Below are 247,611 nucleotides of genomic sequence, written 5' to 3'. Positions count from 1 at the left end.
CTCAGTGGGTTAAGCCTCTGCCTTCAGCTCAGGTCATTTATGATCTCAGGGTCCTGGGATCGAGCCCCACATCGGGCTCTCTGCTCAGCAGGGAGCCTGCTTCCTCCTCTCTCTCTGTCTGTCTCTCTGCCTACTTGTGATCTCTGTCTGTCAAATAAATAAATAAAATCTTAAAAAAAAAAAAAAGCCCCAACCTCAACTTTTATAAATGGAAGAACTAAGCCTTAGTGATTAGAAGATGACATGGTTGGTTGATGGCAGAAACTGATGAAGAGGTCAGTTCACCAAGTTCCCCCATCCAGGACTCCTCTCACTCTAGCAGATGCCTCAGCCATAGTGAATACTCTAAGAGATCTCATCAGAGTCTGAGATGGCAAGAATAAATATACTCATGTGGATAATAAGACCATATGTTGGGCACCTAGGAATATGTAAATCTCTGAGTTCTTTTTCTGCTTATCACATAGTCTTTCCAGGACCATAATAATGGACCCCCTAAACCTCTGCCCCCCCCACACTCAACCCCTAGATTATCTGTTCATTATGATAGCGCATTCCTACCTCAGCTCTCACAGTATCCTCACAGCCAGTGTCATCTTACCCCAAAGAGAATGCAAGAACCTTGGGGTTCATACCTTCCATTTACCATCAAGGGAAGCTTGGGAACTGTAACTCAAGATATCTCTAACTATACCACAGCCCCATAGTATGAACAGCACCTACGTGAACTAAAATATTATTTGGTGGCCCGTGGCCTATAAACTCTGGGGAATTAGTCCATAGTCCTTTATTTTGTGAGATCTTTCCACCTATACATACGTTTTTATCTTTTCACCAAACTCTCATCCTCAACTCTGATGTCCAGTCAGAGTCTGAATCCTTGGGATCTTCTTTCATTTCTCTCTTTGATTCTCGAATGCTCCCTAGAAGATCTGTTAGTTGTTATTCCTGATGTGTAGAATTTTGATCCTTCCTTTTCTTTTCTTTGATGTTATGATTTAGCCTTAATAAAGAAAACCTAAGGAAAGAGAAAGATGGAAAAGTGAGGATTTATAGGATAAAATATCTAATTGAGAGCCCTTGAATATGAATGTAATTCTAAAGTAGCATAACATTATTCTGCATGTTCAAGAAAGACTCTCCTGATGGAGTAGCTAAAAATTTTAATAAGTGACACACAGTCCATAGCTTCTCTCTATCCTACTCTCTAACCTCACCCCATACCCCCCATATATCTCCAATAAATATTTTTGACTATGAATAATTTATAGGTTTTTTATTTACTGTATAGTAAGTACCCTCAATTTTGTTCACTTTTAATGGCAGACTAAAAAAAAAAAAAAATGCCAATAATTAAAGTCAGTTTAAAAATTTACCCCTGCCTGTTGTAAACCTTTGGGGAATGACAATGGAATGCTTTAATTCCTTGGGCTTTTCTCAGCCATGACCCTAATTCCATCTCCTTCCTGTCTTTAGACCCATCTTCAATCTCAAAAGTTTGTTTGTTTGTTTGTTTAGCAATTTATTTACGTTACATGGTGGGATAGTTTTCTTTGTGTTTATTTTGTAAGGGACAGTGAGCTTCGGGGATCTGAAAATTTGTAGTTCTCACAAGTATGGGAACTCTGTTTGTTGTTTTTGTCCTCTGCTGCCCGTCATTTCATTCTGGGTCTCCAACTACCTATAAACTAGACTGCTTGATACTGTCCTTCACAGCACTGAAGATTTATGTTGTTTAGTCTTTGTTTTTTTCTGATTTCATTTTGGGTAACTTCTTTTGCTATGCCTTTACATTTACTGATATTTTCTTCTGAAATGAATATACTACTGTTATTTCATCCAGTGACTTTCTCATTTCAGATATTTAATTTTCATCTCTGGAAGTTCCATTGGTTTCTCTTTTATGTCCTCTATTTTTGTCCTTGTTATGTTCGTATTTTCCTTTATGTCATTGAGGATATGGAACATATTTATAATCTTAAAGTTTTTGTCAACAATTTTGTCATCCCTTTCATTTCTGGGGTTACATCTACTGACTGATTTTTTTTTCTTTTGGTCAAGTTTTTATCCTTCACATATCTAGTAATTTTTTTTATCAGGTGCCAAACACTGAATTTTAGGTTGCTGAGTGCTGGATTTTGTTGTATTCCTTTAAAGATTATCAGATGTGGTCCACATTTTGGAAATTTGTTCTTTTGAGTTTTCTTTAAGTCATTTTAGGGAAAATCTAGAACATTTATTCTGGACAACTTTAGTCCCACTTCTCAGAAGCCCAGGTCCTTCTGTAGATTCTACTGAATGTTCTGTGTACTCAAGAAGGCATCTTTGCTCTTGCTGATGGGAACTCAAATAACTCCCCAGCTCTGTGTGAAATTTGGGAATTGTTCATCTTAAAGCTCCCATGTCATTTTTCCTTTCTTGGATGACACTCCTAGTCTGTACTTAGGAGGTTTCATCTTACTCATATGTATTTGATATTCAGCCAAAGACTCATAGACTGGGGCTCCTTCCCTACATGGTTTCTTTATTTCAGATACATTGTCCTGCAAATTAACTTCTGCAATCTCCTCAAATTGGAATATTTCCCCAACTCAATGAGATTGCCAGGATCATTTTGGTTTCTCCATTTCTATACTACAGCCCAGAAATGACCTTCTTGCAAGAAGAGCAACTCATTAGTTTCTTTTCTCAGAAACATTAGTTGCACTGCTTGTGTTCCAGTTTCTGAAAATAGATGTTTTCTATATTTTGCCCAGTGTCCTAGTTGTTTATGGATTAAGGTTAATTCTAGACTCTGTTACTCCCTCATAGCCAAAAGCAGAAATATCCTTCTTTTCAAGCATGACTTCCTTTTATGCTTAGGATTTCACTTCAGTTGCTTTTAACACATAAGATCCTCTCTGACCACTGTGTTTATGTATATACAAAATAAAAAAGTCCTGAATAATTGATTGTTTTCTCTTAAGTTGTTGCTCTTCTCTCTTCTCAAGAGATTCTAAGATACTTTTCATCTAAATTTTTGACTGAATGTATGAAACCACTTTTGGGATAAGAGTCATGTGTATTCTAGATGAAGAATCAGGCGGTGGAATGCCTGGGTGGCTCAATCAGTTAAGCGTGTGCCTTCAGCTCAGGTCATGATCCCAGAGTCCTGGGATCAAGTCCTGTACTAGGCTCCTCCCTCAGCAAGGAGTCTGCTTCTCCCTCTACCTGCCACTCCCCCTGCTTGTTCTCTCTTGCTCGCTCTCTACCTGTCTCTCTCTCTCTGACAAATACATAAATAAATAATATAAATGTTTTTTAAAAAAGGATCAGGTGGAGATGCATGGGAGGACAGAATTGGGTTCTATTCAATCCTAGTATCTGGAGTTGCAGGCTCCCATCAGAATGAATTTTAAACATCAGTAGAAATAAAAGTATGATATTACAATAGCCAAAATATGGTAAAGCCCAAATGTAGCATCAACTGATGGATGGATAAAGAAAATGTGATATAGCTACACAATGGAATATTACTCAGCCATAAAAAAGAATGACATCTTGCCACTTGCAGCAACATGGAGGGAGCCAGAGAGTATTAAGCAAAATATTAAGCAAAGAAAGTCATCAGAGAAAGACAAATATCATATGATTTCACTCATATGTGGAATTGAAGAAAGAAAACAGGTAACAGAGGGAGAAAAAAAGAGAGAGGCAAACCAAGAAACAGACTCTTAACTATAAGAACACATGGAGGATTCTTGGAGGGAAGGTGGGCAAGGGGACGGGTTAAATGGATTATGGGTATTAAGGAGGGCACATATTGTGATGAGTGCTGGTTGTTATATGTAAGTGATAAATCACTGAACTCATTCCTGAAGTCAGTATTATACTATATGTTAACTAGCTAGAATTTAAATTGGAACTTGAAAAAAATTGCTCAAATAAAAAAGTATATTACATAGACTTTTAGCATAATTAATTTATTATAACAGAAAGGGAATGTCCCCTTAGTAGTTGATTTTTATTTCCTAGTCTAGATGTTTTCAATGAAATTCAAGATGATTTGACAGAAAGTTTTGTTATGAAAAATTTTTGAAACCTGGTTTTAAATATAACTGTGGAGTTAGGTAATTATTGTTCACTCCAAGTCAGGAAGAGGAAGTAGCTGCGGATCTAGCTAGACAGAAATCATCGTAGGTTTTTTTTTTGTTTGTGTTTTTGTTCGTTTGTTTGTTTTTAAATATTTATTTATTTATTTATTTGACAGAGAGAGAGATCACAAGTAGGCAGAGAGGCAGGCAGAGAGAGAGGGGGAAGCAGGCTCCCTGTTGAGCAGAGAGCCCGTTGCGGGCTCAATCCCAGAACCCTGGGATCATAACCTGAGTTGAAAGCAGAGGCTTTAACCTACTGAGCCACCCAGGTGCCCTGAAATCATCATAGTTTTTAACCTAGGAGATGGATGAGAAATATAGCACTATTACCAAGATTGATCTTAATATAATCTTCGTCATGAAGTATTAGTAAACACACAGCTTAATAATTTTGTTCCATTTGAATCAGAAAATTCACAGGTTTTACGGGATGCAAGTTGTTCAAATATTGTATCAATGTTTTTATATTGTTACTTATATCTCCATAATACAATTTAACTGAAAAAAATGACTTTTAGATGCAGAATTATAGGGCCCAGATACTATGGGCCCTAGAGGGATAATAATACTCAAATGATGTGGGATGTTGACCTAAATTTTTATTCAAGGACACCCAGAGTTTAATAATAATGGTGGGTTGTATAAACCTTGTAAGTACATAGAATCATATTTTTAAATATACTAATTTATGAGTAAAAGTCATCCTAAATAAAATTACTACTTTATTCAGGTAAACAGCAAAGAACTTTTTGCAACATATTTCATCATAGTGCAATAATCCTGTGATCTTTTTTTTTAACTTCAAACATTCAGCAGCATGAACAGTAGTGAGTTCGCCTTAGACAATTTGGAAAACTGCCTCAAAAGAGTCAGGGTTCTGCAAATTATTTTATCCAACATGGAATCTATGAATTGGAGAGCTATAATTACTGTGCATGAAGATACTACAACATTCCCATCTCCATTTTAGTTATAGGACTTCCTTGTAATAATATCCCTTTCAAGTATAACTATTTTCATGGATGGTAGTTCATTGATTCAGTCACATTTCTGGTCTTTTGTAGTGCAGTTCAAGATTTTATTGTTTTCTTGACCAAGCTAAAATAAAACAGATGCAAACAAATCAGACAAAGATGTGAATTTGGCATGTGACTAATCAGAGTAAAATTAATGTTTCCTCCTTGTTTAGTTAAGCAATATTAAACAGATTCTGTTATGGTGAACAAGGGATCCTTTCATAGTAAAAATTGCTAGGTTTTGGTAATTCTGACATTTGAAACCAATTAAGTGTTAGAAAAAGTAAGAGAGAAATATGATACTAAAATCTGGGAAATCTAATAGACAACAGGTCTATTAGAAGACCTACTGGTCTCAACTTAAATTCTTAAGTGTTAATCCTCACGTTAAGTTTTTAAAAAAGCATTTATTACATGAGCACTTTTATCCCTTAACATTGAGCACCTACTAAGTTACCAGGATATTTCATTTATTGAATCACCCAATTAACAAATATATATTGAATATATGTGTGTATTTATATCCATATATATCTGGATATACATATATATAAAAATCAAAATTCTCATAACTAATGTGTCATGTGACGTGAGGCTGAAAATTCCATTTGGTAAAAATTCAGCCATTTTAATATTCATTGTGAGATAAAGTGGGACACTATCAGTAGATGAAAGCAGAATTTATTTTCAACTCTCAATAAATTTACATTTGCATTTTACAAGAATAAATAATTTCAAAATGTAGGTCTATTACATGAGCAATGTTTAAAAAAATTAATGTATCCATAAGTTTGGATGTTTCCAAGTGAGACAAGACTATTTTAGTCACAAAATAACTAATTGATGCTTAAGTCCATGGACTGTGATGTTCCTGCTTAGCAAGAAAATCTAGATATAGTGTCAAGACATACTGGCAAGATCTTGGGATTAGTTGTCAAGAATCTCTGAGAGTTTCAATGAGAAATACATGTCATTTTCATTCTAAGAATGGCATTTATTTTTTTCAAAAAATATGCCTGAGACTAATATTCAATATTGATTCTCTGTCCAAAACTTTACCAGGTCTATCATGTCCTATTATATCAATTTTTCTTTTATACTTAGCTAAACTTTACTTTATACATAGTAAATTAGTGAGTAAAAAATCTGAACTTCAGGTAATTTTCATTTTCTTCTCTTTCAGCATCATTTTAAATAAAAAATTATGATAGATTTAGATCATGATGATTTTTAATAAATTATCCAATATAAATAAATAAAGGAAAGAGGATGTAAAAATCATTGATAAAGAAATTGATTAATATTTATAATATAGGCAAGGAATAATTTAAGGAATATTTTACTTGCTGAAAGTTTTCCTTCTAGCTGGAGAAGAAACTTCTTCACTGTTATCTTTCTGAATAATATTCTATGTCACCATGGAGAAAGATGATTCATCAACAATTTAGTACATTTTATTCCAACCCTATGTGTTTTTCAGAATCTTCAAATAAAACAGCTGAAATTCTTGCTTTTAGAGTATACTTTAAAATATTTCTATCCTATAATCTTGCCGTTTAATAATAAATAACTTAACAAGATCTAACTTTTAATCAGTGCTCATAAATTGAGGATTGTCAATTATTTCTAATTTACTACATGGTGGGGGAACCAAAGGATTTAGTCTGTTAAATAAAAAATTCTTCCTTGAGAAATAGTAGTAGATAATAATCAGTTTAATATTTGAATAATACATAATTTATAAATCTATAAATTTATATTAAAAATATATAAAATTGGGGCACCTGGGTGGCTCAGTGGGGTAAAGCCTCTGCCTTCGGCTCAGGTCATGATCTCAGGGTCCTGGGTTCAAGCCCCACATTGGGCTCTCTGCTCAACAGGGATCCTGCTTCCTCCTCTCTCTCTGCCTGCCTGTCTCTCTGCCTACTTGTGATTTCTCTCTGTCAAATAAATAAATAAGTAAAATATTTAAATAAATAAATATATAAATATATATAAAAATATATATATATAAACTATACATACATTTTATATAGCTTTTGAAAATTGTCTACAATATTTGATAGGGAATCACTGATGAATTTCTATTTTTCTCAAAAAAATATGCTATTGATATGAAATAAATAAATCTCTTTACATTTATCAACCATGTAACTATTATTCTCAAAGTAGAAATAATTTGGGCTCTTTGATATATTTAAAGTTTTGAAAGAATTAAAGTGCTTTAGTATAATTCCATCATCAAACCAAAAAACCAAAACTAATTATGTGCAAGGCAGTAGACTATCTGTTATTTGCAAAATCATTTAAAATTAACTGCCCATGTTATCACAGCACTTTCTTATCCTTCTAATCTATTTTGTTAAATTCTTGAATAATTTAACTGTTGCCTTCTTTGTTCCAGTTTACATAGAATCAAAGAACAGTCAAGAATTTAGAAATGATTTATTCTAAACCCCTTCATTTTACAGATACAGACACTGAAGTCAGGAAAGGTAGTGCCACTTTTTTCTTTAAATTTGAAAGTTTAATCCTATAGAAAAGCTGAAAGAATAGCACAATAAACACCAATATAATCTTCATCAATTGTGAACATTTGTCACATTAGTTCTCTTCACACACATATATGTGCTTGTATGTACATATATGTATGTATGTTGAACACCATGCCACTTCATCTCTAATTATTTTAGAACACATCCTGACTAGGACATTCTCCTACAAAAGCAGAACACAGTTATTTACCTCAAGATTATTTATAGTACTTCGATTATAACATCTACTGTTCAATTTTCTTTCTCCAACATGTCTTTTATAACTGTTTTTCTCTGCAAACCAGGATCCAGTCAAATTTCATCTATTTAGTTAATCTCATTGAAATATTTTTATCCAAACAATCCCTATGCTTCTTGGGTGTGTTTTTTGTTTGTTTGTTTTGGGGGGGTTTTTTAAAGGTTTTATTTATTTATTTATTTTCCGCATAACAGTATTCATTATTTTTTCACCACACCCAGTGCTCCATGCAATCCATGCCCTCTATAATAACCACCACCTGGTACCCCAACCTCCCACCCCCTCCGCCACTTCAAACCCCTCAGATTGTTTTTCAGAGTCCATAGTCTCTCATGGTTTTATTTATTTATCTGACAGAGAGAGACAGTGAGAGAAGGGACAAAAATTTGGAGAATGGGAGGGGGGAAGGAGGCTTCCGAGGAGCAGGGAACCTGATGCAGGGCTCCATCCCAGGACCCTGGGGTCATGACCTGAGCCAAAGGCAGACGTTTAATACCTGAGCCACCCAGGTGCCCCTTGTTTTTAATAACACTGAATTTTGAGCAAATTCAGGATAGGTGTCCTGTAAAAACCTCCACATTTTGGATTGGGTGATTATTTCCTTATGATCAGATTCAAATTAAAGTTTTTGGGCTAAAATATTATATACATAATAGCGTATAACTCTCATTGCATTAATCAGGAGTCACGTAAATTACAGTGTGTCACTAATGATGATTTTAAATTAGATCAATTAAGGTAATAATTACAAGATCTTTCCCTTGTAAAGATCTGTTATCCTTTTATTATTAAAAAAAGACTGTATGATGATATTTTAAAACTATGAGAAAATTCTGTTTTTTAATAAATTTTCACCAAGTAATATACATATATCTTCTATCCTTGTCTAAATTTCATGTTATATTGAGGATTGCATAATGGTGATTTGCTAATTCTATCGTTCTTTCTACACTTATTGCTAACACTCCTCTATATGGAATACAGCTCCTCTTTTTCAGGCGTCCTTATTTCCTTACCCCTTCCAATCACTGGAAGGGCTCACTTGATCACAATCGTCGCTTTGGCCAGAGATCACCATCTCACACCTACTCCTCATCTTCACCTTGGCAAATGCTCTAGTCCTTGTCCATGCACTAACGTCCACCATTCTGACCACCCCAGATATGTCTTGGGCTCTACTCAGTCCCAGTTTACTTCAAGGCTCTAAAGGGCTGAGGAAAGCCTGGATGAGGGACCCAGAAGAAAGAAAGGACCCAAACTATTAACTTATAGTCAGAAATTGAAGTTTAATGGAATCAAAGTGTGGGTCTCAGGATTAAGGCTGAGAGATGGCTATTTATTTATTTATTTTATTTATTTAAATTTTAATGCACATTCTCAAATGTAGCAGAAACAGAAAGAATAGTAGAATAACACCCTAAATGCCCACCACTCAGTTTCAAAACTCAAATTTTGCCAATCTTTTTGCATCTATTCCTCACTCTCTTTCTTTGTTGGTTTTACATTATTTGAATGCAAATCCCACACATCATGTCATTCTATCCTCACATGTCAGTATGTACCTTTAACTGATAAGGTTTATGGTAGGTAGAATTTCAAGGTAGTTCCTCTAGATTGTTGGGCCCTTATGTATGCACATCTTCTCTCAGTTATTCAAACACTAACATAAGCATTGCTGTGAAGAATTGTGCAAAAGTAACTAAGATCCTAAATCAGGTGACTTTAAAATAGGAAGATTTTTTTTTTTTGGGTGGGTCTGGCCTAATCACATGAGTCTAGGTCTAGAGATCAGAGACAGAGGAAGTCAAAAATTCATCCCATGAGAGGATCTAAACATGCAAGATAGTATCCATTAATGTTAATGATAGAGGGGCCCAGGCAGCAAAAATGTATGGTCTTTAAGAGCAGAGAGCAGCCTCTGATTAATAGCAAGTAAAAAAATGGGGACTTTAGTCCTAAAACTCCAGGGAATTGAATTTTGTCTGCAACCTCTATGAGCTTGGTTCTATGCTTCAGATGGGAAGAGCAACCCAGAATGTCACTTAGTGTCAGCAGTTTGAGACCTGATCAGAGAGAATCCTGCCATGCTGTGCGAGACTCCTGATCCTCAAAAGCTGTGAGATTATTATTTTACGCTGCTAGGCTTGTGGTAATTTGTTATATAGCCATGGAAAACTAATCTTCTTTTTTCCTAAATATAATCACCATACTATTACCACACCTAACAATCACTGTTTACTATGCATGATGCGTGAAAGAACTTAAAAGAGCAGGTAATATTGGCTGCCATGTTATGTACGTAGTCTTTTATGAATCCTTTGGAAAGTTAACAATAAAGTATAATCTTATTACTATGGGGGAATTCAGACAAACTAAGATACAAATAAACTTTTGGGTCATATTCCAATAAAACTCAGTGTCTGTATTTCTGAAATTAATCAGTTAAGGAGTTGTAATGAAATGACTGTGGAAACCAAGTTACTTAAAACCTGTTAAATCATGTCATACTTAACCTTCCCTCTTTGATGAGTCTCTGCAATTTTAAATAATTCCAATGACTCACATCTCTGAAAGTTTTTTTGAGTGTGTGCCATTTACATTAACCAGGAGTTACTTCTCCTGAAGGTTTTTCCCCTTTCCAGTCTCTTTTGCAATATCCCCAATTCTTTACTCAACCTTGCGTCAAGGTTTGGTTTTTAAAGATATAGAAGCTGTATAAAGAAGAAAATACCTGACAAAAAGATACCCAGAGATTAATAGTTTTTTATTCTAGTAGTGGGTACACAGGTGTTCATTATATTATTTTCTGAACTTGCCTTTATTTAGAATTTTGTCTCCAATAAAAAGAAATATTTCACTTTCAAAATGGCACTTCTTCTGCTTCTGATATAAATTCTGTGAATTTTGACCTCTTGCTCTTTCTCAGTGCAATATTCACTGGATATTTCTCTGAGATTTTGACAACACATTTCCCTGAAAACTTCATTTGCCCAACTAACTTCCTTAAGTATTATAGCTCCTTCTTTAAAGACTTCCTCCAGATCTTATCTCATTTTAGAAGTCTTCCCAGGTTTGAGGAAGAAAATTTATTGACGTATCTCATTCACCTTCAGTGTAAGAACCACAAATACTTAATTCCTGAAGTCACATAATTACATAATCAGACAAACTGATTCCCAAGATCTTCTCTTGCAAGTTGAGGCCTATCCTGATTTGTAAGAAATATTCCATGTGTGTGTTGATGACAACGGAAGCTCTGGCAGTTGAAATTGCTTTGAATGTAATCAAAAACAGCCACAGAATCATGGCTAGTTATTAAATGATTTCAATCAGTGGTTCTAAATGTGTGGGATATACTTCTTATGAAAGGTTTCTGAATCATACATACACAGGTATTTCAGTAGCCTGGATATATATGTTCTGTCGGAATACATGCTGCTACTTTTCAAATATATGTAGGTGATAATGTGAATAAGAAGTACTATTGAATTGATAGTAACTTTGTCATTATGTATTTTCCTAGTCTGTGAATAATAAAAGTAGAAATGTGGTTATATAGGATTCTGCTATATTTCTATGTTATCCATTTTTGAAAATATATATATATATGTATATGAATCTGGAAGAATGTACATTAAATATTGAATTGTAATCATCCCCAATTGATTGAAACAAAGAGTGATCTATATTGTCCTCCTTGTACATATATGATAATCACATATTGCTTCTATAAATCCCATCCACCAAAAACGCCATTTATGTATGTATTATGTAAATATGCACATATATTATCTGTATGTGTGTGTATATATATATATGTGTATATCTAAAAAAAAAAAAATTCAGGAAACAAAAGCGTAGCACACCCTGACACTTAGAAAACTTTGCAAACCACTGATTTAGTCCAGAAGACAGAATAAGAGATTTGAGCTTTGATATTTTTGTGAATTTACAGTCACTGTGAAACATAAGTGACTTCATTTGAAACCTTCTAAAAGCTGTGTAACTGCTGGTAAAATTGGCTTTTAGGAAGAACGGAATGTATTAAGGCTCATGCAAATGTTTTACAACAAAATAGCACATTGTAAAGCTTCTCAGTAATGATTACCAAGGGCTCAGTTGTTAGTGGCCACATGCATATCCATACTGACCATCAACAGTTAGAACTGGTCTTCAAAATTCAAAAAGAGTTAAATCTATTGACAAAGACAGCTGCCTTCCAAGAATAGATAAATTAAACTCCCCCCTAAGAAATACTTTTTCTCTTTTTGATGCTTCCAGTCCCCAAAACTGTGAATCCCCATAACCTTCTTAAATATGCATCTCCTCCATCGCTCCAAACAAACAAAGAGCAAATAAATGAAGTGCATGTATAATTTGATGAGAGCTTCTAACACTACACAACACCATTGTTCCCTAGAAGTCTTGTTCTAAAAGCAGTCACATCTAACTCACAGGGATAACGGTTTGCTGTTGCTATCACCTATAGCTGTTACAGTACATTTTCTAGGTTTGGGTGTGGCTCGTCTGTAGCAACTTTCCCCTGGGGAGTTTTTTCCTGACCTGACCCCCATTTGAAAATGTGCTCCTCTGTTGTAGCGGTTGTGTACCATGGAAGGAGAACATATCCTTTCTTTGTTTCACTGCAGAAACAATAAACATAGCCCTCACCCAGTTGGCTGAAACAAAATGTTTCACTAACCATATAAAACGACTGTGTTCAGGAATTTAAAGCATTCTTACAGAAAAAGGGTGTTACAAAATTTTTTCTGTTAACATGATTCATTTGTTAGGACCTGAAGACTCTTAGAATTGATATAATCATTTGATTAAAATTGCAGTGAATGTTTGAGGAATGAAAAGTGTATCTTTAAATCACTTTACATTTATAAAAAATAGAAAATGGAATGTTGATCAGAAAAAAAATAATCAAGAAGTTATTCAAATATGTTAAGTCGATTAAAAATTAAACTTTTTGAAGTGTCCCGTTTAATTTTATATTAGTTATCCAAGAAGGATTGAAAGACTATGATTTGTATTTTAAAATTTGTTCGTTCCATTAAAAAAACATAGTTTTAAAAAACCTACTATGGAGGGTTCCCCTTTCTCCGCATCCTCACCAGCATCTGTCATTTCCTGACTTGTTGATTTTAGCCATTCTGACTGGTGTGAGGTGATATCTCATTGTGGTTTTGATTTGTATTTCCCTGATGCCGAGTGATATGTACCCCTGGGGATAAAAATATATGTTTATAAAAAATAAAAAATTAAAAAAAAACACAAAAAACCTACTATGGGCAAGAAACTGGGAGGGAACAAGAACAAAGTGAAGCATAATTTCCCCCTTTGGAGCTGACGGTATATGCTATATTTTCTTGACTCTAAGATTTCTTGTTGTTTCTCTGAATAGGTCTTGAATTGGGATTGGTCTTTTAGTTAATGCATACATTAGAAAAAAGTTTTTAATTGTTTCTGTATCTGACATCTGATTTTATCATTCCACTATACCTGAAATCATCTAGAAGCAGGACTCAGAAATTGGCACACTACTTAATACCATGGGAATGTTCCAAATCTCATTAGGGACAAAAGAATGCATAGGCAAGGTCTTGAGAGACTCCTGCTCAACAACAGATTATTTTTCTGGCTGCCTTTTAAAAATGGATAAGTGTTTCTGTCCCTAGAGAGTCTGACATGTGTCCTTACAACTCTGTGTAAGAGGATTATAGAGAAAGGCATCATTAATTTGACTGGGAAATCAGGAAATCTTTAAGGACGCTGAAACTGCCAGATTATTTTTATTGAACGACTGTTTAGCTCACATCATTTCCCTGTTCAAAAATATTAAATAGTTCCCCATTCTAAGGTCCTAGAATTTGACTATAGGCTCACTTTCAACTAGACTTCTGTCAACTCTTGTACTTTAGGATCGAGTCTAGTGTTATTTGATGCTGTTGAGCACTTGAGATGTGGCTAGTGTGACAGAGAACTGATTTTTTATTTTATTATTTATTTATTTATTTATTTTAGAATTTCTTTAAAAAATTTTTTTATTTTTTAAAAAATTTTATTTATTTATTTGACAGATTGAGATCACAAGTAGACTGAGAAGCAGACAGAGAGAGAGAGGGAAGCAGGATCCTTGCTGAGCAGAAAGCCCAATGTGATGCAGGGCTCAATCCCAGGACCCTGGGACCAAGACCTGAGCCAAACGCAGAAACTTTAACCCACTGAGACACCCAGGTGCCCCAGGACTGATTTTCTAATTGTATTTGATTTTAATTACGTTTAAATTTAAAAATTAAACAGGGTGCAATTTTCTGAATTGATTACATATTGAAATAGTAATATTTCTACATATTGAGTTAAATAAAACACTATTAAAACTCATTTCAGCTGTTTCTCTTTAATGTATTAACTAAAAAATTTTTAATGATAGATGTGGCTTGCATTGTATTTCCATTGGACAGTGCTGTTCCAGGGACAATGAAAAGCTTGCTTTTCTTGATATTGATATTTATACTTCAAATAAAACTTGTCTTTTCCTCCATAGTTTTCTTCCTGATGTAAAAGACTTTGGAGGTTGCGACAGAAATCTAAGAATTTTTGATTCAGTAAATGAAAAGAACAAAGATAAGTGTTCAGGCGTAGTTGCTGATTATATCCTCAGAACTTGGTCTTCCATGCAGCCAACCCAAGAAAAGCAGAGCTTAAAATTTCGAGAAATAAGTCTCAGTGGCTGGCTTGAATCACCTACTCGTCTTTAAACCAATCCCTGTGGCAAAGGAAAAGGATTAAACTCATTTGCCAGACATTGGTCATGTGCTTATACCAAGTTAGAATATGAGGGTAATCAGTGCCTCTCCTTACATGGGCTGAAAAAAATCATGAAACTTATTACCAAAAGAAAGAGAATCAGTAAAGAATAAAAAAAAGTGCAGATACCCCAAAGCCCTGATTGCTCATGTTAAAAGTTTTTTGTTGTTTTTGTTTTTTGTTTTTTGCTTCTTCAGTGGTCATATTTCATGGTCTGTGCCTTACCACGCCCTTCATCTTCTTCTGATGCCTCCTCTCTGGCTTATTTTAATGTGCTCCTTCATGATCCCCTCTTCTAACCCTACCCTCACCCCCACCCCCGACTTATCCCTCCCAAATATTTCAGTCAGTTCCCTAAATAGGACGCTTTCTCTCTCTGACTTCTGTTTCTTTTCCAATTCCTTTCCTCCCCCTCCCCCACAAACCCAGCCCTGCTAAATACCCCTGAAGTCCTCCTTATCCTTATCCTTCAAGTCTCAGTTCGTCTCCTGCTCTGAACTGTGATCCTGGATTCCCCCAGCCGAGTACATCTTCCGTAATTTTCCATCTTTGCATTTCCTCTGAAACTGTGTCCCTTCTAGTATGTCACTTTCAAAGTAACGTGTAATTTGATTGCATGCTGGGACTAAGGTAGGTTAAGTTTTGCCTGAAATAGTGCATTAAGTGAGAGGATTATTGACAGGTGCTGAAATGATTAGGAGTCAACCAGGTATGGTAAAGCACCTGGAGGTTTGTAGTGGTAGAAAGCTGCTGTCACCCCTAGACCCGAAAGGCAAGGAAGAACTGTGTTACTGGAACTTGATCAGAGGTCTAGTTGAGGAAGAGAAGCACCCAGAGAGGAGCCATGGCTGTAGAGGGAGCAAGGTAGCTACTTCTCAAACTGTGGCCTTACAGGATGATCGGGATATAAAAACATACTCCAAATTCTCTCTTTCCTTCTCATGCTTACGCATCCATTGGCTAATGGTAACCAGGAAGAAGAGAGCAAAGGACCTCCCTGTGTAGAGATCAGCCTCCAGGCAAAAAAAAAAAAAAAAAAAAAAAAAAAAGGATAGAAAAGGGCAAGAACAACAGAATAACCTACAAAGTTCAATTATTCTTTTTTGTATTCCCAGTCCCTAGTACACCTCCTTACACAGAGCAGATGATAAATATTCAAAGGATGAACGAGTAAGTGACTCTCCACAAATCTCCCATAGTCCTGGTTCCTTTAATTCATTTTTTCTTAACAAACACAATAAATATAATATAAATGTAAAACTAGTGATTTAATTTGTAAACCTTTGTAATGTTTTTAAATAAGTAAATTCACAACTTAGAAGAAATGTTTTTGTCCAATTGTGGTTTTCAAATAAGATCCGGAATTATCAGCATCATATTTATCAGGAAACTTAATGTGCTTGGCCCTTTACCTATAAGAGCCAATTAATCCTCACGGCACCCCGGTGAAGTTGGTATTCTCAGTCTCTTTTACAGATAAAGAACCTGAAGGTCAAATGTATTTAAGAATGAGCAGACAGGGCTTTCCTCTTCAATTCTCTAGCTGTGCAAAACAAAACAAGACTATTACATGAATGCTTAAATATTAAAGCCATTTCTTTAATAAATTAAAAATAAAATCAGTGAATCAGAAGTACTTCTCTCACCACTGAGCTCTGCAGATAGCAATTGAAATGTTGCTACTTCAGTAGTTTTAAAGTGGCCATGAAATATGTCTTGGGAAAGAATGGTGGCTAAAACCATGAATATATTTATTTTATTCTAATTGAAATCTTTTTTTCAAGGACAAATACAAAGATTTTTACTTACTTTTAAGTGGTAAGTGCATAAGAGCAAAAAAGGAAAAGAAAGTAGATTGAGAATCATAATGATAAACGTGAAAGAAAAAAATGAAAAATATAGAAACTATGTAATGTTTTTCCAGTCTACATGATTTTTGAAATTTCTTTGGAAGGGTATTTTGAAAGGTCCAATGCAAGACATGACAGTGACTATGTTACTGCCTTTCTTTCTCAAAATATCCTTTCTAGTGCCCAGTGTTTACTTAACAGAAAATATTTTCTTGTACCAGATATGTTATTCTTTATTTTTTTAAGATTTTATTTATTTATTTGACAGAAAGTGATCACAAGTAGGCAGAGAGGCAGGCAGAGAGAGAGGAGGAAGCAGGCTCACTGCTGAGCAAAGAGCCTGATGCGGGACTTGATTCCAGGACCCTGAGATCATGACCTGAGCTGGAGGCAGAGGCTTAACCCACTGAGCTACCCAGGTGCCCCCAGATATGTTATTCTTAAATTACTTTAATGCAAAATATGAAGTAATATTAATGCATGCTATAAAACCCTAGTACATATTTAAATACATCTTCCAAATATATACTGTTTCGCATATAGAAATAACTAACATTATATTAGCTAACTGCTAATGCTTGCAATAATCCAGTTTATTCCTAATGCTGATGATACCCAGTAGCACCACTAATGTCTAAATCGCAGTCTCAAAAACCCCAGTCCCACTAAGAGGAACCAAGGCCCTTTAGAGAAAAGGCTAAGTTTAGAAACTTGACAATATGAGCCTGAGACATCTTATTGTGCCAAAATGCAAGGATATTATCAAAGAATATTGGGATCATCTCAAAAAGCAACAGTATTTAATAACTGGAGCATTAAAAAAGAACAAGGATTACAATACACAAAAACAGAAGGTAACTTTAACTCTGCCAATCAATAAAAAGTTGACAATTATCCAAACAACAAACGTCTGGAATGAATGAACAGGCAATTTACAAAACAGGAAATACAAAAGGGGATACAAACATTAAAATATGTTCCATCTCCATAGTAATCAGGGAAATACAAATTAAAAATATTAAGACACCAATTTTTTGCCCATTAGATTGGCAAATCTTTAAAAGTTTGATTATATCAAGTAGTGGCAATAGAGTGGAAAAACAGGAAATGTTGGAAGTTCAAACTGGTCAAGTTTTTGTTTTTTGTTGTTTTTTTTTTTTTTTTTGACTGGGCAATTTAGCAGTAACAATTTTCATTTTAACATATATACCCTGTGGTCCAACAATTCTCCTTTCCTATACTTAACCTTAAAAAAGTCTTGTACATACTTTTAAGGAGGCATCTATAATGCTGTTGACCAGCTACACTATTTTTAATTGTGAAGAAATTACATAAACTTTATCAATGGGGGATTAGATGTGTATGAGTCAGTTCAAAAGAATATCTTGGCTCTATCTTCAAGCTATACTGATAAGTTAAAAAAGAGTCATAGTGAAAAATATACGGTGATGTTATATATATTTAAAGACCCACAAAATTATTTCATTCTATGTGGCATATATATGTATATACATATATGTGTGTGTATACATATATACATATACATATGTGTGAGTATATGTGTGTGTGTGTGTATATATATATATATATATATATATATATATATATATATGAAGAATCATGCTAGAGGGAAACAGGATGAACTTTTGCCTTATCTGTATTTTTATACTATAAACACAACAAAATATTCTTTATTTTATAATTTTTGGATATTAGGAAAATAATCTTCCCATAATTCTCCAAAGTGGTTTTTAACAGGCCCCCTTTTACAGATGAGAAAACAGGGCTCAGAAGTACTAGCTGACTTATCCAAGGTTAAATAAGAGAAGTAAAATTTGTGGTTGATCTCAGGCCCTTGATGCAGATGCTTTTCTCTAGATCACAAGTCAAAACAATCTTGAATTTTGTACTGGTCAAAATTTTCTAGGGAGATATCTAGGTTGGAAATGGAGGTGTGGGAGCAGTAAGTATTTGCCGACTGATACCATGGAAGTATACTGAGGGGCTTGTGGATAAGAAGAGGAGCAGGCCCAGATCAAAATCCTGAGAATCGGCAATGTTTAATGGATGAACACAGCTCAGGAACCCTATAAGAAAGTCAAAGAAGAGATTGCCACGCAGTCAGAAGGAGAGGGTGAAGAACTCAAGCACAGAGAGCACGTCTATAAGAAGAAAGTGGTCCCCAGTGGCATATGCTGCGAAGAAGTCAAGAGGACTTTGAAGTGTCATTTGGATTTGCTAACATAGACCTTTGGTGACTTTGGCAAAAGAGTCTCAGTTAATAGGAGAAGCAGAAACCAGAAGGCAGAAAGATGAAGCATGAATACAGGAGAATTTAGCAGCGTGGCAGGTCCTCAAAAATTTAAACATAGAATCATGATATGATCCAGCAGTAAGGAATACTTAAGTCTAGCCATTTCTATTTATTGGGTATATACCCCAAAAGAATATATCCCACAGAATTGAAATCATAGACTCAAATATCTGTGCACCCATGTTCTCAGCAGGATTATTCATAATAGCCAAAAAGTGGAAGCAAACACAAATGTCCATTGACGAATGAACAGATAAATAAGATGTGGCATATACCTATAATGAAAAATTATTCAGCCTTAAAAAGGAAAAAAGATTCTCACATATGCTGTGACCTGGGATGCACCTGAATGAAATAAGCCAGCTACGAGGATGAATCATCTATGATTCTACTTGCATGAGGTACCTAGAGAAGTCAAACTCATAGAGACAGAAGGAGGAATGGTGGCTGCCAGGGACTGGGTGGGGGCCAGAGAAGAGGAATGGGAAGTTATTATTATTAATGAGTATAGAGTTTCAGTTTGGGAGGATGAAAAGATCTAAAGATGGGTGGTGGTGATGATTGTATAATAACATGCATATAATTAATGTCTCTGGACTATAAGCATAAAATGAAAAAATTGTCAGTTTTATGTATGTTCTACCAAACACCCACAAACACATGTGCACGCGCACGCACACACACACACACACACAACTATGAAGACATTAAAGAAGTCAATGACGAAAACTTTTTCAAATGGGAAAGTCATAGGACAGGTCAGTCAGAGGAGAACTGTCTAAGACGGAGGGACCCTTGATCATATTCACCAGCCTGGAAAGAATCACTGGAGAAACAGAGACACGCATCCACCATCCAGGTGAAAGGGACACACATACTGAGCTAGCACATTAAAACCATCGATTGATATTCAGCACTATGCTTCCGGTACTGAGCCTGGGTCTTTGGTGGGCAGGAGGACCTAGTGTTTTATAACAGATGTCAAATAGAGTCATATTTAGGGACACCTGGGTGGCTAGGTCGGTTAGTCATCTGCCTTTGGCTCAGGTCAGGATCCCAAGATGCTGGGATCAAGTCTCGCATAGAGCTCCTTGCTTAGCTGGGAACCTGCTTCTCCTGCCTGCTGCTCCCCCTGCTTGTACACTCTCTCTTTCTCCCTCTCTCCGTGATGAATAAATAAATGAAATTTTTTTAAAAAACTCACAAATACAATCACATTTAAATTTTTTCAAAACACATTAATAACGTTTTCTTCAAGAATTTTTTTATAAGTATCTCAGTAAAGAATTCCAGTCCAATTTTATATTGATGATGCTCTGGTGTTCTGCTGTTGTTGTGGCAGCTTTCTTAGTACTGTTTATTCATTTATCTTTACTTCCTGCAAATTCACATCACATAGGAGTTTAGGTGAAAGGGGAAAATGTTTCCGTTTTTCATTATCCCCTAATTGCTCTTTATTGCCCCTTTGAAAATATGGTTAAGTGAAAAGCAGAGTGTGATACCCTGGGAGCATGGTAGTTTCCAAAGTCCAGAAAGTGGTTCTTGCAGTGTGTGGAGGTTTGCATAATTACTGTTATTCTTGCAATCCACCCCGCCCCTCTTCCCTTCCCCAACAGCAAGGGACGGAGGGGGGGTGGGGAACTGCCACAAACAAATTGCAGCTGTTCATCTGGTGTTCGTCTGCTTCTTCTATTCAGTAACCTGGGAGAAGTATGTATATGAGTATTTCCTTCTATTTGAGGTTGGCGATAGTGTTGGCTTTGATCAACGGGTTTTTTTTTCTTTTTTCTTTTTTTCTTTTTTTTTTGGTCCTTTTTCCACCACTGTCCTTACCATCCCATAAATATTTTCAGTTAGTGCTCCAACCTGGTAGAAACTTGACCGGTTAAGTTCAACAGTGCAGGACCTGCACCTGTTTTTTATTCTTGTGGCTGAAGTTGAGAGAGACCGTAGCTTATGGATAAGCAAGAGTTTCAGTTTTGCAATGCTTTATCTATATGTAACAGGCAGCCACTCATGAGAAAGGAAGTTTAAGGCTTGTAGGTACAAAACCACTACCCAGATTCCAGGAAAATGCCCGTTTACTGAAGTTTTTGTTTGTTTGTTTGTTTTGTTTTGTTTTGTTTTTACATTATGTCTCCAGTCAGATTAGCATTTAGGTCATACTCCAAAGAGTTTAAATTAATTAGCCTTATAAAAGCAAGTTTATTCCTCATGTATCAGCTTGACAGTTTTCGTCTGCATAGAGCGGTATTTTGTTTTTCTATGATTATCTTTCGGCCACAGAGGAGATGTTTCCTTATGTAAATGAGCATTGCATAATCAAGGATATATTTCAATAACCTAACTTTTTGAAAACTTGCTTACACCTATAAATTCGTGTATGTGTTAATTGTGTATGTATAAATGAACAAATTACAGCCTGTCCCCATGACTCTAAATGTAAGGTTTGTGAAGACTTTTCCATTCTCCATAGAATTTATAAAGCAAAATGACTCTGGTGTTTCACAACTTCCTCTTTTGGTAGTGTCCTTTTGCAGAGAAAAAAAAAATTGACTGAAGAGAGCTGAGTGGAGTCAGAGCCCTTGGAGATGCTGGTTACCTCAACTATTTAAGCAGCTTAACAACCAACGGAAAAGAAGACATTGCGGTAAGAAGAAAGGGTTCGCTTGCTATTTTTCATTTTATTGCTTGGATTTCTGTTTGTGGAACAACAATTTAAATATTGGTTGGATTATGAAATAGATGAGATAAATCTGATAAATTTCAAGTAAGTACTCAATATTTTAGATGAAGTTTAGTAAGTTTGCTGTTTCAACTTTACATACAACCTTTTGAAAAGCTGGGCCAGTTTAAAGTGCTTATTGATCTCCAAATTATTTTAACTGAAAAGTAAACAAGTTCTCTTTTTTTCATAATTTTGTACACAGTTTAACGCTGAAAGAACTTTTGTATTGATATAAATTTGAAAACTTTTTCTTCCCCTAGCTCCAGTAAATTCCTAACATTTGTAAGTTATCCTACCTATATTTGTTTGTTCATTTTGCCTATGACTAGTTGGACATTTTATGTAAAAAAAGATATTCTTGCATTTGATTCTATTTACTGTGAAAATACATAGTATTATTTAAGGTGTTACATTTCAGTATTATTTTTCATATCATCACATTGTGATGATATTGAAATACCTTTGAAAAAGCAATTTGTAGTGTAGATAGTAGTATTTAAAAATGTAAATAAAGTAAGTAAATCAAATTTTAGAAATTTATGTTTGTTTTAAGATTTATTTGTAGTTTTAACGCTCAAAACTGGACAAGAACTGTAAGATCATTTGGATTCATAACTGGGGATCAAACTAAGCAGAAACTAATTTTATTAGGCAATTCTAAAGTAATCTAAATCCAGCAGAATTATTTTTATTTGTGCCACGCTAGAGTAATGTATATACATATTAACTATGTAATAGAATTATATTTATCATACAGCAATTTTTAAATCCTTTTTTAAGCAAATGAATGCTTATTTAATTTTTTTTAAATTAGAATAATCACATGGCTTCTGAAAAAGAAAGTCTGCATTATTCCATAAATTAACGGACTTCATTTTAATCAGTTTGGCTAAACAAGCCATCACATGGGTTCTATTACATTACCTAGAAAATAGGGTGTTTTAAAAAATTTATTTTCATGCAATGTGCTGTGACAGGACTTGTTGTCTTTTGGTTACAGAGAGAAGGAAAACAGATTGTTAGTGTTATAAATTCAGTCAGTGAACTGTGGACTCAAATTTGACATTCTTAACTAGATCAAAATCTTAAAATTAAGTTGGTAGTTGTGAGGAATCCATTAAAATTGTGTATGTTCATCTTTATGTATCACACACTAATTAAACACACCAGAACTTCATCATTGTTCTTTGCAACAAAACCACTTATAATGCCCTTCTCTTGGGGGGGGGGGGAGATGGAAGTATTTTTAAATGTCCAAAATTTTAAGGATGAGATATTTCGATACCATAAACTATTAAGTGTTGTGTGTTTGTCATACATAGTGTGGTATTACACTGAATAACTGATAACAACCAAGAAAAACACAGCCCAAGGAGGTTACAATCTAAATTGATCAACATACAGTCATTCAGAATGGCAAAGGAAGGCCCAAGAAGTAGAGAAAATCCTATCTTGCTGGCAAGTTGGAAGTATTGTGGTGGTGGTGGTGGTGGTGGTTGTGAACTATTGAAATCTCTGAATGAACAGCCTAGTTCCAGATTAAGGAAAATAAATCTAAAATTTTCTCTGTGACAAAATCATATTTACAGAAGAAAATTAGTGCTACCTGGTTGAGTTTCCTTAGTCGCGCAGATTGTTAATGGAGCCGATCTTACCATTACTGGGAGGGTAACAAGATGTATTGCTTCTGCTTTTCTTGCACACAGTGTAGTAAGAAAAAAGCATTTAGACTCCACCCCCAAATCCAAATTTTGAAGTGAAATTAGATATAATATTGCAAATAATTAATTACTGGAATACACAAATTTTAACTTTTGAACTAAAGATAAATATTTTACTGTTTCATGAAGATTACATTCAGGCGACACCCTAAGGCATACATTTTCATTGAATCTACTCTAAGTTGAAACTGGGTGACTACAGCATAGCACTGTGAAATTTTCTGAATTAGTAAGACATGGTTGACTATGTGGTGTGTGCGTGATCTTGCTCAGCATCCGTCCAATTGTTGAAATCCAGGGTTGATCCAACAAATCTCACCGTTTAGTGGGTGTCTGTGCCCTCCTTCACAGTGTGAACTTTCTAGAGCCCCCCATCTGTGCAGGAGAATGACCTGCTTCTGGAGGGCTCTATCCCACCTTGGCAAATATATTACAGCTCAGATAATAATTTCACTTTGAAACAATGATGCTATTTGTTCTCAACATAAATAACTTGACTTCCAAAAGAACTTCTGAAGCATTGAAACACTTGTTTGGTTTCCCCCTTCTTTCGGCCATTTTCTCATTTGCAAAAGTAGATGAGAGTTTGTTGCCCTAAAGAAAGATCGTGGTTTGGGTGCAAACTAAGAGGGATGGCATGTTTTGAACTCAGAAACAAAAATCCTCTAAATCTGGATAAGTGCCACATGTAACATATTCATACTTATTCTAGTAATAAAAATATGTGTTCAATGGGAAAATTATTGTGTTCACAAAAGTATGTGCTTTGGAAGTACATGTGCTCTGTAAGAGAGAATATCTATCTCATTTTCATACGGGAAATAATTTCTGCAAATATAAAGAATAAAGGCAGGTTCTTTTACATTTCTGAATATTTCCACTTAAAAGGGTGTATTTTATGAAGTATAATGTACACATCTGTGTTCTAGAAAATATAACTTTTATATCTTTATAATTTTAAAATTTTTAAAATGTAAATTATTTGCTGTTTGAGAATTATGATTTCCAATACTTCCCTAACATCATTGATATTTTTATTATTTTATATGAACTAAAATTAGGGACTTAGATTTGATGTCCTCTAGATACTTTCCAGCTTTGTCTTTTCATTATTTTCTATGGGTCTTAATTTTTCAGTATTAGTAAGGAGAACAGTGGATTTGTAGTTTTAGATCCAAATTGAAAGAAAAATGGCATTAAAATCATTAATTCATATTGGAACCATGGGAAGTAAATCAGAAATGAAGTTGGCCTACTGGTTTTACTCCACAAGTTAGTATAAAATGTCACAGCTCTTTGTTATTCTACTTTACAGATAACTTCATTGTAAGTTCTCGGTTTTTTCAATATTGGGTGGTTATCACAGCCTCAAAAATTCTTTTCACTTTGGAAACAAACACAAATAGTAATATGATCATGAAAAAAGTCACCACAATTCTGATTCTGAAAAAAATAAATTTAGCAGCATTTTTCTTTAATCATACCTCAGTTCGATTTATTTTCATTTTGCATAAGAAAAAAATTGAAGCAGAATGCTTTTATGCTTTTCCTGTGTTGGTGAACAGGTCTGAATTGGAGAAGAGAACATTCTCTAGGCAATTAGGCTGCCTTCTGAGTAAAAGTCGTATCTGATGCCATTGGAGTCTCTTAAATGTTCACTAGAAATGCTTATTATACTTCACCTACTTTAACTTTTTTTAAGAAATAATTTCAAGCTCAAAAGAGTTGTAAAAATAAAAATAGCATAAAGAATACCTATATATCCTTACCCAGATTTGTCTGATCTTAATATTTTACTCTATTTGCTTTATATTATAATTTGCTCTTATTCTATCTTTCTGTCTCCACTTTTTCTTTCCAAACCACTTGAGGGTAAGTTATAAAAAACATGACCCTTGACTTCAGCTTGTAAGTGCTAAAAATAGAGGTAGTCTCTTATGCAACAGTTACAATATCTACTTCATAAATTCACATTGATACAATACTTTTATCTAACATTTGCCCATATTCCAATTTTACTATTTATCTGATAATACCCTTTATAGTATGTTCCCCTCCAGTAAAGAATCCAGTTTAGAGTCATGTGTTAATGTAGTTGCAAAGTCTCTTTAGCCTCCCTTAATCTGGAACATTTCCACATCATGTCTTTGTCTTTTATGAAATTGAAAACTTTAAAGTATATTCTTAGACTTTTTTTTAGACTACTCTTTAAGACTTCTTTTTTAACAGAGTGTTCCTCATTGGTATGTGCCTGACATTTCCTTATGATGAGATTGTGGCTATGCATTTTTTGCTAGAATATGGCATAGGTGATGTCTCCTCTCATGCGATCATAGTATCTAGAGCCACAAGATGCTCATCTGTGCCCCACTGGTAATGCTAACCTAGGCTGCCATGTCAAAGTGTTGCCTCATTTCTCTACTTTATAATGACAACTCCTCATGAAACATTTCCCTTTGGGTTTAATATTAATTGATGTTCTCATCTGATGCAGTCTTTACTGTAATGCATGATAGTTAGAAAATCATGATTCTCCAACTCCAGCACTCCTTGCATATTTCAGTCAGTCTTTTGCATTCTAATGTAAGCAAAAGAACTCCCTTCTCTCCTGTATTTAATTACTCATTTGTGTATCTGTTACTGATAATAAGTCATGAATTTCTATCTTTCCAATGGTTTATAATTCCTTACTGCCTTAATTATAATGGTGCTCAAATTGTCTACATTTAAATAACGAAGCCCTCTTATTCTGGCTCCTATGTCCCTGTGGCATGCCTCCATCATGTTAGTGAACACTTTCTGGTGTAAAAAGATCTTCTAACCTCATCTTGTACTTATCCCATCCCAAACACAGAATCATTCATTTCTTCTTCTTTGTTTCTTTCTTTTATTTTTTAAGATTTCTTTCTTTCTTTCTACTTTTCTTTCTTTCTTTCAAAGAGAGAGAGAGAGAGAGAGAGAGAGAGCAAGGGGAGGGGCGAAAGAAGAGGGAGAGGGATAGAATCTCAAGCAGACTCCCTGACATGGGGTTTGATCCCACAACCCTGAGCCAGAGCCTGACACAGGATTTGATTCCACAACCCTGAGATCATGACCTGAGCTGAAATCAAGAGTCAGCACTTAAATGACTGAGCCACCCAGGTACCCCACATCTCATTTCTTTTGATGGGGAATGGTATGAGAGGCCAAGATCTGGGTTAGGTATACTCACTGCCACTGGAGTGTTTTTGTTTGTTGACCCTTTCAGCAAAAACATATTAATGCAAATGCACATAGTATGCATACCCAAAAGCATATGCATGCATTCATAAAAACTCTTGTATCTATACACACATTTTTTGGGCATCATGAGTTTATCTGATATCTCCAGTTCTAATCCATCCCCAGAAGGTTATTTCTTGCCTTCGCCTATGCCATGTTTGTGTGCTCCTTCCTCCATAGCGTGAGCCTTGGATCTTAACATCAGCATGTTTACTTATTTACTCATTTCTATAAAACATCTAAAATAATTTCTGAATTACTTTATCCAAACCACTACAATAAACAAACCTACTGAAAAAGAATTCTGGGTCTGTATGCACTTCTTACCCCACATACCCATAACCCACCAAATACGTGTTTGTGGTTGCTTGGATGGATCCTTTCGTGCTGCTTTCTCCCTTCCTTCCATCCCTGCCTTTTTCTTTCTCTCCATGTAGGGTTATCATAGTATTCATTTGAAATATAATAAGGTTCATTTCTTTCTTTCTTTTTTTTTTAAACTATCTCTATGCACCTTTATTTCTGTATCTGATTTTTAAAAAATTTTTTTTTATTTAATTTCTTTTCAGCGTAACAGAATTCATTGTTTATGCACCACACCCAGTGCTCCATGTATTATGTGCCCTCCATAATACCCACAACCAGGTTCATTTGTTTCTGTTTGTTTCCAGTTTTAGAATTTTTTTCCCCTCTGCATTGTTACTGGTTTAATTTTATTTTTTAATTTATTGGCTTTTAATTTTTTTCCAAGCCATGGAGAGTAAGTGTTACTTGTCCCAGCCATGTCTGTTAAAGAAATCTGATCATCCTAATTCAGATGTTATGATACAATTCGGAAATACCTGTTTGAGTTATTGGCTAAACGTTTATCTTTATATTTCAATTCTGTTCAATCTACAATTAGTCTGAATTTAATATCCTCTTGGATATTCCAAAAAGGGACAATTTTAGAAAAGAAAGTAGGTTATCAGAGGTATTTGGTCAATCTTATGAATTTATCATTCCAGAGTGGCTTTTAAAAGTTAAATGTGAAATAAAAAGTTAAAAAAAAGAAAATATAGAAAAAGAGATTAGAAAAATACTATTTTATATTTATTCACATAGTAAACATTTCCAATGCTCAAAAAAAAAAAGTTAAATGTGCATGTATCATCACATTTACAGAAAAATAGGTAAAGAAAGAAGCAACCATGAATTTGTGTAGTCCATAGCATTGGACAAATTCTCAACCTTTTCTAGAATATTCCTGCCCCTAGCACTCCCCCATACTCTAGTACTCATAATGATGAATGCATCCTGATATTTGTGGCAGGAAGAGAAAGTGGGTCAGTGTCAAGATTCATTTTCAGTTTCCATTCTGTCACTTATGGACTGTGAATCTTGGATGGTTACTTCTCTTCTCTATTCAGATATCTAGCACCATAACTGTAAGTTAAAAAAAAAAAATCATACCTTCTTAACTTTTTGCCAACTTCTGGACTCATACCTCAAAGTGATTATTAAACTTCAGATGTTACCAGGCATCTTAAAGTTAACATGTCCAAAAGAAAGCCTCTCATTGATCACCCTTCTCTCTGCTCCCTGCCCAGTCTTCTTTGGTGGATAAATGACACCATCTTACACCCTGTTATCCAGGTCAAAAGCATCACTAATTTCTTTCTTTCCTTCACCTATATTCTATCTATCGGCAAGCCCATCAGTTCTATTTCCAAAATATATCTCAGCATCGACCGGGGTCATCCGTTCCACCATCTTGAGCTCAGTGTACAACACTATCATTTCTTCTGGACATCTCCATTCTACTTGTAGCCTATTAAGAAATCCCTCTTTCAATTCTTGCATTCCTGCCAGCATGATGGGTTTTTTTTTTTTTTAAGATTTTATGTATTTATTTGACAGAAATCACAAGTAGGCAGAGAGTCAGGCAGAGAGAGAGGGGGAAGCAGGCTCCCCGCTGAGCAGAGAGCCTGATGCGGGGCTCGATCCCAGGACCCTGGGATCATGACCTGAGCTGAAGGCAGAGGCTTTAACCTACTGAGCCACCCAGGCACCCCCAGCATGATGTTTTAAAATAGAAGTCAAATCACGTGACTCCCTGCTCAAAATTCTTTAATGGTTTCCTATTTTAATTATGAAAGAATCCAAATTCCTCTCTGTTGTTTATGTGTCTTGTCCTCTACCTACATCTCCACCCTCATATCCTACTTCTCAATCCTTCATTCATTATGCTCTGGCTCCACTCCTTATTTTGCCCCTAGGGCATCCTAAGTTCATTCCTGACTCAGAGAATTTGCACGTGCTTTCCCCATCTTTTCACGGCATATTCTTCTCACACATTATTGTGACACAGCTCTTCTTTATTCAGATGTTCAAATGTTCCTCCTAAAGGGTGTCTTCCATGACCGAGTACGTATTTTATTATTGTGTCCCTAACCCACTCTCTATCCTTTCGTCTCATTTTCATTTTCTTGGTAACACTCAATGTTACATAAAATTTTTATCTTTATTTCTTTGTTTAATTACTTGTTGTCTGTTTCTACTACTAAAATGTAAGGTCCATGGGGGCAGGGTTTGGTCTGAAATGTTTAGTTCATGTTACATCCTCAGTGTCTAGAAAAATGCATGGAACATACTAGGTATTCAAGTGATGAGTAAGCACAAGGCCTCAACAGTTCTGAGCGTTATTTATAAATAAAACAAATGTGACAAAAATAACAACTATCTCCCAAGGTCATGTAGAGGCGGCCATGGGTATTTGTTGTGCAATGCAGTTGTCAGGTGGGATAGTTCTGTTAACACAGAATGAAAGGAACTGCAACAAAAGAAGTGGTCCCAGGAGACAACAAATAGACCGAGAATTCTCTTCTTTGTGTATTGGCTGTCTTCCATGCAGCTAAAAGGGACTGGTTCACAGTGGGTACCACTAATCTCTTAGGATCCTGGGGGCAATTGCTCTGCTTTGCTGCCCCACTGCCTTTGCACTTGTTCTGCCTCTGCTCTCACCCCCAAGAAAAACATGTGCCCACCCTCCCTTGCCAGTTAGGGTTCATTGCTTCCCTCAAGCCAGATGGAAGAGCAATCTCCTTCCAGAATTCTTTCTTGATTAACCATCTGCCTGCGCTGGCCTCATGGCTATGCATATAGTTCACATATTGTTTTGTAATTATTTCCTGGTTTTATATTTCATCTTGAAGTGGATTTTAAAGCTATTCTAGGAAAACTGTTTGGAGTTGTTTTGTGTGAATATCCAACAGATCAAGTTCAAGGTTATAAACATAGGACTTGGTTCTTGAGATTATTAGGTCCTAGATGATGATGATGATGATAATATTAATAATAATAGCTTTGCTGTTATATTTTTTTAGTACTAGTTTTTAGTACCATTGCATATAATTTTTAGTACCAGTTTTAAGATAACATTATATATTAGATGCTTCAGATGATTAACAAATTTAACACCTTCACTAACTTTGTGAGTTAAGTACCATTATTACTATTTTACAGATTTAAGGAAAAAAAGGTTCTGAGAGAGTTCACTTGATAGTGGTCACCAAACTGATCCTGGTGTGTCTGTCTCTACAATGGATCTTTATAATTAATACACTGCCTTTAGAACTTACATTGAGAAACAGAATAGGCAAAGCTTTGGTTTAAATAAAGTTAAAAATGTATATATTATATGGCACAGCCCCTCTGAAATCTTAGGCACTAGTAGGAAAAATCTCAAAAGACGTGAATTTTCAGCCACACTATGAAAAATGTAAGGAGTCACCTGAGACATTAAAATACTTGGGGGTTATACTTCTTGGTGCAGCCATGGCACAAGGCTCCCTGGGGGAGGCAGCATTAAGGTCGAATGATCCAAGTTTTCATCAAGAGGAAAAGAATTGGGATAATACATTTTCAAAAAAACTCAGAAAATTGTCAAAGAACTGGAAAAACATTTCAACAGTACATGAATTTAACATTGAGCCATGGTTTTGTATTGGTTTTTGTTTGTTTGTTTTCTCTTCTGTGGTCCTGCCAGAAGAGGTATTTGGTGACCCCGCCTTTGTGGTTCTCCTCAGGAAGTGGGCTATGCGAAGAGAGGGTTTTAATTCTTGTGAGAAGGTTCTGTTTCCATTTTGAAGTGCATATACACATGTATTCATATATCAAGCATTATGCATTAAGCACCCATCTAGAGGCTGTGGGATACCGGTGACCAAGACCAAGTTTCTACCCTGGAGGAGCTGAACTTCAGTCTAGTGGGGAAGTCGATGAGTAAGCCAGTTAACAAGTGAATTTCTGAAAAGGGAATTTTAGATGATGACAGCAGCATGAAGACAATTCAGCAAAGTAAAAGGATAGAGAAACAGAGAAGGGAAGCTTCCTTCCCTGCCTAGCCTCTCAGGAAGGGAAATATTTAAGCTAAGTCCTGAATGATGAGAAGCCTGGTGCCATGCAGAAGCCCCTGGGAAGAATGATGTGCAAGTGCAGAGGCAGGAAGGACATCTGCCTTTCTGAGAAGGAGAAAGAAGACTCCGGGTCTCAGAGAGTAGTGGGAGATGAAGCGAGGGACCTGGGGTTGACAAAGGTCCAGGTTACTGAGATTGTAGACAAGGCAAGGAGTTACACAGCGTGAGCAAATATTTGCAAGGACAGGCACATGTATGTACTGGGGAACCGTGTGCAATGAATGATCCATTCATTATCTGTGTTTAATACAGAGTAGGAAAAACTGTTGTTTGAAGAGAAGCAGGAATTACTACATAGGTCAAAAGCTTTCTCAGGTGATAAATTTTTATATTTAGATAAATTTCAAGTAAGTGGAATTTATATTCACAAGTTAACTACATTTTCTTACCTTTTCCTCATTTTTATAATAGGTGTGGGTTTGATAAAAGTGAAAAAGGCTTAAATATTATTTCAATTGGTCAATCTAAGATTTTTCAGCACAATTGCTGTGGGATAGCTGACCTTTATCATGGCCACTGAAAATAGGTAGCCTGATGTCTGGTAATGGGGTCTTTGGGCGCCTTAGTTTCTGCGTGGATATGAAGTAGGTAAGTCTAGAGAAAAGCTGTTTTCCAGTCTCTGGGGACAACAGATGTCCTCTTATTGATTCTTCTCAAATCCCAGCGCCAATGACGGTAGGGACCCTTGCAGCATCAACCTGTTCCTATTATAAGAAGCAGGTATTGACACTGCATTTTCAGAACAATTATAAATTTCCTCTGATTTATTTATATTATCCCAAGAGATTAAAATCATCCACTATTACATTTTAAATCCCAGAATTAGTTGGATACAACTTTTGAGTGGGATTTGGGAGGCTGAGTGTGATTTAGGAAGGGAATATAGAATATCTTCCTGAAAAGGACTTCCTCTTCCTCTTCCTCCTCCCCCTTCTCCCCCTCCTCCTTCTTCCTCTTCTTCTTCTTTCTCTTCTCCTTCTTCTTCATATTATTGTTATCAGTATTATTATTGTTATTTTTGTTATTATTATCATTGTTATTATTGTTATCATTATTATTATTATTATTTTAACAAACCTAATAGCTATTAGGGACAAGAACAAGTGGCATCCCCATATACTTGAGAAGCTAATGACAACTAGTGCGGCTGCTTCTATTTCTGGGTTAAGAGCTGACAATGAAAAAAAAATAAAACCCTACCAGTGGCATTGGACTGAGTGTGAATAGAAGGATGACAAGGGTGGGGTATAGAGGTACACAACGGTAACTTCCCCAAGGCAGGCAGACATGATATTGTAGGAGCCACAAGCTGACTTTTGAGTGTTTCTGACAAAACCCAAATAGAAAATCATTATGTTACTGGTATTGGGAAGTGTGGAAGACTATAGATGACTTACGTGCTATTTAAGGGGTGCAGTCCATCGTATCGTGCAAACACGTGGGTCTGATGACTCACCGTGTCACTGGATTATTGCCAAGTGTGAGATGGTGTGTGGTTTCTGAGTGTATGCGTGTGTAAATGCATGGCTATCTGCAGGATGTGATTATTTGGGGAACACTCTTGAAACAGAAAGCCGCTTCCTGACCTGCTGCTTACTACAGATGGACAGATTCACCAAGAAGCAAATATACTAAAGTATGAGAATAGTAGGTTTTCTACAGTAAGAATAGTACACATTTGTTGACACGAACTAGATTTGGGAGGGGAGTGTAGAAAGAGCACGTGGGCTTAAGGCATGACTCCAGAATCAGATGCTAAAGATGCCTTTTCCAGGGCCAGGAGTCCTCTCCTGCTGCCTTATTCGGCTTTGTTCCTCTGATTGGTGACCCATCATGTTGGAAAAGAATCTCTTTCAAAAGTATAAATGTTCCTCTTTCTGTGGGTGATGTCACCATTCCTGTGGCCCAAGCCTTTGTTACTAAATAGTACTTAGCAACACATAATCATTATTTTCTTCACTTAGAGCTCTGAGGGTGTTTGTTCTGATGAAATCGAGAGATACATTTTTTAGGGAGGTAGGAGTAAAAGCTGGGGGAAAAATAAAAGAGAAACTATGCCTGGAACATCTCTTGACTTGTATTACTTAAAAGAGGCAAGTAGACAACTAAATTTTTATCCTGTGTTAACAGCTCCGACTGCATTAACACACACACACACACACACACATACACACAGCTCTGAAGGATGTGGTTTCAATGCAACTGTGCATCATACACTCTTTTTTAAAGTGATAGATGCCTTTTTCTTGGCTTGGCTTGTCCTTCCCATGTTTCTTCTCATAAAGTGGAGGGGGAAAGTTGGACAAAAGAAAGCTGTGCTCTGGTCAATGAGGAGTGATGTTTCTAAAGTGCCTGTTAATCATTCCAGGGAACATCTTAGATTCCCTTTTGATTATATCCTACCTGTCCATTCAAGAAACTGTAAAAGGATCTTTTATCTTATAAACAATAGCTGTAAATTTCTTAAAGTTGTAATTTGATTTTAATGCTCACGTTTTGAAGAGATCTGAAGTTTCACATACGCTTGTTCTTTAAATATTCTATATTTTTAAGTTCATAATTTGAAATTATTACAATAGCTGTAATTTGTCAAAGGCCTGACATACGTTAGATCGATTCCTGTGAAATCGTTCATTATCACAGTTCTATGAGGTAGACAGTTTATGTTAGCAGGAAACTGAGAGTACATTGCCTAGAAATCTGTGCCTCAGAACAGACTCCAAAGACTGTCTTTATTTCATAGGAGCTGAGGCAGAGTCAGAGCAGAAGCCTTGGAAATAACACTCCCTTATATTTTAACCTGATTCTGCTAAAAAGCGTGGTGCCTACACAAGTCATTGCACCAGTTTGGTGAGAGAGAGCTATGCTATTTCCAAGAGGAGCCAACAACACAGGCAGAAGGACAAGGCTGTAGCAGCCATGACCCTTGCCAGTGGAAGCTGGCCCATGTGTCGTATTTGGCACATGTATACCGATTGCCAGTAATCCCAAGAGGCTGTGTTTTCTCTTGAGTCACCTGGGAATTTAGTCATAAATGAAATAGATTCACTTCAGCTGCCTTCTTCCATCACAGTGAGGAAAATATCCAGTGTTGGACCTAGCATCACCCATATACTCCTTTTTCTTAATATAATTTTGGCCATCTCATATAAGTTGGATATTCATGCCACATATGCCCTTTTCCACAAGTTCAAGTCTAATCTAACAAAGTGAACACCTCTCAGGGCCCACATAGGGTTCTTGGTATTTAGGAACCCTGACAAACTATTTACAGTTTCTTCCTAGACAGACCTACCAGAATGCTGTAAGAATAAACAGACTTCAAAGTCTTCACAAGAGGAAAAACTGTTCTGGCAAAGTCTATAATTTAGACCATCTTCAGGAAGAATGACTTCACGAAAAGAGAGGCCCAGAGTGGCCAGCCTCTTTTAAACAGTTTTTTAAAACTTTTTTTTATTTAATTGTGAAGACTAAATGACAGGAAAGTGCTTTTGTAGGAACGTGGGAGTCTTGACGCTGTAGAAGGAAGTTACACTGTGCATGGGAGTAGCTTGTGGGTGGGAGTTACAGACTACCGCTCTATTGCTAGTCCAGAATATTCATGCATAAACATCTTTACAATGGCACCCGAACAGAATTAATAAACTCCTATTAAAGGCACTTGATACATTATTTTTTTAAGAACACATATTAGCTATTATATTCAGGAACAGGAAAAAAAAAATTTACATCCAGGAACAAAGTTTAAAAAAGAGCCTTTAACTTTGGTGAAACAAAAGATGATACAATTGGATTTTCATAGGTTAATTCAAAAGTTGACATGCCACACTGTCTGAAAGTATGAGAGAGAAGCTGGCTTTGTGTTGTAGATGTCATAACCTTAAAAGACTAACCCCGAGAAATGAATGAATGTAAACAGCAAAGAACACAGCAAGGGAGGCATAGTAGAGATCCGTCACAGATTTCCCCAAACCTTGCCCTCGGGGCCTGTATGGCAGACAACGTGCATCTCGACAGAAATAAAGTCACTATTTCATGCAGCCAGGAATAGAATTCTGTCTTACAAATTAAAAGGAATTCCAACACTGAAGACATGTAGTGTAAGTACTGGGACAGCTCTCACGTGGCTGTAATTCTAGACATTTGAATCGTGTGGGGAAAAAAAAAAAAGAGAGAGATCATAAAGATAATGATCCTTGTCTATCTTTTGAGTTTAGATTCACCTGTTTAACACTCTTGCTCTCTGTCACTACACTGTGCAGACTCATATTGTTTACTTAATTGATTATAATTATTTACTATTTCATAGCTTTTGCGGGCTGGACTGTATGTTTTGAGAGCCTTGAGGTCTAGTTTTGCTCATTCTATAGTCTCAGATTCTAGGAAAGGCTGGAATTATGCCAGGTGCTTAGTGATTCTTTGTGAGCTGGAGAGGAAAGTCGACAGCAAAAAGACAGTGAAAATGCTGCCTTTACTGGTGAGCTGGTGACCTACAGCCAGAAAAAGTTTGAAAAGGGAAAAGAATGTTCAACATCGTCTAAAAATACATTCAGTACTGGGAAGACTCAGTGGGATCAGGTCCTGTCGGCAGTTACTCATTGCTAAGCCTGTGGCAGAAAATATGGGCATTCGGAGCCACCCGCGTGCGGCCTTTGGGACTGAAGGCACATTCATAACAACCGTAAATTAAGACTTCTAATGTTACCTGCAAATGAGATTCGAATGAGAAATGTCCTATTAATGTATTTGTATTTATGATTTAACCATGTTACTTTGTTGAATGAATTCATAAAGTATATAAGAATTTGTAAGACTTTATTTTTTAAAAAGTTATATATGTATATATCTATATACATGTACACATATACACACACGTGTGTATATATGCACACTTTTATGTAATAGACATACACACACATTCTATAGTTCAATACAAATAAATCCAAAAAGAAGTGGCCTAAGATGCTTTAGATCTCTCAGAGACCCTAATGTTATTCTCAAGGAGTGCTCATGATTACAATTTCTTAGAAAGAGGCAGGATATGGAATTTTAAATAAATAGCAACCTAAGCCTTATAGAATGTGTAGGATTTTTTTTTTCTTAAGATTTTTTTTTTTTTTTTTTATCAGAGAGAGAGAGGGAGAGAGAGCGAGCACAGGCAGACAGAATGGCAGGCAGAGGCAGAGGGAGAAGCAGGCTCCCTGCCGAGCAAGGAGCCCCATGTGGGACTCGATCCCAGGACACTGGGATCATGACCTGAGACGAAGGCAGCTGCTTAACCAACTGAGCCACTCAGGCGTCCCTAGAATGTGTAGGATTATCCTCTATGTGGACTCGACTGTATCTAGTTTGTTTTTAAGCCCACAGACAGACCACGGACGCTCACCTGGTACGAAGTGAAACGTGTTTAGGTTGCTTAGAGCCGCCATGTCCTACCAGGTGCGTGATAAACACGCTCTGCCACCTTAGCTCCAGACAGCTAGTCCGGATTCCCACATGTCTAGGTGCATCTGTGCACCGGTTTACCCAAACCTAACTCTATTTGAGACAAACATTCCTGCAGAGAACACTGTTTCTTTCAAGCCAAGTAGGGCTTATTTGCCAAAGGGAGAACGTGGACCAGGTCAATGGATCGCTGCTGATTCTGGGTAATTACATTTCCTGAAATCTAGCTCAGTAGGAGGACATCTTGGTTGCACACTGGAGCCATCTGAGGAACTTAAAAGTGCTCATATGGCACTCCCAGAAATTCTGATGTGTCTGGTCTGGATTTCACTCCATGGATCCAAAATGAAGCCAAAGTCAGGAACTACTGCCTTACTTTCATTCTCCCCATTTCTAGGATGGGCTCATAAATACCACCTCGTTTGCCTCTTGGGAGACTGCAAAGAGAGGTTATGTGCCATTAGAGTCCTGTCACATTCCTGAATTCACCAGTTTCCCTTCTTCTTTATCTCTGGAGAGGAAATAGGGAAAGACATAACTGTGGGTGGTGGTGGGCGTCTGGGAGGGTAAGATGGAGAGGCCCTTCACCAGAGCCCTCCAAGCTCTGTTAGATAGCGGTTTGGTTCCTTAGGGTTATCCAACTATCTTTTGTCAAACTAATTACTTTTGAAAGGTTAAGCCTCAATCTCACCTTTCTGTGAATGACTTTAATCAGATAATCTCCTCTCACCTAGTTGAGGATTAGTTGTTGAAGGCCTGGGGGAAGCAAGGAGAGAGTTGCAAGGCAAGCCTGGGATTCAAGAAAGGTGAGGTGGGGAAGCCTGCTGTCTGGGAGCTAGTCTTGGCCCTCAGTTGGCTAATAGCAGCCTAAAAAATAAGAACAAACTTTCTCACATTGCTAGGGCAGTGATTGTCAAAAGTGTTCCTATGATCAAGTTGCTTGTCTGTCTCATGACCCTTTATGACTTTTCTGTTTTTCTGCCATGAAGCACTTAACACGTGCCAGGTAATTTTACCATTTGCCAGCTGCTTGGGAGTCCGTGAGGAGCAAGGCCTGGCATAGCCCTAGACTCCTTACCATCTGCCTGGCACATGGTGAGCACTCAGGGTTTATTGAATTTAATTGAATTGTTTCATTTGCTATACTTTTTTTTCTGAAAGTGTGAGGTGTTTTGTTTTTTTTTCCCTCCACATCTGCCCCTTCACTTCGACCCCCCAGCTGAACTAGACCATGAGTACCTTGCAGAAATCTTAATAATTTCTCTATCTCCGGTGCCAAGTGCAACACTTGGCATATAATCAGTGCCCAATAAATATTTGTTCAATGAATTAAGAAGCAATAGCCAGCATACCGATGCCTACGTTAAGACAATAGAATTAATTCATGACTGTACTACTGACTGTCCACACTACTGGAAAGGCAAAGAGGAGAAAAAGAAAAACATGTGTATATGAATCTCCCACCATTTATTAATGCAACAAAAGTTGTCGTTTCTCAAAAGGCCTTTAGGACACCTGTTGAGAAGCTATCTGAAGGTAATTTCAGGAAACAGAGAGGTAACAAGGAATAAGAGGAGCCGACAAGATCCAGAGAGAACCCAACAATGAAATGAGGAAAGGGAGGGACATCAATGATCATAGAAACCCAAAGAAAGAACTTCAAATATGAGATGAGTAGATAGAGAAAACAGACATTCAGGAAAGGAAAAACCAGCGTTGCTATTGGCATTTTCATACATTTGTTTGCCTTTAGGAACCAATAAGGCGATGGCCATATTTTCAGATGCTTTTATTCTTCATGGACAGAGATAATAGATAGAAATATTTGCATTATGGCATATAAAATAGTTATACTATAACATTCATGCTATAAGACCTACTAGATACTATTTCTAAAAAATTACAGGGGATTCTGGGCTAAGCCACACACACAACTTTATGAGATGGTAGAAAGCATTTCTTAATATTACATGTAATTATACACTATAAACATGCGTACATAATATGCCCACTTTGGCATTCTGGCTACCTGTTTCATATTTATTTTTGTTTGTTTTTTAAATTTTTAAAGATTTTTTTGAAATTTATTAGAGAGAAAGAAAGCACAAGTAGGGGGAGCGGTAGGCAGAGGGAGAAGCAGGCTCCCCAGTGAGCAATGAGCCAACACAGGACTCGATCTCAGGACCCTGGGATCATGACCTGAGCCAAAGGCAGACACTTAACCGACTGAATCACCTAGGCATCCCCATATTTATTTTGTAACTGCTTTTTAAAAGACCATTTCCTTTTCCTTAGTGACAGTTCTTATTAAAAAACATGTGTATATCCCAAGTAGAATGTCAATATATTAAATATTACACACATTAATTCAGGATCTGGGATACAGATTGTGAAATCCTACACTGTGGGGCAGCAGTCTTGACCTCTCATTAGCTGTGAGGTTTTGGTCAAGGGTCAATTGTCCAGGCCCCAAAACCTCATGTGATAAATGAAGGTTTAGATGAATGACATGAGAGATATCATTTGTCTTATAAAGTTATACTATGAGATTAAGTGGGAAAGAAAACAGAACACAAAATTGCATATATACAATGTCAGCTATGTAAAAAATGTGTTGAGAAAAGCCTGGAAGGATATAAACTGTAGTACGACCAGTGACTATCTCCGGGAATTAGAATCGTTGCTGATTTTTATAAAAATATTCTATTTTCAGTAATTTTGAATTTTCTATACTGTGTTGACTTCAAGAAAGAAATAAAGTGCACATATGCGTGCACACGCGCACACACACATAAATCTCACTTCCTTTAAGGCTTGGAGGTGGTCATCTTACAGATTCTCTTCAGTTCTCAGATATAAGATTCTAATTTTTACTGTATCTTACTGCTAAGGGTTTTCCACTGCCCTTCAGCTATTTGCTGCCCCTAGCCCTCCTAGTAGAGCCCACTCTTTTTGGTGCACCTCCTGCATTCCGCTCTGGGACTAGACCATTAGCCCCCACACTAGTGGTCAAGAGAGTACTCTAGTTATTTCTGTGAAAACCAAATCTGGATCACATGCCATCCCCCACCTCTAACCCCCACCCCCCAAACTCTAATACAACCAAACACTCGGATAGTTCCCACAGACCACAAGTCTCATGACTACAATTGTCGATTTTGAGTGTGATTAATTTGATTAGGCTTCATTGTTTTTCTCACTTAAATATAAGCTCTTTGAAGGTAGCGTCCTGTTTGTTTTTATTCACTGTTGGGACTTGAAGCCTTAGTGCGAAATTGGGATTCAAGGCTCTGGACATGCAGTTCCCACTGCTTTGAATGGTCTTTCTGCAGATGTTCTGCCTCTCCTTGAGGACTTCGCTGATCTCAGGCCACCTCAATTCTTGACCATGCCCTTGAATAGGTCAAGTCCTGTTTCCTCCCTCCCTAGTCCTGCTAACCTGCTTTCTCTTATTTGACAGCACTTAGCTCCATCTGAACTTGCTTCCCATGTTTACCTGTTTCTTTATATTTATTCCTTCCTTGTTTAGTGCCTGGTTCCCTCTGCAGCCTGTAAATTCCTTGAGGGTAGTGATGGGTCTGTTGTCATATCTCAAACGGTAGTACTCAGAACAGGACTTAGCATGATAGATGATCAATAAACATTTGTGAAATCTGGAACAGAGGGATTATGTGAAAAATATTTTCTGACAGAAAGAAGGATGGAAGAGTGGAGAAAGAAAAAAGAAGTGGAAGAAAGAGTGTGAAAGAAGAAAAAAGAAAAAAGGAAAGAAAAAGTAGAGGAGTAAAGAACTATACTGAAAATCTTGCATGGCCCTTCTTTACATTAAACTTGGGGAACTTTATGCCTATATTAGAGTTTCTTGTTGCCCCCAGTGTTTTTAAGAAAACCAATGACAGTAAATGGCCTGAGAAGTCAGAAGACATTGATGCCAGTCTTGCTCTGTCACGGTGCCAATTTACTTATACAATGTTGTCTGGTCTAACAAAGGAAGAGGGCCAGATGGTCTCTAACGCTCCATTCCCAACTTAAATTCTGTGTTTCTCAATTTTTAATTCTGAAGTGTATTTTTTATATTGTCCTATTGCCGGATGCCAAAATAATTATATTGAAGATTTAGATTCAAGTTTTAGGTAGAATAGCTTAATTGAGATATGTCCAAATACTTGTAACTCAGTTTTAGTCTTTATAAACATTTTAAGACAAATATGTTGATTCTAATCTAATATTTTCACACTTATGTGATTTATACTTTAAGCGGCACAAAAATTATACATACAGTATGTTGTATTACACAGCACACTATATATATACATAATATGCAATAGAATATGTTATTTATACTGGGCATGATTTTAAAAACTTAGTTTGGGAAATATATAAGGTCCTTGAAGATAAACTAAATCATCTGACTCTATCAGTGTATTTATTCACATACCTAAACAAGTTTGAATCCAAGCTATAAAAGAGTGCCTCCCTCCTCCACTGTGAAATGTAATAGAGGTACATTTAATGTATCTGCTTAAAATGGATTCTCCATACAAAAATGTTTCCAACTCTTCCCTGCCTTCCAGAAGCTTCTTCTCTCAACCATATGTATCTAAACGTGGACCAGAATGCAAAAGATCTACATTTGGGTCTGTTTTGGCACTGTCTTGCAATGGATTATTTTTGTCCTGGTATAATAAAAGCAGCATTCCTAGATCAGTGATTGAAAACAATTTCATATTTTGACTTTTAAAAAACATACCTTCTTAGGATATTTTCACTGAGTTTTTTGTTTCTTTCTTTGTTTGTTTTGCCAGGAAAGCCAAATTACATTTGGGAGGCACTTAAAACTCACTGAACTATAAATGTGGTTTGTAGGACAAGGAAGATACAATTCATACACATACTCACACACAGTTATACAGGTGCCTTAAAGACTCCCATTTGAGTGAAAAAGATAAATGCTACCACTTCCTTTATCTATATTATTGGTAAACCAGCCAACTGATATTATCTCTAAAAGCCATACTCCTTAACTGCATTTCTATTGGGATTCATTGGTATAATTAAGACTTGAATGGTCTGAAATATTTCAAGAACCTACAGTGAACATTCTTTCCTTTATCTGAAAATGCAGTTTTATTTCATCTGAAATTGTTTTCTGTAATTTCCCTCTCCACCCACAAATGACCTTCTTTTTGTACTTATGGATCTACTCACTCATGAGCCCATGAACTCTAAGTACATTTCACAGAAGCAAAAGAAACCATACTGCTCATGCTTTCCTGGCACTGAGGGAATATCAGTGGTATTCTAAATGGGAAACTATTTACTTTTTATTACTAATGATTTTTTAATAATTTCCACAATTTAAAATGTGGTTAGAATGCTACTGGTAGCTGAAAGCTGACAACATGATTTAATATTTTTAACATACGATCTGGTGTTTGTTACAGTGCTTCAAAACTTTCAATGTCATTACTCATGTTCTAGCATTATCAATAATACTAAATTAAGCTAAATCTGTGGCAAACTAGCTTTATATCACAATTTATTTTGAGTCCCTTTTGAATTTTAGATTGACAATTAGTTTATAGTTTTTCTTAACCACCCCTTTTTCTTTTATCTAATGTAAAACAACATTTTTTTCTCTTCTTTGTCATTTACGAGGATGTTTATTTTGCTGTTTCTAGCATTCAAGGGTCTTTCTTGTATTTCTTTGTATTCTGTTCGGTGGAGCAGAAAATCTGTCTCAGTTTCAATTTCTCTTTTGTTCCCAGAACTTTCCCCCCTCCTTCAGTGCTGAAGTGGAAAAATAATTTCCCCTCTTGCCCCATACACAGGTTCAAAGTCCTGCTTTTGACCATGTTGCTCCAAACAGCAAACTTTCTAACTCACAAGGAAAAAGAACACCAAAGTTCTAACTTGGAAGTCTACAAGGGTCTGAGAACAATCGAAAATGAATTCCTACAACGGGGATTAGGCCTTAGCGGTTCATTGGACATTCTGAGAGGTGCGTGGAAGCCTGCTAGGGCGCCAACCTGCCCGCAGACGCATAGGTGGCCCAGCTCAGAAGTCAGGGGCCGTTGTCATGGAGAATGAAAGGCAAATGGAAGACATTAAAAGGCAAGTAGCAAACAATCCAGTAGGCTAAGCCAGGGATTTGGGAGCCTCCCAAAGTTCCTCCCTTCCTCATTCCCTGCATGAGTCATTTTTCCAGTCTGTCCACACCCATTCACCCTTCTTCTATGGGCCGCCACCCCACACTTCCATTCACCCTCAAGCTGCTGCTACAGGATCTTCTGAACTACAAGTCCAAACTCTACCTATCCCGTTGCTGTATAAACTCTTCAGTTCACCACAGTTTTCAGACTAAAGCTCAGGCTCCTTGGATTACAACAGACCTACTTATAGCTCATCTCCTGCCACTCCCCAACATTTACCCTTCCCTCACTTCTGACAGGAAAGCTGGCAGGTCCATTGTATCTGCCATGCTCTCTTCTCCATTTGACCAGTCGCAAGTCCCTTTCCATCTTGTTAATTGCTATATACCTTTCAAGGCACCTATTGAAAGTAACTCCTCCAGGAAGCCTTCCTTAACCCTCCCCAGCCAGGCCCCCTTTGGCTTGCCAACACCGTTTTAGCATTTATCCCTCAGGCAGAGATAATTGGTTTATTTGTCTCTTCCCTAGTAGATGTATTATCCTGGAGGGTAGGGACTGTGTTATCCATTCTTGTATCTCTGGCATAGTAGGCATTTGATGTAGTTGTTGAAATGAATGCTGAATTAGAAAAAAAGGAATTCCTCATTGCTACTAATTGGCAGATAGAGAGTGCCCCTTCCTATTCTCTGAGAAAGTGTCAGTATCCTTTTTAATTTGCCTCAATTGTGTGTGCACTTGGGTACTTTGCAATAATTAACACTGAGAAGTAGAGCCATTTAATTAATTAATTTATTTGTTATGGAAGGGAACTATGCACAATATTTACTGTTTTGGGGATCTAGCCAACGGCTGGAACTCAAGTCTGTTATTAATGCCTCTTATTCCTGAACTTTAGCACCTTTCACAATGTTTTTCCTTTTCCTCCTTAAGCCGGCCCCACCCTCTTTAATAGGACTTAACGAAGTTGTAGGATGAACACGGCACCATATCCACCATTTCATTCCACACTGTGTCCAAAACATGGAACCGATGTTTTAAATTAGAATCGTTATTGAACAAGTTATCGAACTTCCTTAAATTCAAAGAAAATTCTGCCCCCAACCCTCCAAAACATTATCATGTTAATCCAGAATTCTTTCCATTCAAAGTGGAGCCGCGTTGCATCTTATAACACCCAATGAATTATGATTTGGGGCCGTCGTTTGTTTTGCTCCAACAATAATATGACTTACTTGCCTTGGAATATTCCAGTATTTCAGAAAATGATATTTTATTTCCAGAGAAGGGTCTCTGCTTCCTATAAATCGTGTAATGCAGAGTTGGGAAGAAAGGGGATTTTACGTTCCAAACATTATTTACCAGCTCGAGTGGAAGCTGCAGTGGGAGTTTTTGTGCTTGCGTGACAGTTTTACTGAGGAACTGCAAAACTGTGGACACCCTGCTCCTTGAGGAAGAGACAGCCTGGCAGTCTTGCAGATCTTTTTCCCGCCTGTGAGCCCTCCAGGTTCAAAAACCGTGTGGTGCATTTTAAGGCGGCAGCCCCATGAGGTCCTTACCGTTTTCTGCCGAGCTGATTTCTCACCTTCAACCTAACCTTGCCGGCTTTCTTACAAAAAGCCCCATCCGCCGGCCTCTTTAAAAAAAAACAACGAACCTCTGTGTCGGCCCGGCTGGTTGCAAGGAGCGGAAAGTAGTAGGGGTGCGTCCCATTTGCACTATGTAGCTCGGCTGTTATAATGTTGAACGTGTAAGATGGAAGATACCACCGGTCGGCTGCGGGGATGCACCTCGCCCGCGCCGGCTCCGGTCTCCTTGTGCCCTCGGCGCCGACCCGCGAGCGGCGACGACCACCCCCTGCGGACTGGGTTCGCCTGAGGGGCGCCAGGGCGGCCCGGGCGAGGGCGGGAGGGCGGCGGAAAGTTGCCGAGCGTTTTTTCGCCGCCGCGTGCGTCCGGGAGCTCGACGAGTCCGCCCCGGGCTTCCTGGTGGGGCTGGGCGGGCGGGGGAGGGGCCGCGCAGCAGCAGCGGAAACCAGACCTCGGCGATAAGAGGCTGCACAGCGACATGCAACAGTCTTTTCACTGCAGCTGAATGAGTTGTGGCGCTCACCATGCTCCCGTGACCGGGAACTGACAAGTTCAATTTTAAATCGCGGGCCTCTTGGAATCATGACTCCCACAATGCCTTGGGCACTCGGTCGGCAGTCGGGCTGCCTCTGAAAAAAATGTGAGAGGTAAGTTTCCATTTTCACAGTTTCCTCGCGCGGCTCCGCGGCTCTGCATTGTTCGTACTCTTTCGGGGCCGTCCATGGCTGCGGGAGGAAGTGCGCGGGGGCTCCGGCCGGCTGCGTCTCGGGGCCGCCGGGGCTGGCTCGCCGCGGCGGGCGGCTTCCGATCGCGCGCCGTCTCGGGCTCGGGGGAGCGCGGGAGGCTGCCGCTGCAGCCCGGCCCCGGGCAGCCCTTCCCCGGGCGCTGCGGACCCTGTCAGAGCGCAGCCGGCGTCCAGTCTGGCAGTCTAGACAGAAAGAGAGAGAAGGACAGAGGGCGAGGAGGAAAGAGGGGGGAAAGGAAGGAAACAGGTGCGTGGAAGTGTACTTACAACTTAATGACCTTCGTCGGGGTGGGGGGAGACGCGAGTCCGTCAGACGCGAGCCACGGTTCCTCCCGAGAGAGCCCGCATCCCTGTCCCCGGGGCTGCCATCCAGCCCGGTTTTCATCTGGGCCAAATATGTGCACGCAAAGGTTAATTCTCTGCCTGCTACCCATAAATTACGCATGACATGTTTAGCTGGGCTTCCTTATATGGAGAGTGCTGTATTTCAGTCCAGTTTGCCTTTTGCCAAGTTTACAGGGCGGAAGACGCCCTGCATGAGAGGGCTCCTCTTTTTTTTTTTTTTTTTTTTTCATCGTTTTGTAGTGCGTCACTCAAAAACTGTAAGAAAAGTAAGTATAGACGCTCTCTGGGTGGAGCCGCAGTCGGTTGATTGAATTGCTTTCGTGAAAGACTGAAAAGAATGAAAAGTAGTTAGTACTTGGGTTCTGGTTTTTAGACAAAAGCAGGACAAATATGTGCCCCCCCCGCCCCCCGCACTTTTTTTTTTTTTTTTTGAAACGGAGCCGGAATCTGTTATTGGTAGTAATGTGTCATGTGAGAATACTTTGATTCCAGAGCCTGTAACACGAGCAGGTATATGGTGGAGCTTATGCCTGCTCCTCTCACAGCACTTTACAACGACAGGGGTGTTGCTAGAAGAGTCATTGTGTTTGTTCTTAAGTCTCTCCCCGGCCCGGGGGCGGGGGGCGGGGGTGCGGAATATATGGCTGCTGGGGTTTGGTGGTGTATTCCCGTGGAGGGGGCTTCCTTAGGATTAAGACGGAGTAAGAAGCTGCTAGAAAGGTTACTGCCACTGTCTTTACTTTGTGTGCCCACCAGCACAGGGACAGGCGATAGCAAAGGGATGGTAAACTCTGCCGTACTCTGAGGAATTTCTTAAACAAATTAATACACCGAGAGAGAAGTCATAATTAATGCCTTCGGATTTGCAGGCCCTCTGCAAGGCGCTTTGAAATACTACACCGGTGGACACGGTGTTCCTCCCTCCTGGGTCTGAACACAGTGTCTGTTTATACACAGAGGGTATTTCGGACCTAACTATTCTATACCCGCATAAGTGATCCACTCCACGTTATCTGTGTGGGCTCCTGAGAGTGTTGGTGTTTCTCCTTGTCCTGCTGTTGAGATAAAATATTATCACTAAGGCAGGTTAAAATGAAAGTTCAGCGACTCTGAAATTCATCGGAAGAGTATTTAGTTCAATACTTAGAATGTCTTAGATGTCAACTTATAGCCAGAGACACTGAATAATGTTATTTTGTAGCCTGAGAAAGCACATTGTTGTCACTTGTATCTTTGCTTTCTTAAAGTTGGTGACAACTATAGTTCAAAAATTTTTTTTTTTTTTGGGGGTTGCATAGGGGTGACTTTTTTTTTTTTTGGATTACTGTGTTGGTAGGCCTTCTTTCAAAGTGTAGACATAGTTTTTAGTTTTATTTGTTTAATGGGGGTTTCCTCAGGGAGAACTACAAAAGTTGCCTTTTGTGTTTTAGGGAACAGGTTGGGTCAGCACCAGAAAACCTGTTCATCCATCCGTCTATAATTACAGTGTCACTTAAGACATAATAATCAGGTTATATTATTACTAAGAGACTCAGAAAGGCTCACATGTGCCTAGTTTAATTTTTTTTTCTCATGTAACTAAGAACAAAAGTGTGATATTCTATGCAGCCATGCCAGTGGAGAATCCAGAGTGTTTTATGGTTTAAAATATTATTGCTTGTGTTTACATTTCCACATTTGAAGCAAACTTAGACTCCAAGTTGAATTCATTAAATTTTGCTTCCAACATTCTGTTCTTCCTCTGGGCACAGAATTCCTATGAAATGAAGCACTGGGTTTTGTTCCAGATCAAGAAAAGAGTATCCCAAGGTTTCTCCTGGGGTTGAGGGTGGTGGTGGTGGGGGGGAGTAAAATCATTTTTCTCATTGAATAAGAGTGTGTTACTTTATTATTAAAAAATTTCCTATTTTCATCATAAGCAAAAAAACTGCCCTTGCATTTATCACTGTCGTGGTTCATTAGACCTGTATTTGATATATCTATTTATGGAAACCAAGAGAGAATAGCCTTGCCGCACCTTCTGGTTTTCTGCTTGGTGATGGAAGATGCACAGGTTAGAGAACATCCTAGATCTTGCTCGGAAGGAGCTAAAGAGAATAGGTCACTGGGGTTTCCTAGACCCTTAAGAAAAAGTTATCAGGATGAGCAGTAGATATGAGGGTCAGAGGAGTGGAGCAAGGAAGTGAAATATATTCACTTAAATGTTTGTCTTAATGTAAAATCCCAACAGCAATACTGATTATAGAGGATATTACATAGGAAGATTTTGAAGTGGTGGCGTTTTAGGCCAGAAAGCTTCATATTTTTGGAAATCTAGAATGTGCCGTTCAGCGCAGCAGCCACTAGCCACATGTGGCTGTTGAGCATTTGAAATGTGGCTAGTTAAGTTTTACATTCTGGATTTGGAAAACTTTGTATGAAGGGAAGAATGTAAAACATCTGGTTAATATTTGTATATGGGTTATATGTTGCAATGATAATATTTTGGATATATCAGTTTCAGTAGAATATACTGTTAGGTTAATTTCACCTGCTTCTTTTTCCTTGTTTAAAATATGACTACTAGAACACCTAGAATAACAAATGTGGCTTGTATTGCATTTCCCTTGGGTAGTGTTGTTCTAGAATAAAGCAGGGAAGCAGCATTCTGAGAGGAAGCTGAAAGAGTTTGCTGGTTAAAATATAATAAAATTGAATTTTATTTTTACAAGCTCAAGAAGTTTACTATACATAGAAATACCTTGTCTTTCTTATCCATTGTAACCAAAATTTGAGAAAACACACTACCTAACATCTATTTTTATTTCCTCAAAACTACTGTTTAGTTTAGAGATTTAATGGTGAGGTAGTAATAACAGAGAAAAGGCTTATAATTAGGGGATGAGTCTTAACACCTCTCAAAGGCCAGAATAGAGTATGATTGCTACTTAGGAACATTTTAGAGACACTATAGTTATCATTGTCCTGAAGTTACCAAACATAAACGAGTCACTAAAATTTATTTTAAAATAGAGTTTTCGGTAAATAGCAATTATCCTCAAATGCTTAATATGTATTTTCCTATCCTATGACTTTCCTTCCTTAGAAAATAAAAACATCATGTAAATCCAGACAAACTCCTGACCACATGTTAATCAAAGATTAATAAATTCAGAAGATTGAAATTTTCACTTGTAAGCTATAAGACCTTGTTTTGAATGTTAAGAAAGGTAAAAATAGGTTTCTGTGGTAATACGGGCTTTGAAAGATTTCTATACACAGAGATAATTGTCTTTATAATTTGAACACATTCTTGAGAAAGCATCTGACTAGCAAACAAAGCACAATGGCATAGGTCCTGGAAACATTCCCCTCAGATATTTTCATAACTGAAGTACATTTTGCCATACACAGTGTTACGCTAGAAAAAATGCAGTTCTTTTCTACCCATATAAAGTATGCTTACTTTTACTTCCTTCAAGGCTGCCAAAGATATAGGACAGGGTGGATATAGTGGGTTCTTTTTTGCGGGGAGGACAGATTTTATAGAGAAACTTGGAAGAGTTGCCTCCTGGCTAGGTGCCATCTTGAATCTGTCTCCCCTTGTATGAGGTATAACTACCATTAGTGTTGATGCATGTGTGTGGTGTGGAGGGGAACACTGATCCCCATTAACTTTGCATATCATTTTTGATGAGTCATGGAACATGTTCTCTAATGGTTGGAGAATTATTGATTGCTAAGCAGAGAATTCAAGAAGAGCTATTGACATAGGGCATTAAGTGTCTCTAGACATATTTTATATTTTTAGATGAGATAGGGAAATTGATTTTTATGTAGTGTTTTTATATTATAAAGATATATGTTTATGTAAACATTACAGCTATATCCTTAAAAAAGCACTTAGCAAATACACAGTTACAGTTTTTTACATATTATTATTAGGTTTTAATGACCCTAGTACATTTCTTACAGATAATTATTTACATTTTCCAAGAGACATCTTAATACCTGTGTCTGTGACATCCATAAAAGTGAAGAATCTTTAAAGCATTTATGTTACAGTATTAAATATTATGTATTTGGCACTTTCCCCACTGTTTTTGAGATCTTACTCAGGTTTCTGTGATTTTCCTTTGTTAAAATAGTTCAGGATATATTAATCTTTTTGATGGAATATAACCATATTTTATAGAGTGAAGAATTCCTTTTCCACTGAGATCAGTGCTTTTAAAAAGGTGAAGAGGTTTCTGAAATAACTGTTATGCTTCCAATAGTGTATATGCTCCAAAGGAAAAACTGTCATCTCTTCGGAAATTGTTCTAAGAAGTTGAGAGTTCTATCTTTTTTATACCCAAAGAGGTGAATAAGAATTGGTAAGGTAATAGTCCTCTGAAATGTGGACACAATATTTATGTGAGTGTTTGTGTGAAGGCTGAGTATTCCCAAGACAAGGCTAATTTATTCAAATAATCTGGCTGTTAAATAATGCCATATTATTAAAAGGAACTGTGCTAAATATCATATAATCTAAAAGCTGTTGCCTATGCAAATATCAACCATGGTCCCTCTCCAGCTGGTATTTCTTCCTCCAAAGGATTTTTAAGAGAAACTTATATTTAAAACTGAGTTTTCTGTATATTTTGAATTTTAAAACAGTTTTGGAGCTATTAACTAAGCATGAACTTGTTTTAAAGAGCTAACAAGATCTGAGGATCATGGGAACAAGTTTAATCATATGAAGTAAACATGACATTGCTAAGATATTCTATTTTGTAATGTTGATTTAAGTGAATACATATTGGGGCAAAATAGTAAGCTAGGCTCAGTGAGATCTACCAAACTTAATCAAAATATACTTGATCTTCAAAGAAGTGGCAGTCTGGTAGCAGAAGTAAGAGTTTTGAAAATAACTGTTAAGTAGAAAGTGGTATTTCGTAAACAGTGGCTTGGCAACATGGTTTGGAAGTACAGATAAGGAAAGATAAGTCTTAATGTAGCTCTGACCAATACATGTAATAAAGAGAACAGTCTTAATGTATAAATAATGGAAAACCAAAGCTATTCTTTATTTTTCAACCATGCAAAAATAGTGTTCTGTTAAGCCAGCATTAATTATATCTATTTAGTTACTATTTACATATTTTTCATACATTTATATTTAACATTCAGACACAGGATTTTTGTATGTGTTCTTTTTCATTTCTTTAGTTCATTTCTCTAGTAGAAATATAGAGATTTCCAGATGTCCTGTACTAGAATATAGATAGCTTTTGCCATCAGTTTTACTGTTGAATACCATAAAATATCATCTTTTGAAGTCAACAGATTGTTACTGTTGTGTCAGAAGACCAGAATGGGTAATGAAGTTGAACAGTGGATGCAGAGAATTTGCCAAAGACTAGATTGAAAGCAAACTGACAATTATAAAGAGGTTGTTTGCTAAAAATCTATATATTAAAGTTAAGAAGTAGAAATAATACTAAAATATATTTAAAAAGCAGTGATTTCATTTTGGGAAAAGAAATGGATCATACATAATGAACAACAATGAGGGAACTACATATTGGCAGGAGATTTTAATCAGAAACAGCCAGAGTATCAAATTTAACATGACATTGAGTAAAAGAAAAGTGGAGTAATAAAAACAGAAGGTATAGACACAGGGAATAGTGTCCCACTTATGAATACAATTTTGTGGGTTTTCAAAAATAATATTTTAAGTACATAGTTGGTGGAAGATGTCACATTGTCTGTACTTTTCTGTATGTACATTCCTATCCTACTAACATCTGTCTACAGTGATTGTGACTGAATAGACTCTTCCAGAAAATGCCAGAAAGTATGGTAACAATAATATATGCAGTGGGAAATATAAACAGCGAGACTTTACAATTTAATATAAACAGCGAGACTTTACAATTTAATAGTCAAAACACATCATAAGCATGTTAAATAGCAGCAATGCCAAAATAAGGCATTACGCAGTTCATATTTAGAGCATCGTTAAAGATATTTTCTGAACTTGATGTAGTATTAGAACTTACAGACCATTCAGAGCCTATTGCATGCAGAATTTGTAGTCACATATCTAGCAATCCGTTTACCAGCATTGTTGATGATAGTGGTAGTGACACTTTCACATTTTACTTATTTCTGTGTTCTCTGATTGTAAGAAAGAACTACCTTTACCATGACCTTTTAGCACTCCATGTGGATGAATAGCTCTTATCCCAATGGAAACATAGTTTGGGTGGTGGTAGTCAAGTTAGGTGACAGAAAGAAAGAAGGGAAGGCATAGGGCTTGCTGTGTGGGGAAAGGTTGGTAGGAAAACCTCTGAGTCATTAGCTGAACTTGCAACTCTATTCCCAAGCCAAAGGCCCCCTCACTGATATTTCTATTTACTAAGTTTTAGTTTCAAAAAAGCTGTATTATGAAAAGACACATCACATCCTTTAAAGAGTTTCTAAATTTGTTTTGGAAATCCAATGTTTGTTGCAGTGTAAGTAGAACAACAAAAACCAGACCTCAGTGGGGGCTAATTTTTGAAAAGTAGAACATTCAGCAAATGTAAGAGGTGATATCAGTTTTATTATTATCATTTTAAAATGATAATAATAATCTGTATATGTTCTGTATATACAGATTATAATCTGTATATGTTCATTACATTTTTGTTTGTATTTTGAATGGAGAGACTGTTGGGAGGTTGGCACAGACAAGCTTCACAATGTGTAGACTTTATTTTATAGACCAGATCTGACCAGGTATATGGCCTGGGGGAAACCATTTACTCTTTCCAATCCCTGTGTTCTATATCTGTGAAATGATAAACATGTAAATAATTATTAATAATAGAAATTCCAAGGGCACCTGGGTGGCACAGTTGGTTAAACATCTGACTCTTAGTTTTCGGCTTAGGTCACAATCTCAGGGTTCTGGGATCAAGCTCCAGAGTTGGGGCTCCCTCTCCCTCTGCTCCTCTTGCTCATGTTCTCTCTCTCTCTCTCTCTGAACTACATAAATAAATCTTTAAAAAAAAAAAGAAGTTCTTTTTTATTTTTTTATTTTTTAATAAAATAAGTAAAAATAAAAAGTTTATTTTTTAATAAAATATCTCATTTAATCTTTTTTTTTTAAACAGCTATAAAGTAGGCCTTATGACCTTTATATCTTCAAGACTAAGTAGCATGACTAGAAATCTCTCTATCATTTGTAGAATTATGAGGCTTGTTGTTTGCCTTGGTTCCAAATCCACGTTTTTAACCCATTTTTTTCTTGCCTCCAATGATAAAGAGTAGTAATGAGGATAAGAACTATAATGAAGATTATTAGCATTTTTGGACTGCTTTCAATATGCTAGGGTAGGGTTTATGAATTAATTCATGGATTCCTGAGAACAACCCTGTGAGATGGGTGCTATATTAGCTTCATAGATGGGAAAATAAGGCACCAGCAAGTTAATTGTCTAAAATTACTTAAGTAACATGAAACACAAGAAGGAGTTGAATCAGGGTAGTCCAGTTCTAGAACCTGTGCTTGTACATGAAAGAATAAAAACAAATTAAAAAAATATTTGTGTTAGATGCATAGAGGAGATTGAGACCATAAACATTTGTAATTCTCTAGCAGAGTCACACTTTTACAGCATTTAGAAATAAGAGGATAGAGAGAAAAGACATGAGGGGAGATAGGCAGCATGTGGGGTAGGAAGAAGGGAGGAATCAGGTGGGAGAGGAGATTGGTACAGAGGGGGCCATTGAAGAGCAGGTGGTATAGGTTTGATACACAATGGGGAGCACGGGACATGTGGTTAGGCCTGTAATCTTACAGGCATGCATTTCAGTGACAATTTATAGAAGAAGGATAGGACACATATAGGATGAAGTAGAGATTGTAGGAAAAAGATGAGGGGAATGCCAGGAAATGAAAAGAAAGACTTATATGCTGGGGGAAAAGTGACTGGGATCCCCCTCTACGGTCTATAGGATGTATGTAGCAACTGTTTAGATGTGGATCTGAAAGGCAATGGGAGGTAGTAAAAATGATATTTAAATACGGTATTTTTTTAAACTTTTCATCAAAAATTTCTTATGTAAAAGTTTTAATCTTTAATGTTAATTCTGTTCATTACATTGCTACTTGTGCACTCTTTTAGGATAAAGAACTGTGGAGTGCCTAGGTGGCCCAGTCAGCTAAGTGTCTGTCTTTGGCTCAGGTCATGATCCCAAGGTCCTGGGGATCAAGTCCTGCATCGGGCTCCTGCTCAGTGGGGAGTCTGCTTCTCCCTCTACCCCTCCCCCTGATCATTTTTTTCTCTCTCTCTCTTTCTCTCTATCACCTTCTCTCTCTCTCTCTCTCAAACAAATAAACAAACAAATAAATAAATAAATAAAATCTTTAAAAAGGTTAAAGAACTATATTTTAAAATGTCACTAAGAGAAAAATACTTAAACTTGTGTTTTATCAGGAACTACAACTCGATTGAATAGAGGATGCATGTTAAATTCTTAAAATATTTCGTTTGTGTCTAGCTCTTTTAAATAAAGCGCAAGATGGGATGAACTGTAGAACGTCACCAGATTCTTCATCCCAAATTGGTAATTCTGAAGTAAGCATAATTTTGTCTTCAGGGGCATATTGTTATTTGCTGGGAAATGCTTTCATGTTGGCCAGGCGGTTCTGGTCTCTTATTAAAGGAACAGCAGTGTCACCTGTCCTCTGTGATAAACCAGGTGGCACACAGATACATGATAAAGCAAGTTTGCAATGTGCTCAATGTGACTGACATTTATACTTGGACCTTGCTATTTTCGGGAAGGTATCAGTATAACTGTGATATTCTTTTTCCTGGAAATAAAAACTCCTTGACAATAAGACATTCTTATAAACAGAGTGATGTACGTATGGAAATAAATAAGCAGTTACCTGAGCTCACAGTTTCCTGGTGTTGTGAGGATAGTTCTAGTTCAGACAGAATAGAAAGCTTAGTAGCAGTACTCATATGCCTTTTTGCTTAAGGTCCTTCGATGCTTTTTACAAGTAAACGGCTTAAGGTAGTTTAAACAGAAAATGTCAGAGCAGTGATAGATGATGTTGTATTTAACATGCATAGAAAAATTCCCATGAAATGAAGATGGTTTTCAAGAAAATGATTCTATTTATAAATATTTACCAGTTATTATTTATTTAGATGGTCTGTATCTATGAAAAATAATAAAAATTGCACTTTTTATGTCTTTATAGCGTGTTTATATAGAGCCAGAGAAAATCGTGTTAACAGTGGTTTATTTCGCCTTTTGTTTATATGCCTCGTGGTATTATGTCAAAGCCACACTTAGTACATATTTTTTTCTATTATTAGATTTTTATTTTCCTTATCAGATTTTTGCCTTATGCTATCAAGATACGGTAAAATCTGTTTTGTTGTGCTGTTTGAGGTAATGTTCAGAAAGTGTTCATTTTTTAACTAAGATTAAACAGTGTTAAAATGAGAAATTCTGCTTTGCTTTCTCTATTCATTGGGCTAATTTTAACTAGACAAGTTTACTCTGAATTATTTTGAGCCATTATTTGAATTTCATTGCTCAGACATTTTAGGGAAAGCTGCATTGTCAACTTAGTGGATTCAGGTAAGTATTTGTTTTTAAATACCCCGTCCAGAAGACTTGAAGAGATTTGATGAACATAGCAAAAGTGAACAACAGGGAATACAAGCGAATCTTTGACCCAGGTGTAGGGTCTCTCTGAGGCATTGCATGACCTTTCCAAAAAGTAATTTGAAATGTCCAGAACAATTGAGATTATTGAAAAAAATATATCCTTCAAACATAATTCTTCCTAATGCTTTCTGGGGGACCACATTTACTGAAAATTGCGTGTAGGAAATAACTCAGAGAAATCTATTTTTGAGGGCTGAATTTTAAAAGTAAATATTGTTTTGGAAGCAGTTAATACAGGAAGAAATTATTGTGTCTGTTTCTCAGTAATGCATTAAAGTTTGCTAAGTGCTGAGATCTTTTCACTTAAAAAGTTATTTTACTATGTTAACAATAAAGCAATACAGGGAAATCAATTCATCCTTTGTGTTCTGCTAAATAACTAATTAACAAACGTATTTTGAGCACTTATTAGAGTTAAGGGATTACAGTAGGTCAGGACAGGGGATTCTAAGGAGAATTATGTATTTTCTCTTCGTTGGCTTGTAATTGAGCTGGAGGGAAAGACATGAAAGGCGGACAGTACAACTGAGTATTTTTATTTTGTTTTTTTAGAGAAAGAACGAGAGAGTGCATGTGCAGGCATGTGTGGGAGGTGGGGGGAGGGGCAGAGCAAGACAGAGAGACTCCTTTTTAAAAGATTTTTATTTATTTATTTATTTGACAGACAGAGATCACAAGTAGGCAGAGAGGCAGGCAGAGAGAGAGATTGGAGGAACGAGGCTCCCCGCTGAGCAGAGAGCCCAATGCGGGGCTCGATCCCAGGACCGTGGGGTCATGAGCCGAAGGCCGAGGCTTAACCCACTGAGCCACCCAGGTGCTCCCCCCGCCTTTTTTTTTGTAAGATTTTTTTAAAATTTATTTATTTGAGAGAGAGACTCTTAAGCAACCTCTGGGTTCAGTCTCATGACACTGAGATCATGACCTGAGCTGAAGTCAAGAATCAGAGGCTTAACCGACCAAACCATCCAGGAGCCCCTACAATTGAGTGTTGGCCCTCTATAATCGCCAAAGGAGGAGATTCAAAGAAGAAAGAAAATCCAAAGAAGGAAGCTTTATGGAACCAAATAGTCAAGGCATGCTGTGTGGAGGAGAAATTTGCCACTCTGTTCAGAAAGTGGAAGGAAACAGTGAACGGGGGGCAGGTAATAAGGCTGGCTACCATGTTTGAGTGTCTTCTTTGTGAGACGTTGCCAGTTTACATTCTCTTATGAAAGAACCATCTCGTAGTGGTGTTCAGCAGTTAGGGAACTCAGGACTTTGTGGCAGGAGCCACCATTCTCTTGACAGAAGTGAGGAAACAAAGACTCAGAGAAGTTAACCTACTTGCCTAAAGTTACACAGCTGGTGAGCTGCAAAACTGAATTGAAGCCCAGTCTTCTCTTACTTCAGAACCACGTTCTTTGTTACCCTATTAGGATTCCGCTGGGAATGGGTGGCTATAGTTATGATACAGTGACTTTAAAACTTCACCCATGCCACAACTGACCTAGGTTGAGAAGGTGTAAATTTAACTTCAAAGGCTGGCAAATAAAATTTCATCTTTTTGCTTTGACGCTGTCATATAGTCTGACAAATGCTTATAATCTTTGTTTCTTAGATTTAGAACAAAAACAAAACAAAACACACTAGACCTCCCGTCTTCAGCAGAGGGAGTAAGGACTTGCATTCGTGTGACCTGTTACAACACTGTATTTGGGAGGCTCTCAGAGAAAGCTTAGTGAGGTTCCAGAAGATAATGTACTTTCATACCAATAATGTGATGCTCTAAAATCTTCACCAAGAAACAAATGATCAGGGTAACTCCAGAGTGCATGCTGAATTCACTTATCATCCTCATGTGGTTATTTTATGCTTTCGTGTTCTGTCGCGTTCACACACCAGTCTGTGTTCTCAGCCACTGTGTGGCATAGCTTACGATTTTAAGAGATAAACTGTTAATTGAAGACTTGTTCTGCTGGAAACATGTCACTTTGCTAACAAATTCCTCTCTTCATAGAGCTATTTAGAACACATACCAAATGAAATTATATAATGTCTGGGGAAGGAAAATGGAAGAATCTTATGCCATTGCTTTTGGCATCAAAGGAAAACCCTCTCTGTTAATTTAGCAAATATCGATTGAGTATGGGGTATCCATGGGCTTCCTATCACGCTCTGTCCTTCAGAGGATAAAAAGGTGAGTAAAATATGCCCTGTTCTTAAAGTAGTTTCCAGTGTAGTGATAGAAATATTCACAAGTAATGTACGGGCAAAACAAAGTGGGCACAAGAGCCAAGAATAGGCTGCCTGTGGGCAGAGTGTGGAATTTGCCTAAAACCATCCAGTAGACACATTAACTCTTTACACGCTCTGTATGTGAGAGAAAAGACAAAGCCATCCCATGATTTATTTTAATTATGTGATTTCATATTTAAACTGCTTGTATTTCTGCCTCAGTGTTTGATAAAGAAGCATGACCCAAATGTAGTGTCATTCTAGACTAGACAGAAAAGATTACTTTATTTATGGGGTTGGCACTCTGGGAGAAAGGTGGGGAACGCCCAATTTATCGGAAGCTTCTTCATGCTCACACCTTGATGAGGAGAGTAAATCACTCCATATTGACAGTCAAGTTTCAGAGCCTGCAACTTTCGTGTTAACGGAGAAGCAAAGACTATAAGAGAGATGTGTGTTATACCTAACTTTAATGACAAAAGGTTTTGGATATGTACATGGTGCTCTGTTTCCTCCAACTTTTTCTTTGTGAGCAGGAAATAAAGCTGTATTTTGTAGGCCAGCTTCCAAAAAGTGCAACTATGCGTATTCTGTTAAGACCCCATTCAGCTGTGAAGTGTTCATCCCTCGTTTCCAGCATTTAAGCTGCAGTCTCAGTTAGAAAACTCAGAATTTTTCTTTTATTGCTTACCATTATACATTTTTAATCAAAAACATTTTTCTTTAAAGCCCACAGCATAAAAAGCTTCGCGATAAGGTTTTGACTGAAATTTTCAAGAGAAATTAAGGATAGACCTTCTGCTTTTCTGACATTTACAGCCCAAAGAAAAAGGTCCATTTTTAGGGAAATAATGAAAACAACCAAACCACAAAAGGATCAGCCTGTTAGCAATCGTAATAATTATAAAAACAGCAACTTATTCGGTAGGAATTTATTCTATTCCATATGTGACCATATATGGTTCTTGTATGGTGCTTTGAGATTTGGGCGGTGCCGTCCCTCTCTCTAGTTTACAGGTGAGAAAATGGACAGTAGGCAAGGTTAAGGTCAGGTAATTTGCCCAGGGATCATGTAGTGCAGTACTGAGAGTGCCACGATCCTAACCCAGAGGTTCTGCTGTTTGTTTGTCTGCTTGTTTCCATTCGTCTGGTATGAATTAAGTACACAAATATTGACAGCACTGTCAGTTTGAGACCTAATCCAAGTTGGTTCTGAAAAGACTACATGAAGGGAAGATGTGAGAGATGGCTTTGGAAGCATTGTGGTCATAAAACAGCAGAAGAGTTGATGAAGTGGACTTTGAAGTTTCGCTGGCTTGGAAAGAAGAGCTTGATCAAATGGTCTAATGTGCCTGTGTGGTTTGCGTAGTATTAGTTCTCCTCACACCTAATACCCTCTACCCCGGCGCTCACCGAGATCAGCAGAATCTACTTTTAGACTCAAAATCTTTGCCACCTGTGAAGTTTCTGATGTCACTTCTGAATGACAGAGCACTCTGCCAATTGCTCAGTTGGATGACTTTAAGTAGCACATTTTAAGAAGTGTCTCGAGCCCAAAAAGAGTATTGCAAATGTGCTTCTCATTTATTCAGCTGCATTATTGAAGGCATTAGAGGATTCAGTTCATTTCTCTCATCACTAAAATATAGAAATCTTACTGCCAATATTAAAATAATAAAACATTTTATTGAGAATTGACATTCACTTGAAGATGTCTGATTGAACGTTCTCAGTTTCCCTCATATCCCTAACACGGTAGTTAGAGCACGTGCCCGTGTATGTCTTGTGTGCCTGTAGGTGTGTTGGTCTACCGTCCTTCCAGGTACGTGTCCTTTATAAAGGATTATGGAGTAGTACATAAGTTACAGTTAAAAATAGAATAACTATGTGAGGCAAACAGGTACATTCACCAACTAATGTTTAGGAATTTGCTCTGAAATATTTATTTAATACCATTTTCTGGTTCTCTGCACTGATAGCAAGCAGGACTTGTGAAAATGTAGACCCTACGTGGAAATAAAATGAAAGATACTCTGATAGGCAGGTGTCAGTTTGAATACACCATTACTCCAATAGTTTTTAAGGCTTGAGATCAAACAGTTGGTAGAGATGTTATTAAGAATCTTCTGTGTCTTAATAAATTGATCTCCATTGCTCTTTTCTTCCATTGGTGTTCAACTCTAACCAATTCATACAGCAACAGTTTTGTTTATAAATGACCTGACACTCATGGATTCGGAAAATGCTTTCCCTTTACATACCAAGAATTCTCAGGCATGTTTTTTAGGAGGAATATGCCATGCTAATACAATAATTTTTTGGCAAGAAAATGAAGCACCTATATTTCACTTCAATAGTTCTGTGATAAATGAAGTATAACTAAATGTGCAGATTCTGCAACATTCACTTAAATATTAATTTGGGTTCTTTTATATTCTAGGCACTGTGCTAGGCATTGAATACATAATGGTTAACATAAGCAGATACAATTATACAAGTGCAATTATAAAATTTAGACAACTCTCAAATTTTATATTGGCCATTGTAGAAATAATGACATATTATTATAGTTCTTAACGCCACAAAATTTAAATAATTTTTTCAGGTGATTAAAACCTATTATTTATAGATGTCAATAAATATTTATTTTACATGAAATAAACAAATGAAAACTCTATCCATGTTAGTTTCCTATGTATGAGGGATGTATTTTATTTTCATGTAAAGAAAAGTACCACTGTATGCTTAGAATATGCTTTTACTATTATGCAAGAGAAATGGCATCACAAAGTATTGCAGAAAGAGAAAACTCAATTTTGAGTGGCAGCACAATATTCTGAGTTTGAAAGGTCAGGCTGGTACAGGAGGCTCGGGTTTGCCACTCAATCTCATGCAGAATGCTGTGACAGCCAGGGCTGATACAGCTGAAAATATCTGTAGCCTTGGAAGCCTTGTAAGTTTCAGAAGGTCATTTTGGCATCTAGTAGGAACACTGATTCGTATGGAAGGTCAAACTGGATAGCCTGGCCAAAAAAAACAAACAAACAAACAAAAAAAAAACAGGTTGCTGAACCTAGCCGTTGTAGATTTTTACTAATTGTCCCTTGCAGTAACTGGGTATCCTCATCCAGCGTGACCATCTTTCACTGAAATATTTTTAGAGGAGTACGCTTTACTTGATGGTGAATTCTAGATTTTATTTATTTATCTGACACACACATACATAGAGAGAGAGAGAGGGAGGCTGACACTGAGCTCCATCCCAGGACCCTGGGATCATGACCTGAGCTGAAGGCATATGCTTAACAACTGAGCTACCTGGGCACCCCTTGATGGTGAATGCTAATAAGTTCTCTTTTCTCTTCTGAAACTTCTAAGTATCCCATCTACAACCTTACCTCGTACCAGGACAAACATTACTTCCATTTTATGTGTGATGTATGCTCCATCCAAAAAGATGTGAGTCGGCTTATAACAGTAAAGTGCACATAAAATAGGACTGTAAAAAAGAGACCTAACAAATCAATTAGAAGGAAAAGGGATAAAACAAGTACTTGAGATGAAATCAGAGCCCTAAATTTATCTCTCAGCTTTCTGGCAACCAAAGCAAAAGCTTTAGGAAGTAGAAAAATCCTGAGTTTACTTAATAGGACCTCTTCAGATCTCATGTACGGTCTTATTCTTAGCCCTTAGGGTGTTAAGTTAAATAGTCTGACTCCGTCCTTGGGTGAAATCTTGGAATGGATGAACTCCAATTAATTAAGAAGTGAGGCCCAGATTCTAAAGCCTGGCCTTCAAGGCCCTTACTGATTTGGTTCCAGTCCCCAAACACAGCTTTATTTCCCACCAGCCCCATGGCACGTGGGTGCTCCATTCGGACTAGTTCCCCCAGTGCTCGTGTTCTGTGCTTTCCCATACCCCTGTCTTTTCTGGCTCTATTCCTGCCTTCTGGATTGCCATGCCTTTTTGTCTCTAACCAAATGAGATTCATCCTTCTGTCTTTCCATCTTAAATGTCTTATGCATCATGAAACCACCCCTGACCTTTCTCCTTTAACTCCCCAAACTTTATTGTTCTCTCTGTTGTGTACTTCTCACTTTTTTTTTTTAACTGTGTACAGAAAAGGTGTGTTTGTTTTATGTTCCCCTGTAAGTGGTAAATTATTCACAGCTGGATCCATGTATTAATACCCTCTGTAGGGGCTCCTGGGTGGCTCAGTGGGGTAAAGCCTCTGCCTTTGGCTCAGGTCATGATCCCAGGGTCCTGGGATTGAGCCCCGATTAGGGTTCTCTGCTCAGCAGGGAACCTGCTTCCTCCTCTCTCTCTGCCTGCTTCTCTGCTTACTTGTGATTTTTGTCAAATAAATAAATAAAATCTCAAAAAAAATACCCTCTATGTCTAGGTTATGTATAAAGGGCCATCAATAAACTGTTTATATAATCAAGACATAGATATAATTTTATCTGTGTATTGTTTATTTTTGATGAATGTGTTTATTCATTTAACAAGGTTATTGTATGTGTTGGACATATTTGGATTTCTTTTAGGAAAATATTTATTTTTCTAGGAGAGTGGAGAAGAAAAAAGAGAACTGAAAATAAATAAATGAATAAAAAATAAATAAGCTATTTTTAATTGTTTTGACTTTGCACCTTCCTATTTGAAAGCAATGCATTATTTACCATTTCTTTGTGGCATAAGGCAACTAATATAATACAGAACAGGTTTGTTACATGTAAAAGAAAAGTATCATTTATGCTGTTTCAAACCCTTAGTGCTTTCTCTCTAGTGTACTTTTCCATGGTTTTAACAGCTGTCAAGAGATCTGTCCAACTCTACATGGCTTAGAAGTGTTTTAGACAGTTATTCTATCCCCTTCACTGCTTTTCAAACACTGTTTTAGTAGTTGATATAGATCAGCCTTACTATATGCAGACTTGCTTAGCACATATTCAATTTTATACTTTTAGAGCAGCATTTCGTTTTACTTATAGGGAAGGTTTCTAGCTGATACATTTTAAGCTCCTGTAATGAAAGCTCTGAAGAAAATGTGGGTTCTTCTTGCTCAGAGGGCAGACAAAAATAAAATCATGCTCACAGACCTCTTCCTCAACAATTAATATTGAAATCAGTTACTGAGTATTTACAACCCTGTAATGCATTAATTACTAGATTAAAATTGATTAACAGTCTCAAGAAGCTGATAGACATGGTGTGTAATTTTCACATCCCTAAATGTACATTATTAGTGTCGAGTGAATACCCATGGACATACAAGGACAGTAGCAACCATCTCTCAGCTTTGTAAGGGACCATCTTATCTCCTTTAGAATCTATATGCAAGCCTTTTTCTTTCACTTAAATCTCAGCACAAACCCTGGGTGATACAGTTGTTGCTGCTCTACCATATCCCATTCCAGCCTCATTCTCTCTGTTTTTATCCTAGTTACGGTCATTGTCATTTCTGTAAAGCTTGGCGTTAAATTGCCAGCATGTGTTGTGAAAAAAATTTTAAAGATGGAATTAGAAGACCTGATTTGGGATCCCGATTCTGCCATTTAATTGGCTTAGGGGACTTAAGTGAGTCAGTCAAACCGTACAAGCTTCAGTTTGTTTGTTCACAAAGGGCAATGTAATAGAACCAACTCTTTAAGAGCTGTGAGGATCAGGGCGCCTGGGTGGCTCAGTGGGTTAAGCCACTGCCTTCGGCTCAGGTCATGATCCCAGTGTTCTGGGATCGAGCCCTGCATGGGGCTCTCTCCTCAGCGGAGAGCCTGCTTCCTCCTCTCTCTCTGCCTGCCTCTCTGCCTACTTGTGATCTCTCTGTCAAATAAATTAAAAAAAAAAATCTTAAAAAAAAAAAAAGAGCTGTGAGGATCAAATGGCAACAATCAGGTAAAAATAATTGTATACCTATATATAAAATACTATTTGCTGTGTTGTACAATCATAGAATGTATGGGTTCTGGGGGAAAAAACAAATTTTTCTACTTGGCTCCTCCAGTAGAAACTTGCTATTAAAGAATCAGATGAACACCTGCAGATTTTGTATAAAAACTCAAAAAAGAAATGTAACATAAACCAACTTCTCAAAAGTTCATCACTTCAAGGGTTTATTACTTAATAAAAGAGAGAGCATAGTTTGTAGTTTTATCCAGAGTAAAGTGGTTCTTATTGTAAGAAGATTAAGTAATTTCTTCCCCCCCCATTAATTTTAACAGAGTTTTTACTTTAATTTAAATGAAGAACTAGGAAATAAGTCAATCAGAAATACAATTATATGATTTCACTCAGATGTGGAATGTAAGAAACAAAATGGAGACACATAGGGGAAGGGAGGGAAAAATAAAAGAAGACAAAATCAGAGAGGGAGACAAACCATAAGGGACTCTTAATCATAGGTAACAAACTGAGGGTTGCTGGAGGGGAGAGGGTGGGGGTTGGGGTAACTGGGTGGTGGGCATTAAGGAGGACATGTGATGTAATGAACACTGAGTGTTATGTAAGATTGATGAATCCCTGAACTCTACCTCTGAAACTAATAACACACTATATGTTAATTAATTGAATTTAACTAAATAAAAGAAATGAAGAGCTAGTTTTTTGTTATATATGAAGACCATGATTTGACTAATTCCCTCATAAAAGTTTTTCCTTATTCTTTGGATACGCATACACAGACGCACACACAAACATACGTAGATACCTACCCATCCATTCATAAATTAATTCCTATTTCATACATACCTGTGTTATTAACAGTTGATCTTATATTGTGGTGATTGAGTAGGTGCTTAATTGTTTCTTCATCTTTTTACAAAATGACTTCACTATTATAAATTATTCTCATTGTTAGTGAGAAATAAGAAATCTAAGTATCACTGCCTTTAAAGAATTGAGTGTGTGTGTTTATACATAATGGTTTATTTGACATTTAAATGATAGAACAAAATGAAGTTTGAAGATCTCATTATGATTGCCTTTTAAATATGACCAGTGCATTCCTTCAGATATACTGGGAAGTTTTTGGGTTTTTTTTTAAATAAGCTAAGTAACTTTTGCATGCTAACTTGGAGTGACTGTTGAACAGGGTGAGAATATAAGTGGTTTGAGACATGATGAGTAGTATCTTAGAGTGATGTGGAGGAACATGCATGGTGCCTGATTAAAAATGATACTTTAAAAAGTGAATATAACAGAATTTTGCATAACATTTTGCAGGTGGGTCAAGTTTTTAAAGTAATTCATAGATTGTAGTAAAAAACCTTGTTACCAAATCTCAAATAGTCCGACTTTTCAGGACAGATATTCTGAGTTCTTTGGAAGTTTTTGGGTAGATATGTAGGAAACAGTCTGGTGGAAGTAATATTTTAGGTTCAGTTGATTATAATTGCCAAAATTTAATGAGATTAAGAATAACCCAGAGGAGTTCAATTAAAATGTAGATTCCTGGTCTTTATCCTCAGTTGGTTTAAGGTAGGCCTTAGGAATATATATATTTTAATAGTCATCCCCCAGGTGACTGATGCAGATAGTCCAAGACTCTAGAGCATCAGTATCCAAGAACAAAAAGTGTCCCTGTTAATAAACTGTTGGCAGTTGTTTGAGTTTATTAGCGACCATCAATGCACTGTAATTGGCCATGGAAAGCTGGTCATTGCTTTTTAAGTGTATCTGATGCCGATGGAGACACACAGAACCTTAATCACTGTCTCATTAGAAGGGTGTGGTCGGCTCTTTGGATTTCCACGTGTGACAGCATTTTTGAAATCGCAGAACCTTATAGGTAATTAAAATAACTAAGAAGGGGGTGTTCTTTTTCTATTTAGCAAAGGACCCAAAGGTCAGATCCCATATTAGTTTGTTCATAGCGTGTTCAGTCCGTGTACTCTTTTGGAAAGTACAGAATGCTAAGAATGAAATCTTTGATCTCCTAGGAGAAGCAAGACCTTACTTACACTTGACAACATGGTAAAGTCACGTTGTGAAAAAGAATAAAAGCATTCAAAATGCCTATATTTTGCCAGCGAACCATCGTATGTTGGTACTTGTTTATTCTGTGAGCTGTTACTTAGTAACTAAGGAAGAGTTTGAGGAAGGCAGGGTGAGGGGAGAATGTTTTATTCTCTAACAGGACATATGTCTATTGGCAAAATCCTACAAGAATACATACTTACCTTTGTCGTTTTAATTGGATGGACTTGGTGCCTTAGGAAAGCACTCTACTCCAGGGTCAGAAATGACTACATGAGGAGTCCCAGCCTCGGGGGAAATTACCACATGAGAAAATGTGTGTAGGCCTACATGAGTTCACCACACTTCTATTGTGCCTTAGCTAGTTTGATAATGCCTTGCATTATTTATAGTAGTTGTCAGAAACCATTTCCTTTAGTCAATTTGTGTCTAAAAAAGGAGATGGGGGGAGCAGGATATTTTCTGACATTTGTAGAAATAATGTGTTAAAAAAAAGCATTCCCTTAATCATATGACATTGTGCTGTCAGTGATTTCCAAATATAACATGCTCTGCAGACTCTGTTAACTACACAGTCAGTTTTTATTAATAAGAAAAGAATAGTAAGCTGTATATTGTCCTTTTTGATACTCTGTCAACCCAGACATTCATTCAGAATCCCAGTTCTTGTTCTTCAGCAAATTATTACAAAATGTAAACATTAGGATTGTTTTACGGTAAAATGGTTTATTTTGAGATAATGGGAGTTGAAAAACTGATTTTACAAATGTTTTCATTGATTAGCTGCCATCTGAGGGCTAACGGTTGAAAATATTTTGTGAAATACAAAGACAAGTTTTTAAGTTCTGCTTCTAGGAGAAAAGACGCATCATACCTTTGGCCTATTCCCACAACAGAAGTTTACAATCTTTTTGTTGTTGTTGTTTTTGAAATTTACAGTCTAGATATAGGGATTGTATCTTTTAAAGGCCTGGAGTAGATTTAGCAATATAGAAAAGCAGTGTTCACTGTTGGTGGAGGCACAGATTGGTGAAAATTTTCTTATAAGAAACTCATTGTTCGTAGTTACTACATACATATACATTATGTTGTAAGTATGTTATTGAATCCACTCAGTGTAAGAATAGTTTTATACATACATTACAGTGTTCCTTATGAGAAGTTAGCATTAACCTAGGTGGCTGCTATTAAAAAAAAAATGGACAAAGAATGGAAAAATACATAGTTATTGAAAAGTATTTATATTGACCTATGTGTATTGACAAAGAAAGGTCATCATATGTCCTGGAAAGCAAGCCTCAGAAAAATATGCTTGTTAGTATGCTTCCATAATTTCCATAAGATAAACTTATGAGTGTGTATATGTAGGTATGTTTATGTGTATGTGAATGCGCATAGATATACTGTATATATTGTACTAATAAGAGGTTACTTTTGGCATGGTAGGGGGTCTGATTTGGCAGTGGAGTGGGGTTGGAGTGTTCAGCTGGACTTTATTAAAACCCTTCTGTATAATTCAAATTTATTATAATTGAAAAGCATTCATTTAGCGATGTCTAAAACCAATGAAAGGGAGAAAGAAAAGATGTAGACTTGATGTATGTAATTCATGTAAATTACTTGCTAGAGATTTTTGTTCATCATTTTAATTTGTACTTTACTATCTCTTCCACTATTTAGTAGTTTCTATCTCTATACAGAGAATAGCTGTATAATTTATACCCTGCTTCACAGTACACCCAAAAAGCAGAACCATAGTTAAGAGTGCAGATTGTCAATTGACTTTGGAATTATTTAGATTATTGTAGTCACTGGCAGTATGGAAGTCTAGGTCTGGAGGGAGAAAAGAGGCTTAAAACTTAAATAAACTGTATTTGGTCTAAATTTTAATTTGCTCCTGAGCCGTATAATTCTCATATGAGAATCCTTTATTCTCATAGTCCTAATTGTACTACTTCATAGGTTTTTATTTTATTTGACATCTCTTTCTGAATGTGAGTTCTGTGAAGACATGACATTTTCATGTATGTCTGCCAAGAAGGTCCTGTGTATCAGTGAGTTAGAGATTCTAGGTCTGCATCATTTGATGCATTTATAATGAGATTTCAGTTCTTAGATATGTTAGAAATTCAAGGACTTAGAGGGACACAAAGGTGTGGTAAACAGTGTACATGTAGCTAAAAAAGCAGGTATATAGACAAATCCTCTTTCCAGTTAATATTATGTTATCAGACTTGCAGATTTCAGTGTGTTTCTCTTTTTATAAAAACTCGGTATATTTATACACACACACACACACACACCCTACAGGAATGTTATGCAGCCATAAAAAGAATTAGACTTTGCTGTTTGCAACAACATGGGCATACCTAAGGGGAGGTTATTATGCTAAGTGAAGTAATCAGACAGATACCATATGATTTCACTAATATGTGGAATCTAAAAAAAAAAAAAAATGAATAAGCCAACAAAAAGCAGAATCATACCTATAAATAAAGAGAACAAATTAATGGTTGTCAGAGCGGAGGGGGTAAGAGGATAGGCAAAATGGGAAATAAGAGTAAGAAATACAAGTTTCCAGTTAAGGAATGAATAATTCTTGGGAATAAAGGGCGCAGTATCTTCAATGATATTATAGAAGCATTGTATGGTAGCAGATGGTAACTCCACTTTGGTGAGTGTAGCATAATATATAAACTTGTCCAGTCACTGTGTTGTATATTTGAAACTAATATAACATTGTGTGTCAACTATATTCAAATAAAAAAAATTATGGTAAGCCCTGTAAGAAATACTAAGACCTATAGTCATGAACTAAATATGCCTCCCTATGTGGACTGGCTTTTAAAATTCTAGGCTTCTGCAAAATTCAGCTTGAAGATCTGGTTTATTATATAGCAATTGCAACAATATGGGCATAATTTGTTGTTGCGTGCATCTCAGACTTAGTTAAGTGTGTGAGTTATAGGGAATCTTCTTCAAAGGATAGTTAAGCTATACTGAAGTGAAAATAAGAGTTACCAGTGCATGTCCTTGTTTCATTACATATCTTCCTTCATCTTTTAAATTAGGGAAAAGCAATGGGGTCTTGACTCACTATTAATTAGGGAAAATAGAATTCTTCTTTATATGTGAGTGTGTGTGAATTTGTGATTTTTTAAAAGCTGAAGTTAAACAGATTCTAATATTTTATTGTTATCAGAAATAAGTTTATTTAGAAAGATAAATTTTAAGGTTAAATATGTCAATAGAAATATTTATAGAATGATTTATATTTATAGGATGATTTATAGCTTGAGTATTTGTAAAGTTTGCAGTAAGTATTTTGACTGAGTATTTGTAAAGTTTGCAGTTAGAGATACATTTGTAAAATGATAGAGATTTTTACTAATTAAATGGAAAGAAATTGTTTATGTACTATGTTGTGTCATGAGAAGTCCACTAATTCCTTAAATTGGATCCATTAATATAATACCATACTATATTTATAATTGGTTTCATTCATTATATTCTGAAGAATAATTATCTCTTTATAATAATAGAGATCTCTTTATTTAACTATTAACATACATTTTACTTAGATTTCTCATAATGATTAATAATTGCCCACATATTTTGGGCTGTCTTCAATAGAAATAAATCAGTGAAATTTCCCAGATTGAGGTTGCTGTGTTAGGCTTTAAATCAGACCTATCTGGAAATTCAAGATTCATCTGTTAAAATGGAGGTTTTGTACTTAGATATACTTGACAGTATTGAGGGTTATTGCCACATTAGGATTTTAAAAATTCTGAGAAGTGTGACAACTATGATTAAATCTGGCTCTAATAGATATACTTTATTTTTGGTGTACTCTGACTCACATGCACTGTCTCTCTATGTACATACGTATACACACATATATTTATACATATATATATACACACAAATATATGTACACATACATATGTATATATATATATATATATATATATGGTCATTTCTTCTCATGTAGACTTTATAATTTAGCTCAGTTGGTTGAGTCTGCTCAAGTGAAAAACAGGCACAGGTTAATTGTGGAGAGGACCTTAATGACCACCAGTTGTGAGAGTGATTTCTGCCCTGGAAGGAAAGTTGGGACAGTGGGACAGAGAGGTATGCATGTAGCAGATCTCACTGATGCACGGGGCGCCATGTTTTCTCACTGACCCAACTTCATAGTTCTTTTTGAGTTGGGCAATAACACTATTAGGGAAGCATAGATGAATTTGCTACCATTTCTCATGCAATGGAGATCATATTTAAACATGTTTTAAGCTGAAGTGCCACCAACCTTGTAGGAAGTTAGGTGATACTATTCAAAAGATAGAAATGTAAAAAATTTAAAACTAAGATTTTGGCGTCCCCAGTTACTATGCCAAATAAAATTAACTCATTTGGGTAAACTTTAGAATCAAAGTCTATATTTATGGCATTGCACTGAGAATAACAATATCACGTTTTGGCATTCTCAGTTTTGTCATGCTAATTTCACACTGGTAGATTCCATTTGGGTCAGTGTATTGCTGTTCCTGAAAATGGCCAGAATGGTGAGATTTGTTAGCTCTTGAGCACCTAGCAGCATTATTAATTTTGTTGTAGTTTGTGTACTGATTTCCTGTTTGTTATTTTGAAATATTAAATGATACGGACAGCTCAGAAATGACTGTGTTAAGGTTAACAAGATGACTTCTTTGTATAATATGTAAAGTAGACAAAACACTAAATAGGCTTAATGTTTTTTCCTGAAGAACGATAAAGTGACATTATAGTATTATGTCATTATACTTTCTTGTAGAATAGCCGGAAATGTTAAAAAGCTGCCTGTTTGAATATCCTCAGAAAAAATTGCAAATTTTCCCTTCTTTTGCCAGAACTGAAGACTGATTCTGTCAGGAAGTCACAGATGATTATTTAGGTGTTTTAAATTTGCAAAGCCACATGTAACTATTTCACATTATTCTGTGGATAAGAAGATCTTCCATCAAATTCATAATTGAGGAGGTACATAAATACAGTCTTTGTTGACTTCATTGCCTCATGCTCTCTTTCCGGTGAGTGGAGTTTGATGCTGGTTTCAGTCAGTTATAAAGGTGACAGAGCCAGTGTATCAAACAGGCCTTGTACCTTATGTAAAGTACTTACAAACTAGTATGCAGATATACTAAGAAATATTTACTCATCCCACAAACAGACTGCTGGCTTTCTCTGGATGAGGCACTTTCGGTTCTGTCTGTTGAGTGGAGAACTGGCTTGGAGAGCTGCCTGCTGTCATGGAACTTACATATTAATGGCAAAAGTAGATGATAAGCAGATAGTAAAATAGTTACATAATAATAGTTACCAAATACTAACAAGTGCCTCAAAGAAAAAAAAAAAAGAAAAAAGAAAGGTAAAGGTCTGGCAAGCCTGTGCTGGTGTTGAGAGGAACAGAAAGTTGGATACTCTTTGATAGTGGCTGGAAAAGCTTCCAGGAAGATAACTTTGCAGTAGGGACCAGATGAAGACCAAATTAGGTGCAAAGCTAGTGAGCCAGTGTACAGAAGTACAGCCTGCCATCATGATGTTTATCTTCTAACGGTCTTAAGGCTTTTAATTTTTTTTTTTTTATTTTGCCTGATACAGGAGACAATTCAAAATTCACTTTTTAATCATTTCATCGAAGCTTCCTGTTTTCTTTGGTCTTAAATATCAACACTGGAGGGACAATAATCATTTTTCTGTTGAGTGCCATTCAATTAGTTGCTTTTGGAATTCTAATCTCTGGCAATAGTGTATCTTCTAATCATGGCCCCTTCATTATCCTTCTGGTAAGGGATCACTTGGTGATTTAGGATATAGAGCCCTCCAGAATTGTAAAGGAGTACTTTGACAGACCATAGATGACTTATTTCAGTTTAGTAAACTTTCCTTTTCTTGGCAGCAGCTTGTCACTCTAACACAGTGCAATGTGTCTGAGTGGCCGGGCACATTAATAGTCAGCATGTGTGGTTAAAAGTTATCTTTTTTTCTCAGCAGTATTTCTAAAACTTCAGTTATTTTCATATCTCCTTCATGATTTTTGCCAATATATTTACTTAGGGTTTTTGTTTTTGTTTGTTTGTTTGTTTGTTTTTGGTATATTAGTTTTACTCTCTAAATTACTTTTATTAAATGTTAGCTTCTTTCTAAGCAATGCTATCCATGTAATCACAGGCTTGATGAGCTAGTTTTTGCATTCTGAAGCATCTATTAAAATATGTTGTTTCTGCCTCACTTAAAATGGCCATGGGTGCTACCAGTAGTGTGCTTACCCCTTGCTGAGAAACACTGATCTCAGCTTTTTGTTATATGGAGTTGAATACTGCTGAAGACTGCATTAACCCATTCAGACTGCAGTTTTCCCCCTGTAATAACTAACGGTCTTGTTACTCTATTTAGTACCTTAATGAGTAGAGAAATTGCTGTACAGCTTCCAGAAATGCCTAGTTGGTTTGCGTACTGAAATCTGTTAATATTTGGGGCAAGACCTGGACAAAATTGTACTGTGAGTTAATTCACTAATGTCATGCATTGCTAATTATGGACTTGTTGACATTAGTGAGTCTGGGGGAAAAGTTACGGTTTGGGGCAAGGGGCTTCTTTTTGTCAAATTCAAATGTTGTGTGGTGAAATTGACTTTCTTTTCCAATTTTGTTGAAGCTGTCTTAGTAAATAAAAAATAAAACAAAGTGAAACAAAACAAAAAAAAATAAAACCAAACCTCAAATAATTACTCTGTTAACTTCCTTAATATGTAAGCTATTTCAAAATCAAAAGCTTATGAAAAAAGTCCCCCAAATTCCCAGCTAACTGCTCTGGGAGGCAGTAGGACCAAACTCCCTATATATGGTTCAAAAGAACTGAAATGATGATCACACGTATATGACTAAGACATTTAACCTTGCTCATAGAAGCCATCCAGTTCTCCAAAACAGAATTTCAGTCTTCTACCTTGCAAGCACCCATTTAGCCTCTATTGCAGTATGTAGGCAGCCCTTAAGTAGCCATACAAAGCTATCCACTGTCCGTTTTGATGCTAATATATACTGTGCGACTCATTATTAGCAATATACCACACTGTTTTACTTTATCCTTGATCCTTTTCTTAGCTTCCTACCCTCCAGCTTTACATTCACGTCTTTTCCTATTTCCCTCTTCATATCTTAAAGTAGAAAATGTATGTGATTTCTGATATTACTCAAGGAGAAACTGGATCTTGCTTCTTACAGCAGAACATGCTTATTTGTAGAATGTGTCACGTAATGGGAGAAGCTCTTCAGTTAGTGTTTGGAGTTTGATCAATAGGTACAAGAGGGCTTGTGGTTATATCCATTTTAAGAAGTTTGATTCTTACTGCAAAACTATTAAATGGTCCAATTTTTTTTTCTTTTTTTTTGGTGCAGGGAAGTTTATTATAATATGTTGAAGTATAGAAACAATTTACCTCTTAGTAAGTATCTTTACAGTAGAAATATTTTCCTCAGTAATATTTACAAACAACACATAATTTTAGAACAAATAGGTTTGTAAGAATTCTTACAATGCAGACATTACCCACTTTTAAGCACCTTCTCTATCTCTAGAATAAATAACCATTACTAGTTGAAATAATGTTTTGAGAATTCAGTATTGATCCAAATCCTACACAATCTTAATTTACTTTGATCCTTTTCCAACTATGAAGATTTCCAGTCTTCCTTGAAGTTCTTCTGTTTGAATAAAGAGGAGGATTATAAAATAGTACTATAATCTGATACCAGAAGTTTAGATATAATCTCAGTTCTTTACCCCAGTGCCCCATATCAAGGACTGCAACACTCATTGCCTGGTGCAGCTACACTAACAGAGCATAAAGGTTGGTGTCCATTTTGACTGCTCAGTCTCTATGCCTAGATAATAGGAAACATTTTGACTATCATCTTTGCCTATACATTTGGCAATTAAATAGTACTGAACTTACAAATACTTGTCTATCTATAATTTTTTTCAGGAACTCTTTTTGAAGTGAGTAGAATATCTCTGCTACAGAAAAATAAAAATGTCCAAAATACCCATTTGCAAGCATTTTACTAATTAAAGTGTGTTTTGTGCCTGAGTGAGATTAAGCCTGGAGCATGGTTAAAAAAAAAAAAGGAAAAACAATCAACTCTGGAAATGGATTTTGTGGTTGTATTTAGACATAACCACTGACCAATGAAGATATTTCTAGTGATACCATTATCCTTTCTCATGCTGTGGGACCTGGGCCCTGCAGGTCATGATGAACTATTTCCTTGCTATTGGGGATGCGTCCTTATATACATGTTTATTCCTGTGAGTTTGAATAAAATTTATTCATTTATCAAACATTTTAAAGGCATCTGTTATGTTCCAGGAACTGGGATAAAATAAAAAGTGGTGGTAGGCCCTGTTGTCGGGGAATTTATAACCTTGGGGGCCAAAGTTCCAAGAGCTATAATGTACCGAGGCTGTTCTGAGATGGATAGTGTTTAGTATAGTTGGTGCAGCCATCCAGAGAAGGTGATATTTGAATAGCAACTTAAATAAGAAGGGATTTACCAAGCCGAAGGGATGAGGAAGTGTGTCACACCAAACAAAGGGTTAGCACGTAACCATTCCTGGAGCTACACCAGCATAGTACACGCCAAGAGGCTTCCCAGCTCTCGGCAGCTCCTCTCTCTGAGGGAGGGTACTACAGGGGCAGCAATGGGAGAAATCAAAAGGTTAGAATGTGTCGGTTCAAGACAGGAAAGGTTCAAGAAAGAGAGAACTATAGCTGCTGTTAGAGGTCAAGTAAACATAAGGACTTGGGTAGTCTTTGGATTTGGCTCAAACTGGAGCCTTGACGGCCATTGCTGAACAGTGTGGAGGTCACACTGATACAGATTCAAAACTGAAGAAGCAGAAAAACGGCACATGGAGATGACTCTTTAGACATGGGTCTGGGAACAACCGATGAAGAGCATTAGGGAGAGGAAGGACGCGTAGCCAGGCAGGGTCCCCTTTCTCCTGCCACACCACCTCCTCGAGTTCAGAGCTACCTCGGTATGTTGAGGACTAAGAGAAAGCATGTGGGCAAGGCCGGTTATTCACGGGTAGAGGGAATGTAAAGGGAATGGATGTTTTGAGAAGGAGTGAGTCAAGGCAGATGCTTACGGTGTGCAAGGGAAGGCAAAACTGGAAGAGAAAAATGAAACATACAGAAAGATTGTTTAAAGATGGGTGGTGGGTGCTCGCTTCGGCAGCACATATACTAAAGATGGGTGGTGGGAAGATGAGACCTCTCTCTCCTGCCTGAGAGCTGCTCTTTTCACTATGAAATATCTGTGACATGTAAGACCATCATCTGCTGCTAGGGAGAGGAATATGGAGGAGGAAGGGCTTGAAAGTGTTGAAGCTTTAGAAAAGCTGCTGTGTGGAATGTCTGAGGGAGCTGTCCAGGGCTGGGGGAGGATTCCTGGGCAGTGGGAGGGCCCCTGTGACCTGAGAATAGAGTAATTGATAGAGGCAGTGATGGTGTGTGTGTTTGTGTTCATGTGTTGTGTTATACATGTGTTTATAGGATGTGTTCATATGTGTGTTTATGTATTTCTGTGCCCTAAAAGTAATTCCAGTCTGGTTGTAGTAATCAATCATTTAATTTACCAAAGTTACAGAGCTCCATATATTTTCCATCACTGTGCGGGGCACTGGGGTTCTGAGACCAGTGACATTGTTTCTGACATATAATTTAGTGGGTCATACATAGAAGGGTGTAACACACCATATGGGGATGCAAAGATAATTCAGAAAAGACTGTGCCAATAAATGGGTGGGTGGAGATGGAGAAAGTGACATCTTGGGAGTTTCTTGGAGAAGTGACATCTTAGCTGGCTTCCAAAGTAGGTGAATGGTTACAGGTGAAACACTTGAAGATTCCAGAGAGAAGGACAGAAGAGGTTGTTGGCCATAGCTGGATACATGCTAAAGGTCTGGAGTAGTTGAGAAATCCTGAGTGTAGAGCAGAGTCAGGAGGGTGGATGAATCTTAGAGTTTATGACCAACTTGACTTTGTTTTTATATATTCAGGAGGTAGGACCAGAAAGTTTTTTGAAAACAAAAATATTTCTTGAGTTGGTTCTTTTTAGCCCTTTTTTTTTTAAGTTGTAGTCTTACTATAGTGTTCCCTAAACCTGGTTTCCGCTAGTTTTTTTTTTGTTGTTGTTGTTGTTTGTTTTGTTTTGTTTTTAAATTAGTATTAAGAATGACAGTATTGGGGCACCTAGGTGGCTCAGTCGGTTAAAGCATCTGCCCTTCTGCTCAGGTCATGATCCCAGGGTTCTGGGATTGAGCCCTGCTTTGGGCTCCCGGCTCAGTGGAGACTCTGCTTTTCCCTCTCCCTTTGCCTCCCACTCATGCTTGCTCTCCCTCACAAACAAATAAATAAAATCTTAAAAAAAAAAAAAAAGAAGAAGAATGACACTATTAATCCTAAAAGAAATTTTTTCAGAATTCTGCTAGATATCCATAGGTAGATCTATTCAGGTTCTATATTTACACATTTATATCCTGTATTCCAGGTTCCAAATCATGGTTCCACATGTACCATATGCTAATTGACCATATTTGGCCTTAGAAGAAGTGTGATCAAACATTATTATATTGTGCCAGTGCCTCTGTGGAGTGGGAAATTTTTGGAGTTATTAAAGCCTTGTTTCCTTTGTTGGTAACATTCAAAAGGAAAAAATAAAAAACCTATGCACTTTTGTTTCTGTAAGTACTAAGCATTTTCAGAAAGTTTTTTCATCCCGGTTGAAAGAGAAAGTAAGTCGTGAGAGGCAAAAACGCCCTGCTCTTAGGAGCAGCCTCGTGGTAGATCACTGGGCTACAGGGGAGCCCCCAGCCCCCAACCTCCGGCTTCGTTCGTACCTCCGAAGTGCATCATGCTGCCCAAATCAAATTGCTCACTTAATATTTAATGTTTCTGCGATGGAATCACTTTCCCCCTTGAGGTTGACTTCAGATTTGCCAGACACACTGACAACACTGCACTCCTTATTTTCCCCACATGACCTCAGCTTCTGCTTCAAAAATGTTCAAATAAAGGATGCTTTTGTTCGCATCTCGCCTGCCTGTGATATATTGACAAAGTGTCTGCCGGCTGAATGGAATAGTTTTACAGTATGAGAGCTGCTTTCAGTGGAGGGGCAGGACTTGGGCTTTAGAAGGAAGTGAATTGGATAGGTCAGGAGAATGTACCATTTGTAAACACCCCTTTCCTTTTTTATTCACGTGTCAGGACAGCGGGAGCAGGCTGTTCAGTGCCTGTCCCTGCGCAGAGCCGGAGGGAAAAGCAGCTTGGAAGTCAGCTGCAATTTTTAAACCTTGCCTTTATTCACTGGTAATGATCTTCAAGTGCTTGGACTTGTCTTAGAAGCTGTTTTGAAACTAACATGGTTTAGTCCACTAACTGCATGTTGGGTAAATTCAAAACCCACATGCTCGTCCTCTTGCAGTGGAATAAGTCACATCTGATGGACATTTTCTGTGCTTATAGCATAGTAATGAACGTCTGACAGGCGCGACCTTTCATAAGACAACCCACACTATTGGCTTTCTGCCCAGAATATTGCTGCAACACTATCTGTGATTGGTTATCTCTCTATCATGCATTGCTTCACAAGGGGAAACGGCCCCTTTTTTTAATAAATCTACGATGGCTGGCTGCAATATGCTTCACTGTAAGTATTGTGTGTGTGTGTGTGTGTGTGTGTGTGTGTGTGTGTGTATGTATGTGAGAGAGAGAGACAGAATGAGCAAGAGACAGAGAGACAGAAAAGCTGACTTGAATATTACTTAGTCTGGTAGCACATGGCAAGGTTGTGATACTGTAGGACATCAGTGAAGTGCTACTTAGTAAATCTTAACCTATCTCTTTTTTCTACAGGTTGGTACTAAGAAGTGCCTTTCCTGACGTCTCTGCTGCTTGGACCCGCTTCTAGAGCAGTCTCTGCTTTTGCCTTGCTTGCTGCCAGCTAGACTGTGACGACAGCACATCCACCCTCCACCTCTAGCCCAGACACCCCCATTTCTACTTATAATCAAGACAAAAGCTCTAAGTATCTGGCATTGCCCTAGGCTGCTTTAGTTTTAAAAGAAAAGTTTGCTGAAAAAGTAAGATCTCTTCTGCCAGGAAATCAAGGAGGAAAAAAAAAATCATTTTCTCGATTTGCTCTAAACTGCTTCATCTGTCTATGCCAAACTAATCAATACCGATTGCACCACCAAACTCCATTGCAAATTCAGCTGTGAGGAGATTCCCTTTCAGACAACTTTGCTGAAAGCAGCTTGGAAATTCGGTGTCAGAGGGTCTGCCACGTTTTCATGCTTGCATTTTGGGCTCCAAATTGGCACTGGGAAGGGGTTACTGAGAGCACAAGGCTGATTCGAGGCCCTACTTTTAAACATTCATCTACTTACGAGTCTAGTATTTCTCTAAAAACCAAAACCTCTTTGAATTAACAGTTTCATGCTGTGAATTTCTAGTGGGAGATCTTTTCCTTGATATTGACAACAAAATTTTCCATGTACTTTTAAAGCAGGGAGTGGGGAAAAAAGTATTTTGGAGGGGACATTTTCATCATCATTTTACAGTTTTATCAGTTCAGCTTTTTTGGGGGGGTTGTTGTTGCTGTTTTTTTTTTGTGGGGGGGTTGGGTTTGTTGGTTTCACTGAAAAATTTAACTACCTGTAAAATCTAAACATGGCTGTTAGTGTCACACCAATTCGGGACACAAAATGGCTAACACTGGAAGTATGTAGAGAGTTCCAAAGGGGGACTTGCTCACGGCCAGACACGGAATGTAAATTTGCACATCCTTCGAAAAGCTGCCAAGTTGAAAATGGACGAGTAATCGCCTGCTTTGATTCATTGAAAGTGAGTAACTATTATATTATTTTAAGGATACGCAATAATTGAATAAAGGGGATATGGACGTATCGTCCCTTGAGTTTGGAATTATGGATTGCTTTGTTAATAGTTTAGTTATACATACGGTGTGTTCTTACTAATGTTTTTGGGGGAGGGGGACTTTTGTTGAGAAGCAATAGAGCCATGTCTGGCCAAACTTTGTTTGTTATGAGTAACTTCATCAGTCCTTTAATGCAGTATTTTTTTTTTTCCTAAAAGAGAGTATCAGCATACTTTTTACTTAGTTATAGCAACGTCAATGTCTATAGAAATAGTAAACATAGATAGATAGGTGTGTTAGCATATGCTTAGATTGATTTTACAAGGCCATGGCAATAGCTGAATGAAGATGATATGTTTTCCCTTGTTTGTTAAGGTGCTGCACCATTGCTTGTAAAAGAACAGATTTCTAGGCAGCTAAACTTGGCTAGAGTTTTTATATTAACACTATGAAATCGTGGGTTTCCTTTGTATTGTATAAGCATATTCTTTTAAGGCCAGAAGCAGTGAGTTTTGTGGAAAATAGAGAATTAAGGTTCTCCTGCTCCAGCACTCTATCTGAGGCATAAACTTTGTTGAATGTTGAGTTTCATAAATAAGCAGAAACTTTTAAATATGAGTACTTGGATTTTTTTTTTTTTTAGCTCCTAAACTTCTAATGTAAAATAACTTAGTTTATTTTGTTGGATCCTGATCATTTTGAAATTTGTAACAGTCTCAGCTAGAAGTGTTAAAAGTTAGCTTTTGTTGGGCAACATAATACTGAATACAAGATCTGCTTTAATATATCTTGACATTCAGAAATGTCATTGGTTCGTATTTCAGGTATCAAGTTTGAAAATGTGCCTTTTAATAAGATAGCATATGTGTCTTTATTCTGACATGCAAGGTCAAGACTAGAAATGTGAAGATTTCTGGGTACTTTCACTTATTTGGTTTAATTGAATTGCCTTTAAAAACTAATGTGCCAGTAGAATTCACTCTTTGAATCTGTGGATGGCGGGGGTGGGGGGAGTCACTATTGTTTCTACATCTATAGAGAAGTAAAAGTTTTATAGATCCATGTTGTCTTTTGCAAAAAAAAAAAAAAGTGCTATTATAATAAAAATGCTTTCTTTAATAACATGGGATGAATTAAATGAAGTAGTCTACTCATACATTAACTCATAACTAACTCTGATGTGTTATGAGTTAACGTGTGAGTTGACTATTTCAGTTAATTGCTTCTTGGCTTAGCTTGGGCTCCTACTTTGCCAAAGTTTTCACCAAAGACTCAAGGATATTATCTTCAGAGTAGTAGATCAAGGGAAGTGTTCACAACAACAAAGGTATCTAATAGTATTAGATTATTTCGTCATGTCATAGTCATAAAGATCAATAAGCCAAAAGTTAGGAATTATCATCGGGCCTTTCTCTTACTTTCCTTGGAAAGGCATCTATGAAGGGCACAGTGGTTGTACCTTTGTGAATATATATTCCCGAGTTCCTGCTGACTGAATTTAGGTGTAATTAGAGATGAGGGCCCATAAAATGAGGGGCAAATGGCTAATTACACTTGTCGGTAACCAGCTGTGTCCATAAGTAACCCTGTTTTGACCCAATTACTAGTAAATCCAATTTTTAATCCTATAGACAGTTGATGGTGCACTCGTAGCTACCAAATGAAGGACATTAAACTTGGCTGTGACATTGAGTGGTTTCACAGAAGACCTGCCTCCACAGCATTTGGAAACATTGTGAAACGTTAAAATTCAGTTGCTATTTTCTCATCTCAAAATATTTTTTTAGTGGCTGCTCACTTGTGGACACAGAACAGTCTCCCTTTGAGTAAAACAGCAGCATTGCTTAATGACATGCTGTGTGGTTAACAAGATTGAACTGCCACATCAAGGACTTTTTTTTAATAACGAGTAATTTCAAGATTTAAATTTACTTATGAAACGAACTCATTATAGCAGCTAATCAATGCAAACTTTGTCCTCATTCTTTGTCTTTCTAAGAGAAACTGGAATTTAATTCATCTTCTCTAAAACTTGGTAAAATATTTTGATTTGAATAAGGAGAAAAACAAACATAAAATTTATTTGTGGTGGAGGTTCATACCCAGAACAATAGCTCCTAAAATGTTAGTGAAATAATCAAATTAAGAATTCATTTAACCGATTTGGAATATGTAATTAAGTATTCATGTTCAAAAGCCACCTTTCTTAGATATGTATTTATAACTAACACTTTGTGGCTAAAATAGATCAAAAACATACTTTAACAGTTAAAGGTAACTCTGTGACTCATGCTTGAAGTTCTGAAATTTGGGAGCATTATGAGGTTTCCATGCCAATAACCGCTAGATCATTTGTATTGTTTCAGAGAGTAAACGGAAGGAATCTAGAAAGCTAGTAATATCCTGACTTCTTTAATTGTGTTGTATGTTTTCCTACAATCCATAGTCCAGCCTTTTGTGAGTTCTTGAGCCATGAGATGGAGGTAGCCTGTGTAATCTACTATTTTTAGCAAGTTAGGAAAGCAAACCAAATACTCTGTGAGAGGACCCTGTGAAATGGCTGTAGCCTTCAGCTGTGCTGTTGCAGACTTTGGCCAGGCTCCCAGGTGACTTACGTTCGTAGCAGACTTCTACTTAGAAGAAGAGGATTTGTTTCATTAAAAACAGAAGTCGAACAGTTCAAGACAGTATTTACGTAGAAGAAATCAATTGGCATATTGCTGAAGGTAATAGGAAGGAAATTTAGCTGATAGTATTTTAGTTGCATATCCGTGATTTCCAAGTTTAAATAACTTAGATTAAATGTACTGTGTGAAAACACAGAATTCTGTATCGTAGTAGATGTGTTGCTAAGTGAAATGAGAGTACACGATAATTAGGAATATGTGTTTATAATAAGCATGTTGGCAGTAGAATAATAACAGGAAGAGAGAGCAAAAGCTGTAATATTGTGTGTTAGTTTATAAATTAAACACTATTTTATACACTTTATTGTTCTCACTTAATTTTGCTTTTGTACTTGTAGTCTCCATTGACAGCAGTCTAAGAATATATTCAAATTGAGAATGAGATTGCTTACACACTATAGATTCGAGTGTTTTCGTTACTTCAGAAATGGTGAACATTTGAAAAGGTAGATTATTTTAGGCTGGAAAGGATTTTTCTTATAGCTTGTGAAAGGGATACCAAAGAGGGGAAAAAAAAAAAAAACCTGAAGAAGAATGTCAACACTGAAAGCTGCCATTAAAATACTATATTTAGAAATGATTTAAATAACAGTTAATTGGCAAGTTACCTATTTTCTTCAGTAATAATCACTCAACTAAAATTTAGGTAGTTGTTTAAAGAAAGCCTGGAATGTTTTTTATTGTGATGTCAAGTTACTTATGCTATCAAAAAAGTATGCTTTCACCCTGTGATCAATACAAAAAGACTACTGCTTACTGAATTTTTCTTTTTCAGATATCCATTCATTTTTCAGGTGCAGCAGGAAGGGCGATATTTATAACCTTCATATTTACTATCTATTTTCTAAAAATCTAGCAAAATTCTTTTACCTTTGAGAACTTTACTCACTTGTTTTCTTATCAAGTTAGGCAGTTTTGTTTTAGATAATTAAGGTTCATTTCACTATTCTACACATTTGTGTACATTTCTAGCCCAGCCAATCAGATTTGTCATAGAGATATCAGAGATCAGATTCCACTGCAAAGTGGCAGGGGCTCACGGGCCCTGAGTGAACACATTTAAGGTCCTTCTGAAGACCTAACAGAATACATGGATTCAGCTATTAGAAGACATACAAATATGTAAACATCCAGATAAATGAGCAACTAGAAAACTTAAAGCCAGTAAGGGAAAATCAAGCTTCTAGTTCATCACACAGGAACAAGGTAACATAACTGGACATTATAAAGTGGTCCCAAAGGTATTTATTTATTTATGTATTTATTTATTTGAGAGAGAGATTGACCCAGAGAGTGAGCTAGCATCAGTAGAGGTGGAAGGGGGCAGAGGGAAAGGAAGAAGCAGACTCCCCACTGGTCAGGGAGCCCTAGATGCGGCCCAGTTCCAGACTGTGGGATTATGACCTGAGCCCAAGATAGATGCCTAACCTACCTGAGCCACCCAGGTGCCCCAGTACTTACAGTTTTATTCAGTTACCTATTTATATTCTTAGAATGAGAATTTTTTTTAGAAAAATAGGTTTTAAATGAGTTAAAGTTTTAAAACTTGGACAAATTTCAAGTCATGTTTTGAATCATGCTACCTAAGGCTCTAATTCTAGAACTAGTTATTTTGTTTCCTTTCATAAGATTTTGGTATCCTGCATCTATTTTTTTTTCCCTCCTTAAACCTCCCTTCAGTTTCTGTGTGTGACAAACAATTTACACCTAAAGCAATATGGCACTTAGAATTGAGTTCAACCTTGAATTGTATTTCAGACTTCTGAACTAATGCAGAATTCTGAGTCCATAAATAGCCTCAAAACAATTCCATGTACAAGGCTGTTACTTAAAAGATTTGCCCCATCCATTTAGGGTGGGGCAGATCTTTTATCCAGGATGTGTGTGACATATTCCCAGTTCACTTGAGAGGTGAGAAATTGAATGTTTCTCAGTTCCAGCACAGATACCTAGGGACCTCGTTTGGGAAGTTTATTCTGTCATTCTCCTTGCCAAGGATAAGTAGAGGATTTCAGCTATCAACATCACTAATCTGTTACCTTTCATGCTGAGCAATATCTCTGCCTTCCTGCAGTCTTAGACAAAGCTTCTTATTTTTTTACAAAGAGATGCTATTGAGGAAATTCTCTTTTTTTTTTTTTTTAACTTTAGCAAAAACACATTCCATGCTTTTAGATCAGGGAGCAATTTTCTGTTAACAGGCCCAAAATTATGACAGTCAGTGGGAAGTGGATTAACTAAATAGATAGTGTTTGATTTAGCACTAATGATAGTTATTAATAAGCAGAAACTTCAGTAAAAGCAAGTGGAAAGCCTCATTAGAATTACTTAGCTGTTTGAAGTATAATCGATTATTAGAATAGTGATTTCTTTTCTTTTTTTTAAAGAATGTGATCTCTTTGTGACTTTCATTATACACGAGTCATTGTGGTGAGGAGATCTTATCCTAATAGTCATATATAATAACTGCACAGGTTTTATCAAATACATATTTTTCATGCAAATAACATCAAATACACATCACCTAAAGCCTTATCTATCGTATTTTGGCACATTTTTGAAAGACTTTGAGGTAAAGTTTGATTTATTGTTAGAGATAAAACTTTCTATACTGTAAGGACTTGTGCTTTGAAAATACTGATAGTTATGATCCCTCATATATTATAATTTGACTGAATGGGTGTCACCTGGACACCTTTGGGCCTTGGCAGTCTCTTTCATTCTTGTGTTATCTCTGTGTTCTTCCCAGCTTGCTAACAGTCCCCAGCTTCAGAACCAATGGTTCTGATCCTTCTTTATATTTCTTTCTGAATATGCAGAAATTACTTAGACATTTTGTCTTTAAGGACTTGTGTCCAGCATTAAGTAATAGAGAGAGCCTTTCCCTCCCCAGCATATGGCATAAACAGATTAAGGGTTGATATGTTAGTTGTCCAGGCCTATATGATGACATCACTGTCCCTAGAACTTGGTTGTCTTCATCCTTAGTCCTGAGGAGCACACAGCTTCCAACCTGAGGTTTAGTTCAAAATTGCAAGATGTCCAGTGCAGCCCCAGCCATCGTAGGTTCATTCTGGGAAGTGGGAAGTGGCAAGGGCAAAAGAGACCAACCACATCCTAGCCTACTTAGGCGTCTTTGCCCTCTCGTCCTCTGAGCTTCACCTAGTGATTTATCCTGGCCGCTCATTGGCTGGTTTTGGCAGCAAGGATGGCTGGGAACTATAGTCTTTTTAAAAATACTGTTTTTTTTACTTCTAATTCCAATGTAGTTAACATACAGTGTTATATTAGTGTCAGGTTTATCATTTAGCGATTTAGCAATTCTATGCATTACTCAGTGTTCATCACCATAAGTGTATTCTTACTTTCCTTCATGATTTCCCCCATCTCCGCACCCACCTCCTCTCTGGTAACCATCAGTTTGTTCTCTGCAGTTAAGAGTCTGTTTCCTGATTTGCTTCACCCCCTTTTCCTTCTTTGCTCATTTGTGGGAACTATATTCTTTTAACTGTTGTCCTGATTAAAATTAGGCCCCTGGATGGATAAGGTAGAAGGGAAGAATGAATGTTCAGGAGGGTAGTCATGAGGATGAAAGAGAGGTTTTTTTTTTTTTGAAGAAAAGTCCGGAATCAAGTAACTCTTCCTGAAAAATACTTAGGTATGGGGGTTGCTGAGGGGAGACCACCTCTGAAGAGAAACTTACATTTTCTTATCTTGGTAAACATATCATCAGTCTTCAGTCCTGGATAACCAGAGACATTTAGACAACTAAATCATGTTATATTTAGTCACTAAAACCTGGAATATCACAAATGAATTGCTTTTTTACTTATATAAAAAAAAGAAAATTGCTTCATTTTTTAAAATTTTTCCTTTGTCAGTGTGTGTGTGTGTGTGTATATATATATATACATATATATCTGGTTATATAATTATAACTGAAGTGTAACAGGAATGCATGTCATAAGAACAGGTCTCAAGTGACTTTATTCAACAAAAGAATCTGTAGTTATTCTGGCATCTGTTTCTGCTTCTTCCACAAATATATTTTATTTTTATTTCCTCTCTATGAAATGAGTTGATATTTATTGAAAATTGTAATATACTGGTCAGTATTTTCAGTGCTTTTAATTTTTTCACAGTATTTAGTGCTCACAAAACCTCTTTGAGAGGGTTCCTGATATTCCTCCCACTTCACAGATCGCCACATGCACAGGGTCACTCAGCTGGTAGCATGTGAACTACAAGCAGCCTGCCCTTTTAACCACTTTCCTCTAAAACTTCGCTTCTTAATTTACATATCCACATCCTAAGGATTCAACAAAGGAGTGCTTAAGAATAAAAATTAATGTTTAAGGCAGATTTACAACAGGTAGCCTAAAACAGTGAATAATCAGAGGTAATTCTATTTAAAGTCCACAAATGAATCAGTAAGTGAATACAAGATAGCCGCAAAATAGCAGGTGCCACCAACTTTTTAAGATTATATATTCTAAGTGTATGGTCGTATTGGAAAATGGTTTTAAATTAGTCATCTTCAGTAGGTAATCACTGTAGAGACGAGATAGCCACCCCCCCAATGAATTAAAAAAAAAAAAAGCCATATTCTGAGTTTTAATGGTTTAGAAAGCATTTTCCACAGAAGCGGTGTGGTTAAGTCATCGGGCCAACCCCGGGAAGTCAAGTAACTCCTAGGATGCTCGACTTAAAGTTCAGTACAAATACTACCTGGGAAACCTGGGAAAATAGGGTTATTAGTGAAACCCATGAGGTTCCGCAGAGCAGGGTGAGAGCCATCTCCTCATACATCTTAAGTATTGCTAGTGTCATAGACCATAATGGCTTTTGTCAAACTGTTTCTATGGGAACGGTACATTTCCGGTTTCAGTTTAGTTCTCCAGAAATTCGTCTGGGCCTGGTGCAGGAGAGGGGTTTCTCCTAAACTTCTGCAAGGAAGTGCAGGAGGTTCCCCAGCTTCATGTTTGGGCTGCTCCTGTTCCCCAGGGCTGGCTGGCCACAGAGCAGTGGTTCAGAATCAGTAGGGACTAAAGATGGTATGGGATGATGGACTGTAGTTCAAAGCTTACTCAGGGTGGGAAAACTTTGTCAGTGCCTTCCAAGTGACCTACCCTCCCCCTCAAAACAAACAAACAAACAAACAAACAAACAAATAACCTCAACCTGCTTTCTTTTCAAATGTACAGCTTGTTAATCCTGAGTCTGGTCCACTGTGGAACTTAATATTATTGATGAGCTTTTTTTCTGTTCCCTTTCATTCCTAAAATTTTCAAAAGTTTAGCTGTTGTTTGGATACTGTTGCTTTATAAGTAGCACAGTTGGATAGTGAAAATATCAAAACTAAAAAAAAAATTATCTTTTTGTGTTCTGGCTATTGTAAGACATAGTGAGAAGATCAGCAATAAAGCCCCAGATATGAAATGAAAGGTGTCCAGCAGGTCTAGGGGATGGGTATGCCACAATTCAAGGAGTATAACTTAAACACTTACTGTCTCAAACTTTGGGTAGGCAGATATGAAAAAACGAAGTCCTTAAGGGGCTAAATTGCTAACAGGGAGACCAATATATTATGGGTGGTGGTGATGGAGTTTAGAGGGGGAAGTTCTCCACAGTGATTAGAGGGTCTGTGGAAAGGGCACTTAGGGAAGGGAGACAGAAATGCCTCTAGTGGTTTATCTTTTCTTTTTCCCTCCATTCCCTCTCACAACTACTAACTCTCAAACCATAAGTGGGAAGAGAACTAGAGGGAATCCCTACTAAGAGAGTTCCCATAGCCATGGGCCACCAAAGTAGGGTAGTTATCCCTGGGTCATCATTGGTCATTTGGGAATCACCTATATTTTAACTCCAGGTCATATTTTTTAGGCCCAGAAGGAATCTTCTGAAGCTGTCTCCATTTATTCAACCACATTTATATTTGAATTTCTGTTAATGTTAGGTTGAGACTTAGTATTTAATGAGAATCCAGCACTCTGTTTCCTTAAGACCCCATATAACTCCAGGCCCCTTGAGTCAGAATCGATCTCTCCGCGTAAAATTCAGATTCGTTGTGTCAGGCTTCTGGATTTCAGAGTCACTTACACTTATGTCCAGGCTGTTCTCAAATAAGGCAAGAAGCATCTGCTGTTAATAGTTGACAGTAAATTACACAAAGTATAACATGGAAAATTAAAGTTAGAAAAGCTGGGGAGCTTTTCTATCATTTTCAATTTTCTGCACAAGCATGGACATAATCAGTGTTTAGGATCTGCTCGTGACGGATAAATTACATCCGTAATTCATTCTTTTCCATGTTACCGCATTCAGACGTTAATTTGCTTTCAGATATCTTTGCTCATCTAATATCCTAAAATCGTTCATAGACTGAAAATAAGTCTAGTGACATCTCCCAGTCCCAGGAAGCTTTTAAAACTAAAGAGTGTTAGCTTACCAAATGGGTCAAATTAAAAAAAGGAAGGGGGTTGTTTGGAGAGAAACACAGCCAAATTTATCATGCCCCAAATAAGGTTCCTCTTTGGTAGATGACATTGTTTTTCATAAAACAATTCTCCTTTAAGGGAGGCAACCAAGAAATGAACCATGAAGAAAGAAATAACTAAAGAATTCATTATTTATAAAAAGAATCCTGTTGAGAAAGATCTGTGTTCTGAATGAACTATCTCTCTTCACATTATCTCATATCTCTTCATGGTTAAGTGGAAACTAATGAAATCTCAATCTAGCCACGAGAAAAGATTATCATCCTGATTTTATTTATTGAACTTTTTTTTCTCTTATAAACTTTTACTGCCAGACATTGCCTTCCATGAATCGTAGCACAGTAATACATTGAAAACAAATGTCCACATAAGAAAATCCAATTTTCTTAAAAAAAAAAAAAAAACCCCACAGGTTGACTTACACTCACATGAACTAATGAGTCATGACCTACGCTGAAGAAGAGTCATCTACATTGTACGTTTTTGCATAGGTGGGCTCTAGGGAACTCCTGCAGAGCCTTTGAACTATAATTAACCTATAGTAGCTTAACATGTAACATACATATATAGTGGGCTAGGTGTGCGTAGTGAGAAATGAAAATTTATTATTTAAAAAACTCTTTCTTAGGAACTCTTGGCTTCTGTATTTTGCACTGAGGATGAATAATGCTGGAGGAGAGATTTTCACCGGAAACATGTTTTTATACTAAAAGTTTAGGAGTTTAAAGAAATTGCAGACCCAAGTTTTTGCCACTTCTGCATATCAACCAAAGCATATCAACCAAAGGAAAGCAATCCATCCCCACCCCCTGCCCCGCCCCCGCTTTCGTCATTCATAACCTGCTGTGTACCAGACATCATGATGGGCAGTCCAGCTGCAAGGGTGAATGACTCACAGGGCCCCTGCCTTTTTGGGTGTTACTAGACCAGTGGTTACCAAAAACTTTTGAGCTTCTGAGGAGTACAATGAAAATTAGAATGATCATAGAATACTGAGACATTCTTTTAACTCTTCTGTTCTTTAATTTTAAGATTTCCCAGTAGAACATAAATTTGCCCATGTAAAATATAAGCAGGCATTAAATGTTGTCATGTATCTGAGGAGGTTTGTTATGAAAAACACAGTAAACTGTTGGCGTAGTTAGTGTAGGAATAACAGATGAATTTCAGCTACGGTTATGTGTGTTGCAAGAGAAGCTGTGTGTTTGTATTAGTCAGAACAGGTTTACTGATTTTTACACGGTCAGAGATTTATACCAGACCCATCCTCACGTTCCATCATTTAGCAAGAGCAACCTGAGTCAGATTGGTTTTTAGGTAGCGCACATAGAAGTGTTTAATTTTGCATTCCTGATCTGATCATTAACTATTGATGATATAACATGATGAGACCTCAGACTGATTGAGTAATCTGGACAAGGTGGCACAGTCTGGAGGCAGCTGACCTGGGATTCCGCCCAGGCAGCCTGTCTTCAGAGCCTGTGCCTTCAGCCTACACTCCGAGTTTCCCTAGTGTAAACTGGGCAGTATTAGGAAGCCCAACACCGTGGTCTTGTGCAGACCAAATACATTGTTCATTATCAGTGAGTCCGCTTGTTTGAACAGTGGACATAGTTGGGCAAGTATTTGTTGAGTCACTGTAATTGCCTGCGTTTAAGACAACTCTAGTTTTTAAAATCACGATCACTCCCACTTTTCATAATTCGAAAAACCATCCCTGAATAATCACTAGTGAGGTTTTTTTTCTCATCTAATGTGGGAAATTTATATTAACATTTTAGCTAGAAGTCTGATAATGTCGAGAACTCTTAAGCGTTAGATCAAGAAGAATTTTGGAAGTCATGCCAGACTGGAATCAATTTAGCAAATCAGAATAATAGGCTGCTGTGGGAAAAAAACAAATGAGAATTTCAGGATTCCAAGACAAAGCTTAGAAGGGAAGTAAAGGGCAGTAGATAAGGAGGTGTTCATTTCATAACTACCTTTTTTTTTTTTTTTTTTGCAGAAGATAGAATGTGCTTTCTAGTCAAAGAAATAGTATAATAAAAATTTTTCTAATGCATGAGCTGTTATTTTGTGAGAGACTGAGATTTCATTCTTATTTTATGAGTTTTACTGGGCTTTTATGATAATATTGGAAACAAGCCAAAACATATGCTTAAAAGCCTTTGTAAGTCTTGGTTAAGTTATACTGTATAAAATTAAAAGCCAACCCATTTTGCAACAGTTTATGCTATAGGTCTCTATAGTGTATGTCTCATTTATGTGTTTATAATAACTTTTAATATCATAGCTTAAAAATGAGCTCAGAATAAAATTTTAGTAGTTCATTTTAGTTCTTTGTATATTTGTATAGTAACTATTATTATTACTGCAATATCTAGATTCAGTGAGAGGAAATTTTTGCACATGAATACTTCAATTTTAAAATAGCTCACACTATTCTTAAGACTTTTGCATTCTGTGTTAATATAAGCATCACTGATTGCATTTTGTTTGCGATATGGCAGAAAAAGCATGTTTGCTCTCAGAAAAACATGGACTTAAGAATATAAAATACCTTAGCTTCCTGGGTATTAGTAAATAATAGTTTAAATTGTAATTCTGGACTGTCAAGAGATGTATCTCAAATATTAGTGTTCATTATATGATTTAAAATGCCCTGTGGGAAATATATATTCTCACAGAGCAGTTCATTTAGATGAATGATAGCGTGGAGAAAAGCGAACAGACAACCTTTAACATCAGTCACAAGTATTACGAGGATCCTTTCTTTGAATGATTAGAAACTCCCAACCTTGGGGCCATTTTCTTGAATGTATCAGTTTAGTCAAACAGCTAGTTAGAAAGATTTTTGACACAGTTGTCTTCGAAATATAAATTCAAATGGTGTAAAAGTCAAACTTACTTCGTGTCTAACGACGTAAAAGTCAAACTTATTTCATGTCTAGGACTAAATTGTTCACAGGAAAAGTGAGCAGTATGTTTTGTTCTTTGACTTCTTTTCTCTGGGCATTTTCTTCCCTAGTTTGTTTTAATGTTAGGTTGATTGATTGATTGATTGATTGGTGTTTTCTGAATATCTGGCTTAGCCTCTGTGTTCTTTTTCTTGGGATGAAATTTATAATGAATATTACTTTATAGCAAATAAATATTGGTGCCAGGGATAATGAGAAAAAGGCCACTGGTGGTTTTCTCTTAGTCCCAGTGCTACCTTGGAACTTTTCATCAAAGTAGGATCTTCAGAATACTTGCCAAAGCTATATGCAAAAATATTTAAGGCAAAGAGTAAGAGCTGGTTAAGAGCCCAGAGCAAGAATTCAGCTGGATCTGGGTTTGGGTCTGTTGGTTACATCTTACTGACTGTGTGTCAGTCACTTTGCGCCTGTTCTATAAAAGGAGGCTCAGGATGTTGGCTTTGAAGGTTCATGTGGAGTCCGTGAGATCAGTTCTATAATCCAGGTCACTTCACACAGTGTCTGCATCCTTATAAATAGTCCGTGTACATGGGAGCTGCTAGTGTGCTTGCTTGTGTCCTGGTGCTGGAATTCAGTCCAAGTTATCTTTCCCATTGTAAGAGGAACTTGCCTTATATCAGAATAAATACCACATCAGTTTGCTTACTGTCCCAAAGGGATCTATCCATTACTTGATTAAAAAAATCAAAACCAACTTTTATCTGGATGATGTATATAAATATGCCGTATCACATCCTAGCTTTTTTATTTACCTGTTATCAAGAGAAGATACCCCGCAGCCTCTCAAGGTGTGTAACCCTTGACGGTAAACTCATTGAGAGTAGTATTAATGAAATAATTCAGTGTTCATATCATTGTCTGTGCATGGTAACCCATTTCTAACTGCAGTTACCCATGAATGAAAAAGTAGTTGTAGCCATCTGTTCTGAATTTCGTTTCATTTAAAACTAATGCCCCTTTAGCTCTATGCTGGTCTAAAGTAAATAATTCACATTTGATATTTTGAACACTATATTATTTATGTAAATTACTTCCTAAAAGACTCACTTAGGACTTTTTTCAAAAATAAAATTGATGTTTATTCAATAAAATACTTGCACAGAGTAGAAGGTTGAATATTAAAGTCCCACTTTTTCATGATTTGCCCTCTCCCTACTTCGTTCTTTCTAGGCCTGTATAAACTCACTTACTTGGTGAACTATCTAGCACTTCTTTCTTTAAAGGTGTAAAGAAGTATCCAAGGCCATGCTCATCCCCACTTACCACATCCTCATTTCTCCCCTCTCACTATTACTCCGAATTGACAGGGATCCAACTCTAGCTCTGTGAAATGGTTTCCTTTGCTCCCAGGTCTTTCAAGGTGCTGCCTAATTCACGAGCTTGAGACTTTTGACTCTGGTTAGACCTAGGAGAGTATATGCTTTCTGCAGCAAGCAGGGCGAAATCCTAGCTTCTTGATTTTACTTGTTCTTCAGGAATAATACAGCCTAGTAGTTTCCCATGGCTAGCTTCAGGTTTTCCTTTGCAGTTGTGTATACATTCTGTTACATTCTAATCCAGGATATGAGTTGTGCATTTACTGTTTGATTTGCTCAGCTGTGCTACTGCCTTCTTGTTAAGGATATCGATTATTACCCATTCTCTTCTGCTGCGCATTGATTTGGTATGTGGCCATGAGTTAGTTGTATTACTTGATGTTGAAAAAGGATCAAATATGTGTTCAAAGGAGAAGCTTACAGTCTGTTTGATTGAGTTGGCTGTTTAGGCTTTTAACATGCGAACCAATTAGGAGAAAGTGCAGGAGGACCTCTGGGAGGAGGGAAAGTAAAATTTGTCTTCAACTTTTTAGAAGTTGCAAAAATTATGCAGTAAAGCCTTCTTGGGATTAAATTGTCAGTTGATATTTTGTGAGCAGATGGGTAAAACCTTGGATTTTTTTTTAAAAATCAAGGGAGGTAGCACCCTCAGATGTTCATGTTTTATTGATAACAATTCACTTCTCCTTAAAAATGGTTTCTTGTTGAAACTACATATTACTGGATATAGGTAGAAGTAATAAGCCAGATGTATATGTGTCTGGGGCACTCAGATTTTGTGGGGGGTGGGGGGCTTGCGGAGATAGAAAGTTAAGTGAAATAAGCTCAGAATCAAACGAGTTCTTTTTATCTTCTGTTTTCTTTCATGTTTCATAGTTTAAAAATTTTTTCCATGTAAATAACAACATGTAAGATAAGGCTGATATTCAGTTAGTTTCTCTAACATTAATTGTTTGATTTTTTTCGAAACTTTAGACAGTCCACACTCAAGGTAAAAACAAAATTAACCCTCAGAATGAGATCATGGTACCATGGTTCACTGATGAATGTTACCTTTTGTTTTAGCAGCTCAGTTGGCTCTAATCCATGGAAAAGTTTTTATTTCCCATCAGCTCCAAGGTAGGAGCCAAACCAAAGTTAAAGAAACATTTTCCAGCAGACAAGTCTCTACAGATAATATCAACAGTCGAGGAGCGTGCACTTGTGCGTTCTCTCTCTCTCTTTCTGTCTCTTTCTCTTTTTCTCTCGTTTACAGAAATATTGAGTTAGGAAGCAATATTGAGATACTGATGATGAAAGTGACTTTCATGTTAATAAAGGTGCTTCTTATTAATCCTTCTTGGATTAGGAACTCCACGTTTAAGTTTGCTTACTTTTTCAGAATACATTTGCTTCAGAATACTAGAGGACCACCCTCTCCCTATATTTACCTTCTAGGTCTTTTTGATCTATAACCGTTTGTCACCTCTGGTTTATTTGGCTAGCCTGATTTTTGAAGAATGAGGGAACATAACATGACTGTTTTACTTATTTATTTTTTGAAATGCCCATTAAAACCCTGGCCTCGGGGGCTCCTGGGTGGCTCAGTCCTTAAGTATCTGCCTCCAGCTCAGGTCATGATCCTGGGATCGAGCCCTGCAGAGGGCTCCCTGCTTCTTCCTCTCCCACTCCTTCTGTGTCTTTCTCTGTCAAATAAATAAATAAAATCTTAAAAAAAAAAATCCTGGACTCAAAAGACCTACCAGCTTAGAACTTTTAACAGCAGAAATGGGAAAAGCTCAGGACTGAACAGACTATATAAGAGATGTTGCCAATTGGACCATTTATGCTCCAAATACCTACTAGACCCAAACCTTTCCCTTGCCTAGTGATCAACCTTACTAACAGTAGGATCCACTTAATTCCAAGTGAGTCAACAGCTTACGTGGCATGCCCACTGTGTGCCAAACAGCATCTCGGGTACTTTTCCAGGCTTCCGGCACAAAGCAAAAAAGTCTTGGGAAAGCATATTCCCCCATTCTGCTCCCCACCACCGCTTGCCCTACCAGCTAGACTTACTCACTTGGAATCTCTAAGCCAAGAAATATGGCCGGATGTATTTTTAAACAGCTATATGCTCCTGGTTAACAATCGCTCTTTTAACATTGCTGAGAGGTTCAGGGAACATAGTATTTTTGCCACGACTTCGCAATCTATGTAGAAGATGTATTTTTCTCCTAAGGATAAAACCATCTGGAAGTCTTTGCATGCTCCAGACTCTGACACAGAGCTCGCTTTGCTTTCTGATTAGCGCTGTAGATAAATTTTAAAACAGGATTTAGAAAACAAATATCTTCTCACCTACTTAGTAATTTCTTATTCATAGTTAGAAAGAAGGTGGAGTCACTTCATTTCATTAATGTCTTTATTAGATTTCTGATTCAAAAATAATTTTTCTCTCTAAATGACATTCCCTATGATCTCTGTTCCCTAAAAAAATGCTATTTAATGTATGTTGATTATAATTAACAGGTTTCCATTTATTGTATACCTTTCATTTTGTGATCTGTTTTCTATTAATTATAATAGCCAGTTGATAAAAGAAAAAGTGTTACTTTTAAGTCTTATAATGTGTGTCAACATATGTGGAGTTCCAGAGATGACCTATTTGACTCATAACTTATTTTTTTGGGCAGAATTTCATTTTTTTAACATATTTTATTTCTTAGTATCTCCAAGTAACTCCACATAGAGTAATCTCCTAATAACTATTATATGTTCTCTTTGAATTTCTGAGTCTCATTTGTAGCACTGAAATTAAAAGTGATGATAGCCTATTAAAACAAAACAAAACATAGTCTATTAAAACAAAAGAGACCTTCTTTTGTTCTTGTGACCTCTTACCTTTTACCTTTTAAGTATAATGGATTTAAATGTGTGAAACTTTTCTTCCGTAAGCAGCAGTCCTCAGACATATCCTGTGTGGGTGTGGATATAGTCTTATAAACTATCAACACATGAAAGTGGTACTAAAACTCTAAATGCTGCTCCTTTAGAACTTTAGAACTTCATACATAAATTACATGTGTTGTTCTAGGAAATGGAAAATGGATGGTCAGCTTAAGCCTGTAGTGTATTTTGACAGCATGAATGAGTCAAGCAAGCAATTTTCCAGACTGTTTAATAGTACAAAGGAAAGGGCTTCTAAGGAAGTCATTCTTATGACTAGCTGAAAATATTTTTCTGAGTAACTGTTCTAGAGAAAAACAGGTCACTGTTGGAAGAAAAATGAAATCTCAAGTTACAAGCATTCTGAAAGTGATTTGATCACTAAAACGTGTTTATCTTATGACAAAACTCCTGAAAAGGATACTTCTTCATACATTTCCAGTTATTTAATGAATATTGTCTTGAAACGCAACAAGAAATTAGATAATAGCATTGTAAGTTTTAACTCAACCATCATGGCAGAACATTGGCCGTTCTATTTCTTGAACTGTTTTTTGTTCGTTTGTTTGTTTGTTTTTATTCCAGTAGCACAAATAAAGCTGTATCATCATAATCTTAAAGGTAAAATGTTTTAGGTTGATAAAATTTATTCCACATGTGGTTTTAAACTGTATTTGAGTGAAAATAGGGCTTGATCGATGGAAAATCATTCGTTTGTGGGTTTACGGATTCTATTCTAGGTGGTTTGAAAAGACACATTTCCCCCCCCCACCTCCTCACCCAGGGACAGTGCTCAGTGTGAGCCTGATGGATTCCAACCATGGGGTTTATCATTACTGCATAGATCTTTGAAAGGACAGGCTGCAAATCTTGTTTCTAAGCCATGACTAGCTCTTATGTCAATTTGAAGTATAGAAATAAAATCAATACAGATTAAAAAATAAAAGACACTCTGCAGTCATTCACAGACTGCAGCCAGCTTTTGAATTTTAATATCCTGGCTAGTTAAGTACTCTTAATTATTTTGATTTTTCAATATGAGGTTAATATTGAAAATTTGGAATATAACATACTAAGCTCAGTTTTATTTGTACCATTGGAAGGGTTTCTAGTATTTTTGAAATAACTTGAAAGAAAATGAGATTTAGCAGTGATTCCACTTAAAGTTTTTACCAGAGTAACTATGTCAAGGCAAATCACTCTATAGTCAACGACTCCTCGGCAAGTGAAGCTTTATAAGAATTTTAAGAATAAAAACCTCAGGTACTAGGTTTTTCTATGAAGAAAGAAGATGTTTTTCTTTTTACTGCTTTTAATATCGAACTCCTGTGATCCATAGGTTTTTGGGATTGCAGTTAGAAGGGTCTTTAGAAACAATGTCTCACAATCCATCTGTTTTACTGCTTAGGGGAACCAAGGAGGCACCAGTGAGATTAGGGCCCAAGTATAGTCCTAAATATCCTAAGATCATCGGGGCCCTTTAAATATGACTAGTCAGTAGGTCCTAGCAAAAACTGGATTATCTTGTCTCATTTCTTGAAAATGGCATTACCAAAAAAAAAAAAAAAAAAAAAAAAAAAAGGCATTACTGACACACCTGGTGGATAAATACTGCTATTAAGGTCAAGGTACTGACCTGCTGGTGTTCGCTGCTATTAATGGTAAAGAACTTCCTTGGCTCTTCTGATGCCTTGATTACCAGTGGCATTAAAGGTTTACAGTGTTTTGCTATATAATAGCAGGTTTTCCAAAAAAAATTAAAAGGTATGTAGGTCTATACCTGAGTTTGATAAAACTAGCTAATAAAAGGAGGAATAGAACACAGTTTAAGATTATAATAAAATATACAGTACCCTGTATTTATACCCTATATTTGAAATTCTGTATAGCCAGTTGATTCTTATAGATGCTTTTTGTTTGTTGCTAAACTCTTGGATTTGTAACCAGCCTGTGGTTGCAGGTGATGGATGAATTTAATTCTGTCTCTGTGCCCTTACTCATAAGTGGCCCTTATTATACAATGATTATCAGATGAGACATACTCCATGGAATGAATAACTTTTCTTTTCTACTTTTCCCTAGCATTCTGTGTGTCACAGACAAATCACATTATACCTGATCTTATAATTCATTTGTTCATGTTTCATTTTCCCCACACTAGCTTTTAAGCTCCTTAAGAATGGGAAGCTTACATTAATCACCACTGTATGTATGGTGTTTTGAATATCCTTGGCATGTATTAAGTGTTTGATGAATTGAAAGCAATGTTTCTTTTTGACCATGACCAATAATTGTGAGCAGATTTTATGTGCTTTAAAAAAAAAAAAAAAGATTTTTACATTTATTTTGGGGGAAGGACAGAGTGAGAGAAAGAGAGTCAGAAAATCTCATTTTTACTCCCTGCTAAGCAGGGAGCCCGATATGGGTCTTGAACTCAGGACCCTGAGATCATGATCTGAGCCAAAATCAAGAGTCCTGATGCTTAACTGACTGAGCCACCCAGGCACCCTGATTTAATGTGCTTTTAAGTTCAATGTTAGTGAATTTTTTTGTGGAGGGGTACATGTGTTGAATAGTAACATATAACTATAAGTATTTCTCTGAGGAATCCTTCATTTATGGTAGAACTCAAGCAGTTAAATTGCTCTGGCACTCTAATGGATTTGTTTCTGTTATCTTGATGTAAATTTCTGGAACAGGCCCTTATTTGCACTTACGCTGTGTTTTGTTATTTTGTACAGGTAGAGCATAGGGACCTGGTCAGGCTTCCTGATGCATGGCTGTATGTATAGCCCATGTCTCTAATGGGAAATGATAATTGGTGGGTACAGTGGGGCAAAATACAGTTGTTTTTGTAACAGTATTAACTCTCTGTTAATAAAACTGCTTCGTTAGAAAAGTATCAAGCTCATGTAGAAAAATATTTATCCTTCAAAAGTTGCATAGGGAGAAGTGATATTACCAGGATAGAAGCAATGATCAGTTTCATTTTTCTTTCCTTTCTTCCTTCCTTCCTCCTTCCTTTAAAAAAAAAAAAGAAACAAACAAACAAACAAACAAAAAACTCTACTGAAAATTTGAGATGAGCCTAGATCACTGTTGCTGTTTATTATGAGAGGAACATTCTGGGTACCAGACTGCAACCATAGCAACTATAATTATTGTTGTTTTATTGTAGAAGTAATAGTAGCAAAGATAACATGTTATTTATAGGGAGGTCCATGTATCTCTGTTGCACTTAAATTTCTCCATACTTTATTTTTAGAAAGGAAAAAAAAAAAAAGTTTTGCCTTCCAAGTGTAAAAACTTCACAGTATTGTAAATCTTCAGCCCGAAGCAGAAAAAAGAGTCGAGGCTTCTGAAATGTATAAATGCCTAGACCCTGCCCTGTTTTAACCTGCTCATGACTATTTCCCTCCAGTAATTATTTTAGAGGCTCTATGATATAAGCTGTTTTAAAAGAAAATAAAAAGTTCTAGAGGGTCAAAAATGATCCAGATTATGTGTTGATACCAGTAGTCCTAGCAATTAAGTATTTCAGAAGAAACCTGTATTTATCCACTTTGAAGAGGGTCATCAGGGGAGATTAAAAATTTAGTACTTCAGGCTCATTAAGGTTAGAGTGGAGTAATTATGTAGCTGGTAACAACTGCCACAGTCGCCACTTGAACATTAAGATATATTACTTCTCAAGACTTACTGGCCCTCTTCAAGGAGCGTCACAATTTGTAAATGTCATCTGCTTAGAGAATAAGTTCTGCTGATCCATTATTTTAGATTTGGTGTGCTTTTCTGCAAACTGTGTGTTTTCAGAAAAGGTAAGACCTTGATAATAATCTTAAAGAGATACAGACTCTATAGGGCATCTCCCCTTGGAATGAAGCAATACTTCCTGACCTGAGCAGGGAGCCATTTCATACAATGCCCAAAAACGATGAATTTGAAGATCTCTGTATTATGTTTGTTTTGTTTGCTGGTAATTATGAGGCTAGTCTAATTTTCTAATCTTGCAGGTTGGGGAAATAATGAAAATGTTTGGGAGATAACAAATTGAGCCTGGTGTGTGCCATTCTTCATCATGAATATTGTAAGGAGTTTAGTATCAGTGACTCCATATCTCTGTTCCAGGTCATGCTTCCTGCTTATATAGCAATATAGTGACACGTTAATTTCAAAAGACTATGTAGTCAGATCCACTTTGAAACTAATTGGAAGAGATAGTATTTGTTTTCTCTTGAGTTTTTTATTTTGTTTGCTTTTTTTTTTTTTTTTTAATCTGAACAGAACAGTTATTGCCTAAGGCAATCTCTTGATCTCTGACCCAAAGCCTATTCACTTTTGTTTTAGATAGGGTTCTAGTAACTTAGGTAATATTACCATTATATAGAAACATGAGAACACATAAATTACTTATTAAGATTATTTTACTGCATGGAAATGCAGTGTCAGTAGATACATTAGAACTCTACCGTACTCTAGTGGAGACCATTTTGGTTAGTTTGAACCCTCATGTCCCCTCTCTTGGGAGCTTTTTAAAAGCAGAGACTATGTCTTTTGTCATCTATGAATCTCTAATGTCTGCCCATAGGCTGGACACATGGTAAACTTCCAATAAATAACGCTTTACTACTATTAAAGTGGGGCGAAATGTGGAATATCAGTTGAAATCTTAGCTCCTGATCCATGCTCTAACCTTCCTTATCCCACCTCCAAGCTTTACAAAAAAACGAATTATAGATATTATAGTTACAAAGTAGACCATACATTTCATTTTTTAAAAGTTGACACAGTCGTCTCTTTGCAGGGCTCTTTTATTCAAGGAAATGAAATCAACATTGTGTAGAGAACACTAGAATTATTTGGCTTGAACTTTTACGGCACAACTACTTGTGATACCGCAAAGATAAAACTATACACCTATACTCTCATCTCAGTCTGATAACTGGGCTGAAAAAATTGTCAGTTCAGTTAAGTAACAAAATCGGTTGTTTGAGATATTTTATATACTTGGCAAGTGTTGTTGATTGATTTTTTGTTGTTGTTTTTAGTCATTTATTCTGTGAATTTTTCTCCCGTAAGGCAGGAGACTATAAAAGTGATATCCTTCTGCCTTTGATAAGCATTGTGAATAAAAATCAATAGTCAAATAGACCCAGCAAAAGCTGTCTGGGACTTACTATTCAGAAAAAACAACATATAGATAGAGACTCTAACAAGGCTCAGAAACATCCTTTGCATTTATTTTGCATGTGTATTAAATAGCATAATGAGGTGCTAATGGGTTGCATTTTTTTTTTTTTTTTTCCTGGAGTCTCTCTAAGCTAGGATTCTGTTAATAGGCAGGCTGTGGGTTAATGAGAGCCAGATATTCAGTCACAGGTCATCACTGGACTGCCCACATGCCCCAAATGGAGACATCTGCTTTAAGGTTGCTAGACCTCTCAAGAAATTTGTATTTAATTTAAACGTTTTTTTTTGCTTTGCTAATCACCAATTGCTTCTCTTCAACATTATATTTGCATTCTATTGAAAAATCTGTTTTATATTTTATATATAAAATATTTTATATTTTATGAAATATTTTTATATTTCATGAAATATTTATTAGATGTATTTATTTGTTGGACACTTTTGTTCAATGATAAAGGGATTTTGTAAGGAGATAGGATCAATATATTAATATTAATAATTCTTACTCCCTTTTGTACACATATAAAATTCCTCTAACTATGCTTATTCATTCAGTGCTATTATTAAATGAGTAACCTAAAGGAATGTTTTTAAAGCAATGGTGTAAATATACTAATACTGATCATTTGAACTCCCCTTTATATACATGTATTTGCATATTCTTTAACTATAAATAAGCTGCAAGTATATAAATCTAGTTCTATGGTGGCTTTTTTTTTTTTCTTCTTTCTGATCAGTATCATTCAACACCTTGTATATGGCAGGAAGCTTGTAAAACACAGAGTATGCAAAAGTAATCTCCCCTTTTTTGGTTGCCATGTCTGTTGATAACCCAAACCAAATAATTGCCTTCAACTGTGTTTTCATTTTTAACTTTTCTAATTAGAAATAAATCCCCTTATGTGTTACCTGAGGGAGGAATAGTTTAATAGGAAATCATTTAGTAATCACAGTTCATTAATCATATAGAAAATACTATTTTAATTGTCAACTCTTCATTCATAGAAAATGTATGTTTCTTTGAGGACTCTCATTGCCTTTTATACATTGTATTCTATTCCTTAGGAGTTCATTAATTTCAAACTTGTATTGGCTTTTGCTTTTATACAGATTCCTGTAGACAGAGCTAGCAGTTGAACCTTTTCTTTGATTTGCTTGTTATCCTCTTGAACATATAATTAGCCTCTTAATATAACTCTCTACCTGAATGGGTTGTTGAAGGCTATGGCCAGTGGTGTGCTGGAGCTGGCCCACATAAAGATCTCTTCCCAACTCCAGGTTAAGTGGTGTCATGTTGGCAGCTTGAAATTGGCGGTGGTGGGAGTATTTACATCATGGAAATTGACAGATGCCACAACTCAAGTCCTTCCCCTCCAGAGAGCTACTTAGATACTAAGCAGTGCTCACTGTTCATAGTGGCTTCTCTTCTTTTTTTAATCGATTGACCATGTAGAATAGCCACATAGAATTTTATTTTCAGGTATTTTCTTTCCACATTGTTTGAAACCATCAGAACATCGCTTAATATACCACTTGCTGATGGAGTAACTGAACAAGTTTTTTAGCCCTTAGGACCCACCTTAAGGTTGATGTGAGGCTGAATAAAAAATACATTTATCTCAGGGCACCTGGGTGGCTCAGTCGGTTAAGCATCTGCCTTCGACTCAGGTCAGGATCTCAGGGTCCTGGGATTGAGCCCCACATCAGACTCCCTACTCAGCGGGGAGTCCCTCTCCCTCTGCACCTCCCCCTGCTTCTTTTCTCTCTCATTCACTGTCTCAAACTAAGTAAAATCTTAAAAAAAAGAAACATTTATTTCAATATATTAGCAAAATGGCTTGTGGACAGTGAGCAGTCAGATAGTACTAGCATTTATCTCTCCATGCTTTCCTTAATTAATAGGTATTAATTAGATATTAATTAATAGATATTTATTGATCCCTTACTAAGTACTTAGCATTTTGTTGAGTCCAGTGGGTCACTGACTGAGGCCTAGTGCCTGTAACGTTGAGTGTTAGTGATAGTGCCCTGTTGCGAGGAAGCTCTATTGCTTTCTAGCATAAAGTCTTTCGCCCTTTCTTTCTTCCTACAACTTTTTTTCCTTCCCTAAAATAGTTCTGTAAACTTTTTTCATATTTAGATTTAGTTTAGATATTAGCTCTACTAGGAAGCTTCTCCATACCCCAGCCCTAACCATGTTATTGTCTTGTCTCTTTGTGTCTGTATTGTGCCCCATTCATATCTCTTTAACTGTCTTTGGGACATAAATCATAATTATGTACCTCCCTCCATCCCTCTCGCCACCTTTGTGTTCTCACTGTTTAGTGGAATTCTTGATAAGTAGTAGGCCTATTAGAAACACATGTTGAACAGTTGTTGATTGAAAGACTAGGACACAGATTTTGCTCATGAAGACCTTATCATTTGATTGAATTAATGATACATACACAAGTGACATGAAGGTGAACAAGAAAGCATTTTAATAATGATAGCTATATTTTCAGATTTTTTAAGTTTGTAATTTATTTCCATATATATAATATATATGTGTATATATATGTTTGACGTAGGTTAAGTTAGTCTTTTTTCTGTTACATGTAGAGATATTTATGTTCACAGATATGAATGAATTGAATTAGGTCAGCCAGATCAAATTGTAAAAAGCAAAGTCTAGTTTGTCAACTAGGCTTTGTGACTCTGGGTCGGATATATAGCAAAGTTTGGTTATTCTTCCAGGCAGTAACTCATTCTCTTTTGCTTTCTGTTTATGGTTTTTTTTTTTTTTTTGAAGCTTTAAAAAATTATGACAGTTTTTAAACATGTACAAAATTATAGAAAATACAGTGCTATTTTTGATGTATGAATCAACATTTTGTATGCTTGTATCCTGTGTGCATCAGTTTTTATTTTTCCCATCTTATTTTATTACCTCAACATACCTTTAATCCCTGATGTGTTTTAAAACTGATCTCAAACATCCTATTAGTATACCTACAAGTTCTTTAGTGTGTATCTATAACAGATTATAACTTGCTTTAAATATAATTCTACTTCCAAATCTATCAAAATTGACAATAATTATATTACTTGGTACCCACTTTTTGTTCAGTTTTTTCCCTATTGTTAGTGCAAGAGCCTTTTTATAGGCGGAGTGATCCCATGAACATCCAAATAGGATTTGCACACTCCATTTGGATATTGTATCTTTTAAGATTCTTCTACATTATGATAATTTCTGCTTTTTTCTCCCTATGCCTTTATTTGTTGAAAAATTCAGTCATTGTCATGAAGAAGATTTGAAGTTCTAAATTTAGCAATTTAGAAGGAAACAATTTCTAATTGTCTCCTTATACAGTGATGTTTACTTTGTTCTTCCGTCACCCTGGTTTTCTGTAGACTAAAAATTAAACCTAGACTTGAGTTCACTTGTAATGCAATTTAATATTATTATTTATTATCTGGTGAGGATACTTCCTAGATGGTGCTCTGTATTGTTTCTTGCATCACACTAAGGGGGCACAATTTCTCGTGTTCCCACTTTTAATGATGCTGAAATCTGGTACAATATATAGTTTGGATTTGTTTTCTACTTATAATGTGATGTAATTAAAAAAAATAAACACATGCATGTATCTGGTTTTGGTTACTGTAACATTTGATGTCCTATATGATGAATATTAACCAAGAATGTTTTTGCTGACTTTAGAGTCCCTGGCCCTAGAGTTTGAAACAGGGACAATAAGTTAGAGGCTGGAAAGTTATTTGTGCTGCCCAAGGAAAAATGAGATGTCTCCATATAGGGCATTATATGTGACAAACAAGAAGTTTTAGTTTTTGTTATTTGAAAAAGTTAGAAGAGGGAATAATGGGGATTACCCCCAAGACTAAAAGTAAATAGGAAGATCTTATGCTATTTTAACTTAACCAAATATTTAAACGTTATTTGACCTTTATTTTCAGAAAGTGAGGGTGACATTTTAGGGATGTCTTTATCTCCTGTAATTAAAGTGTGTTTTGTTAGGATTTTTAAAGGTGTTTTTGGCTTTTAGAAAATGTACGATTTCTAAAGCATTGTGGCCATCTTCTTGTATGAATAGCCAGTGTAAATAGGACTAGTAAGTTACTGCTTTTCCTGTGGGATTCTATGACTAGGAGATAATGAATATAATATTGAATTTGCCAAAAAAAGGACTACGTAAATCTGAGATTATGCTTAACATTTTATTAGGCATGCAATATTATGTCGTATATTTTAGATATATTTACGTAATTATTGTAATTCTAAAACTCAGATGTTTTCTCCAGGATAGAAACTCTACTCTTTACTCATGTTCATATAGTATGTAGCTACATAGCTGTTACAATTACTTAAAATTAGAGTAGAAGTCAGATTCTTGACATATAATTAAAATAATTTTTTTCAGTTGAAAATCATAAAGATGAAAAACTTTACATTCTTCTTGTCAGTCTATGCTAATACGTTTTATGATGTTGTGGAAAAGTCCTAGAAAGTGAGAGAATTTTATTTTATTTTTTTAAGAGAATTTTAAAAGAAGTGGCATTATGTTGCTTTGCTAATAGTTATCAGGAAATCTGAAAGGAGACAAAAAGCTAAGCCCTTTAATGGTGGTGTCTGATAACGAAGGATTAGACTGAATTTAGCTTTGAAGATCAACAGATGGACATTTACATTATGTCATTTGAAGGAATAGTTGCATTTTGACTTGAGGAGGTAGCTTAATCTGAATGGCATAGAAGTTGACAAAAAAGTTTGCTAATATGTAAACATTGACTGTGTTAATCTGTTGAAAACGGAAGGCTAGCATCAAGGATACAGTAGTAAAATTCTAAAAGGAGTTGTTGAAAAGTAAATGTTATGCAACATGAAAAGAATATCAGGGGAAAAACTGACAGAGTAGAATAACAGGAAGATTAGTCATTTCTGCAAGGGGAAAAAAAAGGTGGAGAGAGAGGGAAGAAATATTTTAAACAGGAATGTAGAACTGGAAGTGCCTGTGCTAAGAGACAGATACGAGCTAATTTAGGAGTGAAACTGGGCCTAAAAAAGGAATAATACTGGTTGCATTTAATTATACAACATAAAGTTTATAATAACAACAAACAAAAATAAAAACAGGCAAATTTTCTATTCAGCATTAAGAGAACCCGGTACAAATAAAAGAGTAATGTTTATTCCTTAGCCGAGTTGACTTGGCTTAGGTCAGCTAGCAGTGTCAGATGTGTATAAAGAAAATGCGTGTCTTTCAAAACAGACGGATTTTAATGATAAAATTAAAGCCTTCTGGATATTTTAAAATCTGTCTGCTATTTGGTTTGAAATAATTTTCCCTTTACATTTTCTTATTTGACAACTGAAGGAGTAGCAGTCTCCAAATAGTTGAAGATTTCTATAAATCCTCAAAGATAGGGGCACCTGGGTGGTTCAGTCATTAAGCCTCTGCCTTGGGCTCTGGTCATGATTCCAGGGTCCTGAGATCAAGTCCTACATCATGCTCCCTGCTCCGTGGTAAAGCCTGCTTCTCCCTCTCCCACTCCCCCTGCTTATGTTGCCTCTTGCTGTCTCTCTCTCTGTCAAATAAATAAAATCGTTTAAAAAAAATCCTCAAAGATATAAATTATGATTCTCTGTGCATCTTAAAAGATATGTATAACAATCCCTATAACAAAAACCAAGAAAGTAAACATTGTAAATATCACCTGTGTGTGTATGTGTGTGTGTGTAATCCCACTAGTCCCTAGTTTCTACCCAAGGTGTCAGGGACATTCTGATTTTGCTGGACAGATTTTCCAACCTCTCTGAATGTTCTTATCTGTCAAATGGGAACAGTAATATACCTGCCTCAAAGCTGAGCAATGAGGATTAACTGAACTAGTAGATGTAGCCATATACCTGACATGGAGGTGTTATTTGCCCTTTTAATTTATAATCTTGTACCCAGACATGAATCAGAGGCTTGTATGATGCATTTCCACCTAATACATGGGAAGATGGATGGTTGCAGTGCAAGCTCTTACTCATACCTTTGACAACTTAAACCATGGTTTGATAGGTTACGTATGTATCCATATTTGACAAATACAAAAGGATTACTTCTCTTTGCCATTGCTCAGTAACCCCAGTAAACAATAAATTACATAAAATGTATTAAAATAAAGTAGATATGTCTAGTGTTATATAAACATGATATCAGGACAAAATCCGCTTATTCTCCTATCAGGAAAAAAATGTTAATATTATTTAAATGCAGAAAATGGTTTATCTGTATTGAAATAAAGATAACAAATCAATCCAATTTAGAAACCCAAGACTTCTATTATTTTATGTAACTATGTAATATATCATTCTGTGTCTTTGAATTAATAGAAATATATATATATATATATATATATATATATATGAATGATCAGGTAAGCATTTCCTGTTGATTTTATTGACAAATTGCTATTTTTTCATGGCTCATATGCACATAACTTGCTGAGATATATTCTAACTTCAACACAAAATTTGGTGTTACGTGAACACTAAATACTTCTAAAAAAATCTTTCTCTTTCCCATCTCATTTCTCTCTCTCTCTCCTTCTTTCTACCTTTACCCTCACAAACACAAGCACTTTACATACACACACACACACACACACACACACACACACAGTCCCTGTGCTTAATTGCTTAACTGGATAGGAAATGTTTATTTTCCAGACTACAGAAAACAAACGTTATCTCGAACACTGAAAGTCCTTCCTTTTCCTGGTTTGGAAACACTAAGTCATACTGAGTTGCTTGTAGATTTTCTTTAGCTAGCGTTTAGGTTTATTTAAAGCATAAAGTTGTGAGGACAAAATGACTCAGGAATTTGTAATGCACAATTAGAGCTTTTTACTTTTAGGTCATCAGTTTATTCTTGACTGACTTGATATTAGTTAAGAATTGGTAATAACGCGTTGTTTAGTTTTAGAAGAATGTGGGTAGCTCTCGGCAACCATACCTGTTTTAATCTAAGTATGGCCTAGAGTTGGTGCTTATTAATATGTTTCTTTCCAGATAAAGCCAAGTTCAAGGAATTAAATAAGAGAGTATACCCAGTAAGAGTTGATGAGTAAGAAGCAGCTTATGTATTTATCTACAAATATGACTTCTGTTGTTTTCTATCTTTCTGAATGTTAAGTCTCAAAAGGACCCAAGCTTGGATTTCTATGTTTTTAATTACATTGTCATTAACATCAGCAAGAAATAATAATTGTAGTTATGGTAGATAACTTGAACAGTCAGAAAAAAATATATGTTCATATATGTATATATTTATATTCAGATGACTGCATAAAGGCGTCCTGATCTTTCTAGCCTATTACTTAATAATGCCAAGGTCATAGAGAGAATTTGTTATGCTCTATCTTATATAAAAGCCTATGAGGTTACTTTGTTTTTCTAACTTGAAAGATGTCAGAATGTGTGTGTGTTTTTTAAAAGAACTTTTGAATAACTTTTGTGTTAATTTGGTGTTAACATCAAAGACAGATAAATTTAAATCTTGTTGTCAGCCAAAGAGTGAATCAAGCTTATGTGGGTACAGTGTTTAATGCCACCGCTCAAGGAATTCTGCAGAGAAGATAATTGTCTAGAAATCACGTAAAGAATTGTCATCTTCCTTCTTTGGAAACTCTTGATTTTAAAAATAATGGAGAGTAAATAGGTTAGTTTGTATCACTTTGAGCTGTGCCACATGGGCACCTAAATTTCTTCTTGCTAAAGGCCACCAAACAGTTGCCTTTCTTATAGCTTGTGGCTAAATTCTGAAAGAATTTAGTGAATGGTGAATTTAGAATTTAGTTATAGTGAAGATACCTTCACCATAACTGTATTTGCTCTCTGAAGTTTTCATGGTTTTTTGTTTTAATTTCTATTAGGTTAAAGCCAAAAAAGCTGAAGCTAGCCAAACTTAGTCCAGAGAGTTAGGCTTGCTGCCAGATTAAAGAAATAGGTTGGTTTCAGTATTCTTCCCTGGTTTTCCAGTCTTATGTTTGTGACCGTAGGCGCTTGATTTGAGCTAAGATGACCCAGGTGACTTTGTGTCCTCAAGCGCTAATTTAAAGAAGGTCATTTCAGCTGCTGAATATTCAAGGAGGTGTCCGAGTCCAAGGTTGCTTCAGCCTGTATCTCAAGGGATGAGCCTCAGATTTCTGAGGCTTCCTTTAATCTCACAATTATTGTCTTGGTCCTGCACATAATTAAATGTATAATTAAATGATGGGAATGAAATAGAAGTATGGCTGCCAGCAGTGGTAATCCCCTAAACAGAATGACCAGTACTGTGGTGATAATAATGTTACTGTCCTGTTAGTGCGTCTGAAGACTTGATACACTCGGGACAAACGTGAAAACTGAAAGTGTCCTTGACTTTTTTAAAATCTGAGAATCACGTGAAACATTTAATTCCTTACATTAATGTTACTAAATATCATTAAGAGAAATGGATGTAGACTTCTGTATTATATAAATGGACATACTTTATGCATATTAACTTTTTGGGAAGAGACAGGAATAACATACCCTCTTCCCACCAGGGTTCCAGCCAGACCTGACATTTCTCACTCCCATTCTTTCAGTGTAACACACCATCAGCTTTCAAGAGGCAGTGGAGGACAGGGGTAGGCATAAAACCACAACTTCAGGAGCTGTCTTTCCTGGATCCAGAGCTAACACTCGCTCCTTAGTAGCTGTGTGACTGTTGACAACTCCCTTGATGCTCTGTGCCTCTGATTACTCCAATATACCCCGCTAAATGGGAGCCTATCTGCCCTGTTGGGGTGTTGTGAACCTTATAACACATGCATGTCAAGAACTTACGGAATTTCTGTGGCACACAATATGTACAATACACATGTTAGCTATTATTAAATCTTAATTTTATGTGAACACTTTCTAATGTCTATCTTGTTAAAGGCAATATACAAAGCAATGAAAACCAAAACTCATGTGAGAGTTGTAGCAAAATGTTGAAGAGCTCCAGTTCTGACCAGGACAACCTGGGTCCATGTTGGTTGCGAACTCTGTGACTTAGAACTTGTGATGGAACCTGGCTGCACCTCAGTATCCTCATTCGCAAAATGAGGTAGTGATAATGTCTGATCTGCCGTGAAGATTAAATGGGATGACGCATTTAAAGCACTAAGAACAGTGCCTGGCACTTTGTGAGCATTCAGTCAGTGTCAGTGATTGTTTCTGTTATTACTTTGATGATGAAGTGAACATGAAAAGTATTAATATACAAGAAACATTATATACTAAGATTCTGTGTATGTAGGGTTTCCATTTTGCTAATGAGAATTGGTATTCTCTGCTAGGCAGGGAACAATGTTCCTGTGCTCCGGTATTTATGACTCTTCACAGTTATTCTCTAATAAGTAAATAGTATTTACATATTAGGAAAATAGTAATCTGCATTATACTCATCCTTGATTGAGCTATTTAAATTTGTTTTGAGCTATTTAAATTTATTTTTATTTATTTATTTATTTTTAAGATTTTATTTATTTATTTGACACAGAGAAAGAGATCACAAGCAGGCAGACAGACAGGTGGGGGGTGGGTGGGGGGCAGGCTCCCTGCTGAGCAGAGAGCCCTATGCGGGGCTCGATCTCAGTACCCTGAGACCATGACCAGAGCCAAAGGCAGAGACTTAACCCACTGAGCCACCCAGGTGTCCCTTGAACTACTTAAATTTTTAAAAAATCTCTAGATACTCTTCCTATCTATAGGATTTTAGGTCTGGATAAATCAGTTCAGTAAAGGAAATGCTTTGTTAATGACGTTACCTGTCCACTCTGTTGTGCAGCCGTATTCTAGCCACTATTAAGTTGAACAGTACTAGAAGGAAAAGCAACTCATCAGTAACATCAAAATGGGAATAGAATATAATAGCAAAGAAGTCATTGTTCCTTCTGTAAAATAAAGATCGTAAGACCTGATATTTCTCCATCTGTTGGGAGTGTTGTAAAGATTATGAAAACAGTGTTTGCAAAAAGTGACTCTGTGCCAAGAAGGCAGATAGAACATTAGGAAAGAAGTGACCAATATTGCATGATGGCATTTATTTTATATGGTAACATCCTTTCTTTCACTAACAGGACATTTAAGAGCAATCCACCTGCTTATTAGGAGTAAGGAGTGCAAATGAATTCTTAAGAGGGTTCATCACGGCTACCTTTTAATAAAGTAAACCTTTAAGAACATGTTTTCCATAGAATTAGAAGCTTAGAATTTCATAGTGACAGTATACTTATCACCTTGTTTTGGGAGCAGATTTTAAGCATGATCACAGGAAAACACCTGTTTTGACACTCTGGGAAAGGTGCAAACATACGGGTAAACTCTGTCTAGGTGTAGAATAAACAAGAGTGCTTTGGCTAGCATCCTGCAAGGAGTTGGGTCTAAATGGTCTGCTCCAGCTTCTGCTGCTGCTGCTGCTGCTAATACTGCTGGGAAGGAAAAGTGGCTGACCTGGCATATCCTTTACTCTTGGTGCTGCAGCAGTCACTCAGGAAGTGTTGTTTAAGGGGAACCTTCTGGATCCTTTTCATGGCACCATGGCAAGAAGAAGCCGTATCTTATCTATTGAAGATAAAGCATGGAGTTGGCTAATGGATGCTGGTGAGTGAATAAGGCAAATGGGGAGCCAGTTCACAAAGGTATCTTCTGGGAAGGGCTGATCTCTCCAGGACTGACATGGCGCCCGCTGGAAAATGGCCTCTGATAATCTGAACGTCAGAATATCGTTTTGGAGGGGAGTCACAGTTTCCACACTTGTGACCTGATCTGTGATCTTACATATATTCCATAAATGAAGTTCATATGCATTCCCAGCTTACGACTTGAAGATACTAATCCTGAAGGTTGTTAGATACCTCAATCCATGGAACACAGCTTCCATTGTAATTTCCACTATTTTTTACTCTTGTTTTTCATTTGATCCACAATGATCTAAAAAAAAATAAAAAAGACTTTTTAGTATATGAAAGCAATTTTTCCTCCTTTCCATTCTAAATGATCATCTCCTTTTTTAAACAGCAATAGAGTATAGAATTTTAACTTAAGAAACTATTTAGTATGCATAATTCTTGCCAGGAATATTCTTTTCAATTTAAGATAATTATGTAAGCAGTTTAGTAAGATATTGGATATGTTAGTCAGATAGTTGCATAGGATGGGTCTTTGACATTGCTAATATATTTATGTACCAATTCAAGGTAGTTCCTTGAGCAAGTTTCTCTGTAGGTAAAATGAGTAATTTCAATGAGCTATCTCATCTTTTCTCGCTCTAAAACTTTATTTTCCCATTTTGACAAAGCCTACCATATGACTTAAAAAATAGATATCTTCCCTTTTATAATTTAGAACACACGTGAATATTGCCAATTAATAGTTCAGCTGTGTCTTTCATTAAAAGATTAGAAGATCTATACATATAGATGTAAGATATAGACATAATAAGTTTTCTACAAAGTTGTAGACCAAATTTTCCTAGATAATCTCTGTTTAATAGGTATTGCATAAAAAAGGTAGACAATCAAGTTTAGGAATTTATGGCAGCATGACAAACCATGCAGGAAGATAACTGTTGAACTTTTAAGAAATTTATTTGACCACACCCCCCATCCTTGTACACATACACTTTTTTGAGGCGTGCCTTCTCACCTGTGGTAGCACCATTCAGCCAATGAGTTGTTATTGAGCACCTGCTATGTTTTCAGGCTAAGTACAGGGATATGATTGTTTGCACATTTGTCAAAAATTTCTCCCCTTGTGTTGCTTAACAACAGGGAAACACTAATTTAGATTATATGGTCTTATTACCTTAGTAGGCTCATTAAGTAGCAATTGAATGTATATTTTTAAATAGCCAGTAAGGATTTTTTGTTTCCACTGAAAATAATCCTGAGACAGCATATATTCTAAAGAGCTCTCTAAATGCATACATGCTGCTGTGTCACATTTGGTGACATTTACTCACTTTTTGGTACTCTTACACATTGTTTTAGTTTTTGTTGGTTTGATGGTTGAAACTGATGTTTGTGAGTGGGACTGACAGCGTAGGTCAAAAACCGACTGTAATTGGTTTTCTATATTTTATTTGAAATCAGACTATTAGTTTTTTTTTTTTTTTTTTTTTTAAGTCCAAACTTCCGTTTGGTTTCTACCATAGGGGCTCACTCAGTCTTTTCTTATCCAAACCTATCCTATTGAAATGACTGTGTTTGAAAATACTAAGTTTTAGTTCAACATCTAGACTTAGGTACTGTTTATACAATAAAATTATTTCTAAAGGGAAATTCAGATTCAACACCCCCTTCCCTTATCAATTCTTAGTTCTCTCAAATTTAAAGTACTAGCTGCCTGGGAAGTGCTTACTATTACGCAGTGTAAGGGCTATTCCATTTTATAAGAGTGGTGGACCCTTCATGCCTTATGGGGTATAAGTAAATTTGCCCAACAAGAGCTGCTTTGATTGTCATTTATTAACTGTATATCTGTATCACTTTTTATCTATATGGCGAGGGATGGGAATCCACCTTTCCTAATACAAGCTGATTGCAGCCTTTTGATTCCAGGTAAAGATTATTATTCATATTTTACGTAACTTGGATTTTAAAACATTTGTAACCAAATACCTTGAAGGCAAGAATCGCACACACAGAGCTGCCATCAGCCGGCAGATTTTCTTCTCATTTAACTATGAAGCAAGCAGAAGACAGCACCCATGGTTAATTTGTTTCTAGTCTTGAAAAAAAAAGAAAAAGAAAATGATCATTCCCAAGTAAAGCTGATTTTTTTTTTTTGGGGGGGGCACATATTAGGAATTATTAAAGTTCTGTCAGAATTTATATTTCCTTTTTGGCTTGATTTTATCCAGCTCCTTAAAGCAAAATTGCCTTAGGGTCTGTCTCTTGTACCTGTTGGATAGTTAATACTCAGTGGGCTCCTCCAGGTGAGCTCCTGAGGGCTTGTGAGTCGTTGAGCTGTGAACGGTGGTTAACATGCTAGAAGGAGCTCTCTGGAAAACATGGTATTATGAAGTCCAGTTTCAGGAGAGTCTTAATGAGCTGTTTAGCTGACTGTACATTAACACCTAGTACGTTAGTTCCATTTTCCTGACTTCCTCCTGTTTTCTTCTTGCCTTTTCTTCTGTGTCTTCCTCTTCTAATTTCAGAATGCTCTTTGTCCACTTGCTTCTTTTTCTTCATATTCTTGTTTTCTTATCTGATTGAATTCCTCAGTCTTCCCAATCTGGTCAGAGTAGAAAGAGGTATATTTGATAAAGTATTCATTGTTCTTATTGAAAAAGCAATTTTCATGATTTCTCAAGTTAGAAATCAGCTCAGTTTAACACTTCTATTACATTTTCTCCTCTAATAATGGACAGCTTTACCTTTTAATTTCTCTTGCCTTGTGGATTAGCACCCTGTGGTTTTCTATATTTGTAAATTTTCTTAATATGAATGTGATGGTGACAGGATTTAGGCATTTTTATGTCACATGTTAGATTTTTAAGCTTAAATACAGTAGGCGTACTATAATATGTCTTCCTTACTTTTCTTTCTAGAACTAGAGCTCCGTATCCCTCCCCCAACTGTGTTTTTGGCTCTCTTATGGGATGCTAGAATGGCCTGTCTCCATGTATTTCGTTGCATTTCGCCATTGCTTCTTGTGTTCTGTCGGGGAATTTTGGTGATTCTTTTCAAGCGCTACCTGAGCTCTGTGCTAGTTGTTCCGTTACCCCAGGGTCTTGTGCTGTGCGGTCATGTCTCCACTTCCTCCGCCCTGTCCATTGACAGAGCCTGGGTTCCCTGATGGCTGCCTCTGTACCCTTGTGAGGGCAGGAATATTCCTCCCCCTGCTGCTACAATTGAGCACGTGCTGGGTACCATGTTGCCCTCTACACTTGCTTCCAGTTGTTAAGGCTTCCCAAGCTTTGGCTGTGGCTCAGTGATCCTGCTGTCAAAACCCTGAAGCTCTTCTAGCCTCGACACTCAGTGGTAGCAGCAGGTGTTGGGATTTCTCCAAGCCCCTAAGACCCTGGGAGCAAGAGAATGGCCGTTTGACATAGACCTCAGGACTTTTCAAAGCACCAAGAAACATCTACGGAAGATATGTAAAGGTAAGACTCTGATTTCTCCAGGAAGCTGTTCTAGAAGCTAGAAACCTATAGCCGTGGATTTAATGTGAACTAAAGAGCTAAAGAATGTCCTTAGGGAACTCTGCTTGATGATGAAGCCAGTATATGAGTTTTAGTTTGGGTAACTACTTATTAAAACACCTCTTTTAGGAATTAGGTCTGATGTTAACATTTCTAACCTATTTTATTTATATTAAATTTAGATCGAATAGATTTTTAAAAGTATTTTTTCCATTCTTTGGATCGGAATCTATGAAGCACTTCTTTCCTTCTTCACAATCTGCATTGTATATCCAGCAAGAGAAATCTCGAGAATGAAAACAATTAAAACAGTCAAAAATAAAATAGAAGTTATTCATGTTTCCAAAAGCCTGTATTTTATTTACCTATTAATGTTAAAAACCAGAAACATTCAATTATTATACCCTTAAATTCTTTAAACTTGAATTTCTAAAGCCGTAATTAATTCAAAAGGAAGGGGAAGAGCTGCTTAGATCTTGGTAGTGCAAGGGTATGTTATTGTCCTTTGTCAAATATCACTGCTTAGCATTCTAAATGTAGCAGTCTCTTTTCTTTAGGCCTTTATTTTCATTTTTTAAAAGGGACTGATTCCCTGCCCCTAATTTTTTGGAAAAAAAAAAATCACTCCATGTGGGTGTAAATAACTTGGATGAAGGGTGTTGGGGGGTGGGTGTGGAGGAGAGAGCTCACCAGCATCTTGGAGTAAACAACACAGATCATCTCTTCAGCATTATTTATAACCCTTTATTCTTTACCCTGCCTCATTCATAAGCATTTATCTGTGAAGTGAGGTTAAGGCAGCTCTTCTAGTGTGAGATCTTCAGTGGCCTTACTCTCCATTTATGTCTCTTTTTTTCTCTTTTGTTTTCTTTTCCATATGGACTCAATCTGTTAATGGATTCCCTGTAGTTGGAATTCAGGCTATTAGCTGTCACACTGAAACTCCTTCATTTCAATAACTAAATCGGTAACTGAGGTTTTAAAAATGAAAAAGAAGAATGTTTATGAAATAGCTGTACAAAATGAAGAATCAAGCTCCTCTTTGATAGTGCTTATTTAGGATGCTTATTTTTAAAACTAAAAGAGGTGCAACAAAGTATTTACACTTGAAAATATCCCAGTTTTATTTCCTCTAGACCTCAAGAGTATAAGTGAATGGAATGTTTTGAAGTCTTTCTAGTGCGTTAAATTGGGTAATTGATTTCATATGTAAAAACAGAAAAGGAAAACTGTAATGTTTTAATTCTTATATTATTTATAATGAGTTTACTGTTTTTGAAAATGTAAGGCACAGTCTCAAGCCAAGAGTTTGCATTATTCTCAGGTTGGCTTACAAACCGTGTTTCCGTTTTTTTGTTTATTTAGAATTCTTCTATTCCTCTAGGACAAGAATTGAAACTGTGTTATAGATTATTTATTATGTTAATCATATATTTAATATAATTAAATATGGAGATAGAGAAATTGACATTAGACATTTACAAAATTATTTTATTTTTTACATTTTTAAAATATTCTATTTATTTCTTTGACAGAAAGAGACACAGCAAGAGAGGGAACACAAGCGAGGGGAGTGGGAGAGGGAGAGGCAGGCTTCCTGCTGAGTGAGGAGCCCGATGCAATGCGGGGCTCCATCCCAGGACCCTTGGATCATGACCTGAGCCAAAGGCAGACACTTAACGACTGAGCCACCCAGGCTCCCCTTACAAAATTATCTTAAAACTTTAAATGTACTTAAAGTATTTTTAACAGAACATAATGAATTAGTGGTATCCACTGTGTTTAATGTTTAAGGGACAAGATAGCTTCACAAGGTAACTTCACATAAGCTGAACTCAGTACAGTAATATTTAGACTTTAGTGATTTCTTTTTTAGGATGTACAAAAAAGGTACATGATACAAAATATTGGTGCCATGAAGCTCTTAGCCACTACCTGAATAGAAAAATCTATTGAATAAATAATGGAATGACCCTTTTGCAGATAAGGAAACAGAGGACTGCTAATTCACAGTTTTTAAGCCCAGAGCCAAGACCAAAATGCAAATCACTGAATTCCAATCCAGTTCACTTGCCTCTCCGTGATTCTGTTTGGACGGTGTGGTCCATTCGAGTGGCCATCTTGTTTGTGTCTTCAGGGCAATGAATAGACTCTAGGAATTAAAGTGATTTCATGCAGCATCAGCTGTGTCTGATCATGACCGATAAACAAGGGCTCACTCCCACAGTGTAGCCCGATTGAGGCCTTTAGAATTGCCCTTTTATGTCTGCCTTGTTTAGTGTGGCTTTCCTTATATGAGGATTTTGGGAAAAGTACGCAAAAGAATCATTAAAATGTTTTTGTTTGAAGGGAGTATTGAACTTCTGGCATGCCATTTATTTTAGTTTACGATCCTAGTTTATGACAGGTTTCTGAAAATTTAAGTTCTTAAAATTGAAAAGATTAGGCCCACATGTATATATAGGCAGTTCATTTTCTGTTTCTAAGCAAAAAATTTTAATTGATTTCCATTGTTTCCAAAGTTGAAAAAATCCCTCAGCTTGCATCTCTAAAGATGTCAGTTTACTTGTGATATGAAAGTGGAAAGAGTGCACATTCTCAGTGCTACAATAATTATATGTATGTGAAATTATATGGTGTATTTATTAACTAAGTGCTGCCTTGTTGCCTGACTTAGAATTATTACTTCAAAATCCAAATTCTCCCTGACTTGAGTGGATACCTGTCATCATTTAATAGGGCCTTGCCCAGCCTCCTTTAATGTGATTTTTTTAGGAGGTATAATTGTAATCCAGTCCCCTTGAGTGATGCCCAAGATAGACTCAAGACCCAGTACAGACCTAAGAGGAAAACCAAGAATGTAAACTCTGAATGCTCTTTTTTAGGAAGTTCAATTTATAAAATAGCTGGAATACTTTTGGGATAGATTTTTTTTTTTTCTAAGATTTTATTTATTTGCCAGAGAGAGAGAGAGAGTACACACAAGCAGGCGGAGAGGTAGGCAGAGGCAGCGAGAGAAGCAGATCCCCTCGGAGCAAGGAGTCCGATGAGGGACTTGATCCCAGGACCCCGGGATCACGACCTGAGCCGAAGACAGCAGCTTAACCAACTGAGTCACCCAGGCGTCCCTTGGGATAGAAATTTATAACACTTATTTCAGAAACAACAACAACAACAACAACAAAGTACTTGTTCACTGTAAGTCTTCAAAGTCATAGGCTAGTTCTCCAAATAAGGTTCTTAATGTCCATCGTAACGATCCCTGAGTATTTATTTCTGCCATCCCTCAACTCAGAAGATTGGTACCTCTCAATGTACACTGTTTACTCTTTCCTGTGTATTCCTGTCCTTTCTTGGGGAGAATGAGAACTCTCCGGACTGATGGACAATGAGCAGAGGTCCTAATTTGTTGTAACCCTTGGCTCTGAATGCTAATACCCCAGTGTGGTCCTCCCATTGTCATGGCATAGTGCCATCAAGATGCTTCGACCCGAGCCTCCTTCCAGCTCAGTCTGGACTACTTTTCACCCACTGGCTCTTTGACCTTAGAGAAAAAGGCTGCTTACTCTCTCAGTCGTAGTCTCACATGCTCTAAAATATGAAGAATATCATCTCCTTGTCAGGGTTTTTGTGAAGATTTAATTTAATTTAATGAGGCAGTGTATGCCAAGCACTTAGCACAGTGGCTAGCATATAGAAAATAGCCAACAAATTGGACATGCTATTATGTGATTTTCCCAAGGTCACACAACTATACAGTGATGGAGTCAGAATTCAGACCAAAGTCTGCCTGCTGGGGAAAACCAAATGAAAAAGGAACATGTGTGTTTTCCGTGGACAGTAGCAACAACGTGAAGCAAAACCTTATCTTGTCTCTGAGCTCTGACCCTGCTTCCATGTGTACTCATAGCTTTTATGATGCATAAATCATGATGTCATGTATGCTGAAGGGGAAAGTAGCCTAGTTTAGTGGTTTAGAGTCAACTCTAGAGGTAGAGCCTTCAAGGATTGGAATTGCAGCTCTGCCACATGCCAGCTGTGTGATATTAGGTAAATTACATAACCTTTTACAATTCTTCATCTGTATATGAAACTAATAATAGCAACTGTTGTATTGCATTATTGTGGACAGTAGATGATGGAAATTAAAGAGCACCTCTAGTAAGTGACTTTTATTAATAATTGATAGATTTGGAATTATTTATTAAAAATAAAGTATGTTCACAGAATGAAATGCGTGGATGGGGAAAATCAGAAACCCAGACAGTATTAGATAGGGACAGGATCCTGGGGACTAGATGCCCTTCCATTCTCCAAGAATCTATATGCTTTCCCCATCAAAAGACATTTTACCTCGGTGGCAGGTCAGTGGAGAAAGGGGGGGAAAAAGATATCGAAGATCAGAACTGACCCAGACATGGAGTGGTGGTTCCATCCAGAAGGTAGGTGAACTTCTGTCCGTCTGGGTTGATGACAAGGACTGGCATCGATGTCACCAGATGATGAGAATAGTCCCAGTTAAGCACATGGTAGGATTATCATTCTTGTTGTCTTTCTTTTTGAAGCAGAACCCAGACCAGCAGCTGGGGCTCTAGTCCTGGGGAGAGTGAGTTAACCTGGGCTAAGTTGGAGTGTCAATGGTTAACCTTGAATGCTAGTCAGATCTAGGACTTTCCTTGCTAGATTCTCAACTTTGTGAGGTCAGGGATGTTCATTCTACTTGTTTGCGGTGTTTTACTTAGGGTCTGGGAAACTTTTTCCCAGACCCTAAGTGAAAAAGCATGCCCTTTTTGCATGCTTGATAAGTAAGAGAAGAACTCATTTAAGGATATTGTGGCCACCAAAGGGATAGGAAAGCCGGGCTGCCATGAAAGAAGGGCAGGGTGCCTGGGGCTCCCTTAGAGACAGAGGGAAGGGTTAAGGCAGATCCAGGGTTAAGGCAGTACCTAGTCTTTGTAGTGACTGGTTTAGGGACCTGGCCAAATGGAAACCATCAGTGCAGCCTGATTAATGAATGTAGGAATAAAGTATTGTGAGTTTTTAAAACTTTTCAAGAGTTTAGAGAAAAGAACTTTAAAGAATCAAAATCTATTAGAATCCATTTACAGCTTTTCATACAATTAAAAATGGTATTTCTAGCTTTAAAAACTCAATTTTGGTGCCAGACACTTGAGGAAAAAAGTATCATACATCCTTGATATATATATATATATAACCTTACATAAAGAAGTCATCAAAATATAGTTTTTAAATATGTACTGTCATGAAGTGGTGATTTGTAATATGTGGACATAAAGTGAAGAGCTTATGCAGATGATGTGGGAAGTCAGAGTGTAAATCTAGAAGGTGAAATATTTGTGGGGGACGATTTCAAAAACGTTGAGACTTTTTAACTACAAATTTGCTTCCCCTTGTGATGTATACTCCCCCGAATAATAAGATGAAAGCATCTTTCCTGGGTGCCTGAGTGGCTCAGTGGGTTAAAGTCTCTGCCTTCGGCTCAGGTCATGGTCTCAGGGTCCTGGAATCGAGCCCCATGTCGGGCTCTCTGCTCAGCAGGGAGCCTGCTTCCTCCTCCCTCTCTGCCTGCCTCTCTGCCTACTTGTGATCTCTGTCAAATAAATAAATAAAATCTTAAAAATAAAAAGCATCTTTCCATTAAAGTCTGTGTTGAAAACATGAAACACAATAAAAAGAAAAAAATTAACTATGCTTAGTGTTAAAACTAACCTTTTTTGTTGATATTGAAGTTGCTATACAGGTGTTTTTGGGTAATCGGAACAGGTCTTGCTCTTACTTAGCATAGTAAATGGTAGATACATTAGCTCCTTGCAGTCAAGGCCGAAATACTTTGTGCTGGCACCTGAAGGACGGTTGTTTAGAAAACTTCAACTGAGAGTTAAAATCACACCAAATGTTTCTGTGAACATTTGTGTCTCCTTAATTTGAAAAAGACCATATGTTACAGTCGTGCTTCTATAATATTAAGATAGTGTGGAACGCTCCTTAGTATCTCAAGAGCAAACTCTTGAATCACGTGCTAAGTCATTGCACATTTAAAAATTTTGCTTTGCAAAATACACATCAATGTGTAGGTAAACAAAAAATTGAGTCCAAAGTGGCAAAATCACCATGAACAGGTGTTTTTCTTTTCCGATGTGACTGTAAACTGGACCCCTCCCTCTAGTTCTCTCTCTCTTCCCATTCTCTCTCTCTGCATGCGTAGAGATGGAAATGCACACACACAGTCTTCTGCTTTTGCCATAAAAGATTTTACACCAGAACAGCAATCGCATGTTAACTCACTATAGTTCTTTCCAACATTTGCTTTTATGGTCTTGTGTCCCTGAATTCTAGAGGATTGAACTTACTGTTTGTGTGTGGAAACTCCCCAGCAGTGCTTTGCTTTTCTTTCCTGTTGTTTCCTGATGCCTGATTTTAATTTATCTCAGGCATTCATTAGGTGAGTTTAAATTAGGTAGTAAGTTAGAGATGTTATTGAAGCAGTATTACTAACTACTAAAAGTTGAACTCCTCGTGAAGTCCTGTACACGTGAAATAACCGAGGTCACTGAGTACCAGTTTTTCTCCTAAAACTTGCCCCGGACATATTCTAGGCAGTTTTAATCTGTTGTTTTACCATGTTTAAAAAAACATGACGGGCAGCAGTCCAAATCAAAACAGTGCATTCTCTCCTCGAGGAGAATTTTGTCATTGGACATAAAAAGGTCAGCACGAAGAGGGAAAACACTCACTTTCTTTAAAGTGAGCTGTGTTTGGTCATAGTCACCATTCGTGACTTCCTGTCTGAAACTGTGTTGGTGTATTTGCAAAAAACATTTAATACACTCCCATACAACAAAGGAGTACCTAACAGTACAATAGTAAGATTGCTGCGTAGCAATAGAGCCCTTGAAACAGGACATCTCAACTCAGAGGAAAGTTTGATTTTAGGTTCATTAGAGAACCAAAATTGTTTTTTAAATGTCTCCAGTGGGTTGAAAAGTAACAGAATGAAAGGAAATTACTTTAAAAATGCTAATTGAATTGACACTTTATTTTTATTAACAGAATCTCAAATTGAGTAACAACTATCCTTTAATTACTTTTAAGTTATACTTTTCCATTTGAAAGATGTTTTAAAGTTAGATTTCTTGTTTAAGGCCTCAAATTGGCCATTTTCTACCTGTCAGTCAAATCTACTGAGTCTTAGGGAATTGGATCAGTTTCTACTTGAGGTTTGTAATGTCTGTGGCACTTTTGATGGAGTCAGGAGCTTTACGACAAAGAAGAATAAAAATCATGTAAGAAGGCTGTGGAGGAAGCACTGAACTTTGACTGGGTTAGTGAGTTTCCTGGGACAGGTTTGCATTTAATCACTGTGTTACTTTGTATCATGTGTCCTCTCCAGCGTACCCATCACTTTGCTTTCCTGGATGGAATGAAATCTAAGGGAGATAATGCACAGCACAGTACCTTTTATAAACTCTGCTTCATCCTGTTTGTGAAATAATTCATTTATCTGAAAAGCCCTGTAAATCCAAGTCTAAAAGTAAACTCTGAGAAGTAAGCCTTGTCCAGAATCCTGCCCACTAATGATACACTTGGGTATCACTCTTGTGAACACTAAAATTGAAAGTATAATTGTTGTTTTTATTATATAGTTGGTGGTATAAATTTTAATCTGTTTGAAAGAATAGTGGTGTCGGGGGTGGGGGAGAGTCCAGGCTCTTCTTTTCCTTCAAGATAAGCCATAAATTAGAAAAGTCAAGTCATATTTAAAATTTATTCTACAATTAATGAAACTGGTTTCTGTGGCCCCAAAGAATTTTCTAAGAGCGAAAATACATGTAATGGGAAGAAAGAAAAGGTATAGAAAACAAGCACCTTCCTCTAAGGAGAAAATGTATTTTTAACACTAGAGAATATAGAATCTGCTATATCAACAAAGTATATTATTTCATCAAACAGCTGGATATGCAAATGTGTATTTATTGAATAAATGAGTGTGTGTTGGTGAAAATTAAAGAGTGAGTAGATGAATGAATGGATAAGTTTAGTGGTAACAAATTCTTCTTAGTTATTATTTTTAGGAAAGAGATAGTTATTTTAAAATACTGCAAAGAATTCACTGAAAGAAATTGGGTGAAATTCCTCAATTTCTCCTGTGGTAACAGGCAGTGGTTACAGTAGGATGAGAATGTTCTAGGTTATAAGATACTGTTTTTGTAGGTTGAATTACCCTCCATTTATAGAACTTTGGGGAATTGCTAGATGAGAAAACAGAAATCCTAAGCAAAAGGGCAGTTAGTACTATTCTAAAAATAAACGTTGATCCATGTTATCGCATTCTAAATAAAATAAGTAGAAATAGGTTAAGAAAATCATGGTGGTTTCGAAGAATTCAGTGTGTTTTCTGTTCCTATTTTCATTTGGATTTTATGGCAGTTGTTATTAAGGAGCACCACACACTACATAGTTTAAACTTTCAGCCAGCAGTAGCAACATCCAAAAGTACATTGGATGTCTTTGCTGTGTTAAAAAAGAGAAGGAAAGAAAGAAAGAAAGAAAGAAAGAAAGAAAGAAAGAAAGAAAGAAAGAAAGAAAGAAAGAAAGAGAAAGAAAGAAAGAGACAAACATTGTGCTTAATACCATCATGGCAGGTTTTTAAAAACTGCTGGAGAAAAGGTTTGAGGAAAGGAGTTAAATATTAATATGGAAATGAGGCTTTCTGGAAGTCTTAGGCATTATGGAGGGCATAATAAACCTTACCACAGCCTGGGAACAGAAACAGGGCTTGCAGAAATAAAGTTAGGTGGGAGTTTGGAGAGAAAGGAAGAGTCTTTGCTGACAGTGAAGCAAGCTCTCATCAGCCCAAGTACTGGCTATCATGCCTTCTCCTGGGGCTCATTCCCCTGGAATGTATCCCTTGTGCTTAAATAGAGTACTTATGTAAACACACACTGTAGACATTTGAAAATACTCGAATAACAGTTCTTCAGGGCTTACCATGTAATTCTTGCTAGCTGTTGCATTTATTTTTCTTGGTGCTAATTAATAGAGCTAGTTTTTGACTTGTGTTACCTACAGTGTCTTGTTTCATAGTTTGGAAAAGCATATAAACAATATTTAAGGAAAATGCAAACATCAGTGGCTTTCTTGAGTGAACGGAACAACTGGAAACTTGTTTCTTGTTTTGTAAGTGAATCACTGAATGTAACACTGTATCTGTGGCATGTTGAGAAATGAAAAGATAAAAAAAATTAGAAAAAGAAGTGAAAAAGAATGGAAACTTGCACTTCTGAATGAACAGTTAAGAAAACACTAGCTTTTGATTTTATCTGAGCTTTCCTGTAGAAAGTTTTTACTATTGCTCCAAAGCCTGGAGGCAGTTACTGAACTCGAAAAGCTGAATATCATTTCTGACTAATCTCTTAGTCATAATAATAGGAAATTATTTAGTTCCTACTTCATAGTAGTCCATCTTGAACAATAAAATCATATAGCCCACTCAAAGATATTTCAGGAAAATTAGCGTGACGCTTTGAGAAAAAAAAAAAGGTACTTAAAGACTGTGCACAGTGAATGTTTTGTACTGTGCTAGTGTTTTATCCCTCATTCCTCAACAGGAAAGCTAGGAAAGTTAGCGAGCTTGAAGTTTATAGTTTGGGTGATCAGGGATGGGGCATTGCTGTTTGTCAGTGTAAGAAACACAGGTGTTAGAATTGATGTGTTCTCTTTCTTTGGAGAGAGAGTAAGCAGGGAGTAGTAGATCACTAATTTGGCTGGGTAGTTGAGTTTACAGAGAAAGCATCTGAAAGCCACTCCCTTAGCACTGATTGTGCTGTGTCACAGGATAGTGCTGTGTTATATTCAAAGAGACGATGGATGGGGAGAAGAAGGGATGTAGAGACAAATCTTAGTGCATCCCTCTCTAATCAGTAGTTGGAAATGAGAGAGGTCAAAGAAAGTGGCAGGAAACAAGAAAGGACAAAGAGGAAAGAAGGAAGTAGTAGATGGTGCAGATGCCACAGATAGGACAAGAAATGAGAAAAGAAGACTGACTGGCAGTGAAAAGGAGAGCAGTAACCCTTGAGAGAGCACTTGGAGTAGAATTGGAAGGGGGAGCTAGGAGGCTGACTCCTCAGCGCAAACCAGATTCCAAGAAGATGAGTCAGTAGTAAGTTGGAAGATACGTATGAGGACTCAACAAGTTTAGACAACTCTATAAAGAAATTCAGTAACAAAAAAGAAGAGAAGAAGTGGGCGTCAGAGAATTAAGCAGAGGAAAGAAGATTGTTGTAGAAGGCTTGAGGTGTTCCTCCAAATGGAGACGTGTTTTTTTCCCACTAAAGGAAGGTACAAAATTCAGTGGAGAAGTAAAGAAGATTGCTTAAAGTAGGGATATCAGAGGGCACCACATGTCACAGATATTAAGAAGGGGTAAAAAAAAAAAAAAATGGGTAGAGAGGCTAATTTGAGGAAGCAAGATGAACCAAATACTTCCTGAGAGTCAGATTGAAGAAAGTGGTCTTCTGTTACTTTAGTTCCATCTTGTTTGCTGTGTGGGTAGCTCACTGCCTGATGTTTATGCTTTTTTGTATGTTGCTTTTTAAATCCATTAGTTCAACTTCTCACCTTGACTATACAATTTGTGAGGGTGGAAACATGTTTTATCCATTTATATATACATTGTTTACTGTGATCCCTTTCATGTGATCCCCTCATGTATTTCAGGAACTCCACAAACCAGCGCTATTAGGGGAAAGGTCTTGGCCTGTCCATCAAAGTACAAGGCTGACAGCTCTAATTGGCTATCTTAACCGACTGAGCCACCCGGGAGTCTATAATTGGCTATCTTTGTGAACCTCAAAAACTGTTTCTAAAACAAATTCTCAATTTAAAAGGGGTGGACAGGTTATTTTATCAGACTTTCTTTTTTCCTGATTAAGAAAGTCACAGCATAATAAAATGTCACTTGGAGCTCAAAAGTGGATACTTCCAAAGCCAGATGAAATTTTTAACCAAACTTTATTGTAGAAAGTAGAAACATTTGACTGAAGAATAATTATGAAGAGATAAAAATTTGCAAAGCAAATGTTTGCCTAAGTGCTGTGGTTTATACCACTCTTCATATCAACCAAGTAAGATTAGGTTATGTCTTTTAAGTTTGGTCTGAGACACACTGTAGGCATGAATCCCTTAATTAGAATAGTCAAATTATGTTTTTTGATTTTTTTCTTAGCAAAAATAATTCCAAGCAGAAGCAAAAACTGTAAATTGTCTCTGTCTCCCATTTAGCAAAAATAGAGTGAATATGTTTCTGTTTATAGTATGTTACTATTTGTTTTATGGTTAGTTATAATCTACTTTATTTACCTTTTACATAAATGATCAATGCTCCTTTTTTTTTTTTTTCAGTACAGCTCCATAGTCACAGAGAGATTATGAATTGGTTACCATTCTCTTGATTTTAGATTCAAAATTATTCTGGAAGTAAAATATATCTGTTTAAATTTCTAAATTATATAAGGCTGTAAAGTTTCTAAAGTAAGCCACTTGATTATAATTCCTCCTGAAAATAGTTTATTTTCTTTCTTTTAAGACAAGTGAAAAGGAAAATTGAAGGGTGAGACAGTGTATCCAAATGAGTAAAATGTGGCTAATGACAATTTTCATATGTTCATCTTTTTGTATTATTATTATTATCATCCAAAGTCTTTTAAAGCAGTGTTTGATCATGTCTATTTTTCAGTTGCACAAACATTTTATCATCTCCCAGAAGCACCCAGAAAAGCCTGAGAAGGTCCTATATTTACATTGGAATTTTAAACTGAAGCGCCATGTTGCCCTGGCTCACCTTGGCAGGCGATCCTGAAGTACCCTTCAGTTTAGACTCTCTTCTACAGCCTCCCTACAGTTTTTTATACGCGCATCTTACTGTCTCACATTTGTGCTTTCTCATCATTCTATCTTCTCATGAAACATCTTTGCCACCCTTCTTTCTTAAGTAACTTCTACCTGTTACCTGTCCTTCTAGACTCAATACCAGTGATAGTTCCTTTGGAGAACCTCCCTTGGTCCTTTTATTCCCATGTGTGGGAGATATCCCCATGGCACCCCACACTGGTTCCTACTGTAATTGTTTACTGACTTGAGTCCTCTGGGGTGTAGCGGGACTCTCCCCCTTAGCTCTGTGTCTACTGTGGCTGGCACCATTGTGTGAATGCTCTCTACTGTTGCTTGGATGACGACAGGGACACATATCTGTTTTGATCTGGACTTTAAGCTAGGTTTTATCCTTATTTATTAGGGAGGTGCATGGATGTAAACTTTTTGGATTATGTAGCATGTCACTAAATAAACTAGTTTAAGTCTAGCTTGTAATGAATGGTTTATAAAAATATAGAAATTACACTTGCAATAAACAGTTTCCCCCTTTTTAATTAATGCATAGACAGATTTAAACAGATATTTTGTTTATCTTCAGTTTGAAGATGTCAGGGCAAGCTGATATGAGTAGCAACCACTACCTCCTTGCACCGCCCTCCCCCCAATTCCACCCCCCAATTTCGGTGGCTAATTCCAGCAAAGAGGTATTTCTTGCTCTTGTAAACTCAGTGGTGCGCTCCTCTATCCAGTGACTCCGGGATCTAAGTTTGCTCCATTTTCCTCCAACATGTGGCTTCCGAGGTAGCTGAAGCTCAGACAGAGAGAGATGGGGGAAAAACATTGGCTTCTACTCATCTCAGAGGTTAAACTAGCTCAAGGGTCCCTCGGCTAGAATTAGTCATGTGCCACCAACTTAATCACAACAGAGGCTAAAGAAAAGGAAGTTTTCAGGGCACTTACACAGAATAGTGCATAGAAATTGACCGAGCCACTATGTGTTTTGCCTTGTCTTTTACCTTCCCATTTTTTGGAAAGCGTGATGGGACAGGTGGATGGGTAAGAGGTAGATAGATGCGTCTGGGTGAGTTCAAACAGAAAATATTAATTCCATAGCTTTTTACTATTTGAGTCCTTGGTATATATTTCCTGTGCATTAATTCTTGAAAAAAAGAGTCTATCCAAATACATTCTCATCTTTTTAGTTTATGGTTCCTTTTGAGAATCTGGTAGAAGTTCTGAAATAGAGTGTATATGAGCTCTTAACCCTGAAATCCGGCAGGCAAGTTCAAGGGTTTAGGAGAGCTCTGCAGCAGCCCTCCCAGTATTAAGGGTACCTGGCCTATGCTCCGTAGATAGGAAATATTGGAGAAGATGAGAAATCATTGCGAACATAAGTTTTAGCTGCCTTAGGGTGAACACTAAGAATCTTTTAAAATTAGAAACAGGGACTAAAACTAAAACTTAGTCCCTCAGTTTGAATGAAAGAAGTAATTTGGTTGCTACCTGGATGCCTAAATGAGAGAGAATGCAGACAATAGACAAAATTGTTGATAAAAAGCATAATTGAGAGGCAGCTGACTGAGGAGTGCACAATAGCTTTTATTCATACTATCTTTTGGCAGTTTGCACCATATGAGGCTTTAATGATAAGTGGATTAAATGTTTCATGTTCTAAGTGGTTGCACTGCAGTCATTGCTTTGCTATTAAGGCAAGTACTTTAGGTATATATTCAGGTGGAAGATCATACTGATTAATGAAAGGACTGTATGATTTTTCTATAGCTTATTTCTGTAGTCAAGTCCCCTTTATTCTTTAAGATTATAAAGCAAATCTCTTAAATTGGAGTTTTATAGTCTTAATTACTTCATTGTAATTTTACATCTTTTACCATGTGAAAAGTGTCTTCCCCCAAGCCCATCATTTATAGAGTGCAAATGAGCATATTTTTAATGTGTAAAAGAAGTTAATATAAAATTGACGTGGTTTTACAGTTACTTTCTTCAGAATTAACACTTGTTATTTGTGCCTTTTTTAACGGTTGAGGGACTTGAGATTCAGAGTTTTTCAGTGACTGTCCCCAAACCTTTGCTTCTCTCATTTACCTGTCATTTCAGTAGTGTTGCTGGTAGAATTTAATTATTTTGTCCAAACTCTGCTGTCCTCCCCAGACTTGGAACTTTCTCCTAAGAGGCTTACCTTCTGTATTACTTGTCATTATTTCTCCAGAGCCTGGCCCTTACTCAGGTGGTCAGAATATGCTTATCGAGTGGAGGGATGAGCAAATAACTAACTGAAAGTATGTACATAGAACAAAACAAGATAGAACAAAGAACAGTAATCCCTGGCCAAGTGTCTGAGAGACAAAGTAGCATCAGGGTTTGGTGCTAGGACATCGGAGCCCCATTTCCTTTGGTTCACGTACTGCATCAAGGGAACTGGTCAATAACATGACCTATTTTATAGTGTTGCTGTGAGGATTAAATGAGTTTGTATATATATCCACTTTAGGTTTGCTCTGCAGATTTAAACCCCCAAGATTATGTAATTGGGACATAAATATTTAAATTTTTGATTAAAGTAAGAATTACGGAGTAAAAATAACTTGACATTGATTGAATAAAAGGAAGCAAAATATTTTAAACTTTGGCTTATGAGTCTGCATCTGATAATCATGGAAATTGAGACCAACTTTCCTTTTGAGCTTTCGCATAAAATATTTAAGTGTACATTATTGAAGGTATAATGAAGTTTTGAAACACTGAAGTCTTACAAGATCATAGAATTAACCTTCTCTCCCAGATTTTATTTTCTTTCATTGTCCAGTGAGCATCTAGTTAGAAAAATGCAATCATTTATTAGCGAGCAGAGGATGTGATACTGCTAGGTGAGGTGGGTCATTAGATACTGGCCAAAATTTAGACTCATATGCTGAAAATAAGTATTCCCCTATTGTTGTATGAAAGAATGGATATTTCCAAACCAATTTGAAATTGCCTGGAAATGAACCACTGAATGTCACTTTGTATCCAAGAATTATTTAATTGGCTTCTAGTTGATTGTAGTATTCTAGTAAATTTCATCAGGAGCACGGAGTGGAGAAGCAGCACAAGATGTCATGTATTTTTGCCATGTGTTTGGCTTGAGTCATTGCAGCATATGAGGGAGTCACTGTGGAGCTGCTGGTCCCTTTAGCACAACACTTGTTGCCAAAGTGAATTGATGATCAGCAGGAATAGGAGTGGCCATTATGACTGTGTCACTCACCCAAGCACAGAGAAGAGAAGAGCCTGCCTGCCCTTCCCTCCCCCACTATATATATATAATATATATATATATAAAACATTGCTTCAGGCCTCAATTTCATGACACTTTGTTTCTCATGGGAAGAAACAAGAACTCCAGAATGGTGTGAAGTGGAAAGATTTTTTGCCTCCACCCTGTAATCCAGTGCCACAGAACAGCATGGGTTGGGGATAATCACAAGACAAGCATCTGTTTTCACGGTTTTATGAAACCTCCTTCTGATTCATTAAAATGTGTGCTAAGAAAGACAGCAGTCTCCCTAATTTATGTTTCATTATGCTCAGATGCAATTTTTATAGTCTCAGACTAAAATAAACAGGTATTCCAGTATACTTTTTATATATAAATACTGGCCCAAGAATTTATTATGCTGTTCTTTTCTGAGATTGCTTAGTGGCCTCCCACTGTCGTGCCTATACAGTATGAAGCCATTGTGAGTTCAGCCTGTCAACCCTTTATAAAATAGCTTGACCAATATTTGCTCCTTAAAAGAAACAACTCAATCCTAGAATGTGCATCGTGGCAAGAAAACTACTTAGTAACTTGGGTTTGCCTGCCCCCAGGATACCTTTAAAAGGTGTCCTATTTTAGATAATATACAGATACCTTTCCCCTTTTTTTCTGTAATTTTTGAGGATCCGAAGTTCACATGTTCATGAAATCTGCTCTAGGAGAAGTGGAGCCTTCTAATAGGGCATATGTTTTAATGTCTATGCTACCTGGGAAAATTTACTTTTCCAGGTAGCATAGAAATTATTATGTGGACTACAATAATGTCACTACACTTTTTTTTTTTTTTAAGATTTTATTTATTTATTTTACAGACAGAGATCACAAGTAGGCAGAGAGGCAGGCAGAGAGAGAGAGGAGGAAGCACGCTCCCTGCTGAGCAGAGAGTCCCATGCTGCAGGGCTTGATCCCAGGACCCTGGGACTATGACCTGAGCTGAAGGCAGAGGCTTTAACCGATTGAGCCACCCAGGTGCCCCATCACTATACTTTTTAGAACATTAACTTCACTATAGAAATGATATTCTTTTTAGTTTTAAAAATTATAACAATACAGTTATTTCTTTTGTCTAAACCTGAGGAGATGTGTGTGTGTATATATGTGTTTGTGTATTGTGTATGTGCATACAGTTCCCCAAATATATTTTAACACCAAGTCGTACATTTTCCCTGTGATATTACCATGTGTATAGTCCCAAATGTAGAGTTCTATGGGAGGGAGACAGCCAAGGAATGGAAAGACCTGGTTCTAACCCCAAATTCACAACTATTGTTGTGCCTTTGGGGCTTCACTTTCAACATTTTTCCAAGCAGAGATCATGCAGTCCTGATTTGCAAAGTATGCCTTGTCTATTTTCCAAGCTGCTGGGAGAATATGATTGTAGAGAGCCCCGTACAGTACTTTGCCCATAGAGGGTCTCAGGAGTGGTAGCTGGGATTCGTTATGTTATTTTCTGTCCTTAAAAGTGACACAGGAGGGGCGCCTGAGTGGCTCAGTGGTTGAGCCTCTGCCTTTGGCTCAGGTCATGATCTCAGGGTCCTGGGATCGAGTCCCGCATTGGGCTCTCTGCTCGGCAGGGAGCCTGCTTTCCCCTCTCTCTCTGCCTGCCTCTTTGCCTACTTGTGATCTCTCTCTGTCAAGTAAATAAAAAAAATCTTAAAAAAAAAAAACTTTAAAAGTGACACAGGAAGGAGGCTGGTCAATTCTCAGCAGATCTGATTATAGTTAAGACCATTGCTGCTCATTGAATACATGATCCCTGACCAGACATTTTGCATCTCAGAGCTGGTTTCCTTACCTCTACAATAAGGTAGTAGCATCTGCTTGGATGACTTCCAATGGCTTTTGTGAGGATTATGGAAAATAATAATGTGTTATATAAACATCAACAGAGGTAGTTCTCACACACTGTCTTTGGTGCAAGGTTCCCATCCCTGAGAGGGAGCCTGGTAGGAGCAGGGGAGTCCCCCTGCATGCATAAGAGGAATACTTAAAAGACTACTTGTGTGTCAGTAATGTGGATAATTAGAATTCTGGGAGGATGTGTGGTGGTTTAGTTTGGCGGGGGGGGGGGAAGGTGTGGAACAGGAGGAAAGATATGTAGGAAACAGTGTCAGAGAAATTGGATCTCAAAAGGTGTCTCATTTAACCATCTTGTTCTTGCTTTTTTATGTTACGATTCCCATAGAATCCTGACTGTAGGCTCACATTTGAATGAGTGATGTTATTGATCAGGGGAATCTGAACTTCAGGGAGATAACATAAAATGATCAAAGCAATGAGATGCAAAGAGTTAGAAATAAGGTTGGCCCCTGTGAGGGTTTGTATGGATGGTTAGAATTAGAAATATGGGGATCCACAGGATCTATGAGACAGAAAACACTTGAGAAATTAAAAAAAAAAAAGTGCCCACGTTCAATTTTCTTCTTAAAGAGGTGTGTTTGTATGTGTGTAAATTAAGGAACGAGTATTTTTGTAGGCTGTATTTAAGAAAAAAAGAATTTGTTAACTTAGACTATTTAACTTCATATGCTTATCATTGAGAATAGCTTCTGGCATTCCGTGAAGAGTCAAAATGTGTATAAAAGAGGAATTACTAAACTTTAAAGACAGATTGTGATTTAGGGAACTTTAAAGTCATATGGAGGTTTAAATTGTGATAAGCACTGGGTGTTGTATGTGAGTGATGAATCACTAAATTCTATACCTGAAGTAAATACTACACCATGGGTTAACTAACTAGAATTTAAATAAAAACTTTCTTTTAAATGAAGTCATATGCAGGTTAATTCATTACTTATAAATATGTCAGTGTTTTTGATTACTGATATATTTGATTAAAGGTATTTTTCATTTATGCACATTTAAACAGATGTGTTGGTGAAGATTGTAAGTAGAATGTTAAATCACCTGCTTCTTGAGCATTGTTGTATGCCTGATTTATCGGGGCAGGGGGCCTGGGGAAGACAAATGATTGAGGAGAAAATAGAGTTGAAAATTACCTTTTGGGATTTAAGTGACTCATTAAAGGATAGAAAAGACCACAAAAGCTATTTGAAAAAAAATATGTGAATCATTCACTTTGAAATACCCATGTGCAGTTAGTTTTCTTCTTGAGAAATAGGTGTCTTTCCTTTGCTCTTTGGAATGAAGAGAGTGGGTTGAGATATCCAAGTGATGACATTTTTTTCTTTCATGCTTCCTTTTATTCATACTGAAAGAACATATTTTCTTCTTTTCTGATATGGAGTGCATAAGACAGTACTGGTTCAGAGATCCTTTCCCTCCAGAGAATTGAGTGATCCACATCGGTTCACCTCTAAATTATAAAAGGAATCTGTTGTTTTGTTTGTTTGTTTTTTAATGGATACATGTGGTATAGAAAGATGATCAGTTGCCCAAAAGTAAGGGAAAACTATTTGACTCTCAGAAGCTACATTTAGTACTTACGACTTCAACTACGTGTTTAAGCCAGCAATGGTTTTGGCGTCTTTCTTAGTTGATATTAGCAAGACCTATATATGCATATATATTTTGATCTAGACATTTAAGCTGGACAAACGACAATGCAAATTTCAAATCATTTGATTTATAAGAGGAATCCAAACTGATTTGCTCACTAACAGATTGCTGAGCTTTTTTAGTTATTATTTATCATGAGACGTGTCCTTGGTTTCTGACTGCCAAGATGGGTTGGATCTAGTGGTATGGTGGTAAGTGGTTAACAATCTGCTCTCTGAGGGGAAAAAAACAGAACCATCTTGATCTGTCAAGTTTGCGGGTCTGTTTGCTGAGTTCTGTAATCCCACAACTAGTTTCAGGCTATCAGTATAAGGTCACTGAAAATGGGGGTTGAGATGAGATGCCCCCAGCAGCTAACACTGGCCAGTGCAGACAGGTTCCCGCCCATCCCTGGAGGGGTCAGCATTATAGAACCCCCAGGTGTCCATTCTGGGGTTTGAGAGGGGCATGGAGTGCAAGACAACAGTAAGTGGCTCTAGGGGTCGTTACCGGTTGGTGAATGTGACTGCTTCCCATGTGTTCCTGGCTCCTCCTTTTTATCCGATAGCAAAGAGGAAATTCTTTGTGATTCATGGTAAATTAAAAAGCCAGAAGAGGGTTCAGACATTAGGTAAAATATCCCTGTTTCACAGTACCTGTATCTTCATTTGCAGTCAAACTGGACTCTTGCTCTAAAACTCAAGGCAGAGTAATACTCAGAGCATAGTCCCAAGAGAGATTTAGAAAATTATAATCTTATTGCCTCTTGAAAACATTGGCCTTTTCCCTCTGTGTTCAGCTTCTCCCAGGATACCTGCCTGTCAAGTTTTCTGTAGCTTCTTTTGGCTTTGTCATGGCAACCAAGTACCTTGGCTCAGGGCCCTAGTGATTTCCAAATGTTTAATTATCTCTAGTTTCTAATATGCTTATTCTGTCATTTTTTTTAAAGTATCTTCACCTTAATGCTTCTTGAATAGGTCCTTGGCTTGTGTGTATAATCAGATTAGTATTCCATTACTTCTTTAATCCTCCTATAGATCGTTCATCTTTATTTGAAGCAAAGACAGCTCCTGTGTTACTCCATCACATAACAAAAACTATAACATAAGCCCCATGCCCATATCCCAAACCCTGTTGGTTCAGATTTAATGTAAAAACAAACAAACAAACAATAAGATAATGCTTGCAAATACCAAAAGTTTGAGTTATTTTCAATGTATCTATTATTTTTTATATCAACAAATAACAAAATATAATTTAAAAACAAAGTAAATAAAATTAGCAAAGTAGGAAAAAAAGATTAGTGGTACCTAAAAATTATATATCTGTTCAGTAATGATTTGTGGTAATATTAACACACATTTTAACTTTTTTAAATTGATAGAGTGCAGTGTAAACAATGTCTTCCGTGCTTATGTCATTTAGGTCATTCATTCACTCATCCTGGAATCTCCTTCCCTTCTCTTTTTCTTTATCCCTGTCTGTCTTTCAAGATTCATCCCAGGAATCCCCTTTGCTGTGACATCTTCCCTAATTGGTCTTCTCTGCTCCCAGAGCTGGGTAGGGGTTCCTCTCATTCTTCTGCGTGGGGATCTCCTAGCACTCTGTTGACCCTTCTGCAGGTACTTCTACATTTATTATAGCTGCTGGCATTTTTCCTTTCAAAATTTTATTTTGAAAACTTCCAAACCCAGCAAAATTGCAATACTGGTGTCATGAATATGCATGTATCCTTCAAGTGGACTTGCCAAGTAGAGTTATTTGTTCGTACACATTGTTTTCCTAAATCCAGAGAGAAATAACTTGCACATTATCCCCTCCTTTTGCTAGTCAGCCTTTACTGAGATCCTTCTGTCCTTGGTTTAATCATACTCAACAACTTTTTAAGGATTCATTCCTTGATTTGTTTATTCAGCAGGTGTTAATTAAATAGCAACTATGTAACAGACACTGAAGCTGAACCTTGAAGGCTTTAGTGAGTAGATAGCTTGATTATAGAATATATATATATATATATATATATATATATATATATATATCATTGAGGATGGTTAGGAGAAAATAAAATGTTACCATTGTCAGTGGAGAAAGGAACCCACATACCCACCCAGATCTATATGAAAGGACCATCATTCATTCTTTTATCGATTCAGTTACTAGTGTTTATAAGCTGTTCCGTACCAGCCATTGCCAAGTTCTCAGTCTTCACAGTTGAGGCTCCTTACCTTTAAAATATCAGTCTCACATAGGAGACCTAGCAGATCATTAGAGGATGTAGTAGAATATGCTCATTGATGGAGGTCCCCAGGATACTATGGAAACAGAGGAGAGGGAAGGCAAGGCAGGCTTCCTGAGTAGTTCCAATGATATACTCGGTAGTAAGGATAAGAATAAAGGTGTAACCAGACAGATAAAACACATTTGCGATGAAACATCCATGATTTTCAAGTCAAGCCTGAAAAAAATACAGAATGTTCCAGAAACTGCTGGCAGTGTGATGTAACTGAAATGACAGTTAGGGAAAAAAGGGAAGGCACGGAGCCAGAAGGTAAGCCTCAGGTTACCAGACACTTTGTGAGTTCAGCTGAGGAGTTGAGTGTTTACTTAAAGGGTATGAGAAACCATTGACTGGTTCAGGTTGAGTAGTGGCAGATAGTGGATTTGTGTTTTCCTAAATTTGGCCTGAAAACCACTGGGAAATGGATAGGTCTTAGTATTTTTAATTTGGGAAGACTAAATATTGCTGTCATAGGAGCTAACTCAAAAGAGTAAAAGTGACTTAATGACAGGATTAGCTAATTAGTATGCATTTAATAAATTAACCAAATTATTGATACCTCAGCCAATGCTTCTTACCCCAGAACCAATTTTATTTTCTTTCAGACATTTCCCCCAAAGATGACTGACATAAAAAATTTAAAAATGTAGCTCACAATAAGGAGTTAGTAGTCTCTGCAGCTAACATTGCTCTCTGAAAGAAGTGAGTGAAGGGGGGTGGGGGGAGGTTGCTATAATTAGACACCTGGCTTTGCAGTATACTGGATGTGATTTAAAGCATTTTATTTCTTGCTACAAAACTCTTTCTGTTGAGTAAATGAGTAGGAATTAATCAATGAAAACATGACAGTGATTTCGGAGATTTTTATAATTGATGTAATGTTTTTGTTTATTGGACCAATTAAGCCTGATTGACTTGCAGATTGCAGCCGCTCTGACAAAGCACCCATTGCTCACATTTCAATTCTCTGTTCTCACTGCAGTGCAGATCTACTGGCAGGATCTACGGGCTTCAAGAGTGTGTTAGAGATGTGTAAATAGGGATCACTTATGCAGATGTTTCAAGTCAAGGATAAAGATGCAAAAAACTTATCCATATTACCGTAAAATATCACACTGTGTTTGTCTTAAATGCCTACAAACAGTATAGTTCTTACTTCAAGGTTAATGTTACAAAAGGAAATATCAATTTCTGAAGGGCATTTATTAAATTGACTCTGATGTGGACTAGGGTTTCTCAGCCTCTGTACTCCTGACATTTTGGAGCTGATAGGTGTTTGCTGTAGGGGGCTGTCCTGTATATTATAGATGCTTAGCAGAAATCCCTGATCTTCACTGACTACATACCAGTGGCAATGTCCTCTCAACCTTTAGTTCTTAAAACCAAACTTGTCTCCACATATTGTCAAGTGTCCCCTGGTGAGCAAAACTGCCCCTGCTTCGGAACCATGGGTTAGACTTTTAAGGGTTAAGATAAACAAAACAAAACAAAACAAAACAAAAAGTAGTTCAGTTAACCTTCCCGTGGGCTAATTGCATGTATTCATTTCTCCAAAAGGAAAAACAAACCCTCTCTATATATTTATATAGAAAGAGAAATGATATAGATATAATGTTTTAGTACTTTGCTGAGTGCTCAAATGTAGAGAATATTTTACAGAAAGAACAGGTATGAAATATCTGTGGAATTGTGTAAGTTAATATATGTGAAGTTTCCATATTTTTAGTAGAAAGGAAACTCAATCACAGAAACGTATACCAAATAAAGTAGGCGAAGTTCCATGACAAACTCTATATTTTTAGATAGTAATAGCAGAATTAGGATTAAATTTATGAGAACATAAATAAAAGACAGTCCTTTTCAGGCATGGTTTTAAACTATTGGAACTATACATTTGTTCTAAAATTTCATTTTTATCTACAAATTTAATATTTTTCACTTTTGATATGTTATTAGTAGCATCCAAAAAGAGCATTGAGAGATACAAATTTAAGTTGCCATAGTAATTTAAACATGCCTTATACACCAACAGTCTAATCATTATTCTAGCATGTTAACAACTCAGTTGCTAATTTTGTAGATTGTGCCACAAGATACCAGGATAAACGGTGTTGTGGTAAGGACTTAGTTGGGATATACTAGTATCATTAAGTTAAATAGAGCTATTAGAATTCCTCCAGCTAAATTCAGAGATCAATAAGTTTCAAAGAGGAGTAGGATAAAGGTGGTAGATAAAGGGATAGCCCGATGGAATTAATTTGTTTTAGCCCAGTACTAAACTGTCTTTCAAGCTTTTTTTTTTTTTTTTTTTTTTCAGTGAGCTTTTACCAAACACTGACTGTATCCCAGGCATTGTGGTGCTAGGCTAGGTGCTTACACTTCCATGATTTCATTCATTCCATAAAACAGCTGAGACAGGTATTGATAGTTCAGTTTTAGAGATGAGAGCACTAAGAATTAAATACTTAAATACATGTCATATAATTGGTTCATATCAGCACCACAGACTGAGCTGATATGCTGTCATCCTTTCTTTACTGGATACATTCAACAAGCACTTACCATGTACCAGGTATTTTGCAATGAAGAAAACATATGTCAGGTCCTGCCCTTTTATAGATAATCATCTTCAGTGTATCACCCTCACATTTCATTCTTTTTCATGCTTTTCCTGTACTGTAATCAAGAATGAGACCCATCAGTCATGCAGCTGATAGCCCCGGGGAACATAACCTGTGTTGATAACAGTAGCCACATTCCATCAAAACCTTTCCAGAAAGAGAGTATCTGTCAGGTGAATTTTTTGCTCCACAATATGTTACAAATTCAGGATGCCCTTATTCTTCACGTAAAACTTCTAGAATAGAGTTCCTTCTTTCTCTAATTTGATTCCTTAAGTTATGTAATTGATAGAGACTCTAATACCATCTTTGTTTAGCAGTGTCTGCATTTTATATTTTCTTGTATTATTTATTATATATTTTATATTTTAATTTTATATTTTAATTTTATATTATTTAATTTTATATTTAAAATTCCTTAGGACAAGAGACATCTGTGTACAATGTAGCTGTAGTGTGACTTACAATAACTTTGCGTTTTTGTTATCTCAGCAAGAGATCACTTGCAAGGAGACAATGCACTCTTTGTGATTTCTAGTAAAACACTGCATACTTTTCCATGTCTAGCGTATGTACAGCCTGGCGGAGGTCAGGAAGGATACATTCATTACATGCCTGCCATCACTCCAGAAATCCACCTCCCATCAGAACTGATGTGGAAGCTGAAACCCTGTCTGACATCCCAGGTGATATAGTAATCAGGGATGTCCCCTGAATTGTAAAACCAGAGCTTTCACGGGACTATACATTTATGGCCTAGATGGACCGATGAGTGAACAGACTTCATTTGAAAGTAGAAATCTAAATATCTTAAACACTTCATTTAGAACATATTTATATCTTCAGGTTATTTTCCAAACTCAGTGCAGCCAACATGACTTAGCTTCTCTTTAAAATATTTTAAAGTATTAACTTCAAGTTGTGACCAAAACCCCCAGCCTGGAAAAAGAGAAGTCAGACATGGTGAGAGATTGCAAACGAGTAGACAGGGGATCTGTTCTGACAAAGGTAAAAAAGAAACCAATTTGTTATATTATGACTTGTCCTACCTTTTACGTGGCATAGCCACTTTGGAGGTTTTGAGTAAAGATCCAGGGCGGGCCGTGTTAGGAACTTGGTTACAAATGTGCCGGCAGCTCCGTGGAAATGGACTGCTTTGCCTGAATGGTGCTCTGTTTCCCACCGTGCTGGGATGAGCCTTGTGTAACAGACCGCTCTTTTGGGAAGCTCTGCAGAGAATGGTGGCCTCTAACTGTGTACTACCAGACAGGATGGTTGCAGGTGACTTATTTAGACAGCATTTCGCTCTGCTGGAGATTTGAAATACACATGTGTCATATCGTTACTATACTTTATGCCTATAAAATGTATGTCAAGATAGATTTTCTAAAGACTAATCCCCAAGGTGTACCTGGGTACAGTCAGGGGTACCTGGGGGGCTCAGTCCGTTAAATGTCTGCCTTGGGCTGAGGTCATGATTCCAGGGTCCTGGGATTGAGGCCCATATCGGGCTCCCTGCTCAGGGGAAAGCCTGTTTCTCCCTCTCCCACTCCCCTTGCTGTGCTCCCTCTCTCACTGTCTCTTTCCCTCTGTCAAATAAGTAAATAAAATCTTAAAAAAAAAAAAAAAGTGAAATGAATATATGGCCTAAACAATTTCCTGATAATTTTTATAATTTTGTAGTCCTTTTTATTACTTCGCTAAGTGAAAGATTATCACATGACTGAACTTTGTAGGTCCCAGCAAACAAAGAGACAAAATGTTTGAATGTTTGCTATTTCCACATTGCTTCACTACAAGGCAAAAGAACTCCCATATTAATATTGTCTCATCATTTGTTCTCTGTCTGAGGTCTTAAAGTCTCTTTCAGATTTTGAGACCTCAAATTGGATGGATGTAATTGAGCCTTTTAAGTTTAGTTTATCTTCCCTAACATGGAGATTGCTTAAAAAGCTGTACTGGAGGTTAAGTTGGTGATGTTAAGCAGTTAATTTTTTTTTTTCTTTGAAATCTAGCTTCTGAAAATAGAACGAAGAAGCTTTTGCTTAATTTTATTTTGTCTTAATAGTAGTTTGTGAACAACTGTGATATAGCCTTGAGGTTGGCATAACAGGACTAAATTATTTTAATTATACAGTTCTGCTTAACATCTTTTACAAGGCTGAAAGTTTATGCGATTTCCCCCTCCCCCCAGAAATTCTGAGATAGTTTCCAGGGGCTTTTTCTTTTCAGAGATACTCTGTCAGTTTAGGAGATACCTCTATTATGTATACCCACACACACATATAAATCTTTGTGTATGTGTTTATATATACAGGGGTGGGTAGGAAGAGAGGGAAGTGAGTTTTTACAATCAGATATATAAAGGGATCTTTCAAAAGCACAAACAAGGCAGCCTGTGTCAGGACAAACACGTAAAGAAGGCTAAGTTTGCTCTAATCTAGGAGGAGGCAAGACTGACATTCTATGAGCCTTCCTTCTTTATCTACAAGATTAGGTGGTTGACTTAGCGCTATTTCTAAATCCTACTCCGACTCTAAGATTCCACAGTTTATTAACTGCAGAATTAAAAGTAGAAAAGAAAAAAAGAAGAGTGATCTCAGTGATCACAGTGGAGCTAAGAAGCTATTAAACTAGGTTTGTAATCCTAGCCAGAGGGTTTGTTGCTGTTTGAATATTGAGTAACAACTTTCCAAACTTGAATTTCATTCCCATCCGAAGTGTCTTATTCTGGTCTTAAGGACCAATATATCTCTCATTTGAAGATGGAATTTTTAGAGAAAGTACAAGTCTTTATCATGCATAATTTTTACCAGTTGATTTTTATAGCACTTAATTTTATTCCATTTCAATCCATTTTTCTTTTTCTTTTGCTGTGTGAGTCATCGCGCTGAGCGTCACAGAGTATAATGTAATATCCTCAGCACCTAATAAGCTGGCAGATACATTTCCATCTGAATGTAGATGCTATGGAAAATTTAACTGAATTAGGCTATAATGCCTCACTTACTTTTAAGTGGTCCATGTTGGAAGATTAATGAAAGAGTCTTACAGCTTACTGTTATATTTTAGAAATGCAGCAATCTGAGGCTTTGGGAGGGTAGATTATGACAAGTGCACGGCTGAAATTTAAATATGTAGGCATAATGAAAAAACAAGTGTTGCAGCCAGCGAGGGAAGTGAGCAGGCTTTTGAATGTCACAGTCATTCTTTGTTGTTTTACTCTCTGTTAGCAAAATGAGAGACATCAAAATAATTGCTTACTAGTGTCAGTTAGTTTGGATGGTGACTTAGGACCGATCTTCTTTAGTTACTGTCTCATTTGCCCTTAATTAACAGTCAGGTTATAGTTTGCAGAATATTAGACATTAATAGTTGGATGTAGCAAAGAGGCTAAAATGATAGGGTTCGTAATTCTAGAATGAAATTGAGAATGTATTGTGTATTTCTTTTTCAAAGTGATGAAAGCTTTAATTCTAAAGGGAAAATATATTAGACTTGTTTATATTTGACTCTCAAGTGATTTTTGTTAATTTAGGAAAAGTATATGATTTAAAACAAACCCCCATGTTTATAGGTTTCTAAGTAAGTATTTTAAATGATGATTTTTCAAATATATTATAGAAGTTGAGAGAATACTATTAATATACCATAATCCGGTGTTGACCATTTTTGATGTTTGTTAATCTTGTTGCTTCTGTCATCCCACTTTTTTGGGGGGTGGGGTGAGGTGGGCTCAAGCATTTTAAAGCAAATCCTAAATAGCATATCCTGTGTAAATGCTTTAATATACCTCTTTTATATATAAAGACTTTAAAAAAAATGAGGATCTCCTTTATCTGTTTTCCTTTAGAAACACTGAAGTTTAAAGATAACTATGATTTAGAAGAGTAGCCCAACTATAGAAGAAGCATTTATAAAATCAGCTCTTATTATAAACTCTGTCCGGTGATTTATTATTTGAAAATTAGCCACTTTTTAGAAGTCCATCAAAAGACACGTTTAGTTTAGTTTTCTTGTTAGTTTTTTGGTTTTGGTTTGGATTTTTTGTTTTTGTTTTATTTTGTTTTGTTAGCAAGAGGAGGGGGTTGAATATCTATTTTCATTTTTCGGATAACAGGCATGCGCCATCGTGAGCCGATGAGACGAGATGCTCTGAGGCATCTTCGCTGGGAAAACATCTGTATCGCGTTCTGTAATCGGTGTCAGCCACCAGCGTCTCCCAGCAGCACTGCCAGTGGTCACTTCTCAGCTCCATTATGAATCATTAAGGAGCCACACTGCAGTGGCTTCAATCCATAGAGCTGACAGATATGCCCTGGCATTTCCCTTACATGCCATGACCATTCAAGCAAGGGTGTCAACACGCCGTCACAGGAAGCCAGCTGAAAACAGGCAGGGTGTGATTGCTTAGAAAGTGAAATTGATGTATAACCTGTGGAACCATCTAGATAAAATTTACCAAACAAGAATAAAGTGTTTCTTTCAGTCTGAATCTGGAAATGTGATTAAAAAGAACAGAGGAGGATTTTAGGGATGCTGGAATTGTCAAGAAGGAAGATTGCCACCCCCACCCCCCATCTCCTGCCCATCACCCACAGATCCTTGGCATTCTCATAGGTCAAAAAAGGGCCTGTCATTATTTTTCCCATGGACGAAGGAGAATTGACTTCCTCGTGTTGCTTCTTGAAACATGTCTATTATTCTTACATCTTATTTATATGGCAAAGAAAATATCTCTCAGATGTGTACATTACAAGGAGTTAAGAGTTTTTACTCCTTTAGAGAATAGTTATATATTGCAGTAAATAAAGATGGGTTTGCCCAGGAGTTTTTTTTTTCCTCCTGCAAATAAAGCCTTGGTGCTAAAAGGCTCCTCTTGGAAACCTGCTTATAGTTCTTTTCACAGTGAAGTGTAGAGAATCGAAGATTAATTCCATTGAAATCATAAATGCACTGCAGTCTGTAGATTATCAGTTAGTCAAGATAAACACCACTGATTACTGTTGAATTATGCATACAAATATTTACATCATTTTGGGTAATTAATTCATAAAAATAAATAATTATTATAATAGAGACCTAGTACTTAAGTTTCTGTGTATTTCTCAAATACTGAGAGGAATATTTTCCAACTGGTTTAATGTTATTGTATAATTTAACAAGGGTAGGAAGTATTTGCAGTGCAATGTTAGCCACATTTATTTCCCTTTAGACTTAAGAAAATCCAAGTATAGATATCACCCTTTTGTTTCCTGGAGAAATTTCTCTTGCTACAGGACACATCAATATAGTCATAAATTCATAGTTTTAAGTATAATATGGAGGTATGGTTTATGAAAGATAGTTTTGTTTAATTTCAGAAAGCTTTAAAATTCATGACAAAATATAAAATTAAGAATGTAGGTTTTTGTCTTAAGACTATCTACAAATATTTGAGTCAGATATCTTAGACAATACTCTCACATATTGTCTGGAATGGCTATAAATTCAACTGTACTTTAATTGTTTATATCAAGTGTTTCAATCTTTTGTTTAACACCATGCTGTAGCTCTGCCTTCATAGTTAAAATCTTTTAAATGAGAGATTCTTTGAAAGTGCCATTGTGACTCCCAGTTTATACCTGAAATATGAAGCTCTTTTAGAAGCAGAATGAAATGTTTATGGCGGATAAGATTTGCTGACTAATAGTTGTTGGAAACTTTCCATTTGTCAAATCGTTATGTAGATGATCGCGTATTAGATCTGAGAGGAGAGTCAAAGGAATCGAAAATAACACTTTGTTGGCAGACAGTGTGTTTTTAGGAAGAAGAGCTTGCTGTGAAAAATGCAGAAGGATCATACCATTTGTCCCAACTCCATCTTGAGCAGAGGATCTGAGAGGTGGGGCACTCTGTGTCTTCTGGGGAAGCTGTGACTCTGGAGGTCCACCTCAAAGTCTGCATTCGGTTCCCCATCTTCTCCTGGTTGTGTTTGTCTTTTCCTCACTTCCTCTTTTCCCTGATGTTCCCTTTTCCTCTCTTTGCCTAGACTCAGAATGCGATATGGAGTAGAGGTCCTGCTTGGTGATTCACATGCTGACTTCCTGTTGCTTTAATACAAAACCCCACAACCATGGCAGTGAGGGACATACAGCACTAACAGTGAGGCTGTTCCAAGTAGCTGGGAGATTTTCACTGTAAGAAGCTATTAATAATGGCTCTAGTCATTCCTTTCTTTAGAGGTGTCTTCCTTTTTGATAAGGTGATACTTACTCTCTAATAGATCCAAGACCCTGGGCTGAAGGCAGACGTTTAACTGACTGAGCCACCCAGGCATACCCCCCACGCCCCTCCCCTAGTCCTTGTTTCGTATGTGGGCCTTTGAATCTGGGTTCATTTGTAACTACTTGCTGTCCCCTGCTGCACCATGACCTGTGGGTAGTGTAGAAGAGACACTGTAGCTAGGGGTGGTAGAGTGGTTATTGAGACCATGTTAAGGCTTCGTTCAAATCCTGACACTGCCACCTGTCAGTCATGTAACTGTTAACTAATTACTTACTGTGTCATCATCCTGTATTTGGGGCTAATGATAGTACCTACTGAATAGGATAGTAAAGGCTTAAATGAGGGAATACATATGAAGAAGCCCTTAAAACCATGCTTAGCACACATTGTATGATAATAAATGTTGGTTGTCATTATGTGCACAAAGACAAATTGTTGATAGAATGGAAACCTATGCTGTGACACCCCTTAGATATTTGGAGGTCACATTCATGATTTAGAATCTTTGGCTGTTACTTGTTTAAAATTCTTTAACATTGACTAAACTGTCTTCTATAGTACCTGCATTTCTTTTACCATCAAACTATCAGATTTGTAAAAAACTATTATATTAATTTATTTTTCAGTAAAATGCACAGTGGTCAAATGCAGGGCACAAGGACAGAGTATTAAGAGTAGTATTTCATCTGTTCTTGCTATTTAAATGAGAGGTAGTAGTGCGCTTGTTACTATACTATGTATCAGTTTTAATTATTTTGTTTTCTTTGAGTTAAACTCATATTTTATTACTATAAAATAGGTCTAATATAATGTAAACATGTTTGCAATGCTGTAACCTCTCTGAATTTGTTTAAATGTTTAATAGGGTATTCCTGCCTCATATATCTATAATAAATAGACATTTTTTTTGGAAAACTATTTTTAAAATGTGCTTATGAAAGGTTCCCTCTTTGAAGATTTTCAAAGCTATTTACAATTCTAGTAATACTAAGAAATCATACCCAATATACTATATTACATCAGTATTAGAATAGGAATTCTAAAAATTTATGTTTGCAGTAGACTGAATATGCTGTCAACTGAGTTTATAACTTTATCTGTCATGTGTAACGTACACCGAACAACTTAAAGCTAGGTTGAAAACAATGGCAATTAAATATAAAGACTTGTGTAAGAGGATGCCACTGACATTTCTGATAACTAAATTTGAGTATTTTTATTGAAGACACTAGAAAATGGACAGGATGCACACTGAAGCAGGAGTTCCTTATACGTGTAGGATATGGTTATTTCTGAAAATATCTGATCACAGTGTGCCCTTTTGCCAACCAATGATGGTTAATATTGAGTAATTATAGCATTTTCCCTCCCACTGCAAACCACCTGTGGATACATAGTAGCTTTTCTTGGAGGTCTAAATATTAAAATCATTTCAGCTTTTCTTTCAAACTATTGTTTTTATTTTACTTAATATTTTGGGCATTATGCCTCTTCCTTTCCTGGAACCATTCCAGATAGCTCAGAATTGTCTTCTTTAAATTTACGGGAACACAGATTTTTCTAAATGACATTTTAGTAATTGCTACAAATAAGTGACAAAGGACCAGGAAGTTGTAGAGGGGTTGTTGGGGGCTCTTGTTTCTTTATTTTTGTTTTTGGATTGTTTTTGAGGTTTTTAGAGTTTGTTTTCTTTTGGCTTTTTTGTTTGTTTTCATCAAAGATTCAGATGAAGATGTTAAGGTCCCTGCCTCTGCTGTGCTTGAATTGCTGATGGACTCTAATTTCCTTAATATAGACAGACCAAAGTTCATGACAGGATTCTTACATTTTAAGGCAATTAAAGACCTTCTAAATAACTATCATTTTTAAAAAGACTTTATTTACTTATTTGACAGAAAGAGAAAGCAGGGAGCGGGGAGGCAGAGGAAGAGAAAGAAACAGACTCCCCACTGAGCTGGGAGCCCAATGGGGGCCTGATCCCAGGACCCTGGGATCATGACCTGAGCCAAAGGGAGATGCTTAACCCACTGAGCCACCCAGGCACCCCCACTAGGTATCATTTCTAAAAGCAAACAGAGCTCGAAAACCATACAGACTGCTATTCCCAGACAGGGTGAGTTAATATTAATTCTCAACAACAAAGAACTCTTCTTTAAGTTTCTAGGTGTGAGATTTTTTTATGCCATTGTTCACTAGCACATTTCGTGTTGTATAACCTTGAGATCAAGGAACTCCTTCGCTCTCCATCACTTACTGTGTTCTCTGTGTTTGAGAACACTTCTTTTGTCACACTCTTGAAATTTAAAAGATGCATCATAAAGTATAAAAATAGGAAGTGCCCACAAAAATCCAACATTAACAGTTGTAGAACACATTGGTCCTCGAATGCCTAAAATATAGTGCCTGAAATGATCAGAAAAAGAAAGAAAGTGAGATAATTTGAGAATTCCAAAGTTCCTTATCTTTCAAATTGCTTGAATTGAACTCTTTCCTTGCTTCTAAGTTCAAAGTTTATCTTCAGGTCTAACTGGCACTGAGCCACGTAGAAGAAACGAGAGAAAGAAGATAAGAGGAATGGACAGAAAAACAAGTGCGTGGATGGAAGGACTTTCAGATTATTCACTGATTACTAGGTACAAGCCTCTAAAGAGGTTTGAAAAGAGTTTTTATAGATTTTTCCTCATCATCCTTGCCCCCAACGTGTTGGCTAAGTGTATCTGGAGTATTGTGAGCTTAAATAAAGACTGTCTGTAATACTTCACTACATTACATTAAGCTCTTCACACGGGAGTTATGACGTTTTCACTTGCTATATTTCCATACAGCATTTACGCATTTTCCTGTATTTCATTTTTTTCAGTCATTTATGACTGTTTATGTACTTTGTGTATATCTCCCACTGTACATCTCTATGCATTTAGTATTTTTTCCCTTTGAATATTGGTATGTTTTTGTTTGGCATTACACAGGAAGATTCTTTGAATAGTCAAAATAGTCATGAGAAAATTCCTCCGTTCTTTTAGACTAATCCAAATGGCAAAAATCATACATCTTCTCCTAAGCTCAGATTTTATAATAGATACTTTCATTATAACAAGCTTCACACTTACATTACATTTATATAAAAAGCAGCTCTAAATGCTGCCTGTACTCAAGATTATTTGTAACAAAGCCTGGATTGAAAGATAAACACATCTGTATTTGGAGAAATATGTGTAAGTATGGGTATATGGGAAGGTAGCAGAAGTTTGTAGGTTTCCTTGCTAGAGCCACATCTGTATATTTTAGGCAGAGTATAGAAAAATCCCAGGGTATATTAAGTTAGGTATATATCCTTTCTTGCTAGAAAATAGAAAAAAATAATACCCTACCTATAAATGCACACTATCATTTAAAAAAAAAATTCCTGTTTATAGTTGGGATATTTAAAATTTTGATATAATATAAAAAGATGAACATGTTTTGATTACTTATTGAAACATTATAGCAGAACAGGGGACCATATGGTATGCTGTTTACTGGAAAAACCACTTATCAGAAAATTCATTTTGGTGATTAGCATATTCAATAGTTAGCAAAGTTTAATTTAATTTTATTTTTCCATGAAAATGAGTGAAATGAATGTGAAAAATATTCATATTTTTATGAAAATTGGTCTTAATTTAATGGGCAAATAATTGCTTTTTCCTTTCACAAATGTTAATTTCCACATGGGTTTCTGTGAAAGGTATGTTTCATGTCTTTGATTTAAAAATGTGATCTAGTGTAGCTTTGTAACTTAACTGAGTAAGAAAAGACTTAAATTGGTATTTCTCTAACATGCTTAACTTCATTTCAAAATGATCAGCCCAGTCAGTTGGAAGGGTTTAGTTGTTTGATGTCAAATAATTGATTGACTTACTACTTTGTCTTTCAACTGCTCTTTGACACCCTAACCTGCTTCAGTACAGGGATCCTATTTTTTTTTTTTTTAAGATTTTATTTATTTATTTGACAGAGAGAGATCATGAGTATGCAGAGAGGCAGGCGGGGGCGGGGTGGGGAGGTGGAAGCAGGCTTCCTGCTGAGCAGAGAGCCTACTTCGGGGCTCCATCCCAGGACTCTGGGATCTCCACCAGAGTCCAAGGCAGAGGCCTCAACCCACTGAGCCACCCAGGCGCCCCGGGATCCTACTTTTTTTGAGGCAGGAACATATTAGGCATTGGGCCTATTTGTCAATTGGTTTAGAAACAACCTTAGTGTAACTAAGTAGCCATAACACACTCCTTAGTTACCCCAAGGAAAGTATATTTAGATTTGTTTAGTAAGCAGAGGTGGCAATGTTTAATCAAGTAAGCAATATAAGTATGACATGGTTTGCCTTTAAACCCACTTGGCAATAGAAGGAGCCAAATGGAAAACTAGCTGGCCATTCTAGCTGACCATTCTTACCCTGTTTGTCTTACGCAGTGGTTAAACCAAATGCCACTTAAGACAATGATTTATTAAGGGAAAAGAAATATTTTTCTCTCCTAAAATCATAATGTAACATCATGAATGATGACTCTCTGATGGAATATTTGTCCCTTGCCACATAATATTTTTAAGAAGGGACAAAAGCTGGAGAAATCATACATTGTATTTGTAAAAGGAGCTAGAGAGAATGGAAATAAGACTTTTCTGCCCCTTCCTTAACGCTTCAAGTAATTTGAAATGTGAAGGAGAAAAATAAAACTTGGAAAATCCAAGACAAATGGGAAAACTGTGCTTTTTTAGAAGCTCATTTTCAGTTTTATACTGCTTCTCTTGTCCGTGAATTCTTTTGGATATGTATCCCAGGCGACTATGCAGACTGCATTTTATCTTTAATATTTTCCATTTTGAAGCTAGTTGTCCTCAATGGCAGAATATAAGTGGGATTTGGATAGGTGCCCTGTTCTGTTAGCTCTTCTTATTTTGTCAGGCAGGATCTAGCTTTTACTTATTTTCCTTGCCTTTTAAATTCAGTTTCTGTTACCCTACTATTTTCTGCAACTTTATTTGGTTTTGTTTGCTTTAGCATTCTTAGTTCTATAATGCCGTTTTATTTTGCCTGTCATTGCGTACTTATCAGGGTGTTCCCACACAGTGCTGAGTCTCCCACTAACCTCTCCTTCAAGGAGTAGTTCTCACCTGAGAGACAGAGGGGCTATCCTTCCAGTCAGCCCCAGAAGGGAAGACCTGCTTGATGCCACCTCCGGATTCCAGAAGCCCAGGCAACAAGGGCTCTCCTTGAAGGTGGTATCAGTGTTTTGCTTTGATACAACTTTCTACCAAATTTCTCTGAAATCTCTTTCTATTAGCCACCAAAAGCCTCTCCATCAGATTGCTTGCCAATAATGATTTTGTAGGAACTGACTTGCTTTTGGATGCCTCGACAAGTCCCACGTTCTTTGACAAGTCCTGCTGTGGAATGGAGCTTCACAGTCCATCTTAACTTGGGGATTCCTTAGAAGCTACACAGAACCCTTAAAGGAGCTCTTGATTTCAGCAGGGGTATTCACAAGCCCCAGAGTTTTCTTTAATTCCACTTGGGCAGTTTTCTGGAGAGTACGTCTGTAACATAGAGAGGTGTCTATGACCCTCCACAGCTTAAGAGCTGTTTGTACGCCCTGTATAGAAAGTCCAAGCGTATCCTGAAAATAGCAAAGATGTGAGACTTTTGGTTATAGAGAAATGCTGTTTCATGAATAGAGAATACATTAGATTAAATTAGATGAGCTGGTGTAAAGGATCCATTGTAACAAGATCAACAAAGGTTTGTTATCCCTGCGGAATAACTGCCATGGGACTAATTCCCGAGTGTCCGCTCTCGAGCTGTTTTCGGAGGAATCCTCTGGGCAGCTCTGCATTGTATTGATGCTGAGGCTGCGAGATGAATGCTTTTTAGTATGTAGATGTGTTATGATACACTTCATGGTTCTTTTACCTTGAAAACTGTGTCGCTGTCATGTAGGAAAAAGAACAGGAACGAAAATGATTCAGAGAGTGTCCCTTTGATTTGTGACGAAGAGAGAGAGATTTTACCTTCACTTACTTCAGATTTCCTTTTTTTTTTTTTTTAAGATTTTATTTATTTATTTATTTATTTGTCAAAGGGAGAGAGAGAGAAGGCACAGGCCAGCAGAGTGGCGGCAGAGGCAGGCTGCCTGATGAGCAAGGAGCCAAATGTGGGACTCGATCCCAGGACCCTTGGATCATGATCCAAGCCGAAGGCAGCGGCCCCACTGACTGAGCCACCCAGGCATCCCTCAGATTTCCTTTTTATGTGATGGCCATTGAGCAGATGTATATTGTGCTCCTAGCACCTGAGTAAATCCGTGCCAGTAAAGAGAGGTTTAGATTTATTATTTGTTAGACTTATTGTTTAGTTAGATTAAATGAGAATTTACTTTGAAACGTGTTGATCATTTGGGTAACAGAATGACAAACATTTTCATATTGCTTTTCAAAATGTGAAATGTAAATAATATGCATTTGAATTATTATAGACACCATATGCTTGGTATACAACAGAAGTCCACGTTTTATTTTAAGGAAAGTGACGCTTGAGAGGGGGTGGTGGGTGGAGGTCGGCTCTAGTGAACCCTACTCAGAGGAAATGCTTCTTAGTGGAGTAGGTACCTATCATTGTACTTTTTGTCCATAGACCCAGGTATACTAATTACTTTTTAAAAAATTAATTTATTTAATGGAGAGAGAAATCACAAGTAGGCAGAGAGACAAGACCTGGAGATCATGACCTGAGCCGAAGACAGAAACTTAACCCACTGAGCCACCCATGCGCCCCTTTAAAAAGTATTTCTCATGTGTCAAATATGCCTTACCCCCATGAGCATTGTTCCCTGTTTTTTGCCTGGCTAAAGAATTACAGAAAAGTAATTGAAGATAAAATGTACACAGTTTGAAAAGAATACAAACGAAGTTCAAGTGATTTTTAGAAGTCACATTTTTTAAAAAATTACATTTCATTGTCAATTTAAAAATGAGCAACATTAATGACAATAATGGTGATACTCTAAGAGCAACCCATGTCAGAAAAGAAACTGAAGAACAGCTAGATTACAGCCACAGTGTTTTAACATCCCCGAAGGCAGCACTGACGTGGTGCTGGTTGTTGAACCAAATCATAAGGCCCCCAAGCAGGTTGTTTCCAACACTCACTGGCAGGTGCAGAGTTTATAGGATGTTTGCTTTCCAACTTTTGACTTTAAAACTTGAAATCGCAATCTGCAGAGGGGGAGGACCTTATCGCTTGATGAAACAGACATTCTTTTGTGTTGCTTGGGAAATGTCTTGATTTTATAAACCTGTGCCGTCAGGTGTTTATAATTCTGAACTTTGTACCATTAGATAGGCCGTGTCCGGAGTTGGCCGATTGTTTGAGTATCGCTTGCACATTGGAATCTTTAGTGGGCATGTTCTCATAAAGTTTATTTAGATAAATATTATTTACTCTTTAGGCCTGAAAAGAGGACCAAGTAATGATGGTATAATTTTCAGAATTACTTATACTTTTTAAAGTAATGCAAGTGAGGTTACACACCTCTAGTAGGAATCTCAGAACACGAAACCTTTCTATTTGGTAGCAATACTTAGTTTCAGGATTTCCATCTGTGTTGTAATTTGAAAGGTAAATAGCTTAAGGTTTGTTGGCTTTTTTTTTTTTTTTTAATGAATTTGTAAGGTATTTTTGAAATACATTTTTTTTCCCCCAAGCATGTTTCTTTGGTTAAATCTTCCAAGAGCCATTGCTGTCTTAAATAAAGTACTCTTTAGCCCTCTTTGATGGGAGATAAAATGTTCACAGGGAAGACAGGACAATTTATAGGGCTGGTACTCTTATATACTTTGTATTATTTTAATTCAGGTGATTTTCTATGATTAAGAAAATTAGCCTCCTCTTTCCTAACACCTACTTTCTTTCATCTAAAATCTTTAGATTTTAACTCAGTTAAAATCTTTCAATTATAAATAATCATACCATTTCTGAATAGTCAAAGGTATACTATATTAAGGTATTAAGTATAATATCAGCACCTTTCCCATTATTCCCAATGGATAATTCTATGCTCAACTGATGGAGGAATAAATAATTTTTTATTTTCATCAGTCATAGGATAACTTCTTTTTATACATAATGAATCATTTCACATCATAATGGATTGAGCCTTTCAAAAACACATTTTAAATGAGTCACTTGCTTTTTACACTGATATCAAAAGGAGTATAATCTGGCAACTGCATAATAGAATTTCTACAAAACATTAATATTTATCTTCTGGGTCACCACCTGAAGACTAATAGCACTATGTCCAGAATTCTTGTCATGGACTATGTTAGTAAAACAGTAATAAAAGTGATCGAGTAGTTCACTATTTTATATTCTGTGGCTGGTTATGGTCATCTGGCTAGAATCTAACCCATATTAATCCCTTGAGTCAACAGTCAGGAACATTCAATGATGTACTTAAAATACTTTTTAACATGTGGTATTTAGAGTGTTTAGAATGTCAAAGGATCCTTTGTAATGATCTTCCCCTTGAGTAATTCAAAAGATATTTTTAAAAGTTATTTTTCAAAGAGCACAGTGTTTGAAGACTTTCAGAAAATATAAATCTAGTAGAGTACTTTGGGAAAAAAAAAGTTCAGTTCTAGAAAAAAAAAATCACACCATACACTGAAGTGATATATTACTCAAATAATCTCTAAAAAATTCAAGAAAACAGAGCATGTGTTCATTTTTGGTTGAGAAAAGGAACTTTTCTTTTTTTCCGAACAAGAGAATGTGTTTGATGCTCCCTTAGGGAGCTACACTCCTCTCTATAATTGTGTTTTTCACATTTTATGTTCAAATGTAAATGACTAAAGTGAAAGCATGACATGTTCATATTTTTCACAGAACATATTAAATCCTGTTTCTATGGCAACCACTTTTAATTGGCAAATCCCGTTCTTGTCAGTACTCTCAAGCTTATTTTTCTTGGGTACATTGAATTGTTAGAAATGCTTCCAGAAGTAAAAGTTCAATCTGGCATCGTTTTTGGGCATGAAGGATGTTCATTGGCACGGGTTTATTTTATTAAATAATTTCGCTGTAGTATGTTTGTGTCATGGGTTGCTGTAGAGGTGATACACCTACCCCAGCAGCCTATTGTGTATCAAGAAACTTGCGAGGTTTCGGGGCAGACATTCAGACGCGCAAACTGAGAATGGCGACGTGTGCTGGTTCACACAGGTGAAGGAGGCAGCTGTCTGACATGGCAAAACAGAGTTGGGAAAAAAATTAAAATCTTTTGGGGCTGTATTTCAGATGTTTAAAACGGTGTTATCTGGGGTTTCTTGTGGCCCTGACTTTAATAGTGCAGAGTAGATTGATTTATTAAAAACAAACAGAGTTTGCTACTTGCTTCTCATAAATTTTATCTCTTGAATCAATGTGGTGCAAAATGTTGAAGCAGGTATTTGGTAAGTTGGTTCTGCTACTGCAGTGTTATAAAAATAGATTAAGTAAACAGACACAGCAGGCCAGTGCAGCTTGGATTTTGAACTCTTCTGAGACCTGGTATAGCTTTAATAGCTTATTGGTCTGGAGAGAAAGAAGTATGAATCCCCAATGTAATTTTAATATTATATAATGAAAGAAGAATGATTTTACAGCATGGAATCAGGTGTTGTAACTATTATAATTCTTGCAGAGAGCTTTATCCAAAAGCTTCCATTTTTAAGCTATTCTGGTCTACTATTCCGGTCTGCTGTGTATTTTTTTTTTTTTTTTTTTTTTTTGCCTTTGCTATTTTTATATGACTGCAGCAGCATAACCCTGCACCAAGCACAAGACGGCATTGCAGTTGGTGTCGAATATAAAACTGTTATTAAATGAAAGCTAAGAAAGCAAATCCTTGGAAAGAAAAGAATTGTCCACATCGAAGACTTGCAATATTAAGATTAAATTTGTCTTCTAAAAATAAAAATCTGAAAAGAGTAAATGACAGTGTGTCTTCTCCTTCAAAAGCGATGATTTCATATAGTCAAGAACTAAAATATGTTTAGTCACCCTCTTTTAATTATCCTTCTCTGTTGCAGATTTCTGTAGAAGTATTCCTCCCTCGTATACACACTTTGTCCCACAAAAGTGTTCTCATTGCATTTTTCATGAACAAATGACTCTGCTGCTTTCATCAGAAGTCACAGAAAGCATTTATGTTCGAGAAGTTCAACCTTACCTGTGCCCTTCTAATCTGTATATGTTTCCTGAGTAATTTTGACTCTCCTAATATTAAGAGTGTCTCCTAATTCAATTAATATTAAAATTAAATATAGAAAACAAATTATGTATATTTGCTACCTATGTGCATAGTAGGTATATACATGTACTTGCTCATTGATCTCCAGTAGCCTTAGAAAGGTGATTAAAGTTCTACTGATTTAGTTAAAAGTGGGAAATCAGCTTACCAGGGGCATTCCAGAAGTCTATGAGAAAAGGAAACCATAAGAATGGAGGTCAGTGGCTTACAGCAACCCGTACAGTGCTCCATTCTCTGAGCCACTGGCCCTTGTTTTCTAGGCTAACAGGTTTTCGCTAGATCCAATATATTCATGTAGTTTTGGGGATTCAGGAACAATCCCAAAGATCCATGACATGTGTACGATTTTGTTGGTGCTTGGGAGGAAGTCTGAGCCATGTGCTCTGAGTAGGCTTGGTGACCCAGCCAGAGAGGACACCCAGTTGGCCGCCCATCTTAGTATGTCCTTGTTCACTGTTTGTACAAACGGCAACTGAGGAAATGGAGCATTGCTACATTTGGGTATATACAAGGCTCTGGGGGGGGGACACAAAGCTTTAAAATCCCGAGGATCTTTTCATACCAGTACTGGGCCAACAGGATTTGAAAAATGACAAGATCTAACAAAAATTAGTTAATGGTTTTTAGATTTTTAGCTCTCCTAATCCAGAAGTCCCATTCTTATAACTGAGGGGAGCAATGTTCTTCCTCTAGCCTGTTGCTCATAGGTGCTTCGGATTCCCAGTTCAGGTCTTACATCCACCTGCCTACGTCCGATTTGGGATTTCTGTCTCTGATGAGAAACAGGCAGGGCTGAAGGGGGCATAGAATTTTCTGAGAAATGGCCGAAGACTCTGGGTCAGAGACCTAGCAGTTAAAAGTAAGAGCTGGAAATCTGGAAACATTTCACTGACCGTATTGGGTGGGTATTCACTAAGCACATCTCATAGTTTACATGTAAATTACTTACACTGGTATATCAGTAAAGGAACTAATGGAGAGAAACAGTATCTCTATTACATAAATCACGCTCTAAAATAAGGGCAAAGGAGGGCGCCTGGGTGGCTCAGTGGGTTAAGCCGCTGCCTTCGGCTCAGGTCATGATCTCAGGGTTCTGGGATCGAGTCCCGCATCGGGCTCTCTGCTCAGCGGGGAGCCTGCTTCCTCCTCTCTCTCTCTCTGGCTGCCTCTCTGCCTACTTGTGATCTCTATCTGTCAAATAAATAAAAAAATAAAATCTTTAAAAAAAAAAAAAAATAAAATAAAATAAGGGCAAAGGAGGAAGGTTGGTTGATAGTGGAGCAGTTTCTTGAGTTGCTAGAAAATAGGACTATAGATATTAATAGATTAATACTAAAGATTTTGCAGTTTAGAGCCTAATTCCCTTCCATTTATCCTTCCTAGGTCACATGAAATACTTCACAGACCTCGAGTAGGGATTAATTTCTATATGTGCCTTTGTACATGCATGTATATTGATTGTTCTGTATACACAGATCCATACACAGACATCTGTCTCTGCCTCTTCTATATATTTATCTTTCTTTCTGCACACACACCCACACATACTCACTCACACACGTATACATGAATAGGTATAAATGGGGGATAGTCCTCTGGTTACTTAGTCTGAGATCAAGCTTTTAGAAATAAGACATCATGCCTTCTTTCTTGCCATGAGAAAGCGCACTCAAGTAGCAGTAACACTGATCCTGGGGACACCTGATTCAGGGAGAGGGCTAGAAAGCACAGGCAAGAATGCCCTTGTCCTACAGTCTGTGGAACAGCAGAGCAGGAACTGTGACCTTGTGGGAAGCCGCCCACCCCCTCCCCCTTACCAGAACAGTGAACTGAGACCTTCAAAATACACTCATGTAAGAGAGACTGGAAAACTTTCATCTAACAAATCCGGATAAACTTATAAGAAGACCAACTATAGTCTACTGGTGTTTTCTAGATACTAGCTATTGACTTTACACACATTTTTATTTAAATCCTCAAAAATCCCACTATCAGGTAGATTGTATAGTTAGTCCCATTTTATTGATGTGGAAATTGAGGCCCAGAGGATTATGAGTTAGGCACAAGGTCACAGAGTTGGTAAGTGGCAGAGTGGGATTGGAACCTGAATGTATCTTCTCTGCTTTTTGAGTACCCGCTCTGAAGCACTGTCTCCTTTGTCAGTTTTAAAGGAATTTTGCAGCATATCTCACATGTAGGAGATCCTTCTTGGAGAAATGAAAACCTTTCCTAGAATGGATAACAATGGTCCCAAATTTGAAATGGGAAGTCTTCACCACTAGGAGCAGGTGTGTTATGTAACTGTGTAAGCTTCTGTTCATAGATTTCTGACATTATCGTTCAAATTCCTGAACTTCTTGCCACATCTCTGTTTTTTCTTCCAGATCCTCATACCTGTAAACCTTCCTTCCTCCTTCTGACCTTGTCACTTGCGTTTAAAACCTTGGTTCATACAACTTCCCTGAAAATCACACCTGAAATAGCAATGCTCCTTACAGCTCTAGAAGGCTTTTGAGGGGAAAGCTGGCAGTGCGGGGGTGGGGGGTGTGGTGTGGTGCGGAAGGGGGGCTTTATTCTGTACGCTTTTTATTCTCTGGGCATTTGGCTTCTGCCTGACTTGATTTTGTTTGTGTGGCATTTTACTAAACATGGGCCAGGCATTATTTCACTGGGATTTTCTATATGAAACCCCCTGGCATAGTTCATGATGAAAACCATGGTATCTCTGAGGGAAGAAAATCAAATTTGATTGGCAAAGTGCTGACATCCTCCTAATGGGAAGTGGTGAGAAGGAGCATACAATTACCTCAGGCCCATGGAACCTGTCTGCCGTCCGCTTCCTACCCCCAACTCACAGGGAGGCATATTTTTAAAATTCTGATGAATTCGTTCCGATTCTATTTTGGTGGGGGGGAGGCTAAGTTTGCAGGGAATTGGTAGGAAAGTATTGGCGTTCTCTTCGCTTTTATCATCTGAATGAATTGCAAAGGGTTTTTAAGAGTTTGTTTTACTGAATATGGGTTACAAAGAAGGGGAGCATCATGAAGTCCTTCCATTTGGCTAAAAAAAAATGTATGTTTACATTTTAGAGGTCTTTGAGATTTATATATAGCAAATAGTGGCATATAGACTTTTTTCATCTTTAAATTATGTGAAAGAAATATCAACAAGAGGGGGCTCCTGGGTGGTTCAGTTGATTTAGTGTCTGCCTTGAGCTCAGTCATGATCCCAGGGTCCGGGGATCAAGCTCTGCATCGGGCTCCCTACTGAGTGCAGAGCCTGCTTCTTCCTCTCCCTCTGCCTGCCGCTCTGCCTACTTATGCTTTCTATATCTCTCTGTCAAATAAATAAATAAAGCCTTTGAAAAAAAGAAATCTCAATAAGAGATCATTAAAGATGGGCCTTATTTTTTAATATATGGACTGCTGCTTAGGTAATACTCTATCCATAATAATAAGTAGTTCACCTCTCTTTGCTGCATAATGCTTCTATTAAACATTTCAGAGCTTCTGGCAAAAATGAAGAACTATAACTGATACGAGGTCCATTGCAGTGGTGTTAATGGGGGCAGAGTTCAACTAATTGAGTCCATTGTACATATTTACATATTTCTTGTGCTATTTCAAAACTCAAAATATGAATGGAATGCTTTTGAAAACCAGCATACCTATCCTCCTTCAGCCTCTTCGAATAAACAACCATCCTAGAATTTCTGCTTTTGTTCAGGAACAGCAAGAAATAGAAAATATTCGTAGTGTTAATCTTTAATTTTGGAAATAATATATGTTTGCTTTAACATTTCTTCTTAACCAGCCTATTCCTATTTTTGGCAAAATTACGTAAGACACACACAAAGAAAGAACCTATTATAAAAGTAGCCTTTCAGAATATTTTGGTGCACTGCCAATACTGTCGTGTTTTTCTGAAAGGTAGCTGTTTCCACTTTTTGCAGGAATGTAAGGGAAACTTCATAAAAGATGCAAAAATATTTCTGAGAATTCATCTGAGTAGAAAATCCCAAAGCCCCTTACGTGTTTTTCACCGGAAACATGCCTTGTGCAGATGGCTTGTTGAGTTTTCAAGCATTTTACTGTGGTGTACAATTCGTTGCCTGAGATCCTAGGTTTCTAGAATGGTGTTATCTTATCTCCTTGAGTTACCTCCTAAAAGGAGTCCAGAATCCCTTGCCTAGATGCCGGAGGAAGGTGACAGAAGTCGTTTTTATAAACAAGGCTCTCCTTCCCACCCGACTCTTACTGGGCTGTCTCTCTGTCCTGTGCCATTCCTCCCTCAAATCCCTCTCCATGTGTGCCTGTTTTCTAGAGGCCCTTTCTCTGAGATCCTAGAATGCAGTGACATTGTATTCCCAATAAAGTAGGTACAGAAGGGGATTATGGACTTTGGTTCCTTGTAAGTCTGTGATGCAGATTACAAACACAAATTATCGTGCAGCTAGCATCTATCCTAGAGGATTGTTTGATATCCGAGACTGATCCTAGATTCCAGAGCACTTTTAAGAAGTACGGTAATTCTAGTCCTTACCAGAAAATGGCAACGAAGAGTTAGAAGTCTCTAGAACCATATTGGACTACTAGGTTAAGAAAGCCGCAGTTTTACCTTTTCAAGACAATGAATGGGCGGGCAGGTGGGATATTTCAGATATTTCAGAGATCTTTCAGACCTCTCCAGGTCTGAAAGAATTTCCTTTGACCTTTTGAGTTCAGCTTTATCCACTCCTCTTTTTTTGAGGAAATTTCTCATGAAGTCAGATGCCACGATCCCTCCTACATCTGACTCTATTTACCGGTAGGAATTGTGTTTTGTATTTCTTTTTCTATCCTCTGTCACCCAGCATGATGATAAGCCACTAGGCACCCAATGTATATTGATTCATAGATAGAAGGAAAAATAGGAAATTAGCAAAATTGTAGATGGAGGATCCTCTTTCCTGTGTATGTGCAGTAGTTGGCGCAGTAAGTTTGAATGTTACTTATAATCCATCAGTTCTTTGTAGAGATTGTTGTCTCAAGAGTCATTTTTTTTCCCTTCAGAATCCTCATATTTATCGCTTTTAGTAGAAAGTACAAAATTATTGTAAATATTTTTTTCTAAGGACCTCACTGAAAAAACGGTGCCTAATTTATGGAACTTTTCTAGCAGTTATTGAGAGCAACTAGTTTTATATGAATCTGTTTTTATCACTGACATTCAGTTCATCCTTCATGGTTTTCCAAGATGAACCTACAGCTTTTAATATCAAAACTGTCAGATTTTCTTCACAATTTCATCCAAAGTGAGAAGGATGGAGACATTCTATTATCTTTATAGCGTCCACACTGCTACTTTGGGGCAAAACTGAGTTTTTTTTCCAAAGGGTAATGGCAACAATTTTGTTTGTGACAACTTTGTTAATGGATTTCCTACAAACCAGCTGTGACATACTGATACACCGTAGCAACTGACATAGTCATGTGAATAGTCCATTTGCGTGAAATCTGTCATGTAACTCAAAGTGTATTGGGGTGATGGCCATAAGAAGTCTGTCTGACTGTATTAATGTACAATGAAAAGGGTCCTTAAAGATTGTTTTCTTAATTGCTGCCTTTTAAACACCACTGGCTATTTGAATTTCAGCTTGATGCTATGTTTGTTCTAAGCATAGCCTGCTGAATTTGTTTATATAGTACCTATAAATCAGGCAGATGAGTCTCCATTGCTTTAATTGTTCTGTGACTTTGTACAGATTACCTCATTTCACAGGATCTCAGAATCCTTGTCAGCAAATGGGAGACGAGGTTAACAGTATTCCCATCCTGAAGTCGTGGGGGAGGATAATGTGAGACCTGTTCTTTCCTCTTGTTAAGCTGCGGCTCACGGTGAGAGAGGAGAAAGAAGGCTTTGCCCCCATGGATCTTACATCCCTGGTGGGATCAGTCAGTCAGTAAGTGAACATATAAATTAGCACCATAACTGCACGTCTGACCAATGCTATGAGGAGAAGAAAAAGGAGCAGCAGTCTGATGGAGGCTGGTTTTGGGAGAACTTTAGTTGAGTAGCTTATGTTTACTGTTCTGTCTGGGGGAGCATCGACAATAAGTGGTAATATTTTTCCCCTTATTATGCATAGTTAATTTTCTTATTTTCTATTTAGCCAGTGTGTTCATAATTTATTAAAAAAATGGATAAGTAGCTTTTATTTTGTGACAGGTGTTTTTCTTTTTATAAATTTAAGATATCAAAGCAGATTATTTCCTTGCTTGAGGGATAAAAGAGTGGGTACATTTTTGTTTCTTCACAGAATAATATAAATTATTATAAACTAAGGTATCATATGGTAGTCCTGATTATTCAAATCTGTTTTTCTCTTCTCTTTCAGTATATAATAAATTTCAGGGAGGACATGTGTGCACTAGCTTACAGTAACCTGCTTGAACAGTTTAGTGCAACTGTTTTGTCCTGGGTTGTTGGGTACCATAAAGCCACAGGAACCACCTTTACTCTTGATTTGTTTAATGAGTGCCGCCGATCTTTCTATATCCTTATGACTTAGGTCCGACCTTCACCATAGGTCTTCCTGACATTCAGGTAGTCCTCAGCAAAGACATTCAATGAATGGGTTATTCTTGCTTATATTGTAGATTTCCTAATTAGGCATTTAGGTTACTTCCACTTACTTCACCTTGTCCACCTTAAAAATTAAACAACAAAGGTTCTCAGGCAGCAAATTAGTTTATTTGGAAACAGCAGAGGAATTGCAATTCAGAATAGGAAAACTCTGCAAACCATCAGCAAGTCTGGAGAGCAAAGGAGGAGAGTATCCCTTTATAAAGGAACTGAATAAGTCAGGAGGTATTGTTTTGACGAAAGTTCATGGGAGAAAAATCAGAGTTCCGAGTGATGGCTTCTCATTGGCTGCAGAGCTGGGCAGCTTGCTGTTGCCAGGCTCAGAGGAGATCTTCCTTCTTCCTGCCGAACTATGCAGGCTGGCCCCGAGGAATGTACCTGAGAGCCCCTCCCCTTACTGGCTTCCCAGCTCCATTTTGAATGAGGTTTCCTTCACTCATTTTCACAGCCGTTACTCTCTGAATGTACCTCCCCTGAGTAAGGCCTCCATCCCAATCAGGTTGGCTTAACCACTGGCCATTGCATGGCCTGAAATTCCCACCTGTATGCTATTTTACTTGTTAGGTCCTCTAACTCTTTGGATTCCTGGGAAGCCAGCTTTCTTATAGAAGACACAATCCTCCAACTTGGTATCAGATCTGAATTTGAGACTTAAACTTTACTTGCTACTTCTGTAACCTTGGGCAAGTCCTTTAACTTCTTTGAGCCTTAATTTCCCCATCAGTATAACATGGTTAATACCAGTTACTCATACGGTCATTGTGAAGTTAATTGAAAATGCTTGTGAAAATGCCTGACTCCTTGCCACGTTTTCCTCTGTACTTCGTCCTCTTTGGTAGCACTTCACAGTATGAAGGGCACGTCATAGCACCGGATTATCTGTTTTCTGAAATATACCCTGTGGTGGGTTTTATGGCCCATGCCACCCCACCTTTTCTTTTCATACTATTTTCACCTGACCTTTCCTTTTGGTTTTTGGGTGTCAATAGGCAGTCAGATAAAAGAGAAGTAGATTAAAATTCTCAAAAAGGAAGTTTGGAGATTACCTCTTTATTTTGAAGAACTATCTATCTGTTCATTTGTGTGAGCAGTGCTTTATTTATGAAAACTGAGGTAGAAGAAATGGTTTGTGGAAAATTGACAGGTGTTTTTACAATAGTGGACCTATAGAAATACAATGAGGAAAAACATGGGGAGTAGGGTATAATACGTTTTTAAATATATCATTGGAAAGACCACAAAAGGAGAAATGACAAAGTTTCTATAGTAAATAGTGAGCTGGTAGGACTATACAAAAAGAAGACACTGTAAGACAGTACTGTTAAACCCATGTAATAGTAGGGATGTGCTGTTAAAAATGGATGCTCTAGGGACGCCTGGGTGGCTCAGTTGGTTAAGCAGCTGCCTTCGGCTCAGGTCATGATCCCAGGGTCCTGGGATCGAGTCCCACATCGGGCTCCTTGCTCGGCAGGGAGCCTGCTTCTCCCTCTGCCTCTGCCTGCCTCTCTGTCTGCCTGTGCTCGCTCGCGCTCTCTCCCTCTGTCTCTGAAAAATAAATAAAAATCTTTAAAAATAATAAAAAAAAAAAAATGGATGCTCTAACCTGAAAGTTTCCCCAACTTTAAAATCTGGCAGTTAAGAACATTGTCATTTTGGGAGCTGTTTAGTCTTAAATGATGGATTATGTGTTTTAAACATAAATAATGAAGCTGTAGATAATTTGTAAAGTTGTACTTGAATCTTTTTAAGGTGTTTCTTGGTCCTTCCAGGATACTCTGTTTAATCTTTCCCTGCAATAACTGCATTGACTAATAACATTATAAATCTTTTCTTGCTGTGTGCTACATGGGCTCCAGTAATTTCGTCTACTCACTCATGGTGGTGGGGGATGAGAAGTGGGGGGGACCTGTGCCCCTGCCCCATATAAACTAGTGTACTCTAGCAAAACCCTGGCAGTTTGTAATGTAGAATACTACTTTTAAGAGGAATTACTGTTTGTTTGTTATCAGTCTGTTTGATTATCAGTTTTATTCTCTATCAGAGATTAATATTAAAAAAATAAACTGCCTTACTAAGTTCCCTTTTCAGAGCACAATTTCTGTAAAAACTAGTCAAAACAAACCAAAAACAGTTGTCCTGATTCAGTACAAGAGAAATTTACTGTAAATTAGGAACCGCAACTTTTTAAATGAAATTTGAAATTTTGACTTATAGGTAAGTGCTAACGATGAAATAAGCCAAAACAAACAGTTTCAGAAATAGCTAAAAATAGTTGCATGTAGAGACTTAAACGTATTTTGGATAATGTGAAACTTAAATCACAGAATTATGACTCACTGAAAGAGTTTGGGAAAAAATTGTTTAGAAGTTAGGCATATATGCTAATTCCTATTTTTTTTTAATGCTAGTGCATTTTACTACACCACTCTAGAACAATTCCATTTAATTTTAGAAAGGCTTTTCATATTTGATTTCATGATATTGTAGGATTATCTTAGGGTGGGTAGTGAAGTTGTTATTTTCAGGTATTTTAGATGAAAATGTCACATGCAGAAAACCTCCATTAAAATTATCAATATCAGCTACTGGTGGAATAAAATGAGGCAAGCATGTGCTTTTTTTTATTGCTGTGGGTTTTTATGGAATCGGGAAAAATGGAAAGTGGTAATTCTAACAGAAAATACTACAGCAGGTAAACAAAAGTTAGTTTCACTTTATTGGAAGGTCTCTTGAGTAGTGCTTCAGGATTTTTGCCAAGCTACCTACCATATTGATACTTCTTCTTCTTTTTTTTTTTTTTTTTAAGATTTTATTTATCTGTTTGACGCACACAGAGAGAGAAATCACAAGTAGGCAGGGAGGCAGGCAGGGAGGCAGGCAGGGCGGCGGGGGGAAACAGGCTCCTGCTGAGCAGAGACCCGAATCAGGACTTGATCCCAGGATCCTGAGATCATGACCTGAGCTGAAGGCAGACGCTTAACCCACTGAGCCACCCAGGCGCCCCATATTGATACTTCTAAATAACCTTTTCCAATCTGAGTAATCCACATTACAGTTCCTATTCACTCTTTTCTGATGTAATTGTAGTGTGGAGTCCAGTTTTTATCTTGGCAAAAGGAAACAGTGAAGCAGAATAATGGACTAATGATTGAGCCAGGAATTTGCTATTAAGTTGCAAGAAATTATAGAATAATAAAGCTTAATTTGGCAGTTAGTCAATAAGCAATTTTCAGAACATTGCTAGATGTTGAAAAAGCACTGCTCGAGGTGCGTTTGAAAGCTAGACATATAGTTGATATATGTTCTATGTATGTATGTCTATTAAACATGTATTATGTGTATATAGGATGTAATGTACATTTTGCTTTATAAGATTCCTGTACGAGTTAACATTTGTTATTAGTCTAATGCTATTCTTGGTATTGTTTTGGGAATGCCACTGAAAAAGAAAGTCATGGTTTTGCTCTCACGGAGCCTGGTGTAGTGAAGGAAACAGGCAGCTGGCATGTAATTATGATAAGGTGTAACGAATGCTCTGGAATCAGCCAGAAGAACATTAAACAAAGAGGAAGTTTAAAAACAAAAACTGCTTGCGGAAGGTGATGTTAACTGGAGACTCTTAACTCAAACTACAAGTTGGCCAGGCCAAAAACACCTGGCAGGGAGAGTATTTTGGTAGCTGGATATACATGGTCTAGTGATGTCTTGTGAAAGACACTGAACCTAGTTCAATTCACTATAGCTGAGAGAGAGTGTGTGTGTATGTATGTGTTAGTACGTGTTAGAATAGGAGTAGAGGGGGAGAGATTGTGGAAAAGTTGGGTCTGGGAGATTATTAGACAGGTCTGCGTTAGCACTGGCCTGGACTGTTAAAGTAATGATTTCATTGGTCTTCCTGGCCGCTCTCTCGGCCACTTCAGGAGCTCTTGCTCTCCTCTCCGATGAGTTCATGAAGTACGACTTGGCTGCTGTGCTCGTGGTGTCCTTGGCCCCAGTCAGTGGCTCTCCCAGCTCTACAGAAGGAAGCAGACAATCTATAATTCAGTTTTTGAAACTGTCCCCAAACTAGAGTCAGCCGGCTCTTCACACTTATTTCTCACATCTATTATAAATGTATTATTTGTCATTTTCGCTTCAAACTATGCTATTTTTTTCTCCCTGTGTATCTTTTGTAACTCTTCATGTTTAAATTCTACCTCTTCTTCAAAGTTGTTATCTGATTCTTCTAAGTGGAAACATTCTCTTTTTCCTTCGAATTATGAGACTTCTTTATCTGAATGTCCTTATAGCATTGTTTGCTTTCTATCCTTATATTCTAGTTATTCATGAGCATGCCTTATTTCTCTTCATGAAATAATGTCTGATCTGTTTATTGTCTCCACTGCCCAAGAGCACTGAGCACATGAGAGGCCTCAAGAAATAGTTGGTGAATAAATGTATCAATGAGTCATTTTAGAAGATAATAAGATTGAAGGTGAAGTATGTTCTAGGCAACCCCGTGACAATAATTGACAAGGCAACAGTTCTCTCCTTTCCTCCCTGCCCCCTCCCTCCCTCTCTCTACCTTCCTTCCTTCCCTCCTTTCCCTTCTTTCTTCATCCATTCACTGCCTATATTCTAGCTTCCTTTTCAGTTTGATTAAGAGACAATGAATCAGTTGTTCTGTTTTCTCCTTCATCTGTGTCCGCACAGATGTGTCTGTGCGCATGCACTGTATTTCTTCTCTGTATATAAATCTAGCTTTTTTGGAACAACTTCATGGACTCGTATGCTTTGGTATTATTGCAAGAAACACAAAAGAAACCTTCTGTTTACCTTTTGATAATTTCTAGGGTGAGACCTATCAATTTCCAATTTCTCTCTCAGGATTGTATAAAATCCTGTGTTGCATCTGCAAGCAAACAGCGACAACAAACTCAAGTTGCCCCCAGTCCCTAGACTGTTTAGACCACCCATATCCTGCCCACCCATCAGTGGGATGCATGGGGACTCTGACATGTCTAGTACTAACTTCATTACTTCATAACGGTAGGACCTTCCATGGGGTATTTAACCTCTGAAGCTTCTGTTTCCCCACTGGTACTAGGAGACTAATAAGAATCACTTCTTAAGATTGCCCTGAGGGTAAATGATAGATAATATTGTGAGAGTTAAAGACAGACATTGTAATTACACCTGAACAGGGCTAGAGGAGGTCACCATTAGGGTAAGGTTTCTATCCATTGTAATGGTCTTTCAAAACAAATGGTAATAATCCTGTGGAGACGTCATATCTCCTTTATTTGAAAATTTATGACATGCCAGTTTACCTCCATAAACATTTACTGCAGCTGTGAAAATTTTAGCCTTAGCATAGGCAACTTATAATTGAGTCATAAAAGCAGTACTGCAAAGATAACTTAGGAGCCACCCAAGACCTCTGGCCCACTGTGGATGAGAGTGAAACTAAATTGTATAGGAACCGTTATGAGATATCTAAAATGCCACAAAATCTTTGATACACTCTTTCTTTACAATACCATCCAAGTCGAGTATATAACAAAAATACTTGAGGGCTCTCATGAGTACCTTGATGACATGGGTCCTTTGACCCTCTTTTTCCCATGAGCTCTTTGGCATCCTATGAACAAGGCATTCAGAAGCAGGTGGTGCTATGGTCTGAGACACCGAGGCCCAAGGGAACGGAAGGTAATAGCTCTTTCTGTGTAGTCCTTGTCCTTGAGCACCCTTTCCACCACTGTACAGGGAAGGAGCTGTGAGAAAGACAGGTGAGAAATAGAAATATCAGTTAAGGGAGAGTCAGATGACATTAGCAGTTGTCCTGGAGTCATTGGCAAACACTGCGTTTGCAAGAACTATGGAAAAAGTTGTGATTGATGTGTAAATGAGAATGTGGGTTGGTATATATAGACTAACCAATGGTCCTCAGAGAAGCAGTCATTAGAATCATCTGAGAGCTTGCCTGGGATCCAGCCAAGATCAATGAAATCAGAATTTCTGGAGGTAGATGCTGGGTCTAGAAATTTATTATTTATAACGTGCAGCCATGGCTGAGGACCAGTGGCCTAGGCCTTATGGTATCATCACAGTGATGTGATAGCTGGGACACTGGAAATGCCCTCCTGTCTCTTAAATTGCTTATTCATTCTACAGACATTTACTAAAAATGCTTAGGTTGCTAACTTAGATTTAGCCCTGTCTTTAACAAGTTCTTAATCTAGAGGAGTAGACAGACTTGTGGAAATTACCTGTAATACAATTTGACAGGTGCTGAGTTCACTACTGTGAGCTCATTCTCTCTGGCAAGAAAGTCAAGAGGAGGAAGGGAGGGACAGTGGGAGAGAAAATGTCCCCAGAAGGTGACATTTGAAAGGGTCACCTCTCATAATTAAATTTAACTTTAGAAAATGGTTACCTGTTATTATCAACTCCTTTTGAAATACAGATGCCCCCTTTCCTAATGGTAAGAGAAATGAGCGTTATTGGGCTCTTACCGGGAACCAAGTAAGCTTCCTCAGAGCCACTCAGGAACTACGTTACTTGGATGCAGTGTCACAACTGAAGGTACTGTTGAGCTAGGAGCTGAGACCTACATAAAGTCACATAGCCAGTGGGCCAAGAACTCTAGCGAATCCATGTCTCTCTCCTTGGCTCTGGATGGGTGTTTTTTTGTTTTGTTTTGTTTTATTTCATTTTGTGTGTGTGTGTGTGTGCTGGACCATGCACATAGCTATCTTGGGCTACTTAGACGCTTAGTATGAGTTCATTAGAAGAGATTCGAACTTCATGGTGTGCTGAAGGACTCTGGAAAATGGGAGGTTGAAGGAAGAGGAGAAAGGGTGCTTTCAAGCTCTTCCAGAGAAGTGGGACTGAGTAATAGGAAGCAGAGGTTGTGAGGTCCCAGGGATGTAAAGAATGTGCTTAGGAGAGTGAGAAAGGCCCAGGGAAGTCCATTTACTGAGTACGAGATCATAATTGAGGCGCCTATATGCATTCTTTCCTTTAATACTTACATCATCCCCAGGATGGTATTCTTACCTTCATTTTTATAGAAGAGGAAGTCAAAGTCTGGTGAGGTTGAATAATTAGCCCCAGATTTCACTACTTAGTAAGTATCGAAGTTGGCATTTGAGCAAACAACTCTGTGATGGCAGCTCATGTGATGTTAACCATTGAGCTGGGGCTCAGTTGTTTTTTTATGGCCTGTGTGCAGATCTCTGATGCCTGCATATGAGAAGCTTACAAGCTGAGGACACGGATAAACCCAACAAGAGACCGTAGCTCTTATCTGGGTGGCCAGAGCAGAGTACAAAGATGTGGTTGGGGACAGAAGTAAGAAGTTACCTGAAAAAGGTGCCAATGGAAGGAGACTAGGGAAGAAGGGAAATAAAACTGATGAAAAGAAAATGGGACTGTAGTATGTGAGTTGATAGAGGTCCTGGAGAAGTTGCAGAAAGAATGTTCTAGAACGTTATTGGACAACATATTTCATATTCTGAAACACAGGGCAACAGTTATTGGGGTTGTTGACCCTGCCCACCGGCTGGGCATGAGTGTGAGACATGACGCTGCCTCCTGGAGGCAAGGGGAATGGAGGGAAGATGTATGAACAAGGCACAGTAAAACCGAGTGACTCTCTCAGGAGAGAAGCAGGCACGCAGTACCAAGGAAGGTAGACCACAATCGCTACTCACAACCACTTGCTTTAGCCAGAGGTAGGGAGTAAAATTCATGCATACGTTGCTTTACTCGCTGCGCTCAACTGGGGTGTTTAGCTGATGGGGCCTTCAGCCTAAATGTTGTTGGTAATGATAGCCAGAGAAAAACATCAGGTGACAGCAGCCTGTGCTTTCCCTCGTACATTCCACATTCCGGCTTATTAAGAAACAGTGTTGCCATGGCTGGCGTTCTTGTGAGGCCCAACATCTCCATACTTTTCCTCTTAAATAAACACTTAAGAATACACTCTGCAGCCTCTGATTGCCATTTAGGACAGAGTAACCTTGTGATGATTAAGTTTTTTCAAGTGCCTCTGTTTAAGTGATGACTTCAGTACCCTTCTGCCTTAAAAAGAGCCTTCTCATAGATGTTTGTAAGGTTTGCATAATTCACATCTAGTTTTACTTGTTTATTGTGAACGTGGATCCTTTCTTAAAAAGCTACTGGAGGATACTAGAAACATGAATTCTTTCTCCAAATTCTTGCTCCAAATACTTATTTCATTCCCAGTGATGATTTGTAATAGCTTTTGTCGAGTGTTCTTTCTTTAGGTATTTGGGGACCTGCCTTAGAGAGCCAGTGGAAGTCTCTGGGGTAGGGGTGGGGTGAAAGAAAGAGACAGGCTCAAATGGCCTGTGTTGTGATACGGCTCTTTTTTTCTTTTTTCAGGAGATTTTTTTTTCACCCTTACTGCCTATGCTGCTGCAGTCAGCATCCAATAGAGACGTGTTCTGGGCTCCTGAGCCAATTGTCTTTTTCCTCACTGCAGCCTGAAGTCTGAGAGAGGGCTGATGGCTGTGCACAATTTTAGCAAATTGTCATGGGGACGTGGGGGTTGGGAGGGAGTGCTTTCCCCACAGGAACAGAGCCAGTGTCATTGAGCACATTTTGTTCAAGTGCAAAGTTGATCTGTCTGAAGGAGACAGTGGTCAGCAGTGGTAAGGACCTTTGTCGCCTCACCTTTTCTTCCTGCTCTGTCATTGTTGTTTACGGGAAGAGGTAGCATTTAATGGCTGGACTTGAGGTCAGGTCTGTGAGGTCAGCAAGCGACCACATTTGATTTCAGTTAGGGAATCCCAGAGGTTTACAGAGGAGTCGGAATGAAAAACAAAAAAGGAAAGGTGTTTGAGATTTGGCAAAGATGATGATGTCTCTAAAATATTAGAAAGTAGTGTAGTGTTGTAATTTCTGCATGTAACTGACAGACAAAATTTTGGACGTTTGTTACAGTTGAAAGAATTATCTAGGCACTAATCCTATGTGTAGCTTACAGTCTCCCAGAGAGTGGACTTGGCTGAAAGATTTACAATGGAAATACCCAAATGGGACTTGAAAAATACTGCATAGCATTATTCTTTTAAGTTTATCATCAGTAATAATAAATCTTTCTTTAGGTATGTTAAAAATAGGGTCATCTCTATTTGTAGGTATGTGTATCTAGAAGGTACAAACAGAGCAAATGCCTCATATATATACAAGGTAACAGTGTTATTAATCTTGAGCTCACGTCATCAAGATGTTTTACCTCTTTGATTTTTTTAGTTTCTTTTCTCTTGCTGAATAAAAGACTTATCCCTTAAAACTGGCCATCCTCTCTATATCCCTTCTATTTTTCATTTTATATATATAAAGATTTTATATATGTAAAGAATATGTATACACATATATGTTTATATAAATGTACATTTATATATACATATATACTTATATGTACACTTACAATATATAAGTAAATATATATTTATGTATCTAAAGAATATATATATATATTTTTTTCCTTATATAAAATCACCTTTTCTGTATTTGTTGTATGTCCTGTATCCATTGGTATATCCATTTGATATATCCAGAAATCCGTTTGTGTTGTATCCAAATCACAGAGGCCAGTCAGGGGAGTCCATAGATAATCCAAGAACCTCTTGCCTCACTGGATGTCTTGTTGAAGTGGGTAGTGTTAAGCAGAATTTTAACTTGTCTGGTGTTCAGTTATTTTCTACTGTTGACCCTACAGTAGAAGTCCCATTGAAGGCAAAAAAATGAACAGCAGATAAGCTGAAATTTGAAAGAGAATCTAATGTTTTCCATTACACTTTGGAAATACTATGTGGATGAGTCTTCTCCGAAATCAGTTGTTTATATTGTGAAACATATTTTCCTTTGTAGAACTCAACAGAGATGGAAGTGTTCATTTGGCCCTGACCTATTCTGGTTAAAGTCATCTATGTTTTAGAGTGGGTAATGATTAGAAAAACATATGTACATACGTACGTACATATGTACATACATACTTGAGAATGTGAAAGTGATCTTCAGCTCGAATGCATCTCTAGAATCGTGCTGAAGAGCATCAGCTCTGTAGTTAGACTGCCTTGGTTTGGTTATGTGCCCTTGGACAAGCAGCCCCTTCCCCACACCCCTACCAGCTCTTCCTCCCCACATATCTTTGGAGCGGTATATAAAGATGGAATGCTTTTGCATTGCCAGTGCCCTAGGAACTGTAAAGGACTGCTCAAACAAGTCTTCCAAAAGATTGTTAAGGAAGAAAATTAAAAGCATTTGACTTAAGACCTATACCTTCTTTTTACCCTCAGGAAATCCTTAAGAATATAATAGATATAGTCATGTGGTAATCCACCTAATAATGGGATGATGATGAATCGGGTACTATTTTTAAAACTTTTGATATTTCTCAATTGAAAGGCATGCGCTCCAAATAGAGCGCTAAATTTTATTAAGTCAATGCTGGGGTTTTTAATTATTAGCCAAGATCGAACAGTGTCTGATTTGGATTCCATAAAACTTAAGAAGTGTTTCTGCCACCAACAGTTTAGAAGTCTGACAGTGGCTGTACCGAAAAAATAATGAAGCAGTTGAAAAAATAATAGAAACATAGTGACCTGGCATTTCCAATTTTATGATGCCATAAAAAAGCAGCCAAGAAATGTTGGACTGTTTAATGATGCTGGCACTTACCAAATGTCACTGGGCTTTCACAAGGTCATGGAGACTCTGGTTTGACTCAGGGATGTTGGTCAGACCCATGTTGCGAGCACAGGGAGACTGGAATAGGGACAGGCAGTAGGTGCCAATTAAACCCTTCACTAAAACTTCATACAGTAGGGTACACACTTCTGTGGGATTCTATGGGGTGGAGGAGAGGCCATGGGTGGGAGTCGCTAAAAGGTGAGCCCATTTCTTCTTATAGCATCCGATTGCAAACATTTCTTAGCCTAAGATCCTTGTGGGCCCTCACTGAAGAAGCTGAAATTTCTTCAGAGGACTGTCAGGTAAGTGTGCTGATACAGCTGTTGCTTTCACAATTGTATGTATATGTGAGCTCTCACAGACAAAAGCTGCTGGAGAAAGGAGTGGTATTTTTGTAACAAGAATGTGTGTGATTTGTTGCCTTTTTCCCTTTCTCCACCCCCTCAGACTCTCATGCATTACATAATGCTGCTCAAGATGTGTAGAGTTTCAGTTATGCCACGTTCAAGATGATTAATGGGAATTGTGCAATTAAAGCTCCCAAGTTCTCTGGGAAAAAAGTCATAGTATCCCGATGTTTGAGTTAGAGTGCGTTGAGTTTGCGTCAGTGTTGAGGATATTTTGGGATATTGTAAATGTCACTATTGGTTTTAATGTCCAAGAATCTTCATCATCTCACTTCGGAATGTTCTATGAAATAGTGCCTCGAACAGCCTTTGAATACTAGCTAGAAACGTCTAAACCTAAAATTGGTAGGTTAAGATAACGTTAGACTTTACGTTTAACCCGAGTCAAACAGGGTCTTTTACTTTCTTTCAGGCCATGGTAAAATTATAAATTTGCGCTCAACAGATTGTGTGTATGCACCTGGGTTTGTGTATTTCTTTCTTTTCCTGGCAGTCTCAATCATTGTCGAGCCATAGTGTTTGTGTGGATATGAACTTTTTATGGAATCAAGAAAAGGAAAAATCTAAATTGGCCTTCTGTTGTGTTTCATTTGAAAATATTTTGTATCTGGTATAATATAATTTAAGAAATTGAGACTATTTCAATAAAAATACATTCATAAATTTCTGCTCTTTTCTCTCACTGATAGGAGAAAAATTTCCCAGCTCTTGTATTGACCTCTAAGCTCTAAGCATATGGCCATATGTTGATTGGATGAATATATAGTAATTTACACCTAAAAAGTTAAGCTTTTAGTATTAATTAGTGTTACTGTATTTGCTTCATTTAAGTTTGGAAAACTCGAGAGTATAAAATGCCCACCAAAATAAAAGAATTGACTCCTTCCTTTATATTCTGTGAGAATGCTAAGCATTTGTTGCTGGTATTGCCTGAAAATCCAATGACGAAATTAAAACAGGAAAAGTAATATTTGGTATAAAGAATATCTTCTTGCTTTTCCACATGGTAAAACTCTGAAATAGGTACGGGGGGCAAAATCATCAACAAAATTCCTATTTTGTTGTCTGAGTTAAAGGGCTATATAATATTTGAGAATAAAGAGAAAATAGAAAAAATACTGTTAACATGTGAATATTTTATATTTACTTTATTATATTAAAATATAGGAAATACATGGTACTGGCTTATTAAGAGTATATATACTATATATATTTACTAAATAGTATAATACACTGTTTATAAAACACAATACAACAAAACAATAGCATAAAATCAGTGAAATCCCCATGGAGATTTTCTAAGGGAAAAAAAAAAAAAAAAGAATATATCTGTTCTACTACATTAGGGATTTATACCAAATGATAGTTCACTGTTCTCTGGGGTTTTATTCTATAGCTTTCTGTAAGTATGTGTTTTTCCAAATAAAGCATGAAATGTAAATTTTAAGTCTTATATTCTAGGTTTCTTAAATTTGCAACACAAGCGGAATCTAAGTTTGTAATACATATGTTGCTTTTAGAAATAGGTACATAACTGGGATGAATATATGTGTGTGTGTGTGTGTGTGTGTATAATTACTTACATATACATGTATACATTTGCGTATGACTAAAAACATTCTGCCTTGAGTCCACTGCAATTTCAGGTGGTGGTCAGAAGCCTTTCATCATTTTTCTGGGTTCTCTGGCTACTTAATTAGCCTTTCTCAGTAGCTTCTTTTCCAAAGTAGGAGTATATGTCTCACTTTTCCTTATTCTGATAAAAATTTTCCATAGGGAAGTAAAACCAAAAAAATTTCCTTACTCTTAAAGTCAGCATATCCAGTATTCTGGTTAACAGGTGGATGGAGCTATTAGTATGATTTTGGAATTTAATTCTTTACTTTTTTATATACCACAGTCTTTATTTGTTTTAATTTCAAATAAGAAGAAAATCAGCATTGAATCTCACGTATTCGTACCTTGGAAATTTTTAGAAGCTGTAGCTATTAGAATCTAGCAAAACTAGAAGGAGCCCACTCTTTTTGAGTCAGGTTTTATAGGACAAATCTATTATCTTATGTTTGAGGAAATTGACAGACATTTAAGTGTTGTATGAAAACACTTAAAGCTAATTACAAATAACTTTGGGTTGACAGTTTTTAATTGTGTGCCCCTTTCAGGGACTGAACGTTGTTGTCCCCCTAAAATTCTTATGTTGAAGCCCTGTTTCCTGTATGGATATATTTGAAGATGGAACTTCTAAGGAAATAACTAAGGTTAAAGTCACAAGAGCAGGACCCCGATCTGATAAGATTAGTATCCTTATCAGAGACTCTGTGGAACAAACTTCTCTATAAACTTTCTCTCCTCCTGCACGCCCAGAGGAAAGGCCGCATGAGGAATAGTAGGAAGGTAGCCGTCTGCAAGCCAGAAAGCACTTTTACCAGAAACAGAGGAATAAAACCCTGTTGTTTAAAACACTCAGTCTGTGGTGGTTTGTTGTGACAAGCAAAGCGGACTAATACAGCCCCTGTTAAATTCCATTAGGTATAAAGCAGCAGTTGACTGCCAGCTGGAGATGATTTTGCCTCCCCCCTCACCCCTGAGACATGGGGCAATACCGAGAGACAATTTTCATTGTCATAACTGAGGACAGGAGTGCTGCAGCCGTTTAGCAAGCGAGGCATGCTGCTAAACATCCTACAGTGGAAAGAACAGCTCCACCGCAAAGCCCTGTAAGGCCCAAAATGTCAAGAGTGCTGAGATTGAGAAAGCTTGAGCTGCCTTTTAGGATGCATGTGTTCTTGTAAGCTGGAGCAAGTCCCGTAGGGAAACAGATAGGGTGTAAAGAAATACACATTCAGGAACAACAATATCCTGTGTGTTAGGTACAATTAATGTATTTTCAATATTTGCAAGCCCATAAACTATAATTTCTAGAGTTAATCAAGCTCCTCTCCACCCAAAGGAAAACAAAACAGTGAGTCTGTACAGGTGTGCGTGCATGTTTGCATGTATGTACCGTTTTCTAAAAGTTAATCATGTTTTAAACTGCCATAAATTTCCTACCACAAGATGCTTGTGATTTTAAAGTAGATATTCTACCTATGTAAATTTATTCACCTTTTATTAGAATTGAAAATCATAAATTAGCGTGGTAGAGCCATAAGATACAAATTTGGAAATGCATGAAATGTTATTTCTTGACTGCCAATTTTTTCCCCTTTGGCAAAAATTTTGTAAGCTATTTCTATCAACTTAGCTGAAAAAATAAAAAGTAAGAATTTTCAATAGGAAGCTACCAAATTCCTTTGACAGAGTTTCTGCCCAGTATCTGAGCAATGAGTATCGCCAGAAAGTGCTTCAAAAACATTTGTGTATCTCAGTCGTCCCAAAGGAAATATGGATTTTGTTTTAACAATTGAAATAAATGGTTGCAATTTGAACAGTTTTTCCTGAAAACCAGTATTTCTAGTGAAAATTGGGAAAGACCCATGAGTATAAACTGGTACCCCTATGAGTTTTTCATTGCCCCTTTATTTCCAGAATCTACCTAAATATGACCCAGTAATTTTAATTCTACCACATAGTTACCATTTGGCAGCTTAACAAGATGTCTTTTCTTTTTATATTCTGAACTCTTAAATCACAGTGTGCCTTTTATTTTAGATAGAAGAATTATAGCTAACAATGGGAGATTAGTTTTTCTAGTTTTCAAATAGAATTTTGATTCTTTTGTTTTATTAAGTTTCACTGACTTCTAAGTAAGACATTTCATTTTTGATTGTTAGTTCTTAAATAAATATTAAAAGTAGCTAAGAAACCATTTCATCATATCTCTAAATTGTCATCTATAGTTAAATTCAATTTTATCTTTATTCTATAATTTATATCTCACTATATGCATATATACTATATATACATACACATCATTTTTAGGTATGTACTATATGTTCTTACTATGAGTTATTTAAAATTATATAAATATATAAAAATATATAATATAAAATTATTTATAATTTATTTATAATTTATATCTCACTATATACATATATAGTGTATATACATACACATCATTTTTAGGTATGTACTATATGTTCTTACTATGAGTTATTTAAAATTATATAAATATATAAAAATATATAATATAAAATCATTTATAATTTATTCATAATTTATATCTCACTATATACATATATAGTGTATATACATACACATCATTTTTAGGTATGTACTATATATGTTCTTACTATGAGTTATTTAAAAGTACATTTCACTGGGGCACCTGGGTGGCTCAGTTGGTTAAGCATCTGCCTTCAGCTCAGGTCATGATCCCAGGGTCCTGGGATTGAGCCCCACATCCTCTGGCTCCCTGCTCAGTGGGGAGCCTCCTTCTTCCTCTCCCTCTGTCCCTCCCCTCTACTCATTTTCTCTCTCTCTCTCTCTTTCTCTTCCTCTCTTTCTCTCTCTCAAATAAAAAAAAATTAAATTGTAAAAGTGTACTTTATCAAACTACAATGTTTAAAAATTAACCAGGTGCCTATTTTGAAGTTCACACATTTAATCTAAACATACATTTTCCTTTGTTATAATCACAAACCCACGCCCATTTCAGAAGCTAATGAGAAAACCCTTAAATTCACAGTTGAACAGTTTATAACTTCAGAAATTAAAGACTTGATGAGTTGATCTCTTGAATGACCATGATTGGTCTCAGAGAGGCTTTTAAGATGACACAGGGAAAATTTTGACTTTTACGGAAAGATTATTTTTAAAGATGGAGAAAAATTACTGGAGAAAAATAGACTTAGTCTGAATTGATACTTTACTGAACTTCCTCCATTCCCTTAAAATATATAATATGTACCTTACAACTATGTCTTTGAAATCTGTGTTCAGTAAACCTGTAAAAAGCCACTTTGAGTGGCATGGAAGATATTTATGGTATAGACCCTATAGAGTGGCCTGCCAGTCATCTGGGAAGCTCATTGACAATAAATGTCAGTGCAATCAACAAAAGCAAACCACGGCAACGTAACACTGTAAGAAATGTATCAGAGCGGTATTTTCCGTAGTGGGTGTGGCAAATACAGAGTGATAATTAAGGACCCAGCTTGCATTATTAATGACTGACAGGCATTGTCCCTGGGTTTTGCCTTTTGCATTATTTTAAGTACTTTTAACAGAGCTAGTGCTAAACTAGGCAACTGCTGTTTGTTACTAGCTTCTTAACAGCCTGTTACAGCGGGAGCCATGTATTCAGTTGGCCCACTATCCTGCTCAACCCTTACACATCACCAGTGAAATCAGTGGGGGTGTTACTATTCGACCAAAAGGTATGGCCACTCAGAGCACTTAGCTCCTATCTGGTCATACAGCAAATAAATAACACAGCTGCTATTCTGCTCTTAAAAACCAAGCTGTGTGGGATAAAATGTACAGTCATAAAGCAGTAGGTGAAACACCATAGAGCCATCAAAAAGGAATAAAAACTACTTTGTATTTTAGCATTAATCCTAGCAGCTTGATTTACTGTCTCTTGGGGTGAAATCTCTGGATGCTTTAGAACACAGTTCATTTACACAGATTTGCATATGTGAGCGCTAGATACCAGCGGAATTTCCGTACTTAGATTTTTAGAATGTCACTGTATAGGTTTTAGGACACCAAATACATTGAAACTACAAAAATCCAGTTTAATCCCTGCTGAAACTAAAAAAAGACAAAAACAAAACCAAAAAAATAACCAAAAACCAAACGAAAACTTCTGTTACCTCTTCTCCCTTTATTATGGCGAACTTTATTGAGTGTTCAAGTTACTGGCCTCTGAATAAAAGCATCAGTAACTTAGTACAGCTCTGAATCAAAGTTTGGTATTAGAGTTAGTTTTTGTTCTACTATTTTCATTGTCTCCAGAATGGAGTTGGAGTAGAAGTCACCTTTAAGGATTTATTAAGAAGTGTCCATTCATTGATTTTGCAAATGGGTACCGAGGTACGGTGCTGGGAACTCAGGTGCAGACTCTGGACAGACTTGGAGAGGTACCAGGGGTGTGTACTCCTTAATTCTTCATGAGAGGTATATTGCTGTGATTCTCTCCAGAGTTTTAGGCAGTCCTCTAGAAGAGGATGTTTATTCTAACCTTTTCTTGACCTTTTTATTTGTCAAACCACAATTATTCAGCTGCATAGTCAGCATAAAACACGATCTGAACTCCCTAGGAAGCTGAGTTTATCTAACATAAACTGCGGAGGCCACTCTGGTTTTTTTCCCCCACACGTCAATGAAAAATTCACGTGGCTTTGCAGAATTGTGTTTTTGTAGTGTTTTTTTGCTCTATCAAGCTAACCTGGAATACTGTGACAGTGTAGCTCCCTGTGCTCCCCCCTCAGGTCTGTCACCAAAGACTGTGTGGAAGAGGCCTGCTTGTCTGCCTGTTTTTTCACCAGATATCCTCTTGATTCTTAGGAACAGAGCTTTTTGAAAGGGAAGCTTCAGCGCAGTCAAATCAAGATGTGGGTAGAAAGGTAGCGTTTGTAAGAAATTAGAAGGGTATTTTTCCTAAGTGTGGCAAATACAAATCGAAAACCAAAGGTCTCAGCATCTCTTGAAAGGTCTGATGTGATCTGACACAGAATGTATATAGGACAATACGATTTGTCTTCATGATTCCAGTCTGAGCTGTGTTCCTGGGGAGGAGGGACTGGGTGGTGCATGTGACGGGAAGCACTCAGATGAAGAGTTTAGGTGTTGGTGTTGGCCAGGCCTAGTTCAAGGCCGAGGGCTATCTCTGTGCTATTTGTGGAGCTATAGAAACTGATCAGAATGAATTGACAGTAACGGAGTCCTGGGGTGGGAGATGGGGGCTATAACCTTGCTTATTTCACTTAAATAGATCTAATATTAGTAAGAATTATGATGTAAAGTTACTGGCAACCAGAGTTTCACTTAGAGCCAAATTGTTCTTTGCCCTGAAAAAAGCAGGTTTTCTCTAGGACACCTCAACTGGGTAACCCTGAGATCGCATCCCGTGTTAGCCAGGAGCTTATTTGCATGGCCAGGCGTTCTTTGGGTTTTCTTTTGTGACTCTAAGTGTTGTTTTTTTAGTACAAGTTACTTTTTATCCAGATGCTTTCAAGCTAATAGCATGTTAATGATCTCAACAGATAGCAAGCATGATTTCATATGGAGTAAGTCACAAATATATCAATGTTACTTTATGAACATATCAATAGGCATAACTAAGGGATTTTACAAAAATTACCTTCATGCCAATATTTTGGTCTTTTTTTGTTAAATATACGATTAAAGGGGTGGGGGTGGTCGCAAATAGCAGCTCCTGACCTTTACCTTGCCCATAGAGTGCCATAGAGTGCCATGACATATACATTATGTCCTCTGATTTTCATAATAAACATGTGGTGTAGGTCCTATAGTGATTTCGACATCGATACAAGGCCTGAGACTTAAGTTTTGTTTGCAGTTCCTGCTGCTGATGGGAGACCTAGGCCTCTCGCCTAGCTCTTAGGACCTATCAGTTCCTTGGTATCAACTACTGTCTTATGCTACCTTCGGATTTAAAGTATTATTAGCGATGCTTTATTACATAAAGGTTGCCAAAATGAAAGGCAGTATCCTATGAGATTAGCCCTTTACAGAAACTTATTCCTAAAAACCTGAATCAAAACAAGCCAGAAATAGATCTTTCAAATTAGGGTTGTGACAAGATTTTTATCAAAAATGTAAGCATGCTGAGTCAGTTTACAGTATGAGGTCAAGTTATGGCAGATGGATTTTTCTTAGAAAAATCAAAGAAAGCTCAGGAAAGTGATTGATGCTTCAGTTGAATCTTCCTTTGACCCTCCCAAGCAGTTCTAATTAGATCTATCGGTGAAAGAAGTTGTCAGGGTTATAATTGATGAGACCTTTTACTATAAAGGCTTGAGAACATATTGAAATAATATGGAAACAGTGGAACGATGATAGTATTGAAACAATATGAACTAAATCCCTTTTATATTATTTCATATTACAGACTTTAATATTTATTTTTGATGAAAAGAACTGTCCCCAAAGAAAGGGTATATTCATATTTCTTAATTTTTACTAACATTTTGTTCCTCCATTTTACGTTATATGTCTTTTGGAGGATATGTGTGTCTATTTATACCTCTTGGTCAATGGAGACTAGATTTATCTTTGAAAGGTTAAAGGCTACATTTTCACCAATGTTTCATTATACTTACTAATCTTTATGTACAGGGGAACATATGGGCATTTTCTTTTTTCACCTGTAAATTTCTTAATACATGGGTTTGTAAGCTTAGTAGTAATTAATTTTATTTGTTAATACTTATAAAGTGATACTTGTAAAGGTGCTTAACTGAAGATACAGTGTGCCTTGAATCCTCTAAGTTCATTTCCTTAGAACTCAATACAAGTAAAAATAGATGCTAAAACTTCGTGATTCTTTTGGGTTCATTAAAGTTAACCAGGAGATTTGGAAGGAGCTAATATTCTTCATTGCATATTCTTTATTTTAAGATTACACTGGCAGTTTGTAGATTTTTAAACTTAGAACTAGAAATATTAGTGCTAATATTAAAAGAAGGGAAATTCTTTAAGCTTTAAGACTTTTTTGGAATGTCTTAACACCTCATTTGGATAGTGCATTTGGGTGAATTCATTACTTATTCTAAATGTATGATAAGTGGGTATGTATAGTGCAATGTGCTAGAAACCCACGGTAGATCCAGGTGGTAGGTTTGCATTATCTTTATTTTTTAAGATTTACTGGTCTAATCCTTTTTAAATGATATTTTCTGCTTTTTGTCTTTTAGGGTCGTTGCTCCAGGGAGAACTGCAAATATCTTCATCCACCCCCACACTTAAAAACCCAATTGGAGATAAATGGGCGCAATAACTTGATTCAGCAGAAGAACATGGCCATGTTGGCCCAGCAAATGCAACTAGCCAATGCCATGATGCCCGGTGCCCCATTGCAACCCGTGGTAAGCACATCTTCAGTTCTCATTCATCGAGTTTGTAATTCCAAGTGCTCAGTTTCAGTATAAAAGTAATGATTGCACTCGATTAAGTGAACATAGGTAACAGTATCAGGTGTCTTGCATTTTCTAGCAAAATTACCAAGCAAAGCCCGAAACGGTTTTCACATTGCAAAGTTAACTCATCTTCTCGTTCAATCATGGGGAAATTTACTTATGACATGTTCTCCCCCTGAAATTCTCTTCACATGAAATCCTGTGATTTGCAGGTATTAAAATGGTCATCAAACTTATCACTATAGTCCATGTGCGTTTTCAGGCTCCCTTTAATAATAGTAATACTTTTATAATTTGGTATAGATCAGCTTTAGTTTTGAGAAAAATTCTCCCTTTCCACCTTCCTTGAAGAGGATCTGTTTGCATCATTTTCTTTATTGAAAAAGAGCTTCTGTTATTCTTTCAAACTCAAACTGAAGTTATTTTGTAGTTAGAAATGCTAGCAAAATTCTGATAGTGGTGAATCAATATCATGCATTAAAAGAAAACTAATCAGGAGAGGAGAGGCAGAAACTCCCAGGGCTTTTAAGCAAAGAGCTAAGTATTTTAAACTGTAGCTGGTCATAGAGGTTTAATGTTTACTGAGCAGTGTGTATGGGAATAACTTTTCATTCTGATCATATTTATTTATTTATTTGGGGAGTTTGGGGGAATGTATACCATAAACGACTTTGATAACCTTTACTCCCATTTATTCATAAAAATGTAAGATTACTATCCTAAGTAATTTTAGATCACAAAAGGTATTCTGATATTAATTGTAATATAATAATTCTGTATATAAATGCATGTTAAAATTTGTAATGATCAGAGTGTATCTGTCAGTAATTTATGTCACTAACTTATATGCAGTATTATGGGGTTATGGGAATGTGAAGACCCACATTTTTCTGATATGCTAACTGTAGCATGTGTGCTAACTAATTTTTTTCCTAATACATTTTAACACCTGAACTCAATGTAATTATTATTCTCTCTTAGAACTTAATGCACCAATCATTCCAAAAAAGAGGGGGGGATTGCATTTCGAGGTGGGAGGGATCTCCATATCACATCGGCAGTGATACCAATTATCAGTACTATACAGTTGAGGTGAGAGAATATTATAATTCTGTGTCTGTTTTAACCTGATATATTTTTTTTCATTATTGGGGGCTCAGTTTAAAATATGATATCTTAAACTTATTTTTTGTGTCATCTGACATCTGCTAATATTATATCTGCATTGGGATAGCGTGAAGATTTCCATTTGGTTTAAAAAGAAGTTTAGTTATAATCATTCTCAGTAGCATAAAACACAGGACAGGAGGTGTCTTTAACAGCTGGCCCTCTCACACGGTTTCAAAAATCTGATAAATCCTTGGGGTGGCTACTACTTTAGCTGATATGCGATCTCTCCTTGATGTGAAATACTTTGTTCCACTTAAACATTTAAAGCCTGCTTACTGTCAGGCTCGACCCTCTCAGTGACCGGCAGCACCTCTGGGCCATACTGCTGGATACAGAGCTGGTCATGGCATTGAGCTCCTACTCACTGTGACATCTTGGTCCATCTCCTGACTTAGTCCTTGAGCTTTACTCTCAAGGCCATTCCAAGGTCATTGTATGGGTAATCCTGGGACAGACCGTAAACGTTTATGCTCGTGTCTGTGAAATATAGTAACAAATGTGTGGTGTGCAGAAAATCATAATTTCTGAAACCATCAGACAAATCACATGTCCTGGTGTCTTTGTTGGAAAATTCTCTACTTAGACAAAACATTTATTTTTATTAGTTGTGAGCACATTCAGGCTTTATGTTAATTTTCCCTGGTATGACTAGATTTGAATGCTGAATTACCCTTCTGCTAAAGGCATCCTGAGATCATAGTCTAAAAATATACTCTGTTCAGGGTGGCATTTTTGTAATAAGTATAGAACTCATTTTAATTATTCAGTTTTAAAGCATTTGGGGCTTTAATGACTATAGAGAAGGCTCTAATCCAGGAAATTTGCCTTCAAAATCCCACCTGAGACTTTTCGATCCTTTGTGTAGTCAGCCCGGCTGATGAGAGTAATCATACAGAATATTCAGAAATAAATGAGATGGTCATGACCAGCTGCTTACTGGAACTTGAATGCTGGGTCACCAAATAGGGATGACGACAGGGCTGGAAGCAGCCAGGTGACTATTACGAGACATGGTTGTCACTCAAAGAGGATGGCCATTAGTACAGATGTTAGTGTTTGAAGATACAGCACACACTTGGATCCAGCCCAGGTAGGGGTTCTATCGAAGGAGAGGATACTGTGAGCAGATCCATAATATCAGGAGTGGTGGGAGTACCTGAGCAGTTTCGGGGTTTGTAGTCGAGTAGGTGAAGCCTCTTATCTTTTTAGGGCAAACCAGTTTGGTCCCTAAAACCACAGCTGAAGGAACACGAAGAGGAGGAGGAGCTGGGGAGTTCTAACCAAATCCGGAAGCATCTCCAGTTGTGCCTGGCATATAGGGAAATCAAAAATCGTTGATGAGTGAAAGAATGAAGTAAGGCGTTTCCTGAATACAAGGAAGACAGGCAGAGGTTTATGGTAGTTCACCTGGCCCTGTGGTTCCAAAGGAATCATCAGCGGGAGCCAGCGTACAAGCCCTGTTATAGAGATAGCAGCATAGTCTGGGGTGTACAGCTGGGTTCATGCTAACACACTATTTGCAGAGGCAGCCAGGGCCTCGGTGATCTACCGATCATAAACCCAGCCCACGTGGGTGGGTTTTCATCTTTTCAGAAATTTTGATGACACTGAGCTGACTTGGGGAATGTAGGGCTTTAAAGGAGAGCTTCCTTCTTTTGTTGACTTTATTCTGTTGTTATGAAATGCACCAAGCCAAGAATCAGAAAGAGGACTTCCATTTTGGGGGCAGAAACAACACTCTAAAGGCATTTACTGCACTCACTACTTGTTGTATCATAAATCCACACCATCGTCCTATAAAGAAGATAATATTATCTCAACTTTAGAGATGAGGACACGAGGTTCAGAAAGGTTAAGTAATTTGCCCAAGGTACATAGCTAGTGGGTGGTAGGGACAAGATTTTAACCCAGGCTGTTCAGGTTCTGGCATCCGTGCTGTAGAAACACTAATGTAGAAACATCCCACCAACCAGCTCTGGGTCCTCGGTTGAGGACCTCGGTTGAGACATCTGACTTCATTAATATAGAGTGGTAAGTTTCAAATATTTATCTGCAAGTTCCTAACAATCTCGTAATTATTTCGATTTCATAAGATGAGAAAATAAGTAGTTGAAAATAAGTCACTGAATTTACCTATGTGTCTACTCCCTAAAATTTATATAAGACATTGTTAAGTAACAGACATTAAATTCTATTATCATTTCCAAGCCCCGAAGGAAAATGTAAAAAGATCATATTTCTCTTTATTATATGATCTTTGAAGAGAAATGAAAGACCTATAGTATTTGGTTTTCCAAATGTAAAAAATTAAATATATGGATTTTTTGTAAGTACTACTTTAAAAAAAAAGCATTACTACTTTGCTATGCACTATCTGATGCAGAGATAATCCAACCAGAAAACTAAGCAAACTAACCAAATATAGACCATATCTTGTGGCTCACAACTTGGAAGCATCTGGTGTGTTTCTTTGATCCATCCCAGAAAGATGTCTTCAGCAATTCTCTTGATTCCATGCTTTTGTCATTGCCCTTGAAGAGCTCTGCACAAGCAGTGGTTATGAAAAGCTGTATCTGAGCTCTGCTCTCCCACTCCACTCCTGTGCCTTTCCGTAAGGTTTGCTCCCAAACCTTAACCTTGGCCATTGGTAATTTCTGAGGGCAGCTCCCCATAAGGTGTACACACCTACCTAGCTGCCTTGAGGTACATAACTCAAGTTGAATTCTTGTGCCTTTCATGAATTTGAAATAGCCTAGTGATAAGAAATTCAAAGTTATTGGACTTAGCAGAAAAGTCTTGGGAGCTTCTTTGCTCTTCCTGACACCTCACCTTTGCTGGCCCGGTGTTCCTGCATCATGGTTGTTGGCAGCTGCATGCTGAAAGTTTTGAAGTCATCATTTGTCACATTTCCAGGAACACCTAGAATTCTTAAATTGGTTTTTAGTGCTTTACCCCCCAGGCTTCCCAACTAGTGATTGAGATAAGGCCACTTTGTGAGAAAGCGTTTCCAGTAAAACGTGGCCATATCTGTCATCCGTGGTCCACGTACCTGTCCTTCTAGTGTCCGTTTCGGTCAAGGAGCTGGTGCTTTCTGAAGCAGCTTGAGGATGGGCCAGAATCTTAGGGACCGGGCCACACGTACTGATACCTTCTTACTTGATGGGCCAGAAGTGAGTCTTCTTTATGTAAATGTTTGTTACTTCATTAAAACTAGATTGAAGTGGCAAGGTGACATTAAAAAAATAAAGCCAAGAGGTCATTGTGATTGGCCCAGTCAACAAAGTCTAGAAGCAGACTTTGAAACAGTATTCTTATTTTATTCTAGTCATATGCTACATTCTTGGGGAGGGAAAAAAAAATACTTGGTAATGTGATTTGTTGAGAACTCCCATTAGCCTTTGGCTATTTAATATTCAAAATAATTGTTTACAGGAATGTCTCTCCTTTCTGTACAGGGTTGTGTGTACCCAGAAACATGGCTTTATATACCTTGATTATGTGCTATCAAGTTTAAAAAAAAAAAAAGTTTTTTTTTTTTTTTGGTACTGCTTGCAAGTTCAGCATTTACAAACATACACACACACACGCATGCACAAAGTTAAAATCTAGAAAAATCCTTGTAGTCCATAAATCGCATCAAATGCTGATTAGATACTTTATTATATATATTCTACCCATTTAAAAAAATCACAAACACTGTTTCACATAATGTATTAAAATAAGTTAGGGCTCCTATATTTGCAACATTACAGCATGGTCCTACCACTGTTTGGAAACTTAGAAAGCTCAGGATTTAAAAAAAAAAAAAACAAAAACAAACGCGAAACAATACTAAAAGACATTATAGTTTTCAAACAAGCATCCTAGGCCAGTTAACGATTACACTGTCAAGTGGAGAGGAAGTAACATTAAATCGCTTTCTTTTACGTTCACATAGCTATGCTAAAAAGATTTTAATGCGTTTGCTAAGTGAGTTTATGTGCTGGAGAAACACAGCAAAAGCATTAATTCCGACACGAAGCCAGTATGCCGAGGAGCTGCGCCCATGACAGCCGCTGGTGCCATGCAGAACGAGGGAAGCCTGGTGCAGAAGACCCACTGGGCCGCCGGTAGTCAAATTTGAGAAGAGAGGGTTAAGTAAACAAGTGTGGTGATCAATGCCAAATTCGAGTGGTGAGGAGTTCTATGGTAACAGAGGGTAGAGGAAAAAAAAAAAAAAAACCTCTTCATAGTTGGAGATGTGGGCGGATCAGGGGAAACTTGAAGAGAAAGAGTCGTGATTCTTGAAGCGTGATTAGGAATTAAACAGAAGGGCTGGGCAGGAACAACCTCCCATGTAGAGGGAAAAGCATTGTTCAGAAGAAAGCTGTGAGGACGCATGTCTCCTTGGAGACCTCACATACAATCAGAAATCTGAACCTGTTTCTGTTTTTCAGTAGTAGAATACCACGTAATGTATAGAAGGGCAATGACCCAGGAGATTTTTAAATAGTCCTGCCGAGATTGTGATGAGTGAGGAGTGCCAGGGCATTCGGGGCTCGATGTTCTCCAGAGGATGCTAACGGTTGGCCGGCCCCAAGAACCACTGGTTTCAGGATCACTTGGAACCAGACACACCTGTATCCAGATCCTAAGTCTTTCATGCTCTCCTTTGCGATGATGAACACGTAATCTGTGTGAGCCCTTTTCCTTGTCTGCAAAATGGGAGGGACTAATAAAACCCACCCGACAAGACTGTAATTCTTCACACATTCCTTCATTCACTCCCTTAGTCTGTGTATGTTTATTGAGTACTTACTATGTGCTAGGCATCTAGCTCGATCCTGGGGATTTAGCAGTGAGTGATACAGGTAGCCGCCCCTGCCACAATTCACAACTGGAGTTGTTGCCTTTGTTTTCCCAGGGAGTTTATATTTTACTGTTACATGAGTTAAATAGAATAACATAGGTAAAGCCCTTAGCACAATGCCTGGCACAAAATAAATGGAAGGAATTATAGCGATAATCATGTTTGCACACATTTAGCTAGGGTCATCATGTGAAATTGGACATCATTTTAATTTCTAATAAAGCCTGATGACTTTAATGGAATCAGAATGTCTCATTTAAAACAAACCAGGGATTAGCCCATAAATGCACCAGCACTCCTAAGGTTGCATTTTGTTTTTCTCTGCTCAGGGTGTTCACTTGCAAAAGGCAAGCATAAGCCAGCGTTCTTTATGCCTTCCAGGAACAGAGATATCTGTAAGTCATTATTACAAGGATGTAGTCAGTATCAAATACTCCAATTAGGTAGTTATATGTTATCCTGTGGATACTTCAGAGAAAATGCAAGGCACTTGATAATACCACAGCATTAACGTCTGCCCTTGCCTTTCTGCCGAAACCCTCCCCGGAATGGCTTTTGGAAAGGAGACTTGGCAGTTCAAGCGCCTCACTAATCTGATTAGGGCGCTGATGGGGCCAAGAAGTGACCTACCTCCGACAAGGTGCTCTTTGAAAAAAGAAAGTAACAAATTTACAAAACCCCCAAATAAAGGAAGGAATGTTGCCCTTTCTGGGGGCAGCTTTTGGGATCAAGTTTCAAAGTATAGAGCTATTATTATTGATCCTCTGCTGGTTTAGCAAATAGCTCCACTTATCTGAAGAGGGAACAATTGGAGAGAATGCTTGCTGAGTAGTTGATGTTTCAGATTTTTCAAGCTGCTAGATTTTACTTGGGTGACGGTGCCCTAAAATTTTTCAGATTTGAATTTGCTCTGCTGCATTAAGTCAGAAAATCAATTCACGTGACACCTCTATAGAAACAATCCAGCAGGAAAATTGTTGCCAGTTAGTGAGATCAATATTTTTATTTAGGAGAAGTATTCTTTTATCTGTGGTATGCAACTGCTGCCTCAGATGCATCATGGATTATAAATTTATCTTATTCATTGGGAATTAACAGAGCTGCGCTTTATTGGTCACTGGTCTTATTTTCTTAAAATAAGAATGCTTTTCTTAAAAAAAAAATGCTTTTCTTGCCTCCAAATACGTTTTTAAGTTTGACCTCTGCTTCTAAATAATGTACAGTGACATAAACATCTCTGTAACTTTGCAGAGTACACATTAAAAATCTACTACCTGGAAATCCCTGTTAATTCATAGCAATAGAATATGAAGAGGAGTGATACAGACTGGCTCTGCTCTCCAAATTTTAAAACTGGGCTTCGGGTCTTTTATGCTAAGTTTCTTATAATTTTTAAATGCCTGATAGAAAATCAGAGTGCTGGTCTGGTTGAAATTGCACATAGTGTATCTGACAGTATGTAATGGTGAATGTTCGACCTGAATATGTTTGAAGGGCAGTCCAAGTTCGACGTGGGTTCACGGTACAGATCAGCCCTTGCCAGGGCACTACCCTTAGCAGCCATTAGACCCTGGAGCAGCGTAAGATGAGCTGCTTTTCAAGTAACTGTTGATGGACAGAGATTGCTCTGGGCCCCAGTTTCTGACCAATTATTGATTGTTTGTATGTGGAGAGCTCAGGTAGTTTCAGTGTTTTGGGCAGAGATGGGGGTGAGGATCAGAGGTATTCCTTTAGGCCACTTCATCAGGCGGGAGCCCTCAACCTGGCAGGACAGCTAACCATGGCATTCAAACCAGCACGTCTGGAGGCATAACTATAACTTGAAAATCCCAGTGGAAGGTATGGTGTATTGTTTCTTCTCCCAAGTGAATCAAATTACGTATGAAGTATTTTATTTTCCGTGGTCTTCTAAGTAAGAATGTATACACTAGCTGCAAAGATTTTGTCCTAAAACAATTTGTGAAGTCAAAAAACGAGTGTATCCCTTAGAACAGGGATTTTTCAACCTACACACTATTGACATTTGGAGCTGGGTAATTCTTTGGTGTGAGGGGCTCTCCGGTGTGTTGCCAGTCACTTAGCCTCATCCCTGTCCTCTGTGCATAGACGCAACAGCACCCCCAAGCTGTGACAATCGAAAATGTCTCCAGACATTGCCACATGTGCCCTACACATGGGACATGTGCCCTGCCAAGGCACAAATCACCCATAGAGACTTGAGAACCACTGCCCCAAGAAAAACAACACTTGAATTCCATTTTACTCTTCTTAGTGCTGGAAAAGTCAGGGCCTGACTAAATAAGGACAGTTTATTTTTTAAAAACAGTTCTCTTGAGCTGTAAGAATTTTATTTATTTGTTTGTTTATTTATATATTAATTTTTACTTTTCATTATGTTATGTTAGTCACCATACAGTACATTGTTAGTTTTTGATGTAGTGTTCCATGATTGTTTTTGAGCTATAAGAATTACTTTTACATTTCAATTGCATAGAATTTTATTCCAAAGCTCTTTTGAATACTGTGTAAACTCAGGGTTCTTTTAACTTCCTCCTTTTGTAAGAGGGAAGAATTAGCTACATTCTAGTGTTCCCCGCATTCTAGTGTTCCCCTCATTCTACGATTCTGTTTCTTACCACAGGATAAAGAAAATTAATTGTTCAGAAGTCCTTTAAAGAACAGGATCCATTTTTATCCATGAATTTTTGAGGTTTGGAGACAAACATTATTACACAAAATATTAAACTTCAAGAATTGAAACCCCATTGAATTAGGAAGTTAAAAATAGACCACCCATCAGGTGGAAAATTGTTATGCAACATTTATGCTTTAAAAACTGGAAAAGCGGGCACCTGGGTGGCTCAGTGGGTTAAGCCACTGCCTTTGGCTCAGGTCATGATTTCACGGTCCTGGGATCGAGTCCCGGATAGGGCTCTTTGCTCAGCAGGGAGCCTGCTTCCCTCTCTCTCTGCCTGCCTCTCTGTCTACTAGTGATCTCTCTCTCTGTCAAATAAATAAATAAAATCTTTAAAAAAAATTAAAAATTAAAAAAAAAAACTGGAAAAGCAAATCGCTAAAGTAGCTTGCAGGTAAATTATTTAATTCTACTCAAGAACAGATGTATTTCCTGATATGCACATCTTCGTATCACAAGTAGAAACCACCCTCCCGTATCCATGAAAGCATTTATGGCAGAAACCCTGTCTTGTGACTTTTTAGTCAGTGCTACCTTGTATATTTCCTTGAAAAATCTTGTAGCCTTTGTTTAGTTTTCTGTTTCAGACTTCACATGCAGAATGGTTTCTCCCTAGTAAGGTAAATTCTTTGTTAAATATTTCCCAAGGGTGTGATAAGCTGGTAGAATATTTATAGTTTCTCCAGAAAAAACATGCAACAAGTGAATATGCCAAACGCTGTGCCTTACGTGTTCAAAAGAAATCATGTCATCATCATCTTTCCCATATCCCATGAGATTTATTCACAGTTTATATTGACTGTGAAACTCTGTTATCCCCTGGGAGTCTTGCTTTATTTATTCCAGCTAATAGGACACTTGCAACCCATTAACAGTTGTAAACAGGTCTTTCAAGTTCATCTGACATAGCAATTATAAAATGTATTTCTTAGACAAGTTTCTGGGATTAAATCCGGGCAAAAATGAAGATGAGGTGACCACAAGAAGTTACTGTATCAAATAACTGGTCTGTTATTCAAAGAGAAATTATAAGTATTACAGACAACAAGTTTCAGAATCCCAGCAGAAATTTAATGGGTAATTCACCGATTATATTTTAGAAAATCATGGACTTGATGAATGCTTATTTTCAAACGATTCTTATCCCAAATGGGAGTAAATACACACAGAATTCAGTGGGGGCGGGGGAGGAAGGGCGGAGGGAAGGAGGAATGGATCATGGAGGGGTGGGTGAAGGATGGATGTATAACGTGGGATAGCAAATTCGAGCCAACACCTGTAGATTAAATTTTGCTTTTTTATTTTCTTTTCCAGCCAATGTTTTCAGTTGCACCAAGCTTAGCCACCAATGCATCAGCAGCCTTTAATCCCTACCTGGGACCTGTGTCCCCAAGCCTGGTTCCAGCAGAGATCTTGCCGACCGCACCAATGTTGGTGACAGGGAATCCTGGGGTCCCTGTACCTGCGGCTGCAGCAGCTGCCGCACAGAAATTAATGCGGACAGACAGACTTGAGGTAGGAGCGATTAGTCGGTTTCTTCACGGGCTCCATCCTGATTTTCAAAGTGTGCTCTTCATTGGCTTCTTCCATGGCCATGAAGATTAAAAAAAAAAATAAATAAAACACGAAGAAGATATTTTGGTTTAGTGTCTAGAGCATTTTGGGAGATTTGAGGTATGCTATGTTTGACAAATGGAATGTGTGTAAAGACCACAGTGTCCCTTTGTATAAGGGTGCATAGAGACTTGGACGGGGTCAGACTGCCATTCACCTCGTTATGTCTCAGGCTCCTCGTCCTTAAAATGGACGTCATAATGGCACTTCCCTTAAAGAGGCCGATTTCTGGCACACAGCAAAGCTGTGAGCAAAGCACACAGCTCCCTACATGTCCATTGTTGCTACTATTAATAACAAATTCTGTTCCTCCCCTGATACTTTTGTCACAACAGTTTGCTCAGTGACTGTGTATCAAGCAATTTAAAATTTATTATCGCAAGTTTCTCACAGGCCCCACAGTATTTTGGTTGGAATAGCAAAGCCTCTTTGCTTGCAAAGTGTGTTCTGTTCCAAGTTTTTAAAATTGGAAGTTGCAGCATGCTCAAAGTCTCAGAGTCAAGGATGATCAGTTGTATGTGCTTTGGTATTGCAGCGTGAAAGAGAAATGAAAGGTAATTCTTACATTGAAGTGGTTGTTCAGAATTTCGGCATAGCTGTAAATGAAGATTTGGTAAACTCCAGATGAGGGGAAAAAAAAACAATGGCAACATTACTGTACAGTGAGACTCTGAAGCCTGCCATTCTTGTCCAACTAAGGAACAAAATGACTCTTTTCTTCTTTTCCCTGGTTAGGATGAGGCAATACTTAGGACTGAGAAGTTTTGAGTGTTGTTAATTACTGAGAAAGAGGCAAAATAAGACTGTTGTGTGAACATAATTGACACTCATAATTCATCGGTTGAGCAGGAATTCGTTTAATAAGCACCAGTTTCTTGTTGATAGGGTTTCACTGCATGCACTGCAGAAAGGATCTCAGATTTCGGCCTAGTTTTAATTGCCACCACCTTTTTTGATGGTAGTAATAATAGTGAGTATTTTTTGGGTATTTACTATCTACCAAACACAGCATCAGCCCATCACATGCATCGCATAGTTCATCTTCAAAACAGTATTCTGAGGAAGTTACTATCATTAGCTCCATCTTACAGGGCAATAAATTTAGGGGGAAAGTTGGGGCACAACTTATTTGAGGTCATAGAAAGGATGTTCCAGTTGGGTATGAACATAGAACTCTACTCTTAAACATTGTATAACTCAGTCCCATACAGGTGATAGGACAGGGAGGAAGCAAGCGATTCTGGCTCCCGTATTTTCTTTCGAGTTCTTTGTTTGCTTGTTCAGACTTAGTTCTTACCTTTCGTGAATATTTTGAAGAAAGCTACTAATGACGAGAGGACCATATGGAGAACCGAGAAGGGATTCTGAGACCTTGGTTGCACCCCTCCTGTGAACCAGAAACCAGGGTGTGCTAGAGATACACTTTGCTTTGTGGGTGGTTGGTCACTGTGCAGTTGCACTTGTTTCACTAGTAAATTGATGCTGTTTGCAGCATCATAAATAAGAGGAACTTTAGGAAATTGTAAATATTTAAAAATTACTGGATGCTTAAACATGTGACTCATCTTCCCCCTGCCCCAATCTTTCCAAAGCGCACCCTGGATTCCTAATGCGTAATTGTGGATTGAAGGGAACCCAGTAGGCAACACAGGATGAACTTTAATGAATTACTTCTTAGGAGGAGATGATATTTAGGAAGCTTAAAAATCTCTATTGAAATCTCTTTCAAGGCTGAGCTATGTGGTCAGAACTCTTAGAAACTAATCCTCCCGCAGTTTTAGGTAGTCTGTAATTGGCTGTACTTTGTAGTGTGTTTAATTAAAGTAACGACTTTATCATTGGTTGGGGGTTTCTGTCTTTTTTCTTTTTTCTTTTTCTTTTCTTTCCTTTTTTTTTTTTTTTTTTTTGTGAGGAGCTGCCATGTATATTTTGTCATCTTCTGCTTTACTCACAAGTGGCTGCTGCTCCAGGACTGTCATTTCCTCTCAACCTGAATTCCTCTGATCTAAATGTTTGATGGTGGGAAGGCAGCTTCCTTTCTTATTCTGGCAAAGAGGATCTGCTCCAATGTCAAGGTTACAGTCTGTTAGCTTATTACAGTGTGAAGTTCAGGGGCATGGCTTTCTGCTCAGCACTGAGATTCCAGACCCTTCCTCTCTTCAGCTTATCTCCTCTCTTGCTAATTGCACTAGGATCCTAGCATACTAGGATCTAAATGGCTTGGCAGTGAGAGCACACACTTATTTGCCGACTGGCCACATGTTTATCATTTGGACTTAAATCTATAGTTTTCCCTCATGGAACTCTGAAGTACGTGTTTGAATTTTGAGTTCCTTTTAAGGTGAAAGAAGCTTAAGTTAGTTTAAATATCAGCTAACTCTTCTTGCCACTTCTTTCTTCTTGCTGCACATTGTTAGACCATAAGGACATTAAAAATGCCATAGATTATCAGCGTTCTAGTTCTTCTGTTTGAAAGAACTGACATATTTACAGCACCTGATAGGAGTCTACAAAAAATGTTAAATCTAACGATGGGAACCCAAGAATAGCGATTTTGCTAATTAGGTGAGTAGCCTTGGGTTGAATTTCTCATCTTTTCTGAGCTTCATATTCCACACTTATAAAATTAGAGGGTTGAAAGAGAATGTGTAGGGCCGCTTCCAGTTAGAACGTTCTAAGGGACATTTAGGTTGTCTTTGTGCTTTTCATGCCACTTTAAACTATTGAAAATTTTATTTAAATATAATATTTAAATAAGCCTATTTAAGTATATAAATAAACATTACAAATTTTATTAAATATATAGATGTAAAACACACACATGAACTTTGTATCAGTGTGCCTATTATCCATCCTTTATTGGATACCTTTTAGTTAGGAGTCTTAGCTGCTACTTTCTGTGCTGTAAAATTCAGTATTTATGGTATTCTGTAAAGAAGAGCAAATCTCTTAAATATTGGTCACTGAAATGGGAAGCTTTTAAAATTCCATTCTGTGACTTTGGGATACCTTTTTGTAATTTCTAAGCAGCAGCTTATTTTCAGTCATTATGTTCAGGAATTGTTAAATCTATAGGTACTGGAAAGGACTAAGGTTTTCAGTCATATCTGTACTTTATTATGAAGAGCAACAGTATCCAAGGGAGAACGAGGGAGCATCTTTCAAGTAAAAAATATTGTGAGGAATATCTTTGAAATCTTTTAACTGCTGTCTTACCCATAACAAGAAAAGGTCCACATCAGGATAGTGCCAAGCTCATAAATGATACCCAATAACTCGCTAAATGAATGCATAAATGAGCCAGTCAGCCAGTTAATTAATTAATCACAAAAAGACATGACTTTATTCAGAGTTTAGTGTAATCAAACAGAGAAGATAAAGCATGACAGATTTTTAACATTTGTTAACATTCTCCTTGGGAACGTGTTTACATTTTGAGCATTCCAGCTATAAAATATGGTATCTCGTTCATGCCCCTGGTCCTAGAGCAGTGGTTTTCAAGTTTCAGTGTGATTAGAATCACTTGGGACAGTTGCTAAAAATGCAGACAAATAAACTACATAGACCGATGCAGTAGGTTTGCAGTGGGGCTTGGGAGTCTTTTTACAGATCTGTCCAGTGATTCTAAATGTCAATAGTCTATAAAATACTTAGCCCACAGGATGCCAGCACCTGCTATTTAAGTGCTGACTTTTCATCATTTACCTTATGTCCAGTTATTTGTGACTCGGAATTAAAAACCTGCCTCCTCCAATACACTGAACATTTGACATTTTATTCAGTTGCTAAGAACACAGTGCACATAACGAAATATTTCAAGTAAATTGATAATTTTTAAGGTCCTTTATACTGCTTAATAGCATTAACTAAACAAAAAAATTAACCAGTGATCATATATTTCAGATGCTGATGAAGATACTAGATTGCTATTTGGTTAAGTGCATCATTTTTATAGCAACTGTCTATATGAGAAAAACATAAGATATATTCCAGAAAAGGTGGGCACACCACTTGGCTTCTGATGTTTTCCATTTGGAGTTGGTTTGTTTTTCAAATAGATTATTCTTGGGCTGGAAGTCTTATTCTACTGACATAATCATGACACAAGTACCTAATTTAGGCCATTGGATGCTGATCTCTTCTTTTCCTTATGGCCACAGAAAAGTCTGGTGACTTTTCGCATGCAGGTATAAAACAGTATGGTCTTGATTGACTACATAAAAAAAGAGCATTAAAAGCTAAATGAGGATTCGAGTAATAGTAGAAGGCATGTCTAGCTTGAGATCTTTATAGGAGTTTCACAGATTTGTCATGATCTATTACGTAGAAAAGTCATTTGATTCAAAATAAGATTAGAAAAGCAGATGCTTTTAATGAGAGAAGCTTATTGATAGGATTATTTTCATTTTGTATTTTTGTGGAAGGTGTTTAGCTACTGCTTGTCTACTTTAATTTCTTTAGAACATTACTAAAATATGACCAGTTTCAAGCACACAGGTCTCTGTAGTTTATTTTTTTTATCTGTCATAAGGCTTTAGAATAACTCCTTACAATGTCGTCATATCCCCTTTGAAATGTCTAGTCCATCAGTTACGATTCTCTGTGGCTAGTTGGAGTTTTGTTTGGGGAGGAAAGAGCTGTAAAGTTGTAAGTTGTTTGAAATACTAAGCTTAGCCACTCATTTTTGCTGTTCTGCCACTCCTTTCTTCCTTCAACTTAAAGCTATTTCCCTATCTTCATTTATCTATTTATCTATTTCCCTAACTTCCCTATCTTCATTTATCTAGAAAAAATAATAAAAATAACTATAGGTTTCAGCATTTTGGCATATTGATGAGCCTGTTGATTTATACATTCATTCATAGGAATGACTAACTGAAGACCTGGAAGTAGATTTAATGGAAGGTTTGTTGTTGTTGTTTTCAGTTGACCATTCCTATATATTCCTATATATTCAGATTTATTTATTCATATTTTTAACTACATGAGGTAAAGTGGCAAACTCTTAGCTATATTATCTATATGCTTGTTCTCTGGACTAATGGTAGTGAGAGGTTCTGCCTTTTAGATTTCAAAGACAATTCCCATTTGATCTTAACAGAAATCCTCTGAGGTAGCTGACATGGGTGTCTGAAGTCTAGGCAGACCAAATTATTAGATAACAGATATCGTCAGATAGCTGTCTTGGGAACTGAACTATACAGTCAGCTAAGATCATTACTCATAATCACCAGAATTTTAAACTGTGGAGATTATAATCCTTTTTGAATTGAAAATACAGATAATTCTTGGCATTAGCTTGTACACTCATGGCCACTAATGCTGTGGACACTTTGATAAAATTATTGATTATCCAGTATTCCTTTTTTAAAGTCTCATATAGCTCAGTCTTAATGGGAAATAAAGTCTATGGTGCTAGTCATGCCAAACTAGTTGACTCAATCCTTTGAACCTTCGAAAAGGCTGGTTTTAGGACAAATTCTAAGTGGATTCCTACTTACCGGTCCTCTTAAATACATTTTGAATTCTCCTGAATTGCATCTTGCAAAAGAGGAAACAGTAGAAAATTACAATTAACTGGTCCTTAACCTACAGGAACCACCAGCTCACATGCATGAAGCAGAAGGAGAGGAATGAGAAATGTGTATTAGAATGACCATTTGTATGCATTCTGAATCTCAGTTTATATCATTGAAAGCGAAAAGAATGTTGAGACAGAGAAACAAAAAGTCAAAAGCCCAGCACTCAAGTTGTATTTTAGGAGAATGATGCTCAAATGTCTGGCATCAGGCACTGTCATAGTTGTTTTTTAGAAAATAACAAATCTTAGATTTTAATAGTTCTTAAAGAGCCCACAAATAGGCTGCTCTCAGATCTTTCTTGTCCATGAGGCAAAGAGTAAGGTAAATCGACAGACAGGGTGTCAGCCTGTCTGTTGCTAGTTCCTTCGTGAGCATGCTCAAGAAAGCAGAATTACTAGAGAACTAACCGCAGAAATATGCATTCATAAAGTTTCTTATTGCAGGACACTGCACTGACTCAACACAAAGGTGGCGTTTTGTTCATACGATAGTATAAATTCAGCTTAAATTTCATATACGTACATGAGAAGTTTTTGTTCTCAGCTAAGTGTGTCTCTCTCGTCCTGGTTGTTTTGTTAAGCCTAATCCAGTTAAGTGTTGGTTAGGGACTGGGAATTTGTGGTGTAGAAAGCTCCGCAGCTATTTCCAGTGCTCAGCCAGAACGGAGGATGCTAGTTCAGGGGAACAGCTTTGATCACTTCCACTTTTCAAATTATAAAAACCCAGTTAGCCTTGTTTTCTTCTGTTCGAGAAGACAGATGCAGTGGGAAAAAAAAAAAAAAAAAGCAAGAGGGTCTTCTGTAAGTTCCTAAGTCATCTTGAGATTCTTAATAACTCTCAGAGTATCTGGCCTGTAGTATTTGTTCAGTAACTTTTTGTAAATTAAATAAAGTGAATGAGGTGATGAATAAAGTCAGTTCATTGCTGTTATATGGAACACAAGGCTTCAGCTAGCTTGAGGTTTAAAAGTAGTTCAAGGGGTCATTTACAGTGCTCATTTTCAGATGTAGCATGATATAAATTATAGCATTCTTCTTAAAAGGAAATGCTTTGCTCAGTAATGGGATGTGGGTATAATGGGTGAAAGTACCTAGAATTGAGTGTGATCATTTCACGTTCACAAATGCCAAGAAAACCTGTGCTTTTAAAATCACAACAGGGTTCCCGTTTCTCTTTCTTGCTGTGCTCCAAAATAAAGTGCTTAGGTTCTGCATATTTTCTCATTTTTTGAAAAGATATGTGAAAAACAAAACTTCCCTTGAAGCACAAAGTAGGAGCATGGAAATATTAAAGACATTCTGTGTTTTAGATGGCCCTCTTGTGGTAAAAAGGTCAAACTACCCCAAGTGAAGAAGGTGCTATTAACCTCCTGCTTTGAGCAGCCATCATGACAAACTTCAATAGTTAAGAGTCAAAATTGAGCAGACACATGAGAACTGATCCATTTTCACCCTTTCCCCAGGGACGCCATCCAGAATTAACAGATATAAAGCAGATAGTAACAAAAATTAATCTTTTTCCATCTGCTTCATGTAACTACCAAGTGAATCTCTAATGATCAGGAACACAACTCGTGGAAACATTTTACTAAAAAGCTGTCAGATTTTACTTTTTATACTTTTACCTGTAAATAATTTCAGATTAGCACAGAAGTTATAAAAATAGTTCCTGCCTGTCCACCCAACCAGTTTACCTAAATACTAACCACTCGTACCACCGTGTCATCACTTACAAAGCAAGTTCTGTGCAATTAACCAAATACAGACCTCAGTCAGATTTCACGAGCTGCTCTCCCAGGATCCTTTCTCCCACCCCGGGACCGTTCACTCTGTGGCAGTGCCTTATCATCCTTTGCCTTTCGTGGCCTTGACACTTTGGGGGAGAGTATTGATTAGTTGTTTTGTAAAACATTCCCCCATTTCAGTTTGTCTGATGTTTTCTTATGATTAAATTCAGGTTATGCAGTCTCGGCAGTCATACAACGGAAGTGATGTGGTAGCCTTCTTCTCGGTGTGTCCTATCAATGGGTACATGATGCCATTATGTCTTCTTCCTGGTGTTATTAATTTTGATCACTTGGTTAAAGTGGGGCCTGCCAGGTCTCTTCAGTGTAAAGTTACTAATTTTAATTAGTTTTTTCCTCCTAATTGAAATTAGATGTTATATCATAATTAGAACGAAAAATGCATTTTCTTTCTCATGGAAGTTCTACTAAAAATGGGGTTATAACTTGTGTACTCAATGAAGAGCTCCTCAAGGTTATTTGGTGTTTTTTTTTTTTTTGCAAATGATCTTCTTCCTCTTCTCAAGTGTGGGCTTCTGCCACCAGTCTTGCACACTTTAAGTTAAAAATCTTCAGAAGGATTCTCTTTGCCCACGTTGACTGAGCCCCCTGCGCTTAATGACCTCATAGGTATGTCGAGAGTACCAGCGAGGCAATTGCAACAGAGGAGAAAACGATTGTCGGTTTGCTCATCCTGCTGACAGCACAATGATTGACACCAACGACAACACAGTCACCGTGTGTATGGATTACATCAAAGGGAGATGCTCCCGGGAAAAGTGCAAATACTTTCATCCTCCCGCACATCTGCAAGCCAAGATCAAGGCTGCCCAATACCAGGTCAACCAGGCTGCAGCGGCTCAGGCTGCAGCCACCGCAGCTGCCATGGTGAGTAGCGACCTCAGCTCTGTCTCTGTTAGCAGTCAGTCAAGCAAAGTGAATCACTATCTCTGACTACAAGCTATTCATTTATTAACCTTAAAAAAATTTTTTTTTATTTTTTATTTTTTATTTTTTTACTTTTTTTGCTGAAGATATGTTTGTTCAGGTATCCCAGACAATACGTAATGAGGTTACCATTCACAGATGTGAGGGTAACTCCTCAAATGGTTCCGATTGCTCCTACCCTTGGCCTAACTCTTAATACTCTGTCTTATTCTGGATGTAGGGTTTCTGAAATTCCCGCTTTGTAAAGAACACCTGTCTCCTTTCAACTTAACGATATTGCCATTTTCGGTCCTCTTATTTTTCTGTGTGCCATCTAATCAGCCATTGTTCCCCTTCGGTGTGTTCTTTTGCACATCAAGACTCTTCTCTACATATATCTTGCTTTTAACAATAACATAATCTGGAACTATTTAGGAGGATTGCTTAAGCAAAGTTGTTCTGAGGATTAGCCACCAGATTTTCAACAGTGTGCTCTCTAGATTGTCTTACATAAATATTGTGGCATAGACTTAATTGTCAAACTAGAGAAGCCTGACTATGCCATCATACAGAAAGAAAGACAGACAGCAGCACTCAAGGAGTTAGAGATTGGATCTTTTAGAGCAGATACCTATATTCTTAAGGTAAATTTTAATGTGATCTAATAGCTGATTTTAATGAGTCCATTCTTTGTTCTTTGCTTAGCTGTTTTAATGTTGTCCTTTTTTTTTACATAAATATATGACTTAATCATGAAAATATTCATAAAACATACTGTGTGGTATTTGACAGCACAGTAAAATAATCACGAGAGAGGTCTTTTCTGTGTTTACGGATACTTGAGCAAAAATACAGAAGGCAGACTCTCTCCTCCTCTCTTCCTTTCACTCTTTTTTTTTTTTTCTGTTAGAGTATCTTGTTTGTAATTAACTACAAAGAGGAGTTATCCTCCCAATAACAACTCAGTAGTGCCTTTATTGTGCATGCTTAGTCTTGTTATTCGTTGTATATGGCATTCCGATGATTTGTTTTTTTATTTGTTTTTTCTCACCTACCCAAAAATGCACTGCTGCCCCCATGATGCACCTCTGCTTGCTGTTTATGTTAATGCGCTTGAACCCCACTGGCCCATTGCCATCATGTGCTCGCTGCCTGCTAATTAAGACTCAGTCGGCTGTCAAATCACTGAAGCGACCCCTCGAGGCAACCTTTGACCTGGTACTATGACCTTTCACCTTTTAGCTTGGCATGTAGCTTTATTGTAGATACAAGTTTTTTTTTTTTTTTAATCAATTTAAAAATATATATTCCTTTTTCTGTTATGAAATTGTAAAGTACAATGAAAAACTGAGTGTGGTTTCCTGACAAAATTAGTGGAATAAGTACCTGGACGGATATCATACCATGAAAGATTCCAAAAGCCCAGCAGCCCACATTCAGTTTAACTACATTGTAGAATGTTCTAGTGAAATACTTTAAGGACATTAAAAATGTATTTATGACTGTATATTTATGTACCTGTTTGGTTAGCATGGCTTTAGTGATAGAATTATTTATTTTTTAATACTTATAGTTCAGTGTTTAAGAAAAAAAAAAAACTTGCATGCTCTGGGACATTTGCATGTCTAGATAGGTCTGGTGGGGGAGGAGCAGAGTGGGATTAGTTTTTATTTTACCTGTTTCAGTCACTCTGTACAATTAACTATTAACATTGCTTATACTCGTCAGTCCTCATGGAGCTCGCAGTGCAGCTTTTCTTCTTTCCCCAAATCAGTGGCTTCTCACAGAAAGCCTGAAGCATTATGGGACTTAAAACACTTTAACACATTATAACATGTGATCTTGTCCTAGAGGGGTTTTTCTTTTTTTGTTTGGATTGGTTCGGGTTTTTTTGTTTGTTTTTTGTTTTTTGTGGTTTTTTTGGACAAAAATAATGCTTCTTTTAAAGCTTTTATCTTGCTTTTTTTTTTTTCCTTTCATTTTTGTTGATTGGATTTTTCCCCCACCCTGGGTAGTTCAGTGCTCTGCTGCTTGCTTGCTCATGCTTCCTAACAATTTTAGCCTTCAACTGATATTTCTTTTTTCTTTTTCTCTTTTTACTGGTATTTGTTTTTTATACTCATTCACTAAACAGGGAATTCCTCAAGCTGTACTTCCCCCATTACCAAAGAGGCCTGCTCTTGAAAAAACCAACGGTGCCACCGCAGTCTTTAACACTGGTATTTTCCAGTACCAACAGGCTCTAGCCAACATGCAGTTGCAACAACATACAGCATTTCTCCCACCAGGTAAGGGGTCTGAGCTTGTTCATGAACAAATCTGATGAGCTGCAGGGATTTGTGCTGGTAGAGCAGATAAGCCACGCCCCCAATAATTTGCTGTTAGCCATAGATAAGGTGAAAGGTAAGGTGGTCCACAGTGGAAACTGACCTGAGGTATCTCATGTGATTTTCCTTAAAAACTGAGAATTTTAGCTTAATGAGAAGTGGATGAAAGATCAGTGTGATGCTCTCTAGATTTATTTTTGTTTGTGTAATTTGGAATTGAAATACAGTTCTCTCTCTTTTTTTTTTTTCCTCTTTCCTCAACACTGTTGTATGTCTGTCAAGCTATTTTATGATACTTCCCTGCTGTAAGACCCCTTTGCCTTCATGATTCCATAGAGTAAATTTGAATTTGATGAAATGACCCTTCCAGTTTTGATTTTTATTGTTCAGCCTTTTTGTTTTTGAGGTGGAGAATAAACAAAACTGCCTCTGTGTTCCAGAGCTCATAAAGAGTACTCTTATTGGTACCAATCAGTAGATTGCCTAAAATCATTATTTGCTCCTGAGCTAATATTGAAATAGTCCTAAGTGCCCAGGGAAGTTTACATCTACTATTGAGTTACCCATTTGTGATTTCAGTTGATTTCAACTTAGTCACATAAACATACTCTAGAGCTCTCCACAAGGGTATAAAATTTAGAAACATTAATCGTCATTTAATTACTCAAAAATTTATTATTTTTGCTCTTCATGCAGGGGAAGAAATACATATTAAACTTACTAGAAACTGGAAAAAAACATATTATCTCGGAATTCAACTAGCCAGAGACTCTAATCCCATTTTCCTCTTTCCCTCTTAACCTTTCTAAAATAATTACCATGGCTTCAGAGACTTATTTAATAAGATGATTTTATCTTACTAATTAATTTAATAAATTAATGACGAGGTGTGTAGGTCAGAGCTCCAGCATCATTAATATATTACCCTATATTGACAGTATTTAAATGCATTAGGTTCATAATGCCATGAGGGCATGTGATCATTTATTTTTTTAATCATGAACAAAAGAATAAATTATATTCACATTAGTTTTTACTACAAACCACAACTTTTTATACAGTGCATCTCTGAAAGCTGGCCATCCATACGTAGAATCTGTAGCAGCATTCAATGAATTGGAGTATCAGGAGTGTTCTATGAATTAGACTAACATGTGCCTTAGGCACCATGGATAAAATATTAGTACTCATGAAATAGGATCTATCAAAATGCAGATTGTCCATTTTAGAATACAAATTAAATCCTTTTGATCTGCAAGGTACTTATTGCATTCGGAGGAGAAAATCTCTCTTACATTTTATATGTTTCTCTTACCTTTTATAAGATTAAAACTTTTTTCTCAAAGTACATAGGTTTCTGGAGATTCCCAGAATTTAATCTTTTGGCTTTCATATAAATTGCCATGCCCCTAGATTTATGCCATCTTCAATAAATAATCTGTCAGTTTTTCTATAGTCAGATCACTAAACAAAGTTTAAAGAGTTGGTAGGTAACTACCATAATCTCTTTGAAGAAATTAAAGATTATCTTTATCAGTTTATTTTCAAGGAATGAAACATTGCCATTCAAAGTGAATGTCTTTAAAATCTAAAAATAAAAAAAATCTAACTTATTCCATGTATTATTTAAGGAAATCTAACATTTCTGTCTTATTAAGTGAGTTTTATGTTACTTTCTCCAACAACATTCAAATGACTAAGGACTTTTCTAAATAAGCTTAACCATTAACTGCATTATACAATGATATTTATGACAGTAGTCTCTCCCTAGAAAGGTTTTAGTCTGTGGATAAGACAGAGAAAAAAGATGCTAGGTAAGAATCAAGTCAGGGGTAGAACAATAAATACATTCATAATTCAAAATCATACTTATCTCTCTGTTGAGAAGCTAAGCGTTGTTAATTTAAATAAAATGTGTCACACTATATTGAAATGTGCTGAAAATATGAAGACATATTTACATTTTTGATTAATTTTGCATCAGAGATATTCTGTATTCTGTTCTTGATATTTTAACAAATACATGAAATTATTGCAAAAGTAATATAAAATTACACTTATTTGTAACCCAGTTTTAAGGGGCTTAAATTTTATTTTATTTTATTTTTTTTTTAAAGATTTTATTTATTTATTTGACAGACAGAGATCACAAGTAGGCAGAGAGGCAGGCAGAGAGAGAAAGGAAGAAGCAGGCTCCGTGCCAAGCAGAGAGCCCTATGCGGGGCTCGATCCCAGAACCCTGAGATCATGGCCTGAGCCGAAGGCAGAGGCTTTAACCCACTGAGCCACCCAGGTGCCCCGGGGCTTAACTTTTATTAATCACATAATAAGAAGTAGGTAATACCTTCATCATTCTTTTAAACTATTGTCATTATTTGTCATACGTGCTTGAGTACAAAAAAATTGGCTCTACGACATTAAAAGGTTAAAACGGAGAGCCCATCTTTACTTCTGCCCAACCACTTTGTCAGATAGCCAGAAGGGAAAGAAATGTAATGCAGAGAATGTAAACTAAAATGCCTCAGGGGCCAGGCAGGAAATATAAACAAATGGAACAAGAAATAAATTAGGAACTGTGGGGTCTGGGAGGCACTGGGGAGCACAGGCTCAATCTAAAAGTGAATGTTTTGACTTAGCCTTTAATTGCCTCAGAGGAATATCTGCCTGGCAGGTTGTACCTGTTGTACACTGCACATCCTTTGTGGCTCCATTTACATTGTAGCATAGTTGTGCCTCTGCCTCCGGTGGTTGGTTGTGCAAGCCTGCACAATCTAATGTAGTCACCCTGATGTCCAGGATTACCAGATCTTGTGAGTTTTCTTTTCCAGTTATTCACCTCATTTGGATGTTTATATGTGACATTTCTAAATTTAAAAAATTTTTCCAACTATTTCAGTTTTTTAAAAGCTTGTTAGGAACTACAGGAAATCCATCCTACCACAAATCCCTACAATCTCATATATAATACCTGGGAGAAAAGGAAGTTTGTTTTTTTTTCCAAAAACTACATTATTCTGCAGACATACAGATGAATTATATGATCAGAGCATCCTAACTGCCCACAGTATAAAAATCTGGAAGGTATATTTTGGAGGCTGTATTGGAACTGGAAAGAAAATAGAAGTTATTTATTTTTTGCTGTTTAGAGTTTTAGAGCCCTGTAGTCTCTTGCTTCAGTAATAACTTCAGGGGTATGTAGGTCTATTTCGTTGAAGTTACAGTGCAGCATAGTTGCCCAAGTCATTAGAGGAGGTGACCATGTGTACAGACTAGGTTGCCGGCAAAAGATCGGGGTTCAGCGGCAAGCCAGGTAGCTGGATAAAAAAATTACTGTATTTCATAACTTTTAACAACAGAATTGGACCTACATGGCACGTACGCATCTTTTATCCCTCCCTGCATGCATGCATCCGTCCATTTATCCATCTGTCCTTCTGACCATCTATCTCTTCTTCCCTCTTCTCCCCCTTCCCTCCCTTCCTCTTTTCATTCCCTCTTTTCCACCCACCCAGCCACCCACCCAGCCACCCACCCACCCATCCATCCATACATCCATTCATTGAATCAGTGCCACGTGGCGTACCAGTACTGACACTAGGGATTATAAATTTATAACCCAGGAGCTAAAGCTAGAATCAAGAAATATTTGTTTAGCAGTGTTTTTAGTGTTTAGTGTTTAGCAGTTTAAATAAAGACATAATGTTAATCCTTTGGAAGGTCTACATGCTCTCCAGTTCCAAGCCCCAGGGCTGTCCCGGGCCTCTGGCCCAGCTGTTTCACATATTTTGTTCAAAAGAGCTACCTTTATTGAGTGTTTGCTCTGTGCCATACTACACTGGTTACGTTATATACATTATCTCATTTGTTTTCACAACAACCCTGAAAGGTTAGCATTAGTAGTCCCATTTTACCAATGAGTAATTTGGGACCTAGAGAGGCCCACTGATTTGCTCCAAGTTGCATGGCTTGTAAGGTTTAGCTAGAACTTGAAATCGAGGCAGGTGGGTTTCAGTCAGTCTCTGAACATCTATGAGCTCTTTACATGAAGTCCTAAAAAATGATGTGGCCTAAGAGATGAACTAGGCCTTATTGACAACCTGAGTCCATGACTGGGGTTCTGTACCCTCCATGTCACTTAAAAAATAAATGCAGATAGTAGATTAAGTTCACATTCAAGTTTCTTTCTTTTTTTTTTTTTTTTAAGTTTTAGACAGGTACTACTTTTTTTTTTTTTTTAAATCTTCACCTTTTAAGACTAAATTATTAGTACATGCGTAATCTAGGGTCTACTTATGTTGTAGCTATAAGTTTCACCCCCGAGATTAGAGTAGGTGAGGAATATCACTGCTATGTACATCAGTTGTTTATTTTCTTGGATTGAAATTCGGTCCACTTCTAAATTTCTAAGCTCACCGTGTTGGAGAGAAATACCAGACATTGCTAGGATTCCAGGACTCCCTCCTCCCCTCCCTTTCCTCCTGTCTTCACCCTCAGAGAGAGGTCCTGTGTGGTCCAGTAGGGTAGACAGGCTGCCCATTCTCCATCTTTAGCCAGCACTGGTCCCTGCTGGTGTGATTCTTGCCTGATCTTCCGGGGTCTCAGCGAGGCAGGCACTCCAGAGTTCCTGGGGCTGCCTTGGGTACAGGTGTGCCTGCCTGAGCTCCTTAGCCTCATAAGCAGCCCTTTCCTTTGACAGCCCGTGCCTGCGGGTTGGTTGTGGAAGAACAGGCTGTGTGCCCAACTCCTCACGACCCTGCAGACTCCCATCCTCTGTATCTTGAGGAATTTTCTCCCCATTCTTCCTCACCATTTTTGTTTACTTGCTGTCCTCTGAAGACCACCCCTCTTCTCTCCTCCTAGGATACTCCCCTCAGTGTGGGCTTGTGGTTTAAGACCATCTAAAAATAGTGTGCTTTAAGCAACTTCAGTTTTGGCCTGTGCTGCGGCTTACCGTAGAGAAACAGAAGGCTAGGAAATTTTCTTTGGGGGCGGGGAATGGGAATGAGAGGGGAGGTGCAGGGGCATGAAAACAAAACAAAACAAAATTTCCCAGCTTGTCACTTTTATTGTAATTAATGAAATTAATGCAGATGGCTTACTTGAAACTCAGGGTAGTGATTAGAGATCAGGCTTGGGAATTTAAATCTGGCTCCACCACAAGTTATAATCTCTCTTTATGCCTTGTTTTTTCATCAATAAAATGGGGATACCAATGGTAATCATTTCATAAGATTGTGTTTAAAGGAGTGTTAAACAATTTCAGAAAACAATCTCTCAAAGCACTTTCATAGGCAGTTCTAAGAGTTTAGAATAAAGCCTGGAAGGTAGGAAACACTAGGTTTTATTTGTTATTTCTTGAAGTCAGTAGTGCAATAGAATAGAATTCTAAACACTGAATAGAAACAGAAGTAAACTGTATGAAGCTGTTGCTGTTTCGGATATCAATTTTGAGACTAATTCAGTTGATTGTGAACTTTCAGCCCTAAAGGACACAAATTTAGTCCTAAATGATACAAATTTTAGAAGACCTTAAATCAGCTTTCTACTTCTAACCATACATAGGCTTGCATTATTACATCCAAATCCAAACCTCCAGCCAAATCTCTATTAAAATCCTTCCCTTCTCCTTGAAGTATTTTTAACTTGTGCAAACATTGCATTTGTAAATTACCTTCCTACTTGTTTTTCCTGCATCTTCAAACAGTAATGCATTTCTCAGGAACACATCCTTCTGCTATGCAAATATCTTCATAGGGGAAATTTGAAATTGACAAACACATTCACTTAAAATTTACCTTGTGTGGAAAATTTAAAAAATTTCAATTGGCTCTTTGTGCATCATTGTTAGTAAATCAACTCACTTGATGTAAAGATGGATATTATGGTCATTTCAAAGTGATTTTTGGTTTTGGTAAGTGGGTCCTACAGCATTATGTCTTCATTTTTGTGAGTTATTGCACCTGGCTAGTATTTTCATTGCTGCCTTATGTTTATTTGCTGCAAATCCCTCTCAAAACTGTGTGCACTGGTTATAGCGGTAACGAGTTAGATAACTTAGACTAAAATTCAGATCACAGAAGCTTTAGACAGATAGGAGAGTTAACTCATTTTCGGCATGTGCAGGCTAAATTATGCATGGGATGAAATATAATGGACAAAGTGCAGCATAACAATAAACAGTAAATTTAAAACATACAACCTGTACAGTACTTAAGCTGGCTCTAATATTCCTGGAATACCACATTACTGTTTTTCATTCATCTTCTCATCCCCTCTTTTACCAGTCCCCTTGCCCCCACCTTGAGAGGATAATGTCGTCCCAGGATCTAGACCCAGGATTAAATTTCACTTGTTCTACTGTCTCCAGTTAACGTCTTTGTTATTACTGGTCTGTTTTTGTTGTTGTCTCTCACAAGTCTTTGACGCGGTAGTAGCAGCAAATGATAGAGATCTTCCAGTGTCTCCCCCCCCCCAAAAAAAAAATGCCTCTCCGGGTAATATCACTCCACCTGAGAGGATGCCTCCCCAGCTCCTTGACCTTGACCGAGCTGGATCACTGATCCTTGGGCCCATGGTCTGATTGTGATAACAGACTAATTGCAGCTGTTACAGGGAAGCCAGCCCAGTGTTTCTCAATGGCAGCTTTGTTTTGTAGAGCCATCTCTGACAAGACTCAACTGGCAGATATTTTTCTAACAAATGTTCATCCCAGATGCCGCTAGTGTTTAGATAGGCTGTGCCAAGATTTAGATAGAAATATAAAATCATTTGATATTTTAAAACCTAGAAATCTAAAATAATCTCATAGAAAGAACAGTAGTTCTTTATGTGGGGAAGGGCCCTGTATTCGGGAGAAAAAAATTACATTTTGTACTGTTTATATGTAGAAGAGAACAGGGACTATATACGTAACATCTTAACACCGTGGTTGGAACAATTGAAACATCACTCTTAAGCCCCCGTATGCGATGGATAGATCTTCATTATCTCCCATTCAGGGTTTTCATTGAAGCCTATTCAACGATTTTTTTGTATGTGCAATTTTGTAGAACATTTGCTCTTCTAAGAAGTCCTGAAGGTCTAACCCAGCAGTGAAAACCAGTCTGTTTTCCCAGATACCTTTAAGCAAACCACTTTGAGACACAGAAGTAGAGCCCCTCTAAATGTTTTTTCTATATTTAAATTCCAAACAAAGGCAAGGCTGAAGTTTCACTTTCTCTTTATGCATAATTTATTGCCTGGTACCCCTCCCAGTAAAATTCCCGTAGGGATGGATGGTCACCGCCCCTTCCCTGTCTGTGTGGTTGCTGCTACGGTGAACAGGGAAATAAAACCAAGGGAATGAAAATGAACGTTTTGGTTTTATTACGTTGTTAAGCCAGTTCTGTGCATTGGGTTACCTAGCATTTTAATAATAAATAACTAATCTAATTATTTAACATGTGCGCAATATAAAGAAAATGTTAATACAGTCCTATGTTAAAGTCAGAAATAGCAAAGCCGCCAGATGGCTAGTAAGCAGAGTAAAAACAAAACAAATTACGATACGATTTTTAAAAGAAAGAAGCAAGTTCCAACTTCTCCCAGCATATGTTTATTTATAGGCAGCGATGAGGAGAAACAAAGTGTACCAGCACACAGTTAAACTGGCTTTTATTCTTCACTCGAGACTAGTTCTAATTGATCACTGTGCTATTGTATGATTTGATTGTGCTGACAGTTACATGCCACTGTTCCCATAATAACAATTTTTCTTCTTTGTTCAAATGAATTTCCTAATTACACGTGTGATGGGATGTTTTAATTCTTTTCCCTTTTCAAATCCACCTTCCTGTTGCAATGCATGATGGGCAGGCTCAATATTGTGCATGACACCCGCTACAAGTGTTGGTAGGTGCCAGCTTTGTTTCTTGATTATCTTAAACCTGTGGTGCACCTCACAGCCCCTCAAAATCCACTGCTAAGTTTAACTTATATCCTATTGGGCAAGTCCATTTCCCTTTTACTAACACCTGTCAATTAAATGCCATTTTCTATTTAATTGACATGGACTCACATAAATGTTTTCTTTACACACAAGTTTCCTTTAGTCACCTTTGGTGGATTTTGATTGGACTATGAGTTCTGGTGTGTAACAACAAAAAATCTATATCATAAAAGTAATATATTGTGTATTTTTATAATAATAAATAAGAAAAAGTACATTCATTCAAATGGATAACTGTATAAATGAAGTAAATACCTGTATTTTGACGTAGATTCTGAATGTCTGACTATGAACACTATATAAAATTCTTGTTTTTGACGTAGCAAATTAAGCCTGTTGTGTCAATTTTCTTGATTTGATGGTAACAAGCTTTTTTTCCCCTTTTTTTTCTCTTTCATCCCCCTTCCCCTTCTCTCCTTGGAATGTTGTCCTGCTTTGCGCTGTGATTGCATGTCACTCGCTGGTGATGATGTCCCGTCACATGGCTTATTGCTGTGATAAATACCATGCCCAATTATCTCCTCCATGTTGCCATGGTTTCCATATTGCTACACTCTTCTGTATGTTTGCTTATATGATTTTCCCTCCGAAAGTTCCCATGGTGCACGGTGCTACGCCAGCCACTGTGTCCGCAGCAACAACATCTGCCACAAGTGTTCCCTTCGCTGCAACAGCCACAGCCAACCAGGTTTGCTAATTTACAGCTTTGTTTCTTAAAAACCAACTCTAATAGGGCTCGATCCAACAGCCCTTACGCACCGGATTTCCCATTGAGGTCACTGGGAATTGTGCGTACGTGAGGGCTGTGGTGGGTGCTTTAATAGCATGGGGTTTCAAAGATACCTCTTGTTGGCCTACACATTCTCTCTATGATGAGCAGCAGAATGCTTTTATGCCATTGATAAGTGCTCCAAAGTTGTCGCGGCTCCATTTCTAAAGCTACTAAAATGATATTTACACAAGCAATTCTCACTGCGTCTCAATTGTGCAGGTGTTTTTGGCCGATCAAAAATGCAGCTGATTTTAGGTGTTTATTATAAACATTTGGCATATACCATTTCTTTGTGCTTGCCCAAATTCTTAACAAAAAGCAAAATGTTTAAATACGTTCTATATGCCACAAATGACCAGTCTTGTAAATAGAGTTTGTTACAAATTCATGAGGGTTTTGTTTGATAAGCAGATTATATATTCAAAATAAATTAAATTGGCATCCAAGTTTTGATTCTCAGTGCTCTTGAGGAAAAACAAACACAAAAACAAAAAATCCTATGAACTCTTATTTCTGTAATTAGCCAGCATAGATTTTGGAGAGTTACGGAGGGAAAAAAAAAAAAAAAAAGACATCAAAGATGGTAAATTGAGTCATTCTGTATTCCGTACAAGTTCAGGGAGTAACAATTTCACAGTTTACTCATAAGTAAGTGGGATCTCTTTCAGAAATTTGAATTTTATGACCTATAAGAATGACTATATGAAAGAAAATGATGATTAAAATATTAGAAGTTTTAAAAATGGACATCGATTCAGCCAGCATTCTCTGATCCTATTTTAAATTGTACTCTGGAAAATAATGGTTGATCAAAGTCAGACTTAGGTAAAGTAGGTTTTGGCTTTAACTTACAGGTGTTCGTTATGAAAGCAAAGTTCAGTACAGTTGATAGCATGTGAAAAAATTTAGAGCCAAATCCAATTTTAGATCACACACAGACTGTGGTTTAAGTGTAGCCAGAAGAAGCAAAAGAACCGGCATCAGATGGGAATCAACATGTAACCCCTTGGGCAGAAAAGGCCAATTAAGTGCCATCCGAATTTGTAGCTCGGGCTGTGAGAAGTAGGCATCCTGTCCTCCCCAGGACACCACGTCCTGTTGAAGAACTGTAAACTATTAGTGTAGCCATTATACAACTCTCAAACGCAGCCTGCCAAAATGGATGTATTTTAAAGTTTCAGACAAGCTTTAAACATTTCTTGGCAAAGAACCATTAGTTTTTCTGAAGCTTGTCAAAATAGCCCTGGATTTATGCTAACACATCAGACTCATTTACAAGAATACTAGATTGTGCATATGTGGCATGTTAGTAAGTAATCTATGGCAGAAATTTCTTAATGGATTCAACACGATCCATTTATGGTGCAAATCAATGATGCCGAGCTCTGTGAGTTTACCGCGGATGACGACAGAATTGCTGGTGTAAGCGGAACTACAGCCAAGCAAATTCCAACGTGCCCTGGGGCCACCTGGGTTGTAGGGGACACTTTACTTTTTGCATTGTGCTGTGACCATTTCATGCATAATCTTGGGTCTTCGTACTGTTTTACAACCAAAAGAAAGAAAAGGGAAATGGATATATATATACACACATATATTATATCTACATATACATACATATGTATATGCCTACAGTATATTAGCAATGCCGGAAATAGCTGATGCCACAAAATGCAGCCTGCATGCATGCAGAAGTTTATAGCTGGCCCTTCATCTGCATCGATTGGTGTTGAAGGTCCTTGGTCTGTTTCGACAGCCCCATCCTTGATGCTTCTACACTGTTGGGTGCAACATCCTGTCCTGCAGCAGCAGGAAAAATGGTATGAGAAGCTTCATTATGCTTGGAGCACATTTTCGTGCCATTTGCCGATGCCGTACAATTGTGTAAAGATGTCAGCTGAGAAATGGAAATAAAATAGAGACATATTAATTTACACTCCAGACTGTGGATTGCAATCTGTTGAATTAGTCTAGGACATCTAAATTGAGACAACAACAACGAAATGCCTTCATGGACGCGATGCCGCTCTTCTCCCACCAGCCTTGTGGAGTTGGGATGAGCGCCATTTTGTAGACAAGAAGCTTTTAGCCACAGAGTAATTAAGTGCTTGGCTCAAGGTTCCACAGCCAAGAAATGGGTCCCCCTCGGGTTAGAACCCGTGCTTTCGGTCCTCTGACTGCCTGTCGCTACCGCACTGCCTGCTCCCGGGTTAGCGGCCACAGTTCTGGGTTGAAGGAGAATCGGGCTACAAATTGGAAGTTCACTGCTTTGGGGACCATTGTGATGAGGCCCCTCTATATTGATTTCTTCCTGTATTTTCTCTCTCAACTTGGACTCTCGTGCCCATTTATAATACGATACATTGTGCCATCAGGATTCAGAAATAGGTTCTGAAATGAACCTCGGCTCCTCTCGGGTTCCTTTGAAGTACTCCTTTAAAATTATTATCTGGTATTTTTAATTTGGAAAAAAAAAAAAAAGCTAGAAACCATAAGGTGAACGAAAATGAGCAATTGTTTGCACAAAAGCAGCAAGGCATTTCCTACTTTGATTTCTGGATGACTCCCTAAGTGAAACCACAGGTGTGTGTGTGTGTGTAGGCCAACAAAAAGGGCTTCTTTCAATTATTGCTGTGCATGAATTTTTGATAGTTTTACTTCTCTTACTTCCTAAAAACTGATAACATTTATAGACTAGTATTTAACACAAAGATTTTAAACAATGAGTTGCTACCTTGACATTAAGTCTACATTAACTTACTGTTATGTTGGCCAGATAAGGACTGTCACCTCACAGCTGAATTTCACTTCTCTTAAAAAAAATTTAATATTAAAATGTTTTCATCTCTTGGTTGTTGGCTTGCTTGCATGGATCATTCATCAGACAATTTTTTGTTTGCTAGATACCCATAATATCTGCCGAACATCTGACTAGCCACAAGTATGTAACCCAGATGTAGAATTTTCATCACTAAACAGTAAGTACATTATGTCCTATATATAGTGTGTATTTATTCGTAATGGTTTTTTAAGATAACCTTGGTATTATGCGCTTCAGAAAATTTTGCAAAATTTTTATGAGAAAATGTTTATATGTTTTATGTTATTTCAATTATTTTTTAAATTCAGGATCTTCCTATGCTTAATTGAACACCTGCCTAGTGCTTGGCACAGTTCTCTAAGTACAGACAAATTAAACAAAGCTTAGATGAATGAATGAACTTAGGACACAGCATATGTTTCAGTACTGAAGGTTTTGAGTGGACTAAGGAAGGTCTCACATTTTTATGTTAAATGGGTTATAAAGAATCTTATCATACACACTTAGAATACATATGTTAATATCATGTGAATATACATAATACTTGGGAAAAATAAAATTTGTTGATTAGATTGTTATTTTTAGTAGAAATAAACACAAGCATGAAGAAAGAAAAATAGGACTTAAAACTAAATGGATGGTATCCATCAGGGGTTGGTAGACTTTTTCTGAAAAGCTCAGGTAGTAAATATCTGTGGCTGTGTGGGCCCTGTGGCTTCTGTTGCCACTCTTCTGTTGCAACTCTTCAGCTCCGCCCCCACCCCCAGCCTCCTGGCAGGAGAGCAGTCAGAGGTGATATGGAAATGAAGGGGTGAGTCTCTGTCACAATCAAACTTTATTTATAGAGCTAGGCGGCAGGCCCACTTTGGCTCCCAGGTAGCAGTTTGCTGAGCCCTGGTGTAGGTCATCATTTTTTTTTTAATATTTTTTAATTTTTTTGCTAAATCCTAAAGGAGAACATGTACCCTCTTGACTCCATGCTTCACCACACACACACACACACACACACACACACACACACACGGTTATTTGAATGTAAAGTGTTGATTTTTTTTTTTTAAGATTTTATTTATTTATTTGAGAGAGAGAGAGCACAAGCAGAGCAGAAAGGAGCAGAGGGAGGAGGAGAAGCAGGCTCCCTGTTTCTCCCACCCCACGTGGCACTCGATCCCAGGACCTTGGGATCATGACCTGAGCTGAAGGCAGACACTTAACTGACTGAGCCACCCAGCCGCCCAAGAGGTGGACTTTAAATAGGTGTATACACACACTAAATCTAGGCATACACCTACATCCAAGTATCCAGATGAATTTCAGGTACTTCAAAGTGGTCACCTTAGAGGGTTGCATAATTCTGAAGATGTTGCCATTGCTCAAAAATACTCTGAAACTCTTGTGATTTCCCTTCAAACACATTGACTGAGATACTTGTGAAAGGTGGCCAGTTTTTATCCTGAGAGGATCTGCTTCATTCAGAGTACATGCATTCAAGCTATCATATGTGCTCAGAATATTTTTTTTTAAAGATTGTATCTATTTATCCAACATAGATCACAAGTAGGCAAAGAGGCAGGCAGAGAGAGAAGGGGAAGCAGACTCCCTCCTGAGCAGAGAGCCCCATGTGGGTCTCGATCCCAGGATCCTGGGAAGGCAGAGGCTTTACCCCACTGAGCCACCAAGGCGCCCCTCAGAATATTTTTGATACTTGAAAATAGCCACCACATTTAAAACTGAATCTGGTAATAAGATGGGTGATCCTTCTTGTTGTTTCCCTTCATGTCTGTGCATGAACACATTTACAAATGATATTTTTGTGTGTGCTGCTCTGGGTGACCATGTGCTACTATGTCAATGAGATCAAGATGAATAGACCATTGGATCAAGATGTAAATTTCAGCACATGATATTAAAATAAGAGAGGTTGGAACAAATTTTTCTTGGAGCAAAGATGAAGGAGAACTTTTTTCCAGCAGAGTCAGAAAACAAGTGAATCGGGGCCATGATGGTTGCTATAGAGAGAAGGGAGGCGTGAGGGCCTTTCTGAAGAAGGGACAGTGTGTTGAGTGAGGAGCTGGTGGTGGAGAAGCAGTTCCGAATCCCTTGTGGTCATAATCCATTGCGATAAGGGGACAGAGGTTGAGCCCAGGCAGGAGAAGAAGATAGACAAGATTTGAGAGCAATCCAAGAAGTACTACCAGAGGCATGCTGCCATCATGAATTAAATTATTCAAAATGATTTTTGTCTACTTCATAAATTTTCTCAATAACCTGATAATAAATTGTCCTGAACAAGAGCCACATTTTTTAATAAGCAACGCTCATTACTTTGTAGTATGTAGGTTTGGAAGAAAAATTCTCCTTTTGACATGTTTAAAAAAAGAGGGACTTCAAGCTTTTGTAATCAGTTGGGTATGTTTCAAATGTATTATATGTAACTATGTTTAGTTCTGAGCAATAATCCAGGTTGAAAAAAATGATACCAAGTGGCTATAAGTTCACCAAGTAGCAAACCAGTGGATATGTCTGTACTGAAGCTTCGACTCTTAATGTAGTGTTTATTTAGTGTTTATTTATCAAGTGATTGCTTATTTTCATGAGTAGTCGCAATAATTAAACTGGTCATTGAGTGTAGCAAAATGGTGACTTCTTTCATTCTCACGATTGTATTCTAAAGCATACTTTTACTATGTAAACAGCCTCTGATGAGAACGAAGGTCATGTAAAAACTGGAATTGTTAATTCACAAGTACGGGGTCCTATCTCTTCCACCTTCATTTGTCAGGAGCACGAGAGATTTTTTTTTTTTCCCTTGGCTTTAGGGGGAAAAAAATCCCAAACTTTAAATTATCCAAAACAGTTATTTAAAGTATAATTTCTACCCCCCTGCCCCCTGCCATACACTGTGCTAATCAAGCACCCAAACAGGATGAGCCGTGTTTCACAGGAATTGCATGAATTTTCATTTTGTAGGGCCAGGTAAGGACTCTTAAAACCTGTTAAACCATAAAAGAGATGAATTAAGCGAGCTTAAATTCTGCGCCCCAATGTCTGCGCTCCAAAAGAGCTCAACGACGTTCTGCCTCTTGATTCCCCAAATATCTTTTATACTTTAGCTCCGTACTGGGTAATATTCCAGAAGAGCTCATGATTTTATTAAGCTGTGCTTGTCCTGTTACTCTCCTAGAGGTGTGAATTTAGGTCCACCTGTACTTGTGAAGGGTTTTTTTTTTTTTTTTAATATGAAGATAGAACAACGTCCGTGTATTTACCCTTGAAATCCAGAAACGTAATTTTCATATTCAGTATGTATTAGCAACTGCTCTGCTGTCTGGTTTAACGAAGCTTATCTCTTTTTCCCTTGTAGATCATACTAAAGAGGAAAGGACAGTGTGCTTGGTTAGAGTAAAGGACGAGGTCATTAGCCATATTGTATATACCGTCAAGCAACACACACAAAACCCCTCAGCCACAAGACAGCCACATTTTGCATGTTAACCAGAAGAAAAGACAACATGGAAATCCACTGCACACTGTTGCCTATACACTTTGTACATTTAATTGATATTTGTGCTGAGGTGATATTCCTGTCTAAAAGAACAACATCGTCTTTCTTTTCTAGCACAGAGTTATGCATTAAGATATGCATACCTCATTAGTTTCCTATATATTCATGCCATCTGGAAAAGACAGACTATGGTGTAACCATGATTCTCTTATGTATTGGTACGTCTGTAGACCAAGATATAATTTTTTAAAAATAAGTTTATTTCTTTCAAGGTTTACAAATAACAAAGGTGCACCTTGTATTTAAAATTGCCATTATAGACGAGAGCGTGCATGCACAGTCATTTTTGTTTAAGAGTAATATTTTTAATGTAATAGATTTTAAGATGTGGTGAGGGAGGGATCTGACAGAGATGAATGTGCCAAGCAAAACCACAACTGTGTATCTTTTAAAGCACATCATGGCTTTAAGTACCATGTTGTTAAGGATTCTCATGAAGTGCCATAGACTGTACATCAAATTAGAGTATTATTTCTTCAGTGTTATTGTTTTCAGAGCCACATTTTGTTGCTTATTTGCTAGTACTAATCAGTCAAAGGGCACCATTCTTTTTTTTTTTCTTTCTTTCTTTTTTTTTTTGGAAACCAAAGCTGTCTCAGAAATGGCCAATTTAACTCTACAGTAACAATAGACAGCACAACACAAACTCTCTTGATACAGATAAACTCACACGTACTGGAGATATATATAATAGATATATATATATATAAAATTATTTTAATGCATTGTAGTGTAATATTTATGCATACTATACTGTATAACATGTTATTCAAAAGGGATATGCCATTTCTGAGACACGATAACAAAAAAAATGTTTGAGGAAATTATTTTGCTTCTATTTATAGCTCTGTCAAAAGTCAAAAGACTATAAATGCTTTGCAAAAATGGTTTCACATTTGCTTAAATGCTTCATCACAGTCACATTTAAAATAGTGACTCTAAACAAAGAAGAAAGCAGCACTGTCATCAGATGCATGATAAACCAAAATATGAAAATGGGAAATGTTTAATTAACCTAGTAATTGGGTGGGTTAAGTACATGGGTGAATTTTATATGTGATTTGTTTTGTTTTGTTTTGTTTTGTTCAGATTAACTGCTTATAGCCTTAGAAAGCCTTTTACAAAATTAAAAAAAAAAATAGATGTGCATTCAGTTTTTAAGAATGGATTCATCCAAAGGAATTCCTTTTTTTGTGGTTTGGATGTTGCAGCTAGCAATGGATATTTTTGCTCTGTTCAGCAGTTCTAAAAATTGCTGAAGTAGGGGCTAGGTCACTGGTAGTTATAGTATGGAATGGGAGAAGCGAAAGTTCGGTTATAGAACTTTCCATACTTCCAAGTTTACTGCAAGTTTTTATGCTTGAGAGAGATGCTTTCTAATATAAGACTGATGTGTTGATTTTACTGATTGTACTGTACATCTATTAAAGCCTTAGATTATTACATTACGGGTTGGAACCCATACCAATGTAATTTCAATCATGTTAAGAGAGTAATGGTGACTTCACATGTTATTGTAGTTAGTTACATTATAGAATACTACTTATTTTTCTTGTTAAAATGTAGTTTTTCATTTCCTACATTTATTAGATTTCATTTTCTATTAACAATTGAATACCATTTCAGTTTATAGACTATTGTTTTATTAGATTTTACCGATGAATTTTTCAAAATACAAAAAAAATTAAAGTAGTTTTTCCTTCATAACATACTCAGTTTTGAATTACATGTAGTGTCATACGAATATTCGTATTATTGTTAACTAAATGATTTATATTTTACTGATTTAATATTAAAGTGTAAGAATGTCAGTCATTGTTAGTTCTTGTCTAGTTTTCATTAAAAGAACAAAGATCTTTTATATGGATATCTTATAAATATATAATCATTGCTAAGTAAGAAGTTAAGTTGTTGCTATCGCAACAATCCTGGCAGACAATTGAGTAATATTTTGATGATTTATTTTGTTTGTAATTAGTTATTATAAGAAGATCTAGATCCTAGATATTAGAATAAAATTTATTTTCTACTGTATCCATTTCAAATGTTAAAGTATTGTTTAATATTTTTGAAATCCCTGAATATCAGGCCTTGTTATAAATAAGCTGCATAATCAATAAATAGAACAAGGGACTTTTTGTTGATAATCCAAATACTCAAAGTTTACGTAATGAGAATTATAGCGTGTGTGCAAACTCTTGAGGGTTGATTATGCTGCAATTTAGCATGTTGGAACGTCTAGAGAGAAGGTTGACTTTTTGCACTTCTGTATATAGTCAAAAGAGAGAAACCTGTATAATAGTAAGATCTTATTTTGAATAAAAACGTCTATAATTACAAGGAGTTTTGTTAAGGCTAATAAAATGACAGACTGAGCAAAATTGCTTGCAAAAGTGGCACAGAGTTAGCACTCCATACCCCTTCAAACATGTTGCTTTGCTTTATTGTGGACAGCTTGTAGTTTGCCAGGATTTTTTCAGCTGGAAAGATATGCCATCCTTCCGAGATCTCATGACTGACAAAAACTCCATTGGGCCAAATCTGCCTGAAGATCATTACCAAAAATAGCAGGTACTTCAACCATTAAGGTGAAATCATGGATCAGATATTCCGTACATTTTTCGAAACTACTGCATGTTTAAAACTTTCAACGAAAAAAACAAAAACAAAAAAAAAAAAGGAGAGAGAACTATACTAAGGACATATATGATACAAATCAGTTTCTGCCAATTTCAGTGGTTTATTGTTCACAAAAAAAAAAAAAAAAATCTTCAAAACAAGTATTGACTTTCACAAAATTTAAACCATAAGCAGGCAAACCAAACAGCACACCGTAGCTATAGTTGTTATGTGATTGTTTTTTAATTGCCGTAGGATCCTGTTCTTTCAGCAGGTGAAAAAAAAAACAAAACACAGTTCAAATTTCACGGTTTTAATTTTCAACTCAGAAGCACTCAAAAAAGCAAATGTGGTAATTAATGGGCACTTGTTTCCTGAATTTGTGTATCCAGCCTTCGTTCCAGCTGGCATCATGTTGCACTTACCAGCAACCCTCCCGCTTTCATCTGCTGAAAGGACAGATGTGCTTGGTTTTACTATTATGTAATCACAACTTACTTTCTGCTTGTAGTTGCTTAAAATTATGTATTTTGTCTTGGGCTGCAATTTGTTTTATGCTTATTTTATTATTACTGCAGTAGTTGACTTTGCTGTATGGAAAAATAAAGTGAAATTGCCCTAATAAAACTTCTCTTTCTTAAGTATATTTGCGTACCTGAGACTGAAGAGTAAATTATTTTTGCGCCTTTCAAGCACTCAGGCCTGTCTGTCTTTAGAAACGTGTTGATAAGAAAATTCATCATCTGGTTTTAACCCATCGCGAGGAAGGCGTTGGCTGTTTTTCTCGGTAACTGTCCTTTGGTGCCAGGAGTGAGAATCAGAAACGTGACGTGTTGCCCAGTCTTTTCTGAAAAATCTTGCCCTCTCCTCCCCTGACACGTTAAGTACTGACTGGTATTATTTTGAGTGTAGGGGAGGGAAACCTTAAGGGGAAAATATTCTCTCTTATCAATTCCAGAGCACTGTCTATTAAAGAATTTTTTTTTTTTTTTTTTTTTTTTTGGTCTGACTTCCCCAGGAAACTAACACCAGAAAATCAGGCAATCTAAGAGAATACTTCAGTAATGAAATAGTAATTAATTCAGGGGGATAAAAGCGGTTACACACATACAGCTGAGCCAGGCCATGCCATAATTCCTGTATGTGTGTGTGAATTTTCTAAACAATGAATTCAAAATTTGGTTGAAGTGAGGGTATCCCATTCACAAAAATGTGGGATTGATTAAATGTCAAGCAGTTTAAGTTCTCTTGATCTGTCAGAATAACATCCCGTCCTCTATCTGGTATCCCATATAGCTTTACATTTTGCAATTTCCACAAATAGCCAGTGAAAGCCAAAGTTCCCATGTGAAGAAATTTGCTCATTTGTTCCTTTAGTGCTGTTCTATGTGATTTCCTCTTCATATTTGGCCAAAGACTGCAAATTCTCTGGTGTAGATCAGTGTTGTTGTTGTTTCTAAAAGTAAGATATTATTTATAATTAATACAATTCTGTTACTGTTTGAATTCTGTAGAACATTTCTGTTATTCTCAGTGGGCCCAGCTCTCCGGGAGCCACTTATCAAAAATAGAGTAGGTGTCCTGGAGATGAGTGTCTAAAGCAGGAGTTTGTAAACTTGAGGAACATCAAAACATCTGACTCTCTCTAATTAGTCACAGGAATTTGGGTATCTTTTAATGGAAAAAGAATTAATGACAGTAGTGAACAGAAATTGTAACATTTTCCATACTTTAAATGATGCTGTATTTTATTAATCACAACGGAAAAATGGTGTTTCCGATTCACAGACTCCAGGCAACACTTGAAGTTCAGGAAGGAGCTATTACTACGGGGACCACTAGGGGTCCTCAGCTCACAAGACGGGACCCTGTCTTAGCCGTCCTTCCTTTCTTCTTTCTTATCTAAGGAGCAAAATCAGTTGCTAGAGCTGTTCCTTCATTACAGACCCTTGACCCTCACAGAGTTTACACTTTGGAATTACCCTGGAGGTCAGTGACATGGAGCAATCTATAATGTCACTGAGGCACACTTTGAACAGTAGCTTCCTTCACACAGGAAATAGTCAATTAACGTGTAAGCAAACCTGTGGGGCACTTAGCAACAAGATTTTGTAATTTTTTTCTAGCTGCTTTCACTCCACTCTCTAAGGAGACTGAGGCAGTCACTTTAAATGCTTGAGGTACTCTTAACGTTTTGGAGAAAATAGGGTGTTGTAATGTCACTCAAGGATTTGGAAACTTGAAAGCCTAGGAAGTATCTGCTTTAAAAGTTTAAAGTCTACTGGATTAACATAACAGAGGGGTCCAAAAATGTGAAACTGGTTAAATGTCCAGCGATTTAAGTTCTCTTGATCTGTCAGAACAATATTGGGCCTTACCGAAATGGCTTTAAAGTGGCGCTGTGCCTTTTGCTGGCACTGGCCCAGCCTCCAGCTCTTCATTGTTGCCATGGGGGTCCCAGCCATCCCTAGAGTGGGCCTGGGCCCCAGCAGCGCTTGGGGTGGGTGGTAAATCTGAGGCCATGCTGGGACACAGTTTCTCCTCGAAACCTCTTGGGAGTTGGACTGTAGGTTTCTCCTAGGGTCATGGGTGCTCCGAATCCCAGAACAACATCCAGATGTGTGCCGGGCCTGAGCAGGGCTCGGGGCTCTGGATCTCTCCTTGTCCCAAGCCCCACGGCCATGCTTCCTCAGAGTCATTGACACTTGTCTGCTTAGAATGGCGCACAGTACACCGGTCTGGAAGAAACTGTATGCCTCTTGCCTGAAGTTGTATAGTGAGAGTAGCAAAGCTAAGCAGAAAACCTAGCTCCCCCCTGCACCCCTCCTGAAGTCCCATCATGTAACATGACTTTCGGTTCAGGATGAAAGGGGAACTTGCAGCCTGCAGCAGAAGCTAAACAAAAGAAGCCACAGTAATTGGTGTCTAAATAACAGTCAAAATGCCGGCCCTGAATGGGGTCTCAGGAAGAGGAGGAAGAACCTCAGTGTATGTTCCACTTTGCTCGACCCCTGGGCCCCTTTTTCTCACAAGCCCAACCAACTTCCAGATGTGGACTTCGGTGGGCTCTAAAGATAATTATAAGTAGCAACATCTGGGGGCGGGAGGAGGTTAAGGAATTGGGGCACAAGCTTTTGAGTAGAAAGCTAGGTACTACCCAGGGAGACCATGTCACAGATGCTGGTAGTGAACAAACAGCATAGGAATAGAGCGTAACCTCCTAAAATGACTTTTTAAGACACATGTTGACAATCTCCTCAAATTCATAAAAATCAAAGATATGCATTAGAAATGGCAGTAAAGCCTGGGGTGGGGGCCCTCTGAAGGGCTCTGGAACCAGACCACCTGATTCATCTCTCAACTTTTCAACATGTGTTCCTTTAGCTGTGACTCAGTGCATCCTTACTAAGAAATCGTAACAGGAATATTTACCTTGCACTTGCAGGATCTTCAAGTGGTTCCCAGACTCTGCTACAGTCTGGAATTACCTGGCAGATCTTTACGAAGTATTGATGCTGGGTCCCTACCCCTAGACCGTCTGACTTAATTGCTATGGAGGCAACTCCTGGGTTAATATACATAAAGCGCTTAGAACAGTGCCCGGCATACAGCAAGCACTTCGTACGGGTTACCTAAGACTGCTGTTTAATTCTTAGCCATTTTGTAGATTATTCCACACGATCTTTATAACTTTCAGTCCTAGTTCTTAGGTGATGCTTCCCTTTGCAAGGAGCCTGGGGCCAATACACTGTATCTATTTGCGTTATCTGTAGTTCTGGCTTTCCTGTTAAGTAGTGAAACTTGATCTTCTAATTCACCACGGCTCCTGCTCATTGCTGTACATGCAAGGAACATTTCAAAAATAGAATTAAGTACTTTTTGACTCATTCTAAAAGTTTGTATTTCATTTTCCAGCACAATATGACCATATATCCTACCAAAGCCATGTCAGTTTGAAAACAATAGTTCAGATATACAGAAGCTTAATTAATTTGAATTGTCTTGTGTTTAAATTGTGCTTCAGAGCCAATAACAGCATGGATTAATTAATAATCATAAAAATGTGCCTTTAAGCAATGCATTTAAAATGTTTATTATATTGATCAACATAATCTTTCCATATCACATTTTATCATAGGGTTATTTTAGATGCCTAAAAGTAGCACTGACTCAGCTGTATATACACTGTAGTTAGAATCAAACTATGTGCCAGGCACTGTGCTAGGTTCTGAGATAGAAGATTGAATGGCGACAAGCTCACAGTGTAATGACTAAAATATGATCTATAGAATACAGAATACACACAGATTTGTTATTTCCAACCTCCCACAACTGTCTCAAGCCCACTAACTTGTAATTAGTAATTTAAAAAATTTTTTTAAATAACATTAAATGAAATTTAAAATAACAAAGTAATTTAAAATAACATTAAATGAAAATTACTCTCATTTTGAGTGCAAAAACCTGACTACCCTTCTCATTACCCAACACATTTTATCCTTAAGATGTAATCTGAATATTGAAAAAATATGTATGATTAAATATGTTAATTCCAACAGTTTTTATAATGGCAAACCCAAGAACAGTGTTGGTTTCAGTAGAAAATGACTAAGCAAATTATCACAGAGTGTTATGTATTTAAAAAACATTTTTCAAAAATGATATAATTACATGGGAAAGTAATTTTAGTGGTGGGATTATAGAAGGCTTTATAAATTTTCTGGGTTTTAGAACTTCTAATTGTTTCAGTAAATGTGTTGCTTTTTATTTAAATCACTTTTGATATATTTCCTTTATTTTTTACTTTGAATCCTTTGCATTGTTTCTTAGACCAACCACCCACTTAAGTGATTCAGTTTGCCAGATCCAGAACAATAATATATCTTACAAAACATGCATTTACCTACTACTGTTAGTTGAAAATTATGTAAAGTATCTTGCCAACTCAGTAAAATAAATATGTTGTTTTAGGGAAGAATAGTAAAAGGGTATTAATAAAACCTCTCTTAGTATAATCTTTGGTCACAATTCTCCAAAACTATAATTGGTTTCTGTGATTTCATCATCCTGATTTACACTCTATGTATAGCACAATTTTCTGTTTTAAGTCAATCAAATCAATAAATACCTATTTATTTAGGTAGTTATTTCCTCATGCTCCTGCCCTCCAAAAGATACCCCAGTTCATCAAAATTGGTTAATATAAATTACAATTTTATTGAAAAAGACAACTGTCTTTGGAAAAGTTCGAAGACAAGAACTTTCAGGAAAATCTGCTAACAGGGTAACCACATTATTAACCAGGGAGTGGAGGACAAGTTGCTGCTCTCCAAGGAGGTGGCATCTGAGCAGACCTGAATGAAGTAAAGAAGGCTTAACATGACCTTGGTGGCATACCTTTTCCAGACATCCTTCCTGCTGAATGCTAACTCATCTTTTCTGCTCCAGGAAATCCCACTGCATCTAGAAGCATTCCCTTCTTTGCTCCTGGCATCACCGAGGGGACATTCATTATTCCTCGCTCTATTTTCTCGGGCTTACTGCTTTTGCCTCTGCTTTCATACTTCTTTTATTCTTCCTGACATTACAAGTTTATTATTTATGAATCTGAATCTCCCCAAGGAAGATTTACGAATCTTCTCGTCCTCTCTTCCCAGGAGGGAGGAACCAGGGTTCCTCATCTCTGAAGGGCACTCAGGGTTTAGCACCAAGTTTTTAGTATTTAGTAGCCGCTGGCCGAATGTTTGTGCACTTGAATTTTAATTCAATCTATTTCCTAGCTTCAGCTGAACATGCAGATCAGGAACATTCTCTTGAACTCCGCTTTTAGGCAGTGAAAATAATGCGACCACCGAAAATCTGGAAAGAATGATCAGAATCTCAAGGTCTTCCATTTTTTGAAAAATAGTCCGGAGAAAAGCACTGGTATTTCCAATCCCACAACCCACTCTGAACCTCCTTCACTGTACGACTGACTAGAGTATTTAGAATGTGTTTAATTAGACTTCCCTCCCTTCTTGAATAAAAACTGTGATTACTGAGCTCATTATCTATGGAGAGGAGCATGTAGGAAGGGATATTCTTGTATGTGTGATATACCTTATGAACATATTCTTCTAAGTCTGTGGTGAGAGAAGAAACCTTTACAGTATTTCTGCATATTTTAAAAGATTTCTAAGTCTGCGAGTGAGAGTCTATTGCCTTGCATGCGAGTGTCTTTCCCTATCATCTGCGGAACGTTTTTTATTTATATATTCCTTTCCTAGACACCTCAAGCCTGTGTTAATTAGCATCAACAGCGGAGCATAGGAGGAACATCAGACACATATTTGTGAACAAATTATAAGAATTGCAGCCGAAATTGATCTGTACAAAATATACACCTACAGTCTGAATGCTCTTTAATATATTTATTTTTTTTTAATTAGTTAGTTTATTTTTTTACTCTTTCCTGTCCCCTTTATATTATGTCACAAGCCTCAGAGTTCTGATCATTATTTTTGGCTCCTTGGCTTCCAGCAGAACCTTCCTATGAAAAGGCCTATTGAACTATTATTTCATCTGATATGACTTAAAAACGTCTGGGAAGCCACTCCATTCTCCCACAAACAATTTTCCCACCTGTTCACTACTAATTAACCCTTGAATAAGAGATGAAATTTTCCATTTTATAGTTAATGAGATTTAAATGCTTTAGGAAACTTCATGGGAAAATGACTTAGATTCATTTCTTTCTTTTCTCTCTCTCTCCATCCCTCTCTCCCACCTTGTCTTCACCTTTGTCGCCTGTTCTCTCTTCCATGAGAATTCAGAGAATGCTAGTCTGTGTCATATACTATGGTAGACACCAATGACAATACAGTTAATCTGAATCAGTCCTTATACTCAAAGAACACAGAGAAGAGTTAGAAAGATGTCAACAGATAGCCACAACTCAAACTGATAACTTACACCCTTAAAGACTATGCAAACTGCTATGGAAAAGAGAGAGAAAGATCCCTGGTTCCTAAGGAGCAATGGAGAAGAAAGAGCCAGAAGATGATGAGTCTATGGGCACAAACTTTTCTAGCTTTACAGTTTTCCCATGTCTTGCAACTTTCTAAAAGCTTTATATTATTTACCTTCCATAGTTACACAATATCCAAACAATATCCAAAACTTAAAGTCAATGATGTAATGATCACCTGAGTTTTGGTCCCACAAAATGCGATAATACTGTTTTTAACCTGAATTGATTGATGTGTTGGCAGAAGGTGAGTATCTTTTTAAATTATGGTTTGCCAATATCAAGTGCATCCCCACCATGTGCCTGGGTAAATGGTTACAATATTTTGAAATAGACATAAGAGAAATTATTAAAATACTTACCTTATTCCATTAAAAAAATCCTCCAAAGCCCCAATTTATTTACCAATCTTATTTCAAATATGAATATTGAAGTTTGAATGAGTGAACTAGATCACCACAAAATTTCAACCACAATTTAATCATTAGTATTAACATTTTAATTTTTCCTCCAGCACCGTTGTCAAAGGAAAATGGATTGCTCTTCATTTGATATTATTTTTCTTCTTTTGCTGACCCTCTGGGTGGAGGTTCCCATAATCCTGAAATGAAGAAAACTCCGGGCAGCCGCTGTTCTATCTTGTTAATTTCCAAATTACAAACACTTTGTCCTCTCATAATTGCAAAATCCTTGAACAAACTAATCAATTATTTGGTCTTTTGAGAGTTTTTAAAGATCGTAAATTCATGAATTACTAGAGTTTAGCACTTTCTACTGAAAAAAAAAAAAAAGTATTTGTTGGAGGATTGCTCTGGGCTAAGCGGGTGTTTATGGAGTTTCAACAAATAAGACACCACTCCTGCCCTGATGAAGGTCATAGTTCAATTAGGAAAAGGTACAAAGGCATACCATATAGGAGCTAGAAGCACTTAGGGGACAGGGTGATTGGTGGGGTCAGGCACTGAGGTGACACGGGAAGCTTTCCTGGAGAAGTGCCAATTAGACGAGCAGCCGCATCTAGGTGAAGAGGAGGGAAGGGGATCCCAGGCAGAAAAGGCCCCCTTAGCTAAAGCACAGAGGAAATGAGTAGAAGCCATTGATGTCATTATCAACTAAAATCCAAGGCACCGAGGGGTCAATGGGAAAGCTGGACAGGCTGGCATGGGACATAGAGCCCTCACGGGTCTCAGTAAAGAGTTTATACTTTCAGAGGCCATCTATAGACAGGTGGAATATTCTGGTTGCCACTGGCAGAGAATTTGAGGAGGCAAAACTAGAAAGAGGAAAAGGAGTTCTTGGTGATAAAACACGATGGTCAGAATTAGGATAGTGAGCAGTAATGGCATTCCAGGAAGTAGACGCCAAGATGGATGAAACATGCAAAACAAAACAAAAAACAAACAAACAAAACATACTGGGTAGGAAGCAGGAGAAAGTGGGGAGGACCCACATATTATTCTATTATCTGACACGGTGAAAGAAAAAGGGCAAAAAGGAGGATAAGATAAGGAGTTTGAGACTACAGCATAGTTACAAGGAAGTTTCAACCAGGCTAACAGAGACCGCCCCAGTCAAAGTGGCCTATTAGAGAAGCCCCACATTTTGCTATTTTGTGTCTGCATTTTGCGTTTGGGGGTATGAGGGAGAGAGGCTTAGTTTTACTATTTGGTGGGGGTGGGATGGGGGAGCCTGGGCAGAAGGTAGCAAGACGGACAGGAGTGACTGGCATGGGGGGAAGGTTTGGGCGGTGTTTGGAGCGGAAAGGACTGCCTCAAGACATGTTGGGAAGGAGAAACTAAAGCCAGCGCCAACTGAGACCAGCCTAGGGAGGTGGGGATGGGAATTGGGTCTGGAGGAATAAGGGACCACCCCATCTCAGGGCTGGACAAAAAGTCCTGGCCCTGCCTTACTTTTCCCTTGTAGGGTCTCAAGCCCTCCTGCTCCCTGGGCCACACAAACCCCAGGCCTCGCTGCTCTGGAGAGGTCATGCAGTGGGGAGGGCTAGGTATGTGAAGACAGTGGACAGGGACCCTAGGGGAGTTAGGGAGCACACAGTGGGACCCGAGATGGAGAAGGTGGCAACCCCCTGGTCAGTTAGTTCCCGGAAGTGTTGACCACAGAGAGTGCCATACCTCCCTGGGCATCTGCGTGCCCCAAGGCCACTTCCGTGGGATGGACCAGGTACCCTTGCCAGGATACTTGTTGGGCAATGGGCTGAGGTGTGGGGCAGTGTTCTCCAGTACAGGGCAGTCTCCATGTTCTGCTGGGCTATGGGTTTCTTCACCAGCTCAAAGGACTCTGTGTGTATATGTGGAAAGTTCCATCTTTAAGACCACTCTCAGAATGGGGATGGACTCTCTGAACTCACCTTGCTGTCTGGAGGTGACAGCCTCGATGGTGAGGTTGTAAGAGTTGGCTGCGGACACCAAATTGGCCTGTAGGCAGTTGGCATTGCTCTTCTCCTTTTTCCAGTTTGCTAGTGCCGCACGCTCGGGCCCTGTGAGCATCTCCAGGCCAGGCTCAACCATGCAATGCTCAGGATCATCTCTACGCACAGGGAAGGTTGTAGAGGGCAGTGTCTGAGGCCTTGGCTGTACTTGGAGTTAGCAGTGACTATACCCAACTCTCCCACATCCATGACTTGGATGCTGAGGTCCAGGGCCTGGAAGTTGTTATAATAGCCCAGGTTAACACCCATTCTGGAACTTCCAGAACCTGTGTGTGGTTCTCCAGTGAGGTCTGTACTTGCAAGGATGTGGCCCTTGGTTGGGTGAGTCCAGGAGTCTGGGCCTGGGACCAATGTCTTATTCCTCAATAGTGGATTCCCCTGCATGTCCAGGCTTTCCTCCAGGCCAAGCTGGGCTTGGGCTCAGGCTCCAGGAACTGCCCATCTAGGGGTCTGGTAGGCCTCCTCTAGTGGAGGCTGCCCCAGGAACTAGGATGGTGGTAGCTGGCTCAGGTCCTTCTTATCCTCTTGGTGTGCCTTTTCCTTCCCCACCTTGTCCTCCTCCTTCTCTTTGCATCTTCTACCCTCACCAGATACTTGAAGTCCTCCAGTGTTGGGATACAATCTAATAAGGGGTTAATTCATATCTAAAAAATATAAAGAACCCCCACAAAGCAATAGAAATAAATCTGATTAAAAAATGAGCAGAGGATCAGAATAGACATGTTTCCAAAGAAAAATACAGACGGCGAAAAGGTGTCCAACATCACGAGTCATCGGGGAAGTGCAAATCAAAGCCACAATGAGCTATCATCACACAGGTGTTACAAAGGCTATGATCAAAAAGGCAAGGAATAACAAACATTGGCAAGGATGTGGAGAAAAGGGAATGGTTGTGCACCATTGGTGGGAATGCAAATGGGAAACAGGAGTTTCCTCAAAATATTAAAAATAGAAGTACCATACAATATAGCAATCCTACTTCTGGGTATTTATCTGAAGGAAATGAAAACAGGAACTTGGTTGGGGAGGAGCAAGATGGTGGAGACATAGGAGGCCTAACTTTCATCTGGTCCCAGGAATTCAGCTAGACAGTTATCAAACCATTCTGAACACTTACAAACTCAACAGGAGATAGAAGAAAAGAATAACAGCAATTCTATGAACAGAAAGGCGACCAATTTCTGGAAGGTAGGACAGGTAGGACATGTGGAGAAGTGAATCTGAAGCAATGGGAAGATAGACTGTAGGGGGAGGGGTCAGATCCCAGGCAGCGGAGCACAAAATCAGAACTTTTAGAAGTCTGCTCTGTGGAGGGACATTGCTCCAGTGACTAAGCAGAGGCAGGGGGTGGACCCCTCAGTGGGACAATGTGGTCTCAGGACCCATGGAGTCACAGAAAGACCAAGGGTGCCTGAGTGTAGCAGAACTTCAAGATATTGGAATGGGGAAGCCAGCTGCAGAGACGGAGCCCAGCAGTGGGCTCTCAGCTCAGTGTTACCTTAAACCGTGATCCGAGGCACAGTCAGACCACTGCTCCTCGAGCAGGGGTCCCACAAGTGGCAGATCCAGGGAGACCCCCTCCTTCCTCCTCTGGGAGGAGCAATGCAGGAACACGTGGCAGAAATCTGCTGAGTTTGGAGACTCCAAATGGGACTGTGCACCAGAGATAGAAATGCTGGGTCACAGGCTGGGTCAGCACAGAGCGTGACTGGAAACCAGGGAGACGGGAAGGATTGACTGCTTTACTCTGACAGTGCACTAAGGAGTGGGTCCCTCAGCTCTTGGCTCCTCTGATCAGGAGATTGGGAGGCCACCATCTTCATTCCTGTCCTCCAAAGCTGTAGGGAAAGCATTCAGGGAACAAAAGCTACTGAGCACAAACCCAAGCAGATTATATAGCCTGGTCCCTGGCAAGGGCAGTGCAGTTCCGCTTTGGGCAAAGACATTTGCGAATCCCTGCGACAGGCCCCTCCCCCAGAAGAACAGCAAGAACATCCACCCAAGACCAAGTTCACAGATCAATGAGAACTGTGGAACTCCAGCAGCACATAGAATTCATGGCTTTTTTCCCATGATCCTTTAGTCTTTCAAAGCTAAATTTTTTAATTATGTTTTTTCTTTTTAAAATTTTTTTTAAATTAAAAAAAATTTTAATTTAAAAAAAAATTTCCTCTTTCCTATTTTAACCTTTTAAAACTATTTTATCTTATCAAAACCTTTATAAAAAGTCTTTAAATTTTCATTATCGTAGTCATATTCTAACCCTTCATTGTATTTAACTATTTTTTTTGTTAACATATAGGTTTTTCTTTCTTTAAAATTTTGGGATACAATTTCTTCTAACAGATCAAAATAGAACCTAAATCTAGCACATGACTTTGCTCTAGTCTCTAACCTGATCACAATGTTTCCTCTTTTGTTTCCTTTCTTGATCCAGCCAACTTCTTATCTTATCAATTCCTTTTTAAAAATCATTTTAATTTTCATCTTTACAGTCATATTCCATCCCTTCATCACATTTATCCTTATTTTTGAATATATATAAGGGTTTTTTTCTTTAAAATTTTGGGAGGCATTTTCTTCTAATAGACCAAAATACACACAAAATCTAATGTGTGTCTCTGCTCTATTCATCAGCCTGATCATATTCTTTTTTATTTTCTTTTCTTCCTCCCTCCCCCCATTGTGGGTCTCTTCTAATTTGTTTAGTGTATATTTTTCTGGGGTTGTTGTTACCTTTGTAGCATTTTGTTCTCTCATTCACCTGTTCTTCTCCAGACAAAATGACAAAAAGGAAACTCGCCTCAAAAAAAGAACAAGAGGCAGTACCAATAGCCAGGGAGCTGATCAATATGGACATTACTAAGATCAGAACTAGAGTTCAGAATGACTATTATAAAGATACCAGCTGAGGCTATCTGCTCAGCAGGGAGCCTGCTTCCCTCTCTCTCTCTGCCTGCCTCTCTGTCTACTTGTTATCTCTCTCTGCCAAATAAATAAATAAAATCTTAAAAAAAAAAAAAAAAGATACCAGCTGGGCTTGAAGAAAAGCATAGATGAGGGGCACCTGGGTGGCTCAGTGGATTAAGCCTCTGCCTTCGGCTCGGGTCATGATCTCAGGGTCCTGGGATCGAGCCCCACATTGAGCCCTCTGCTCAGCGGGGAGCCTGCTTCCCCCTCTCTCTGCCTCTCTGCCTACTTGTGGTCTCTGTCTGTCAGGTAAATAAATAAAATCTTTAAAAAAAAAAAAGTAAAGCATAAATGATACTAGAGAATCCCTTTCTGGAGAAATAAAAGAACTAAAATCTAACATCGTTGAAATAAAAAAGGCTATTAATGAGGTACAATAAAAAATGGAGGCTCTTACTGCTAGAATAAATGAGGCAGAAGAGAGAATTAGTGACACAGAAAACCAAATGATGGAGAATAAAGAAACTGAGAAAAAGAGAAATAAACAACTACTGACTGAAGAGGGGAGAATTTGAGAGATAACTCATATCATAAGATGAAACAGTATTAGAATAATTGGGATCCCAGAAGAAGAAAGATAGAGAGGGGAAGAAGGTATACTGGAGCAAATTATAAGGAGAACTTCCTTAATCTGGGGAAGGAAACAGGTTTCAAAATCCAGGAGGCACAGAGAACGCCTCCCTCAAAATCAATAAAAATAGGTTAACACCCTGTCATCTAATAGTAAAACAAGCAAGTCTCAGAGACAAAGAGGAAATCCTGAAAGCAACTCAGGATAAGAGATCTGTGACCTACAAAGGTAGAAACATTAGATTGGCAGCAGACCTCTCCACAGAGACCTGGCAGGCCAGAGAGAACTGGCATGATATATTCAGAGCACTAAACAAGAAAAATATGCATCCAAGAATACTATATTCAGCTAGGCTGTTGTTGAAAATAGAAGGAGAGATAAGAAGCTTCCAGGAAAAACAAAAACTAAAAGAATTTGCAAACACCAAACCGGCCCTATAAAAAACATTGAAAGGGGTCCTCTAAGCAAAGAGAGAACCTAAAAATAGTAGAGCAGAAAGGAACAGAGACAATATACAGTAACAGTCACCTTACAGACAATACAATGGCACTAAATTCATATCTTTCAATAGTTACCCTGAATGTAAATGGGCTAAATGCCCCAGTCAAAAGACATAAGGTATCAGAATGGATAAAAAAGCAAGACCTATCAATATGCTGTCCACAAGAAACTCATTTTAGACCCACAGACAGCTCCAGATTTAAAATGAGGGCGTGGAAAACCATTTACCATGCTAATGACATCAAAAGAAAGCTGGGGTGGCAATCTTTATATCAGACAAATTAGATTTTAAACCAAAGACTATAATAAGAGATGAGGAAGGACACTATATCATACTTAGTGGGTCTGTCCAACAAGAAGCTCTAACAATATTAAATATCTATGCCCCTAACATGAGAGCAACCAATTATATAAACCAATTAATAACAAAATCAAAGAAACACATTGCCAATAATACCATAAAATACAATAATAATAGGGGACTTTAACACTCCCCTCACTGAAATGGACAGATCATCTAAGTCAAAGATCAACAAGGAAATAAAAACTTTAAAGGACACACTGGAACAGATGGACATCACAGATATATTCAGAACATTTTATCCCAAAGTAACAATGGACATTCTTCTCTAATGGCATGGGACATTCTCCAGAATAGACCACATCCTGGGTCACAGATCAGATCTCAACCAGTACCAACAGATTGGGATCATTCCCTGCATTTTTTCAGACCACAATGCTCTGAAGCTACTCAATCACAAGAGGAAATTTGGAAAGAACTCAAATATATGGAGGCTAAAGAGCATCCTACTAAAGAATGAATGGGTCAACCAGGAAATTAAAGAATTAAAAAAAAATCATGGAAACAAATGAAAATGAAAACACAACTGTTAAAAATCGGTGGGATACAGCAAAGACAGTCCTGAGAGAAAAGTATACAGCAATACAAGCCTTTCTCAAGAAAGAAGAAGGTCTCAAATACACGACCTAAACCTACATCTAAAGGAGCTGGAGAAAGAACAGCAAAGAAAGCCTAAACCCAGAAAGAGAAGAGAAAATAATAAATATCAGAGCAGAAATCAATGAAATAGAAACTAAAAGAACAGTAAAACAGATCAATGAAAATAGGAGCTGGTTCTTTGAAAGAATTAATAAGATTGATAAACCCCTGGCCAGACTTAGCAAAAAGATAAGAGAAAGGACCCAAATGAATAAAATCTTAAGTGAAAGAGGAAAGATCACAACAAACACCAAAGAAATACAAACAATTATATCAATATTAATATAACTCATAATATTATTAGCCAATATATGGCAGAAAATTAGACAATCTGGAAGAAATGGATGCATTCCTAGAAACGTATAAGCTACCAAAAGTGAACCATGAAGAAATAGAAAGCCTGAACAGACCCATAACCAGCAGTGAAATTGAAGCAGTAATCAAAATCTCCAAACAAACAAAAGCCCAGGGCCAGATCCCTTCCCAGCAGAATTCTGCCAAACGTTTAAAGAAGAATTAATACCTATTGTCCTGAATCTGTTCCAAAAAATAGAAATGGAAGGAAAACTTCCAAACTCATTTTATGAGGCCAGCATTACCTTGATCCCCAAACCAGACAAAGACCCCCATCAAAAAAGAGAATTACAGACCAATATCCCTGATGGACATGGATGCAAAAATTTTCACCAAAATACTAGCCACTGTGATCCCATTCACCATGACCAAGTGGTTCAACACCCACAAATCAATCAAAGTATTACATTAATAAAAGAAAGAACAAGAACTATATGATACTCTCAATAGATATAGAAAGAGTATTTGACAAAGTATGGCATCCTTTCTTGATCAAAACTCTTCACAGATAGGGCACCTGGGTGGCTCAGTAGGTTAAAGCTTCTGCTTTCAGCTCAGGTCATGATCTCAGGGTGCTGGGATCGAGTCCCGCATCGGGCTCTCTGCTCAGCGGGGAGCCTGCCTCCTCCTCTCTCTCTGCCTGCCTCACTGCTTACTTGTGATCTCTCTCTCTCTCTGTCAAATAAATAAAATCTTTAAAAAAAAAAAAACTCTTCACAGTGTAGGCCTAGAGGGTACGTACCTCAATATAATACAAGTCATCTATTAAAAAACTCACAGCGATTATCATTCTCACTGGGGAAAATCTGAAACACAGCAAGGATGTCCACTATCACCACTGCTATTCAACATAGTACTAGAAGTCCTAGCCTCAGCACTCAGACAACAAAAAGAAATTAAAGGCATCTGAATCAGCAAAAAAAGAAGTCAAACTCTCACTCTTTGCAGATGATATGATACTTTATGTGGGAAACCCAAAAGACTCCCCTCCAAAACTGCTAGAACTTGTACAGGAATTCAGTAAAGCATCTGGATATAAAATCAATGCACAGAAATCAATTGTATTTCCCTACACCAACAAAAAGAGAGAAGAAAGAGGAAGTAAGGAGTCACTCCCACTTACAATTGCACCCCAAACCATAAGATTCCTAGGAATAACTCTACCAAAGAGGCAAAGAATTTATACTCAGAAAACTATAGAATACTCATGAAAGAAATTGAGGAAGACACAAGGAAATGGAAAAACTTTATATGTTCATAGATTGGAAGAACAAATATTGTGAAAATATCTATGCTACCCAGAGCAATCTACACATTTAATGCAACCCCTATCAAAATACCATCAACTTTTTTCAAAGAAATGGGACAAATAATCCTAAAATTTATATGGAACCGGGGAGGGGGGGGACCAAATAGCCAGAGGAATGTTAAAAAAAAAAAAAAAAAAAAAAAAAGCAAAGCTGGTGGCATCATAATTCCAGACTTCAAACTCTATTACAAAGCTGTAGTCATCAAGACAGTATGATACTGGGCGCCTGGGTGGCTCAGTGGGTTAAGCTGCTGCCTTCGGCTCAGGTCATGATCTCAGGGTCCTGGGATCGAGTCCAGCATCGGGCTCTCTGCTCAGCAGGGAGCCTGCTTCCTCCTCTCTCTCTCTCTCTGCGCGCCTCTCTGCCTACTTGTGATCTCTCTCTGTCAAATAAATAAATAAAAAATCTTAAAAAAAAAAAAAGACAGTATGATACTGGCACAAAAACAGACACACAGATCAATGGAACAGAATAAAGAGCCCAGAAATGGACCCTCAACTCATAATCAACTTATCTTTGACAAAGCAGGAAAGAATGTCCAATGGAAAAAAGTCTCTTCAACAAATTTTGTTGGGAAAAATGGACAGCCACATGCAGAAAAATGAAACTGGACCATTTCCTTACACCACACACAAAAATAGACTCAAAATGGATGAAAGACCTCAATGTGAGATAGGAATCTATAAAAGTCTTTGAGGAGAACACAGCCAGGCAGCAACCTCTTCAACCTCAGTCACAGCAACTTCTTCCTAGAAACATCACCAAAGGCAAGGGATGCAAGAGCAAAAATGAACTATTGGGACTTCATCAAGATCAAAAGCTTTTGCTCCATAAAGGAAACAGTCAACAAAATCAAAAGACAACTGACAGAATGGGAGAAGATATTTGCAGATGACATCAGATAAAGAGCTAGTATCTAAAATCTATAAAGAAGTTATCAAACTCAACACCCAAAGAACAAATAATCCTATCAAGAAATTGGCAGAAGATATGAATATCTATTTCTGCAAAGAAGACATCCAAATGGCCAACAGACACATGAAAAACTGCTACACATCACTCTTCATCAGGGAAAAAGAAATCAAAACTACAGTGAGATACCACCTTACACCACTCAGAATGGGTAAAAATATCAGGAAATGTCAGGAAATGACAGATGCTGGTGAGGATGTAGAGAAAGGGGAACCCTCCTATACTGTTGGTGGGAATGCAAGCTGGTGCAGCCACTCTGGAAAACAGTATGGAGGTTCCTCAAAGTTGAAAATAGAGCTACCCTATGACCCAGCAATTACACTACCAGGTATTTACACCAAAGATACAAATGTAGTGATCCAAAGGGGCATGTGTACCCAAACGTTTATAACAGCAATGTCCACAACAGCCATACTATGGAAAGAGCCTAGATGTCCACCAGCCAATGAATGGACAAAGAAGAGGTGATGTATATATACAGTGTAATATTATGTAGCCATCAAAAACCTGAAATCTTGCCATTTGCAATGATGTGGATGGAACTAGAAAGTATTATGCTAAGTGAAATAAGTCAATCAGAGAAAGATAATTATCATAGGATCTCACTGACATTAGGAATTTGAGAAACAAGACAAAGGATCATAGGAGAAGGAAGGGAAATATGAAAGAAGACAAAAGCAGAGAGGGAGATAAACCATAAGAGACTCTTAATCTTGGGAAACAAATTGAGGGTTGCTGGAGGAAAGGGAGGGTTGGAGGGAGGGAGTGGCTGGGTGATGGACATTAGGGAGGGTGTGTACTATGGCGAGTGCTATGATTTGCATAAGACTGATGAATCACAGACCTGTACTCCTGAAACAAAAAATACATTATATGTTAATAAAAAAAAAGAGAAAAGAAAAGAAAAAAAGAAAGAAAACATGAAGTTGAAAAGATATCTGCATCCCCATGTTCACTGCAGCATTATTTACAATGATGAAGACATAGAGACAATTTAGGTGTTCATAGATGGATGAATGCATAAAGAAAGAGAAAATAGAATATTATTCAGGCATAAAAAAGAATGAAGTCTTGCATTTGTGAACATGGACCTTGAGAGCATTATGCTAAGTGAAGTAAGTCAGACAAGGAAGGACAAACACCATATGATCTCACTTATATATGGACTTATATATATATATGGACTCTAAAAATAAAACAGAACTCAAGATAAAATAACAGACTGGTAGTTGGCTGGGCAAAATGAGTGAAGGTGGTCAAAAGATATAAACTTCCAGTCACAAATAAATAAATCTGGGGATACAATGTACAATATGGTGACTAGTGTTAATATAGTTAAGAGAATGGATCTTAAATGTTCTTATAACAAGAAAAAATGTAATTCTGCATGGCGATGGGTGATAACGAGACTTATGGTGATCATTTTACATTGTATGCAAATACTGAATCATTGTGTTGGACATGTGAAACTAATGTCATATGTCAGTTATATCTCAATTAAAAAAAACGTGTTGATTAAAAAAAAAAGAATACAAATTAAAAGACCTTTATTTTCCCACTGCGCTACAATGCCAAAAAAGAAAGTGGGGGGAGTAGCTCATGGGAAAATGTAGCCTTGGCATGAATGCAGTGGTGGATTGAGGAGGGAAGCAGCTAGGATTGTCAGTCAGTTGTGCTCCCTACACAGCTGGAGATCTGGAAGGTGCATATTCTTGGCTGCTACAGGGAAGAGAAAGAATATATTAAGTACAGAAGTCTGGAGAAGTGTGATTTGTGATTGATTGAGTATGGAGGAGAAAGAGAGGAAGAACACAGGGTGATTGAAGTTTCTGGCCACTGGTGCCAAGCAATACAATTGGTGGAGAAAGAATGGGGGATTTAATAGGGATGGAGAAAAATTACTTTTTATCAGATTGAATATGAAGTGTTTTGGAATATCTACGTGACTTCAATCAGCTCTCAGCAGGGAAAACATATCTGAAGACACATGGGTTGCCAATGGGCCTTATGTTTACCCTCATCCTCAGCTGTCTATATCCATAAAGATGGAGCTATTTATTTGCCAGAACATCAGATTTAAGAAGCATTCAGTCTGAGGTCATTTATGTGATGCAACTTTATAAAATTAACTATATTAAAGTAATTCTGTCCAACAAAAGATAACAGTAAGAAATTGAAGAGGCTAGTCAACGAAAGTCAAATACATGGACTTTTTTTTTTAAATTCCAGAAATTAATAAGAAAAAGACTGACAATCCACTAGAGAAAATGAGCAAGGGACTTACATGGATACATTATAAAAGAGGATATCCAATGCAAGATAAAAGCAAAATGAGATACTACTACAAATCCACCCCATTTGCTGAAATGAAAAGTCTGCCCATATCAAGTGTCAGCAAAGACACGAAACACTCCTATATGGTTGGAATTAGTAAAACCACTTCATGAAAAGTTTTGTGATGTTGAAGCCCCATATAACCTATGGCCCAGCAAATCCACTCTTAGGCTTATAAGCAACACAAATGCTGGTAAATGCACCAGAAGACAAGCACAGGAATGCTTGTGGAAGCATTAGAGCCGGGAACAGCAGCAGACCAGAAATGACCTGAATATCCATCAGTGATAGACTGGGTGAACACATAGTGGTATAATTATAAAATGTAATAATAACATTGATCAGTGATGATAAACAAGTCCTAGCCACCATGCAACATGGACAAAACTTACAGCATGTTGACTGAAAGAAGCCAAATGTAAAAGAAAACATGTGCTATGACCCCACTGATACAAAATTAAAACCCCAGTAACACTATGGATTTTTTGTTTGTTTGTTTGTTTAGATTTTATTTATTTATTTGACAGAGAGAGAGAGAGAGGGGAGCACAACCAGGGGGAGCCTGTGAGGGAGAGGGAGAAGCAGGCTCCCCGCCCAGCAGGACCCCAGGATTATGACCTGAGCCAAAGGCAGATGCTTAACCGGCTGAGGCACCCAGGCACCCACCAGTAACATTATGGTCTTTAGAGATGTATATTTAGAGGTTAAAATGTCAGGAAAAGCAAGGGTTGGATTGCAATCTAGAAGGGGCAATCAGGGCTTTTGTAAGCATGTAGCCAATGTTTTATTTCTTGATCTGAGTGATGGTCACATGAGAGCTCATGTTATTAAAATACAGTAAGCTATAAATTAGAGTTTTGTGGTTTTTTTTGAAGATTTTTTTTTTTTTATTTGTCAGAGAGAGAGCGAGCAAGAGCGAGCACAGGCAGACAGAGTGGAAGGCAGAGTCAGAGGGAGAAGCAGGCTCCCCGCGGAGCAAGGAGCCCGATGCGGGACTTGATCCCAGGACGCTGGGATCATGACCTGAGCCGAAGGCAGCTGCTTAACCAACTGAGCCACCCAGGCATCCCTAAATTAGAGTTTTAGAAGTAGTCATTCCACATTTTATTGTGCTTCACAGATACTCTGCCTTTTTTTTTTTTTTTAACAAATTGGAAGTTTATGATAACCTTGCATAGAACAGATCTACTGATGCCATTTTTTCAAAAGCACTTGCTCAGTTTGTATCTTTGTCACCTTTTGGTAATTCTCATAATGTTTCAAACTTTTCACTGTTACTGTATTTTTTACAGTGATCTATGGTCAGGGATTATGACTCACTGAAAGCTCAGATGATGGTTAGTATTTTTTAGTAAGAAGGTATTTTTAAATTAAGGTGTATACATTGCTTTTTTTTTAAGACAAAATGCTATTGCCTACTTCACGACCTACATTATAGTGTAAGCATAACTTTTATATGCATTGGAAGAGCAAAAAATTCGTTTGACTCACTTCATTATAGCTGCTTTAGTTCAGTGGTCTGGAATCAAGCCTCAATATCTCTGAGGTGTCCCTATGTTGGGCCCCAAGAGGCTAAGATGGCGCCGGGTGGCCTTCTCTTCCGGATCGGGAACCCACATGGCCGACCACAAAGGCGCCAAAGTGGCGGTTTCGGTTTCCCATCAGTTTCGTTTCCCGCGAGTCTCCACCCCCTGCAGGGCGTGTCTCTCCCAACTCCCGCCGACAGGGCACATCCCATTGGCCCCCACTTTGCTGACCTCCACTTCCTTCCCTCACCCCATATAAGCCGCTGCCTGCTCAATAAAGCGAGATCCTGCTTCGACAAACCTCCCGAGCCCGGTGTCTTCTGTGGGTGTGTTCCGGGTTCGTGGACACTCGCCATCCCGCTCAGCCCCAAGGAGAGGCCTCCGGCTGGCCCGGGCGCCTCCTCCCCTCGGCGGGGAGCCCAACATCCCTATACCTTTTCTGCTTACTTGTTGCATTTTTACAATAAAGAGATAAAAACTGAGAAGCAAAAAGGGACGAAATAAATACCTTAGTTTCTCAAAAAGAAAACCTATGGAGTAAGTTTAGAAGAAAATAAGAAACATCTTTAACACATGATAGGAAGCTGGGAGCTAATTTCCATAGCAACAATTTTAAATAAGCAGATTTAAAAAATAAAATAATTTCCTTGAGTCACAGAACTTTTTCTCTTACCAAAATGTTTCAATAGATAGGAAAAATAAGTTTAGAAAGAAATATGTTACATCTGATTATAATTAAAATTTATAAATAAACAAGTGGGGGAAAGAATATTCTTCAGTTTGACTGTTTCTCAAATACCTAAATAGTATCACAAGGGAGACAGCAAAGAGAAAACCTAGGAGAATAGGTAGAGTAACACAAACCCTGTCAAGGCTCTGTTCTTCATACTCGTGAAAAGGAAAGCCTCAAAATGAGTTAGTGCTTCCTATGATCCAGAGAGCACAAACTGTGCTATTTATAAGATGTGAGGTGGAAATCAATTGAATCTTATTTTGCTTTTAAAAAAAATGTCAAATATATTTTGGGGGCCATGCTAATGGTTACCTGTAAAAGAATTAGTAATTCAGAATTGTAAGTCTATGGCCATGTTTATCACCAAAAAGTTGTTGCCAAGATTATATTCTTAATGAAAGAAATGTTCAAGATGCTCAGCTCACATTTTTCTTGATATATTAGTTCTTGGTTTGGGTTCCGAGGTAGTTTTCAGGTAGTTTCTTATCATCTTGCACTTTTCCCCCCCTTTTTATAACCAAGAGCAGAAAATGTGTCCAGTGTGTATTTCCAGCAGATGTCAGTGTTGGCGTTTGATGTGATCTAAGAAGTCCTCCAAGCCAGGGGCCTCACCTAGAAGATAAGCAGTGTTCTGTGCAGATACTCAGTTCTCGTGCAGTGTGGAAAGACAGAGAATTCTGTTCTTTTGTAGGATGTTTTCTTCAGAAGTATATTGCTGTAAGTGAGGAGATAGATAAGGCTCCAATAGATCCGTCCATCTCTTTTAGTTTGCTCTTGTTTTAGTTGCACGTAAATTGTATGAATTTATTCTTCCTTTTTCTCCAAAAGGTATATTCACTATCTATTTCTCTGTCTGAACTTCTTTCCAGAATGATGCTTTTTTTTGGCTTGAGGAATTTCAATGTGTTTATCTCAGAAAAATATATTTAGCTCCTACCAGGTACCAAAGAAATAGAATATTCTAGCTGCCTTAAAGGAAGCCTTGAAATTTGTAATTATGGCAGTAAGTTCTATCACAAGCTATGAACAGTTACCAAGAAAAGCACAGAAGACAGGATAACAATGTCTAGAGGGGAGAGTTAGACTTCATTGAGGAAGGCATTTGGAGTCTTGAAGGATGAATATGAGCTTTTCAGAGAAGGGTTTTCAGAGAAAAAGAAATGACATGCAAAATTCTAATGAATGTTGGTCATACATATAAACTTCAGTACAAGTAATTTGAGGTCATAGTCCTGATTCTTTGGAGACTACTCTTAAGTATATTCAAGTAGTTAAGAATAGTTTGGGATTAAGGGCACCTGGGTGGCTCAGTTGACTAAGTGTCTGACTCTTGATTTCAGCTCAGCTCATGATCTTAGGGTTGTGAGATGGAGCTTTGTGGTGGGCTCTGTGCCAGGCATGGAGCTTGCTTAAGATTCTCTCTCTCTCTTGCTCTGCCCTTGATCCCCTTTAAAACAAAAAAAAGAAAAAAAAAAGAAAAGAATAGTTTGGGATTAAAGAACATTTTAAAAGAGGTAAAGAACACAGTTTAGAGTCTACCTAGATTCAATTTCCAACTATTATAGGTTATGATACAGGGAAAATTCTAATATTCTTGTTCATCAGTTTCTTCATCTGAAAAGGAGATAAAGATGACATCAAGAATTTCTAGGAGAAAGAAGACTAAATGAAATAAATATAAATTACTTAATACAGTATGTGGTATATAGTAAGTATTCAAAATGTTACCTATTATTGGTAGCTATTTTATCTCAGTAGTGGTAATGAAGAAACATTAAAGTTGACACTGAGGAGAGATACTCAGATTATAGTTGGGAAAATAAGTGAATCATTTTTTAAATCAATAGTTCACTAATGTTTGATACTTATACAGAATTTGCTCTGTCCTTTATGAAAGAGAACATACCAAACAGGCATTTTTAAGCAGTTGTCTGTTCTGTGTGTCTTGCTGGGTGGTTTTAGCTCAAATACACATGTTATCAGTGAAGGACAAACTCAGGTTCAAGAACACATCAAGAAAAAGACAGGTTTAAAGAACAGAATGTGAGAAATCTCTTCAAGGCAATAAGAATGCTTAAGCACTTCCAAGAGAAAACCAGGGTTAGTGAGGATTTTGTCAACATGAGCCTGGGAGCCAACGTCCTACTTGAAAGTCTGATCACTAGCAGTCTGCCTTCCCTCCTGTCTTAAGAAGAATAGTGACTCCTTTCATAGGCCATAACTAAGAATGAAATGCATTGGTTGAAGAAGAGAATGGAATTATATGCTTAGCTTCCGGGTTTATTGACTAGATCTCTATCTTTGTGAAGCAGGTGAATGATGTGGCTTAGTAAATTTGGATTGACCATGTGGTCTATGTACATATTTACTTTATCCAAGTGATATGATTCAAAAAAATGAAATTGAATAAAAGGGGAAAATCAAATTTTCTAACTATAAGGGTGAACAGAATTCTAGTGATGGAGCAGATATAACTTACACAGATTTTCCAGGCAACCAAAGTAAGAAGATTGACTGAGTTGAATTACTCACATGAAAAGAGGAACATAAATTAACAACCTGATTCTGAAGTTTTATGGAGAAAGAAACATCTGAGAACAGCCAACACAATATTGAAGAAGAAGGACAAATTTGGATGACTGAATAACTTCAAGACTTATTATAAAGCTATAGTAATCAAGACAGTATGGTATTGGTAGAAGAATAAACAAATAGCTCAATGGAAGAGAATAGAGAGCCCAGAAATAGGCCTACATAAATAGAGACAAGAGGTCTTTGGCAATACAATGGAGCAAAGATAGTCTCAACACATGGTGCTGAAACAACTGGACATTTACATGCAAAAAAAAAAAAAAAGAGAGAAGAATCTAGACACAGAACTTACATCCTTCACAAAAAAGTTAACTAAAAATGAATCATAAATGTAAATAGAAAATATAAAACTTTAACACCCCTAGAAGATAAACCTAGGTGGCCTTGGGTATGGCAATGACTTTTTAGATACAACACCAAAGACATGAGCCATGAAAGAAATAATTGAGAATCTGGACTTGACTAAAATTAAAAACTGCTCAGGATGCCTGGGTGGCTCAGTTGGTTAGGCGACTGCCTTTGGCTCAGGTTGTGGTCCCAGAGTCCCGAGATCCTGTCCCACATTGGGCTCCCAGCTCCAAGGGGAGTCTGCTTCTCCCTCTGACCTTCTCCCTTCTCATGCTCTCTCTTTCTCTCTCTCTCTCAAATAAATAAATAAAATCTTTGCAAAGAAACAAACAAATGAAAAAAACCTCTGCTCAGTAAGAGGCACCATAATAGCACAGTTGGTTAAGCATCTTACTCTTGGTTTCAGCTCAGGTGTGATCTCAGGGTTGTGAGATGGAACTCCAGGTTGGGCTCCTCACTCAGCACAGAGTCTGCTTAAGACTTCTAAAATAAAAACAAATACATCTTTAGAAAAACACACACAAAAGAAACCAAAAAACAAAACCTCCTGCTCAGTGAAAGATAATACCAAGAGATGGAAGACAAGCCACAGACTGGGAGAAAATATTTTCAAAAGACATATTTGATAAAGCTCTATTATCCAAAATGTATAAGAACTCAAAAGAAGCTAATCTGGAAAGGCTACATACTATATGATTCCAGAACATGATATTATGGGAAAGACAAAAGTATGAAGACAGGAAGAAGTTCAGTGGTTGCCAGGGGTGGGTTGTAGGGGAAGGACGAGCAAGTAGAGCACAGGGGATGTTTTTAGAGCAGTGAAAATATTCTATATAACATCTTAATGACAGATACATGCCGTTATACATTTGTCCAAACCCAAAGAATATACAACATCAAAAGTGAGAATCTATGGGCTTTGGTGATTGTGATGTGTCATTGTGGGTTCATCCATGGTAACGAGTGTACCACTCTGGTAAATGATGCTGATACCTGGGGAGACCATGCCTGTGTGGGCAGAGGGTATATGGGAATCTCTGTACCTTTCTCTCAATTTTGTTTTGAACCCCAACTGCTTTAAAAAATTCAAGTCTTAAAAAGAGAGAGAAACACATCAGTCTCTCAAAGAAAGCCAAGTTTTACCAAGAGAAATTTTGTCACACAAGATACTATGTAAGAAATAGTGAGTTCAATAATTAAGAATATTCCCAGCAACCATTTCTCAGTAGTTTTCCTACTACTTATCTTATTTAATGTATATTTGGGCAAGAAAGATAGCTCTACAAAGTTTTATTTTTATCTATTTATTTTTATTACGTAATGTTAGTCACCACACAGTATATCATTAAGCCCTACAAAGTTTTAAACACATCCTTGAATTGTCCTTTTCTTAACTTCTAATTTACTCATAATGACAGTAATCTATCCTCTTCACATGTCCTCTCTTTGGCTGCATAACATTTCCTAGTCTTGAACTTGGATGAGATGCACATTCTCTATGCACCGTAGCTACACCATCCCTTCATGCTCAAAATGGGAACTAATATTAACTACTCGGTGCTTGGGATTTTAGGAGTTCAGTAATTTGGGGGGAAGAAACAACCTGTCCTCTACCATAATAAGACTAAAGATGTTAACCCAAATAAATTCACTGAACCTGGAAGGATCTGATTGACTCAAGCTGACAAGAAGTTATATATCCCTTGGTTTAAGATTTGAAATATGAATTATCACCGACACACATGTCTTGTTTGATAGATGAAGTCTTTCAACATGAAGGCTGTAGAAGGTTACATTACAGGAGTTAAATTATTGGGAGCCTAAGTTTTGAAAATTGGTATAATTTGGAGACAGAAAATATGGGATTTACTTTCTTTTCTTGTTTGTGGCTCTGGGTCAAAAGATCTGGCTTCTCTCCCTTGACACCAACAAACCTTCCAGGAACAGCATGTGCACAAAAATATACCTTTATTTTACCTGAAAAGAAATTTTCTTTGAACAAAAGCCTCATTATGCTTGCTGTAAACAAATGCAAAAATAAAACCCACATGATTCTAATCACTCCCAGAGAAACAGAGTCAATTTTGTGATTGAGCTTTCATGGTCCAGTCCACACTGGCCATCTTCTGTGCTCACTGCATTCACAACCAGACCCTGCCCGGGACAATTTTGCACTCATCTGATGCTACAGAACTCCTAATCCCAGTTGAGGGAACCAACTCCAGGCTTATATTAATCATTTCCTCTCTCATTCAACCCCTGGAACTTTTCTCTTGGAAGTGGAGAAGACTTGGCTGCTCTCGCACACCCCTCTGTGGTGCTGAGAAGCTACAATTTGTGTTTCTAACACCCCTCACAGGTTTCTTGAGCCTCGTTTTCATACCATTTGAGGGGAGGACTTCAGCAAGGCTGACAATCACCAGAATCCAGAGGACTGGTGGTTGACAGGTCTTCTCAGTTCTTGAATCATCCTCAAATTGTTCTGAGAAGTTCTACTGCTACTCTAAAGCCCTCCTAGATACACTGTGGGGTGAAGGTGGGAAGTAAGATAGAGAACCACCAATGATGAAATACTCTCAATCCTCTTCCTGAATTTGTAGGAGTTTTATCTGGTCTGGAGCTGGGTGAAAGGAGGAAAAATGAGTTCTGGCTGATAACTGGTCACTTTCTAAATTAGTCTCTCTCTAACATTGGTGGTAGGTTGAATCAAAAAGCTAAGAAGTTTCTATCTTCTATCTCTCCTCTCCTTCTGATGCCTCTTCGTTGAGCAAGATAGCTCACATCAATTAGCTGAAAAAAGCTTCTCAAATTATTATCCCACCACATTAATTTTTTTAAAAAATTGGCCCAGAACTGGTGAAGTTGTAAGAATGATCTGTCACTATTAAGCCAGTTAAACATTGGCCGGTGCTTTTGTAAGAAGGAACTTAAACTCAGTTGTATTGGCGTATATGTTGGGATAGAAGCTTTGGCATATACCTTGGGGTAGAAGCTTTGTATCTATAAAATATATATATATATATAATATATATTACATAATATATATATATTATAATATATATTATATATTATAAAATAAATTTTTCATAAAAAATGTGTTTCATGCAGTCTAAATATTTACAGAACAGGAAGAAGAGAGATTATTTTCCTTTTTGTGTGTGCCTGTAACAGCTTCTTTGTATCATATGCACCTGAGCATTAAAAAAAG

The 247,611-nt window shown here is 37.4% G+C and overlaps 1 protein-coding gene across 21 annotated transcripts; it reads left to right on the top strand.

Annotated features, from left to right (window-relative positions):
* Positions 1–21,452: 21,452 nt before the first annotated feature.
* On the top strand, positions 21,453–220,024 carry MBNL1 (muscleblind like splicing regulator 1). 21 transcript variants are annotated; one of them, XM_032344932.1, is made up of 12 exons: positions 21,453–21,572; positions 77,218–78,207; positions 134,250–134,378; positions 180,805–180,975; positions 191,055–191,255; positions 199,350–199,607; positions 200,811–200,864; positions 201,781–201,934; positions 209,828–209,863; positions 210,554–210,648; positions 213,636–213,710; positions 216,918–220,024. In XM_032344932.1, exons 2-11 carry the CDS (start codon positions 78,034–78,036, stop codon positions 213,690–213,692), a joined length of 1,329 nt encoding a protein of 442 aa, XP_032200823.1. In that variant the 5' UTR covers positions 21,453–21,572; positions 77,218–78,033; the 3' UTR covers positions 213,693–213,710; positions 216,918–220,024. The 21 variants fall into 21 exon arrangements, with proteins under 21 accessions (XP_032200823.1, XP_032200983.1, XP_032200840.1 ...); XM_032344949.1 differs by lacking the exon at positions 21,453–21,572 and adding an exon at positions 21,579–21,692; XM_032344923.1 differs by lacking the exon at positions 21,453–21,572 and adding an exon at positions 44,811–44,919.
* The last annotated feature ends 27,587 nt before the right edge of the window (positions 220,025–247,611 follow it).

This window comes from Mustela erminea, chromosome 1, assembly GCF_009829155.1.
Source record: "Mustela erminea isolate mMusErm1 chromosome 1, mMusErm1.Pri, whole genome shotgun sequence".
NCBI classification, from domain to species: Eukaryota; Metazoa; Chordata; class Mammalia; order Carnivora; family Mustelidae; genus Mustela; species Mustela erminea.
This window is presented reverse-complemented; position numbering and strand designations above follow the sequence as displayed.

Excerpts from the sequence above, each read along its gene's own strand:
- MBNL1 (XM_032344932.1), top strand. The coding sequence starts at position 78,034 with ATGGCTGTTAGTGTCACACCAATTCGGGACACAAAATGGCTAACACTG. Across the intron at positions 201,935-209,827 it reads TACAGCATTTCTCCCACCAG|GCTCAATATTGTGCATGACA; the intron begins GTAAGGGGTCTG and ends CATGATGGGCAG. Across the intron at positions 209,864-210,553 it reads GACACCCGCTACAAGTGTTG|TTCCCATGGTGCACGGTGCT; the intron begins GTAGGTGCCAGC and ends TCCCTCCGAAAG.